This window comes from Notamacropus eugenii, chromosome 4 (genome assembly GCF_028372415.1).
Source record: "Notamacropus eugenii isolate mMacEug1 chromosome 4, mMacEug1.pri_v2, whole genome shotgun sequence".
Taxonomy (NCBI): domain Eukaryota; kingdom Metazoa; phylum Chordata; class Mammalia; order Diprotodontia; family Macropodidae; genus Notamacropus; species Notamacropus eugenii.
The window spans coordinates 15,908,342-16,174,306 of NC_092875.1; the positions used below are offsets into that span (position 1 = coordinate 15,908,342).

General features: G+C 44.7%; 3 protein-coding genes and 1 long non-coding RNA gene across 9 annotated transcripts; 3 read left to right on the forward strand and 1 right to left on the reverse strand.

The window, feature by feature from the left end:
- Positions 1-20,875: 20,875 nt before the first annotated feature.
- NF2 (NF2, moesin-ezrin-radixin like (MERLIN) tumor suppressor) lies at positions 20,876-146,330 on the reverse strand. 5 transcript variants are annotated; one of them, XM_072600026.1, is made up of 17 exons: positions 146,116-146,329; positions 98,400-98,525; positions 96,656-96,778; positions 90,133-90,216; positions 79,817-79,885; positions 78,634-78,716; positions 77,701-77,776; positions 66,762-66,896; positions 61,770-61,844; positions 61,171-61,284; positions 54,649-54,771; positions 42,028-42,245; positions 39,814-39,919; positions 38,961-39,091; positions 38,004-38,163; positions 36,701-36,745; positions 20,876-24,242 (listed from the first exon to the last, which is right to left on the reverse strand). In XM_072600026.1, the coding sequence occupies exons 1-16, from the start codon at positions 146,227-146,229 to the stop codon at positions 36,710-36,712; spliced, it is 1,773 nt and encodes a 590-aa protein (XP_072456127.1). In that variant the 5' UTR covers positions 146,230-146,329; the 3' UTR covers positions 20,876-24,242; positions 36,701-36,709. The 5 variants fall into 5 exon arrangements, with proteins under 5 accessions (XP_072456127.1, XP_072456125.1, XP_072456129.1 ...); XM_072600027.1 differs by having other exon boundaries at positions 24,113-24,242; positions 36,686-36,745; positions 146,116-146,330; XM_072600024.1 differs by lacking the exon at positions 36,701-36,745.
- Positions 146,331-152,749: 6,419 nt separating this feature from the next.
- LOC140499061 (uncharacterized) lies at positions 152,750-157,130 on the forward strand. Its single transcript, XR_011965255.1, has 2 exons — positions 152,750-153,129; positions 156,960-157,130. It is a non-coding gene; the product is annotated as an uncharacterized lncRNA (long non-coding RNA).
- Positions 157,131-194,950: 37,820 nt separating this feature from the next.
- NIPSNAP1 (nipsnap homolog 1) lies at positions 194,951-236,432 on the forward strand. The gene is made up of 10 exons (XM_072600032.1): positions 194,951-195,127; positions 211,818-211,945; positions 216,229-216,274; positions 217,356-217,450; positions 221,560-221,630; positions 226,776-226,916; positions 228,039-228,070; positions 229,801-229,895; positions 232,476-232,559; positions 235,090-236,432. The coding sequence occupies exons 1-10, from the start codon at positions 195,018-195,020 to the stop codon at positions 235,152-235,154; spliced, it is 867 nt and encodes a 288-aa protein (XP_072456133.1). The 5' UTR covers positions 194,951-195,017; the 3' UTR covers positions 235,155-236,432.
- Positions 236,433-239,671: 3,239 nt separating this feature from the next.
- Positions 239,672-264,375, forward strand: THOC5 (THO complex subunit 5). Of its 2 annotated transcripts, XM_072600030.1 has the most exons (21): positions 239,672-239,875; positions 243,497-243,601; positions 245,145-245,288; positions 247,911-248,024; positions 248,111-248,208; positions 249,785-249,931; positions 251,051-251,165; positions 254,084-254,216; positions 254,918-254,953; positions 255,636-255,713; positions 255,972-256,012; positions 256,157-256,256; positions 256,651-256,759; positions 258,315-258,416; positions 259,418-259,514; positions 260,005-260,119; positions 260,850-260,953; positions 261,122-261,209; positions 261,819-261,934; positions 262,408-262,598; positions 264,148-264,375. In XM_072600030.1, the coding sequence occupies exons 2-21, from the start codon at positions 243,506-243,508 to the stop codon at positions 264,209-264,211; spliced, it is 2,088 nt and encodes a 695-aa protein (XP_072456131.1). In that variant the 5' UTR covers positions 239,672-239,875; positions 243,497-243,505; the 3' UTR covers positions 264,212-264,375. The 2 variants fall into 2 exon arrangements, with proteins under 2 accessions (XP_072456131.1, XP_072456132.1); XM_072600031.1 differs by lacking the exon at positions 254,918-254,953.
- The last annotated feature ends 1,590 nt before the right edge of the window (positions 264,376-265,965 follow it).

A 265,965-nucleotide genomic window follows, 5' to 3' on the forward strand; every position in this document is an offset into this window, starting at 1 on the left:
AGAGAGGGGAAGAGCAGATCCATCAAGCAGCTGACATCTGGGATGCGTCACAGCTGGTCCCCCCACGTCACCCAGAGCCTCATCCATCACACTGGTGAAGGGGAAGGGGGGCCGAGGGGAAGAAGGTTAGAGCGAGGGATGGAGAAGCAGGGGAGGGGGCATTGGAGGTGAACTGGGGTAACAAGGAAGGGCCTTCACAGCTCCCCAACCAGAAAAGGTCCCTCTAGCTTCACTTTTATAATCCCCAGAGAGCACAGTGCACTGGCTTTGGAATGAGGGGACCCAGCTCTGAATTCAGACTGTTTCTCACTGCATGGCCTTGGACTGGTCACTCACACAGGTCTATAAGACCATTGCACGGAATGATCTCCATGGTCTCTGACAACTCTACGTCCTATGAATTTTCCTATGAATTCTTCCTCCAAAGGAAACTGAGACCAAGGGAAAGGTTGGGGCAGAGATTAAAGCTAGAAGATCCTTAGAGACAATGGAGTCCAACCCTCTCATTTTTACAGAGGAGGAGAATGAGTCTTAGAGAAGGAAAATGAACCTCATTTCCCCATACAGCTGGGGCTAGGACTCAGGGTCTTTGGGACCTTCCTTCTGCCTCCTTCCCAGGGTTACTGTGAGCAAACACTTTATAACATTTAAAGCTCTCAAGATATGAAAGTTACTATAACTATTAGAACACACTGCCAGGTTGATCTGGTAAATGACTTGCCGGGATGTTCCAGCTTAGGGAGAGTTCCCATCAGCCCTTAGACTGGAGCAGCTTTGGGCCTGGGAGGAGGAAGTCAGAGACCCAGGATCCAGATCCTGGAGTTCTAGGATAACAAAACTGGAGGGGGAAGGACCTTCTAGACCAACTCTCATATTACAACGAATCCCAGAGAGGTTAAAGAACTTCCCCCAAGGTCACACAGAGTCAATGGCAAAGGCAGCATTTGAACTCAGGTCTTCTGATTCCAAAGCCACATCCTTCTGCTCCTTCACAAATGACATTCTATCTCACCTTTGCACTCCATAAAAAGTGGTCCCTGACTTCAGGAGTTCACAGTCTGGGAGCAAATGACAAAAATAGGTAATTCAATGATAACGCAAAGCAATAACTAGATGCTCAAGACAGATGCAAGCCGAGAGCCATGAGGTAAGAGGCAGGATTTTAATGGGGGAGGGGAGAGGGAAGCGGTTCTAGGTAGTCGGTATCCCATAAACCCAGGGATGGGCTTCGCACGATGGGACCAGGTGCTGGAGAGCACCAGGGACTAGCTTTCCTTTGGACTTGGACTTTCCAAACCAGAAGTGGGCTACCCCAGGAACCAGGGAAGGACGTGCCCAGCTCCATCTCCCTCCCTTAAGGATGAGGACTTTTTCTTTTCTTTCTTTCTCTTCCTTTTTCTTTCTTTTTTTTCCTTCCTTCCTTCCTTCCCTCCTTCCTCCCTCCCTCCCTTCTTCCTTCCTTCCTTCTTCCCTCCCTCCTTCCTTCCATTCCTTTCTTTCTTTCTTTCTTTCTTTCTTTCTTTCTTCCTTCCTTCCTTTCTTTCTTCCTTCCTTCCTTCCTTTCTTTCTTTCTTTCTTTCTTTTTCTTTCTTTCTTTCTTTCTTTCTTTCTTTCTTTCTTTCTTTCTTTCTTTCTTTCTTTCTTTCTTTCTTTCTTTCTTTCTTTCTTTCTTTCTTTCTTTCTTTCTCTCTCTCTCTCTCTCTCTCTTTCTTTCTTTCTTTCTTTCTTTCTTTCTTTCTTTCTTTCTTTCTTTCTTTCTTTCTTTCTTTCTTTCTTTCTTTCTTTCTTTCTTTCTTTCTTTCTTTCTTCCTTTCTTTCCCTTCTTTTATATATCTCCAGTGTCCAGGACAGTCCCTGACACATATTAGGTGTTCCATAAATGCTTCCTAATTGATGCCTCCAGGGGGCCCTCTCAACCTCAAAGTTCTGAATGTGGAGGTGGGAAGCTTTAGGACAGTAGTAGGAGACAAGAGGCCAAAGGTAAACTGGCACCAGATGGTGGAGGGCTGGCAGTGCCAAGCTGGAGAGCTGGCATCTAATTTGGTGAGTCTCAAGGTACAATGGACAGGATTCTAGACTTGGAGAAGGAGACCTAGATTCCTGGCCCAGATAGGCAACTGTAAGCTGTGACCTTGAGGAAGTGACTCCTCTTTCCTGGTCTCATTTTCTTTATCTGTAAAATGGGGACAATAATGTTCCCCTCATGATTTTTGTAATTGGGGGGGGCAAGAATCGAGTGATGTAATCAAGTGTCTGTCAACTGCTTTGTAGGCCTTAAAGCACCTTAAAGGTCCCCAGACTTAGAGAAGGGAACCCTAATCCCTTATTTCACAGAGGGAAACTGAGGCCCAGGGAGGGGAATGGACTGGCCCAAAGTCACACAGCCAGAATGGGGGAATGGGCCCTCTTGAAATCTCTTCTGCTACCTGCAGAGCTGGATTCAGGGTCTCCTTCCACCATGTCCCCTGCCCCCATTCTGGTCCTTAACCCCAGGCTCTTTCCTCCAGCCTCCAGCAGAGGTGCTCACTCTGGCCTAGCTTCTTGGGGACACACAGTGCTGGGGGCCTCTTGGTCGCCCTGCAGGGAGGTTCTCCACTGGGGCTGTATGTCGGTCATCCCTCTCTCACTGCCTCGATGGTCCCTCCTTTCCCGGACACAGGCTTCCTTTTTTTTGACGTCAGACATCCCTGGTGGCCTGCAGTAGCCTCGTGGACTGCCCTTGGAACAGTGTGAGAGGTTGTTACTATCCATCTTATTGTACAAATGCTCTACATTAGACACCCGGGAGCCACAGGAGGGCTTGGAGCAGAGGAGTGACAGACATCTATGCATCAGGAAGATCGATCACTGCGGTCTTCTCCACTCTGGGCACAGGAACCCCAGCTCCCTTACCTGATCCTCCTCTGACACCCAGGCCTCATTAAAGGCAGCCAGTGGCTAATTGGAGGCCCTGGCCACTGTGGGGGGAAAAAGACATTGATGGATGGCTTGCTGGGACCTGAGCGGCCAAGCTGGAAGAAGGCCCCGCCCTCCCTGCCCCGAGGGCCTGTGACTGAGTGATCGCCACCGGCCTGACCGGTAATTACTGCTAGTCTGGCCCCGAAGGCCCCGACTTCTCTACCTCCCTTAGAAGGACCTCTGTGGATTTGCAGGAGAAGCAAGAGGTCTCCCAGGTGCCTGCACGTGACCCTGTAGGGCTGGGTCACCTGGCCAAAGCCACTCCACAGGCAAGGGGCAGCCACCTTTGAATACTACCCTAATGCCATTATCTCCATTAGGCAGTTGGTGGCTCAGTGGATGAAATATCCAGGCCTGGAGTCAGGCAGACCTGAGTTCAAATCCGCCCTCAGACATTTACTAGATGTGTGGTCCTGGGCAAGTCACTGTAACCTCTGTCTGCCTCAGTTTTCTCAACTGTGGAAAAAAAAGTGAGGTTAATAAAGAGAGTACCCATATCTTCCAGAGTTGTTGTGTGAATCGAATGAGATAATATTTGCATGATGTGGCACATAGTAGGTGTTTTAGAAATGTTTATTCCCTTTCTTGAATAGCAGCAGACCTGGGATTAAAACTTGGGGCTCCAGACTTTCAGGTAGTGACATGTTCTACTCTGCTCCCCTGCTGTGGAATTAATGAAAGTGAGAAGGCATCAGGGCCAACTGTCTCATTTTACTGACAGAGACACTGAGCCCCAGAGAGGGCAAAGGGACTTGCCTGGTGCCAAAGAACAGCCAGCTCTTCTGATTCAATCAGGGTCCCTTCTATGCTATCATGCTGACTGTCTTCTCTGCTCTTATATATATCTGACTTGTTTTTGGCAGTGTAGTCTAGTGGATAGAGTGCTGGGCTTGGAGTTAGAAAGGCCTGGGCTCAAATCCTGTCTCACATCCTGACTAACCAGGTGATTCTGGGCAAATTAATTCACCTATCGGGGCCTTGGGGCAGCAAGGTGGTGCCTGGAGTCAGGAAGACCTGAGTTCAAATCTGACCTCAGACACTTCTTAGCCGGGTGACCCTGGCCAAGTCATTTAACCTTGTTTCCTTCCTGTAAAACAAGTTGGAGAAGGAAATGGCCAACCATTCTAGCATCTTTGCCAAGAAAACCCCAAATAGGGTCACAGAGAGTCGGACACAAAACAATTAAATAACCACAGTCACAAATCTAGTCCTCGGTGTCTACACCTGTAAAATGGGATAAAGCCCCAGGAGCTACTTCCCAGGGCCTTTGTGAAACTGGGCTAAGACAAAACCTGGAAAGTACCCGTGGCAAACCTGAAATTGCTCTTCAGATGTCAGCTTGTAGAATACTAGGAACTGTGATTAAATAGGCCAGGGCCCGTCGGTCAGCTGGGGAGCTGGAAGGACAAGACCCAGGGCAGGATGTGAGGTCTGTGTTACGATGGAGACCTAGAGAAAAAGAGGAAGGATCTAAAACTGGGTTCTTACACAATCGGGGGTGCATGAACTTTCCCTCATATTTTAATGATTATATTTCAATATAATTTCTTTTGTAATTCCTGTGTTTTGCTTTATACATGGTTAAACGTAATTCTGAGAAGAGGGCTGGGTCAAAGGTGTCATGGCCTCCCCAAGGTAAAGAATCCTGGTCAAGAGGAAAGAGTTCTGATTGGACCAGACCTGACCGCTGGTCCCGATTCCCAGCACTGACTAGCTCTGTGACCTTGGGCAAGTTATGACCCCTGCCTGTGACTCAGTTTCCCCATCTCTAAAATGAGAGGTACTAGATGACCTCTAAAGTCTTTATAATTCTAAAATTCCATGAATCTTTGAAGAGTAGCCTAGTGGAGGGGGAAATAAGACCTGGAATGGTGAGTTGGAGCCCTGAGTGTTAGTCCTGACTGCAGCTAATCCACTTCCCAGGGTGTGGCAAGAGAAGCCTGGACAGAGCCCCTCAAGCTCTGTCTGTCACCCCCAGTGTCCTCGCCTGGGGAGACAGTCAGTTCTGCACTTTGAGTACTGACCTCAGCTGGCTGGGCCAGGCAGCTACTAATGAAGTAGGGTAGCCTGGGGCCAGTAGTGATTTCATGTCTCAGTGGTCACTTCCAGGAACGATAAATGTCACTCCTGCAGGGGACCATGTGGAAAAGGCAAAGGGCTATGATTGGAATGCTGATGGCCTTGGCACCCCACCCCCTCCTTGCTCCATCCTAGTCCCAGGGACCCACAACCAGCCAGCCCTCCCCCATCTGAACACCCCCTAGACAGCCAGCTCTTTCTTAACAGCAGGTAGGGAGCTGCCTGCCTGTCAGTGTGAGCAAAAACACTGAGGGGGAGAAATCTACTGGGAAGTGATCCTTGTATGACCCACTCTGAGCCTTCTGAGGAAGGCTGGTTTGGGGCTGACCCAGAGGATCTACAGATGCATGGGAACCCCATTCTGTCACGTTCCCCCAGGGTCTCTGGAGCCTGTGACAGGTAGCTCACTACCTCCAGAGGCGGTAGACTCTTGTGTTGGTTAGCAGAAATCTGCTGCTTTTCAGTATTGGCTCTAGGTTCTGCCCTCTGGGTCCAAACAGAGAACACCTTTCAAAGACCTGAGAACAGCTCCAGGGTATCCCTGGAGCCTCCTCTCCTCCTGGCTAAACATCGCCAGTTAACTTCCTGGTGCCTAATAAGCCAGAAGTGAAGGGTCATTGCTGGGGAAAGGTGAGTGGTGGCGGGGGTTGAGTGAGCACATCCCTATCCCTGGAAAGGGAGCAGGAGACCTGAGACCTGAGTGTTGGGAGCAGGCAGCTGGGAGCTGAGTCCTGAAGGAAGCCAGGGAAATTGTGCAGGAAGGGCAAAAACGTTTTGTGAGGGAACTGGAAGCTGGAATGTCCAGCGTGGAGAAGAGCTGGCTGGAGCATGTGAAGGAGAGGAATATGAAAAGTTTGGAAAGGATGGGGGAGAGCAACAGGGAAGCCCTTAAGACTTTTGAGAAAGGGCATGACCACAGTCAACTGGGTGGTGCCATAGGGCACAGAGCACTGGGCCTGGAGTCAGGAAGACATCTTATTGAGTTCAGATCTGGCCTCAGACACTTCCCAGCTGTGTGATCTTGGATAAGTCACTCAACCCCATTTGCCTTAGTTTCCTCATCTGTAATATGAGCTGGAGAAGGAAATGGCAAACTGCTTCAGTATCTTTGCCAAGAAAACCCCAAATGGGCTCATAGAGAGTCAGACATGACTGAACAACAACAACGACCATGGCCAAAGTTGTGATTTAGGAACACCCATCTGGCAATTAATGTGTGAGATGCCTTAGAGAGGAAAGACACTGAAAGGAGGAAGACCAGTTGGGGGCTATTTTGGGGAAGGAAGGTGATAACAGGGAGCTAGGGCAGAGCAGAGAAGGTCATCCAATTAAGGGATGCTCTGGAGGCAGAACCCACAAGAATGACAGCTGATTGGATATAGGGAGTGGGGATGGGTGGGGATGAGTCAACAATGATACACCAAGACTTGAAATCTGGAAGATTTCCAGCTGGGAGGTTCCTGATACCCTCAGCACAAATAAGAACAGTTAGAGGAGGGATCATTTTAAGAAGAAAGCGTGATTTTGTGGTCTGAGTGCTTGATTTGCAGTCAGAGGACCTTTATGTCACTTATAATGGATATGACCTTGGACAAGTCACTTTCTGGCTCTAGGATTCAGTTTCTTCATCTGTTAAATGATGGGGTTGGATAATGAAGCCCCTTCCTAAACCTATGCTCCTGTGATTATGAGATGTATGGAACTTGCTGGGTTTGAGATGGCCGAGAATGGGGGGAAGTAGGCAGGGGGACATTGAGATGGAAGTTATCCATCAGGCACCTGGTGATGCAGGTAAGGTCAGGAGGGTATATAGACATGGGGGTCCTCTGTAGCAATGATGCTGAAGAGATCACCCAGAGAGAAAGTACTAAGGGGGAGGGATGAGGGTCCAGGACTCACACAGGGTCATAGGGGCTAAACTAGAAAGGACTTTGAAGGTCTAGAGAGATGAAACGACCATCTACAGCCACTCTGGTAGGAAATGTTGGCTGCAGGTTCTGAACCCAGGGTCTGTGATTCTGGAGCCTTGGTCTTCCCACTATACCTCACTGAATGGAATGTCTATGGTGTACACAGAGATACTTTGGCACAATGGATAGTGTTGGGTTTGGTATCAGGAAGTCTTAGGTTCACATCCCCCCTCTGACTCTCAGGGTATGGCAGCCAAACACTATGTGGTCCAAGCAGCTCCTTTGGCCTCAACTACTAATAGTTGCTGGGTAATCACTATCGGACAAGTAGAGACAGCCACTGAGCTGCAATATTCTGGATAGGAAAAACTTTCAGGGTGCTTCACCAACCAAGAGATTTATGATATGATACAATGAACACTTATTGAGAACCTACTGTATGCCAGCCACTGTGATGAGCACTGACCATTCAAAGACAAAAGAGGAAATGGTTCCTGCCCTCAAGAAGTTTATATTCCACTGGGAGGGGGAAGGGAGGATCCAACAGACAGACAGACAGACAGACAGACAGACACACACACACACACACACACACACACACACACCAGTAAGTAAATACAAAGTAGATGGCAGGCATCTAGGACAGGTAGGTCAAAGCCCTGGGCCTGTAGTCAGGAAGACCTGAGTTCAAATATGACCTCAGATAGATACTCCCTAGCTGTGTGACCCTGGGCAAGTCACTTAATCCTGTGTGCCTCAGTTCCTCCTCTGTCAAATGAGCTGGAGAAGGAAATGGCAAACCATTCCAGTATCTCTGCCAAGAAAACCCCAAATGGAGTCATGGAGAGTCGAATGGGACTGAACAAAAGACAGGCTCAGTAATACAAAGTGATTTCAAGGAGGGAGAACCAATTTCATGGAAGCCAAGGGAAAGTCCTTCAGGAGAAGAGGGGTCAGAGAGGATGAGCGCTGGGAAAAGGCCATTGAATTCAGCAGTTAAGATATCACTTGTAACCTTTGAGAAAACAGCTCCAGTGGAGCGCTGGGGTCAGAAGCCGAACTTGACAAATGAAAACCCTTTCAGAAAATGGAATAAGTGAACAGGTGACCTTTTTTTCTAGGAGTTTGGTGGTGAAAGGGAGAAGAGAGGAGGAGGAGGATCCCTGTTCCTGGCTGCAGGCTTAAGCGAAGGGTGTCACGGTTTACAGAGCCCCTCCCTCACGAGGATGCTGGAAGGGAGCCTGGGTGTAAGGACAGGGGACGGGCTTGGGTTATGGGCCCATTTTGTGGAAGGGTGAACCGAGGCCCGGGAAAGGGAAAGGTGTAATCTTCCATGCCTAGGAAGCAGCAGAGACATAACTGGGAGCCAAATCTCCTGGTTCTACCTCTGAAGAATGGAGCGGATATTGGGGTCGTGGTGATGGTGACCTACAGCTTTCTGTCCATTGGGGAATCCTCAGGGGACGAAAAAACTCTGGAGCCTGTGCAGGGCTAAGCTCAGGGTTGTGCAGAAGGAGCCTTTGGCCAGAGGCAGCAGAGGATTCTGGGGACCCCAACCTCAATCCCGGAGGTCTGAGCTCAAGGGTGCGGCAGGCACTTTCTCTGTGACCCCCAGGGGCTCTGTGATCCATTGATCGCCCCGGACATTCATCTAGTCTTTTAAACAATTAATTTCTTTATTCCACTGGGAAAGCCCAGAAGAATGGGGGTTATGGCTCTCTTCTTAAGACTGTCTTCCTGAGATTTTCCCCAGGAGGCCCAGATCTCTCCCCTTGGTGGTGGTCAGGGTGGGCGGAGCGGGGGCTGAGACCCCAGAGGTCTCAGAGGTCCAGAGCCAGCTGGACCCTCCCAGAGGTTTACAGATGAAACGGGGAGGGGCATGGGAAGGGGCTCAGGCAAGGTCGCAGGCGGGAAGCAGACAAACCCAGCTCCTTTGATTCCTTCCCCCCCATCCCCGCCCCCCGACTTGGCGTTCCTATCACCCGGCGGGCTGACGACAGGTAGCCGGCATCTATTAAACACTTAGTAAGCACGAGGCACAGTTACCAAAGCAATGAAGAGGAACCCGCGTGCTTTCCACACAGGACTGGCTCCTCTGAAATTGGGAAGGAGGGAAATGTCTCCTCGGGTCTCCTCCTTTCCCATTACAGCGACCAGAGCTCTTCCGCCGCCGCTTCTCTCTTTCAGAATGTGAACCCACATCTTGTGCTTGGGAATCTAACACTCTATGCACTAGTCATGCTGCCTTCCAAAGGGGCCTCACCCTATTTTATTTGATCTTCACTTGATGCCTTTTGGTTTTATATCACATTTATTTTCACATATATCCCTCCCTGCCCCAGCAAGTCCCACAGATTGACAAAGATGATAGGTAGATAGAAAACAGACAGGTAGGTGGATGGACGGATGGATGGATGGATGGGAGGGAGTTGAATAGATGGATTGACAGAGGAAGAGAGAGAGAGAGAGAGAGACAGACAGACAGACAGACAGACACAGAGAGACACACAGAGAGAAGCATTTGCTATATGTCAGGGCCAGGGCATACAAACATACACAAACTAGAGAGTCCCTGTCCTCAATGAGCCTGAAAACAAGCCAAGCAGAGATGCTGGGAAGCAAAGGAGGCAAGAGGAATCCCAGCTTCCCAGGAGATGGTTGAAGAGGAGGGACATGGTGAGATCAGAAGTGGTGGAGAGGCCTGCCCAGGCCAAGGAAAGTCCCAAGCTCCTCTGTCCGCAGCCAGAGCCCCAGAGTGGCCACGCTGCCCACCAGGCTGCTCAGCCTCTCCCCGTCTTTCTGCCCAGGCTCTGCCTCCTTCCCCTGCCTCCCCTCAAAGTCTGTTGGAGGCAGAATTGGTTTTTTCTGTTGTCCTGGCATATAGTAAGTGAGTAATAAACACTGTCTGCTGGTGCTTGCAATATTGCCCATCCCCAGGCCTCTTCTCTGCATCGCAGGGAGGGAGGGGCAGCCTCTGGTGGCTTCTCTGGGGCCAGGCCTGGCCTTTCTCATTTTCCAACATGCCCTGCTTGGGGTGGGGTGGGGGGGTTCTTTCCATTTACATGCACTGAGAATGCCAAGAAACGAAATATCTTCACCCAAAGTGTTGACTTCTCCCGGTATTTGGGGAAAGGAATTCTTTAAGGCAGAGGGACCTTGCCAGCTGGGCCCCACTGACAACCTGTAGACAGATCTCCTTTTGCCTTTATCTAAGGCCACCTGGGACAATTCCGGGGGACAGCAGCCTTCCAGATTCTTAAGGAGGGGGTGGGGATGAGGAGGCTGGCGATGGGAAGGGCCAGGGAAATGGAAGCATCACAGGTCTGAACAGATTCCATGTGAAGTCATTCTTGGGGGCCACATCACAGAGGAGCCCAAGCTACCGTTTTCACCATCAGGACATCTCAGCAGGGAACAAATGGGACACACAGGGGAGGGAGCAGAAAGGAGAGTGGGAGGTGGGATCCAGTGGATCCAAATAAAAGGATCAAGTCTTTTCTGCTTGGCCCTAGTGGGTAGAGAGGAGAAAAATGTGTAGAGGCTGCAGAGAGGAAGACTGAGGCTGGATGTCATTGCTCATGAGCATTGTCCAAAAGTAGCATGGGTTATCTGTCAATAGCAGATGCTGGGGCACCACTTGTCAGATCTGGTATGGAGATTTGGAAATTCTGGGATTCTGAGTGCCCCAGTCACTTTTTTCAGTTGTTGTTCACTTATTTCAGTCATGACTGACTCTGTGACTCCATTTGGGATTTTCTTGGCAAAGAAACTAGAGAGGTTTGCCATTTTCTTCTTCAGTTCATTTTACAGAGGAAACTGAGGCAAACAAAGTGAAGTGACTTGCCTAGGGTCACACAGCTAGGAAGTGTCTGAGGCCTGATTTGAACTTAGGAAGATGAGTCTTTCTCATTTGAAGCCCACTGCACCACCTGGCTGCCCCTGCCCCAGTCATCATCACATGGTACCAAGAGTCACTATGGAAGCCAGTGGAGCGGAGATGGAAAGGGGAAAACAGACCTCATTGCAGCCTGGTCTAAGGGGTGCCAAATGGGAACAAAAGGGTTCAGTCCCTACTAGGACAAGTTGTCCAGTGACAAGGTGGAACAATTTATAGGCTCCTTTGGGGGAGATTTGCATGCCATCCATTCAATGCAATATTTTAAAGGACCTTCAGCTTGGCTTCCAGCCACCCTGACAAAGTAGATCACTGATCTACATAGAACAAAATGGCACACCATTCCAGTATGTGCTATTAATTTAATAAAGCCCTTTTAATCACCCTAAAAATACTGGGCATAGTCAGACCACCTAGATTCAAATTCTAGTTATACTCTTACCACTGATTTATAGAGCAGTTAAATCCAAGAGTCCTCAGACCATGCATGGGTCTGCTCCCAGCTTGGCCCCCACAGCCAGAATTCAGGGGACTACCAACCCAAAGAGCAGCACCTCATGCCCCACTCCAACCACAATCTTCCAGGGAAGCAAGCTTTGTGGAATCTCTGCAGGTGCTGCAGCCCCCACTGTCTTGTCAACTGAAGATGCCCCAAAAGAAAGTTCTCAGCATTGGAGTCCTTGGCACCATACAACAGATTGAAACAAATGGGATTTTATTAATGAAAATGCCACTAAAAAGACTTCATTACCACATGCAGTCCCCTAAGGACCACTGGCTCTTTCCATCTGGCTTACAGCTGAGACCTCCCATGGGTGGTATTCCCTCTCCCCTGCCTTGAGAGCTAGGACTGTCTGTATTTTTTTCATGTGCCCCTGGCACTTAACCCTGGGCTTGGCAGATGCTTAATAAATGCTCATTCATTCATCCCTAGCTGGGGGACGGAGTATATCATCTTTTCTCTTGGAGCATCAAAACCAAGGTCACAGAAGGTTAGAGTTGGAAGTGACCTTGAAGACCCCGATCTGTTGGTTTGGTGGAAAGTGTTGACTGTGGGATCCAAAATCTGAGTTCAAGTATTAACTTTGCTAGTTACCTTGGTTAAGTCAAGTAACCCCTCCCCTCTCCCCCTCCCCCCCTTTATCCCCACCTCCATGTCTTCTGGCAAATGAGGGGTTAGACTACAGGGCTTCTAATATTCCTCCCAGCTCAAAAGTCAGAATCCTTTGAACCTCATTTTAGAGAGGAGGAAACAGACCATAAGAGATCACTTGCCTCAGTTTCCTCATCTAGGAAATGGTCCTCCAGGGTTCTTTTGTCACCTCCCTGTTGTGAGGAACAGAATTGATGAAGTATGTGGACAAAGACCAGCTCTTCTCAGGCAGGGGGAGTGAAATCATGGCGGACTGGATGGGGCTGGAAAGGTGGGGGAGGAAGGAGATCCAAGGTGTCCTTTTCCACACTGCTGTGGATGACCAACACAAGAACTAAGCCATTCTTAAGGGTCTCCTATGGACCAGGCACTGTGCTGGCATGCTTTCTGTGCCCTGGGTCCACTGCTGCACCCCAGGGTCCCTTTAAGGGGATAGTCCCAAGGCCTTCCCAGGCGAAGGAAGTCCCTTTGTATTTGGAAGTCTGCCAGTTCAGCTACCTGACATACCACCTCCTCACACCTCCAGCATCCCTGGGGATTTTCTGCTGTGTTGCAGGGAGATTAGATGCCTACCTAATGCAATCTGGAATCCCCAGTGCCAAGGAGAAGGAAAGAGGGAGGGGTGGGAGAGAGAGAGAGAGAGAGAGAGAGAGAGAGAGAGAGAGAGAGAGAGAGAGAGAGAGAATAAGAGAACAAAGAGAGAATGAAAGTACAAGAGAAGAGGAAAAGAAAGGGAGGAGAAAGAGGAGAGAGGGAGGGAGAAAGCATAAAAGGAGAGAGAGATGGGAGAGACAGTGCAAGAAAATGGAGACATAAGAGAGGGAGAGAGGAGAGAGAGAAGGGGAAAGAGAAAAGGAGAAGGAGGGAGAAGGGATAAAAAGAGAGAAAGATGGGAGAGACAGAGTGTAAAAGAATAGGGAGATGAGGGAGAGGGAAGAAAGAAGAGGAGGAGGAAAAGAGAAAATGAGAAAGAAAATAAAGGCAGAGAGAACAAGAAGGAGTACAAGAGGAAAAGAGAGGGAGGAGAGAGAGGATAGAGGGAGGGAGAAAGCATAAAAGGAGAGAGATGGGAGAGAGTGCAAGAAAACGGAGACATAAGAGGGGGAGGGAGGAGAGAGAGAAGGAGAAAGAAAGAGAGGGAGGGAGAGAGAGGTGTGGAGGTGGGGAGGGGGAGAAGATGCAGGCTATAATATTAATACAGGGAAAGGATGAGACTTAAGTAACTCAGCTGTGTGCATGCTCTGTAGAATAGCAATGTACCTTCTCCAGGCCCAGAGAACTCCCCAGGTGTTAATGCAAATACACCAGTTAAGATGAAAGAGGGCTGTTGTGTTTCCCTTTTTTTCTTTGCCAGTTAATATGAAGGGCTTAATGGATTCACTGAACATCAACTCTCCAACCTGGGAAAGGAAGGCTTGAGTGCAGGGGAGGAGGGGGAGGGAGCTAAGTGTGGTGGGGGGCCGAGGGGGAGGAGGAAGTCCCCTGTGGATTTCAGGACAGAGAAACTGTCATAAAAGGCCAGGCCAGGCCAGTGATACGCCTCCCCTCCAAATCCCCTTGTCTCAGTTCTGACAGGAGCTGGCTGCTGCTGGTTCCTTTGGAGACTGGAGGGAGGCTGTGTTCTGTTGCGCACAGCAGTATTAACATCTCTTTGTGTTTCTCCGGCATGCTCCTGCCCACCCCCCTCAGCATTAACTCTTTCATCCTTGTCCCAGGAGACCCAAGGTCATCCTAGCATCCTAGGGTTCCCTACCCCCACCTAGAACTGGAAGACAGCTTAGCTCAATCTCCTTTGACGGTGGAGGGGTGGGGGGATGGAGGCGCTTCAAGGGAAAGGGACTTGTTCAAGGTCACCCAGGTGACCAGTCTTCTGGGTTCGAATCCTCCCCTGTTTTCTGCCTTCTGAGACTGTTTTATTTGTTGCTTCCTCGGCTTCCTGACCGGCAGAACACACTCTGCTATCTAGCTATGTGACCTTGGGCAAACCTCTTGCTCTGGACCTCACTTTTCCCGCATGTGAAATGGGAATAATAACGCACACCCTACATGTCTTAAAGGGTGTACATGAAAATAGTTTGTAGACAGATGGAAAAGATAATGCCTGTGTCCTTTAGAGGGGTGATCTCCCCCAGGGAGAACACAAGACATTTACCGAGCCCATGACAAGTCTCCCTTTCTTTCCTCTCTCCTTGGCCAGAAACCAGCCTTCCTTGGACTTCCAGCTGTCCCTGGTGGGTAAGAACACTGCTTCTGGAGTCTGGGTACTTGGGGTTCAAATCCCAGCTGCGATTCTGGGCCTCAGTTTCTTTACCTGAAAAAAGAAATAACACTTGCCTGGCCTCCCTTGCATGGCTGTCCCAAGGCTCAAAGGAAGGAACCAGGATTTTAAATCTTGCCTCATACATACTCTCTAGTTCTGTGAGTCTGGCCAAGGGACTTCCTCCCTTCCTCCTCATTTAAAAAAGGAAGTCGAATGCCCACGATCTTTAGCGCTAAAACCTGTTAGTGTTTTATGAACTGCAAAGTGCTGTAACTGGTAGCTGATTACCAACATCCCCACTGGCTACTTCTCTTCCAGGTACCAAAACGAGCCAGCCGCATTCTGGCATTGCCGAGGGGGGAAGAGGGGAAAGGGAGAGATAAACAGATCTCATTTTGTTTGCACTGATAGCTGCGGGCACGTCTGAGGAGGCCGCCAAATGCCATTGGCGCTCAGCTGCTCGGGCATCGCTGCTCCCGCCAGGCAGCAGCCTCCTGGGGCTCGCTCCAGCCGGGGAGATACCGCGGAGAGGTTATCCCCATCACTCTGGAGGGGAGCCCTTTCCAGGCTGATCTTCCACCGCCTCTGAATTTAACTCTGCTCCAGCAGGGAAGAAGATGGGGCAGGGGAGGGAGGGAGAGAGACAGGGGAGACCAAGATGGGGCGGGGGGGCCCTAGAATGAGGCACCTCCCTTTTGTCTTGGTTTTGGATTTTATGCTTCGAAATCAAAGGCTCTCCCTTTTTCCAAAAACCTTCATGGGGAAGGGGGCACAGAATGACATGATTTATCCTGAAAACAGACAGACTCCCTCCTTCTGTGTGATGAGGGTAATCAGGTCAGCACCTCTCCCTTTCCTGGCACATTCTGCAGTGGGTTTTTATTTTCCCTCCCCCAGCCAAGGTACCCACCCAGCTTGTAGCAAGGAAAACAGGAGGGTTTCAGGAGGCTGAGATTGGCCCACCCAGCTCCTCTCCTTCCATTATCTGCCAGGAAATTATTATTTTTTTAATGAGAACACTGATTTAAAAAACCCAGGACAGCTTGATAGAAATTAATGAGTTTGAACAAATAAAAAAAATTAACCTTTAATATTTTTTTTTGCCAACAACTAGAAAATGAATATAACACACAGGACAAGAACAGCTTTACACATTTCCATTTAGCCAACTGTCATCAAATACCTTCTTTCCAGATTAAAAATGTCGTTTCCTATCACTTGTTTGTATGTTGCTTTGGAAATAAACATAAAAGTAGCTAACACTCATATAGCACTTACTAGGTACCAGGCTGCCAGTAAATTATTGACCTGAACAGCCAGGATAAATGTGACAAAACAGGACCATCCTTCTCAGGCTATCCAAGCTCAGGGTGATACATCATCGTCCTAGCTTTTCTCTTGGCACCAAGCAAACACAGAAGCCAATAAACAACCCAGACCCAGAGCTCATTAAGCTCCCCCGGCAGATGGGAGTCACTCAGTGCAGCATGGGGTGATCCTAGGGTAGGCTGTGGGAGGGCTCCTAGCTCATCACCCTCTGGGGTCACCGATGGTCTCCCTGGTCCCTGGGGGAAGGGGCAACTAAGTTCAAAGGGCAATGATGGCTAATAGCAAGAATTAAGGGGCCCAGAGTGTGGACAGGGGATGTGGCAATGTAGGGTAGGGAAGATGAGACAGGGAGATGTCATGGGATCATGGCACTCTGCAGGGAATCACACAGGGGTATCTTCTTCACTTTACAGGTGAAAGGGACAACCCTCTCATTTTAGAGGAGAAAACTAGGGCCCAGGGAGGAAGGGGGATCCACCACATCGTCAAAGTGCCAGAGCAGAGATTTTGTCAAGAGTATTACATCACAGGGGCTGAATTTGAACACTAGCTGTGTTACTTGCTACTCTGTGGGCAAATCTCTCTCTGGGCCTCAGTTTTCCCATCTGTAAAACATGAAGATCAGCTAGGTGAGCTTGAAGTTCTATTACTGTTCAATACTCTGCCCTGGGGGGGGGGGGGAGGGGCTCATTCCTGGAATACCGTGCTCAGCTCTGGAACCGGTTTCCAGTTTGGAGAGTGACCAATATGTCAGAAACTAAGGCACTGGGAATGTTCAGCCAGGAACAGAGAAGACACAGACTTGGGACTTCACAAATACCCACCTTCACCTCTAATTTGGCAGCTGGATTCAGTTAGAAGGGCCACAGTGTGGGAAAAAGACCCATCCTATTCTGGGCAGACCCAGAGATCAGAACTAGCACGTTAATGGGTTTGGAGGAGGGGAAGAGTTACAGGGAAGAGAGATTTCCACTGCCCTGGCAACCAGCTAAGTAAAACCTTTCTAACAATTACACCTGTCAGAAATGGAGCTAGCCATCTCGGGAGCTGCTGAATTCCCCTAAGGAGCTCTAACCGGCTGGAGGAGGGTAAGAACCCTTTATTTGTGATGCAGGGACTCCCTTTGGCCCTCAGGGGATGCTCATGAGTCCCTTCTCAGAATCATGCTTTTTAAATGCACAAAATTCAGAGACTGCTAAGTGAATCATTTCTATTGAAATAGTTATCAGAATACATATACACATATGTATATATCTTTCTATATATATTACAAAATCTACAGCTCCCAGGTTATCAACCTCTGCTGCAGGAGGTGAGACACTGCATGATGCATGACCTCCGAGGTCACTCTCAGCTCTGAAAATTATATCTTCCGTGACCTTTTACAATTGAAATATTCCCATGTCTCATAGATCTAGCAGCTTGTTCTGAATTTCTTTCAATCTTAAACATCTCCCATACCTATCATCATCCATTTAACCCTCCCAATGCTTGACGTTGGGAGGTGCAGCGATATTAATTCCCGTTTTGCAGCTGAGGAAATCGAGACTCAGAGAAGGTGCCCTATCACCAATTCTGGGGCACTTGCCTCGGAGAAGAGCTTAGGGATTCCTTCACTGGCCGACAGCAGCCTTCACTGTATTAACAAGATAATTCCATTTAGGAGAAGATCCCAGCTCTTCAGGAAGACAGCTGGCCAGATAGAGGGGGCTGGGAGAGGGAAGGGGGACGGGGCTGCTCACCACTAGACAAATCTCTTTAGATCTGCCTTGATTTCCACAATCAGACAAGCCTATTAGGGGCTACTCTGCTGAGACAGCCTGGGCTCCAGGACAGGAGATGAGGAGAGATTTCAGTCTGAGTCAGCAGCAGCCCGCTCCGGTTCTGATATATTGTCACTCTAATTTTTCCAGGCTGCTTCTGTCACCACTAAGAGGGACTTACCTATTTCTTTATAAAAGAGCTCCCAGCTCTCGCTGTTTGCAGCCAGATTTGCTCCTGCTGATTTATGCCCAACCACAGTAATAGCAGCCTGTCAAGATCACTGCCATCATGGGTGAGGAGGGAGGGGCACAAATCAAGCACCTACTGTGTGCAAGACACGAGGGCATATGGGCTGTGCATGGGATTGAAGTGATGAATGCAAGGAGAGATTTGTTTGCCTCTTGAGTTTTGTGAATGGGGGGGGAGGGATCAGAGGCAACAGCTGCAGTCTTGCCCCTCTGAAGAGTTGTACAGGAGAGGCAACAGTGATCTCTCTCTCCCTCTCCCTCTCCCTCCCTCTCTTTCTCTCTCTCTCTCACACACACACACGCACACACACACACTTCATGGATGTTTGTTTTTGAAGAGGAGAAGCAGAAACATTATCTATTTTGTTGCTTGGTTGTTTTTCAGTAGTCTGACTGTTCGTGACCCCATTTGGGGTTTTCTTAGCAAAGATACCTGAGTGGTTTGCCATTTCCTTCTCCAGCTCATTTTACAGATGAGGAAACAGAGGCAAACAGGGTGAAGTGACTTGCCCAGGATCACACAGCTATCAAGTGTCTGAAGCCACATTTGAGCGAAGGAAGTCTTCCTGACTCCAGGACTGGGTCTATCCACTATCCACTTGGCTGCCCTACATTCTCTATTAGGCTCCTTGAAATACTTGGGATAATTTAAAAGCTATGTTTTGTCAGTAAGGTCTTCCTGAGTTACTGTAGCTGTAATATCATCACCCTGAAGCCAAACTGGTGAAGAACCCCTCCAAACCCCAAATAGGATGATATCAGGTGTTCTGTGTTTTTTGAAAAAGGCCAGCTCACAAGGTAGGTTCTCTATGGAGAATTTCTTTCTTTTTAAAGCCTGCTCTAAACTGACTAGTTTCTGTTAAATACAAACAAAATTGTTGAGGTCGTTACAGGAAAACCCATAGTTGACTTGGATAATGGTTTCTTGTCTTCATTTTGGGGATTTTGCTTTCCTATAAAAACCACACAGCCTACTTCTCCTGAAGGGGCTGGGTGGGGAAGAGAAGGGAAAAGAAGAGCTAGGGTTGAAATGGACTTTCTATGATGGATGTCGAGTGAACTCCAGCAGGAATGGTGCTACCCATCACAGAGGTCTTGTTGGCATTGCCTGGCTCACCAATAAGTCCTGGGCGATCATCCCAGGGGCCACCTGGAAAGCTCCTGAGTGCTCTGGGGATTCTAGTATGGCTGACACTAATGGATGACTAGATGTGCCCAAGAGGAAACTTGTCTGCCGCTGGCTTGAGTCTGGTTTTGTGAGACCAGGATGGTGCAGGATCACTTCCCCAGAGTCCTTGACCCACCCACAAGAGCTGTAGCTGGAAGTGGTGCCCAGACACTGTTGGTGGCAGTGATGGGTTGCTGGATGGGATTGCTTCTTGTGATGCTTCTGGGCAGAGACTGTCACACAGCAGCCTGCGCAGGATGATAAGAGGTGAGCTGCTCGTGGCAAGGGAGGAAACGGAAAATGGAAGCATTCTCTGGGTTTCCTCTATGGAGAATTTCCAGAGGGACATGGATGAGAATCAGGCCAGCACTAATGATCAACACACCTTCTATGATCCAGGAATCCCACACAACGGGAAGGCATGCTGGATGAAATACTCAAAGACCAACCAGTCCAAGGGTTCTCAACCCGAAGCCTGTGAACTTTTAAAAATCTTTTCCTAATGATTTAAAAATCTCTGGTTTCCATTGCAATCTCATGTATTTTATTTGTGCATCTGAAAACATGAGTCACTGAACGGCTGAAGGGGTCCCTGTCGCAAAAATGTTAAGAACATTTGGTCTAGTCAGGTCTCTTCATTTTACAAAGGAGGAAACAGGTTCAGAAAAATGAACTGATCCAAGGCCCATGGTAACGATAAATATCCTAGTAATACTGACATATAGCACTTACTGTTAGAAGGGGGCCAAGAGCTTTACAATGGTCATCTCATTTAATCCTCACCAAGACCCTGGGAGGTAGGGATTATTTTCATTTCACAATTGAGGAAACTGAGACAAAGAGAAGTGACGTGCCCAGGGTCACATAGGTCAGAAGTCTTTGAGTTTGGATTTGAACTCAGGTCTTCTTGACTCCAGGCCCTGCATTCTCTCTGCTGGACCACATAGCTGTCTTAAAACTAGGATTAGAACTCAGGTCTGCCTGGCACAATGTTCTGCCCTTTATTTCGACCTCCTGGCTTCCCACCTTTTATGAGAAACCTTCCCTCTATTGACCATCTCCAATTTATCCTGTATTTATCTGTTGCTTTCATGTTTTTCCCCCCATTAGACTGAGCCCCTTGAGGGCACTGGCTGCCATTTGTCTTTGTATTGCAGAGCTCAGTGTGGAACCTGGCATACAGGCACACAGTAAGTGTTTAATAAATGCTTACTGACTATCTCACCACTCCCCCCCCCCCTCCCCGTTGGAAAACAGAATTGAGTCACCCAAGGGCAGCTGTGTTTGTTTTTAAAATGATGGCCCTAAACCTACCACCTCATTCTGGGGTTTAGAGGTGGGAGGACCTCAGGAGAGGCTACAGACAAAGCCCCTCACTCTGGAGAAGATGGGACTCGGGTTCCAGAAAGGTTGCCCCTTGGTATTCTTGCCGCCTTTGCCCACAAGCCCAGAATCAGCGCTTCTGGAATGGCAGAGCATTGGTCTGGTGACTCTCAGGGTACACAATGCTGCCCATGGGCCCAATGCCTTTCTTTTGCCCTCTCCTTCATTGATAAACTTGTACCCTGTTCATCGGGGCACACCGTCCATTCTGAGGTGATGCCAGCTCCAGGCAGGATGTGGCTCTTGGGCTCATGTTACTGAGTCTGGCTCTGGTAAAACACCTCAAGAGAAAGAACATAGCCTCTGTTCATCTCTGGCCCCCTACCACTGGGCCGGTCACACACAGACATACCCAGACACACCCCATATGTAGATGTTTGTTGAAGTGACATCAGTCTTGAAATGGGTGTTTGTATCACCAACACCAAATGAAAGCACCCCAAGAGCTGAAGAGTCACCTTAGTCTGTGTGCAGTGAGGTGGGATGTCATTTTGGCCCAGAATTCCTACATTATGGAACCCAAGATCTGGGGCTGCTTTCAGAGGCCAACCACTTCATTTAACAGGAGGAAAACGGCGGCTCAGAAAGAAGTGACTCACCCAGGGTCGCCCAGCCTGGGAAGTGGCAGAGCCAGGACTCTGATTCCAAAACCAGGGCTGTTGGTCCTCCCTCCGAAGGGGTGATGGAGCTGAACCTTAATTCAGTTGCAAGCTCTCAAGACAAACACATACTTTTACAGCTTTGAATTTTTATTAAAACAATCAGTTAAAATATAACAATCCCCCAGAATAGAAAAGAGATATGTGAGTATTTCACCCGATGGGGGAGGCGGCTATACAAATCCAATTCTCAAACTTTCGCTTTGAAGAGGGGGCTGGACAACATGTCCATCTTGGGGGTGTGACCTGCCAAGAGTCAGGCTGGAGAAAGCGGTTGCCTCCCCTGGGACTGGCACAAACTCCCCAAGCCAAGAGCTCAGAGCTCTCTATTCAAAGCTGGAGAATGATTTCGATTTGCTGGACTGCAGAGGTTTGGACGTCTTTCTACCTTGGAGAGAGTGGAGATGGGGAGACAGACACACAGAGACACAAGAGAAGAAGGGCAGAGATGGAGCGGCAGAAAAAGAGACAAATAGAGAGCAAGAAAGAGATGTAGGGGCCTCTCCCTGCCAGGCTACACTTGGAAGTGTGGGGAGCGTGGGGGTGCCCAGCGTGGGGGTGCCCAGCTTGGGGTGCTGCCCACATTTTTTCATGTATTTCTAAGTGCTGTGATGGAACTCAAGTGAGGCTTTCAGCGTGGATGCAGGAGCAGAGAGTAGAGAGTACAGAAGTCTGGGGTCACCAGCACGGCCTTCTGGGGGTGCCTCCAGGAAGCCACTCCCCCACAACACTCCCCACCCCCGCTCTTGCCCAGATGCCTGCCCTGTGCTCAAGGAAATCACTGCTGATTCAGCACTGTCTCCTCCCTTCTCTCCAATGGCATGTCAGAAGTCTGGGGACACATTACACATTATGCGCTTTATAGACATAAAAACACCTAACAAAGCCAGCTCGAAGCTGCAATGCCCCGCGGCTCATTCTTCCTCCATTCAAGACCTTCCTCAGGGCCAGCTACTCCTTGCTCAACTCCGCATACCAAGAAGCTTCACCCCGGAGGGAGCCTGGTGGCTCTCAGCCTCTGCTCTGCTGAGGATTGGGGTGTTTGGTCTGCCGGGCAGTGGGGCCCCAGGGGAGCAGACAAGAGGTTAGTTCTTGAGCTGAGTTAATTGGCCCTCCATGGTTTTCCCTTCCCACAAGCAGAGAATGGCCATTAAATCCTTTGTAATCAAGGGGCCACATACCTATCTTTACAGATTAGACATTTGCTTTTGTGGCCCTGGGGAAGGGGCAGGGCAGGGGCACAGAAAACATGAGACAGGGTCTGGCTTGCAGGGTGCCCTTGGGTCAGGGGCTGGGCATCATTGCCCAGGCTGCAGCCCTCCCCCCAACAGAGAGAAACTGTTCTGACCTTAGGCAGCCTCACTCACAAGTCTCTGGAAGTGCTTTGTACGATAGGGAAGCCAAGTTCCTGCCCAGCTGCCAGAGGAGGCCTGGACTTTCACTGCTAATTAAATAAGTACTGCTCAGGAGCGGAATACAGAGCAGGAGACTCCCCCCACCCACCAAGGTCCAACCCCTCCCAGCTGTCCCCCCAGTGGTCACAGAGGTGGCTGTGCCAGAGACATCGTGGTAGTGTGAGGCTACAGCCACGTCCTACAAGGGGAGGGGGGAGGGGGAGGATCCCAGGCCTTCCTACAAGCTGGATGACTAAGTGTTTTTATTATTCAAAAACAGGTGACCCACAGAGAGAGAAGCCCCCAAGGCCCCTGGATTCCCATTTGTTGCCTGACAGCCACAAGTAATCATGAGGCCATTTCGGCCATCCTCCTGCCAGCAGGAAGGACAGAAACAGGCCAGGCGGCAGGGAGTTAACCCCCAAGCCATACCAGGAGGGGCTCAGGGACTCCCTCCAGAGTCACTAACCTGCTCCTCTCCCTGGACCCAGAGGACAGATCAGCACAAGAGCCACACAAGGAAATCCACAACTTCTGACCACTTCTCAGTTTGACAAGTTGTTAAGGCTGCCCAGGTCACGCTGGGCACAACAGCTGGTGGCCCAAGGGAGGGACCTCACCTGGGGGGAGCAGCACCCAACCAAGTACAAGGGAGAATATTTTCTTTAGCCACCAACTTAACACAGAATAGTCACTCAAAGAGAATTTACAGAGAATCCACTACAGCAAGGCACAACACTGTAGTAGGCACAGTGATGGGAGGAAAGGGAGTACAAAAGGGTCTAAATGTCCAATAGGGAGATTTTTATAAAGGACATTGGGCAGGGGAACAAGATTAAACATGTACACAATGCAAGAGTTAAGCAGTATGTTTCAAGATACAGAGTGCAGAGATTAGCCAGAGCAGTCCAGTTTCTTGCCAAGAGAGAACACAAGACAAATCAGTGCCAAAGAAAGGCTTGCCATCGACAGTAGATAAGAACTACAGGAGTGCCTGCAAAGACCCATAGCCCTCTGAGTCTCAGCTGGTTGCAAGAAGGTCCCAAGAAACACTAGGTCTCTCACATCTTATGTGAACCATGGCATGAGGAGTGGAGCCCAGAGGCAAAATTCTGTGCAGGTAGGGCAGGTTTTGGGGGCAATCGCTCCCCCTGGCTATGGACATGGTACGAGGTGGGTTTGGAAGTTGCAGCTGCTCCTTCCCAGACTTGGCCCCCAGCCGCGGTTTGGCCTGCACTCCTCACAGACGTGGCTGCTGTTCTAGCACCCGGCTGTCTGGCAGCCAAAGCCCATCCTCAGCGTGCCCAAACTCGAGGCCTGATGGCTGGGATGAACCCACGGCTCAGCTCTGGGAAGATTACCAGTCTCCCTCCTCCAGATTCATTCCTCTGGGAGGCTGGCCCTCCATGGGATCAGCATGAAGGCATTTCCTTCACAGGCCTGGCTACTGAGAAGCCAACCGGGCAAGGCCAGACCATTCACTCTTCTGATGATACCTTGGCTTGGGGCAGTGGCACAAATCCACCAATCTTCTTGACCCCTGGTGTTTCAGAAGGTGTCACCAGAACACTCAGATGAGAGTCCACATAGAGGCTTTACCTCTCACATCTACTTCGATATCCTCATTCAAATCAACTTCCCCTCTTCCTTTGGCAGAACAGGCTGAGACTGCATCTAGCAAAAATTACATACCAAGGTGTCTGAAGACCACATGGGATATCACAATTATACATTAGACAAAAGAGACTGCATATTTTAAAAAAATCCATAGGGCTGAACTTGAATCCCACACAAGAAATCCTAGTAAGGGCTGGAATTCAAAGCCATTGCACATTGTTGGCGTTGGGTCACTGCTTGGCCAGAGAAAGTTCAAGGAGATGCTCATCCTCCAGCCAGTACATCCAGGGATCACTTCCACGGTGTGAGGTCAATCCTGCTGATGCAGGGGGCCCGGGCAGAAGTGGCCACTCCTGGGATGGCTGGATCATTTCCTACAGTTCTTCAAAGAAGGCCACTCGGGACTTTGTACTCTGCAAGGTGAGCTGTAAGAAAAAAGAGAAGGAGAAGGTGAAAGGTAGGTCTGACTGTCCTCCTCCTGCCTGGCCACGACCAGGTCTTGGTTCAGTTTATGAAGTGGTTCAGACAGAAAAGGAGGGTGGGGCACCAGCAGGCGGGGCTTTCCCAGAGCACTAAGTGAGGTTCCAGACTTCCCTCCCAACTTAGAGGCCGCGGTCACTCCACTGTAGATGACTAGTGGGCAAAAGCATGTTAGCAAAGAAATGGTATCGGTGCCCTTTTCCCACAGAGTGTGATGTCCCTGTTGCATCAAAGAGCGGAGGGCACTTTTCTCAGTCAGCATCTCTCTTACTGGTGAAACCCATGGGGGATGAGGATCATCCTGGTGAGTGCCGTCTGGCCCTGACCCAGTCAGATAAGCAGAAGACTACTCCTTCCCATGGCTCCCAGTGCTAAGACCAAGGAGGAATATTATGCCTACGCTGTCCCTAAGTATTGCCTCCTGGGATGGCCCAAATGGAAGGTGCTTCCCCCATCCCTGAGCAGGGTCTGAGGCCAAGAGCAAGCCTGCCCCTGAAGTGTGGAGGAAAGAAAGGACAAGCTGGGCCAGCCCATCTGTCTGCACTGTCTCGGCAACTGCCTCTGGCTCACGAGCACGGATCCTGGCCTGGGGCACAATCCACGGCGAAAGCTCTGTAAGCCAGAGTGAAAGGCAGCATCCTGCTTCTGAAACCATCTCTCTGCTCCTCAGAGTGCCGGCCATGCAGATGATCAGTGGGGCTCTTCATGGGACAGAGCACAAGCCATGAAAACTCAGGCTACGTTCTTTAACTTCTCCCCAGAATCTGCTAACCACCAGCAGCTGGCCCACGAATGCCAGATGTCAAAGCAAAGCTTCTGGGGCAGGGGATGTGGGAGGTGGCAACGTCCTCCCCCAGCGCTGGCACAGAGAAGCAGCTACAATGCTGTGAGGGGAAAGGGCGTTCATTGAAAGCCAAGTGACCACTACAGACGTGCCGCTGTGGAGGCTGCACTAAGGGCTGGCCTGGAGCACAGAGTGGTCTTTTGTCCCAAGCACAGCTCCTCCTGCTGGCATCGCATTCTCTGCCTCCTCTGCCCTTGAAGGGAGAAGAGTAAAAGGGTTAGCGAGCCCAGAGGCAGCCCCTCGGGCAGATGTGTACACTCCTAGGTTGCACTGCAGTGCTGGGACAGGCTCCTTCCTCCTCTACCAGGCCAGGCCATGAGCGCAGGGATGCAGACCTCCCAAAGCAGCCGACCCCATCTGCTCACAAAGCCGAGCTCCTGAGTTCAACGCTGGAATCCCAGAATTTTCAGATCCCACACATGACGAGCCAGCCCAAGCAGCCCCATAGTCCAGAGACTCAACCATGTGCTTGTTAGTATGCAAAGTGCCTGGTGATGGTAGGACACTTATGCTCCAAACACTGACTGCCTCTGCAGACGCTGGAAGCAGCATTGCCTCCATGGAGGAAAAGAGGCCAAAGGCAAAGGAGAGGAGCAGAGTCAAAGGCTCCTGAGGACTGAAGCCTGCATTCCCCTCCCTGGCTGTGCAGGCCAGTAGGAGCTGAGCCAAGCCTCAGGCTGAGACATATAATCCTCTACAGAGGCCGGGAGGGGTCCCGAGGGTGGAATGAGCCTCCCACCTCTGTGATGCTGGGGAGCCAGATGTGCCTTGCTGCCAGGTCTGGCTTCCAGCATGTGCACACCTTGCCACCATGCTACACAAGTCCTCGTGGTTCCAACTCCAGCAGGGACTTGAAAGCACCAAGGAAGTTACTGCCAGTGCTGAGGGCCAGCCTTTGGCTACCCTGGCGGCCTATTCCTGCCCCTGGCCTCCACCCCTCTGGCCTTCCATTTGACTGGACAGCTATTCCTCCCTCTGGCCAGGTGAGTTGGCGATTCTTCAGGGAGCAGGAGACAAGAAAAGGAGTAGGCTACAGAGCAAAGGGGAAATCCCAAGCTTCCTTCCTTGAGACAGAAATCCATGTGGTTCACAAAGGCAGGAACCACAAGAGCTTTGCTCAAGGAAGGTCTTACCAGAGCCTGGTTAACCTTCGGGTTAATTATCAGTTTCCCCAAAAAGCCAACAGGACAGTTTCCCTGCTCTTCCATCTCCTAACCTGGAACAGTCCTGGAAAGGACCTCAGAGCTCAGCTAGTCATGCACCAACATGTATTAAGCACCCACTGTGTGCACCTTACTGGGCCATGGTCTTTGGGATGATACTCTTAGAGCCTATCCTCCAATTCCTTTACAATAAGGAAACTAAGGGCTAGGTTAGAAAGCACGCTCACAGTTCCCCAGGGTGTCAGGTGCAGAGCAGCAGTCCAGGCCGAGCAGCACTCCAGGCCGAGCAGCACTCCAGGCCAAGCATCACAGTGTCCCGTCATCACAGAAATGACACAGCTTTCCAGGAGGAGGGATGGGAGACCCCAAAGGTATCATGTATATACATGACAGCCCAGAGTTGGAGTCAGGAACCTCCTCTGGGGGCAGCAGCAGGGGACCCAGAACATGGACGCCAAGGGGCAGGGCCAGATCCAGACAGATGGGGAAGAGTCAGGGGGTAGGTCTACACTTGGCACCTGCAGAATGCCAGTTCCACTTCACGCCAGTCTCAGCAGGTTGGTGGGCCACAGGGGCCATGAGGTGGCATGGCAGATAGGAAGATCCAAGTTCAAATCTGGCCTCAGATACTTCCCAGTACTGTGACCTTGGGTAAGATACTTCACCTATTTGCCTTGGTTTCCCCAACTCTAAGATGGGATTAATAATAGCACATACCTCCCAGGTTTGCTGAAGATCAAATGAGAGCCTTTCTGTAAAGCGTGTAGCACAGTGCCTGGCACTCGATACAAGCAGCTATTATGATCCTCATCACTCTATGCTGTTCCGGTTCAGCAGGTCAGGAGCCCTCTGAAACTTATTTCCAGATCCAGAACAGAGGGGAGCTCCTGAACCCCCCTCTCCAGAGGCACAGGACTGGCTTTGGGGAGCTGAGTGCAGACACTGCTGTGGGACTTGGCCTTGAGCCCTGGTCATGCTCGCCAGCTCTTGGATGATGCCAAGGGAACATGAAGTCTGCTCACCAGGCAATGGGATGGGCCCACTTCTCTCCTCCAGGTGCCTTAAATCATCCATGGGAACAACCCAGGAGCAGGTGCCATCTCTCTTGCCTGAACCCACTGCTCAGTGGTCACCAGCCCAGTCCCATCCCCTACGCCACTCTGTCTTTGTACTTCAGAAGTCTGCATAGCCTGCCAGGCTCATCTTCCTTCCCTTGGGCCTCATCAGAATCATTCACATGGGTGTCTGTACCCTGCTGCCAAAATAGAAGCCAAAGACGCTAGGTGCAGGCACTCCTATGGGCACTGACTTGGTAAATGACCAAAGCTACCAAGGCTGCCTGGATGAGATAGGGTGGCTTTCCTCCACAAAGAAGCAACGTCCATCAGACCAAGTCCAGCCCTGCTCAAACTCAAGTCAGGTGTCTGTGGGGTCTCCTGGAAGGTCCATCTGCTCTGTGCAGCAGCAGAAGGCCCCCTCGCCCTGGCCATGTGGCTGGCGCTTACCTGGCTGACTTCCCAAGACCCAGCTCATTGAGAGAGAGCTATAGGCACCTGCTAGCACTGCTGGATTCTTCCAAAACCTTCCCAAAAGGCCACTGGGGCAAGAGACAGTAGACCTGTGAGGGGGATTGTTAGGGTACACCCAGCCCGACTTGTGGGTTACAGAGGAAATAACACTAGACTGAGTCAGAATACCGACAATTACTGACCATGGGGTCTTGGGGAAGTCACTTAACTGCTCACTGACTCAGTTTCTCAATTTGTAAGAAAAAGGATATTTGCATTATTTACCTCATGAGGTCATTCCAAGTCAAGTATTCTGTGAGCCCTGAAAAGCTATGAAGAAAAGGGAGCTCACAGAGTTTGTAAAGAAAGTGTTCTGGACAACCAGACAGTGCCATGGAAATGTAAGCTATTAGTTGTGAAATGAAGGCCTCCCTGGTCCCTTCTCATTCTGACTCTCTGGGGCCTCCACACACCACAGGATCACAGGGCCTTTGACAACGCTATAGGCCAGTGGGTCTCCAACTTTGGGGTCTTAGGACCCTCTCCTCTTCCAAAGAACTTCTGTTTGAGTGGCTGATGTTTACGGAAAGAGCTCGGACCTTGCAGCCTCCTGGAAAGGGTCTCAGGGGACCTTAGTGAACTGCTGACCTAGACCCATCTTGTACAAATAAGGAGACAGTTCTGAGAGATGAAGTGTCTTGGACCAGGTCAAGGCAGCAGCAAAGAGATTTGTGGCCAGTGTGCTTTTCTATACAACACGCTGCCTCTCCTAACTTCAGGGGATCTCCTTCTGGAAAAAGAGGGCTGCACACGCTCCCTCCAGAACTTCCCAAAAGGGACAGAGGAGGATGAAGACGTGTAATATGCAAGGTGCACCTCCAGCAGCAAGGCAGCTTGATTAATAAATTACATTTTCATCAGCACAGAGAGAAAATTGATTTACAAAGCCGCATTGTGATAATCCTGTTCCCATAGCAAAGGCGAATGGAGAGGCAGGACAGAACCACCACCGCTTTGGCTCTCAACGAGCAGAGGAAGCGTTACAATTAAACCAGGAGAACAAACCACTCTCAGAGCCAAGATTCCTCCCATCATCCTCTGGTGGCCTCACCTCAATTCCTGAATCCTTGGGGAATGGAAAGGTGCTGGAATTGGAGGACCATTTAATTCATTTAAAACAACAACTATAACCCTGGCACTTTGCTTATCCTATCAAAATGCACTGGAATTGAAATGTAAACCCGAATCCCTTTCTGCTTCCTCTCCTCCTCCACACACTGCACACTGAGGAACAGGGCAGGGAGAATCTATAAAATGGCATGCAAAGGGATGCCAGGAAGGTGGCCTTTCCAAGCATCCAGGCGTGAGCCAAATTCCACAGCCCTGAGCACAAATAGAATATGGGGCTTAGGGAGTGATAAATACCCCCCTTCCAAACTAGGAAGGAAGGATGGACAGGAGGGGATTCCATTTTAAAAGGAATTGATTAAGCTTTCCCTGGCCTCTCCTGGGGCTAAGTCTCATCTAAAGAAATGGTTTCACATAATGCACAAATGGGAACAAGTCACACAGAGGCAATGGCGCACCTGCTTGTCCCTAGTCAAAGGAAGAACTTAAGGCCAGTTCTGTCCTAATTAACAAACTGAATTTGGGTTTATCTTCTTTATCAGTTTTAGGAAAGTAGGCTACCCTGAGAAATTCCAGAGGATCTCTCTTAAATGCTTCTTCTTTGGTGTCTGATTAAAAAAAAGATTGTCAAGAAAGCGAAATTCTATCAATGCCTGACACTGTACACAAGAATAAAGTTCAAATGGGTACATGATCTAGGTATAAAGACTGATACTATAAACAAATTAGTGGAGCACGGGATAGTATATTTATCAGATTTATGGAGAATGGAGAAATTTTTGACCAAATAAGAGATAGAGAACATTACAAAGTGCAAAATGGATAATTTTGATTACATTAAATTGAAAAATTTTTGCACAACCAAACCCAATGCAACCAAGATTAGGAGGGAAGCAGAAAACTGGGAAAGAATTTTTGCAGTCAGTATCTGTGATAAAGGCCTTATTTCTAAAATATAGAGAGAACCAAGTCAAAAGTACAAGAATACAAGTCATTCCCCAACTGATAAATGGTCAAAGGATATGAACAGGCAATTTTCAGAGGAAGAAATTAAAGCTATCTATAATCATATGAAAAAATGCTCTAAATCACTATTGATTAGAGATGCAAATCAAAACAACTCTGAGGTACGACATCACACCTGTCAGATTGGCAAACACGACAAAACAGGAAGATGATAAATGTTGGAGAGGATGTGGGAGAGTTGGAACACTAATTCATCGTTGGTGGATCCAACTGATCCAACCACTCTGGACAGTGGTTTGGAATGATGCCCAAAAGGCTACAAAAATGTGCACGCCCTTTGACTCAGCAATATCGCTCCTGGGACTCTATCCCAAAGAGATCATAGAAATGGGAAAGGACCCACATGTACAAAAATATTTATAGCAGCTCTCTTTGTGGTGGCCAAGAACTGGAAATAAAGGGGATGCTCATCAATTGGGGAATGGCTGAGCAAATTATGGTATATGAATGTAATGCAATACTATTGTGCTGCAGGAAATAATGAACAGGAAGACTTCAGAGAGGTCTGGAAGGACTTATACGAACTGACGCTGAGTGAAAGGAGCAGAACCAGGAGAACTTTGTGCACAGCAACAACCACAGTGTGTGAGAGTTTTTTCTGGTAGACTTAGAACTTCACTGCGATGCACTTAAATTGCATTGGACTTAAATAATTCCCAATGGTCTCTTAAAGCAAAATGCCTTCCACATCCAGGGAAAGAACTATGGAATTCGATAGCAGAATGAAGCAGACCATCTTCTTGTATTACCTTTTGGTTTGTTTTATGATTTCTCCAGTTCATTTTAATTCTTCTATGCAACATGACTAAGGTGAAAATGTATTTAATAGGACTGTATGTGTAGAAGAACCTATATAAGACTGCATGCCTTCTCAGGCAGGGAGTGGGGAAGGAGGGGGAGGGAGGTGAAAAATCTAAGATGTATGGGAGTGACTGTAGAACACTGTAAACAAAAAAAAAGAAAGTTAAATTCTGATAGCAAAGGCAGCAAACTGAGATAAAACGGCCTAAGACAAAATGGCGCTCTCCGCAAAGTGGGCCCAAAGCCCATTTCTGACTGCCCCAATTCACCACATGATGACACATCTCAATTTCTCCAGCTGAAAACTGGGATGATGACAGTGACTCCCTCCACAAGGCTGGTGAGGAACTAAATGACGTCTCTGAGGCCCCACAGATCAACAGGCCCAGCCAGTGACGTTGCCAGGACATGACCAAGATGTGTCTGGGCGATCAAGCTCCCAGGGAGCTTCATGTGCCACCTGTCTCCTTCCTTCCAGTGCTGCTAGGAGCAGCGCCAAACTGAATACTTTCCTTTCCACCACCATGAAACAAAGAGGACTCACGTAGCAGACCAAATCACTTTCCAGATGGCAGCAAAGGGACTTGGGTTCTTTACCACCACCCAAGAATGTGGAGATCTGCTCACACAAGTGCCTTCCTGCAATGCCTGGACACCATCTTTGATGCTCCCTCCTCTCTCACCCTTGGCATCACCTCTCCTTCCTCCCCTTCCACTCTCCCCTCATTTATGCTGCTGCCACCTCAGGTCAGGACTTCATGCTCTTTGGCTTCAACTATTTTAATCATGTATTAAACTGGTCATTCTGCCTTCAGTCTCCCTTCTCCCAACCATCCCACTTGGTTGTGGGCCAGAAACCATGTGGAAGTGGGGACTGACCTCCCCCCCTCACATGCTCACACCACCAGCTCAGACTGCTGAGAGCACTGAAACATTAGCGTAGACCTGAGGCAGATGGGATTAACCTTGATGTCTGGGGGACTGGCACTCCACTGCAGGCTCTCTGGGCAATAAGAATATAAAGGCAATGTTTAATACTTTGGTAGAGAGGCCCAGAAAGACCAGGGAACCTCCACCTCCTTTGTGGCAGCCTTCATCTGTTATACTGTCCACTACCTTGGGGCCCTGGAACATGTGTTTGGTGAAAAGGACTGTTTGAGTCCAGGGCTCTGACTTACTGCCCTTGTATCAGATGCAGAAAGTTAACCCAGACAAGTGCACAGCTTGACTCATCTTTTCAACGCACTGCACCACTAGGACATCAACCCCTTCTTTGAGAACCTTAGTGGTCTACCTGAACAAGACCCCACTCTTTCACCTGCTCCAGGAGACTTGGTCCTTCTGTGATCTACCACCCCTCTACTTCAGAGCCCCGATATTCCAAACCCAATTACTTGCTAGGACCCCAAACAACTCTTAATTTCCTATCCTTGACTTCACTGCTGACAGAGAGAAAAAAAGACCTACGAGGAACACGAGCACTGTCTTCTAGCGTCCGAAGAGCTGGGACGACAAAGGAAAAGCAGACAGGTTCTGCTTGGCCAGACAGCGGCAGAAGCCGCTAAGGCTGACAACAGGGAATGCTCCATCGAGATGGGGGAGTTTTCTTCGGGCTCAGAAAGGGGTGAGCAAAGGCCCAGAGATGGGAGAGGGCAGGATGGGAACGGAACAACATGGGAACGGAACAACATGGTTCAGTTTGCCCAGAACATGACAACTATTCCTGACTGGTCCCCCTGAATCAAAGCTCTCTCCTCTCCAATCATCCTACACAGAGATGCCAAGATTATATTCCCTAAGCACACGTCTAACCATAGCACTACCCTACTCTAAAAGCTTTAGTGGTGGCAAAAGCCAAGAAGGCGGAGGGGCAGGGTGTTGTAGATGAGCTTCCTCCACCAAAAAAACCTCTTCAGAATAAATCTAGAAAAGGCACCAAACCAAATCCTGATGAGGACACACAACAAAAAAGATCAGTCATTTCTTGTTCCAGTCTAATGTAGCAAAATATGAAAAAGGAAACTAGTGGCACTTAAAAAAAGAAAAACCAGTTTGAGTGGGTAGAGACCCCCAAACTTTGGGAAAGGCTCCTTATGGATGTCATCCAGACAGTTACCAGAAACAAACAGAATAAGGCCAAAGTCTGACAGTCAGGAGAAATCTAGAAGGGTAGGAAAAAGTCTTGAGGATTTAACTTAAGTCTTTGCCCGGCCTAATCTCTAGCAAGCCAAAGTTCCCTGGCTATGAGAGGGGAAATGATTCCTAAGTCCTCCACTGTTCCTGAAGAGATGGAAAGCCTGGAGGGAACTGTGGGGCAGCCAGGCTTGAGGCTGGTTCTGTACTGGTATCCCCAACCTGGACCACTTCATCTAAGAGGACACAAACATTCGATTCACTTGGGTCAGAAAGGATTCGTACATTAACCACATAATTACACATAAAATACTGAGCAGCTAGCTTTAAAGCAGGCTGTGCAGTGTGGAGGTCACCAAGATGACTGTGGTCATTTGTTTTAATTGCAGCAGATGCCTTTCATGAATATGCAATTTCCGTTCTGTGATTTATTGTTTCCTGAGGTGTTTTAGTGTCTCATTTGATACCAACGGTGCTACAGCAAGAAGTGAATTCTAACCAAATTAAAAATGATGTTGTGCTTTTGTATCTTTCTGGCCCAGAAGAGGCTGGTCACAGATTTTGAGGCATCCTTGTTCTACCCTGGAATCAGAGACCCTAATTCAAGACAGAACTAGGAGATTTAAATCATTTTGGCTAAATTTTTTTACAAAGGGGCTCTTCTACCATCACCCTCTGATCCTAAAACCCCTATTACTTCTCCTCTGGACATTCACTCTATTACTATGGCCTCCATTCCTATTCCCTGAAAGTAACCCTCTGGTTACTCCAGACAAGTAAGGCTGGTGACCTGCACAGCCCTCCCTCACTTAAAACAAAGACAAGCGCAAGTCATGTCATCATTTCTCTGACGGTATGGTCTTCTTCGGCAGCGAAGGATGAACACAACAATGGCCTCTGTTAACAATCACATGTGCAAAAACACGAGATCATTTTGTGGACATGCAAACTCAGATAAGCCATCCAAGTGCAAACCCTAGGAAAGAACCCATCCTAGGGGGAGCCTTCTCTCCAAGAACTTTGGGTGAGCTTCAGGGCAGCTTCTGAAGAGCTTGGGCTAATGAGATATTTCAGCCCAAACTGTGGCATCCTCTCCCCCATCACTCACTACCCAGCCCTGAAACCCCTGTGTGGTAGCCGGACACCTTCCAGACAATGGGATCTGCTTCCTTTAGCTTTGCCCCCTACGCCGCACTGTGCACACTCAGTCTACCCTCCATGGTGACTCCACGGCAGCTTCCCCAAAGGCAGCTGTCACAAATAAGGCTCTTGTCACTAGTATTACTGTGACTCAGATGAAAATGCCAACATGGTCATACTCACCAACTGGTATAGAAGGGCAGACAGAACAGAAAATATACCCACCAAACACCAGTAACATTACCTTCCAGTCCACTAGTACCAGTCAGACTGACTCCCTCCTCTCCTGACCTCCCTCCTCCCCTCACCTCCACTTTAAAGTTTCTAATCTAAAATCTAAGTGGTCAGGTAGCCTGATGGATGGAGGACTAGCCTTGGAGTCAGGAGGGCCTGGGGGCAAGTCTTGCCTCTGACATATGGGAGCTGTATAGTCCTGGGCCAGGCACTGACTCTCTTGACCCAGGCTGAACTACCTCGGAAGACTGAACTACCTTACTCAGACCCAACAAGGAAATTGTACATCTGGATCCCCACTTCCTACCTAGGTGTGAACTGGGAGAGACACTTATGTAAAATGCCTTCTCCTTCCCCAGCTGAAGTGCCAGGCCACCAGGAAATCAGTTCTCAGATCAGGAAGAAAGGTCAGCGCCTTGAACCGATGGTTTCCCCAAAGACTACGGATGAGAGAAGTTCCCACATTCTGACCACACAGTGAAGGGCTCCCAAGCATTGGCAGCCAGAAGCCATAACAGACAGTGAGAGGTGGTGAGGTAGAAAACACTTCAATTCTATGAATCGAAGGTTGAAAAATGAAAAAATCACTATGGGGTGATTTTAATGGTGATCACCAGAAGGTTTACTGGCTCTCACATGGTCCCTCCTTCACCTGCGCTGGCCATCGCTAGGCCCTGACAGTGGCCAAGTCCAGCCACCTGGCTACAAGGGAGCTCAAGCCAGATCCCATAAAATGGAGAGAACATCAAGCTTTAGATATATGGTCAGAACAACTACTATTTAATTAGAGATGATGAGGCCCAAGCTTCTAAGCAACAGAAAAACCTCTATTAACCAGAATCCTCAATTAGATGGGTTTATCCTTTTTTTCCTGTGGTTACTCTGATCTTGACAGAAGAAAAGAAAAGTTTAGTTACTTTTTTAAAGCTTCTATCTAGAGTATGACATAAAGTCAAGGACAGATTCCCTTATTCCTTTTGTGGCTACAACACTGCCCAGGGAAAAAAATGATATTCAAAACCACAGCCTTGAGGTGTCTGAAGATCCTCCATTAGTTTAAAAAAAAGAAAAGCAAAATTCAATTTTCTTCTGTTAGCTGTACTTAACTAAAACCGCATATGAATTTATCTTAGGAAGTTTTTCAACGAGGGTCAAAACACAAAGGATTTTCTACTTAATCTTGAGTTAATCAGAAAATTTCTTAAGACTGTCCCTTCCCAGAGCAACATAGGTAATTGGGCTTTTTCCTGTATCAGCAGAACATGCCCACTGCCCATCCTGACCCTGGGGTCTACAGCTCTTGGCACTGGGGCACTTAATGAACCGTAGCCATAAGGAAACCCAGAATTAGAGGCTGAACTGTCCAGCTCTTACAGGCTTGTCCTGGGGAGTCATGCCACAGGTCTCTGATACTTGAGTAACTGGCTTCCCTTCCACGGCATTCCAGACAAACTCAACAAATTCTGTCTCGTAATAAAGAGTGTGATAATAACGTATTCATTTCCCTGTCCACCTCATCACCAGCACGAGCTCATGAATGGAAGCCAACGGGCATCTGGAGGGGAGCAAGGGGAGAAGGCTGGGCAGAGCCGAATGAAGGTGACCCTGGGGTTCCTCTGGTCCAGCCCTGCCTCTTCTCTAGGATACCAGGCATATGGCTTACTAGGAATGTTCCACCCTACATTGTAGGTCCATAAGCAAAGCCTCACTGAATTTTAGAGCTAGAAAGGAATTCTGGGATCACTCAGCCCAAACAAGCTGATCATTTCACTGAACAAACATACTATCAAGCATCTACTATGTGCACAGGCCTGTACAGAAGTAACAGTGACCACACTGTTCTCCATCTATACTCACTCAGGCCACAAGCTAACACCCCTCCCCGCTTTGGGAAAGATGCCCCTTGGAATTCTGGTGGGGGCATCACAGCTCCCAAATTTAGATGCCACATGATAAGTGTGCTTCCAAGCATCTGGCAGGAATAGATGCTTGTGCCAGGAAGGGGAGACTCTGGAGAGAGATGCAAGGGAAGGGCAGTCTCTTCTCTCACCAGCTGGGGTGGCCATGCTTGCTTGGAAGGCCCCCCTCTCTCCCTCCCTCTCCACAGGAAGGGTCTCGGAGAAGAGTTCAAGCTCCCTCTTGACTGGTTTCCATGCCAGATGTCACCCCCACAAAGGACTCTCCGATACAGCAGAGCAGGCACAGCTGGGGCACCCAGAGGAGAGGTCAGGCCTGCTGACTCCATGGCATGCGCCTCTGGGAGACCTGACCAAGCATGCAGTTGCTGCAGTCACCCAGGGGCCCAGGGCCCTGGGGGGTGGGAAGGGAGGACATCTCGGAGCAGGAGGACAGGCAAGCTCATGCACAGGTTAGTGTTACAGAGGGCAGTCCCATCACCACACACAAAGTACCTTGGAATAACCTACTTGGAAGGCTCAAATGCAGATAGGTCTTCTGCCTTGGGCTTGAGGCTAAACCAGCAAAATAAAATGAAAACAGAGAACAAGGAATGACAAAGGCCAGGAGGTATGAAGGGGAGTCAGCCTCTTCGCCCCAGGGGAAGGAGGGCTTTTCCCCAGCTGAGGGACACCTCACAGGACTTTCAGCGGGCAGTTTTAAATACTCAAAAAAGACACATCCCTTCAACTCAAGAGCAACTCTCAACTCTAAGAGTACTGTGTTTAGTTATTTTACTTTCTGTGACTCCACTTAAGAGTTTTCTTGGCAGAGAACCTGGAGTTTGCCATTTCCTTCTCCAGCTCATTTTACAGATGAGAAAACTGAAGCAAACAGGGTCACCCAGCTACTAAGTGTCTGAGGCCGCATTTGAACTCAGAAAAAGGAATCTTTCTGTGTCTGGGCCCAGTGCTCTGTGTACCATGGTACCCCCTGGCTGCCTAACTACAAAAAGGAGCCAGATATTAGTGAGCTGTGGCTCCAGATGATTAGCCATCACCAACATTGAAACTACAGACTGCCATCACCTCAACGACACCAGCTGGATAGACAGGCAATGGTGTACTGGAAAGAACACAGACTCTGGGGTCAGAAGATCTGCCTCTGAGGCTGACTGCTTATATGACCCTGAAAAAGTCCTACCCGTTTCTCACCCTCAGTTTCCTCATCTGTAAAAGTGAGAGAGTTGGACTTGCCTGCCAAGGAGGCCCCTCCTACTCCAGGTCTCAGATGTTCCGACAGACACAGTGAAAAAGAGGCCTCTGTCAGAACAGTCAGCAAAGCAGACAGAGGCCACCTCTGCCCAGAGCTGCGATTTAACCATCACAACTTCACCAGTGTGGAACAATTACAATAGAAAATAATGTACTGTCTGAAGGGGAGGGGCGCGTGATACTAGATCTGGTGCAAATTCAAGCCAAGCAGAGTAAGAAGGGCCCACCGGTGTCTATCCGACCATCTCACTGCTGGGCAAACTGTGACCTAGGGGAGGGAGGCACCAGGCCCAGGGCTTTTCTTCACATTCAGTGAAAGTGGACAAAAAAGAGGTGAACTGAGCTGCCCAACCAAAGGGAAAAACCAAGTCCTAAATCATGGCTCTGACTTATTTTCATGGGGAAGAGGAGCACAGGACACCCTGACATGTCCAGCCCAGCGCAGCTCTGGTCTTGCCATAGGTTGGTTTCTGCAGAATCTTGCTTCCCAAAGAGCCTTGTCAACTATAACCATCTCCAGGAAGACCTTACTCTATGGCCCCCCCCTTCCCTGGCCCACCTTGCGGATGGTGTTGTGCTTGCTGCCGCCCCGGTCAGAGCTCTCGCTGTGCACAATGTCCAGGGCCGTCTCCCTCTCCTTCAGCTTCAGGGCCTCGATCTCTGTCTTGAGCTCGTTTAGCTGCTCCTGCAGGTGCTTGCTCTTCTCCATATACTCCACTCTGCCAGGAGGGAGACAGACTGTGGGTGCTGCAGCTTAGCCAGGGCACCCCTGACCCACACAGATGCTCAGATCAGCTTCTCATCCTGGTAACACCACCCCACCCCTACCCAAGTAAGGAGAACAGACTCAGATGTCTTCTGGGAGCCTCAGAAATCCCCTGAGACAGAGTGTGCCAGACGCCTTCTCAGCTGGAAGCACAAGGGGCTGTGGAAGACAACTCCGTGGGCCTACACAGACCCTCTCCAAGGCAGGACTGCTTTGGGAACTCACGCTCTCTACCATTCCAAATCACTCAGGGTTTGCTTGCTGCAGCCTGCCTAGCCCTAAAGGGAGGGGATGGAGAAAAGCAGGCCAAGGGCAGCCCTGGCTCTGGGCACAACTTTGCTGGTCTGGGTTCCACTAACTCTCTGTCTGGGTTCAGTCTATGGCCAGGGGAAGCTCCCCTTTAGGTAACCCTGAGTTCTTCAAAGAGTCTAGAGGGGTCCTACTGGGCCCCAAGGAATGCAATCAGGAGAAAAACACTGATCTCACCCCATGAGGGTGATCATTCAGTGGGCTGATGAAGGCAGGATCTGACCACCCAGTTCTCTCCCTGGTTACTCCTTAGGGTACCTTGTCTCCAGCAAGCATGCCTGGGAAGGCATCTGGCACCTTTAACTTACAATCAGGAAGTTCTCGCTCCCAGGAGGTGAGAGAAGAACAGAGGCCTCAGGAAAGCCAGGGCTGCCCCACCCCCTCACACTTACACCCCTCGATCCCTGCCCTGCACACGACACAGACCAGGGGGTGACTTACTTTTCTCTCTCAATTTCCATGGAGAGCCGCTTCATGTCAGTGTCCTTAAAGTCAAAGGAGGGGCTCTCGCCCATGAGCCCGAAACTGGGTGCATCGGGTGGCAGGGCTGTGGTGCTTGAGCTCACAGGGGGCTGAGGAGAGAGCTTGGTTTAGATGGAACCTCCAGACAATAATGGGGGGGCAGTTGTGGGTTTGGGGAAGGGCTAGGACCTGGGAATCATTCTTCCAGTGTCTTTAACATCTTCTCTTCCAGTGACTCCCTAGCCTGAGAGAATGGCATTTACAGAGATGAATTCAACAGTGTAAAAAGGTGACCAGACAAATGGTTGGGCCTCTTGGACTGGAACAAGAGTTCCATCCTGTTCAATCATCTCCTAATACAGCCTAAGGAAAGGGTCCCACTGAGGGCAACATCACAAACCCCAGAGGAGGGACCAGAGAAACCCAGGCTCACAGCCTCTGCCTCCTTCTCGAAAGCCAAGAGCTCAAAGCTGGCCCCTGTACGTGTACAGCCCATGAAGCCTGCACTGGGGCCACTGGTCTGCTGCCCAACAGCTCGGCATGCCAAGGGTGGGCAGGAGGTTCTTACAAATGCCTCCCTCTGGGATTCAGGACCAGAGGCTTTGAGAGCTGGAAGGGATGGAATTACTTGGCCCTTTCTCCTCAGGGAGAAGAAATACAGTGAGTGGCCAAGGTTATGTGTCTGAGGAAGGTCGAGGACCCCAGGGCTCTGCTGTTGGGGTCACAGGGCAGCCTTCCCTGCTGAAAGTGGATGAGCTGATGCCTCGGGGACAGGCATACCCCCCAACTCAGCCCTCCTAGGCCCAGTGGCCCTCCTGTATGTGGCTCTCACCGGGTAAGAGGCTTTGCTGGTGATTTCTAAGAGCTTCTGCTTTGCTCTTCTCTCAGACTCTCTGGCCTCCTGGAGATCCTGCTTCAACTGATCGGCCTCTTTTGCTCTAGGCAGGAAGGGAGAAGCAGAAAGGAAACAAGACCCAAGTTCCAGGGGAGCAGGAGGTGAAGAGAGAGACAAGCCCCGGGGTGGAATGACAGCTCAGCCCCTATGACTGAAGAGTCCTGGGCCAGTTCCTTTGTCTCTCTGAGCACCCACTCCCACTATGTGAAATGAGGGGGTGGACTCAATGACCTCCGAGCCCCCTTCTCTCCCCCTCTGAATCTTTGTAAGACTACAGCTGGGGTCAGAGTCACAGCAGACCCACTGTCTCCGGGGTCCTTAGGACAGTCCTGCAGCACAAGAGGCCTTGGTATCCCCACTCTATGCTCAGAGGCTGGGTCACACAACTAGGAAGCCTCTCCCTTTCACCACCATTCCCCCTCCCTCTATGACTTTGCTGACAAGCATGCAGTCAGTCTCCACGTGGAAAGCCTGGGCCCAGGACCTCATGCCCTTCTAAAGCAGCTCAATCCACTCTCTCATTGTCCAGATGAACAAATAGGGCTTCCCTGTGACTTTCACCTTCCAAGCCCAGTTCTGCCTGGGAGCTGAGGGCTGGTTCTTCCAACCAATTCTGGCATGGCCACCAGCCCCCTCCTCAGCCTACACCCTGGCTGTCAATAGCTGGCCTCACATGTGGAGCCCAGGCATGGAAACACTACACCAGAGGGGGTCTCATCAGGCCAGGGTACAAAGAAACTACCATTAGCTTCTGTTAATGAGACCTCCTGTCTGCACAAACTTTTTTGACTGCTACATCACAAAACTAGCGCTTTTTGATCTTGAAAATTCCCTAAGATCTTTTTTCACATGGACTGTTCCCTAACCTTGTTTTGCTCATTCTGTAATGGTTCAGCTGATTTTTTTTAAAATTCATGTTCAGAACTTTATATTTGGAAATCAGAGTGGGTGATATGAAGAAATTTACTTAAGGGTGGAGAGATAAAAAAAGATTTGGCAACACAAATTATTGGTCATTTGAGCAAAGACTACTAGGTACTAGACATGATAAAAGAGAACCTGAGTACTAACCACTTCCCTCGCTTCCTTTTGAGTCCATCCTAGCTCTTCTACCCCACTCAGCTACAAGTGCTTCCTTCCCCCAAATTACTCAGTGTTTCTTAATATACTTATATTAGTACAGGTGCCCTGGTCACATAGCTAGGAAGCACCTGAGGCAGAATCCAAACCCAGGTCTTCCTGACTCCAGGCCTAGTGCTCCATGCACTAGAGCCATGTCAAAGCCTCCTTTGGCACAGGCTGTAAGAGGACATGGACCTATTCATCCCATGCCAAAGTTCTGTGTCTGGAATCCTTGCTTGGCAAAACACAAAAGGCCAAAGCCACCAAGGGGAACTCCAGGCTGCTGAGTGGTCAGTGGAGACTGACAAGGAAAGACACTATTTATAGGGGAGCAAGGGTGCCAGGTTAGGGCCTGCATGCTCAAATATGAATGAGAAGAACTTCCAAAGATCCTGTTTCCTGCCCTCAGATTTAGCAGGTCATTTTGCAAATAGCATGGGGCAGGGAATTTCCTCCCATTACATAAAAAAGACATACTTTCCTTTAGCTGCAAATCTGAAAATAATTTGGAATAAAAATAAATTTGTTTTAAAGTGAACAAAGAGGAACTTCAGAGGGAGAGAGGTTTGCAAAAATTGCCCTCATACCTGAGGTGTGGTGGAAAGAACACTGGGTCTGGTGCCAAAGAAAAGGCTTTGCATTTTGCTTCTGTCTTAGACCAGCTATGGGACCATAGGCAAGTCACTGAACCTCTCATTGAGCCTTATTTTTTCTCCTCTGCGTAGGAATGAAATGATTGGTAACTCTTAATGTGCTACAGGAAAGGCGGCAGTTGTTCTGAGCCAATGTCACCTCCTCCCCAAAAGATGACAGCCTGCACCCTGGGCCCTATGACCTTCAGAGCTGACAAGTTGCTCCCCTCCACCCACAATATCCTAATAGCGCAAGTAAGGAGCTTGAGACCAAGCCCAGCCAAGCCTTGAGCTGGACTAAGGCAGGAGCTACATGAACCAAAAACACTGCCCTTGGAGCCTGGTGGCCTCTGGGCTTTGGAAGCAGGGGGACAAGTGGCTACGTCACCCAGCTCACCTCCTCTCTGACTCCTCAGCCATCTTCAGTGCCAGCATCTCGGCCTCCAACACCTTCTGTTCCATCAGACGCTTCTCCTCCTCTGTTCTAATAGCTGTGGCCTTGACCCGCTGCATCTCTTGCTCGGCTTCAGCGGCCTTCTGAGCTAAGAGCTTCGCCTCCTCCTCTGTGATCTGGGCCTTTTCTGCCAGCAGGTCAGCTGTCTCCTCAGACCGCATCTGAAAGGTTAAAAGCTTTCTGGTAGGAATGGACTCTGTCCTTATAGACCATGTGACCTCAACAACAAACATCAGGTCTCTGGACCATTAATGTCACAGCCTCCAAGAATCTATTCCATCCATTCTATTGAGCTAGGGCAGCACTGTCCCAAGGTCAAATGTTGAGCTCGAACACTTTTTAGCTGTACGACTCTGGACAACTCACTTCATTGTTTGTCTCAGTTTCTTCACTGTAAAGTGGGAATAACAGCATTGCCTCCAGAGTTGTGAGGATCAAAGGAGAAAATATCTCATTTTTTTCATGTTTTCCAAACCTTAGAGCTCTATAGAAATGCTAACGACTGGCGACAGAAATCACTGACCAACGTTCTGGAAATGAGAGGGCAGCTTTCTACCTCTGCCCCACTGGAAGGAACAACTCATAAGCTCTGCTGGAAAAGGAGAACCTTCAGGGCCCTGAAAGCTCGCAGGCCCTTAGCCTGAGAGGTAAGAGCTCAAGCCAAGCCTCTCCCCACCACAAGTGCACAAAGCCCAGCACTAACATCAAGTCCAAAGTCAAGAAACTGGCCCAAAGAATATGCAAACAAAAAAAAGAATACCACAATAAAGAGCTATTTTAACAACAGAGATGCTCAGGAACAAACGAAGAAAAGAAGATGCTCTCCCAGAAAATCTACAAACAAAGCCTCAAGGAAAAATGCGACTTGGACACAAGCCCAACAAGGTTGCCTAGAAAAACTAAGCAAAGGTTTAAAAAACAGCTAAAAAACTATTTTAAAACCAAAAGAAAGAAGTAGAGGAAAAAATGGGAAGGTAGGAAAGAAAGATGTGGAAAGAAAATCAACAGTGCAGAAAAAAGTACAAAATCTTACTGAAGAAAATCACTTCTTAAAAGTCTGAATTGGCCAAGTGGAAGTTAATGACTCCATGAGATATCAAAGAATGATAAAGCAAAATTAAGATGCTGAAAAAATAGAAGAAAATGTAAAGCTCTCATAGGAAAAACAACGGACCTGAAAAATAGACTGAGGAGAGAGAATTGAAGAATCAGTGGACTCCCTGAAAGTCAAAAACAGAAAAAGAGCTTAAATGTCCTAATTTAAGAAATCATAAAACTATCTGGCACTGCAAAATTGGAAGACAATGTAGAAACTGAAGAAACACCTAAATGAAAACTCCTGGGAATATTAAAGCCAAAATCCAGAGTTCCCAGGTTAAGGGGGGGAAAAGTACTGCAAGTAGCCAAACAGAAAGAATTCAAGGAGCAAGGAGTCACAGTCAGGATCACACATGATTAAGCAGCCACAATTATACAGGAACAGAGAGCTTATTATATGACATTTCAGAAGACAAAGGATTTAAGCTTATGAAAAGAATAACCTACTCAAAAACATAAAATTCCCACAGGGAACAAAATGAATTTTTAACCAAACAGAGAACTTCCAAGTATTCCTGATGAAAAGATTAGAGCCAAGTAGATAATCTGATAAACAAAGGAGTTAAGAGTAGGATAAAAAGATGAATGTAAGTGAGAAATCACATCAGCCTCATGGCTATAGGCTCCCTACTCCTGGACTAAAAGTTAAAACGTATACATTCTTATGTGGCAAGATGATAGATGTAGTCCCTTAGCATTTTATTCTCACCAGGAGTCCTAGAAGGAATCTAATCAGAGCGCTTGGTGTGATTCTGTTATGGCAGATGATCTCTAAAGAACAGAATGGGGAAGAAGAGGAATGCATGAGGACAGAGGAGAAGGAAAGGAAGTATGGGAAAACCATCTCACCGAAATGGAGTGAGCAAAGAGGAGTTTATATTCATTACAAGAAGGTGGCAGTGGGGGATGAGACAGGGACTGCCCTCTTATCCCGACTAGCTGAAGGAGGGAAAGAAATGCATTCCATCAACTGGGGGTTAAGGGATAAATAAAGGGGAGGGTGGGTTAAAGAGCACATTAGAAACAAAACAGATTCATAAAGAGGGGACAGGGAGAAACAAAGAGAATAAGATGGAAGGAAATACAGTCAGTAATCCTAATCATAAACGTGAATGGGACAAACTCACCCATAGAAAGGAAGAGGATGGGAGTACGGATTAGAAACCAGAACTTGACAACATGTTGGCTATTAGAGACATACTTGAAACAGAAAGATACAGACAGAGTTAAATAAGGGTTTGGAGCAGAATCTATTACACTTCAGATGAAGAAAAACGATAGGGGTAGCAATCACGATTTCAAATTTTGGAATTCAGTAGTAGTACTCAGGGAAAATTTATATTTTGAAACTCTTTCATCAATAAAAAAAGAAACAAACTGGGCATAAAACTAAAATAAACTAGAAACCAACAAATTTAAAACTTTTTATTAAAAATCAAATAGAAATCCTGAAAATCGAAGGGGAGGAGAACAAAAAAAAAAAAGTAAGAAAAATCCCAATGAATTAATAAACAAAGTAGGAGCTGGATTTGGGGGAAAAAATAGATAAGCCATTAGTTAATTTTAATTTAATTTAAAAAACAACAAATTACCAATATCAAAAATGAAAAAGATAAATTCACAACCAATGAAGAAGAAATAAAAGTAATTATTAGGAGTTATTTTGCCCAACTACACGGCAATACAAATGAAATGGATCGATAGTTGCCAAAATATAAATTGCCCAGGTGAACAGGAAATAGAGTACACATATTACCTTACGCAAAAGAAACTGAATAAGACATAAGTGAGCACTCAAAGGAAAAAAAAACAACCAGGATGAGATGGATTTACAAATGAATTCTACCAAAAATTTAAAGAACAATTAATTCTAATACTATATAGAGTGCTTAAAAAGGAACGGATAAGGAAGAAGTTCTCCCAAACTCTTTCTATAACACAAATATATCTTAATACCCAAACCAGGGAGAATCAAAACAGAGAACTATAGACAATTTCCCTAATTTTAAACTAAATTATATTTTAAATTTTAAAATAAAATATTAGCAAGGAAACCACAGAAACATATCACAAAGATCATCATTCTGACAATGTTGGATATTGAATATTGATGATGATGAACATTTCTGCTTCACTCTTGAACTTGCTAGAAAGGTTTCTAACTTGTCCTCATTACAGATAATGCTGGTTCTTGGTCAGGAATGCAGGGATGGTTCAATGTTAGGAAAACTATAAATATAACTGATCATATTAATAAAAACAAAAAAATCACGATTATTTAAGTAAATGTAGAAAAAGCTTTTTACAAAACACAACAATCATTCCTGCTAAAAAAAAAAACACTAGCATAGTAAAGACAGAGCTTTCCTTTATTTTCTTATTTTATTACCTATTTTTAATATTTTTTCTTATTAAATTTTGAGTTTCAGACCTCTCTCTCTCTTTCTTCTAACCCCCTCCCATCAACTGAGAAGGCAAACAATTATACATGTGAAATAATGCAAAAACATTTTCGTAACAGCTATATTGCAAAACAAAACAAAAAGATGCAGAAAGTGAGAAAATTATACCTCAATTTGCACTTAGAGTTGATCAGTTCTCTCTCTAGAGAAACATCTAGAGGTGGATAACATTTTTTTCATCACAAGTCCTTTGGAACTGTCATGGATCATTGTACTGATCAGATCATTTTCTCTTCCACTGTAAAAACTACCTCTTGCATTTCTTTTTAATGAGAAAATTTTCCCTTTTTTCCCCTCTCCCTTCCTCCCAATGCATCCTTCTTTGTCACCCCTTTATATTTTTGGGGGGACACTGTCCCAACATAATTGACTTACATCCATACTCTCTGTCTATGCAGACTCCTTCTAACCGTCCTAATAATGATAGAGTTCTTAGGAGTCCCATAAATCATCTTCACATATAGGAATGTAAATAGTTTGACCTTATTGTGTCCTTTAAGATTTCTTTCATAGTTTATCTTTTTATGCTTCTCTTGAGTCTTGTATTTGAATATTAAAACTTCTATTCAGCTCTGATCATTTCATCAGGAATGCTTGAAAGTCCTCTATTTTGTTAAATGTCATTTCCCCCCAGAAAAATTATACTCAGTTTTGCTGAGAACATTGTTCTTGGTTGTAATCCTACCTCCTTTGCCTTCTGCAATATCATATACCAAGCCCTCTGCTCCTTTAACATGAAAGCTGATAAAACTTGTGTGATCTTGATTGTGGCTTCACAACATTTAAACTTTTTCTTTCTGTCTCTTGCAATATTTCTCCTTGACCTGGGAGCTCTGGAATTTGACTATAATATTCCAGAGAGTTTTCATTTTAGGACCTATTTCAAAAGGTGATAGGTGGATCCCTTCAATTTCTACTTTACTCTTTGGATATAAAATATCAGGGCAGTTTTCCTTAAAAATTTCTTGAAATATGGTGTGTAGACATTTTTTTTTTTGATCATTGCTTTCATGTCATCAAATATTAAATTATCTCTCATTGATCTATTTTCCAGGTCAGTTGTTTTTCCAATGAGAAATTTCACATTTTCTTCTGTTTTTTCATTCTCTTGACTTTATTTTTTCTTGATTTTTCATGGAGTCATTTACTTCCACTAACCCAATTCTACTTTTTAAGGAATTATTTTCTTCAGTAAGCTTTTGTACTTTTTCCATTTGGCCAACTCTGATTTTTTAAGAAGTTCTTTTCTTCAGTGATTTTTTTGTACCCCTTTTTCTGCTTGAAAGGAGTTTTTTCCTTCAATAAATTTTTGTGCCTTTTATCATTAGGCCAATTCTATTTTTTAAGGTGGTATTTTCTTCAAGGTTTTTTTTTAGTGTGTGCCTCTTTTACTAAGTTGTTCATTCTCTTCTCATAATTTTCTTGCATCACTCTCATTCCCCCCACCCCCTGCCAATTCCCATCTACCACTTATCTCTTTCTTTAACTCTTCCAGGAATTCTTGCTGGCCTTTGGTCCAATTAGTGTTTTTCTTTGAGGTTTTGCTTGTAGCTGTTTTCACACAGTCATCTTCTAAGTTTATGTCTTGAATTTCCCTGCCACCATAGTAGCTTTCTATAGTCAAGTTCTTTTTTTGTTATGTGCTCATTTTCTCAGCCTATCTTTTGACTTTGAACTTCATGCTAAAGTTGGGTTCTGCTCACCTTATGGAGGGAAGGCACTGTTGCACAATGAGTACTTTTTCGTGTTCATGTTCAGGGCTAGTTCTGAGGGTCTACAAGTTTTCACTGCTTCCAAGATGGTGTGATCCTGGGAGACATGGTCACTGCTCTTCTTTTCTGAACTCTAGTCTTTACCTAGGAAAGGCCCCCGCTTCCTTGCAGTTATAAGCACTAGTATTCGTCTTGGCCCTGAAACTGTGACTAAGACCCCTGCTCCTTTGTGATCAATCACAAGCACTCCTCTCTCTCTTGGAACTGAAACCCAGAACTGATAATGGGCAAGTTTCCAATCAGCACCAGCTACACCCAGTGCCAGCAAAGGATCCCCTGTAATCTCTTTCTGATCAGTTGTCTGACCTCCTCACTGTCTCTGATTTGAGAGCTCCTCAAACCTGCTGCTACCGCCACTGTTGTGTCCACCTCCAAGGCCTACCACTAGCAGTCTTGCGACACTGCAGGCCTCTTTTGTAGACTTTCTAAGTTGTCTTAGGTTGGATAAATGTCTCCCTCTGACTTTTTGTTGACTGTTGCTCCAAAATTTGACGTAAGGCATTATTTTGAAGTTGTGTGGAGGGAAACGTTGGGAGGGAATGTTGGGAGCTGGGTTCCAACCTGCACTCCATCATCTTGGCTCTGCCTACGTCCAGAGTTTCCCTTAAAATGGTAAGCAGTATCTAAGACCAAAAGCAAGTATTATCTGTAATGGGGACAAGCTAGAAATCTTTCCAATAAGATCAGGAGTGAAGCAAGGATGTTCACTATTACCATTACTATTTGTACTATACTAGAAATGCTAAATATAGGAACAAAATAAGAAAAAAAGAATTGAACACAATAAGCACTGGCAAACTTTTTAGATAATATAATTTACTTAGAGAAACCTAAAGAGTCCATTAAAAAACTAATCAAAACAATGAACAACTTCAATAGAATGGCAGAATATAAAATAAACCCATAAAAATCATCAGCATTTCTGTAAATTACCAACAAAATCCAGAAAGAAGAAACAGGAGAGAAATTCCATTAAAAACAACTATGGACAATATAAAATATTTCAGAGTCAACCTGCCAAGGCACACACAGGAACTATGTAAACAATTACAAAATGATCCTCACTCAAATAAAGAGAGATCTAAATAACTGGAGAAATAGTAATTATTTGTGCGTAGAACAAGTCAACATCATAAAAAAGACAATACTAATCAGTCATTAAGCATGTCTTAAATATCTGCTATATGCCAGGTACTGCACTTGGTGCTAGACAATCTACATCATCAGTGCCATGCCAATCAAACTATCAGAGGATTAGAGAGCTAAGAAAAACAGTAACAAAATTCATCTGGGGAAACAAAAGGTCAAAAATATCAAGGGAATCAATTAAAAAAACAAAAAGGAAAGAAGGAAGCAGGTCCAGCAGAACCAGATCTTAACCTACTACAAAACTGTAACCATCAGAACAACTGGGTACTAGGTGCTAGGTAAGAAACAGAGAGGCTAATCAATGGAACAGATTAGGCACACAATATACAGTAGCAAAGAAACACAGTATTTTAATGTTTGATAAACCTAAAGATTCCAGCTATTGAGGCAAGAACTCACTGTTCAACAAAAACCATGGGGAAAGCTGGAAAGCTGTCTACCAGAAATTACATACAGACCAACATCTCACTCTATCTACCAAGACAAGCTCAAAATGGACACATGATTTGGACATAAAAGGTGACATCATAAGCAGATTAGTAGAGCATGGGCAAAATGACCTGTCACATTTAGGCATAGAGGTAGATATATTCAAAGGAGGTAAAATGGATAATTTTGATTACATGAAATCAAAGGGTTTTGAGGGGCAGAGCCAAGATGGTGGAGTAGAAAGACACACATACTCTAGCTCTTCCCCCACAGCCCATAAATACCTATAAAAAATGACTCTCAACAAATTCTAGAGCAGGATGTCACAGAATGACAGAGTGAAAGAGATTTCCAGCCAAAGGTAACCTGGAAGGCTGACAGGAAAGGTCTATCCCACAGGACGCTGAGCAGAACAGAGCCCAGCCCTGGTCGTGTGGCACCAGAAGGAACAGGACCAGAACAGGCCTCTGGGGCAGAATCACCAGCAGGGAGGGTCTCAGAACCCTCAACCCACAAGTGCCAAAGAAAGCTTCAAATGTCAGTGAGAGGGCTTTCCCAACTGGGCGAGAGAGGAGCAGGGTCTCTCCTAGCACTGGCCCCAAGAGGTGGCAGCAGTGGTGGTGGCAGCTGTGAAGCACTCCACCTAAAGCTCCTGGGAGAACTGAACAGCTGATCTGAACCTCAGCCCTGAGTGGTGGCCCTGCCCCAGCCTAAAGTCCCTGGAGGAAGTGAGCAGCTGATCTGAATCTCAGCCCTGAGCATGGTCCTGGGGTGAAGAGGAACACTACGACCATCCTCTTGACAAAGGAGTCAGAAGTCAAGTAACTGGCTAGGAAAATGCCCAAAAAAGGGAAAAAACATAAGACCACAGAAGGTTACTTTCTTGGTGAACAGGTATTTCCTTCCATCCTGTCAGAGGAGGAAGAACAATGCATACTGTCTGAGGAAGTCAAGGCTTCTGCATCCAGTACCTCCAAAATGAATATGCAATGGGCTGAGGCCATGGAAGAGCTTGAAAAGCAAGTCAACAGCTTGCTAAAGGAGACCCCAAAAAATGCTGAAGAAAATAGCACCTTAAAAAATAGGCTAACTCAATTAGAAAAAGAGGTCCAAAAAGCCAATGAGGAGAAGAAGGCTTTAAAAAGCAGAATCAGCCAAATGGAAAAGGAGGTTCAAAAGCTCACTGAAGAAAACAGTTCTTTAAAAATGAGAGTGCAGCTGAGGGAAGCTAACGATTATATGATAAACTAAGAAATTACAAAACAAAACCAAAAGAGAGAAAAAATAGAAGATAATGTGAAATATCTCACTGGAAAAACAACAGACCTGGTAAATAGATCCAGGAGAGACAATTTAAAAATTATGGGAGTACCTGAAAGTCATGATCAAAAAAAGAGCCTAGACATTATTTTTCATGAAATTATCAAGGAAAACTGCCCCAATATTCTAGAACCAGAAGGCAAAATAAATACTGAAAGAATCCACTGCATCACCTTCTGAAAGGGACCCAAAAAGAGAAACTCCTAGGAATACTGTGGTCAAATTTCAGAGTTCCCAGGTCAAGGAGAAAAATATTACAAGCAGCTAGAAAGAAACAATTCAAGTATTGTGGAAATACAATCAGGATAACACAGGATCTGGCAGCTTCTACATTAAGGGACTGACAGGCTTGGAATAGGATATTCTAGAAGTCAAAGGAACTGGAATTAAAACCAAAAACCACCTACCCAGCAAAACTGAATATAATACTTCAAGGAAAAAAACGGTCACTCAATGAAACAGAGAACTTTCAAGCATTCTTGATGAAAAGACCAGAGCTGAAGAGAAAATTTGACTTTCAAACACAAGAATCAAGAGAAGCATGAAAAGGTAAATAGGGAAGAGAAATCATAAAGGACTTTCTAAAGCTGAACTGTTTATATTCCTACATGGAAAGATAATATTCGTAACTCTTGAGACTTTTCTCAGTATTTGGGTAGGTGGAGGGATTATACACACACACACACACACACACACACACACACACACACAGAGAGCACAGGTTAAGTTGAATCAGAAGGGATGATATCTATAAAAAATAAAATTAAGGGGTGAGAGAGGAATATATCGGGAGGAGAAAGGGAGAAATGGAATGGGGCAAATGATCACTCATAAAAGAGATAAGAAAAATCTTTTTCAATGGAGGAGAAAAGAGAGGAGGGGAGAGGAGAAAAGTGAAGCTTACTCTTTTCTCATATGGCTTAAGGAGGGAATAACATGCTCACTAAATCTAGTATGAAAATCTATCTTACACTACAGGAAAGTAGGGGAGAAGGGGACAAGTGGGGTGAGGGGGATGATAGAAGAGAGGGCAAATGGGAGAAGGGAGTAACTAGAAGTAAACACTTTTGGGAAGGGATAAATGAGAGAATAAAATAAAGGGGGGACAGGGAAGGATGGAGGGAAATATAGTTAGTCTTACACAATATGACTATTATGGAAGACTTTTGCAAAACAACACATACATAGCTGTATTGAATTCCTTGCCTTCTCAGTGGGGATGGGTAGGTAGGGAGGAAGGGAGGGAGAGAAGTCGGAATTCAAAATATTAGAAACAAATGTTGAGAACTGTTATTGCCTATAACTGGGAAATAAGAAATACAGGTAATGGGGTATAGAAATCTATCTTGCCCTACAAGAAAAGAGAGAGGATGGGGATAAGGGAAGGGTGGGGTGTGATAGAAGGGAGGGTTGCACATTGAGGGAAGGGGTAATCAGAATGCAAGGTGTTATGGGGTGAGGGAGGGGAGAGATGGGGAGAAAAATTGGACTCAAAATTTTGTGGAAATGAATGTCATAATCTAAAAATAAAAAAAAATCAAAAGGTTTTTGTACAAACAAAGCCAATGCAGCCAAAATTGGAAGGAAAACAGGAAAGTGGGAAAATAATCTTTGTAGCAAATTTCTTTCATAAAGGTCTAATTTTTAAGATACATAGGGAATGGATTCAAATTCCTAAGAATAAAAGTCATTCCTTAATTGGCAAAGGGTCAAAGGACATGAATAGGCAGTTTTCAGAGGAAGAAATTCAAGTCATCAACAATCATAGAACGATATTCTAAATCACTAGCAGAGAAAGACAAATTAAAACAACTCTCATACCCATCAGATTGGCTAAGATAAAAAACGGGAAATGACAAGTGCTAAAGGAGATGTGGGAAAACAGGTATACTAATGGTGGAGCTATGAACAGGTCCAATCATTCCAGAGAACATTTTGGAACTATGCTCAAATAGCTATTAAACTGTGAATCCCTTTTGAACCTTTAATAGTGCTACTAGGTCTAACCCCAAAGAGATCAAAGAAAGAGGTAAAGGACATATATGTACAAAAATATTTATAGTACCTTTTTTTGTGGTGGCAAAGAATTGGCAACTGAGGAGGTACTCATTAACTAGGGAATGACTGAGCAAATTATAGTATATTTAATGTAATATAATACTACTGTGCTGTAAGAAATGATGAAAGAGGTGATTTATGAAATGATACAGGGTGAAGCAAGCAGAGCCAAGAGAATAATTTATACAGTAACAATATTGTAAAGATAAAGTACTCTGAAAGACTCAGGAACTCTGATCAACATAATGACCCACCATAATTCCAAGAAAGTTATGATGAAACATGCTGCTCACCTCCAGACAGGGAGCTGATGTACTCAGAGTACTGACTGAATTCTTTCTCTCTCTCTCAGAAGGGCTGATGAGAAAATTTGTTTTGCATGGCTATACATATTTGTAATGGGCTTTGTTTTTCTTGCCTCTTCAGTTAGTGGGGTAAGGGAAGGCAGAAGTAAGAGAATTCAGAACTGAAAATAAAACAACTCTGCATCATGAAGTTTCCTCTACCTATTTTACATGAACTGTATCCTCAATGGCTTGTAATGCGAAGCTTAACATACATAGAATTTACAGCGCTTAGCACCATACCTGGCACATAGTAGGTGCTTAACAAATGTTTGTTGCCTTGACTTGCAATGTCTCATCATGTCATTATTTAAACTCACTTTACACCCAAGGATGTCGAAAATTTAAAAAAAGTCTAATATATCCCAATGTCTTCATACCAGCATTTTTGTCATACTGAATGGGAAACAAAGTAGGTAAACTACACACTGGGGAATGCCTAAACATATTGTGGAGCATGAATGTAATCAAATATTACTGCACTGTAAGAAATTACTGAAAATCATAAGAATAATAAGAAATTTTCAAAAATTCAAGGAAATATGGAAAATCTTATATGAACTTATAAAGAGTAAAATAAGGGTAAAAATGGAAAACCAGTACACATAATGAAAACAAATTTGGCAGAAAATGAAGAAGGATTAAGACTCTAGATGAGGAGGAAACAGGAGAGTACAAAAGCTGGCTTAACATTAAAAAAAACTAAGATCTTGGCAACTGGTGCCTGGTAAACAAAGGGAGAAGAAATGCAAGTCGTGTCAGATTTTCTATTCTTGGGCTCAAGGATCACTTCGGATAGCGACTGCAGTCATGAAATTAAAAGACCCTCCTTGGAAGGAAAGCAATGGCAACTCTGGACAGCAGACTAAAAATCAGGGACATCACCCTGCTGACAAAGATCCGTACAGTCAAAGCTATTTTTCATTAGCAACATATGGTCATAAGAGTTGGACTATGAGGAAAACTGAACATCACAGAATCAACACTCTTGAATTGTGGTGTTGGAGAAGACTTTGGAGAGTCTCTTGGAGATCAAGGAGATGAAATCAATCAATACTTCAAGAAATTAATTCAGATTATTCATTGGAAGGAAGTTGAAGTTTAAATACTTTGACCACATATTAAGATGGGACTCATCGGAAAAGACCCTGACATTGGGAAAGATTGAAGGCAAAAGGGAATGACAGAGGATGAGATGGATAGATAGGATCATGGAAACAAGGAACATGAACTTGGACACGGCTAAACAACTAAACAACAATAAGAAAAGAACACCGTGACATTCTATACACCAAGCTTTAACTTGGAGCACAGCTGAGAAAATTCTACTCTCCCTTTACTGCAGAAGTGGGAAGCTACAGGGGCAGAATCTCGTACACACTCAGATTACTTCTGAACTGCCCGATGCCCTCTTTTTCATTCTTGGATACAAGAGATTAGCTCTCTAAGTAGGGAAGCAGGAAAAAGATACAGCTGGTAATGAATTTGATGAAAACAAAAGATATCAATAAGAAGAGATAAAACATTGAGAACTCAGTCCAAGTCTGGTTCAGATGGTAACAATGGAGACATGCAGACATACAGCAAAACTAGAGCAAAGAGTCTGAGGGCTCCCCCTCAAAGAATGTCCTCAAAAGGAGGGTTATTAGGCTCAAAGAGAAATCAGGTCTTCTCAGACGCCAATGGCCACTTCTATTCTCACTGGTTTTCAATTCTCACCCTGATTAAAAATGCCCAGTGGAAACAGTGACAGAAGCCTAGGATTTACAGATGTAAAAAGGACCATCTAGTCCGCCTCTACCAACCTAATGACCACCGTTCCGTCTTAGATGGGTGAAGCAGGCCTAGAATCCAGGCCCTCGAGGTTCCAATCCCTCTTCTTTCCACTGTGGGCAGTGTCACAAAGTGAAGTCAGTCTCTCCAAGAACTCACCAGAGCCTCATTGGCCATAGTAGCTTCCTCCTTCAACTGTAAGAGTCTCCTCTCTAATTCATCCCTCGTTCGCTCAGCCTCTTCCCTCATCTGCTTCTCTCGAGCCAAACGCTGCCGCTCCATCTGGGGAGGTGAGAGACAGAAAGACTTAGAATGATAATGGGTGATGAGGAATCCAGAGTAATTTAGCCCACAAGCAAAACCCTGTAACCCCTGTAGACTGACAGAGAAAACCACAAAGTAGCGCCATCTATGGTGGACTGCATCACTCATTTAGCACAGAAGGACTACTGACATTTTCTGTTTTTACGTCACCACAGCATCCCAAGTATCCATCCCCCCACCCCCAATGTAACAAATAGTGTTTGGAGGGGGAAACAGAGCACAACTGATTGATACACTGGGAAAGTCCGACAACCTGTGCCCTATGGGACAGCCGTGGCCACCTCCACCACGGGGCAGAACAGCGGAGGATATTCATCTCTCTTCATTCTAGCCCCACTCAAGCTTTAGAATGTTGTGACTTTGACGTCTGGCTTTTTGGTGCATCATCACTCTCTCCATTTACGTTGCTGCGGTCACTATGTGTAGTGTTCCCTTGGCTCTGCTGGCTTCACTCTGCATCATGGAGAGTTTATGGAGATCATTCCAAGCTTCTTTGTATTCATCACACTTATTTCTTCTAGCTCAGTTATATTCCCTTCATTCATGTACAATCTGTTTCACCATCCCCCAATGGACAGGCATCTACCTTGTTTCCAATCCTTGGCCATCACAAAAAATGCTGCTATCAATATTTTGGATTATATGGGGACTTCCTTGGGGCATAAGCCCAGTAATGGAGTCTCTGGGTTTAAGAGGTAAGGACTTTTTAGTTACTTTATTTGTGTAATTCCAAATTTCTTTCCAAAATGGCTGCAACGATTTCACAGCTCCACCAACAATGTATTAGCGTGCCAATCTTCCCATACCCTTCCCATCACTGACTATTGCCATTTCTGCCAATTTGCTGGGTGTGAAATGAAGCCTCCAAGTTGTTTTAATTGGCATTTCTCTTATATGACTAGTGACTGAGAGCTTTTCATGTGACTGTGAACATTTTGTAGTTCTTTTGAGAACTACTTATTTATATGCTTTCACCATTTATGTATTGGAGAATGACTATTACTCACAGACAATTATTGTTTATGTATCTTAGGATACCAAGACCTTCTCAGAGAATAGGATACAACACTTTTCCCCTGTTCAGCCACCTCCCTTCTCATGCTTAGCGCATCAATGTCACCAATGCAGGTTCCCATTCCCTCTTGTGCTGTGGACACGGCCTACTGCTCCTTCAGTCACCACTTCAGTTTTCTTCTCCTCATCCTGATTCCCTCTTCTTGTCTGCTATTCCCTTCTCTTCTCTCTGTCAGCTCAGTTTTTAATTTTCACTCTTTCTGTGTCTCTTTTCCAAAAAGGGCTTCTCTGCCTCTCCTCATGCACCTGCCTACCCTAGACCCTCATTCTCTGATTCATGAGCTCTGTAATTATCTGGTCTCTCTTTTCTTCATGCTCTCAAAGCTTTCAAAGTATACCTTCTAAACTTTCCCCTCTAACATTCTCTGCCGCTGCCTTGTAGGGCCCATCCCATGGATTCCCCTTTTCCACTGTGCCTCATTTCTGGAGCAAAGCCAAGCATCACTGATATTATCCATATGTATTCTATATTAATGCAGTGCTACTAACAATACCGTCAGCTAACACTTACCAAGCACTTATTATGTGTCAAGAATTGTGCTGAGCGCTTTACAAGTATTATTTCATTTTATCCTTACAATAGCCCTGGGAGGTAGGTGCTGTTATTCATTATCCCCCTTTAACAGATGAGGAGATAGAGTGGTTTGCCCAGGGCCATATAGCTCGGAAGTATCTAAGGCCAGATCTGAACTCCGGTCTTCCTGACTCCAGGTCTTGCACTCCATCCATGGTGCCACCTTGCACTGCTCCATGCTGGGGCCCCTCCCCATCACATCCCTGATGCACCACTGTGCATCAGTCCACCACTGATCTATACCCTTTCTTGTTGACCTTTTCTTCTACGTTTGCCTGTGTCCATGCTCTTCCAGTCCTCCGTGTGCCAGCTGGAAGCTCCGGAGTTCCCAACCTTCCCCCATCCCCCAGCCCTCAACAAGTAGACTTGTCCAGCACCAAATCCCCCAGACCTTCCCCAGTACAAGGTCTTCATCTCCCTTCACTGCCCACTTCTCGTCATTCGTAAGAACATCTGTCAGTGGAATTCTTCCACCTCCCAAGTCAGGCCTCCTTCCTCTTGCCCTCCCCTGGAGGCTCTTCTCTTTCTGAGATCCCAGAGGTCACCTTCCACTCATTGTTAGTCCTTGATCTGACGCTGGTGCCTCAATTCCCACCATCCCCATCACGTGCCCCTCTGCTACAATGTAGCATCACACAAACAAAAACCCATCACTTCACCTGGAGGCAGGGTGCTGCCAGATTCTGTCCATAATTTCCACTGGCCTCCTCACTGCATTTATTCATCCCTCCTACATTTCTGTTGTTTGGAATGTTTGAAAAGCACCTATGACCTGGTTTTCTTTCTAAAAACGTTCCAATTTTTTTTTATTTTGGCCTGTATGGTTAAGCTCAGATTTGTAGGTCTTCGAGATGCTTTGCTTGGATAATGAGCATATATTCTTTGTTTTTTGCTTTTTTTACTCTGGATTGTCCTTCCCTTCTGTGTATTCACATTCTTATTCTACTGTTCTCTCTTTTGTTTCTCTGGAGCGGTGTGCTGTTGCAGATTCAAGTTTTTCAATTTTGCCCATTTTGTACATGTATGTGTGTGTGCGTGCATGCACTCATGAGATGCAGGCCATAAATTCTGCTTTTACAATCCTCATTTTTCTTTTTAACCAGTCAGAAACAATGTGTTGTGGTTGCACATTCTCAAATTCCACAGGGTCTTCTATCTAACCAATTGTAGGATCATTTTCCTTTCTCTTTTTCTTTTCTGGCACAGTATTTACTCATAGATGCCTGAACCCACTGAGTAGACCTAGACACCATATTTCCTTTAGTTACTGTTTTTCTTGTTGATCTGCCTGTTTGTGTTCAAGGAATTTGAATTTTCTTCTTCCTGAGACATTTGGTGATTTAGGTCTTTTTGTCCCCTTATTTTCCCCATCACTCACTTCCAGACTCCTTCCCTTGACTGTGGTTTCCTTGGGGGCAGGATCTCAAAGTGTCTCAGCCCCCTCCCACAGTGGAGTTCACAGTTCACCAGCCTAGGTCTCTGCTAATGACTTCTGGGTGGTCAGAATTGGCCTCAGCTGGATTCTGGGCTCTTTCTCTCACCCTTGGTGGAGTACTGGACAGCCCCTAACATGCACAGTGTCCTGTCTTAGTTACCTGTCCTTCTCCCTGTTCCTGAGGTCTCTGGTGCAGCACCAGCAGATCTGGCTTTCCCCAGCATTGGTGCTTCCATACTGCAGTCCCTGGCAGGCTTTTGCTCCTGAAGGGCTGTGGCTATGCTGGCTATGAGGCCCAGTGAAATTTCCACAGCTTAGAGCTGGGATCTTTATGGCACTAGAAAGAGGGAGGGGGAGCAGGGCATAAGAGTGGGTTCCAATACAGGCCTGTGTCATGTCTTTGGGTCTGCTAGCACAGCCTTGCTGTTAGTGGGAGCGGGAAAAGGCGTGCTGAATGAGCAGGGTCAGTGGGCATCAGTACATAGGTTTTAGAAGAGTTTTTTTCTTTTTACCCTAGACAACAGAAACAGCTGAAAGGGCTTTGTCTTTGGCCCATAATTTCTGCTTTGGGGAGGTCATGAGGATCAGAGAAAATCTCCAGTCCATCATCTTGCTGCTTAAGTGACTCAGAAGTCACTGCAGTGCACGTTTATTTGTTTTGCTAAATATCTCCAATTTCATTTTAATTTGGTTCCTATGCTCTGGAGACGTCTATGGGCTTTGTCATTTCTGAAATGGGCTATAACTTTTTTGAGTTACAGATTCTGATTATGCAAAACAGCCAAGATTTACAATAGTAAGTAGAACATGATCGCAGTGTGAAGCTGTACCGTAATTTAAAAGACATGGATGCGGTATAATGTGAGAAAGAGCGCTGCATGGCAGCCTGAGGGCTGAGCTTTGCAGTAGAAGCCACTCAGCAAGCAGTCCAGAACTGTGGGAGGAGCAGCCTTCACCACTGCCTATGCCAAGCTTCAGACAACCGTCAAACAGGGCAAGGAAGGGATGTGGAGAAATTGGCACCGTGCAAGTTCTGCCACTTCAGAAATCATAGGTCAGTGTCAGCCTCATGTAGAGCAGAATTTATGGTGAGCAACAGAGAAAGGAGAGACAGACTGACAGAGGCAGAGAGAGGGAAGAGAAGGCGGAAAGGGGGGAGAGGGAAGGAAGGAGATGAAGGGAGAGAGACAGAGAGGGAAAGATACAGAGACAGAGACAAAGAAATGGAAAGACAGAGATAGAGACAGAAAGAGACAGAGAGGGAAAGACACAGAGACAGAGAGAGAGAGAGAGAGAGAGGATGACATGGGGAGAGGGGGGGAGAGGGAGGGAAGGAGATGAAGGGAGAGAGAAAAATATACAGAGACAGAGACATAAAGAGACAGACAAAAAGGGAAAGAGACAGAGAGAGAGAGATAGAGAGAGAGAGAGATACATACAGAGAGAAGGAAAGACAGAGACGGAGAGCAAGGGGGCGCTGTCCTTGAAATTCAGACCTGGTTGTTAAAGCCCTACCTCTGTCTGTGGTACTCGGGGCCAGCTATCCAAGAGTTCAGTGTCTCCCGCAGCATGCCAAGACTAAGCTGCCAAATCCCGCAGTGAACACATTAGCAAGGGAGGACCACATGCTCCTGACACCAACGAAGTGACAGGATTCATGCACCCACCCCATCACTTGCATTTTTTTATTTCGTTCTTACACCAACCTTGTGGGAGAGGAGGCCATATTTTTATGAATAAGGAAACGAAGGAACAGAAAGAGTTGTGTCATTTGTCCAAGGTCACAAGGGGAGTATAGGAGAAGCCAGAACACAAACCCGGTCTCCCAAATCCTTGCAGAAGCAAATAAGTGCCTTCTGACCCCGTTTCCTAGAACACACACCTCATGAAATGCCCCAGCACAGAGGGCCTGCTCTTCTCCTACATAGCTAGTGCTGTAGATGGAACAGACACCCACAAAGTCTTAGTCCACAAGGCCCTGACAGCACCAGCTTAGTCAATGAGAAGAACTCCCCAGTCCTACTCATCAGAAGCCCCTGGAGTTGGCACCTTCGGATGCATCCTGGGTGGACACCCACACGGATGCAGAAGCAGCAGCCTAGCAGGAAGAAGCCTGGCTGGGGGATCCCCTACAAAGACACCATGCCACCTTGGTCCTGGATTACTCTGCTGATTGGCTGGCACAGTGAGATCAATAAAGGAGGTAAGTGCTGTGATCCTGGAGTCCTGGCTGCCTTCAGAAAGTGACCACTGTATTATTCTTTTCCTTCTTCATTAAAGGTACGGTTAGGATTATTACTTCAATCTATTCCCAAGATGTAATAACATGGTTTCTCTGAATGCCATGCAATTATACTCATCCACCTTGGACGAAGGAGAGACACCACAATACAAGGGGCGGCCCTCGGTGTAAGCCTTTCAGAGCCGTCTGCTTGGGAGCTCTTCTGCCCCCCCTTGTCTTATTCTTTGTTCTAAGGAATATTTCTCTGGGAGAGGGCAGACTTGGAAACAGATTTAACATGAAAACAAAAGGTACTGGCTACTCCAGGAACACTGACCCCCACTAATGAAGGCAGATGAGGCATGAGTCTCTCAAAGGCTGCTCTGTCCCAAACTCAAGCCCTGGGCACTACCCCTACCCCACCCCGGGGGACCTAATCTGTGTGAGGCAGGGTGCCAGGTCAGGACAAGCCCCTGGCTGCTAGCAGCCAGTCGTTCTCCAGTGGTCTGGCCAAAGATGCCACTGGTATTCTGAGCAGCAGGGTCCAGATTAGTTGTGTGGGTTTCAGGGAGTGGAAAAGGTCCATGAGCACAAGACAATGATTCAGACAGCCCAATTTGCTGCTGCCGTGTGCTCATTGGCTGCATGCTGCTGCCTGGGATGGGCTGGCCCAGTGCCAGGGCTGACCTGCAGGGAAGAAGCAAGTCCAGTACCTGATCAGCATTCTGTTGGTGAGCTCTGAAATGCCACCATGCATTCCATCACCATCTAATTAGTGAAGGAGAATGCTGGACAAAGGAGTGAGGCTAGCCTTCTGCCAATTGCCCTCAGCTTTGCTCATACCCCCCCAACTTCCCCTACAGTTGGGGCCCAGATGCAGAGTGCAGTGGCAATGACTCTGGATATGCTTATGCAGCAGGACCTGGATCTCTTGGCCTGGGCCTACCTGCTGGGGGCAGCCCGGGTGGCCCCTCTGGGAGATCCAGGTCACCTGCCCTGGACACAGACAACCTACTGCCACCCACTCCTGTGCCAGGTGAAGGGCTCACACACCTGCTTTCTGGCCTTCTCCTCTCTGGCCTGGGCTTTCATCTGCTGCACTTCCAAAGAGTCAGCCTTCCTTCTTCGCATAAAGAGGTCATGGTTCCCAATGCATAGCTGCAGAATCTGTCCAAGTGAGACAAGGAACATTACTGTCTATGGTATTACCTCATGGCCACATCTGGAAGGTCAGCAAACTTGAAAAAGAGAAGCTGGTATGAGTGAACGCTGGGAAGGAAGGAGCTAAGAAAAGGTTCTGAAGGGGATCTTTTCAGACCTCTTAGGGCTATGACACTGAAAATGGGTGAGCCTTCTCAATTTCTGGGACTGCACAGGTCCACACATTGGAACAGGTGTGCCGTGGGTGGGCAGAAAATCAGAACGGAAGGAGGGCAGGATGAGGAGTCTCTCACCTTCCTTCCAGATATAGTTCAATGTTCCACATCAGTATAGTTTAAATCTGACTCTTCAAGGAGAAGTATAGAGAAGTAATAAGCTGTGCGCTACTTGGAACATTCCTCCAGTTCACGAGGATTCTTTCTAAGAGAGTTCATTTTTTTCCCCTGAAGTCCCAGCTATAACAGAGCAGTAATATCTGAGCCTCCACTTACCAGCTTGTTAACACGCAGCTTTGAGGAGTTAAACTTGAAGACATCAATCTTCTTATCCAGAGGCTTAATGGTGAACTACAAGAAGAAGAAAAGGTGTTATGCTGCATGAGGCCCACCCAACACCCACAATGAGCTCAGCAGCAGAGCCGCAGCCACACCTCCAGGTGCAAGCCACAGCTCCACCTCAGTCCCTTTAACATAGTGAGGGTAGGGATGGGGGAACCTACCTCAAGGTGCTGCCACCTGGGAGCCAAGGCACCTGAGGGGTTGGCAAGGTGCAGGCACCCGGCAGATGGGCTGACAGGTTCCCAGGCAAGGCCCACTTGGACCTCAAAGGCATCCAGACTAAGCTGAGAGCAGGACCATCAACAAACCCTGACCTCAGACACAGATACTATAAAGGAGCAAGAGGAGGAGGAGAATGCACTCCCTACACCCAGGCGGCTTACACCCAAGGTGGCAGAGCCAAGCCTAGTACACAAAACAGCAACTAATGGTAAGAGATGTTCTAGAAGAAACCAACATGGGACTGTGTGACAGAGACACAGTCTTGTAGAATTTCAGGAAGGAAAAGCACCAGGGAGGCCTGGGGTGGCCAGGACTGGACAGAGGCAGGGAGAGGAGGGCAAATGTGATAAGGGGAAGCTGCAAGGCAGAACAGAACTGTGCTGTAGGAACCAGTAAGAGAATGGGTGAGACTGGGACACAACATACAGGCTGAGAGGGCAGTCGGAAACAACCAAAGAGAGACAGGTTGCATCCAGCTTATCTTTCAGGGAGGAAGTCAGGCTGCGGGTCTTTAGTTTGACATGACAGGAAGCGGGAACCCGCTCAAGGTTTGTGAGCAAGGGAGTAGAGCAGTCACCTCATCAAGACAATTCTCCTAAGAGCTAATGAAGCCAGATGTGAGCCAGGCCCTGCCTTTAAGAGTGAGAGTGAGTGTGTGTGTGAGTGTGCGGAAAGGCATCTAGCTAGTTCGAATAGTTAGCATTTATAGAGCTCTTTACAAACATAGATTTTACAGATAAGGAAACTGAGGCTAAATGATTTGCCCTGGTCACACATTTGAATTCAGGTTTGCCAAACTCCAGGTTCAGTGCACCACCTCACTTGTCTCTATGGATACAAAATAATCTGAGAGTCAGGCATGAATAATTGAGTTGGGGCAGGGGGTGTGGGGTGGGAAAAGTCTTTATGTAGATATATCGTCTCTTTGAGGGAGGTGCTACTGATATCTTATTTTAGAGTTGACCAGGGTCATACAGCCCTGTTTCTAGGGCGGATCTCCTGACTTGGTGGCCTTCACTCAATCCACTCCTGCAGTAATTTGATTTCAGCTGATGGCAGTACCGTCTACTCTAGCAGCCAAGGCCAGACTCATCTCTGAAGAATTATTCTCCCTTCCTCATCCCCAAATCCAATCGGCTGCCAAGTCCTATCATTCTCCTTTGTTAAATTCTCCTCCATCCACACCCTTCCTATGCCAACCATTCTCATGGCAACCATGCTGTGTCAAGGATCTCTCTCTTCTAGTCATGACAAGTGCCTCCCAAGTGATCCCTCCAGCCATGGTCTGACCTCTTCCAATGTCTCCTCCACACTGCTTGCAGTATGTGCAGCGGTCCTGGGGAATGAGACTGTTCCAGTCTGTTTAAAACTACTGAATGGTTCCTCATATCCAGCTGTTTGCTTTTGGCCTGGCCCCCAGGCTCTCTGCAATATGAAGCTGGTTTTCCATTCTGACTTTACCCTACTCTACAGTCTAAGTTTGTTCACAGCTTGCCTCCTGCACTCTCCTGGATTGGCTCTCTCCCTTTGCCCATGCCTCAATTCCATTCTAAAAGTATTTATTAGACCTCTACTCTGAGAAAAACCCATGTGCTAGAATGGGCTCTCCAAGTCATCTTTGCTTCCCTGTCTTTGAAGCCTCAGTCAGGAAGCCCTTCCAAGTCTACCTCCTCCAGGAAGTCTTCCCTGTCCCCTTTTGAAGTGGATTTCTACCTTCCTCATGTTTGTAATAGGCCTCTCCCTAGCCAGCCTCCTTGGTGGCACTCATCACATTAGGCATGCCTTGTGCCACAGTTATCTGGCCCCAGGATGTCTCAATGGGTCATTCCAAAGCCCGGGATTATGCCCACTAGCCCAGGTTGCCAGCTTTGGTACTTACCAGGCCTGCGCCTTTTCCTCATTAATAAAATCTGGACGATGAAGCCCATACCACCCAACTCAAAGGGCTGTTCATAAGAAAAGTGCCTTACAAACTTAAATGGAACTGTTACAGGCTCATAGAACAAGGACCTAGGAGCTCCTGCAGGCACAGCCCATGGCTGACCCCCTCTCTGTGTCACCCCTGCTAGCCCAGGGCCTCAGTGGCTGGAGCCCTCCAGCAGAGCTTGTCGCTTCACTTGAGCTGATCTAGGTACAACAGGGATGCCTTTTAAACCCACACAACACATCCACCCCATGCGGGGGTCAGTCCTCAGAGTGGCAAAAAGGTTATTTCTTTCACACGTCAACAAGAGATGCAAACAGAGCCGGGCAAGCTAAAATCCTCCTGGAATCCTTCAACAGCCTGGGCCAAGCTCCCTGACAGCCCCAGGCAGCTCCAGAGGAGCATATCTTGAGTTCTTTTTGGTATTTAACTGGAGAGCTGTCAGTGGGAAACCACAAATAGTGGAGAAAACCACAGGCTCAGCACTAAAGAACACTCCCAGGTCAATGGATCACTTACCATAAGCGAATCTTCCTGTTCAGACAGGCTGGCTGTCACGCACCCAGAACTATAAAGACAACTAACTTACCACCAAGTCAAGTCCGTTCAGGCGTGTCTTATTACGTGGGTGACAGACACGATGGAGCACAATGGCTCGTCTCCCTGGAGAAGCTATGTTAGAGTTTATGGTGTCAGGCCTCACTAGGGAAGACTTTAATCCTTGGGTTCTTGGAAGAATGAGAGTTTGGGGAGCTTTTAGTGCTCCAACCCAAGGTTGTACAGTAAACATTTTCATGAAATTGGAGAAGAGGAATTATCATTCCAGGGCAAACCAAATGTTCTGAGTAATGTGGGCTTTCAATTGAACAGTTTTTAGAAGGAAACCCCTAAAAGTCCATCTTAGCATCTCTATCTCTCCACACTTTCAAAATCAATTACAACGTTCAACGTGTCTGACACCAACACAGTCCAGGGTCAAAGGTCTAGGCCTCTTTTCCTCTGGTTTCTATAAACAAAGGAAACTAGAAACTCTCTACCCCCGCCCTCTAGATGCAGTGGCTCACAATGTCAGGGACCTTGCCAGGTCACCATGCTTTGTGCTCAGCACTCATCTACCTCCGATGGTGACCTACATGGGCCTCTTGTCTTTCCTATTACACTGTAAGGTCTTTGAGGGTAGAGACCATCTCCACTGTCTAAAATGATGCCTGGAATATAGTAATGGTTTGTTAAATAGAAGATTTTCTGTAATGCTTTGTCAGTTATTATCAGAGAAAATTTTTAATAAACATTTGTTGAATGAATTACAATGGCTGAGAAATCTGGGTCATCACCCCAAAGGAAGAGATTTAAATTCTGAGACCACACATCTCTGCTATTAAAACTTAATTACGTGCTAACGGTTTAGGGCATGCTAGTTTTTTCTTCATTATTAGTTTATAAGTTGCATGTGAACAAAGTCTGCTTGATTATAATGATAACAACTCCTATTTGCAGAGGGCTTTAATATCCACAAAGGACAGCTAGATGGCTCAGAAAGACCAGAGTTCAAATCTATCTCAGACATTTACTAGCTGTATGACCCTGGGCAAGTCACTTAACCCCTGCCTGAATACAATGGCAAACTACTCCAGTATTTTTGCCAAGAAGAGCTCATGGGCAGTTGGTCCGTGGAGTCACAGAGTCAGACACAACCATATGACCGAACAACAATCAAGTTTATAATCTCCTGAGATCAGGAGTGCAAGTGCTATTATCCCCATTTTACAGATGAGAAAGTCCTGGGGTTACAGAACTAGCCCATGGACACAGAGAGAATTCAAACCCTGCCATGTCTGCCGGCTCCAAGTGTCAGGTGTAAACTCCCCTTCTGATTCTTATAAGCATCATCTACCTCGGTAGTGTCCGATTCAAACAGGAACAGGGACCACTACGCCACCCTGAGGATCCCTGCTATACTGTGATTTGTTTGGTTAAATATTTCCCAGTTACGTTTTATGGTAGTTCAGGCCCCATGCAAGAGTGCTGTGGGCCATGTGTCTGACCTCCACCACGCTGGGCATGAATCTTAACATGCTCATGTCACAGTTTCCTCATCTATAAAAATGGGACCAGTGATCCTTGTACCATCTACCTCACAGGGCAGTTATAGGAAAAGTACTGGATAAGAATCGTTTTGTGTAATGCTTTAAGGCAAACAAAGCATTTTTCTCAGAACAACCCTAGAAGGTCAGTATTGCAAGTATTTTTTTATCCCCACTTTACAAACAATAAAATTGGCCCAGAAAGGGTAAGTTACTTGCACAGAGTCACAAAGCCATAAGTGTCTATGCTTGCTGAAAACACTAGTCATCTTGACTCCACGCCTGACATTCTTTCCAGGACAGCACGCAATGAGTTACTATGGTCACATTAGACCCCATAGAGCGTGTAACAAAAGACTGGGCAGTGGAAAAGTCCTTAGTAAGTTCTAGCTCTTGCCTGACTAGCCAGCCTTGAAACCCAAAAAGCCTTTCTAACCAGGCTCAAAATCTATCCATTAGTTAGAAATGTTCACTTTTCATTGTACTTAATGGTCTAAATAACCCTGCCAGGTTAAGCCTCTTGCTTCTTTGAAAAAAGCAGCAGAGGCTGCAAAAACCAACAGCTGGAAGCCACTGCTCTAGACTTGAGGAATTCTGCACTAGAAGGAAGTGTCTGCGCTGTGGCACTTCCAGCAGGCAGGACAACGAGGAGGTTCTGGGTGCCCCTGGCAGCAGAGGGTGCTGCATCCAACCTACCTCTTTGTCACTGTAAGAGATGTTCCGGATTTCATTCCAAGGGAAGGAGATTTTGGGGGTCAGCCTGTTCTCAGGGTCGTAGATGTGGAGGCCCAGAGCATCTACTCCAAGAAGCAGCTCCGTGCCCTTTTTATTCTGCACAGCAGATAAAGAAAAGCCACTGTCAGGTCCAACTCAATCAAAAGGTTTTAGTCACATTTTTTGAAAATCTACATAAACTGTTACATTTGGCAAATTTCAGCTGGTTCCAGCTGAAGATGCAATAAGTGGTTAGCCCAGAGAGGTTACGGCTTCTTGGAGGAGGTACAGTGAGACACCAAGAAAACAAATGGAACATGTTTTGCAAACATTTAAGCACTACAGAAATGTTAGCCTTTATTATTATCATCACAATGCCACTGAACTATGCTGTTTACATGACACCTTTGTAGCCTAGGGGAGTAAAAGGTCAACTCCTAGGCTATCCATGGGCTAAAGAATGAAGACGTATCTAAGAGCTGCTCATTTATTTACATCAAAAAACAATTAAAAATAAACCCAAAGACCTAAGCCGGGAAGCCAAGAATTCACTACAGGACACAAACTGCTGGGAAAATGGGAAAGCAGTCTGGCAGAAACGAAGTCTAAAGACCATTGTCTCACACCACATACCAAGATAAACTTCAAAGGGATACATGCCTCAGACAAAAGATGACATCATGACCAGATTAGGGCAGCTGTCTGATTTGTGATGGGGAACAGCTCATGATCAGACAAGCAATGTAGAGAGTAACAGAACCACAAAATCAAAAATCTGGTTACACAAAACTGAAAAGGTTTTGAACAAACAAAACCAATGCATCCGAAATTAGAAGGGAAACAAGTGACGGGTGGTAAAAAATCTTTGATTCAAGTTTCTGTCTTTAGGGCTTCATCGCTTCCAAGATAAACAGACAGACCTTTTTAAGAAACTGATCAAAACTTACAAGAAGAAGAGCAATTCCCCAACATGAATAAAGGGTCAAAGGGCAGGACTAGGATATTTCTCAAGGGAAGATATCCAAACTCTCTGTAATCATATGAGAAAAGGCTTCCAATCACTAATAATTACAAAAATGCAAACTCCTGAAGTCTTAACTTAAACTTACCAGACTGGCAAGCCCGACAAAAAGGGAAAATGACAAACGCTGGAGGGGCCATAGGCAAATGGGCACTTTAATGCACTCGTAGTGGAGCTATGAACTGGGACGGCCGTTCTGTACTAACTGCACCCGGAGAGTGACTGCCTCAGTAATACCCCTACTCCATCTATGCCCCAAAGAGATCAAAGAAAGAGGAAGAGGACCTATATATTAAAAAAATATGCACAGCAGTTCTGACAGCAGTAAAGAACTGGAAGGTAAGGGTGTGCTATCAGCTGTAAAATAGCTGAAGCGATTATGGCGTATAAATTGTAATGGAACTCTACTGGACTGTGATGATAACGAAGGGGACAATTTCTGAGAAGCATGGGAAGACTTGCCTGAACTGATTTAGAGTGAAGTGAACAGAACCAGGAGTTTTATAACAACACTATAAAACTTTGAAAGACTTAAGAACGCTGATCACCTCAGTGACCAACCACAAACTCAGATGTCTCATGACGAAGCATTCGATCTATCCTAACAGAGAAGTGATGGATTCAAGACACAGACTGAGATGAACGTAGACAGTGCAGGATTTCCATTTTGCTTGTCCATGCACATTTGTTACGAGGTCTCTTTTCCTTTTTCAATGGAGGGGTAAGTAAAAGAAGGGAAAGAAAACAAAATTTTCGTTAATCTTTTAAAATTAAATTTTAAAAAATTAAAGTGAGAATTTAAAAATCAACACTAAAGTAACACAATGAAGTGCACTGCTAAAAACTCAAATTTTATTTACACAACCATACTATCAGTGATAGAGTCCTCCGTTTCCTCATCTGCTCTTGCTACCTCTAAAGGTATTTTGAGGATCAGGTAACATGCAAAGCCACACATGAGTGTGAGCAGTTATTATGGTCCATCTCTTAGGTGAAGATGAATCTTCTTGTGACACTTTGAGGGTAGGCATGTGCCAGCTACCAGCCTAAGGTTCATAGTTCCTCTCTCTGACCATAAAACCTTTAAACAATAAGTAAACACAGGTGGCATTTTTGCACTATTTTTTATAGCCACAGTTGATTTTGAGTAAAACAAGAAAGACCATATTCTTCTTTTTGAATCGTATAGGGTTTCAAAAAACAGTAGTAGGAAAACCTGGAAAGACTTACAAGAACTGATGCAAAACATTAGGAGAATCAGGAGAACAGTGAACACAGCAAACGCAATATTGTCTGATGAAGAACTGTGAATGACTTATCTTTTCTCAGCAATACAATGATAAAAGACAATGCTGAAGGATTCACAATTAAAAATGCTATCCACTTCTAGATGTCGATAGATGGAGTCTGAACATGGATCAAAAGCCTATTTTTTAAAATTTCTTTTTTTTTTTGGAAGGGGGAGGTGGCAGGAGGGCTGTGTCATCTTTCACAATATGATTAATATGGAAATATGTTTTGCATGACTGCACATGTATAACCTATATCAAAGTGCTTGCCTTCGTAATGAGGGAAGAGTAGAGGGAGAGAGAGAGAGAGAATTTGGAACTCAAATTTTAAAAAAACCAAATGTTGAACACTTTATATAATTAGAAACAAATAAAACATTTAGAGTAAAAAAAATTAATAGTAATGGGGGGATCAGGGTCACGATTGTGTACAGTAGCAACCCAGCTAAATTCTCCCAACATTCCCTGGCAAGAAAAAACAAAAATAAAAACTTGAGAAAAATGCCTCAAATTGAATTCTGGAGCAGCAGAGCCGACAAAAGGTCTGGGTGTGACATTTTCCAGCCTAAGTTAATTTAGGAGGTCAGAGGAGAAGTCTGTGACACTGGGGTGGGGGCCAAACCGGAGCACGCATGGCAACAACAGCAGCCACAGGCCTTGGAGGTGGCTGTGATAGCGGCAGCAGCAGCAGCTTTCAGGAACTCTCAGCCCAGAGATGGTAAGGGGGATGGGCAACTGGTCAGACAAAGATGAAAGGAGATACTCTGGGAGCACTGGGGGCAGGGCCTATTGCTATTGGGCGACTCTACTGCCCATATGCAGTCCTGAGTCTCAGTGCCAGGGAGGAGAGGGGCATCTGTGGTCAGTCACAAGGGAGCAGGGTCCTGGGTCATAGTTCCAAGGCCAAGAAGAGCACTAGCACTTGTAGCTGCAAGAGAAGAGGTACCATTCCTGGGTAAAGATCAAAGTGCAGACCAGGAAAGCAGTGACCATACCTCTTGCAGGATAATACCACTGTGGAAGCACTGAAAACTTGCAGATCCCCCCAAAACTAGCTCTGAAAATGGCAGCATGAAAAAGTCAGAAGCTTAGCACAGAGCCTCACCATTCCTATGTGAGCAGGGCCCAAACTTAACATAAAGTTCAAAGTCAAGAAATGGTCTGGAACAATGAGAAAACAACAAAAAAAGAACTCAATCACAGAAAAAAGCTGCTATGGTGGCAGGGAAGACCAAGACACAAACTCAGAAGAAGAAAATAACCAAAAAGGCAGCTACAACAAAAACCTCAAAGAAAACTGCTAACTAAACCCAGGCCTAACAAGAATTCCTAGACGACTTAAAGAAAGTTAGAGAACTGGAAGAGGAAAAATTGGGAAAAGAAATGAGAGTGATGCAAGAAAATTATCAAGAGAGAACTAACAGCTTAAACACCTTAAAAAACAAGATTGGCCTAAAACGGGACACAAAAATTCACTGACTAAAAGAATTCCTTAAAAATTAGAATTAGGCAAGTGGAGCCTATTGATTCCATGAGACATCAAGAAACAATAAAACAAAGTCAAAAGAATACAAAAATAGAAGAACATGAGAAATATCTCATTGGAAAAACAACTAACTTGGAAAACAGACCAAGGAGAAATAATTTAAGAATTATTGGACTACCTCAAAACCATGATTAAAAAAAGAGCTTAGACATCATATTTCAAGAAATTATCAAGGAAAATTGCCCCAATATCTTAGATCCAGAGAGCAAAACAGAAATTGAAAGAATCCATTAATTGTCTCCTGAAAAAGACTCCAAAATGAAAACTCCCAGGAATATTACAGTCAAATTCCAGGGCTTCTAGCTCAAAGAGAAAATACAGTAGCAGTCAGAAAGAAAAAGTTCAAATGTTATGGAGCCACAGTCAGGATCATACAAGATTTAGCAGCTTCCATGTTAAAGGAGCAGAGGCATGGAATATGATACACCAGAAGGCAAAGGAGCTAGGATTACAACCAAGAATAGCCTACCCAGCAAAACAGTATAATCTGTCAAGGGAAAAAAAATCCTGATATTTAACAAAATAGAGGATTTTCAAGCATTCCTCATGAAAAGACAAGAACTTAATAGAAAATTTAATATTCAAACAAGACTCAACAGAAGCATTAAAAAGATAAAACATGAAATAGAAATCACAAGGGACACAAATAAGGACACAAATGTTTCCATTCCTAAATGGGAAGATGATAATATAATTGCTAAGAAATTTATCATTATGAGGGAAGTTACAAGGAGTCTACATAGACTGAGGGCATGGGTTGTGAGCTGTGTTGGGATGATCTCAAAAATAAAAATAAAAAGAAGGAAGGGAGAGGTAGAATGGGGAAAATTATCTCATAAAAGAGGTACACAAGGAAGAGTTTTTATAGTGGAGGAGGAAATGGAACAATGCCTGAACCTCATTCTCATCAAAATTAGTTCAAAGAGAAGACTACAGATACACACCAACAGAAAAGTAGGATGGCAAGGGGATAAGAGAAAGAAGTGGAGAGGTGACAGAAGGGAAGGAATAGTCAGAAGCAAAACGATCTCTTTACAAAACCAAAAACCTATTATTTATTTATTCTGGACATTCTTTTCTTAAAATTTTAGGTTTCAAATTCTCTCTCCCCCCCACCTACTGAGAAAGCAAGCAAAATGGTATCAATTATGCACATGAAATCATAAAGAACACATGTCCATATTGGTCAAACTGCAAAAAAATAAAGGGAGAAAGCTACCTCCGTTTTGCACTCAGAGTTCACCAGCTCTCTCTCTGGAGCTGGAGAGTCTTTTTCCATCCTGAGTCCTTGGGAAATGTCTTGGATCACTGCCCTGATCAGCGGCCAAGTCCTTTACAGCTGATCATCATTATAACATTACTGTGACTGTGCACAACGACCTCCCAGTACTTCTCACTTCTTGCATCAGTTCATATAGCTCTTCCTATGTTTTCTGAAACGACCCTCCTCGCCATTTCTTACAGCACAATAGTACTCCATCACAAACATAATTTGTTCAGCCATTCCCCAACTGATGAGCATCCCATCAATTTTCAATTCTTTGCCACCGCAAAGAGTTGCTGTAAATATTTTTGTACATACATATATACTTTCCTTTGATCTCCTTGGGATACAGACCTAATAGTGGTATTACTGGGTCAAAGGGCATGCACAGTTTCATAAACTTTGGACGTAATTCCACACTGTCCTTGGTTGATTGGACCAGTTTAGAATTCCATCAACAGTTTATTAGTATAGCTATTCTCCCTCAGCTGGGTGGCACAGTGGATAAAGTGCCAGGCCTGGAGTCAGGAAAACTCATCTTTATGAGTTCAAATCTGGCCTCAGATACTTACTACATGTGTGACCCTGGGCAAGTCACTTAATCCTTTTTGCCTCTGTTACCTCATTTGTAAAATGAGTTAGAGAAGGAAATGGCAAACCACGTCAGTGTTTTTTGCCAAGAAAATTCCAAACGAGGTCATGAAGAATCAGAGATGACTTAAACAACTCAACAACAAAGATCAATGATGATTCCGAGCTTTTGTCACATGACTACTGATAGTTTTGATTTTCTGAACACTACTTATTCATTTGACCATTTATCAGTTGTTTAAAAATTTGACTCAGTTCTATACTCGGTATATATCTGAGAAATGAGGCCTTTATCAGAGAAACTTCCTGTAAAATATTTGATAGTACTTCAGTGACTATTGTACCTTTTAGCAAAATACAGTTTCCCTGATTATCTCTTATAATTAGGCCTATTTTATCTTTTCTTTAATCTGAGATCACAATCGTTATCCCTACCTTTTTTCTTGTTTTTCACTTGGGCTGGAGCATCACAGATTCCGCTCCAGCCCTTTATTTTAATGCTGCATGTTATTTCAAGTGAGTCTCCTATAAACAACATGTTGTTGGATTCTGGTTTCTAATCTTTCCTGCTGTCTACTTCCATTTTATGGGTGAGTTCATCCCATTCACAGCTAAGATTATCATGTATATTCCTCCATCCTATTTTCTTCTTTTTATCCTATCTCTCTTCAAAAGTTTATTCTGCTTCTGACCACTGCTCTCCCTTAATCTGTCCTCCCTTTTGTCACTCCCACGCCCATAATCTCTTATGTTCTTCCTCTCCTATTCTATATTGGATAGGATAGATTTCTATACCAACTCTGTGTTTGTGTGTGTATGTGTGAGTATTCCTTCTCTGTATTAATCTCATTGACAGCAAGGTTCAAGTATTGCCTGATTCCTCCTCATTTTCCCCTCCACCATAAAAGTTCTTCTTTTTTCTAATTTTTAAGGAATTATTTTCTTCAGTGAGTTTCTGGACCTGTTTTTCCATTTGGTCTAATCTACTTTTTAAGGAAATCTTTTCTTCAGTGAATTTCTGCGCCTCTTTATCATTAGGCCAATTGTGCTTTTTAAAAAAAAATTTTTATTTTACTCTTCTTATTTTATCTGTTTTCAGTGTTCTACAATCACTTCCATATAACCCAGATTGTTTTCCCTCTCCTTCTTCCTTCCCTCCCCAAGATGGCCCAATTCTGTTTTTTACATGTTATTTCTTTCAGTATTTTTTTGTGCATCATTTACCAAGATGTTAATTATCTTGCATCATTCCCAATTCTTTTCCCAATTTTTCTTCTGCCACTCTTAATAATTTTCTTTAACTTCTACAGGAATTCTTATGGAACTTAGGTCCAATTAAGATTCTTTTGTTGAAGGCTTTGGTTGTAAATGTTTTCATACTGTTGTCTTCTTCCCTGCCACCGTAGTAGCTTTTTATGGTAAGTTCTTTTTTTGGTTTTTTGGATCTTCTCGCTCATGGTCCCAGCCTATTTTTAGACTTTGAACTTTATGTTAAAAGTTGGGCTCTGCTCACCTAGGGGTGGAGAGGCCCTTTCATACTACTCTCTCCCTTTCCTTCCTGCTTCTATTTGCACTGACCCCACAGCCTGTCTAGAGAGCACGACCAGATGCCTAGACTGCTCGAGCAGTCAGCCAATGACCCTCCAAGAATAAACTCCCCACTTCTAAACTCATCACCAATGACTCAAGCCTTGAGGGCCACCTCCCTCAGCTTCCTTTCCCTTTTCACTCAAGGGCTGCAGGTTGGAGTACTAAACTCCTCCCAAGGTCTTTACAGAGAACAAAGACTGGACTCTCAGCTTCTCCACTCTGCTTCTGCTTCCCAGGCCTGGGAAAAGAACAAGAAGATCCCAGCTGGCTACCCCATGGTGTTCCTCCCCCGCCAATCCTGTGGTGTGCTGTCTCTCTCTTCAGGTTGTGAGCTCTGTGAGAGAAGGGGCCATTTCTTCTTTTTATTAATTGCCTCCCCGATTCTTTTTTTAAAAAATTCCCCCCATATTTATTTATTTGTATGTTTGTTTATTTATTTTACTTTCTTTTTTAATTTATTTTTAGCTTTCAACATTCATTTCCACAAGATTTTGCGTTCCAAAGTTTCTCCCCCTCTCCTCCCTCCCCTTGCCCCAAGACAATGTGCAAGATTACCTCTTCCCCCAATCTGCCTTCCCTTCTATCACGCCCTTCCCTTCTCTTATTCCCATCTTCTCTCTTTTCTTGTAGGGCAAGATAGATTTCTATAACCCATTACCTGTATTTCTTATTTCCCACTTGCATGCAAAAACAATTCTCAGTATTTGTTCCTAAAACTTTAAGTTTCAACTTCTCTCCCTTCCTCCCTCTCTACCCATCCCCACTGAGAAGGCAAGAAATTCAATACAGGTTATACATGTGTAGTTATACAAAACACTTCCATAAAAGTCATGCTGTGAAAGACTAACTGTATTTCCCTCCATCTTATCCTGCCCCCCATTTATTCTATTCTCTCTTTTGACCTCGTCTCTCCCCAAAAGTGTTTACTTCTAATTACTCCCTCCTTCCATTTGCCCTACCTTTTATCATCCCCCTCACCCCACTTGTCCCCTTCTCCCCTACTTTCCTGTAGTCTAAGATGGATTTTCATACCAAATCGAGTGTGCATGTTGTTCCCTCCTTAAGCCAAACGTGATGAGAGTAAGTTTTACTTTTTCCCTCTTACCTCCCTCTTTTCCCCTCCACTGAAAAAGCTTTTTCTTGCCTCTTTCACGAGAAATAATTTGCCCCATTTCATTTCTCTCTTTCTTCTCCCAATATATTCCTCTCTCACCCCTTAATTTTATTTTTTTAGATATCATCCCTTCCTATTCAGCTCACCCTGTGCCCCCTGTCTATATGTATATAATCCCTCCAACTCCCCAAATACTGAGAAAAGTTTCAAGAGTTACAAATATTATCTTTCCATATAGAAATGTAAACAGTTCAGCTTTAGAAAATCTTTTATGATTTCTCTTTCCTGTTTATCTTTTCATGCTTCTCTTGATTCTTGTGTTTGAAAGGCAAATTTTCTATTCTGCTCTGGTCTTTTCATCAAGAATGCTTGAAAGTTCTCTATTTCATTGAATGACCATTTTTTCCCTTGAAATATTATACTCAGTTTTGCTGGGTAGGTGGTTCTTGGTTTTAATCCTAGTTCCTTTGACTTCTGGAATATCATATTCCAAGCCCTTCAATTCCTTAATGTAGAAGCTGCTAGATCTTGTGTTATCCTAATTGTATTTCCACAGTACTTTAACTGTTTCTTTCTGGCTGCTTGCAATATTTTCTCTTTGATCTGGGAACTCTGGAATTTAGCTACAATATTCCTAGAAGTTTTTCTATTCAGATCTCTTTCAGGAGGTAATCGGTGGAATCTTTCAATATTTATTTTGCCCTCTGGTTCTAGAATCTCAGGGCAGTTTTCCTTGATAATTTCATGAAAGATGATGTCTAGGCTCTTCTTTTGATCATGGCTTTCAGGTAGTCCCATAATTTTTAAACTGTCTCTCCTGGATCTATTTTCCAGGTCAGCTGTTTTTCCAATGAGATATTTCACATTGTCTTCTATTTTTTTCATTCTTTTGGTTTTATTTTGTAATTTCTTGGTTTCTCATAAAGTCATTAGCTTTCATATGCTCCATTCTAATTTTTAAAGAACTATACTCTTTTTTTTTTTTCCATTTTTTTTTTTTGTAATGTTTAACTTTAACAATCACTGCCGTACAATTGCGATTTTACCCCTCCCCAAGAACTATACTCTTCAGTGAGCTTTTCAACCTCCTAATTCTGCTTTTTAAAGCATTCTTCTTCTCTTTGGCTTTTTGAGCCACTTTTGCCATTTGAATTAGTTTATTTTTTAAAGGTGTTATTTTCTTCAGCATTTTTTGGGGTCTCCTTTAGGAAGCTACTGACTTGCTTTTCATGATTTTCTTGCATCTCTCTCATTTCTCTTTCCAATTTTTCCTCTACCTCTCTTACTTGATTTTCAAAATCCTTTTTGAGCTCTTCCATGGCCTGAGACCACTGCATATTTATTTTGGAGGTTTTGGATGCAGAAGTCTTGACTTTTATGTCTTCTTTGACGGTATGCATTGTTCTTCTTCATCCAAAAAGATGGAAGAAAATACCTGTTCACCAAGAAAGTAACACTCTAGTCTTATATTTTTCCCCTTTTTTGGGTATTTTCCCAGTCAGTTACTTGACTTTGGAGTCTTTTGTTAACTGAAGGAAATACTCTAGGGACCTGTAAGTTCTCAGTTCCTCCAAGGTGGCACAATAAAGGGAGAGTTTACTTCTCTCCTGGCCTGCGCTCTGATCTGGAAGCAACCACAAACTTTTCTGGCCAGGATCTGTGTAGAATTCCCTCTCTAGAAACTACACCGGCTTTACCATGCCAGCACTCTTCCTCACCCCAGGGCTGCCACTCAGGCCTGAGACCCAGCTCAGCTACTTCAATTCCCCTAGCATCTTTAGGCCAAGGGCTCCAAAAATGGACGCTATCCTACGGTGACTTTTGCTGCCCTGGGTCGGGGGCTAGGGCTGGACCCTGCTCCCTTCTCACGCAGGTGAAAGAGCTTTCTCACTGACCTCTGAAGCTGCTTTTGGCATTTATGAGTTGAGAAATCTGGGAACCACAGCTGCTACCTGGGATTTTGCACCCTGCAGTCTGCTGCAGTCCTGTCTGTGCCATGATGTGTGGTGAAGACTGGGCTGCATTCCATGGGCTATGCTCCACTCTGAGCTCAGTGAGACAGACCTTTCCTGTAGGCCTTCCAGGCTTGCCTTGGGCTGGAAATTTCTTTCACTCTGTCATTTTGTGGCCTCTGCTGCCCTAGAATTTGTTTAGAGTCATTTTTTACAAGTATTTTATGGGCTATGGTGGGAAAGCTTCTACAGGTTCATTCTTCTGCTCTGCCATCTTGGCTCTGCCCCCTAAAAAAATGGTGGGAAGCAGGCATTCCAGTGGATTAAGGATATGTTCCATGTCACATTATTAGCTTACAGGTGCTCAAAGAACTTCCTGTTAGGCCAAGCAGAGAGAGCAATTAAGTAGCCGAGAGCAAGGGCAGTAGGGCAATCAACTGCTTGGTGCTCTCTCTGTCTTCCCAATTCTTAGCACAGTGCCTGTCATATCACGAAAACTTAATAAATGTTGATTGGATTGAATTGAATTACTAGGAGACAAGGTATTAACTTACCCGGATTGCAAAGTAGTTCACACCATACATCTCCAAGTCCTGGGCAATCTTCAAATATTCCATTTCAGCTTCATCTCTATAAGGACAATGAAAAGTGATGTGACAGCAGCTAAGAAGGGGAAAGAATGATTCTTCCAGGAGTCAATGAAAAAGGAAACGTCTCAGATAAACTTTGGGCTGCATGCACAAAGACTTCATACTCCCATTAAAAGCAAAGCAATAGTCATTCTCTTAGAATCAGGGAATGTCTAATCCAACTATCTACTGAAATACAAATCCTCTCTACAAGTGCTCTGATGGATAAGTCACAGGGAACTCATCAATTTACTAAGGTTTTAGGCAGAATTAGCCATAGGAAACTCTTCATGAAGTTACAGGAAGTTGAAATCAGCCTCCTAGACACCTTCCACCTATTTACTTCAAGTTCAGTGGGAGAAGCACAGGATTTTAGAATTCACACTTCATCCCAAGTCAAGAATGAAGCTTGTCTTAAGTAACGCAGGCTCATTTACCCCTGGCTAAGTACAAGAAACCACAAGAAAACATTAGCAGTTGCTTCAGTACCACATAAGCATGTCTGATGACTTTTACTCTAGACTTTCATTCATATTTCATAAGCTGCTTCTTTCTTTCAAGAAGTCAGGTTAAACCCCCCCCAAAGAGCTACAGAGAGAAAGGGAGAGCCAGCTAGGGCTTGCTGCCCATCAGGTATGTGGCTCACTCCCAACTCCTCACAACTAAACATCCTGAGCTCCATCCATGTAGCTCAGCACATAGTATTACCTACATCCAATGTAAGAGCCTTTATAAGAAAAGTTATTTACAGCCCAGGAATTTGGGCTCAGGCCCTATTTACTCACTGCTCAGGGAAACAAGCAGCATCCACAGGACTAGAGGAGAAATCCATCACACTCAGGCCTTTGGGAGGCTCACCTTGCTCTGCCTCGGTGCTCTGCATACCAAGAGGTAATTCTTTCCTCCCACATCTCCTGTGTCATCTGATACAGATTTATTACCTTAAAAAAACCAAACAAGGGTGTGTACTCATCTGCACACCACTCATTTAAGTAGCACAGTTAAAAGCAGAAAGATCCTTTCACCTGAGCTTCCCTACAAAAGGCCTGCTCCAATGGCTCCATGGAGCATGGAGGGAGTGCCAAGACTCTCAAAGACAATCCATGATGGGCAAGCTCTGGCAGGTTCTACCAAGCCAGAAAGTCTTGAAGTATTGACTCTGTATCTATCATTCCAGAAGTAAGCTAGGTTCAAAAAGGTTGTCACCAGGTTTGTCACAAGATGACTTTTTTTGGTCACAACTCATCAAATTGTCCGTTAAGGCAAGAAGGAAGTGCAATCTACATTCATGAAGCAAGTCCTTCATGAGAATGAAATCACAGATGAAGTCATGTTGGAGAAATTCCTGGTGACCAGGTCTCAAAGAGGATCCCCACCAATCAAAAGCCTGACTAGACGTGATTTATTTCAATCACGTACATGCAGTGTTGGCTTCATCTGTTCAACACTGGAGGAAGACCCCAAATAAAACTGGTGAAGGCCACACAAAATGACATTTAGGTCTTTGTTAAGCAATGCAGACTGAGCAGATGCACTACACACGATGCAACAAAAGGTGTCTGTGCCATCAGTGAACTGAAGGGGCAACATAAAATTACTGAGCTTAAAAACCATTCTTGCCTCCCTCCAATTGGTCTAACTTCTCATAGCTCAATCTTGAATCTTCGTGAATAACTCCCAAATTCAGGTTGCCTCATCCTCTGACCTAAGGATAATGTCATGCATGATTTAATCAACCACTATCTGAAGCAATACTCACTGAGTAAGATACCCCTTTTATCCCCAAACCAAGCTGAAGCCTGTTGGAAGCTACTGGCCTTTGTTCAAGGCCCAATGGGGGCACCAAATTTAATATTCCCAATTCTCAAAGTTCTGTTCGCTCAAGACTTATTAAGAATACCTTAAAAACTCTTAGAGGGTTTCTGTTGTACACTTCCCAAGGTCCTTCTAGTTCTCTGGCTTGCTTTCTTTGCTTTCTTTAGAATGTGTATCTGCCTAGGCTGCCCAAGGAGGTCCATCCAAACCCAGAGCGGTTCCTTACCCTTTTTGGAAGCAGCTCCTCCTGGGCTAAAAACCCACGCTTGTGAACAGAGGGGTCATAGTCACCATACTATAGAAAAAGGAAAGCAAGCAAATGAGAGACAATCCAACTGACATGTATTTCCACACAAGCTTCTTCCCTTTCTGTATTCTCAAAGCATTTCCACTGTGAACACAGTCAAGACTTAAATGTTACCAGTTTGTTATCCCTAAATAAAAATGCAAAGCTGGTCCTATCTATGAACTGAGTTGCAAAATCCCCCAGGGTTGGGTGATGTGCTAATTAGAATTGTGATGGCACAGAAATGGTGACTGTGCTTTCTAACTTTCAAATAAAGCCCTTTTTTGCTAAAATATTAGTTTTTCCTTTAAAGAATAAAAAGGTTGTGTAAATTGTTGGAAGCAATGTGATAAGAATATTATCTATTTATGACACAAAAATGCTAAATGGCTGATAACTGGAATGAAGACTATCTATGAGGCCACAAAAATAATATATGTAATGTTTTAAAATAACTTTAGCAAGGAAGGAAGGAAGGAAAAGAAAGAACCCCAATGTCAGTATTATCATTTCCATTTTAGAAACGGAATGTAAAAGGGTTAGCTGATTTTCTCAAGGTTACAAGCAAGTCAATGAATAAAGAAGCCAGAAATAGGGGCTCAGGCATTTTATTGCACTCATTCATTCCATGACAACAACAGAGAAATTTATTTCATAATAAAAAATATCCTCCTTTTTTCCTAGGAGACTTAAGTTTGACTAGTTAGAAAATCAGAACTGACACTATTTATAGTGCAGGAGAATATAAAACAAATCATGCCTTTAAACTACTGGCATTCACAAGGGTGGTTGTTGGTTGAAGTCCACCTACCACCTCATCTGAACCAGCAAAGCTCAGTATTCCATCATGAACTCTGTATAAACATATATTTACCAAGCAAAATAAGTAAGGCAGAGAACAAAGATTATAACCACCACCACCAAAAAAAAAGAGAGACACCTATATTAATAAACCAATCACTGAGTTAAGACTGAAAGAGTACTGGAGCTGGAGGTGGAAGGAAGGTCCGGGTTCCAAGCCTTTCTTTGCCACTGACTGCGTGACCTTAAGCATGGCATTTCTCTTCTCTGAGCCTCAGTTTTCTCTTCCGTAATACGAGAAGATTGGACTAGATGACCGTAAGGTCCCTTCCAGCTCTAAATCTATGACCTTATGAGCCTGCTTATAACCTGCAAAAACTTGGGCAAATGCATCTCCCTCCCTAGTCTAGTTTCCTCATCTGTAAAATAAGCAAGGGGGCAGGGAGGTGGACAAGGTGGACCTAAATCTCTTCAGGATCCAAAGTTAAGGTATATCACATCTTCTGTACGACATATAATGTGGTCAGCAGCAAGGATCTCCCTCTTTATCTTCCTAGGAGGATGGTATACCTCTACAGTAGCTACGAAGATGAGGCCAGTGCTAACACAGTCATATCACAATATAAAAGCGCACACGCAAAGTTAAAATTATAAAGCATTAAGTCCAAGAAACTCATCAGACTATTAATCTCTGTCCTGCTGGGCAAACAGCCTATTTATCAAGTTCATGACATCTGAGCAACATTAAGGAGTTAAAGAAAGCTCTGAAAAAACAGTGACTTCTCCACTCAATATGTTCTATTTACAACATTAAAGCTACCTCGAATAGATAGAGTATTTTTGCTTTTAAAGGTCTCTTTCAACACTTTCTAAACGTATCATTTCAGATATATACAAGACATTTTCATAATGTCATAGTTTTATAGTGTACATTACTTTAATCAATAGATGTACTTCTCCAATGTACAAGAGGGAATTGACCATTTAATGTAACTGTTGGATTTTCCAGCTGGAAGGGCCTGAGAAATCCTCTTGTCCAACATATTCATTTACCAAGGAAGCAGATGTCTTGTATAACTTGTATGTCATACAACTAACGAGTCACAGAATCAGGACTCAAATTCAGGGATCCCGATTCCCAGGATAGTACTCTTTCTGCTACATCATGCTGATTTCAAGAACATCCAGAATGCAGGTGAACAAACATGCATTCAGTACCTACTATGTGCAAGGTGCTGTGCTGGCCTGGCATCACAAAGATAAAATGTCTGGGCACCACGGTTCAAGAACCGTAATAAGCTAGAAAGCATCCAGACAAAGGCAACCAGGATGATCTTGAGTCTGTGACATGGAAGGAACAACTGAAGGAACTGGGCATATCTGCCCTGGAGAAGAGAAGACTCATGTGGGATGCAAGAGATGCTCTCAAACATGCCATGGCAGTCACATGGCAGAGTAAGGAGCAGGAGTGACAGGTAAAAAACTGCAGAGGCAAACAGACTCAGTGTCAGGGAAACTGCACGGCTCTGCCTGAGGAGATGGCTCCCTGCCCCCTGAGGGGAAGGTGAGATCCTTTCTACATCTCACCTCATGTAATCTGGTGACCACATGCTCCAATCAAAGGGAGTAATAAACATTTGTGAACTGTGTTAGCAGACCAAGGCAAGGGCAAACTCTACTGTTTTGAGAATTATTTCAAGTTATATCTGTAATTTTAGTTTTTCTTTTTACCAAAATATGCTTACTTTTTCTTCTCATTTTTTCAATTAAAAAAAAATATATAATTCTGTATGGAAAAACATATCTGTAAACCAATGATATCTAAGCTGTAGATATAATATATGCACCAGAAAAAAAAAATTTGTTGAACTATTGAACTACTCATCAGAATGAAGAAACTACAAAGTCCAGGAAAAGTAAATATCAGACTGGAGGGGGCTAAATGCCAAAAATGAAACCTTAGAGTCTTCCTGAATGGAAGAACATTAGCAGCATGAACCCATTCTTTTTCTTTTTCCCTTTAAAACTTTTAACTAGGGGCGGCTAGGCGGCACAGTGAACAGAGCAGGAGGCCTGGAGTCAGGAGGACCTGAGTTCAAATGTGACTTCAGATACTTGACACATACTAGCTGTCTGACCTAGGGCAAGTCACTTACCCCTACTTGCCTTGCCTTCCCCCCTCCAAAAAACAAAAAAAACTTTTAACTGATCTTTTGGTTTTGACATTATATTCATTTCCTAATGTAAGCTCCTTACTTTCAAAAAAAACCAAAAACCAAAAACCTATCTTTAAAATAAAAAATTCAAAAGAGGAAAAAAGCAATTTCAAATGGAAAATGCAAAGGCAAACTCTCATCTCTTTCCTTTGAAGTCAAGTTGACTCATTCATTTGATAAACATCTCATTAGGGACCTGCTACATGGCAGGCACAGAGCTCAGTCAGCGATCCAGAGAAAAGAAAGCCAGCCCCTGCTCTCGGGGAGTGCCCAGTCCAATGAGGGAGACAACATCCAAACCCACAACTCTGAACTAGCAACCTCAGGGGATACGTTTGAAATAAGCACTGGGCTATCAGCGCACGACCTTCATTTCAATTTTATTATTGTTCTCTCCACTGACATCACTGTAACCACTGTCTATCAACTTGATTTGGCTTCTTTCACTCTCTGGGTCATTTATGTCTCCCCATACTTCTCTGTGTTCACAATTTCTTACAGCATAGTAATAATAACTCACCCTATTCACACACCATATAGTCATTCCCCAGTCAACGAGCAATTACTGTGATTCTAATTCTGTGTTACAAAGAGATGCTGCTCGAAATATTATGTTTATGGGACTTTTTTTTTTTAATCACCAACTTTCTGGGGTATATGCCTAGAGGCAGCTAGGTGGTGCAAAATGCTGGATCTGGAGGCAGGAAGACCTGAGTTGAAATCCAGTCTCAAATATTCCTAGCTGTATAACCCTGGTCAAGTTATTTAACCTTTGTTTGCCTTAGTTTCCTCAGCTGTAAAATGAGGATAAAATATTGCCTACCTCACTGGACTGTTGTGAGGATTAAATGAGATATCTGTAAAGTACTCAGCACAGTAGCTGACACGTAGTGGGTACTATATTAAATGTTTGTTTCTTCCCTTCCTTCCTCCCCCAGGGTCAGAAGATATGAATGGTTCAATTAGTTCTCAGCCTAATTCCAAACTGCTTGCAAGAATGGTTAAACCAAGCAATCTATTGGGCCGCCGATAGTGTAACAATATGCCTGTCCATCTTTTGTCAACTTTGCCAATTTACTGGGTACAGTCAATCTGTAATCTAACACTTTCGGGCTGCTTTGATTTGCATTTCTTATTATTGATTTAGAACACATTTCTTATGGTTAATATTAATAGTTTGCAACTCTTCTTTTGAGAAGTGTTTGCTCACATCCTCGGATTGCAAATCCTTGGAGTCAAATACACCTGAGTCATTTGGTTGTCAGATTCTTGTCAGAGATATTAGATGTAAAGACTCTTCTTCCAAGTGACTACTTCCCTTATAATGCTAGTGAAGTTGGTTTTATTCATGTAAAAGCTTTTCAGTTTTCAGTTCATATATTCTAAATAATCTATTTTATTTTTTAAATCTTGTTCGGTCAAGAATTCTCCCCCTCTCTACACCAGATGCGAGATACCTGGCCTGATTCCTTTTTTTTTTTTTTTGGTGCGACCTTCAATGTTCAGGTCCTACGTGCATTTTGATTGTATAGTGGTGTATGGTCTAAGTTGTTGGCCTAACTTTAATTTCTGCCAAATGTTTTCCAGTCTTCCTGGCAAATCTGGACAAAAGGGTGGTTCTTTTCCAAGTAATCTGCGTTCTTGAATTTGTCAAACACTGGAAACCTTCCTTTTTAAACAGGAGATTATCTTGATATAGCAATCTCTCTCTGATTTGGAGGTCATATATCCAGCAGCTTGAATGACTAGAACAATGCTGAGAACCAAGATGAGGCAAGGTCTTTGGGTATCTCACAGAGAAGACCCCCATGTCCAACAACAGCTCATAGTTATAACTGACATGTTCAAAGCATCTTAAAATTTACAAAGGCTCTTTTGCCACAAGAACCTCCTGAGGTAAGCGCATGTGCTCTATTCACAGCAGAGTTCCTCACACTCTCCTTCACAAAGTTCTAGGAGGCTTAGCAAACTGATTTCTAAGCTCAAGAAGTACTGAAGAGAAGAAAGGGGTAAGGGAGGAGGGCTCAAAGGAATCACCCTAATAGTGGTAAGATATGGTGGCTAAGAGCAAGGAAAAAGACAGAAAAATCACAAAAGGCGAAACCCATAGCATGTAGGGTCATTCTGTACGGCCTACCCTTTCTTTAGAAACTGATACAACAAATGTGACTTCCTTCATGTCAACAGCCAAATACAAACAAAATAACAACAGGAAAAATGTGAGCCAATCAGCAGAGGGCTTCTGGAGACTGGAAGGGCAGCCAGGGGGCAGAGACGAGGAGGAAGAGAGTTCCAGGTAAAGGTGAAGGGAGTGAAGGTGCCTTGAGGTGAGATATGTCACTGAGTCACAAGGGCCTGTTTCAGGGGAAGGAGGAGGGGGCTGGAAAGGGCAGATCTGGAACAGAACAGTGGAGGATGGGGCAGAATAAGGGAGCGGGCCACAGGCCCTGAGGAATGGGATTTGCACAATACTAGGCAGGGGTTCAGAATCATTGGACTAGGGAAGGCACGGGGGCAGGAGTAAGACACTCATTAAGGAATGAGTCCAGACCAAGAACCAATGGATGGCATGAGGAAGGCTGGCAATTAGGCTCAAGTCCCAGAAGGGAGAGGTGTGGCCTGGGGGAGTCTGGACAAGAAGCAGAAGCTGGCAGTCTGAGGTGGGTCAGCAAAGGCCTCCAGGAGCCCCGGGAATGGCCCTGGAAGGCAGGTCGTCTGGAAGCAAGAATGCTTTGCAAGGGGTTACCTGGGCAGTCTGGGAAGCTTTGGGGCCTCTCTTATACCTTACAGGATGCTCAGGCTCCTAAGAATTGTCTGCTGAAGAAAAACACCAAACAGCCCCCACATCTCAATGAGCTCTGGGGACATGATTCAATTGAACACAGCAGAATCATTGGTATTTGTAATAATGATTCCAAGTCATCCAGAAAAGGTTAACTGTGTTCTCTGTCCTGTGTTTCAGAAGACAAGGAAGTGATTCATAATCCATCTTTGAAAGGTGTTCATCAAAAGTGCTTAAACTAAAAACTGCTCCAGTATTTAAAGAGGGAGAATTTTACTTCTGTGGAAAATTTCAATTACATACAACAGTTCTTTTTCCGCTATCATGGGAGCCAACACTGCAGACAGCTAATAAGCTCTTGGTGCTCTATTTACTTCTAACTGGGCTCCTTCTGCTTCGCAGACCCCTAACTTCTGGGCTGTCAGAGATCTCTGCAGGCCTGGACTACAAGACTACTGTCAAACCCCTATGCTGTCTTCCACAGATGCTTTTAATTAGTACAAGTTTAAAAACAACAAGTTTCCAAAATTAAATCAGCTGATGACTGAAACTTTCCAAGGTGAGATGCTGTCATGTAGATGCACTCTCCTCCCCCACCATCAAAAGCCCATCCAAGAAATGTGGTGCTTGCTAACTGCACCATGTGATTAATATTTGGGTTTATACTTAGAGGTTAATTGTCTCTTTATGCTTTGGGATTAATTGAGTCCATATCATTTGAGCAGCTGACATACTATAATGAGAGCATTTGTTCCATACTACTTTCCATATGTTAATGAGCTCAATTCACTTTTCTTCCCATCCTAAAGTCGAGCAGGCCAACAGTCCACACAAGGAAATAAAACACCACTAGTTCACTCAAATAGGAAGGAGACCCTTCAGACTCAGGCCAAGGTCAGAAGCAATCTAAAGGGTCAGAAGAAGTCTTGCATCTGACATCACAGTACAATGACACAGCGTTTGAAAGGCACTCATTTTCACTGGATCTCCGTGATAATCCTGTGACATCACCAGGGCAGAGATGATTACCCTTGACTCCAAAATGAGGATGTTCTATGCACTACGGCTACCTGGCTGGAAAGTGACAAAGCCAAGATTCTCCACTGTAGCTTCAATCTGCTTTCTACCACATCAGATGGTGCCTCATTAAATCACAGAAAAGACAATTCACCTTAGCCCCACATTATATAAGAACACATTAAATACAGAAGTCTCTAGCCTACACAGAATTAAGGAACATACTCATAAACTAAAGAACGAGTAAAGGAGATCCTTAAGGTCCCCATCCCAATTAAACCCTAGGTTTGGGAAAACCACTTATTTTGGACCAGGCTCTCTCTACTTCTAAGACACAGATAAGTCATTGTGAGCTTTTTCCTGAATAAGAATCGTGTATGCTGCTTCTAAATTTGTATAAATTCCTAATTTCTAGAATCCAGATTTATGGGATTTTCTTGCAGTAAAATCTATTTAATGAGACACCTGCTGTTGCCTGGGAAAGGAATTTTTTTTTCCTGGCCAGGTGGCTTCCGAATTGCAGGTTCTGATCATTTGTTGTCTAAAATCTATGCTAAGAAAATCCAGCCTTTCAGACAGGTGCCCTTCAAACAGAAGAGGTCTCCTTGAAGGCTTTAGTCTACTTACAGCTAAAGAAAAAGTCATGCCGAAAAGAAATTGGAGTCAGAGCCAGGCGGTGTACGGATTTAATGAAAGTGACAGCAGCAGCGTCAGCACTGGCAGGAGGACGTTGATTGAAGGGACACACTTTTCCAATTACTGATGTTCTTCTCGATCAAAGCATAAAAGCAAGTGTGTTTGGTGGAATCCAACCCCTCTTTTGTTTTCTCAGGGAATCAGTATACCTGTGCTATATAAACTACCAGAGAAAGCCCCCAGATTCCCACTCTCCATCTGCCACAGATGGTCCGGGTGACTCTGGACAGGTCACCTGGCCCTGCACTCCTACCGATAGGGGCCCTGGAAGTCTTGAGAATCCTTAACGAATACAGACCTCAGCTATCAGATGAATAAACTGACTTAAGCACCTTTGTTGATTGGAGTGAAAACAATCTTGTTCTTTTTTCTTCCAATTCATTTTGTGTATATATGTTTACAATATATATTTTATTTGTACATCATCTTCATTTCCAGATACGTCCCTCCTTAGAGAGCAATCCCTTGTATCAAAGAATAAATGCATCAAAAAGTTCAGTCAAACTAACCAACATATCACTCAGCCTGCCAGTATCCCTAGTCACTCACATGTTCTGGCACCGAGGGAGAGAAACATTTCTCGTCTCCTCTCCCGTACCCGGTTCATCCGCTCTTTAGAATGCTGTTCTGAACTCCTCACACACATCATGCCTAATGGGTCAGCAATATTCTGTTCCATTTACATGCCACGAATGGGCAGCTGCTCTCCAGTGGATGGACCACTGCTTCTTGTCTTTTGCTGCTACATAATGTGCTGCTAAAATGCATGGGACCTCTTTTCCTGTCTTTGGTCCATCAATGGGCTCTCTGGGCCACAGCACGCAATAGACACTTAGTCACTTTCTAGTATAATTCCAAACTGCTTTCCAGAATGGCTGGATCAGTTCAGAGTTCCACCACCAATATGTTGCTTGCAGGCCTCCTGCAGCCCCTCCACTACTACTTCTTCCATCTTTTGTCTCATGCATTCATTTTTCAATAACAGAGGTAAATCTAGGTGGCACAGAGAACAGAGCAGTGACCCTGGAGTCAAGAAATCCTGAGTTCCAGTGTGGCCTCAGAGACTTACTAGCTATGGGACCCTGGGCAAGTGACTGACTTCCACCTCAGTTTCTTCATTTGTAAAATGGGGATGTCAGCACCTACGCCCCATGATGGTTATGAGGTACAAACGAGTTAATCTTTGTAAAGTATCTGGCAAACCTTACAGAATTATAGAAATGCTGACTATTAATGTCATGACAAGCTCATCCCCCAATGAACTGAGAAATCAGGAGTTTTCCTGGCAGAGTGGGAAGAATTTCGCTGCTGACCCAGGAGCTGAGCACCTGTGGCCATCGAGTGGCTGTAACCTTGCAGAAGTCAAACAAAATTTCTCTAACTTCCAAGTCCAAGAATATAAAATAAGAAGGTGCCATTAAATGGCATCCAATGTCCCAGCTCCTGTGATCATTCATTTTCTAATCCATGTCACAGGGCTTGGAGGAGCCTCCTCTGTCCTTCAAAGCAAAGACCAAATGAAAGAACCAGAAAGATCGTCCCCAGACAAGATCGTCACAGAAGCCCAACTCTTGAGATACGCTGTGCTGCCAAGCAGGGAAATGGAGGAAGGGAAGGGAAGCAGAGGAGCTTCTGTTTTAAAAGGGACCTTCCCCTTTCAGGGAGATACAAGATCTTGTCTCCTCTGCTGGGTCTTTCAGATAAAAGAAAAAAGAAGAGGGACATGGCCACCCCAGCAGAGCTCCAGCACCGTTATCATTAATGGATGGGGACAAGCAACTCCACAGTAGACAAACTCTCTACAGAAACAGACTCACAACACTGACATCAACAGGTAAAGGGATGCTGGGGAGGTCGGGGGGGGGGGGGGGTCAAAAGACCTTGGTTCCAATTCTAGCTCTTCCAATAATCAAGCTAAGTGACCTTGTGCAAGTCACTCAAGCCCTCAGGCCTCAGGGTCCTCCTAGTCCAGTCTGGATCTGGGGTCGGCAAACTATGGCCAGCAGGCCAACCGTGGCCTCTCACCCATTTTTGTACAACCCTGGAGTTAAGAAGGGTCTTTACAACTTTTGTATTTATTATATTTAAAAATATAAACTGTTGTAGTAGCTGTCCAAAAATAGGCCAGGCAGCAGGCCTGGAGTTTGCCAACCTCTGATCTCAATGATCTACAAAGCTCCTTCCACCTCTGAGATATCCAGATATGTGTGAGGACAGCAGACACTGGCTATGTGTCCTTAGAGGGCTGGACACTCACTGTCCAATCCCTCAACAGATTCAGAAGGTATGGCAATCACATCTTAGGAAGAATGGTGATATGGGGCTAAAATGGCTTTCCAAAAGGCAGAGCACAGCATGTAATGGATTGGAATAAAAAGTGGGCTGTCTAGTGAAAATAATCCAGGCAAGCACAGTGCCTGGGGCTCTTCCAATAAATATGAGAAGATGGGTATGGATTGATGCATAAATAGAATAACAATACACAACAATATAAATGATCCAGACACATTATAATGACCAATCTCAGGTGAGGGCCTAGAGGGGCAGAGTGTTTCACATACAAGGAGGTCCAGCTACTATGGTTTGGGAAAGGAAGCTTCAATAGGGAAGCCCCAATAACTGTGGCATAAAAAGAAAAGCCATCAGGCACTCTTAAAAACAAGCCAGCCCTCCCAGCCATCACCTCCTTCCTCCCCGGCAGGTATCTCAGCCCCAGATTCAGAACCACCGAGAGAATAGCCTACCTTGGCCTGGACTGCATAGGAAGCCAGGAGTACAGACGCCTCAGGAGGGCAATAGATCTTCTCATCCAGAATCTGTTTCTTCACCTACACAGACCACCAAGAGAGATGTGAGAAGGTCACTTGATGGCCATGGCAGATGCTCGTTCTGACAAGGTCTGCCCAACCAGGCCGGTAATTTTTTTCTGACATGGAATATGAGTCTTTACTGACAGAGATTCCAGGACTCTCTAGAGCGCACACTCTGTCACTAAGAAGCCAGTATTAAGAAGATGGCTTATCTTCACCTGATCATATGCCGAATAAGCAAAAACAAGATCTTTCCTATCAAACAGAAAAGGGCAGGGACTGAAGCTGGAACCCTGTGCTGTTAGACTAGGTTACAGTTAAAACACAAAAAACCTCCAAAGAAACAGCTCTGAAGGTAGTTCCCTACTGGGCCCCTACTCAGCCTGAACACGAGATCAAAGCTGCACAGTCAGTCCAGCTGAACTGGAGCCGATAAAGAGCTATCCCTTTCAATTTGCTCACTCTAAGGAAAATGGAAGCAATGAAGTCTGACCATTAAACTTTTCAAGGCTTACAAGTCCAGGAAACAGAATTCTCAGGCCACGATGGTGAACTGCTAGAGCCTCCTGCCATTTTGTTACGTCAGACACCCAAAATGAAGGGGGGGTTGGAGAGAGGGTTACAGCTTCACTGACTGAGTAAGTAGCATGCAAATACATGAAGAGGGTCGATTATGATTGCACACAACCATGTCCAACAGACGTCCCAATGTATATCCAAACACTCAGGTTGCAACATGGGAAGACTTGAAGAGGAGCCATACTGTGTCTATGTACCATTTCCAAGTGCTTTTAAGAGAACCATTTAACACCTGGACTATCACTCCTGCCCAGCCAATGGTTACATGGTAATCAATCCTACTCAAGATTCCTTCCCAAGTTTTAAACTTTTCTTTGCCTTCTTGGAGTAAAAACTAAATCCTAGATGCTTCCAAATGCAGAAAAGAAGGGTCCCCTCTATATTTTCATCCCATGCCTTAGCAGAAGAGGTGGGGAGGGAAGATATATACATGAAACTTCTTCTTTTCAAGGCTAAATCTCAGCTTCTGTCAGCTCACCCTCCCTGTGTCTCTCACCGTCCCTGTCCGTCCTGAACTCATGCCTAAGAGGCCTTTTAGTGTGGCTCTCTTGCAGGGTGGTCTTCACAGACACATTTTATTCTAGTTATGGATACTGTCACATTCTGGTTCTAATTTAATTCACGTAGATCCCTTCTTTGAAGTGGCACCCAGACAGGAAGAGCCCCTTGGCAGGTCAGACCAGGATGGCACCATTACACCCCCCTTCACTAAAGGCAAAAACTCTTCAAAGCACCCAAAAGTTCAATGACAATGAGTGAGACTGAGAGTGACTATATGGGGAAGGAAGGCAGGTGATGTGAGCCAGGACTGCCCAGAAGGATAAGGTCTGGGCAGCTTTAGGTCAATGCCAAGAGGAAGAGCAGTTATGCATGCCAGAGATCCACTGAAGTGGCCAAGTCAGATGGCAGTGGACCTGGGGGATGCCAAGTCATCGCACTAATTTGTACTGAGCTGCAAAGAGTCACCACTGACCATCCATCCATGTCAGAGATTTGGGGAGCTGACATTAATACAAAGGTGCCACACTCCTATAGCCATTTGCTGCTATCTCTCCTATACCACCGAAAATAAGTTTTGTTTAAGTGAACAAATTACATCCACATGCAATGTCTTATCGTCCTTATTTGACTATAAGGTCCTGAAGGGCTGGTATCCTGTCTTCTTTGAAGAACGATGGACTCTCACAGTGGGGTGGGATGTGAGAGCACATAGTTATGTATCCCCTACTATGCTCAGCTCCCCTCTTCTAGAAGAAGAGGAAGATGAACTGAAAGAGTAATTTTTTTTCTTTGAGAAAAAGTCTATTATTAAATTTAACTTTCACTGAGCACAATATGCTGAGGGCTCTGGCTCAAATTAACGATAATAGCACTACATGACAGACACAACATTTACTTCTGGGAAATTATGTCATTATCCCTCCCCCCAACCTCAGCAATCTTTTCTATTACTGACAGCTGGCACCTTTGGGCCTAAGAGGCAGCTTAGGCACAAATCGCTGGTAACTAACCATGAAATTGTGGCAGGGCTATGACTGGATAGGAAAACGAGAGGACGAGCAAAATCGGTGGCCTTCTCATGTCTCTGCAGACCAGGCCCAGAAGCCTGGGAAGAACCCAATGACCTGGCTTGGACCCTTCGATCCCAGATTTCCTGATTGCTTCCATTCAGTCCAATTCAACAAATATTTTCTTTAAAGCGCTCAGTTCTCAACCTGAGAAGCCTTTTGCAGTTAGTCGTCTTTAATCTCTTCGAATATCCCCAACCCATTCTTTCTCTAGCTGATTTGTACCCAGTAATCAGTGTGTGGTCTCCCTCATTAGACTGGGAGCTCCTTGACAGCAGGGTGTCTCTTCTGCCTTTCTTTGCATCCCTAGTACTTAGCCTGGTGCCTGGCACACAGCTGATGCATAATAAATGATGCTTTATTGACTACTTCCTAGCTGCTAAGTACTAGAGGTTGGGTTATGAGCTATCCAAAAGAAGCTAACAAATTCTGCCGACTTCCATGGATCAAGTGAGGGAGATAAGCCATGACTGACTATAACACAAGGTAGAACAAGATAAAAAGCTGTATTAGTGGTGAAAAAAAGTTCTACTATAGCTCACAAGAGGGAGAAATTCTCTCTTCAATGTGGGCAAGAGCTAGTGCTCAGAGAGACCCTCTTTTCCCTTCCGACTGTTGGGGCCCCACCACTGAGCCCACTTTTCCTTTCCCTGTTACATATCCAATGGTCTGATACCTACTGCATCATTTCATGATGGCATGTTTGCCCGGGTTCTGGATAATAGACAAAGCTTTCGTGCCTTCCCAGTCACCAGTGGAGTGAAACAGGGCTGTGTGTTTGCTCCCATGCTTTTTAGCATGATGTTTTCAGCCATGTTGTCAAATGTTTTCAATGAAAATGAAGAAGGCATCAAGGTCAACTATCATACTGATGCTAAGTTCTTCAATCTGAAAAGGCTACAAGCCAAGACTAAAGTGGAGGGAGTGCTGGTGCATGATTTTCTGTTTGCAGATGACTGTGCACTTAATGCAGCCTCTGAAGCTGAGATGCAACACAGTATGGATCAATTCTCTGCTGCCTGTGCTAATTTTGGCCTAATAATCAACACCAAGAAAATGCAGGTGCTCCATCAGCCACCACCACACCATTTGTATGTGGAAGCATCAGTTACAACAAATGGAGAAGTTTTGAATGCTGTGGATAAGTTCTTACCTTGGTAGTTTGCTTTCCAGGGATGTACACAATGACAATGAGGTTGATGTATACATTGACAGAGCTAGCTCAGTGTTTGGGAGGCTCCAAAGAAAGGTTTGGGAGAGAAGAGGTATTAGACTGACTACCAAACTGAAGGTCTATAGGGCCATTGGGCTGACCTCATTGTTATATGCTTGTGAAACATGGGCAGTCTACCAGAGCCATGCCAGGAAACTGAATCGCTTCCATCTGAACTGTCTTAGGAAGATTCTGAGGATCACCTGGCAGGATAAGGTACCAGACACTGAGGTCCTTGCTTGAGCTGAACTGCCAAGCATTCAAACTATGCTTCAGAGAGTGCAACTCTGATGGGCTGGCCACACTGTTCGAATGCAAAATATACGCTTGTCAAAAAGACTATTTTATGGAGAACTTGCATGGGGCAGGTGATCACAGAAGAAATGATACAAGGACAATCTCAAGAACTTTGGATTTGACTGTGCAACATGGGAGATACTGGCACAGGACCACTCAGCATGGCGGCTCCACATCAGAAAGGGTGCTGTGCTCTATCAGCAAAGCACAACTGAGACAGCACAAAGTAAACACAGGATGCATAAATTTGGGATATCTACCCCAAATTTTCATACAGACTATCTGTGCTCAGCTTGCGGTAGAGCATTCCGAGCTTATATTGGTCAGATCAGCCACAGTTGGACACTGAAATTTCACTTTACAATGGTGATGTCATTTTGGTCCTCTTCGAAGACAAAGGACGACAACCAACCTGTTGCTCATTCCACTTGCATAAACTCTCTCCCATTTTCTATCTCCTATTCCCACAGTCATTGCCCTAGCCCCAGAAGGACCCACTCAGCCTAACAGAAGAGCTTTCTAACAGGAATCAATCCCATCTCCACTGTCCCCTCAACCCCAATATGGTCTCCACAGTACTGCCAAATTCATCATCCTTTATACAGAATCAGGTAGCATCATGGGGCAGTAGCTACGAAGCTGGACCTCAAATGTTGCTGCCAACACACACAGGTTGGGCACCCCTGGTAAGGGACTCAGGTAGCTTTCTAGGCCACTGCATTGCAGAGCAGGGACCAATCTTCTTCAATGGGAGCTCCTGTATCAATTATTCATACATTTGGCCAAAAAAAGCCAATCAATGTGGCCTAGCTGTGCCTTTGCTCCAAGGTCTGCTGCGGCCTGGAGGGTAGAATCCAAACTTGTCTGCCCAGTAGTCCTCGTGCCACCCCCAGAACCACCCCTGGAACCACCTGCCTCTCCAGCACTCCCCAACCTTGGCTTCCCTGTTCCTCTATACTAAGAATACCCACTGTGTTCCTTGCTATCTATGCTCACACTGCGCCCTATGCCAGGAATATTCTTCCTCTGGGGATGAATGCCCAACTCAAAAGTCACCTCCTCCATGAAGCCTTTCTGGATCTGTCACATGCAGATAATATGCTCTCTGCATGTCTCACTACATGTCTGGCTCCACCTCATCTTTCTTCCAAGCTCCAACTGTTCACTGGACATTTCAAAATAGATGTCCCATAGGCATCTCAAACTTGATATATCCAAATAGGCTGTATTTGTTATCTATCCAAAACAAAACTCATTGTCTTTCACCCCAAATACACTGCTCCCGAACAGCACCCCACTTTCAGTCCCCCGGGTTTGCTACCCTGGCATTATTCTCAACTTCTCACTCTCTGACACTCCCATTTCTAATCAGTTACCACATCCTGGGTCCAGTTACCACATTCCAGCATCATCCCCTTCTTGCCAATCAGTCATCACCTATGTCAGTCCCTTATTCCCTCTCATCTCTCCTCATTGCAGTTCATACTCCATACAGTTTCTAAAGGGTGGATCTGGCCCAGTCACTCCCCTATTCAATAAACTCCAGTGATTCCCTACTGCCTTGAATAGGGAACCTGTCTGTCTGAGCTTTAAGGGGCTTTACCCCTAGCCCCAACTTGCCTCTCCTACCTTCCTGTACTTTGCTGTCCAGCCAGACTGGCCTTCCTGAAATATATTTCTCCCAAACAACACTCGATTTCCTGTGTCCATGCCTTTTCGTTGGCTGTCCCCAACACCTGAAATTTACTCCCCGCAACCTCTCCTCACCAAAGCCCTGGTTTCCTTTCAAATCAGCTCAGTGGTGCCTCCTACATGAACCATGTCCTGACCTCCTCAGCTACTAGTACTGCCTCCACACTTGGACAGACTTATGCAGATTCAGAGGGCCCTTGGTACCCCCAGTATCTAGCACATCAAGTGAGCTTATTAAGTCCTTGTTACTGAGTAATCTATATATCATGATGGCTTTGTTTTCTAGTCGTCTGTGAATGGCTCCTATCCCTTACTACACTAAGTACTACAAAAAGAAGGAGGGCATCTCATCTGAGCTTGGGGTCTCTGCTAGGGCTGTGTAAATGCTCACTGAGTTACTGAGTCTACAAAGAACATTTTAAGCCTAGAGGAAGGAGGGTGAAAAGAGTAATGGATTAAAAGCCGGGGCCCTGGGATCCAGCTCTTGCTGTACAACTGACAGCATGGCCACGGGCTAATCACTTTACCTTTCCTGGCCAGTTTCCTTATCTATCACAGGAGGAGTCTGGATTAGAGAGTTTGTAGCATCTCCTCTCATACAAGATTTATATGAAGAATGAATTTCATTTCCATTATTTTCTCTTCAGATTCAGCAGTACAGTAGAGGAGACAGTGGATTTAGAATCCAGGCCTAGGTTCAACTCTGCGATCTATAGGCTATGAGCAAGTGGGCCAGCCTCGTCACCTTCTAGGACTCAATTCTACTTAGATGTTGAAGGAGGAGGATGGGCTAGGACCTCAGCACTCCTTAAACTGGGGGGGCCCGATGCCATGCTGAAGGGATTGGGAGTGGGACAAGTTTCAGAAGGCCTAGACTAGGTGACCTCCAAAGGCCCCTCCAAGCCTCTCAACTCCTAAGCTAAGATTACTCTCAAGCCTTCCTGTACACAGCTGCAGGGTATGTCTTGTTGATCTCCTAGGGCAGATGTTTTTGCAATAAGAAAGGCTGTCCATAAAACACTAGAGGAAGTCTCTAAACCAAACGTTGCCACTCCATTTGGGGCATTCACTTCGGAGTAAAGGGGACAGCAGAGATATGCCAGGATACCTGTAGGAAGAACAAATGCTGTGTGATCTCCTGGACCAACTCTTCCTCTGCATTCTCTGGATAAAATTTGGCCAGGAAGTGAAAGGTGACTGGCTCTTCCTTTGAAACATCATGATCCAGCACCTGAAAAATTACAGGGCAAAAAGTCAACAAGGTGAGAGCCGGCCCATACCCAAACACCACTTCCTTCATGCAGCACACACAAGCCAGCACTAAGTGCTACAGAGATTCACCTCCCACTGCTGTTATGCAACTGAGCTAATCTCCAGGACCTCCATGGATGCTGCTTCTTGTTTTGGAAGAGAAGGAAGTTGAGCAAACCTATCTCTTTCGTTTAGATCAAAAAGTAAAGGCAATGTCTTCAAGGACAAAAACCATGAGCGTCCACCTGCCGGCGTGTGACTGGATCTTGTTTGGCCACTAGTTGTCCCATGTTAGGGTCTATAGAGCACCTTGGGCACTGCTTTCTCCCCTTGTCCAACCGTGGTTCATGTATTGGAGTGGGCCCTGGAGGTGACAGGACAGAAAAAAGCCTGGCCACCGTAATCTCATTGGTTTGGAGCAAACTTCTGAGATGCTTCCAGGAGCCCTGGTGGCCCATGGGCCCTCATCTGAAACCCTTGGCCAATCTGGTAACTCCATCCACTACCTCCCCTAATGTCAAGCATCTGCTACCCAGAATGCATTTGGATTCAGGGAACAAACATGTCATCCTGCAAGCTACAAAGTTCCATTAACATGTCATAATTTATTTCCTCTGAGCAATACACTCCATAGCTCCATATGCCCTCAATCCATCATCAATTTTCCTAGCAGTCAGACATAATTCAAACTCATTTTGTTTAGAATCACAAAAGGAGACTAGGAAAAGTTCCTTAGTTTTGGGGGTGTACAATTCTCCTGCTGAAACTCCACGTGGAATTACCCAGATTAGAAACAAACCCAGAATCAGTGCCCTGCCACTCATGTCAGCCAACTGCCAAAAGTCCTTGCTGTGAACTCTGGTTTGCTGTGTTTATAACTGCAAGGGATTCCAGTACGTCAGGTCACATTAATATGTGTATACAGCCACACACACACAGTCTAGATGTTAAGACTGAATGTAAAATGAGAAAAAGCTTCCACAGTTTGTTAAGCACATAATAAGTGCAGATTTTTGAAGAGTTTGGAACGTAAGCATGAGGCCCATGTCCAAACTGCCAGAGAAACACAATTTCTCCTGCCCCAGGAAGCTTGATACACAAATGATCTGCACTGAATGGTGTCAAGGGAATTCTCTTCCCTTGGAATACAATTTGAATTCAAGTTGGGGCCTCAGAGTTACTTAAAAATAGATAAAATTTAAAATCCCAGGAGAAAGCAGAAGCTCTGATACAGTCTTTTAAACACATACACTGCAAAAATGGATGTGGGAAAGAAATAGACATTTTTGTTTACAAAAGCAGACTGCTGGCTCAACCAACTGAAGGACACAAAGTCAGCCATGAGGAGCTTAGCGATACCAGGTGAATGAACGGGCACAGCAATCATTTCATCTTGATTTATGTGATTTGACCAGCAGAGCTTGGAAGTAGAAACTGCCTTCTGCTTTTCTGTCTGCGGGGGGGGGGGCAGGACTCTACTCCCCTCAAGGAAGGTCTACAAAGGCCCGACCAATCAACACAAAAACTAAGCACAAGCTCAGGAAAAGGGCTGGGATAAAAACGAGGCCTTTGGTTCCCCCAGTCCACGTTCAGGGCCCAACCTTTTTGTCCATTTTGAGCCAGGCCACGGTGTCCTTGATTGTATACTGCAGTCCAAAGAACCAGGTTTCCCGTAGTCCCAGAGTCCGGCACACCAGGTCAAATAGGTCCTTCCCTTTCCATTTCATCTACAATGGAATCAACAGCAGAGAGCATTGAACAAGAAGAACAGACTCTCCCCTCATTCAGCCATGCTAAGATCTTTTCACTTTCCTCTTCTAGGATTCCAAAGCACAAAGCTCCTATGAAGATGGCTGATGAACAAAGAACTTAAAATGGACTTTCCCAAAAATACTGAGCAGAAGTAGTTGCCTAGTCTTGGTGGAAAACATCACTTGAAGTTTAATGATTTGCTAACTACGAGGTAAACACACCAAGCACCTCCCAGGGACATTTCCTTGGAGATCATACTCTTTCCAAAGGTGCTAGAACAACTAGTAAGGACACACAAACCTTCGGATGAGTCTAATATGGTTTGTGAACTTAGTAAGATGCTTAGCTTTCAGAGACATTAGTTCAATATTTTTCTAAGTCATTACTCTGCCCTGTGATTAAGGGGAATTAGAAATGCTAAGTTTCAGAACAAAATCACTGGTTTTAACCACTGGTCCTATTATATGATGTTTCAGCTTTGTTAGCTCACAGTTTAATAAACGCACGTGAGGGTGAGAAGACAGTCTCGGTCGGCAGTAAAAGACAAGTATCTAAACGACTACAACGTCCAGAACAATAAGGAGAAATAAAGTTGAGATAAAAGACAGGAACTGCCCCTCCCACAGGGAGAAGGCAGGCACACGTACTGATAACTACAACATGACGCTCTAAGGTGCCAAACGAAGGCCCTGAGAGGTCGCCTGCTCAGATGGGGCAGGCAGTGTCTTGTCCAAGCTGACACAGTGATTCGAAAAATCTTAAGAAACTGGGATTGTTTGGTTTTCTTCCTGGCCTTCCCGCCACCTGGAAGGCTGGCACTGTGGTGCATGCCAGCATTAAGGTGACTCACTCCCTCCTTCGCTTTAGGCACTGCTACCCCCTTGTGGCTAACCCAGTTCAATCAGCCCGGGTCCCAGTCCCAGACTCCTCCAGGAGAAATGCTGAGGTCCAGCGGTCCAAGCAGCTGCTGGGGGCTTGCTTCTGTCTCCAAGATGACAAAGTGACAAGAGCCACGGTGGCATGCTGTGATTCGAGTAGAAGTGCGGTACCACTGAGGGATGAGAATACTGCAGCTAGCTGTCCCTAAGGTGCTAAGGCCTTAGGATGCCTAATGTTCAATCACTGAAAAGGAGTGCCCCAAACTCCCTAGCACCATCAAAAAAAGGAACAGGGGATAAGGGACTACTTAATATTATAAATAAAAATTTAAAATGTTCTGAAAAAGAAAAAACCCTCAAGTGTTTCAGTTGCTTTCATTAGAGGGGATTTCCTTGAGAACAAGGACTATTCTGCCTTTCTTTGAGCTTAGCACATAGTAGGTGCTTAATAAGTGCTTGCTGATGACACTCTGAAAGGGTTCTGTCCCTCTAAGTGAGTGGGCCCATTGCACAAAAAGGTCAGATCCCAGCTACTGCACTTACCAGCAGGCAACCAGAGGCCGGAGAACTCCCCCTGGGAGAAGTATGGGAGACAGTGGGGCCAGGGGGGGCGTCCCAGGCACCATTATCCCAGGCCCTTCAGCTACTCTCTGGTTTAAAAGAGCTTGGGTTGTAAGAGTGATTTTAAATAAACTCAAGCCGTGTAAAGTTTCATTTCTGCGAGGTCTTAACAAATCAAACTTTCAGTGACAGTTGTGGGCACACCTGTTTCCCCATCAAGCTAAGGGTTTTTTCCAGTTCCCAGCACACTTTAATCCCAGGGTACAGACTTTACTGAAATAACATTTATTTTGGAAAAGAAAAACCACATAAGTTTCAGAATATTTTCTTCCCAACGCTATTTTAAGCCTGACCACAGTACGTTGTCCATAAATGACTGCCTGTTTACAAGACAATACCAACAGTAAACAATCACTATGAATTCTGGAGAAAGTGAGCAGCCAGGGGCCAAGAAACTCCAAGGTGACTCCCGCTAGCTAAGCACTGCATCCCACTGCAGGCCATCACATCCAGAACATGAGGCCCAGCACCTGCTTCTTAAGCAGGTGTGTATGACAAGTTTTATGTACAACATTACTAAACTATACTTACCAAGGGACTTTGCATCCTCCACTGACATATTATATCAATGAAGTTCCACCCACTGCTCTGTATATTTGCACTGAACTTTACAAGCAAATAAAAAAAACACAGATACGGGAACTACTGCCTCTCTAACGCAGACAGGAGGCTTGGTTTGGAACTCAGGACTATCAACCAATCAACAAGAATTCAGACATTAATCTTGGTCCTTTTCAGGGTCTACCTCACAAAAACAATGAAATAAGCAAACCCTATTAGGGATGAAGCACAGACACAGCATGCACCTGCCATCCACTGTCAACGACCTATCACTAAGAGACTAGGCTTTCTTTATTTGCAAGGGGCCTGTGCTCTCCACAGCCACTGGTGGGTCCTGCTGAGTCCCCCAGGAGGACCTTCCCAAGCCACCTCTGGGCTGTCCAGAAAGGGCTCCCTTCTCCCCTTTAATGAACCAGATTCACCTAGATGACAGAATCCAACGTTACTAAACAACTAAGGAGATTGGCACAAAGAGGAACCAAAATAAATGGTGAAGATTCTGTCAGTAACCTGGCCCAGCCAATAGAAAATACTCCTTCCAGCTCTCCCAGATCCAAGTCTCCCTCCCTGTTCCCCCTCTCCTCCTCTTCTTACCCAATTCTGACCCCTGCAGGATCTCTCTGCGCCTCCTTCCAAGTCTTCAATCTCAAGAGCCCTCAACAATGTTCAGCAGGGCCATCTACTTTCAGGAAGTTTTTCCTGCCTCAAAGTCTTAGCCTGTCTTCCCACAATTTCTCTGCAATGCTCCCCCACCCCCACCCCATACCCCAGCAAGCCTAATCCTATTTCTAAGTAACCATCTTGGTTCTCAAACTTGGCCCAAAGAGGGCCTGGATTTCAGGGTGGGGTACATCGACCTGAAGGAGGACTCCCAGGGAGAGCAAAAGGAAGCCCCAGAATTTTGGCAGCAGGAACTTTTTGGCCTAGTCATGGCTCATGTAGGTTTCTGGTTCAGTCAATTCTGGGGAGGTGTTCGGACCACTCTGCAGGGATTTCTTCTACCTTTGTCTTAAGGCAGAGTTACCAGACCTGCACTGTGAGAAGATCCCTTTGGCAGCTGAGGGGAAGACGACCTGAATGGGAAGACAACTTGGGTGGGAAGACACGGAAGGCTGAAGGTCAACAGCAAGCTATTGCAGATGTTCAGAAGGGTGCTGAGGCCCACTGGCTGGGGACAGTGCCACAGGAGACAGGGGGGTGTACAAAAGGGAGACAGAATAGGACTTGATAAGTGGGGCCTGGAGTATATGAGCATGAAGCCTAGATTTTGAATCTCGGGGATTGAGAGGACGGTGCTGCCCCTGATAACAGCAAAGGTCAGAAGAGGGAAGGGCAGGAGGGGAAAGATGAGTTCTGTCTGTCTACTAGACATCCCCTTAGAAATGTCTAATAGGCAGCGGGTGGGGAAAGACTAGAATCCAAGAAAGAGGTGAGGTCTGGATAAACAGATAGGAGGATCGTCCACACAGAGATGCTTGAATCCATGGGAGATGCTTAAATCACTGAGTACAGAGACAAAAGAGTAGGGAACCAAGGGGGACATCCACACCCAGTGAGCATGAGCTGGAGGATGGTCCAATAAAGGAACTACAACGGAAGCCTCGTCATACAGGTGGAAGGAGAACCAGGAGCAGGGGTTGTGAAAACCTAGAGGGGAAAGGACCCAGGAGAAATCGCCATCAAAGCCCCAAAGGCCACAGAGGGTCGAGAAAGATGGCGACTGAGAAAAGGCATTCAATTGGCAATTAAGAGGTTGTCAGTAACCTGGAAAAGAGCAATGCCAGTTAAGCAGTGAGGTTGGAGACCAGAGTGAAGAGGGTTTAGAAAAAGTGAGAGAGGAAATACTATTGTTTATTAAAAGAACCAGCTCAGCTCCAGAGAAGAGTTGAGAAAATGTGCTTCCCTCCTCTTTTCACAGAAGGGGGTAACTATGGATGTGGAATGTTACATCTACTCCATGAATTCAATGTGTGTTATGCTCTAGTTTGGCTAAGGTGGTTTTTTCCTTTTTTAAACTCTGTTGGAAAAGAAAGCATGGTAGACTGAAAAGGATGTATATATTTGGAAATAACTGACATAAAAACAAAGGCATCAATTTTAGAAATTTTTAAAGTTATACTAGCTCAGGGGAGCTGAGTGGCGCAGGGGATTCAGGAGGACTTGAGTTCAAATCTGCCCTCTAGCTATGTGACGCTAGACAAGTAACTTAACTCTGATTGCCTACTCTGCCCCCAAATATACAAGCTCATTGGTACACCTCTTTGCAGAGCACAGACATCAAGGCAGCGCAGTCCTGGAGGACAAGCTCAAAGGCATTTCAGACATTCATTAAGAAGAGCCTTTGAAGCAGAATGTTTTCTCCTGTATTATGTTTAGTTTGGGTTTTTCTCATGGTTTCTCCTGCGCATTTGAATTCTATGCAGCATGCCTAATGTGAAAGTGTGTTTAATAAGAATGTAAGTGTAGAACCCATATAAGATTGTGTGTTGTCTTGGGGAGGGAGGAGGAGAAAATCTAAGACTTATGGAAGTGAGTGTAGAAAACTGAAAACAAGTAAACTGATAATTCCTTTTAAAAGACAAAACTAAAAAAAAAGAGCTTTTACACATATGCTTTGATCAATAAACAGCATTTGTTAAATGCCTGATTATCTGCCAGAGTCTATGTTGGGAGTTAGAAAGAAATACAAAAGTGCAACAATGCTTGCTCTCAGGAAGCTTACATTCGATTACAAGGCATACCACATGTTGAAAGAGAAATACATACAGAATGGCCAAAAAACTGGAAGAAGGGGAGTGAACAGGTCAGGGAGCTTTACAGGGAGGTCAAAGCCCCTGGGGACATTTCAGGCGGGGGTGGCGGGGGTGGGGGGCTGTGTGCACAAAGGTGGACTATCACAGGGAATGTTAATACAGAGGGCCTAACAAAGATGCTTGGATACCTTCCACTGACAAGGTTCATGAGGTCCCACACCTGAACAGCGCATGCACACACACCCACACACCCTCCTTGGGCTCTGGTAACACAACCTTCAAAAATGTAGCAAGGTCCTGGCCTCTCTTCAGCAGCACATGGATGACATGCCAATTCCTGAAGTATCCCATATTTTTTTAAAGTCACTTCCCTGCCACAGGATGCAGAGTGAAGTGACTACAACACAGAGAACCATGGTCACTATGAAGACTTTAGAATTCTCATCCAAGAGACCAAGCACCGTCCAGCAGACTTAGGCTACAACAGCTGTCTGCCCACTGGCAGTGAGGGGATGGGTCCAGAGGGCTCTGAGACACTGTCCTTTGGACATGGCTGATAGCAGAAGCTGTTTGCAGCTGGCCTTTTGTTTTTCTTTGTTTTTCCAACGAGGGAGAGGTGAAAGTGGAAGGGAGGGAAGATGAATTTCCAATGACTGAAAAAACAATTTAACTGAACTTAAAAAAAAAATGAGACCTCCAAAGGAGGCTTCATGAAAGCCCTCAAATACAGCTGTATAAATTGTTTTTTAATTAGTGAAAATTCACCTTCTCTTCCTCTCACCTTCCTGTGACCTGCTCCTCCCCCTATAAAGAAAAACAAACCTCTTGTAACAAATATGCATTATCAAGCAAGACAAATTTCCTTGTCCCAAAAAGTATCCCAATCTGCGCCCTGCCTTTATAAACCCTCTATCAGTTGGTAGAGAAGCTGTATAAAATTAACTCCAGACAACTAAACCTACTGTACAACCCTGCTCCCCTCCGCTGGTGTCTGACAGATCAAAGTCTCATGGGCTAATACAGAGAAGACAGAATCTAACCTGTGTCTGGCAGAGATGTCACTGCATAATGGATGGATAGTGACCTGGATTTAAATCTAAATTATGAAGACCTGGATTCAAATCTTCCCACAGACATTTTGCTGATTATCTGGGTCCTAAGCAAGTAAGTACATCTTTCTGAACCTTGATTTTCTCACTTGTAAAACAGAGATCTAGAAAAAAGCACGTCCTTCACAAGGACATGGTGAGGATGCACTGGGGTAATAGATGTGTAGAGAGGTCAAAGGGCTCCACCTTCCCCACCTCTGAACAGCCTCAGCACCAGCTCTGCAGCTCATTAGCACCTGGTTCACAGTAATGCTGCCGCAGATGCAGCGGGCACAAAGATTTTTCAGACATGAAGCACTAACACTTGGAACTTTTTAAAGTGTTTCCATCAAAATATCTGTCCAATAGCCACTATTTTCCATTCCAGGTTCAGTCCAGTGCTGAGTTTCTGTTAAGGGCACTTCCTGTGCTGTGTGCCACTAAGAGGACTGGGACACAAAGAAGGGGAGAAGCAGTCTGCTCCCATGGGCAGCAGGGCCCAGGCTGGGGCCACAGACCAGGGCCAAGGGCCAGACGTGGCAGGTATTGCCCTGCTGGACCAAAGGAAGAAGTAATCAATAAGCATTTATTATGCACCTACTATGTGTGAACCACTCTGATAAGTACCTGGGATACAAAGTGGGGCAAGGAGCTTACAATCGAGGTGGGTTTTTACATCTTAAAATATAACAAAAGTTTATTTAAAAATGTAAACATTCTTCCTGGCTCCCTGCCTGAGTCCGTGGACTCCTAGAGGAAGAAGAAAGCACCACTCTGGGCTCAGATCTCACCTGGACCACACGTAGCATGAATGCGATGATGCCAAACCGACAGCGAGCACCAAGATGGGAATGCCCCATGGGTCACGGGAACACAGAAAAGGGAGCCACAGGCCTTGCCCTCAAGGAGTCTCGATGACATATTACTGGGGATGGGGATAATAAGGAGGACAGCCAACATTTATATGGCACTTACTAAGTGCCAGATGTGCTGAGAGCTTTACAATTATCATCTCATTTGGTCCTCACGACAACTCTGGGAAGTAGGAGCTTTCATTATCCCCACTGTATAGGAGAGGAAACTGAGACAGGCAGAGGTCAAGTTACTTGCCCAGAGTCACAAAGCTAGTAAGGATTCTCATCTTCCTGATTCCACACCTGCTGTTCTCTCCACTGCGCCACGTCGCTGCCTGGGTCTACCACATGCTCACAGAAGGATAAATATAGGCTATCAACAAAATAAAGGCGTGATGCTTTGGGAGTGAAAAGACTGAAACAACTGGGTGAATAAGGAAAGGTATCCTGAAGGAGCTGGCTTGTGTTTGAGGGGGATGGGAGGGGTAGCATCCCAGGCATGTAGATGTGAGGACACAAGGCAAGGAGGCAGAGATGGAATGCTGGATGCCAGGTACAGCTAGGAGACCAGTACAGGTTATGAGCATAGAAGCTAGAGAATGAAACCTATGATGTGTCCCCCAAATTGGATGGCGGGAGCTAGGGGGCCCGGGGGAATCCCATACAAAGCCAAAATTCAAGCCCACAGCACAGATGACTCTATCTTCCTCCCCACAATCCCAAAAAAAAGACCCTCTAGCAAAATCCGCCCCCTGCAGTTCCTAATGGCACGGTCTTGTCTCTGGAGTGGTGCCCTCCATGACTCTAACACGCTGCAGTCTCATTTTTGAAATATGTACTCGATATGTGTATTGAAGATAGATGGGGGTGGACTATCTACAAGAGCTGCTGCCTGCCCTTCTGTGTAGGGCCTGGATTTATGAGCTCTTTCCTGGGAGTGGATCAGCAAAGGCTGTGTTCATGAGTGGCATGGGGCATCGGAGCCAGGAACCCCTCTCTGCTGCAGGAAAACAGGGCCACAACCAATACCCTGTAGCTGCTGCATCCGAGCTCCATTAGCAGGACTCAGAGATTCACCACCCAACACAACGAACTTGCAACAGGCAGGCTGCCAAGACATGGCCCTTACACTACTTTCTGTGCAGGGGCCCTTTCAGACAGTCCTTCCAAACTCCTCTGAGCTCTACTGTAAGGGGCACTAGACCCAGCTAGGAATAAATTCCACCACCCCCCTCCCAGCCAAAGGCCAGCCACGCCTGCCAAGCCATGCCAGGAAGCCTTAACCCTGCTGTCACCAGACAGCGAACTGAAAAGCAGTCCAAGTCTTGTGAAACAGTCACTTACCAGGACTCTTATAATAAGCTCACAAGCTGTTATGGCATTTGTCATGAAACTGATTAAAGGGCAGCTCAGTCACAGAAGTAATTCATGTATTTCATTCCCCAGTAACTTCCAAGTTCAGCAGAGACCTCCTCCACTTACCAAATCAGAGGAAACCCAGAACACTGGGAATTCAAGCCTTCAAGGCTACCAAAGGGGAGCCGAAGCTGACCAATCACATGGCCAAGGATCAGAAATTTAAAGCTGGAAAGGAACTTAGAAGTGATCTAATAGAACCTCCTCATTTTACAAATAAGTGAACTGAGGCCCATAAAGGTTAAGTGACCTGCTCAAGGTCACAAAGGCAGCATTCGAATCCAGGTCTTCCTATTCTAAATACTTTTCACCATCTAGACTTCCCATTTTCTTTTAAAATTGTAATAAACCAACAATATACATGATTTGCTCATTTAAAAAACCACAGCCAAACTGATGTCAAATACCTTAGGTTACAAGTTAAACACAACAGGAAGAATTATAGAATGACATTGCTGCTGTACAAGTACTCGGGAGCAACTTGCTAATGAATCCCATTAAAATCTATTCCAATGAACTCCAGAGGGTGCATGAAGTGCTAATGCCCGTCTCAGACTGACACTCTCCAGGTTAATGAGGAGCCTCAGTACACGGCAAAGGCAGGTCTCAGTCCCTCGGGATGGGCCATCTCTTGGGGCCAGGAGAGGATCCAGACTCTCCTAGATTCGGATCCCTCAAGTGATGGGGAACAAGAAACTATCCAGATGAGAATGTCTCCCAGCAAAAAGAGTCCTCACAAGAGAGCCTGGCATTGGGGAGGCTTCATTTGTTTCCTGTATGATAAAATCCGGTCCTTTGTCACGCCGGCACAGAATACACCCAAAAGAAAGGGATTCTTCTGTTCCACACGACTGGCACCACGAACGGCCCTAATGCATCACGGGGGCTACTTCACTTCTCTCATTTGTCTTTTTCCTCTTGCTAGTGTCTGGCAGTTATATGTTTTTTACAAATCACTTTTTCCCAATAACTGAGCAACATGATTCTTAAATATCCTTCTTCTTTCTCTCTAACTGCGCACTCAGAACTGAGTGACCCAACATGGTTTCAGCCATAAGACTGTTCTCTACTTTGGGCCTCTTCTTCCTTAGTCCAGGGTTCATTTGATCTCTGTTTACAGTAAGTGCTTAATAAATGGGTTTTTTTCATTCATCTCTTTATGCAGGATTCTTCCAATTGCCTTAACAACTACTACCATCTCAAAACGAGCAGAGTAACCCTCCTTACCAAACCAACGGTCAGTGTGACACCTACACTGTCCCCTCAAATCAGGCACCAATTAAAGAGCTTCTTTGGGGGTTTGTAGGCAGCACAGGGCACTGGGCTCAGAATCAAGAACTCATCTTCCCGAGTTCAAATCCAGCCTCAGACACTTCCTAGAGCTGTGTGACTGTGAGCAAGTCACCTCACCCTATTGGTCTCAGTTTCACCATCTGTAAAATGAGCTGGAGAAGGAAATGGCAAACACAAAAAAGAATCCAATTTCCACCCCCTACCTGCACCCCACCCTGTATCCTTTAATTCAGGGTTCAAAGTTCTTGATCAGATGCTTTCTTCCTTTCCAATTTCTCCACCCCGTCCATTTCATACCTAAAATATCCTTCCATATTGCTTCAACCCACTCTGAGTCTCCTACTCTGATCCAGGAAGCCTGTCCATGAGATTGGAGAATCACAGACTTAAAGCTGAAGGGAACCTACTACATGTAAGGGCACAAAGGATACAAAAACAAAACCAACCACCCTACAGGCCCTGCCCTCAAATAATCCCATAATCTTAGGGTGAGAAGTCCCCACAAAACATCCAGCCCAACCTACACCTCAATGATATATGGGACAGGCAGTGACAACCTTGCATGAAGCCCTCCAGTGAGGGGGGGGGGCCTACCACTACCCTAAGTGGAAGACATTTAATTGTTAGGAAGTTTTTCTTCACAGAAAGCTAAAAGTGCCCCTTGGTAGTCTCCCTTACCAATGCCTGCTTTTTGTAGTCAACTACTAACTAATTAACCTTGCCTCTAAGGAGGACCAAGCCAGTCCCCTTTCAAATCCTGCACATCACTACCATGGGCCTTCTCTTTCCAGGCCAAATATTTTGTGTCATTTGCCCTATTGAAATGGAATCATTATTATATACAGTTGAATCGAAATTTTGTATGTGAGTGTAAATATACATATATAATCTGTATATTTATATATACATATATTCCTTCAGAATACACACACACAATTTTAATTCAGTCAAATATATTTATTTATATTCATTATCTGCAAATTTCTGGATAAGACAGCCTACACACTACTCATGAGGCTTATATAATATAACAGGCAGTTAGAACACAAATAACTCCAACACACAATATATAAGTACATAAAAGATGTATAAAATTATCATTTAGAATAGACACTAAAAGATACATAATGACCTCAGGCAGGAAAGATCATTTCTGAGGAAAAAAGAAAGCGGAGGAGGGAATCACCTGAACTGGAGTTCAAAGAATCGATGGTGGGAGAGCGATGCATGCTTAGAGAATGATGTGAACAAAGGAAAGCAGACACTCCAGGTGTGATGGAGCAGGATACAAAAGGTAGGGAGGAGCCAGCACCAGGCTACAGGCACCAAAGTGCAGCAAGATGGGAAGCACAAGTGCATGAGCACATCTGTGCAGAAGGAAAATTGCAGCTGCCTTTCCCTTCCAGAAGTCCTGTGACCCAGGAATCAAGGCATTTATTCAGGCTCTCTACTATGAAAATGAACACTTGCTCATTCACCGCCATGTACATTGGCTTTGTTTAGGAGCAGCTGGCTGGCAGGCCGGAGGTCTGGATGTTAGTCTTGGCTTTGTCCCGAGAAACACGGCAGCCAAGGCCTCACTCCCCTGGGCCAGAGTTCTTGATTTGCAACATGAGGGGACTGAATCAGATAATGTCGAGGTACCTTCCAGCCATAAAATTCTGTTATCTCTGATTTGTAAGATGCAGCTGAACATTCCCCAATTAATTCCAAATCCTTAGCCCAACCACTCCCCTGCAGCTACCCAAGCTATGATTAGTGTCTCTCTCTCTCTCTTTCTGGGTCTCTCCCACACACATACACACATACACACATATATTGGTGTCAATACATACATGTACATAATGTGTCCACCCTTCCTTCAAACATCCTCAGAACCAAGGGAACGCTTGTACTGCAGACACTCCACTTGTTTGTTGTTGCTGTGAACGTGGATGATAATGATGAGATCTCTACGAGTCTTCAGAGCAGCACCACTTTCAAAGCGATGATTGCAATAAAGCGAGAATTTATTATCTGCCTTATGAAAATTCTAATTGCATAATTAAGCCTTAAGGTGTATACTTCCCTCTTTGGTGACACACACTGATTTCCTCTTTCTAAAAATACCTTGAAGAAAACCTAGATCTTGAAGTTCCAAAGAGGAAAAATATCCTGAGAGCAAAAACGATAAGCATGAAATGTATTACAGAAATCTTAAACTGCTGCAAATTAAAATCCTGGCTTTCCAAACCACTTGTTGTATGGTAACATGTTTTTAAACACACACACATAAATACACACACACACACACACACACACACACACACACACACACACACCCCACTTTCTGTTGATGGCTTCTTGCATCTTCCTTCATGGGAAGCTGAGGGCCTGGCTGAGGAATTCGGAGCCCTGGGTTCTGTCCCTGGCTCTGACTCTTCCCAGCTATGGGATTCTCAGCCCCAGGCATACAAAGACAAAAATTAGGTCCTGTTCTCAAGGAGCTTACATTCCACAAGGGGAATAAAACAGATGAACAAGATTTACAAAATGATGGCTGTTGTCCTTCACTCTTAAAGAGGACCAAAATGACATCACCTTGATAAAATGAAGTTTCAATGTGTCCGACTGTGGCTGATCAGACCAATACGAGCTCAGAATGCCCTACCACAGACTGGGCACAGATAGTCCACGTGAACATTTGGGGCAGTTACTCTAAATTTGCGCATCCTACTTTTCCTTTGTGTTGTTTCAATTCTGCTTTGCTCATAAAGCACAGCACCCTTTCTAATGTGGGCCCTCCATGCTGAGCGGTTCTGTGACAGTGTCTCCCATGTCCCACAATGAAATCCAAAGTTCTTGAGAAAGACCTTGAGAGTATCCTTGTATCGCTTCTTCTGACCACCATGTGATCACCTGCCGCAAGTGAGTTCTCCAGAAAGTAGTCTTTTTGACAAAGCATACATTTTGCATTTGAACAATGTGGCCAGCCCATCAGAGTTGCACTCTCTGAAGCATAGTTTGAATGCTTGGCAGTTTAGTTCCAGCAAGGACCTCAGTGTCTGGTACCTTATCCTGCCAAGTAATCCTCAGAATCTTCCTCAGACAGTTCAAATGGAAACAATTCAGTTTCCTGGCATGGTGCTGGTAGACTGTCCATGTTTTGCAGGCCTACAACAATGAGTTCAGCACAATGGCTCTGTAGACCTTCAGCCTGGTAGTCAGTCTAATACCTCTTCTCTCCCAAACTTTCTTCGGAGCCTCCCAAACACTGCGCTAGCTCTGGCAATGTGTGTCAACCTCATTGTCAATGTGTACATCCCTGGAAAGCAAACTACTAAGGTAAGAGAACTTATCCACAGCATTCAAAACATCTCCATTTGTTGTAACTGATGGTTCCACATATGGATGGTGTGGTGGTGGCTAATGGCTATGTTTTCTTGGTGTTGATTATTAGGCCAAAATTAGCACAGGAAGCAGAGAATTGATTTATATTTTGTTGCATCTCAGTTTCAGAGGCTGCACTGAGTGCGCAGTCATCTGCAAACAGAAAATCATGCACCAAAACTCCCTCCACTTTGGTCTTGGCTTGTAGCCTTTTCAAATTGAAGAACTTGCCATCAGTAGGGTAGCTGACCTTGACGCCATGTTCATCCTCATTGAAAGTATTTGACAAAATGGCTGAAAACATCATGCTAAAAAGCATGGGAGCAAGCACACAGCCTGTTTCACTCCATTGGTGACTGGGAAGGCACGAGAGCTTTGTCCATTATCCAGAACCCACGCAAACATGCCACCATGAAATTAACATACAATATTGATGAACTCCAGGCAGTCAAATTTTGACATAATTTTCCATAAGTCCTACAACTAACGGTGTCAAAGGCCTTGGTCAGATCTACAAATGTTGTGTACAGACCTCTGTTCTGCTCCTGGCATTTCTCTTGGAGTTGTCAGGCAGCAAACACCCTATCGACTGTTCCTCAGCCCTTTCTGAAGCCACACTGGCTGTCAGGTATCTGCCCATCTTCCAGGTGAAGGATCAGCCTATTAAGGAAGACCCTAATAAGAATCTTGCCAGCAGTGACTAAGAGAGAGATCCCCCTGTGATTGTCGCAGGACAATCTATTCCCTTTACCTTTATAGAGATGAACAATGGAGGCATCCTTGAATTCTGGGGATAACCTCCTCTTGTCACATAACCTGGAAAATTTCAGTCAGCCTTTGTATGAGCAATGGTTCCCCTACCTTGTAAATCTCAGCTAGAATAGAATCAGCACCAGGTGCTTTGCCACACGAAAGGAGACTAATGGCCCTCAAAACCTCTTCTTCAGTTGGAAGTTCAGCTATGGGGGATTGCCTTCAACCTGAAGTAAAAGATCAATGGCCTCAGCATTGACTGATGATGGTCTGTGGGGAACACTATGGAAGTGTTCAGCCCATCTGTCTAGGATCATGTCCTTATCACTAATCAGTGTGGCTCCATCAGCACGGAGTAGTTGTGATGCACCATAGGTTTTTGGTCCATAAATAGCTTTCAGGAAATCATAGAAGTGCTTTGGATTGTTACTATCCGCATAAAACTCAATTTCATCTGCTTTCTTACTGAACCTTACTGAATCCTGCATCTCTCTAAGTGTTGCTTGTACTTTGCTTTGGATGGAAATAAATGCTGCCTTCTTAGAGGTGGATGAACTATCCTGCTGGTGTGGAGTTCTCATTTTTCATTCAGCAGCTTCTGAATTTTCCCATCATTTTCATCAAACCAGTCCTGGCGTTTGTGAGTGTTCTGACCCAGAGGAGCAAATGCAGTGCTGTACACCAAATATCTGAGAGCTGCCCACTCCTTTTCTGCTCCACTGTTGCCACCTGTGTGTTGGCTCAACTTTCCCTCCAAGTTAGCAACAAACTGTTCACACTCAGAGAAGAGCTCTAGTTTGTTGACATTAATTCTTCTGCTAGTCATTTTGCCTTGAAGGTGGCGCTTTTGGTGAATGCAAATATTTAGTTTGGAAAGGATAAATCTATGATCAGTTCAACACTCTGCACCACGCATTGCCTTTGTCACTCTCACATCTTGTCTCTCTCTTCTCCTTACAATCACATAGTCTATTAGATGCCAGTGTTTGCTGCAAGGGTGCATCCATGAAGTTTTATTGCATTTAGGTAAATGGAAGACAGTGTTGGTGATGAGAAGATCATGCCATGCCCAAGTATTCAGCAGTAAATGACCATTGCTGTTGCTGTTTCCAACTCCATTCCTCCCTAGGACTCCCTGCTAAGTCTGGTAGCCTGAGCCTACTCTAGCATTAAAGTCACCCAGAATTACAAGCTTGTCTTCTTTGGGCACACTGACGATAAGGGTCTCTAGGTCTTCATAAAACTTGTCTTTGACCTCATCAGGGTACATCATGGTGGGAGCCTCTCCACTGATGATGGTGGCATGGTGTTTTCCTGCAAGCGGTAATCGCATTGTCATGAGCCTGTCATTCACTCCTTTTGGCAGACGTGCCAGCTTGTTGACTAGATTAGTCCTGATTGAAAAACCTCTGCCAGCTTCACAGCGCTCCCCTTCACTGTGGCCACCCTAGAAAAATGTACATCCAGCTCCAACTTCAGTAAGCTGGCCTTCATTTGCCAACCTTGTTTCACTCAGGGCTGCTATTTGGAAGCAATACCTGTTGAGTTCTCTTGCAACAAGAGCAATTTGTCTTTCAGGTGTTCTAGATTGTGTTGTTTGTAAGTGTGTGCACATTCCATGTGCCAATAGTGAGTGGAATCATCTTTGCAGATATTTCTGTACATTTTTTTTGTGTTTCTACTACAGAGTGGGATTTCCTGCCTTTCATGGCCAGGGTTGGGTAAGCAGACAATTTTTAGAGCACCTTTTCTAGTCCCCTTCCTCACACCAGGATGTAAGCAGTGTGATCCTTAAAAGGCTGCTCAGACACCCAAGGGGCTGCCGAGTGCCACTGCTGCTTCCAGTGAGAAACAATTCTACATTCCATAAGGGGAAAAAACATATGAACAAGATTTACAAAATACATACACATGAATCTCAAGAAGGATGGAGTACTAGTAATGGAGGCATCAGGAAAGACCTAATGTAGAAATGGCACGTGGGCTAGGCTGCCTCCTCTCCTACATCCTGACTCAGTGGGGGAGAGGGGGGAGGAGAATCAAAATCCTCCCTTTTTCCCATCATCACTTCCAGAGTCTCCCCCCATCACCATAACTCAGCAATCTCTCTTCCTTTGAGGTTTACTTGGCTCAAATTTATCATTAATCCAGAGATCCTGGTGACTATCCTGGTGCCAGAGATCCTGGTGACCACTGTGGTGCCAAACTGCAGGCCACTCTCCATCCTTTCTCAATGACTTCTGTGCCTAGTTCACTCACTCACTCCTTCTTCTCCCCAACTCCTACCTTCATACTAGGTGACTTCAATGCACATGCTGCCACTCCCTCATATACCCTAACTTCCTAGTTACTCGTGTATTCCATTACTATGATATGCTCCTCTCTTCTCCCTCAGCCACATGAGGGATAGTCATACCCTTGATTTTGTCATTACCCACACTTCCATGGAGAACTCCAAAATTCTCTTCAGTTGTGATTTTTTACCATTCCATGTCTCCAAAGGCTCATCACTCCTGACCCTGTGATCTCCAATCCCAACCACTGGGGATATCCACCACTCCCTGTGCTAATACATTCTCCTCCCCTCCAAATCAACCTCTTGGTGAACCCAGGCAGCTCTATACTGTCTTTTCCTCTTTAGTCCCCTCCTCCCTCATCCTACTGCCAATAAGCTTAATAAACCCCAGCCCAAAATTACGCTCATTCTACTCACTCTTCTCCTTCCTTCCTACTCATGTGCTGTTGAGCAGAGCTGGAGAAAAGTCACAAAACCCATCAGATGGGGCCATTACGAATCATCAACAGAGGAGGCAGCCCTTCTCCCTAATCAATTTCCCACTCACTAGTAGCCTTTCCAGACCTCTTCTACTCTCCGCAAGCCTCCCATGTGTGAAAGCATATTAAGTCTCTTTTTTAGTTAAACTGAAAATATTAAGAAGTAAATATTTATCAGAAGCACTTCATCAAACTTCTGAGGAAATAAAAAATTCTTTCTATCTCACCTAAACCTTTTTTGTCATAAGAAAGCATACACAAGGTTAAAAACAAAAGCTAAGGCCCTGGAAAACAGAACAATGTTGATAACCAAACTTAGACTGAGAAATATCTCACGTAGAGTATAAAAGAGAAGCTAGCCAATGAGACCAGCCCCTACAAGCAAATGTGAAGAGTCACTGGTGCAGTCTCCCACACGCCTCCTGGAGAAGGAGAGTTGTGGGAACAAGAGTCTTTAGGCCTGCACTGACACTCCCTAACTGGCAAACCATGAATGAGAGGTCTCTCGATTAACCATGCTATAAGGGGAGAGGCCTTTAGCCTTCCTCTCTTCAAACTCTAGAACCCTTGTAAACAGACCCTAGTTCTTGGCATTGGTTCTTTCCCTTTGGGTGAAGAAAGGTGAAGGCAACTAATTTGTGAGTTTCCAAAGGTCAGGAAAGCAAGTATTGCAGGAGCCTAGAGATTCAGGAATCGAGTCCATGCCAGTGCCAGGTTTTGCAATAGTCCAATTTCAAAGCCCTGAAGAGCAAGAAATGACCTTTGGGACCCAGTCCAGCATTAGCTGAGCCAAGGAAGTACTCACCCACTATCAATGCTGAATTTGGAAGTGAACTTGGCAGGATAAAGAGTATAGAGAAAGTGCATTAAGCCCAAGCCTACTCTTCCTAGGGTGATCAACAGTGAAGGGCCCAATTGAGAGAGAACATCTCTTCGTAGAGCACCCAGTTAGCAAACTTTATGCCAAACATGCTCAGCAGAATTCTGAATAACTCAGAGAAACACAGAAGACTTGTAGGAAGTGGAGCAGAGTGAAGGAAGCAGAGCCAAAAGAATCATTTATACAATGAAAACAATGTAAATACAATTCCCATGGAGGGAAGACAAAACTCAAATACCACAGACGGACTTCAAAACTGGAAAAGGGGCACCACTGTATTTCCTGTAGCTGTTGATGAAGGTGTTTGCTGGAAAATATCACATCTTAAAACAAGTTGTGATTATAAATAAAAGCTTTTTAAAAAGAATATACATTGACAAAGAAGGAAAAAAGATGTCACAAGTAGCTAATATACAGGCTGGCATTGAAGATGGAGACATTTATCTGACCAGAGCTACCACATAAAATCATTTCATTTTAGTCAATGGAGTGGGTAAACGTCATAAGAACAGTCAGGGCTTCCAAAATAATTAGCAAAAAAAGTGAATCCTTTCAGCAATTCTCTTTTTCATGGTAGTAGGATAAAAGCTGAGACCACAAAATGTCTCTCAATTCCCTTCTTTATAAACTTTGGGAAGGACCAATAAGCTCTGGAAGTTAGGAGACCAATGGGAATGAATTAAATGCAAATGAATAAGCAGGAGTGGATAAGGCTTTTGTTTTGTGTAGCAGTGGCAATAATAACAGCAAACGCTGGCGGAGCACTTTAAAGGTCTGTGGAACGCTGCATACAGTATTTCACTTGATCCTCACAGTGCTTGGAAGGCAGATGCCCATTTTACAAAGGAGCCCACTGAAGGTGAGGGAGATGAAATGCCAGCTCAGGGTCACAGAGCTACTTCTAAGTGTCTGAGGCAGAATTGGAATACAGGTCTTCCCAACTCCAAGTCTAATATTCTGGCTACTTTACCACCTTTTCGTTCAATAAACTAAGTTTCATAAACATTTAGTAAGCATTCTAGGCATTCCCTGTTTTGATAAAACCAGGCAACAGTAATTGTTCTGAAGGGGCAGAGCTCAAATGTGAAGCCTGCTCTCTTTTACCTCTAAAACCCCAGACACTTTCCCTACCCCAGTTCTTCCTCTCTGACTAGGTAAGAAAGGAAAATATAAAAATTCATTCGCAAAGTGGTTGTGTCAAGTTCCAATGACCCAATCAGCAATTCTGGCTGGACATTAAGTTAGCAGCATTTTTTTTCCTGGCTAATAATAGGCTTTTCTTTAAATTCTTTCAAACAGCTCCGAAGGCACTTCTCAGATGACAGAGTAAGAAGTCATGGGGGGGTCTGGACCTTCATGATTCTACTCAAAAACAACAGGAACCAAAGAAAGTAACAAAATCACAAGAAAGTCTCACACAAAATAAAAATTCAGCAAAAACAAAGAGCAAACTAAAGAGATTCAGAATTTTAAAGTCATTATAGATGAAAAGAAATAAGGTAAAATGACAGAAAAGTTTCCTACAATGATCACTGAAGCAGCTCCAAAAATAACACAAGAAATCCTGAGAGATGAAGAATTAAACAGACAGCAGACCTCCTGGAGGAGTCACAGGAAGAATCTCAATGATGCCTCTGCTTCTCCAAAAAGGAATGAGATCACAAGAGAAATGAAAAGAATCTGAACAGTTTGTAAAAATCCTGAAGGAATTAAAGAGTCACAACACTGCCAGAAATCTCAGGAGGAGAAATGCACAGGAGAGCAGAAGGAGGCTCAGGCACCTCAGCGCCATGAGGGGCCAGGGAGAAGTTCTCTGCACACCCTTCCAGCCACCACATCCTAGGATGTTAGGATTCTGTGACTCTGAAAATACTGCCGGAGAGAAGTGGCATCTCAGAAAGGGCAGCGGATTTGGAATCAAGCCCCCAAACCTCTCTGGGCTCCAGCTTCTTCCTCTCTAAAATGGAGTTCTCCACAAGATCTTTTCCTACAGAAGGTTACTTTCTTGGTAAACAGATATCTTCTCCCATCCTTTCTGATGAGGAAGAACAATGCCTACCATCAGGGAAAGACATAAAAGTCAAGGCTTCTGTATCCCAAACATCCAAAATAAATATTCAATGGTCTCAGGCCATGGAGGAGTTCAAAAAGGATTTTGAAAATCAAGTAAGAGAGATGGAGGAAAAACTGGGAAGAGAAATGAGAGAGATGCAAGAAAAGCATGAAAAGCAGGTCAACACCTTGCTAAAGGAGACCCAAAAAAAATGCTGAAGAAAATAACACCTTGAAAAATAGGCTAACTCAATTGGCAAAAGAGGTTCAAAAAGCCAATGAGGAGAAGAAAGCTTTAAAAAGCAGAATTAGTCAAATGGAAAAGGGGTTCAAAAAAAATAGTTCTTTAAAAATTAGAATGGAACAGATGGAGACTAATGACTTTATAAGAAACCAAGAAATCACAAAACAAAACCAAAAGAATGAAAAAATGGAAGATAATGTGAAATATCTCATTGGAAAAGCAACTGACCTGGAAAATAGAACCAGGAGAGACAATTTAAAAATTATGGGACTGCCTGAAAGCCATGATCAAAAAAAGAGCCTAGACATCATCCTTCATGAAATTATCAAGGAAAACTGCTCTGATATTATAGAACCAGGGGGCAAAATAAATACTGAAAGAATCCACTAATCACCTCCTGAAAGAGATCCAAAAAGAGAAACTCCTAGGAATATTGTGCGCAAATTCCAGAGTTCCTTGGTCAAGAAGAAAATATTGTAAGCAGCTAGTAAGAAACAATTCAAGTATTGTGGAAATACAATCAGGATAACACAAGATCTAGCAGCTTCTACATTAAGGGATTGAAGGGTGTGGAATATGATATTCCAGAAGTCAAAGGAACTAGGACTAAAACCAAGAATCACCTACCCAGCAAAACTGAGTATAATACTTTTGGGGGAAAATGGTGTTTTAATGAAATAGAGGACTTTCAAGCATTCTTGATGAAAAGACCAGAGCTGAAAAGAAAATTTGACTTTCAAACACAAGAATGAAGAGAAGCATGAAAAGGTAAACAGCAAAGAGAAGTCATAAGGGACTTACTAAAGTTGAACTGTTTACATTCCTACATGGAAAGACAACATTTGTAACTCTTGAAACATTTTTCAGTATCTGGGTAGTTGGCAGGATTACACACACACACACACACACACACACACACACACACACACAGAGCACAGGGTGAATTGAATAGGATGGGATCATATCTTTAAAAAATGAAATTAAGCGGTGAGTGAGAAATATATTGGGAGGAGAAAGAGAGAAATGGAATGGGGCAAATTATCTCTCATAAAAGAGGCAAGTAAAAGACTTTTCAGTAGAGGGAAAAAGGGAGGAGGTGAGAGAAAAAATATGAAGCTTACTCTCATCACATTCGACTAAAGGAAGGAATAAAATGCACACTCATTTTGGTATGAAAACCTATCTTACAATACAGGAAAGTGGGGGAGAAGGGGATAAGCAGGGTGGGGGGGGGGATGATTGAAGGGAGGGCAGTGGGAGGAGGGAACAATTAGAAGTCAACACTCTTGGGGAGGAACAGGATCAAAAGAGAGAATAGAAGCAATGAGGGGCTGGATAGGATGCAGGGAAATATAGTTAGTCTTACACAACACGATTATTATGGAAGTCATTTGCAAAACTACACAGATATGGCCTATATTGAATTGCTTGCCTTCCCAAAAGGAATGGCTGGGGAGGGTGGGATGAAGAGAAGTTGGAACTCAAAGTTTTAGGAACAACTGTTGAGAATTGTTCTTGCATTCAACTAGGAAATAAGAAATACAAGTAATGGGGTATAGAAAGTTATCCTGCCCTACAGGACAAAAGAGGACATGGGGAGAAGGGAAGGGAGGGATGTTACAAGGGAGGATAGACTGGTGATAGAGGTAATTAGAATGCTCAGTGTTTTGGGGTGGGGGAGGGGAGAAATGGGGAGAAAATTTGGAACCCAAAATTTTGTGGAAATGAATGTTGAAAACTTAAATAAATAAATTTAAATTTAAAAAAGGGAAGTAATTCAGCTAGAAAAATCTTAGGAAGCAATGAAGCTGAAGAGCACAGATTTGGAGAAAACAAATCAAGGAAAGAAAACCTCAGAATTACAGCATGGCTTGGAAAATATTAAAATAAAACTATTTCAAGAAAGCTTACAAAATTTTTTTCTATACCCAAATGGAATGGTCCTTTGAGGTCACCTAGTCCAAAGTGCACCTGAAGCAAGAAGCCCCTCTACATCATTACCTGCCAAAGGCCTCTCACACACCTCCAGTGAATAAGAGCTCACAATTTTTCAAGGCAACTCATTCCATTTGGGGATAGCGCCAATCACTAGGAAGGTCTTCCCATACTGAGCTGAAATCTCTAAAGCAAAATAAAATTAATGCTGAATCAGGGCCCTACTAAATCTTCTGTTCTCCCAGCTCAAAAAACCAAACCCAACCCAAAAAAGCCCTCAACTTCCATGTGATCATTGCAGCATTCATGCTCTTACCCAAAGCTACATAAAACTGACTGCAGAAAAAATAAATCATATATAAAGATAACAGATAAATAACAATAGATCGAACTAAAAATAAAGTGGTCATTTCAATTCAACCCTAATGTGGCAGATTTTTCAAGGCTGACAAAATGTCCCATACCCACCGCTGGTATTAATTTTTTGTGGGATCAATAAAAAAGACTGGTAAATAACCTTAATGTTATCTCCGAATCTTCCTTTATTGTCTTCTCTCATATCCAATTGGTTACCAAGGTCTCCTTCCCATCTCTCCATCTCTTCTCTCTTCCCACTGCCAGTGGCCCAATAACTATCACTATTAGATCAGCCTCTGAAGATGGCTTCCTGTCTGATTCTTCTGCCAGAAAAATCTTCCCCAGATCAGGTTGGGTCACTCCCAGGCACAGAATTATTGGCTCCTTATTACCTACACAGTCTAGGTGAACCTGCTCTACCTGGCATTCAAGGTACATCACAGTCTGGGGCCATCCCATCTGCAGCCTAATCTCACTGTGCTCACCTTTGCATACTGTGCACTGCTTCCCAACGTCACCTGCCCTTGTCCTGTGTTTTCCCTCCCTTGGACCCTACCTAACTCCTCCTATTCCCAATGCGTGGAATGCTCACGTCAGTCAGGCAGTTAGGGTTTATGAAGTGCTTACTATCAGATAGTTGTTCAGTCATTTTTCAGTCCTGTCCAATTCTTCATGACCCCATTTGGGGTTTTCCTGGCAAATATGCTAGAGTGCCTTGCCATTTCCTTCTCCAGCTCACTTTACAGATGAGGAAACTGAGGCCAACCGGGAGAAGTGACTTGCCCAGGGTCACACATCCAGTGAGGCTGGATGTGAACTCAGGTCTTCTGACTCCAGGCCCAGCATTCCACCTACTGCACCACCTAGCTGCCCTCACTATGTGACAGGCTCTGTCTTAAATGCTGCGTACAAAGAAGGGAGCTGGGTCCTGCCTCTTACACTTACTTTCTTTTGTCTGAGTTCTTCCCTAGTCCTTAGTCACTGAATGGGCGCTGCCTCAGACAAACTCAATCCTGGGAAAGACCCTATTCTAAGGAAGGCCAAGGTGATCCACTGCCTCCAGAGCCATCACCAGTCTTTTGTCTTGCTACTGGACTTCAATAACTCTGGAGGAAAGAAAGAGTGAGGCTGATGTCTGTGCAGCTCAGCCTCACTTAAATCCAATTCAAGAACAAGTCAAAACATCACCCTCCTGACATCACCGGTCCTCTTCTTGAACAAAGGCCGGACAAGTGGCGATACACCCAGAATGGCCTGGGGAGACAGAGGGAGGGTGAGTCCTAACCTTGGGGCCAATCAGGAAAGGCTTCCTAAAGGAGGGGGCATGTTGCTGAGCCTGGAGGGAAGTCAGGGAGGCCAAGAGGCCACAGTGACAAAGGAGAGCATTGTAGGCCTGGGGAACAGACAGCCTGCGCAGAGGGGACAGACTGCCATGTCTGAGGATCAGCAAGGAAACTGGGCTAGCTGGAGTGGAAAATACATTAGGATGAATGAGATGTGATCAGCCTGAAAAAGGGAGGCTGAAGCCAGACTGGGAAGGGCTTTCAACATTAACAGAGGCCATGGGGAGCCACTGAAAGTTCTTGAAGAGAGGAATGATAAGTTAGACTTGGAAAGGGCTCCAGGAGGCACATCATCCAACCTCCTCTCTTTACAGAGGCCTACAGAAGTGACTTGCATAAGCTCACACAAGGGGTAGATGACTCCAGACCCAGTATTCTCTCCTATTCCTATCTATCTGTGAAAGCCTAATGCAATATGCAGCTTGCTCAATGAAGTCTCCCTCCTTGGATCTCACACAGCATGTCGTACACCACTCTCTGCAGCACAGGTCTCATTCTGTTACTCCTCCAACCCCATTCTCTCCACTCTGGGAACACCTTATTACTAAGATCAACAGAAAATCCTCTCTCAGTGCCAAACTCCTTGTGGGTGTTAAGAGTCCTTCCCAGTCTGGCTGGGGCCTGTCTTTTTTAGACTGATCACATCCTACTCCAGCCAGGCCAGCTTCATCACTGATCCTCAGACATGACAGTCGATCTCCTCTGCATAGCTGTCTGTCTCTTCCCCCATCCCTGCAATGCTCCCCTCTCCTTCCTCACTTCTGCCTTCTTCTTCACCCAACACTCTCCCCCACTCAACTCACATGCCTCCTCTTTCAGGAAGTCTCCCCTGATTGCCCCAGTGGTTAGGGCCCTGTCCCTACCAAACCACTCTACTCTGTTACAAGAAGTTAAGAACTAGCTCTGTTTTTTGTCCCCAGCATTTAGCAGAGTGCCAAGCACTTCATAAATTCTAACTGACTGACTGATATGAACATTCCAAGCATCAGGAGTAGATGGAGTTATGGTCCAGAAGTGGGAAAACACAGAACCAGGAGAGGTGACACTGGGAAGGAGCATGGAACAAGCAGAGGTAACCAGGGTGAGATCAAGCTGGAAAGATGGGATGGCCCCAAACCGTGACATGCCCTTCATAACTTGGCCCTTCCCGACTTTCCAAGCACCTTCTGTGCTCCCACAACACAGCCTCCTTGCTGTTACTAGTGCATAACGCTCCATCTCCCAGTGCCTGACCTTTTCACTGATGTCCCCTCTGCCTGCTGGGCTCCCATGGCTTCCTCAACCATAGATTGTTGTTAGAAGAATACCCATTCATTGGTGACAGGAAGTAAGTTGGGATCGCTGAAAGTGCTTCACCATTTGCTAAATGTGACCTTGTCCTACCTCCTCTTTTCCTTTGTTTCTAAGCCCAGCTCTGTCCAGCTACACATGTGCATGTGTACATACACACACACACACACACACACACACACACACACACACACACACACTCACTCAGCAGCTACCATGGAGCTCCCCTAGCATAATCTTCAAGAACCCAATATCATTTCTATACTATGACAAAGAATCAGGCTTCGCTGGAAGAAGACACAGAAAAGGTGTAAGATGCAGGCCAAAGCCATACTAGGGGCCTCTAAGTATCGCACAAAGCCTATATTAACAAGAAGGAAAAAAAGGAACTCAATGAATTGATTCTACATTTAAAGAAAAAAGAAAATGAAAAAGTAACATCAAAGGAAAGCAAAAAAGGCAAGATTATGAAAGTAGAAATTAATAAACTGGAAAACAAGAGAAGCTCCCAAGTGTGGGTCCCCCAGGGCTCCGTCCTGGGCTTTCTTCTCTTCTCCCTCTATGTTTCTGCACTTGGTCAGCTCATCAGCTTCCACAGGTTACATGACCATCTCTATATGATGAGGTTTCTCCAGTCTAACCATCTGGCCCTAACTTCTCTGCTGACCTCCAATCTCCCATCTCCAACTGCCTTTCAGACATCTCAAAGATGTTCAGCAGACATCTTCAACTCAACATGTCCAAAACTGAGCTCGTTATCTTTTCCCTGAACTGTCCCCCTGCTTCCAAACTTCCCTGTTACCATCAAGGGTACCACTGGCCCTTGTGCTCCCAACCCAGAAGTCCTCTCTGTATCTCTCCTTCCCCAGATTCAAGCCATAGGCAAGGCTCATCACCTTCATCTTTGTGACATCTCTTGGAATACAGCTCTTGTCTCCTGACACTGCCACCCTTTAGCACCAGCCCTAATCCCCTCACACCTGGACTATCACAATAGTTGGGGGGGGAACCTGCCTACCTCCATTTCTCCCCACTCCAGTCTGTCCTCCACTCAGCAACTGAGGTGATTTTCCAAAAGTTCGAATCCAATCATGTCATAATCGCCAACCCCCTACTATACCAATGTCTCCCAATCATCAAATGCAAAATTCTCTGCATGGTGTTCAAAGCCCTTCATAACCCAGACCTTTACAGTTTTCCAGTGTCCTTACACCTTACCTTCCCCCATATATTCTTTGATCCAATGACACCAGCCTCTGTGCTGTTCCATGAAAAAGAATCCTCCTGACTGTCCCCCTCCTGCTCATCTCTACCTTCTGGCTTCCCTAGCTTCTCTAGAGTCCCAGATAAAATGCCACCTTCTACGAGATACCTTTCCAGTTTTCTCTTAATTCCAGTGTCTTCCCTCTGGTATTCATTTCCTATTTGTCCTATAGACAAATGTATTATATATGTCTGTTTGCCTGTCATCTACCCCATTAAACTGTGTGAGCTCCTGATGGGCTGGGACTAGTCATTCTCTTTGTATCCCTATCCCTCAGCACAGTGCCTGGCACACAGTAGGCACTTAATAAATGCTCACTGATTGACAGACTACCTCCCCAAGACGCCTATTCCATAGTGTTTAGCTCTACGTGTTGGGAAATGTTTCCTCATATCAAGCTTCAGTGTGGATACTCTACCCATTGTTCCTGGCTCCTGCCCTCTCACATCATGCTCCCCCCTCAGCCTTTTCTTCTCCAGATTAAGTAATCCCAATTCCTACAATTGGTCCTCATATGGAACAGAGTCCAAGACTTTGGTCACTCTAGCTGCTTACCTCTGAAAATGTTTGAAATGAAATATTTGAGACAAAGAACACCTCAAAGTCTATTTTTTAAAATACCAATACTAAACAAATGCAGAAACAAAATATGGGTCAAATCCTCAAAGAAAGCTTTAAAATACAAACTGATTATATTTCTATTTTTTAAAAAATCAATCAATTTTTATTTAGTTTTATTAGCATTGTTCTTTGAAACTCTTGAGTTCCAAACTCTCCCTCTCTCCACCCATGAAGAAGGCAAGTGGATATCAATTATACATGTGAAGTCGTACGAAACCTATTTCCATATTAACTACGCTGCAAAAAATGAAATGAAAAAAGTGCTTCAATCTACATTCAAGAATTCCTCAGTTCTCTCTCTGGAGGTGAACAGCATTTTTCATCATAAATTCTTTGGAACTGTCTTGGATCGCTGTTGATGAGAACAGCTAAGTCTACCACAGTAGCTTATCACTACAACGTTGCTGTTACTATGTACAATCTTCTCCTGGCTCTTCTTACTCTGCTTTTCATCAGTTCATGTAAGTCTTCCCACAAAACCAATAAAACTTGACAAAATAACAACAATTTGTACAGTCTTCTGAATCTATGTTGCCACAGCTTTGCAGGACATTTTTTCAAGAGTACATTTAAAAAGCAGCCTTATTCAATTTTTTAAAATAAAATCACAGACACTCAGAGTTGAAAAAGAATCTAAAAGCCTAAAAAGTTAGTCCATACCTAAGTAATCCTAAAGGCCTCTAGCAATACAGTACACACTAACCTCTTAAACCATTTTTTTTTTCCTTCTCCAGCTCATTTTACATTTGAGGAAGCTGAAGCAAACAAGGTTAAGTGACTTGCCCAGGGCGATGCAGCTAGTAAGTGTCTGGAGTCATATTTGAACTCAGGAAGACGAGTCTTCCTGCTAGGTGGTGCAGTGACTAGAGCACCAGTGCAGGAATCAGGAGGACCTGAGTTCAAATCTCACCTCAGATGCTCGACACTCACTAGCTGTGTGACCTTGGGCAAGTCACTTAACCCCAAATGCCTCATCCTGGCCTGTCTCCAGTCATTCTGATGAATATCTGGTCACTGGATTCAGATGGCTCTGGAGGAGAAGCGAGGCTGGTGACCTGCACAGCCCTCCCTCACTCAAAACAAAGTCAAGGGCAAGTCATGTCATCATTTCTCTGATGGCGTGGTCTTCTTTGGCAACGAAGGATGAACATACACACAACCTCTTAAACCTGACTATTCTAGTACTCTACAGCTCTAAAAGAATTACAAGATTAAGAAAAAAGAACAGACAAAACCACATTAGTTTACGTTAATATAGAAACATAATTATTAGGATATGGTATGGTGGTTGTCTTTTGTTCTCAAAGAGCACCAAAATGACATCAGTGTGTTCAACTGTGGCTGATCAGACCAATAAAAGCTCAGAATGTTCTACCACAGGTCAGGCACAAATAATCCATGTGAACATTTAGGGTGGATTCTCTAAATCTGTGCAGCTAACATTTCTTTTGAGCTAGTTCATATAATATTATGTTGTAATGTTGTAATGCAAGTAAGACAGCATAGTGTGAGGGTACAAAAATTTTGGAAAAATTCTTTATGAAAAAATGCAGAGCAATAACACAGAACTAAAAACCCCCGGAGAAGCCTGAGAGAGAGGACTAAACACTATTCTGATACGTCATGGGTTCAAATTAATTTTACGTGTCAAGAATTATTAAGCAAAAGGAATTCGTTCTGCTGGGGGACAATGATAGTTTTTAATAAAATATTTAATTAAAATGAATAACAGACTCTGGCTTCTTTATTACCCATCATGGATCTTTCCAATGCCCTTTGTGACAAATGCAGCTCCGATTCCTCCCAGCTCCCTGGAACTCCAGGGCTGGAGTCATAAAGGGCCACGAGGACAGCCAGTAAGAAAACTATGAAATGGAGCCCAAAGATGCTGTTAAAAAAAAGCTAGAGAAGCCTATCAGTAAAAAAATATTTACTGCTGTTTTATTTGTAATAGTGAAAAACTGGCAACAAGTTATATATCCAACTACCGGGGAAATGACTAGATAATTGTGGTATATTCATATAATGGAAGGTGACTAGAAAATAACCAAGAAGCTGACAAAGAAACAGGGAGAGACGTTCAAAGTGACTTACGATGAAGAAACACACTGAGAACATACTGACTACAACTGTACAAAAACTAACAGTGCAAAACTTTACCAGTATATAGAACAGGGATCAGAAAACAATCATCGCTGCTGTTTGTTACAATCTGCAGTGCTTCCTTTTATTATGATGTCATCAGACTGAATTTTATAACTTCATTCATTTTTTACTCCTCCTTTGACCACTTACAGGTCTATAATAGAAAGGTTAAATCAAAATGAAACACAAAGAGTTCCCCTAAGAGTGAAGCGTCCTCATCCTGACGGGCGTTCTAACCCTGACCGACATGTGTCTTCACAGTCTCCCCCTTTACTGGGCTATATTACCCTGTCACATGCTTCTCCTCGGATCAAAAGCTGGTCATACAATAACGAGTGCTCCAAGCAAGTGAGGATTTCATTCTGCAGTATTTTCTGCATTGTTGATATTTAGTAATTATCGAATAACTATGAATGTCTGAATTCCTGAGAATAATTCTGGATATAGCCACAAATAAGCAATAATCAATTCAGAGTGGCCAGAAGCAAAGCCAAACTTCAAAGCCCTAACACTCCATAGAAACTGGGAAAGCAATGCGAAACCTAATGAAATACTATTCCACTGACTAATTATTTTTGCTCCGGGCACTTTAAAAATAGAATTTTGCATTTAAAAGTGCCTTTCTTCAAAGAGCTCCCAGCACATTAGACATACTTAACTTCCCTCATGCAAATGAGCCCAGGCTCCAAGGCCCACAAAGACATGGTTAAACCTCAGAGTTGGCCTGCTGTTTTCTCCCTCGGCTAAGTTTCATGCAGAGGTACGCTGATGAGAACACCAGACACAAATGAACTCACCAAATCCGTAATAAACGTCTACAGTGTAGTGGGGGGATGGATCGAATTTCCAATTCACAAGGAAAAAACAAAACACACAAGACAAAGATAATAAAATAAAGACCCTGAGGGCATGAGAGACGTCAAGAGTGCCAGAGAGAAGGAAAGGCTTTAGAGAGGCGCAGATCTATGAACTTAGGTAGGATGAGGAAGCAGGGTGTTCTAGGCATTCAGAATGCCGAATAATGTGGAGAGAGATCTGAGCTGAGGAAGGGGATGGTAGAGGCAGAGAAGAAACACGGAACCTATGACTGGAAGGACCTTGAACTTGGGAGTCCAGAGGGTTGGGTCAGAATCCACTTCTGACACCTATTAGATGACCATGGACAAGTAGTTTAACTTTTCTTAAAGACTTCTCACCTAGAAGAAAGAAGACATGAGAAATGGAGCATCTTCTTTACAGAGCTGTTAGAGGAAAACAGATAATGCATTTAAAATGCTTTATGAACCTAAAGCCAAGGAAGCAGGGCAGTAAGCTCCCCACTCCTCCAAACAAAACTAGAAATGCAGCAGATCAAAGTCTGATGAAAAAACCCAAAAGAAAGTCACAATGAATCGTTTTTCAAGTCCAGATATGACTAAAGAGACTAAAGGGAGCAGACCTTCCAGGGAGAGGCTGTACACCATGGCAGGAGGCAGTCCCAGACTCATCCAAGGGCATCACAGGGTGCAGGCACTCATTACCCAGGTACTGTGTCGTAGGTTCAGAATGGATTATGGGAGGGGCCCTTCACCCTGGGCTGGCAATCTAAGGGAGGGGAGGCTGAGGGTAACGAGTTCAGAGGCAAACTGTGACAGCATGACTCCAACCCCAGGGGCAGAGCAGGGGCCCAGGTCCAACTTCCAGTCCAATCTGAAACCTGCAAAGGAACATCCAGGGCAGGAATCCCAGACCAAAGGAGGGCCTGCAGTTCTGTTCTCCAGAACCAGCATAGCTTCCCAGTAGGCTGATAACGGCTGAGTCCAGCAGCAGTGTATGGTCGCTGACCAAACCCAGATGGGAACTTGCCCAGCTTGACCAGGGAAGGAACCATCAGACTTTGGCCTGGATCAGACCACTCTGGGAGCATGTAAGCTTGAAGGTCCCCAGTCTGAACTGATCCTGAGATCTACACTCAATAGGCCAAGATAGCAATGACAGGGACCAGCTCAGACCTTCCTTCCAGGAGCATGGCAGAGGCCACGAAGGAGGGTAGAAGAATGAACAAACAAACAAAAATGTGCACTATAAAAAGCTAGAAGGCTATTGTGGTGATAGGGATGTTGCTCATGGCACAAATCCAGGAGGAAAGAATGATTTCAAACACCTACAAAGTCTCAAAGAAAAACAGCGTAGACACAAATTTAACTAGAATTCCTGGAAGAGATGCAACGAGACTAAAAAAAGAACTAAAAATGTTTTGTCAGTGAAATGAGAGCACCAGATGAAAAATCTGGAAGAGAAATAAGAGCTAGGGAAGAAAGAACTGGAAAGGGAACCAATATTTGTCACAAGAGGTAGGAAATGCCAACCAAGCAACAAACTCTGACAATTAGGATGGACCAAATAGAAGCTGACTCCTTAAGAAGCAGAAAAGCAAAGTAAAAAACAAAAAAATAGAAGAAAGTGTAAGATGTCACATAGCAAAAACTGATCAAGGAGAAAAAAAAAAACTGAAGTATCTTCAGACTACCTGAATGCCATGATCAAAAGATGATTCCAAAGAAAAACCGCCAAGATCTCTTAGAATCGGACAGCAAAGCAGAAAGAAGAATCCATTGGTCACCCTCAGAAAGAAACACCCAAATGGAAACTCCCAGGAACACTGGAGTCAAAATCCAGAGTTGCCAGATCAAAGAAAAAATAAGGCAAACAGCCCAAAAGAAAGAACCCAGGCAGGATGACACACAATCCATTAAACAGCCACTAGTAAGGAGCCTCTAAGCAGAGAACATGGAACATGAAGTTCCAGAAGTCAGAGAATACAGGCTTATAGTCATGGATCACTTACCCAGCAAAGGCTGAGTGTAATTCCACAGGGGAAACCACAGACCTTTCATGAAAGGGAGGACTTCCAAGCATTCCTGGTGAAAAAATGGGAGCTGGGTAGAAACTCTGAAGTTCAAACACAGGAGTAAAGAGAAAACATAAAAATGCAAGCCCAGTGTCAAAGGACTAACCAAAGAAAACTGCTCCTAGTGTGGGGAACTGATGGCTGCTATCTGGATGCCACCATCATCAAGGGTCATAGAGGGAAGCTAATTAGATCAGGTCTGGAAGTGAATTTAACTGTGTCTTGATCGTAAAAGAAAAACTGAAAAAAGAGGGGAAGAGGAATACACAATACAGGGAAGGAAACAGAAGGTTAAGGAAAACTATCTCACAAATGCAAGGTGCAGAAGTAGACATTTACCCAAACAAGAAGAAGGGGGCAGGTCAGTGACTGACACTTGAAGCTCACTCTCACCTGAACTGGTCAAAGTAAGGAGAAAAATACATAGAGAGAGAGAAATTCTGGGTACAGAAATATATTTAATTTAACAGGGAAAACAGAAGGGAAAAGGAGAAATCAGAAGGGGGAATGAGAGATGGAGAGAGGAGAGAATAAGGGAGGGAGGAGTCACAAGCCAAACAAGCTTTAAAGACACACAAAAATATTTACAGTCATTTTAGAGGTGGCAAAAAAAGGGATTTTGAAGAGGACCCCTCCACCAGGGAATGGCTGAACATTGTGGTGCACAAATGTGATGGAATTGTTCTGTTGTGAGAAATGATGAAGGGGATGGCTTCAGAAAAACCTGAGAAGACTTCTATGAACTGATACCGAGTGAAGGAGAACAATTTATACAGTGACATGAAGAGGAACCTCTCTGAAAGAATCAGGATCAGGGCAATGACCACTCCAATTCCAGAGGGCTAATGATGAAACACGCCGTCACCTTCTGACAGAGGGATGAAGGAAGATGGAGGGCTGAAGGAGACGTCATTTTTAGACACAGCCAATGCAGAAACTTGCTTTAACTATGAATGTTTGTAATGGTGATTTTGTTTTTCCTTCATTCTCAATGGGAGTGGGAGGGGGAAACAGGAGGAAGAAGCAAGAGATTTCTCCTGATTATGACACCTGTGCACGCACATGTGTGTGTCTGACTCATGTGTGTGCATGTGTGTGCGTGTGCATGTGCGTGTATGAATCTAAAGATAAACAAATCAGCCTGAAGTGTTCGCTAGTACTATTACTGTGGGGAGCCAAAGAAGTTAGACTTCATTCTGAAGGTTAGAGGAAGCTTTGAGCATGGGAAAGACATTTATTAGTAACAAAACTAAACATTCAAACACATCAAATAAAATTTCATGGAGATAAAACTTTTTTGAACATTTTTCAACATCAACTTACTACTTTTCAAGACCAAAAAATCTTCCAAGATTCACTAAACTGCCTAATATGGCAAGTACATTGTACCTTACTGCATGTGCTAACCCACAAGAATCACAGTCTTAGAGTTGAGGGGACTTCCCCAAGTGCTAGGAATTCATGCCAGGGTCTCACCCCAAATCCAGCCTCTTCCCACAGTATCATACAATTTTGGGGAAAGGAATAATTACCCTGGTTTTGTGGTCTTGTATACTGAGTGGGCAAAACACTGATTCACAATTTGAACCCAGCTATGGGAGGCACATACCCAGGAGGGGTGTGAAACGACGGGAACTGTCTAACCTGCTCCAGCTGACCCTTCTTTCCTACCTCTGCTAATGAGCATGGCACCTAGAATAAACTCAGCTTAGTGGGAGGGCTGAGAAAGAACACCAATTCCAAAAAAACAAAAAAGAGCTGGATTTAGGCCCTGATAGGAATGTCCCTCCAGACATCAAGGACAGCTAGCTGGCACAGTGGGTAAAGGGCTGGGCCCAGAGTCAGGAGGACCTGAGTTCCAATTTGGTTTCCGACATTTACTAGCCATGTGACCCTGGACAAGTCATTTGATCCTGTTTGCCTCACTGGTCAAATGAGCTGGAGAAGGAAATGACAAACCACTCCAGTATCTCTGCCAAGAAAATCCCAAACGGGGTCACAAAGAGTCGGACATGACTGAAAAACAACATCCACTCCTCCTCCCCCTTCTTAGAAAAGCCCTTTAAAAAAAAAAAAAAACCTCTGTCTCTGGTGACTGAAATACAAGACTGGAGTGTTCAAAGAGCCAGAAGAATCAAAGGTTCACAGTGTCTATCAATCCATCCACAAACACTTTTAAGTACTTTCTACAGTACAAGAAACTGTACAAACCGTACTGAGGGCTGGGGACAAGGCTAACAAATACAGTCCATTACACTGTAGGGAATGCTTTTTGCCTTCCTTTGTAACCCAGCATGGAGCACAGTGCCTAGCGCATAGTAGGCACTTAATAAATGCTTGCTTGTTGCCTGGGAATACAAAGACAAAATGGAAACAGACCCTCGCTGGCCTCCAGAACTTGGCACCTGATTGATAGGGGAAGGGAGGAGAGTGAAGAGCTAAGACACCTGAGTGAGAAGGGCGGCGATGGAGGAGGAAGAGGCATCAAGAGGGCACTTTTGTGCCTGGCGCTGTCCTAGCACTTTTCACAAATACTACCTCATTTGATCCTCACAATAATCCATGGAGGTAGGTGCTGTTATTATCCCTTTTACAGGTGAAGAAACTGAGGCAGGCCAAGGTGAAGTGACTTGCCTAGGGTCACACAGCTAGTAAGTGTCTGAGGCTGGATTTGAACACGAGTCCCCCTGACTCCAGAGCTCTATTCACTGCACTCCCTAGACATCTTGTCTAAGCTGACTGGAAAGAGGGTGAGGATACAGAACAGAAATATATATAGAAGTTGGAAAGGGGGCGTCATTTTGAAGCCCTCCAAGGAATGGGAATCCAGTACCTCCTAAGCTTTGGAAAGCTCTCAGCCTTAGGAAGTCTTTCCCAACATCAAATCTGCTTGCTTGGCTCCTGGGTCTGTCCCCTTCCCTCTTCATATGATGGCCCTTCAAATACCTGAAGAACACTAGAACGCTGCCCCTCCCCCCAACAAGCCTTTTCTTTTTCCAAGCTAAATGTCCGGGGTCTCTCCAACAATTCTCAAAATGGCCCCGACTCTAGGCCTCAGATCTTCTTTCTACCTGCCCTTGCAGAGACAGTCGATTCAATTCAAGGAGCAGTTGTCATGTGCACTTCAGGCAAGAGGCACTGGGCAGGGAAGAGGGAGCAAAAGACAAAAGGAGAAAACAGAGGCAGCCCTCAAGGAGCTTGCCTCCTCCTCCTTACCAGATACCCCCGTTAAAGACACTGCTTACCTACCAGTTAGTTACTGGTGTGATCATGAATGTGCATTAACCCCTATGCTGGAAGGACCTTGGGCTAAACTGCAGTTTCAATGCAGAGCCTAACAGCAGGGTCCTCCAGCTGTTGAGAGACTCAGCTGAGAGAAGGTCTGTAAATGGCTTTGCACAAGGTGAGACAGGGATGAGGATGGTGGTAGTGACCTGGTGTTTTCATGAAAGGGGCATTTTCCACATCCTTCCTAAAGTCTGGGCTAGAACTTACCTGACTGCTTGACGGGCCCTCCTCCCTCCAGAATCCTCTGTCTCTCCCGCCTGGGATCACCCAAGATCACAGCAGCTTGCGATGACCACACAGCTAGTTAACTAATGTTGAGTTTAGAGTCCCCTGAAATGCCCACATCTTTTTCAATCCCATCAGGGTCTCTAGTTCAGCTGGCTCATTACCCAGGCTTGGGATATCCATGGATAGACATCGAAGGCCATTAGGATCATTATTCAATCCTTTCTTAGATTTTTATGACCACCATCTTTTTTGGATGTCTCAGCCAACATGTTTCCCACACTGTAGCTCCTCTCCATGGTATCTAGACTAGGAAATATAAAAAGGCAGCCCCCCCTTCTTTTCAATCTGAAGCCCCTTTGATTAGATTCATAAGACTTCAGGCAAATCAATTCTTACCAGCCCATGTTACAAATAAAATAATATTTGTAAAACATTTAGCACAGTGACTAGCACATGGTAGGTACATACAAGTGCTTGTTCCTTTCCCTTGCCCCATCCCTGGCCTGGGTCTGTTACGTCCATATTTTAATATGTGATCCACATCCTTTGGCCATCTATCTTCTGGGGAATTAATTTTGGTCTCATATATTTTTTGTCTGTATATCTTGCATACCAAGCCCTTATCCAATAAATTTGATACATACTTCTTTTTTTCCCCAGTCAATCAACTTTCCTTCTTATACTAAGTGCATTAATCTTGTTAGTGAAAAAGCATTTCAATTTCACATAATCAAAATTATCTATTTTATCTTCCATCTTTATCTCTGCCCTTTCTTTGGTCAAGAATTCATCTCCTACTCACACCTACAAAAAGTATTTGATCTCCTCTTCTAATTTTTTTAACAGTATGATCTTTAATATTCAGGTCGTACATCCATTTTGAATGTATTGTAGAGTTATGATAGGTACAAGTATTGGTCAAAGTCTAATTCTTGACAGACTGCTTTTCAGTTTTCCCAGCAGCTTTTGTCAAACAAGGAGATCTTCCCTAAGAAATTTATATTTTTGGACTTCTCAAACACTGGATTACTGAGTTCCATTATTTGTGATTCTTCGTTGTTTACTTTTCTATGTTTTAACCTTCCCCTCCCAATTTGATTTTTTTTATTAAAGGGACCATCTCTTGAGTAACTACTTAAAGAAGCCTATTCACAGAATGGGTGTATCTCACTTAAAGTGAGAATGTGATAAGACCTTAGCCTGAAAGGGCCAGGGTCTCCCATTGCATCCTGGGCCATCTCCAGCCATCCTGATGAATATCGGGCCAGGGGCCTCAGGAGAAGAAAGTGGGGTTGGTGACCTTGCACAGCCTTCCCTCACTCAAATCAAAGTCAACTGCAAGTCGTGTCATCATCTGCATGTCATGGTCCTTTTCAAGAACGAAGGACAAACACAACAACAGCAGCAACCGATACCAATGATTTTGTTGGCTTATGTTTTATAATCTAGTATGAGGTCTACAAGTGCTATTCCTTCTTCATTCCTGCCTATTTCCATCAATTAATAATAAATGAATAATAAGAGAAAAAACAAACAAAACCATCCTATGGTTTCACCTCACATCCAGCAAACTGGCAAAGATGACAAAAGATGGGGACAGCCATTGTTAGAGAAAGGGTGGAAAGACAGACACTCATGCACTGTTGGGAGAACCATTCTGGAAAGCTATCTGAAATGATGCTAACAACGTGGTTAACATGTCCATAATCTTTGGCCCAGAGTTTACACTGGTAAGCATATGAAACCCAATGACAAAAAGAAAGGCTCCATAAACCCCAAAATACTTGATAGCAGCACTTTTTGTGACAGCAACAAACAGGAAACAAAGCAGACACTTATGGATTAGGGAACTGCTAAGCAAACTGAAACATGAATGAAATGGTAATATTACTATGACGGTAATATTCTATGACACAGAAGCATGGAAAGACTTACATGAACTGATACAAAGTGCCGTAAGCAGAGCAAAGAAAATAAAATACACAAAGTCTTTGATAATGTGAATGGAAAGAGCCACAACCACAAAGCAAACCAAAAGGAATGTGGCCAAATTATCAAAAACAAGCTTGGATCCAAAGACAAGATATGAAAAGACTCCTTCCCCTCCTCCTCTGAAGAGCTGAGGGGTGTCCACAGGAGTGGGACAAGGCATAGAACATCAGATTATTTCAATGTCTTAATTTTCTTCTCCCTCTTTTCTTTTAAAAAAAGTCTTAGTAAAAAGAGTGGTTCTCTATAAGGAGGCAGGGAGAAATCTAGGCAAGGTAAAAACCAAGATACATCCATAAACATTTATTTTTTTAAAAAGATGTGGCCTAGAAATCCAAATCCCATTCTCAAATCCATCTTACTTATCAGTCATTCATTTTTCCTCTGCAACCCTTGCTTTGGATAAGCAGTAATAAAAACACCAGCTATGCTGGCCAGGTCCCGACTAAAACTCACTTTTGGCCATGTTCTCCACGGAACCCCCAGGCACCATCATGTGCAGGTCAGCAGATCACACGCATTTTCCCAAGGCTTGTCCACATGCCTTGTGCAAGCCACAGGTCACTAGACAGCTGCCTACCTCAGGGTCCCTCAGCAAGGACTCAGCATCCTCCAGTCCTCTGACCCTTAATGGAAAATCTCTCATCTCATAGCACCCCCTTTATTACTTCTCAGAGCAAGCACTGGCTCCCTCCTCTTCAGCAAGAGCTCCAAGTATTCAGTGGTCTTTCCTCCTGCCAGTTTCCAGGCACAGGGTCAAGATTCACCTATTCAGGTAAAGAGTCTGCTCCTTTAGAACCTTTTAATTTAGTTTCAAGAAGGCAAAAGTAGAATGAGTGGCCTTGCCTTCCTCTTCACTGGAATTCAAGAGAAAGCTGTTAAAAATGTTAAAGGGTATTCCTGGTCTGCAGTAAGTTGGCCTAGAGGACCTCTTAGGTACCTTCCAACTCTGATATTCTGTGGTTCAGATCCTCACAATAATCCTATGATGTGAGCTAGGAGTTTTACTTCCATTTTACAGATGAGAACACTGAAGCTCATCAAAAAAGGGGATAATAATAAGTGCTGTGATCCCACTACTGTTCACTGACAGAAATGGGGCCTGGATGACCTTTCTTCAGGCTCCTGATCCAGTGTTCTCTTTATTACTACATCAACTATCAAAACAACCAAGGTAAAGCTGGCAGGCCACCTCCCACAAAACCTTTATAGAGCCAATACTGAAGTCTAAAGTGTGTGACTATTAAGGAAAAAAAGTGCTGAAAGTGAAAAAAGAAAGACTCTCTGAGTTCCTGGAAGAATGATGTGCTCCATCTCCGCCTAGTGGTCCTGGAGTGGGCTACGCTGCATCTGCTCCCTTCAGGCTCCAGAGAAGGGATTCAAGATTTTTCCCTGAAAAAGGAATGCATCATCTTCTTATTAATAAATCTTAAGCACTACCACTGTTCTAGAACATGATGATTTGTCATCGAAATTAGCCAAGGCACAGACAGAAGGGAGGAACACATCATCCCCCTCTAACACTCCAGAAGCCAGTGACCAGCTGGTTAAGAAGATAGGCAAGCTAAAGGAACCTTAACTCAACTTTCTAAAACACTTCAAAGACCTTCAAAAGCTTTTAACTTGTGAAGCCAAAAATAAATAAGCCCCAGAAATGTTCCTGGAGCAGAATGCCCAACTAAACTGTGCCATGCTGAAGCATGATGAGTGGAGACCAAGACAATGGGCAGTGGAAAGAGAAGTCTGCAGAACGGACCGGTCAGGATGGGGAGGAAATCCCATGGGACAGTGAGCCACAGGCCAGAGCCAAAAATCAGAAACGGACATCAGCCTCAAGCTAGCGACCACAGCCTCCGAATCCAAAGGCACAAAGTCCTCCCAGACCAAGCACTTTAGCTCTTTTTGTCACAGAAAAGACCTAGAAACAAAGGAGACATCATCGACTGAGGACCAGCTGGACAAAGGCAGGGCATGAATGTGAGGGAACGTTCATTACTGGGCCACAAGGAACAAACAGGAGGAATTCCCAGAAAGGGGTAGGGGGTATATATGGCCAGACTCAATTACCTTGTGAGTCTAGTTATGCTGAATTGCTTTTCCTCTCCCTCTTTAAAAGTTATTACAAGGAACGGCTCATTGCAAAGAATCTGGAAATGAAGGTGACGTAAAAATCAAAGACAGCCAGAGAAACTTTAAATTTTTAAAAAAGATTAGAGCATGAGTTAACCTCTTGGTAGATCCCACACTGGTCAGACCCTCACTAAGAACTGAGATGCACAGATAAGGTGAAAAGACACGGACACTTTGAAGAGAAAAGACAGAGAAGGTAAGGAGGATAAACCAAGGATTGGACAATTCTGCAATCCTGCCTTTCTTCCTTCTTGGCCCCGTACTTGTAATATAAGGCCTCATCATTTCCCTTGGTACCAGGGCTTTAATAGGGCCCCCACATATCTAATCTCTTTACCCCTCTGACCAATCTCCATACCCACTCCTACCAAATTTATTTAATACACAGGTCTGATCCTATTACTTCACTGTTCAAAAAACTGCAGGGGCTCCCCTTTACCTAATAATGTTCAAATTCCTTATCTGCCAGATGTGTGCTGTGCCCTCACTTCTGAATCCTGACTGAGACCTAGCCCCAGGCTCCTCCACATACTCTGCCCTCCAGCAACACTGGCCTCCTGCCTGGGCCTCCATCCCCCAACATACAAGGGCTTCACAGAACCAAAAGGTATTTTCACTGACTGACCCGCCACGCTCCTCTGTCTCTCCCCTCACCTGTGCCTGATGGCTTCCTTCAAGGCTCAGCCAAAACCCAATCCCCATCATGCTGGTGCCCTCCCTCTGCTGATTACTTCAATTCATATATATGTGTATATGCATGTGTGTAGATGGACAGATGGAGAGATAGAGAGACGGATGGATAAAGAGACAGAAAGAGACAGGCAGATGGATAGATGGATGGATGGACAGAGAGACAGACAGACAGACAGCTTGTCTGTCTACAGTCATTCTCATGTGTCTCTCATTAGTTGATGAGCTCCTTGAGAGCAGGGACGGTTCTGTCTCTCTTTGTAGCCTCAGGGCTTAGCACCCGGCCTAGCACTTAATGTTTGACTGACCTCTGCTGCAACTTCTTCATTCTTCTTCCTAAATTAAAACAAACAGAAGGGAAAGAAGGGAAAGGAGAGAAACAAGAGGAGGCATTACAGAATTTCCTCATCTTTCAATTACCTTGTTTGCAAAGGCAAGAGAATACATGTATGGAATACGACAAATGCCATCCAAAAGAAGCCAGAATAGTGCTTGATTTTGTGAAATGCTATGTTTTTCTTTCTTTTTAAATACCTATTATAAGAGAAAACTCACTGAGCAAGGAGAGAAAGATACTCTCACAAATGAATGTATGAAAATAACCAAAAATATCAATAAAAATAATGTTTTAAAAATTTAAACTGCTCTTTAGATCCTAAGTGTACACTGCAGGCCTCAGAGTGATTAATATTTCTGCTACAGCAATTCTCAAGTTGTTCTCTATTAAGACAGAAGGGCTGCAGTCTGTGTTGTTGAAGGGAATAATCCCCTTGAATTCCTGAAACAAATGGCATATAGATCCAATCGAGCAGGGGCGGGCTGCCAATCATTGAGAGCTGAGTGTCACTCTCACCAAAACTGGCAAATAGAATGTCATCAATAGACTTGGAGAATGAAGCTCTAAAATGCCATATAGAGTTCCCACAGCCATGCCCACCTGTCACCTGGATTGCTGCACAGCCTTCCCATTAGTCTCTGCCTCCAGTGTCTCCCCCAACCCCCACCCCACACACACACTGATGCTAAAGTGATTTTCCTCCAGCCCAAGTCTAACTACATCATTTCCCAAACCCACCAGTTCCTTACTTCCTCTAGAATTAAATAACAACTGCTGTGTTTGGCATTTAGAATCCTCCAAACTATCTGATTGTACGTGACTCATCTTCACCCACTTAATAAATGTTCTCTCCATCAGCACCTACCCTTTCCTCCTTGTTTCTGTCTGTGTTTCCTGGGGCCCACTACTAGAACATACAAGGGCTTCACAGAACCAAAAGCAGTAGGTGCTTTAGCTTGGCAAACTTACAGGAAGGCCTCACCAAATGGTTTAACCAGAGGCATTTCTGAGAGCAGAGGGAAAGGCCAGAGCAGCATGAAAAGGGCTGCATCCATTCCCTAAACTGGGCCAGCAACTGACACCTACCAAACAGAGGTAGTTCTTCTAACACACACATACACACATGCATGTACACACACAGGTACACTCTCACACATACATGCACACACACTCACACATGCGCATGCACTCACACACATATACACATACACTTTCACACGCACACACACTTACACATGCACACACACGTACACACACTGAAGCCAAGACCAATACTAACAAAGCAGGAAAGGCAAGAATGGGGTAGAATGTGTAAGGCATATAATCAGAGCAGCGCTTAGAGGATCTCCTGGCCTTTGGGCCATGACAAGAAGAAGAATTGCACAACACATAACAGGAGACCACTCCTAGGACTAGCACAGCTTCACACCAAGCTCTGACTCCATGTATGAAGCAGAAACTACAGCGATGTTGTCCATTTGGGAGGGGACCACCAGGGTTCAAATCCTGGCTGTGTGACCCTGTTCTATCACTGCTCGGGGCACCGTGCTCCTCACCTGTAAAATGAGGGGCTGGGATGGATGACTTCTAGGGTCCCTTCCAGCCTAAATCTCTAACCCAGGATCCAAGCAGCTCTGGGAGGCTGAAGAGGACAAAGCTCGAGGTTTCCCTCCTCTGAGCTCACCTTTCCACTCACTTGGAAGACGCCTCAGGTGCAAGGTTATTGTTGTCCATGTCTCCACCACTTCAAGAGCAGAGGCTGTTTTTGCCTTTCTCTGTACCCTCCAGGGTTAGCACAGTGACAGGCACATGGTAAGGGCTTAATAAACTGGAGGTGAATGACAGCTTTATAAGGGGTAAGGGCAATAGGCAGGAAGGTACCAATGGCTGCTGACGTGCACCATCTTCCTTCCCCAGCTCTATTTCCTTTTTTCCTTCTCAGCCAACGCCTAAAGGGCAGCCAAAGGTATCCAGGCCACCTGGGGTGAGGTATATCCATGGGGCTGGGACTCAGAATAAAGCAATTCCAAAGAAAATCATGAGAGTTCTACAAGAATGTTATTTGAATTTTGCAATTAAACTCCTTGTTGAAAACACCCGATTTTTTGTATTTAATAAGAATGCATGTGTGGAACCTACATAGGATTGCATGCTGTTTCGAGAGGGAGGGGGGAGGGAGGGAGAATAAATCTAAGATATATGGAAGTGACTGTAAAAAACTGAAAACAAATAAATTACTTAATTTTTAAAAAAAGGAAAAAGAAAACGCCAGATTTTTGTACCAGAAAGAACATGAGATTTGGAAGGTTGAAGTTCAAATCTTGGCTTTGCCACTTAATAGCTATGCCCCCTTGAACCAGGCACTTAAACCTCATGACGCTCCTTTAACTTGTTACTTATTAACGCTAGGTGTTCTGGAGTCCTGGATGATTCTGCCCCTTTACAACATGTCTTACGTGTAGGGGTAATCCACAGCCTGAAGTTTGATTGCATCTCCTTTGGAACAGAAAGCCCAGCCAACATGCCAAAGCAGGTCTACAGTCTGGGAAGCTCTTCAAACTCAATTTGGAGAATTCTCAAACGTTGGCCCTTTCTTGATTAATCATTGGAGAAAAATTCTGAAGAAGGGCTATTTCCAATTACTGGCAAAATGATGAGCAGCACCTTATTTCTCCAAATGACTAATACCAAAATAATAACTCTTCCCATGTATTTCTCCAAAGCAGCAAGCTAAATGTGCAAAGTGACTCAAGGACAAACAGGAGGCCAGGGAAGTGGAAGGCTGGGCCCTAATTCTCTTCATGAAAGTATGAACTAGTTCGAGTCCTCTGAATCACACACTACTCATACTGAAATGTGATCCTTCTTAGAAAGCCACCTCCGCCTAACCTCACCTGGCCGAGAATCCTTCTCGTTCAAGGCCATCGGCCAGAGAATTATCCCCTGCTCTGGTCATGTAGAACAAGCAAAAAGTTGACCAAGTTCAGAGCACGCTCTGTTATCAGGCATCACTCAACAGCTTTCAAACTGACATCCAACAGCACTTTGCAGACATATTTCCACTAGCAATCTCAGGATGAAACAACTTGTCAAACCACAGAAGCCTAGTCTCTGTCTAATTCATGAGTTCTTAATCTTTTTTAGAGTTTCGGACCTCTTTGGCAGACCCTTCCCAGAGTCCTATTTTCAAACGCATCAAATACAATACAGAGGATTACAAAGGAAATCCGTTTATTAAAATAAAAGTGTAATTCTCCTGGCCAAGTTCATGGACCCCTAGAAATCCACCTACTGACTCCAGGTTGAGAATTTTGGGCTCAATGAAATCTGCTACTCTAAAACAAATTATTTAAAGAACATTCTGCTCTTAGAATAAAAAAATTGCAAGAGTCCTTGGAGGTCACTCAGTCCAACTTAGACACGGGTCAGGAAGGTCCTCCCTAACAATTCCTACAAGCCGATGATGCCTCACTATCTGTAAACAGCCACTCCTGCCTTTCTAAGGGTTCCTGAACTGGAACTGAGCCACAATGGGCTTCCTTCAAGGGCCTCTCAGGAGCTCTCACTCTGCCTTCTGAAGACTTGCACAAGACGATCATTTAATATCCGAGGGGAACAGTCAAGTCTCTTCACGCATGACCACTCTGTGCCCCTCGCCATCGTCGCTGGGTCCCCAAATCTGGGATCACTCTGAGATGTGCCAGTCAGTGGGAATGGCCCTTCCAGGATATTTTCTTCCCACCTTCAGGTGTCAACTGTACTTGAGGGAGAGCACAAGGACAAAGTTCAAACACTTCAAGGAGTGAGGGTGGTTTCACTGAAGGAATTCTGTCACCCTGCCACCACTCTAAGCCAATGGTCTTCCAGCGTCCACAGGGCCAAAAACCTTAGCGCTCTGTGGCCAAATCTGATGGGCCTTTCTTAGCTTGGTTGGGTCTCAGGAAACAGACAGACAGACAGCCAATCCATCACGGGGGCTGGTGCCTAACAAAGCCTGCACTTCCCTGGAATAGCCTGAGAGCCCATGGTTATCCAATCAATCAATCAACATTTATTAAGTACTTGCTTCATTCCAGGCACTTTCGAAAAGCATGAGGATACAAAAAAAAGACAAAAGACAGTGGAGCAGATGGTCTCATGGGGGAGACAACATGCAAACAAACACATGCCAAGCGAGCTACAGAGGACAAATAAAATATGATTAACAAGGAAGGCCCTGGAATTCGGAGGGCTTGGGGAAGGCTCTCTGTAGAAGAAGAGATTTTAGTTGGGACTTTAAGGGAGGTCAGTGAGCTGGGTGGAGAAGGGAGAACGTTCCGCACTATGAGCAGGGTTTTAGTACAAGGAAAACAAACGTTTCATGGAAATAACTCCTCTTCCCTTTATCTCAGTCCAACTCTAGGCTAAAATCTCTCACCAGATTTTTAATGTTGAGTTTTCATGATTATGATCACTTGACGAACATACAATAAATGACTGCCATATGGAAAGGCAGCGTTGGGCAACAGCTGGAGAGACAGAGACCCAGACGTTGCCTTCAAGGAGCTTAATTTTTTTCCCCAAAGTACCTCAGTTATACAATTTCTGACAAATGAGGTACATGACACCATTCTCTATCTGTACGGCATCCCCTCCAAGATATGAATGTTATACGTAAAACTACAAAGAAGAGTTCCCGCCTGGATACAGCTGCTGGGGGGGGAGGGGGGGGGGCCTGCCTGCTGCCAGTCTATCTCTCCCCAATCTGATCTATCCTCCATTCAGACACCGGAGTGATCTTCCTAAAGCACAGATGCCACCCACAACCTGGTCCCTTACTAGAGCCCTCCAACAAGTACTCAGCTATGCAGGGCCCCCAGCCTCCTTGGCATTCCTCTCCCACAATGCTCCAGCTCCCAAATCCAAACATTTCACTGGCTGCCTCACCTCCCTGGAATGCTCTCCCTCCTCATCTGTGCCTCCTGGCCTCCCGGGCATCCTTCAAGTCTCAGCTCCTCCTCCCCAGAAGCCTTTCCTTCATTGCTGCTGTCTGCCCTCGGGGGTTTATCTCCAATTTAGCCTGTTCTACAGCTTGTTTGCCCCCAGTTGTCTGCCTGTTGTCTCTCCTTTGAGGGCAGGGCCTGTCTTTTGCCTTTCTTTGCATCTCCCCTGCTTGGCCCAGTGCCTGGCATGCAGCACATACTCATGCTGTGGGCTGACTGGACTGCCAGCTTCTCCCAGGTCATATAATGACTAAGCCCATTAACATGAGCTTCCAAATTCAAAGTTCGCCTGTGGAAAAACCACCTTCACATGATATGAGACACTGGAAGATGATACACAAGACTTGTACTCTCCTAAAGTGGCCTTGGCCTTTGCAAAGACTACTTGGTCTGGGCCATTAGACCCACTCCATTCAAGCTGATTCCCTATTTCCAAGCTAGAGCCAAACAATCCTCTTTCACACCCTACAAAAAAAATTACCATATACTGCTCACTATAATAATTGCTAACATTTATACAGCACTGTGTGCCAAGCATTGTGCTAAGAACTGTTTACAAATATCTTATTTAACAACCCTGTGAGGTAGGTACTACTATCATCACCAGGTGGCAGCTAGGGGCCACAATGGATACAGTGCTGGCTCTAGAGGCCGGTTCAAAGCCAGCCTCACACACTTACTAGCTGTTTGACTCAAGGCAAGTCACTTAATTCTGTCTGCCTCAGTTTCCTCATGTGCAAAAAGAAGGGCTTGGACCAGATCACCACTAAGGCCTCTTCTAGCTCCACAGAGCAGTATGGCACGGTAAAAAGAGCCCTGAATTTGGGAATCCAAAGCCAGTTCCAGTCCCGGTTCTGACACTTACTAGCTCTGTGACTTCCTTTATTGTGAAGTGAGGGGGCTGGACTAGGCAGCCTCTAGCTGGAGGTGTCAGGGGGCAACGTGGCCCAAACACGTGGACTCCACCCATGCTTGACCCTGCAGTCACCTAGTCAAACAGCACAAAGTGAGGATGACTTGATTGGCCCAGAAGGGAGTGTGCCAAACACCTCACTGACCTAAAAGCTCCCCAAGGGTGTCACTGTTACATTCTCTCCTACCCAAGTCACCCTGACTGGGTCAGCTCTCCCCCTCCCCCCTTCCCCTCAGCCCCCTGGCCTTTCTGGATGCCTCACTCCATGCACTCTGGGCAACCAGTAGGGCCCTGAACAGGACCTACCAATGCTGCCCCCTCACCTGCCTCTCTCTCTTTACAGAAGAGGAAACTAAGGCCCAGAAACGCCTTGCCCCAGGTCACGCAAGTAACCAGCAGCAGAGTCTGGTCCTCGGACCCCCAGTCCAGGGCTGTCTTTACTACAGCCCAGCTCTCCTTCCCCTAGAGGAGCAACAGGGTCCCCACCCTAGAGGGTCTTCAAGCAGAGGGAGCTGCAGGCTCCAGGGTGGTCGCTTGTCACGTATGGGGCAGTCTGGGTGTCACTGAGGTTCTAGTCAACCCTTCAAACACTTTACACAGTATTTACAAATACTCCAAATGCAAACACACGTCTGTGCATCCCTCATGGAATGAATGTTAGCTCCCAGAGGCCAAGCGACTTTAGCGATCCAGGGCAGGAGACGTCCGAGCCCCAAGTCAAGTGCTTTCTGCATCCCACAGTGCTGCCCCCCACACACACATCCACCAGACACATTCACAGTGTGTATGTACGTACGTATGTCTATACACACGCATGCATCCGTACACATCCGTACACACATATATTTGCATGTATACATCTATGTGCTCATATCCTTCTGTATGGACAGCCAGGTGGCACGGTGGATAGAGCACCAGGATTGAATGTGGAAGACTCATGTATGTGAGCTCAAATCTGGCCTCCAACACCCCCTCACTGGGTGACCCTGGGCAAGTCGCTTCACCCTGCTTGCCTCAGTTTCCTCACCTGTAAAATGGGCTGGAGAAGGAAATGGCCAACCTTTCCAGTATCTCTGCCAGGAAACCCCCAGTGGGGTCGTGGAGGGCGCATTGCTGAAAGGACTGACCAGTGCCAACATGCTTACGTAAACATGCACAGATACTTACACACTTACACATACATGTTCACATTACAAATCCGGGTATGATCATACATACTGATGCTGGGCGTGCATCGGTACTATGTGGGCACCCACACTCAGGGGTACTTGCTAAACTTCACCCCCTGAGCTGGCACACCGGGCACGGAACGCACGAGGGATCGGAGGGGCAGAGGCAGGAGGCCGGCCTGCCCGAGGACGACAAGGCCGGGGTGCGGTGGTGATCGGGTGGTCACCTGGGGCGGAGGACACTGAGGCCCCCCGGCCCGGCGCGCGGCAGGCTGCCCGCCCCGCCTCAGGTCCGCCTGGAGGGTCCGGCCCGCCGGCCCCCTGCCGCGCGGAGGGCTCCGGCTCCGGGGACACGTGGCCGGCGCCCCCGCGTCCCGCCCCCTGGCGGGCGGGGCTCCTTCACTCGGGCGGGGTACACACGAGGCGCTCAAGCAGTGCTGGCGGACGGGCGAGTTACCTCGCAGTTGAACTCCATCTCCGCGTCCATGGTGACGATGCGCACGGTGAACGTCTTGGGCTGCTTCCTCTTGAGGGAGCTGAAGCTCATGCGCGACGCGATGGCCCCGGCCATGGCAAGGCCCCGGCCCCGGCCCGGCCCGGCTCAGCCCACAGGCCGCCCAGGCCTCAGGGCCGCCAGGGCGCCTGCGCGGAGCCGGGGGGCCTCATGGCGCCTGCGCGGAGCCGCGTGGCCTCGGGCCTCGGGGCCCCTGACCCCGGACCCCGGGCCCAGGCCGGCCGCCCACCCCGCGGGGCCCGAGGGCGGGGGCGGGCCCCCTCCGCGGTGGGCGGCGGCCGGAGGCTGGCGCTCAGGACTTCGTGAGGCCCAGAGGCTTCGCCACGTTCCGCTCCCGGCGCTCCCGTCCCGCCTCGGAGGAGCCGCGGCCGAACGGGCACGCGAGTGAGTGAGGGGAGCGCGCGCGCTCCCGGGGGCGCTCGGGTCCGGGCCCAGTCCGCTCGGCGCGCGCCCTCGGCCCGTAGCCTGAGGCACTGGCGGCCCACCCAGCCCCGCTCCGATTGGTCCGACCTCCCCTCTCCCGCCCCCCACCCGGTGGAGGCGGGGCCTAGCCTTCGGCCACGCCCCCTTGAAGAAGGCTGGCCAGTGGCAAGCTGGGTCTCGCCGGCGCGTAAGGCCGGACTCGGCGCTGAGTGGTCGATGCGGCTGTCGCTCGGGCCGCCTTTGTTGCCGGGTTCCTCCTCCTCCTGCTGGAGCGCTGGAGAAAGCCAGCTTCGACTAGGGGCCCGCTAGGAGAGGCGGGGAGAGGGTGGGGGCGTGGCGGTGACGTCACTGAAATGTCGCGGAGGGGCGTGGCATAGCGGAGCCAGCCTGTTCTGCAGGTGCTTCGTGCGCGGGTGGTTCCCTGTGCCAGCCTCACCTCCATTACCGCTGCTACTACCACTAGCCTTCTTCAGGTTTTCCTGGCAGTGGTGACAGTGGGCAAACTTATTGGTGAGGAAGGAGAGGAGGAGATGATGTTCCCCATCTGCTGTCATATCCCTCTTGTCACCCCCACTTTATAGACCAGAAAACCGAGGATGGAAAGGGTTAAGGGGTTTACCTGTCCGAGGCAGGATTGGAATTCAGATCCTTATGACTCCAGGTTGAGCACTAACGGGTCAGCACAGCCAGCACCCCGCTCTGAGAAGCCTTCCCCGCCCCACGGAAGTGCTTCCGTGTCGTGCTTGTGAGTACACGTGTGGGGTCCCCCAGTAAAAGGCAAGCTCCTTGAGGGGAGGGGCTGGACCACTCGTTGTGTCTTTGCGTCTGCACCCGGGTGGCACCACAGGGCACACACTGCGGATCCTGGAATTAGGAAGACTTCCTATTCAAATGTGTGACTAGCTGTGTGACCCAGAGCAAGTCACTTAACCCCGTTTGCCTCAGTTTCCTCATCTGCAAGAGGAGCTGGAGTCTTTGCCAAGAAAACCCCACATGGGGTCATGAAGAGTCAGACACAACTGAAATGACTCAGCAGGAACAAAGCACAGCACCTAGCCCAGGTGGGACAAGCTTAATACATTTCTGGTGAATTAAATTGGAGTTTAGCTCTTGGCTGTGTGACTGCTCAGATCTTTTACCCTCTTTGAACCTCAGTTTCCTCATCTGTGAAATGGGGGGACCAGTCATTGCATCCCGTACTTCACAGAGTTATTGTGAGGAGACAGCCCTTTGTTGACCCCATGCTACAAAATGTGAGTTGTCATTTCCTGGGGAATGCATCCTAAGTACGGAGATCCCCATACAAGAATGAGATTACTTGTCTGAGATTGTAGTTTTTACCTCCAGCTTCCTAACTGGTCTCCTTCTAGTGGCTCCATATTCTACAAGTATTAATAGCCCTAAATATAGACCTGACCGTGTAACTACCCTGCTCAAGAAGTTGCAGTGGCTTTTGCCATTTCTTTCTCCAGCTCATTTTACAGATGAGGCAAACAGTGAAGTGACTTGCCCAGGGCCACACAGCTTGTAAGTGTATGAGGTCAGATTTGAACTCAGGTCTTCCTGACTCCAGGCCTCTTGCTCTACCCAGCGCACCACCTTGCTGCATACATATACCCACACACACACCCCCACACACACACATCTTATATGTAAGTAATAATAACAGCTAACATTTATGTAGTGCCTGAAACAAAGCACTTAAATACAATGCACTTTACATACATTATCTCATTTCCTCATAGCTGCGTTTCTATCCCCTTTATACTGTTGAGAAAACTAAAAGAGAGAGAGGTGAAGTGACTTGCCCAGGATCACGCAACAAGCAGGTGTCTGTGGTAAGATTTCAGCTCAAGGCTTCCTAACTTCAAGGCCAATGTGGTATCTGCAAAGCCACCTCATTGCCCTAGTTATCTGCATGTTGAGTGTCAGGGCAGGGCAGGGACTGCATTGCTTTAAGCATTATAAATAGCGCTTCATAAATGCTTGCTGACTGTCTGGCTTGGGTGGGTCACAGATGGGCCTCTAGGTCCTCAAGTGGGGCTCTTTGACAGGTTCCCCACCCCTGACCTGGCTCGTCTTCTTTGGGGACAAGCTTGGTTACTGCGACTCCATGAGGTTCAATCTCTGCTCTTTTGTTCTTTCCATTTATGTTTTGGAAGTCAGTGTGTCCTGCTCTCCTGGCCTGAGACTGCAGAAAGGTTAAGGACAATGAGAATTGAGAAAAGGCCATTTGACTTGGCAATAAAGGGCTCTAGTAATTTTGGAGAGAGACGTTTTGGAAGCTGGATTGGAAGGCTTTAAGAAGAGAATGAGAGGAAAAAAAGTGGAAGCCCCTGTTAGAAGAAGGCCTTTTTAGCCACAAAACACAGAAGAGACATAGGATGATAGTGAGGATGGAAGGATTAAGTAGGGTTTTTTTTGGAGGATGAGGGCGACATGAACATGCTTATAAGGCAGTAGGGAAAGAACCAACAGACAGAAAGAGATTGAAACAAAGTGAAAGATTGGGAGTGACAGAGGAGGAAATCTTTTTTTTATAATATTTTATTTTTTCCCAATTATGTGTAGACAATTTTTAGCATTCATTTTTACAAGATTTTGAGTTCCAAATTTTTCTCCTTCCCTTCCCTCCCCTCTTCTTAAAATGGTAAGTAATTTGATATGTTATATATGTGCAAAGATGTAAAACATATTTCCATATTAGTCAGAGTTGTGAAAGAGGAAATAGACCAAAAGGGAAAACCATGAAAAAAAATAAAATGAAAAAAGCGTGCTTTGATCTAAATTCAAAGTCTATCAGATCTTTATCTTTCCATCAAGAATTCTTTGTAATTGTCTTGAATCATTGTGTTTCAGAGAAGAGCTGAGTCTTTCATAGTTGATCATCACAAAATGTTGCTGTTACTATGTATAATGTTTTCGTGGTTCTGCTCATTTCACTTCACATCAGTTTGCACAAGTCTTTCCAGGTTTTTCTGAAATATACATTGGTTCTTAGTATTCCATTACATTCATATACCACAACTTGTTTAGCCATTTCCCAATTGATAGGTATCCCCTCAGTTTCCAATAATTTGCCACCATGAAAAGGGGTGCTATAAATATTTTTATACATGTAGGTCCTTTTCCCTTTTTTATGACTTCTTTGGGATGCAGATTTAGTAGGGGTATTGCTGGATCAAAGGATATGCACAGTTTGGTTGCCCTTTGGGCGTAGTTCCAAATTCTTCTCCAGAATGGTTGGATCCATTCACAACTCCACCAACACTACATACATTAGTGTCCCAATTTTCTCACATCCTCTCCAACATTTATCATTTTCTTTTTTTGTTATATTAGGTAATCTAATAGGTGTGAGATGGTACTTCAGAGTTGTTTTAATTTGCATTTCCCTAATCAAAAGTGATTTAGAGAACTTCTGTGACTATAGATAGCTTTGGTTTCTTCCATCCATTTCAGAGGGGAAAATCTTATGGAGAAGATGGGATGGGGTTAAGGTCACTTGGACATGTAGAGGGATTAGCCTTGGTTAGGAGTAAGAAGATGGAAGGTCTGAGATCAAAGGAAAGGTTGATTTACTGAAGGTCATACACAAGATCATGGGAGAGAGCTCACTATATAGTTCAAAACTCTCATTTTATAGATGAGGAAACTGAGGCTCAGAAGGGAGAAGGGACTTCATGGGTCATCAATCTATAGGTAGAAGGGGGTCTCAGAAGCCATCTGGTCCAATGTGCTCATTTTATGGATCATGAAACACAGAAGGGAAGTAACTCACTCAGAGTCACCCAAGGAGTAAATAGAAGAGTCAGGATTTGAACTCAGGTGCTGGAGTCTATTACTGGGATGAAATGAACTTTGAAGAAACCAGTCAATTGGAAAGGAATAGTTTCAGAGAATCTTGGGAAGACTTGTATGAACCGATGCATAGTGAAATCAGCAGAACCAGGAGAACAATTTATATACCATGACAGCAACATTGTAAAGACAAACCACTTTGAAAAACTTAAGGACTTTGATCATTGCAATGATAAGCCACAACTCCACATGACCAAGGATGAAAATACCCTCTTCCTCCCAGAGAGGTGGGATCAAGACTGAGCAAGACAGAGGGATCAAGATGCAGAATAGGACATACATTCTTGGACATGGACAAGGTGGGGATTTCTTTTGCTTGACTTCCTATTTGTTATTTGTCATTTTTTTTTCAGAGGAGGGAGTTAGGGAGAAAAAACAAAATTTTGTCAACTTTTAATTAATAAAAAGAAATAATGAAAAAGTAAATGCTGAAAGCAACAAGCCTTTTATTTGTTATGTTTAAGGGAGGGCCGTTTGGCTTAATTGGATCATCCCAAAGGTACCCAAAAGATAAGGCAAATTCAACCAAGTCATCATACTAGCATACTAACAGTTCCCCATCCATGGGTCAAGATCGACTCCTCAAAATAAGACTGGTCAGGGTAGAGAAGGTTTACAGCCAGGAATGGCCAGATAGTCTTTACACTAACAGAATTTTATTGTACTGGTCTCTAACCTAGGAATGTCCAGAGACAAAACAGAGCAGGTCAGAGGTGAGTGTGCCAGCAATCAAGTAGCAGTTAAATTAATTTCAGAGGGAGGAACTCAGTTTGCAAACCTGAAGTTCTAAGAACAAAAGCTTATCATGCTAGAATAAAGTCAGAGCTTATTTACATAGATCACAAATGGGAAGGGTTGGGGGAAGGTGGATCCCAACATAGTCATTTCTAGGTCTTGAGCGATTTCCTAAGGCAAATCCACAAGTGCAGGCAATGCAGGTGTTCTTGAGTTCTGTGAGAACAGTTCTTAAGCTGATGGCCTCAAATCTTGGGGGTCGTGATTTCTTGGTAGGGCACAGAACCAGTATTCTGTGACGGGAACAGGTTTTACAATCTCTGATTTGCTTCACTGAAGGTACACAGGCGCAGGAATGTAGGAATTGTCAGAGTTGATGGATCATTTTAAGCTGCATTGTGAATCTCTTGACTTCCAAGCCAAAATCTGCTGGGGAAATGGGAGCTCTAAGATATCCAGATAGTATAATCGTTACACATCATATCCAAAATGTCCTCTCAAGAAACTGTGGCCATGATTTGGTCTATGGGCATACCTACCTCTCTGTCCCTGGGACTCCTGGGTCCAGTTTCACTTTGTGCTTTAGAGTAGCTCAGGAATCAGGGCAGGGGTTTTAGAGGGATGAGCAGGGATCCCAATCAGGGATCAGGCAGGTGAGGTTAATCTCTCCCCCCCAACATCCAGGAAACCAAATGTTTATAGGTTGGAAGCCTCTAAGCATAGAAAATCCAAATGTGGAGGAGGGAGGAAGTAGAAAGTGTGTTCCAGAAAAGGGTCAAGGCAGGAGAGTAGACCTCCAGCCAGGAGGAGGGAGAATGGCTAGGCCACGGAGGACTTGTGGGATAGACAAAGATCAGAAATGAAAAACTGGTTTTTCCAGTTTCCTTCATCAGGCTTCCTAATTCCAAATCCATGTTCTTTCCACCATACCACACAGGGCAAATATCAGTACCCTGATTTTTCAGTTGAAAAATCTGGAGCAATGAAAGGCAGAATAACAATTTTCACTCAGTCCATCAAAGCACATATTCAGTACCTACTTTTTGTTAGACATGTTCTAGGCACCATAGGCACAAAGACAATACAAAATAGTCCCTTTCTTCAAAGAGTTAGTGTTTTACTAGAGAAAGCCACATGGGCTCTTCCAAACAAGACAATTGTTGGAACCCCACCTGGTCTTTGTATTCTAAGACCAGTGTCCTTCAAACTTCCTACAGTCAGACTGGAAAGTCCTCTGGGACAGGAATGTCTCTTCCCTTTGTATCCCTAAAGACTCAGCACAAGGACCTGGCACAAAGTAGGTGCTTGATAAATGCCAGTTGACTTGACTACAAACCACACTGTCTCTTAGACAGAACACCTAGGAGCGTTTTTGGCCACCTGGCCTGAGATGGCGTTGACTCATCCCTTGATTGCTGTAAAGACCGTGTGTTCATTTCAGATTTTGCCACCATCAAGCACCATATTCGCTTTGATAAAGCAAATGAGTGAATATGAATACTTCCTGCTCTCAGAAGATTCACATAAAGAAAAAGAAGAGACAGCTTAGAATAATAAAGGACTGGTCTTGGAGTTAGGAAGACCTGGGTTCAAGTCCCACTCTGAAACCTTCTGGCTGTGTGACCCTGGACAAGTCCCTGAACCTCTGAGTGGTCTATCCAGCTAAGATCCTAAAGACCAAAATAGTTCCTCATCTACATTGGAAGAGGGAGCTGCTTCCCCTTCCCCTTCTCAAATGAAGTAACAGACTTCAAACAAAAACCATGGAATTCTCTGTTCTTTTCCTTGGTAACCAGGAGATTCTGGCCTTTTGTGCTTCATCAGATGGAATCTAGCTCTTGCCAATGGCGTGAATGTCTGCTGTGTGCTTGGAGCACCCAGATGAGGCAAAGACTGCTCAAAGGATGTCACCTCTAGGATAGAATATAAGCTCCTCTGGTTGGTATTTAAATTCTTGTAGATCCTGACTCCAGGCAGTCATGAATTGGCCTTCCTAGGGATCACTCCAATTCTGAACTTCAACCAGCTAGACCTGTTCTTCCTCATACATGACATCCCATCTCTATGCCTGAGTCCCCCCCTCCCACTCAGAGCCAGTAATGCCCAAATTCCTACTTTCCTCTTCAAATATACCTCCTCTATGAAGCCTTTCCTGATTCTCCCCAAGCTGCTAGCTCCATTGCCTTGTATTTATTACATTGGGTGTGTGTGTGTGTGTGTGTGTGTGTGTGTGTGTGTGTGTGTGTGTGTGCGCGCACGCGCACGAGCCTGATGGACCTAGTGTCAGAAGACCTGAGTTCATACATCCTCAGACACCTACTAGCTCACATTTCAAGTAACGGTAATTACTAGTTACTTACTAGGTAACTAGTTTAGTTAGTTAATAACTAGGTAGATAATGGTGACCTCCTAGCTCACATTTTTAATTTTTTAAAAACTAACCTCAGTTTCCTCATATGTAAAACAAGGAATAATGATGCCTACTTCCCAGGGCTATTGTGACAGTAAATTGAGCTAATATTTGTAAAGCTCTTTGCAAACCTTAAAGCACTAGCTTATAGTATTATTATGTGTATAATGGTAGTTTTTATTATTCTGCTGACTCCCCTTATGGAATGTAAGTTCCTTGAAGGAAATGGCTGTTTAAATTTGTACTCATATCCCTAGTACCTGGCAAACACTAGGTGCTTAATAAATGCTTAGTGATTGATTGACTGTACTCATATTCGTTATTTGGTGTACGTGAGCGACAGAGAATGACGTGTCATGTAGAGAAACTATGCTAGCATATTTTTTACCTTCTCTTTCACGTGCTTAAACAGGCCCATTGTACTCCTATCACTGCTTTACATTCCTAGAGGGCCCCGTAGCAAATATCTGCCCAGGATGAGAATGGTTTTATGGCCCCTGTGTTCAGAGAATGTTTGATAAAGGTTCTCGCAGACCCAGGCGAATGGCCTGGAACAAAGATAAGCTGTGCCTTCACTCCTGTTTGGCTAATCATTGCCTTAGGGACGTTGAGAAGTATGTTGAAGGGCAGTGGTGTATTGGAGGAGATATGGTGAATGCTCACCAGAGTACATGAAAGATGAGGCTTTTTGTCTGTGTAAGGGTTTGGAAATCTGCATGCTCACCTCCTTCTGTTAGCATCTCACCAGCAGAATCTGTGGCCTCTAGTGCTGGTGTGGTCAAAGATGGGAACAAGTCTTCAGATGGATGAAAGGCAGAAATGTGGTCTAGGAAATATATCTGTGTTCTTAGTGCTCCCTCTTCATCTACCCAATCAAACAAAGCATTTATTAAGTACCTCCTGTTGGCTAGATACTGTTCTAGGCACTTTAAAGACTATGTTCTGCTGGGGAAAGCAACATGTGCACATATAAGCAAGACCTCAAAAAATTGTCAAGAAGTTATAAGTTCTGTGCCTGGATTGACTTCTTTTTCTGGTATGCTTGCAGATTTGTCATGACTAACATCTTAGAGAGCATTTGCTATGAAATGGTGGGGAATAGGCAGGAGAGAAGGTTCATCTCTCCAGCCTCCTTTAAGGCTCTCAAACCAGAGGTTTACTGTGAAAAGTACCAGTGCGAGAAAGATGAGTTGGAGGAGGAAGGAACCAGAGAAAGTTTCAGGGAGAAGATCGCATTTGACCTGGGCCTCAAAGGATGGGAATGATTTCGACAGAGATGGGGTATTCCATCAGCAAATATACCTGAGACAGCAAAGGGCAGAATGAATATCAGAGGAAGGAAAAATCCCATTTGATTGAAGGAGTGGGAGAGAATAAGCATTTATGTAGTGCCTACCATGAGCAGCTGGATGGCTCAGTGGCTAGAGCACTGGACCTGGGGTCACGAAGATCTGATTCAAAGGAAGACACAAGACACTTATTAGTTATGTGACCCTGGGCAAGTCACTTTAACCTCTATTTGCTTCAGCTGACTGGAGAATGAAATGACAAACCACTCTAATGTCTTTGCCAAGAAAACCCCATGGACAATGATCCACAGGGTCGTGAAAAGTTGGACATGACTGAACAACAATATGGGCCAGTTATTGTGCTAAGCACTTTATAAATATTATATCTTTTGATCCTCACAACAACCTTGCAAAGTGTTATTATCTCCGTTTTACAGTTGAGGAAACCGAGGCAGACAAATCAAGTAACTTGCCCAGGATAACTTTGCTAATGTTTAAATATAATCACATGATAGGATTATTGACAGAGGCAGAGCTGAGAGAGATGTTGGAGAACATGCACTAAAGGGTCACACAGTTGGAAGTACCTGAGGTAAGATTTGAATTCAGGTCTATCCTGACTCTGGACCCAGCACTCTATCTACCGTACCACCTAGCTGCCGCTAAAGGATAAATATATAAAGGAAAGTAGTACAAGGTAAGGCTGAAAAGGTAATTAGATGGTGGAGGGCCTTGAATGCCATGCCAAAAAGCTGACAACAGGGAGTCTCTGCAGTTCTTTGGTGATTTTTGTTGAAGACCATGGGGTTAAGTGACTTGCCCAGGATCACACAGCTGGTAAGTGCCTGAGGTCAGACTTAAGTTCAGGTTCCTGGGACTCCAGGGCTTGCACTCTATCCGCTATGTCATTGGTAATTTTTAAAAGACAACATAGATTTGAGTCTGGATCCTGATCTGCCACTTCATTGTCATGTGACCTTGGACAAGGCATTGAAGATCTCAGACTATTCATACTCGGACTGTGAGGATTGGACCAAAGAGTCTCCAGTCATCTGGACAGCTCTCCCTCTATATTTAACCCTATTATGGGATTAGATTTATAGTTAACTCTGGCATCTGTGAACAGGGTGAACTTGTGAGACCCAGACAAGGGAATATGTGTAAACTGCTTTGCAAACATCCAAGTGTGAGAGTGATATTGTCTGTTTTGTAAATTACTAGGTCTATGACATCACCGGTATGGGGAGTATTTCCTTCTCCATCAATAGAGATGAATATCTTCTTTGAGATTTACAAACTTAGTGAGTTGCCTGGTGGTAGTAAAAGGCCCAGTGACTTGGCCAGGGTCATTCAGACAATGTGGGGTCAGGAGGAGGATCTGAATCCAGGTCCTCCTGACTATAAGGCCCACCCCAACCCCCACTGTACCATGTTTCCTCTCTGGATGAGTTATCTCATATTTTGTAGCTATTACTATGAAGAATCTCAGGGTGGGGCATTTGTCCAAGCCAGATCCACGCAGGAATCTTTTCTACAGCCTTCCTCACAAGTTCTCTGCTCGGGAACTCCAGGGAAGGCAAGCCTACCACCTCCTGTGACAGCCCAAAGTTTTGTAATGGGTTTCTGGTTCTACCGTCTAGGACTTAAAATAAGATACCTGAAGCTAGTTATCACTGCACCACCCCTCACCTTCCCTGAGTTACCTCTTCTCCAGGCTAAACCCCTCAGTTCCATGTTCCAAGTCTGGGAGGTAGTTGATCTAGTTCCTTGCCCTAGAGGTACACATCTTGCTGCCACCAGGATGGTCCAGGCCTGCCAGAATCCAGACAGGGACTTGGAATACTCATTTTCTTTGGTAGGAGACAGATTCTCTCCATGTTTCAGCTCAGCAGAGATGCAAACTATCCACCTCTTATCTCTGGTAGCAGCTTCCCAGCATCCCCACACTTAATAGCTAGCCCTCCCATCTCCTAGAACATTTCATAATTCACTGACAGATGCAGGGAAGCTCTCACAATGACCTGCTCACAGACCCAATCCTTCTTCCTGTGCCTTTCTCTCTACCCCAGGCCCCAGCAATTAAATGAGCTGCCAGCCAAACCAGAAAACTAATTCCACTCCCACCCCCATGGCAGCTGTTTGGAGGACTTTATAATCTGCATTCAATAACCAGCCGCCTCCCCAGGAAGCTGCTTGTTTTTTTAATTTCTGAGAATAAAACTTCTAGCTTTATGCTTAAATGACTGCCTCTCTGGAGTCCTTCAATCTATGCCTCTGGTGGAAACAGCAGGTGGAGGAGATAGTTAAAATGTTCACAGAGGGCCTGCCCCCCAACACACACAACAGAAAAACAGCCATTACCCTGACCTGGACCAGGAGCCAAGATGGGCAGAGACCCAGAGAGGCTGCTAAGGGCCCAGCTTTTCCTCCCAGCTTCAGTATAACCCCAACAGACCTCCTTTTTTTGGACCTGTTTCCCCTCTTTCTGAGAACCCTAGAAGCACACTCAGACCCATTCTTCTTTAAAGAGCTATTTGTGGAAGAAAATTACCTCAGTTTTGCTTGGGTGGAACCAGGAGCAATGGTCGGGGGGAGCAGAGGAGGGAGTGGAAGGCAGAACAGGGAGCTGCAGAGGGTCAAATTTAGGAGGAGTATATCCCAAACTGACTCACAGTTGGAACTGTCCCCAAGTGGTATGGGCTGCCTCAGGAAGTAGTCAGTTTCTCATCACTGAAAGTCTTCAAGAAGAGCCTAGGTAGCCACTTATTAGGGATGCTATAGAGGGGTTTCTTGGTCAGATACAGGTTGGGATTAAGGAGTGGTAAATAGCTTTGGGTGGGTCAAAAATGATAGTGAGAGGACTGTCAAGTAAGCTAATTAATGAACTGGGTGGACCAGGGTGGGCTGGGTGCCTTGGGCTGAGGTGCCATTGATCTGGGCTACTAAGATGTATGGGAAAATTGAGGAACTGGGTTGCTTTCAAAGATATAGTCTTTGCCTTTTAGGTTTAGAGGTTTGAGTCCCATCACCTCATCAGTGTTGCTGGGTCAAAGGGTATGCACAGTTTTATAGTCCATTGGGCATAGTTACAAATTATTGTCCAAGAGTGGAACCAGTTCACAACTCCACCAGCAGTGAATTATTGTCCTTATTTTTCTACATCTCCTCCAACATCTGTCATTTCTGATAGGTGTGAGGTGGTACCCCAGAGTTGTTTTAATTTATATTTCTCTAATCAACAGAGAGTGTTTTTTCATATGGTTAGATAGCTTAGATTTCTTCTTCAGGAAACTGCCTGTTCATATCCTTTGATCACTTATCAATTGGGCAATGATTCTTATTTTTATCAAATGTGCCTCAGTTTACATTTCATTTACACACACACATGTGTATATATGTATATGTATATATACATACACATATAAACATATACACACACACACACACACATATTTGAGAAATGAGGCCTTTATCAGAGAAACTTGCAGTAGAGATTTTCCACCAGCTGGAGTCAGTTCTGACCACCCAAAAGTCACTTGGACTAGTAAGCAGTGAATTGACCAATGTGGGAGGAGGCTGAGATACTTTGAAATCCACAACATAGTTCAAAAACAAGTTCTGCAAGTCAGCAAGAGAAAGACCTTCCAATATAAAGGAAAGGACGTTTGCATAACACAAGACTACTCTGCACCTACTATGAAGAGTAGGAGGGAAAGGAACAATATGTTCCCAAGAACAATGAAGCTCAGCATGAAGCCCAGGGTGATCTCTCCTGCAAATATGAGCTTAACCATACTTGAAAAAAGAATGGACTCCAATAACAAAGAATCATTTGAAACATTTTTGGAAAGAAAACCAAAACCAAAGAGATTATTTTCTTCTGAATGCCAGATAATTGAAGGAGTCATTCAATCACAGAATGAGAGAGAGAGAGAAGATGAATGATGAAGAGAGTAAGAGAAATCCCTTCTGGAAAAAGGCACAAAAAAAAATGAAAAGTGAAAAACTAATGAGCAGGACTATTTAAAGGGGAAGAGAGGAAGGGAGAATCTACTTGATTGAGATTTTTTTTTTTTAAGTGGAAAAAATTATATAACCAGAAAAAAGCAGGAGAAAAAAATGAACCAATAACCTAAACGTCAAAGGATAAGAGATAATACACATAAAGAGGTAGTCTGGGATGAGGGGAAGAGAGCCAGTGGGAATAAGGCCACCTTTAAAAAGATTAAGGTAAAGTAACTGAAGGAACATAATACTGTGTTTAGAGCAGAAGAGGGAGGAAAATCAGAACTTGGTCAACAACAATATTAGAGACAGATGGAGGAAAATATAAACCTAACTCTCAGAACTTTAAATGTGAATAAATTAAACAATCCAAAAATAAAAATAAATAAGAATGACTGATTAGATAAGAAAACAAAACTCTATAATCTGATGCTCATATGAGGTATTGTTTAAGAAACAAAACAAAAAATAAAACTGAGGAGATTGAAAAAAAAATGATTATGCATCAAGTGAATCCAAAAAAGCAGGAGTTATAATCATTCTATCAGACAAAGCAAAAACAAACATTCAAAAAATAGAATGAGATAAACAAGGAAATTATGTTATGCTGAAAAGAAACTATAGACAGTAAACTAATATCAGCAATGACCTCATATATTCCAAATGCCTTAGCACTGGAATTCATAAAGGAAATATTATCTGAGCTACAAGAAGACATACATAGCAACACAATAGTGACAGATAACTTTTACAAAAGTTGACAAAGGCACAGAAATCTTGCAAAAAAATGTAAAAAGTCAGAAATAGTTAATACATCCTTTCTAGATCATAATGCAATAAAAATAGTAATTGACTCAAGGACAAAAAAATAAAAGATAGACTTAACCATGAAATACTAAATAATGAGTGGGTCAAAGAACAAATCACAGAAACAATAATTATGTTAAAGAAAATTAAAATAATGAAACAACATACCAAAATTCTGAGATGCTAAAGCAGTTCTCAGAGGAAAAATAATATCCTTAACAAAATAGAAAAAGAGAGTATGAATATGTATTTTGAAAATTAGAAAGCCAACAAATAAACCTAAAATATGCCCCAAAGAGGAGATACTAAAAATTAAAAGAGGAATAAATTAAAAACAAAAAATATATAAATGGTGAAACTAAAAGCTGGTTCTTTGAAAAAAACTAATAAAATGGATAAACTTTTAGCTAATCTAATTAAAAAGAGAGCAGAAAAATCAATAAAATAGCTAATGAATAAGGTAAAATCACAACAAAACCAGAAGTAAAAAAAAATCAGAATATTATGCACAGTTATATGCTAGCAAAACTGGAAGTACAAAAGAAATAGAGGAACACATTCAAAAATACAAAATACCCAAATTATCAGAAGATCAGAAAGAGAAATCTTAAATAACCCAAATTCAGAAAAGGAAATAGATCTAGCTATAAAGGAACTGCTAAATAAAAAAAAAAACCTTCTGATCCTGATGGATTCATAGGAAAATTCCATCAAACTTTTAAAGAATATTTAGTACCCATACTACACAAATTATTTTCAAAAGCTGAGAAAGAAAGCACCTTATTAGAATTTTTCTTATAAGACAAAAACTAATACTAAAGCCAGGGAAAGATAAAACACAGAAAGAAAACTATAGGTCAATATCATTAATGAGCACTGACACAAAAAATTTTAAACAAAATCTTGAGAAACAAACTTCAGCAATTTATCCGAGAAATTATTCATTATGACCAAGGAGGAGCTATACCAGTTAATAAGTGCATACACATAAATGGGGCAGGGGAGGAGGGTGGAGGGAGAGAATAGCCATTCCCCAATAGATTAGTAGTCAAAGGGTATGAACAAACAGTTCTCAGAAGAATTGCAACGTATTCACAACCACATGAAATAAAAATTAAAACAACCTGAGGCTGTGAGCGCATCCAACCATTCTGGAGAGCAATTTGGAACTATGCCCAAAGGGCTACAAAAATGTGCATACCCTTTGACCCAGCAATATCGCTACTAGGACTGTATCCCCAAGAGATCATAAAAATGGGAAAGGGCCCCACATGTACAAAAATATTTATAGCAGCTCTCTATGTAGTTGCCAAAAACTGGAAGTCAAGGGGATGTCCATCAATTGGGGAATGGCTGAATAAATTATGGTATATGAATGTAATGGAGTACTATTGTGCCATAAGAAATGATGAACAAGAAGACTTCAGAGAGGCCTGGAAGGACTTATATGACCTGATGCTGAGTGAAAGGAGCAGAACCAGGAGAACTTTGTGCACAGCAACAACCACAGTGTGCGAGAGTTTTTTCTGGTAGACTTGGAATTTTATAATAACGCAAGAACTTCTTAAAAAAAAAAATCCCAATGGCGGTTCTCTAAGGCAAAAGGCCTTCCACACTCAGAGAAAGAAATATGGAAGTCATTCGCAGAATGTAGCAGATCATGTTTGTGTATGTGTATCATGTTTTGATTTGTTATATGATTTCTTCCATTTATTTTAGTCTGACTACATAGCATGACTATAGTGAAAATATACTCAATAGGAAAGTGTATGTAGAATCTATACAGAACTGTATGCAGTCGTGGGGAGGGAGGGGGGTAGTGGGGGGTAGGTGTGGGGGGGATAAAACCTCAATTCTATGGCAGTGATTGTTAAACATTAAAAAATAATTTAAAAAAACAAAAAGAAAAGTAGAAAAGATCTGTAAATTTCAAAAAATAAATTTTTTTATTATCACAGAAAAAAATATATATATATTTTATGGCATGTGTTCCAGATTTTTAAAAAATCTATATAAAAAAAAAAAACAACCTGAGGCTTCATCTCACACCTTGCAAATTGGCAAAAATAACAAAAATGTCAATAGCGAATGTTGGAGGAATTGTAGACTAATAAGCACACTAAGTGATTGTTGGTGAAGCTGTGAAATAGTATTGACCTTTTTGGAAAACCATTTGGAATTATGCAAATAAAGTGACTAAAATGACCTTTTGAGTCAGAGACTCCATTACTGGGGAGGAAGCCATCAATAAGAAGAAAGTTCCCATACACAGCAAAATATTTATAGCAGCACTTTTTGTAATAGCTAAGAATTGGAAACAGAGTAGCTACCCATAAACTGGGGAATGGCTGAACAAATTGTGGTTCATGGATGTAATGAAATATTACCATGCTGTAAGAAATGATGCACGTGATTAATACAGAGAAGTATGCCAATAACACACTAGGTACAATAAGTAAAACAATGTAAAGGCAAAGAACAGTGACACACCAAAAATCAAGAATACATAGAAAATACAAAGATTAAGCAGGATTCTAGTGAGGAAGTTGAAAGGACACACCAAATGTACCCCTTCATGGAGGTGGGAGGTTCACAGGTGTTATACGTTGCACTGATGGGGTTCAGACTCTGGGAGCCTCCTTGAGCTCCCCTAGAATCTTCTCACTTAATCTGGCCTTTCTTACTCAAATCTAATCTTCCCCTTTGTTCTGGCAGTCTCAGGAAGGCCATGGGCTTTTCATTATCATTCTACTCAGGTCTCTGTTGCACCCCCCCACCCTTGATCCCATCAAAACCCCAATCCCCAGGCTGTTTACCACTCCCATCAAGATCTGTATTCATTCCCATACTGCCCCTATCAAGATCTCTGGATTGCCCCACCTGCTTCCCATCCAAATCCTCCATTGTCTAATATCTCCTGATAGCCTCCAGCTGTTTCCAGCCTTTGACCCTCCTTGGATTCCCTCCTTGGACTTCTCTCCAAGACCCTTCCTAAACCCCTTCTCCCATCACCCTGGACTACCAGACTACCCCCCAGATCCCTCCTACAGTCTTTTCTGTATTTAAGTCCCACCTTGCCTCCACGAAGGCGCTAAGATTCAATCCAACTCAGACTCTGTCTAGCTGAGATTCTATCTGGCCCGCTTGTGAATACAAGCGTTACAAATGCTTAGGCTCCTTAAGAGGCAATCCAGTTTGGTGAATCTTTAATAAACTTTGTTTTCTTTGGCTTTAAGAAGGCTGAGTCGAATTCATTCAAGCACCACCCGGACTGTTGGTATTTTGGGGTTCCCATCACCCCTCAACCTCATCAGCACATGTTTTTTGGCCTTTTTTCAACGTATTGATCAGTTGTGTTGGAGTTTTTTCCTATCTAAGAAATACTATTTTTTATCTAAAATGGCTTTCTTGGAAGGGATGCATGGTGGTGGGATACTTGAGATAATAATAATGATGTAAGAAGGAGAAGACATCAATAAGAGCTTATTTAAAAGATTAAAATGGAGGGGGTGGAGCCAAGATGGCGGACTAGAAAGACACACTTACACAGGGTCTCCCCCTACAGCCCATAAAGTACCTGTAGAGAGGGACTCTCAACAAATTTTGGAGCAGCAGAAGTGGAGAACAACAGAGTGGAGGAGATTTCCAGCCCACGGTGACCTTAGAGGCCCACACAAAATGTCAGTTGTGCCAGATGGGGAATGGAGCACGGAGCCCAGCACGATGAGACTCTGGGAGGAGGACACCTCAGGGCAGAATCTCCCCGCAGGTGCCAAAGGTCAGTGATAGAGTTTTATCAGCTGGCTAGGAAGGGAGAAGGGCCTTCCAGCAGCAGGCAGCAGCCACAGAGGCTACACAGACCCAGAGACCGCTCCATTGTGGGAGCATAAAAAACCTTGGGGGCACTGAAGAGCTGAGTCTTACCTCAGCCCTGGGTGGAGGCCCTGGGCGAGCTGGTCTTTGTCTCACACTGAATAGTGGCCCTGCTCATCCAGCTTATCTGAAAATTAGCCCCAGTGCTGATTTGGTGGAACTGGAGGCCAGGTGACTGTGGTGAGGTAACTGCTAACGTTCTGGGCATAAAAATCCCTTTCTGCATCCAGACCAGCACACGCTTGATCGTGCCACCTTGAAGGAACTGAGATCTCACAGATTCCCAGAGTATACCCTAATCTTGACAAAGGACTCAAAAGTCAAGTAACTGGTTGGGAAAATGTCCAAAAAAGGGAAAAAAAATAAGACTATAGAACGTTACTTTCTTGGTAAACAGATATCTTCTCCCATCCTTTCTGATGAGGAAGAACAATGCTTACCATCAGGGAAAGACATAGAAGTCAAGGTTTCTGTATCCCAAATATCCAAAATAAATATTCAATGGGCAAGGCCATAGAAGAGCTCAAAAAGGATTTTGAAAATCAAGTAAGAGAGATGGAGAAAAAACTGGGAAGAGAAATGAGAAAGATGCAAGAAAAGCATGAAAAGCAGGTCAACACTTTGCTAAAGGAGACCCCAAAAAATGCTGAAGATAATAACACCTTGAAAAATAGGCTAACTCAATTGGCAAAAGAGGTTCAAAAAGCCAGTGAGGAGAAGAATGCTTTAAAAAGCAGAATTAGTCAAATGGAAAAGGGGTTCAAAAGAAAATAGTTCTTTAAAAATTAGAATGGAACAGGTGGAAGCTAATGACTTTATGAGAAACCAAGAAATCACAAAACAAAACCAAAAGAATGAAAAAATGGAAGATAACGGAAAATATCTCATGGGAAAAACAACTGACCTGGAAAATAGATCCAGGAGAGACAATTTAAAAATTATTGGACTACCTGAAAGCCATGATCAAAAAAAGAGCCTAGACATCATCTTTCATGAAATTATCAAGGAAAACTGCCCTGATATTCTAGAACCAGAGGGCAAAATAAACATTGAAAGAATCTACCAATCACCACCTGAAAGAGATCCAAAAAGAGAAACTCCTAGGAACATTGTGGCCAAATTCCAGAGTTCTCTGGTCAAGGAGAAAATATTGCAAGCAGCCAGAAAGAAACAATTCAAGTATCGTGGAAATACAATCAGGATGACACAAGATCTAGCAGCTTCTACATTAAGGGACTGAAGGGCATGGAATATGATATTCCAGAAGTCAAAGGAACTAAGACTAAAACCAAGAATCACCTACCCAGCAAAACTGAGTATAATACTTCAGGGGAAAAAATGGTCTCTCAGTGAAATAGAGGACTTTCAAGCATTCTTGATGAAAAGACCAGAGCTGAAAAGAAAATTTGACTTTCAAACACAAGAATCAAGAGAAGTATGAAAAGGTAAATAGCAAAGAGAAATCATAAGGGACTTACTAAAGTTGAACTGTTTACATTCCTACATGGAAAGACAATATTTGTAACTCTTGAAACTTTTCAGTATCTGGGTAGTTGGTGGGATTACACACACACACAGAGCACAGAGTGAATTGAATAGCATGGGATCATATCTTAAAAATATGAAATTAAGCAATGAGAGAGAAATATATTGGGAGGAGAAAGGGAGTAATGGAATGGGGCAAATGATCTCTCATAAAAGAGGCAAGTAAAAGACTTTTCAGAGGAGGGAAAAAGAGGGGAGGTGAGAGAAAAACATGAAGCTTACTCATCACATTTGATTAAAGGAAGGAATAAAATGCACACTCATTTTGGTATGAAAACCTACCTTACAATACAGGAAGTGGGGGTGAAGGGGATAAACTGGGTGAGGGGGAAGATGGAAGGGAGAGCAGTGGGAGGAGGGAGCAATTTGAAGTCAACACTCTTGGGGAGGGACAGGATCCAAAGAGAGAATAGAAGCAATGGGGGGCAGGATAGGATGGAGGGAAATATAGTTAGTCTTACACAACATGACTATTATGGAAGTCATTTGCAAAACTACACAGATATGACCTATATCGAATTGCTTGCCTTCCCAAAGGCAATGGGTGGGGAGGGTGGGATGAAGAGAAGTTGGAAGTCAAAGTCTTAGGAACAACTGTCAAGTATTGTTCTTGCTACTAGGAAATAAGAAATACAGGTAATGAGGTATAGAAAATTATCTGGCCCTACAGGACAAAAGAGAAGATAGGGAAAAGGGAAGGGAGGGTTGTTAGAAGAGAGGGCAGATTGGTGATAGGGGCAATTAGAATGCTTGGCATTTTGGAATGGGGGGAGGAGAGAAATGGGGAGAAAATTTGGAACCCAAAAATTTGATTAGTAGATTTGCCTGAATAGTATAAGAGCAGAAAAACATGCCCAGCTCAGATATTACACCCGGTGGAGACCAGATCCAGGGAGAACACAACAATGTCACCAAAAGACACTAATGGTCCTTCAATATCAAAGGCTTGACAGAGGTGACCACCTGCCTTGGTCACATATATCTGTGTGTTTGTGTATGAGTAATCTGTACGTATGCCCTCTCTTTTCATAGATGGTGTCTGTATTTGTGGGAAAGATCTATCCAAGATTTACCCAGACGGCTCCAGAGGAGAAAGTGAGGCTGGTGACTTGGCACAGCTATTCCTCACTTAAATCCAGTTCACTGGCTTGTCATGGCATCATCTTCCTGATGTCATGGTCCTCTTGGAGAATGAGAAGAAAGGATAAACAACACTGATGGGAAAATAAACTACTTTTCTCCTGGCTAGCTTACAGTAGAATGTCTTCACACATTGACCTTGAGAAGAGGAGTCTGCTATAGATCTCTCTTGGACTTCTATCTCTCTAATCTTGAGACTTTTACTTTGAGGCATCTTGCCCCATTACCCAATAGCTTTCAGTTCTTTATTTTCTCTGCTACTCTACATAGGAGAAACGAGCACATGCTACGGTTACTTTTCTTGTTGTGATTATTTTATTTATGTAAAGCACTACATTGATATTAGCTATCATTATTATTATTAAAAACATTTGCTTTTTTAACTAAAAGTGTGCTTTAGGTGACTATTAAAAGTTAACACACTAGTGGGGGCTCATGAGCTATAGTTTGGAGTAGATATGAACCTACAGAATTCTTAGACCTTAGGGTAGTTTATTCCGGGGGCCCTACATGTAAGCACCACACCTGATATAACAAGGAACAAAGTTGTTTATGGTTTGGTAATGGCTCCCTTCAATTTACTGCCTCTGTGATGTTGGATAAGTTGCTTCTCTGAGCCTTGGTTTACTTGTCAATAAATAAAGATAATAACATCTGCAGAATCTACCTAATGGAATTGGGCAGCTAGATGGTGCAGTGGATACAGCACCAGTGCAGGAATCATGAGGACTTGAGTTCAAATCTCACCTCAGACACTTGACACTCACTAGCTGTGTGACCTTGAACAAGTCACTTAACCCCAGTTGCCTCATCCTGGGTCATCTCCAGTCATCCTGATGATTATCTGGTCACTGGATTCAGATGACTGTGGAGAAGTGAGGCTGGTGACCTGCACAGCCTTCCCTGACTCAAAAAAAACCCCCCCAAAACAAAGTCAAGTGCAAGTCATATCGTCTGTTCTCTGATGGCATGGTCTTCTTCGGCAACAAAGGACAAACACATCTAATGGAATGGTTAGGGACAGGATTTGGGGTTAGTTTTGTAATTTCCCCCATGTAAGACAATTCCCTCTTCCAATGAAGGTCAACACCAGCACATCTTCTCTGCAATTTTTAAGAGAAAAGCCTAGAACATTAGGACATTAAAGTAAATCAATTACCCAGTCAGATGGCCAGTATGTTTCAAAAGTGGGACTTGAAGCTAGCAAGGCCAACTCTATCCACTAAGGCATTCTGGGCAGGGTTGTTGGAAAAATAAAATGAGATGATTCAGATGAAGCACTTTAGAAAGCTGAAAGCACTTCCCCCTCCGGAGGCTAAGTGCAGGCTCAAGATATATCTAAGACTTTTCCAGGTAATTTTCGTAGTTGGAATAGTTGCCAGAGGTGTGACCCAAACCAAAAGCAATTTGTTCAACCAAATATCACAGAGCTAAATGTCACAGAGAGCTGGGGACTTCCTCTATAAGTGAAGCTGGAAGAAAAAGATGTTGATTAGACGTGTCCTCTTGTGAGCCTGCAGGGACCTTTTGGAGACAGAAAGAGTCTGGATCTGTTGTCTGGTTTAGTGATTAGGTGGTTCATTTAGATACTTAAAGTATCAGAGTTGGGAGGGGGCTTAGAACAGGGAATGCCAGAGCTGGGAGGGGCCTCAGAGTATGTCAGAACTGAGAGGGACCTTAGAATAAAAGAGTAGCAGAGCTGAAAGAAGCCTTAAAGCAGAGAATGACAGGGCTGGGAGGGGACTTGGAATAAGGAATGTCAGAGCTGGGAGGGGCCTTAGAAAAGAGAATGTCAGGGCTGGGAGGGACCTTAGAATGGGGAGATGAAGATCTTTTGCCTTCCTTTCCCCATTCCCCTTCCCCCATCCAGAGGATGAAATCCCATCTTGTCAAGTGACAGGTAATAAAGAAGAGGAAGTGTCAGGGTCTTAAGGGAAGTACCAGGCAGTTAGCATTCCCCCAAGCTTGGTAGAACCAAATCTATGAGCTAGTCAGTGGGAAAATATTACTTTTCTTCTTCTCCCTACCCCCCAGCTAATGGTTTAATCCATGGTCATGAAATATGTAAAAACATATAATCATACAAAAACATAAGTTATGAAAAACAGTCATAATATCTCCCTTGAATCTCCTTAACCTTGGAGAGGTAGCAGGGCTCAGTGAGGGAGGGGGGAATTACAGAGTAGAGAGGGAAGGGGACAGTGGACCCCTGAACCACCAACCCAAGGAAGATGTCTCTTGAGCAACCCATATGCAGACCACGAAGCAACAGTTAGAACCAAACGTGGAACAACTGATTGGTTTAAGATTGGAATGGGAGTATGACAAGGCTGTGTATGGTCACCTTATTTAGGGAACTTCTGTGCAGGGTACATCATGAGAAATGCCAATCAGACAAATGGAAAGAACCAGAGCTATGAGACAGAGAGAAGAGAGGGAATTCATTCAGTGAGAGGTCCAGGGGAGAGGCTCTTTATGGACAAGGCAGCATCTGGGACAGGGTTCCAGAGGTGGGCAGTGTTTGAAGGCAGAAGAGGGGTACCGAGGCATTCCTGGGTGAGGCTGAGAGCCGCAGGAAGGTAAACCAGTAGCAATGGAGGAAATTTGGCAAAATGACAGAGGCATTCCTGTATCAAACATCCCAATGGAGGAGTTCCTGGGGCAAGGTGGAAGCCTGAAGCTTCGGTCCTGAGACAGGGTTTACCAAGGCAATCACCATTCCCAGAATGAGTGGAGTAGAGGACCAGTGTGGAGATCAGACAACATCATAGTTTTTGATGCCAGAGATAGTACCTGGATTCCAGGGGAACCCCAGCCCACCCAGGAGTTGCCCAGAATGGAAATTTGTTGCTCCCCTTTTCATCCAGATGTCACATATGTTCAGGGGTCCCAGAGGAGTTATGAGAATCCTGTTCATTGACAGCTGATTAGGCCTTTGCATAAATATCCCATCTATATAGAGCCTATGACACTACCAGCTGCCCAGGTAATTTGTCTCCTTGATCACTTACAGCCCATTCTGTGTGATCTATTTGTCCTAAGCAATATACTGTGGCAGGTTTGCCCATATTTTATACTTATGAACCTACCTGTTTCTTTCTTCCCCGTTCTGGACACATTTATCTTTGTCCTTTAGAGCTTCCCTCTCCACACTTTACTCCCCTCCCCCAAGACTCCCTCCCTTCCCTCCCCTCCCCACTGCTGCACATGGAACAGTAGCTGGCCTTGAGAAAGACTAATGAATAAAGATTACATTAAAACAAGCATTAGAGAAAGATGGATAGGCAGTAGTAGTGACAGACAGTATGGAATGACTGCTATGAGGAGCATCACTGTGTGAGGTCCTGTAGACTGGAGTGGAACCAGAAGGAAAATGACAAGACAAAGGCGAGGCCATTGAGGTTTCACCTCCTTCCCAGCAATTTAACAGCAACAGGGAGGGAAATAGAGTTGGAGGGGATGGGGAAAGACGGCACACATTGTTGGCGCATCTGTGAATGAGTACAACCATTCAGGAGATCAATGTGGAATTATGTAAAGAAGGAGACTGTCCTACTCCTTGTCCCAGAGATTTCACTGCTAGGCATTCATCTCAAGGATGCCATTGGCAAAAAAGAAGAGTCTGTAGATACCAAAATATTTGTGAGAGCACTTTTGATGGTAGCAAAAAGACTGGAAACAAAGTAGATGCCCATGAATGGATTGAAGGATAGTTCAACAAACCACAGGACAAGGAAACAATGCTGTGGGATTATAATGACTAAGCTTGGCACCTAAGGGGAAATGGGGGACTCTAACCTCTCAGGCTCCTTTGCAGAGGTGGGAGGGGGGAGGTCCACAGGTATGGAACCTTGCATGTGATACTGGAATTGCTTGATTTTGCAGAATTATTTTTCTCATATTTTTCTTGTATTTATTTTTAGTCTTCAACATTCATTTTCATATTTTTCTTTAAAAAAACTTTTTGAGAGGGGATGGCTCTCTGAAAGGCAGATGAGGAATATAAGGAAATCCGTTGATATGAAAATAAAAGATATCAATCATTAAAAAAAATCAGAATCCTAAAACCCAGTTATTCATTTAGAGCTGGATGAGGCCTTCAAGGCCATCTGGTCCAACCCCCTCAGAGGATCACAGAGCTAGCATTGGAGAGGATCTCAGAGGGGAGCTATAAAACTCTCATTTTACAGATGAGGAAACTGAGGTCCAGAGAGGTGAGGTTGCTCCCTCAGATCACACAAGTAGTAAGTAGCAGGGCCAGGATTTGGACCTAAGTCCTCTGACTCCAAACTCATTATGCTTTCCCCACTGTACAGTGCACTAATGTCAAAGAAACATTAGATTTGAAGGGCAAAAGATAGTGAAGGAGAAGAGAGGAAAGAATATGAAGGAGAAAAGGAGATGATCTGGATAAAGATGAGGGAAAGCCAGGTAGGGATGCCTCGGTATACTAAACAGCTCTAAAAGAGGAAATAGTAGTTATAGGGAGGAGTGAAGCCAACTCTTGAAGAATTAAGAGATAATGGGAAATCATATCATCATGGTATAGTGGGAAAAACAGTAGGAAGAGAATGGGAAGACCTATGTTCCAGACCTTATTCTGACACTACAAGGAAGTTAACCCTAAGGTAAGGAAACAAATTTGACCTCAGAAATACTACTGAAATTTAATGGAATGGAACCAGCTCTACAAAATGACCCTGGGGAGGTTTACCATGTTCAAAAGAAAGAGAATAAGTAAAGGGGGTGGTTATTAGTAAGAGTACATTCACGTGAAAAGCCAGAGGGAGGAAGAGGTAAATCTCTTGGGGTGGAGGGGTTTGAACCACTCGTGAGAGCTATTTGAATGAAGCGGCAGAAACAGAGGTGATATTATTATTGTAATATACTGCAGACCACCCGTACAGAAAGAGGAAATAGATGAAAAGTTAGGGGAAATAGTTTACGAGCTTGGCACAGAAGCATTACATAGTAATGATGGGTGATTTCAACTATCTGTAAGACTGCTAAAGTGCTTTCTTTCTCCTCCTTCCCTTTGTCCTTCGCTTTTTCTCTGTCTTCTTCCTCCCTTTTTTCTTTTCCTTCTCTTCTTCTTCTCCCTCTTTTTCTCTCTCCCTCCCTTCTTCCCTCTCTTTTTCTCTTTCCTCTCTGTAAAATGCAGTGCAGTTAATAATTTCCTGGTTTGTCTTAGTGATACGTTTATCCTTTAAAATATCATTCTCATAAGATCAGAGGTAAAAAGAAGATGTCTATTATCACCATTACTGCTTGATATAATGCTGGAAATACTAGATCTAATGATGAGGCAAGAAAAAGAAATTGAAAAATAAGCAGAGGCAAAGAAGAAAGCAAATGATTGAGTTTTGCAGATGATATGACTATGTACTTAGAGAACCCTAGAGAACTAACTAAAAATTTATTGAAACAATTAACAGCTTCAGCAGAGTTGCTGGATATAAAATGAACTCACACATACCATCAGCATTTCTGTATATTACCAACAAAATCCAGCAGGAAGATCTAGAAAGAGAAATTCCATTTAAAATAACTGCAGGCAGTTTAAATTACTTGGGAGTCTACCTGTCAAGACACACACATGAGCTATATGAACGCAATTACAGAATACTCCTTACACAAATAAAGACAAAGCTAAATAATTAGAGAAATATTAATTGCCTGTGGCTAGACTGAGCCAATAACATAGAAATGACAATACTATTAAATTTAATTTACTTATTCAGGGTAACACCAATCAAATTACCAAAGGATTACTTTATGGAGCTTTACTTTATTACTTTATGGAGCTAGAAAAATAATAATAAAATTCATCTGGAGGAACACAAGAAATCTCATGGGAAATAATGGGAAAAAAGTGGGAATGAAGGGGACCTCATAGTACCAGATTCACACTATATTACAAAGCAGTAAACATAAATATCACTTGGAGCTGGCTAAGAAATAGAGAGGCTGATTGGGGAAATGGATTAAATATACAACATATATGATGAGGGAGCACAATAGCCTAGTATTTGATAAACCTAAAGATCCTAGTTATTGGGGTAAGAACGCACTATTCAACAAAAACTGATGAGAAAACTGGAAAGCAATATAGCTGAAACTAAGTATGGAGCAACATCTCACATTGTAAATAAAACTAATGCAGCTAACATTAGAAGAGAAACAGGTAAATAGGGAAAAAAATCTGTGCAGCAAGTTTCTCTAGTAAAGGTCTCATTTCTAAGTTACAGAGATAATAGATTAGCATTTATAAGAATAAGGACTATTCCTCAATTGATAAATGGTCAGAAAATATAAGAAGGTAGTTTTCAGAGAAAGCAACCCAAGCTATCAATGGCCATATAAAAATAAAATAGTCCAAATCATTAATAGAGAAATCCAAATGAACATAACTAAGTTACTAATTCACACCTCTTAGATTAGCAAAGTTGGAAAAAAAGGGCAAATGATAAATTCTACAGGGACTGTGGGGAAAGCCACTGTTGGTGGAGCTCTGAAGTGGTCTAGCCAAGATTTACTGCATTGCCCCTATCCCTTGACTCAGAGATGCCACTAATAGGTATGTACTCCAAAAAGATTGAAGAGTGAGGAAAAGGACCCATGTATACAAAAATATTTATAGCAGCTCTCTTTTGTGATGGCAAAGAACTAGAAACTAAGCGGGTACCCATTAATTGGGGAATAGCTAAACAAGTTATGGCATATGAAATAATAAAATTGTACTATAAAAATGATGAATGGGATGGTTTCAGAGAAACCTGAGGATATGATATCGACTGATGCAGGGTGAAGTGAGCAGAACCAGGGGAACAACTTACACCATAGCAGCAATATTATAACGACTTTGAAAGATTTAAGAACTCTGGTCAATGTAATGACCAACCACAATTCCAGAAAACTCACAATGGAACATGTAAGCCACCTCATACATAGTAGAGGGTGACAGGCTCAGGGGACAGATTGAGACATACTTTTTTTAAAATGTCCAATGTGGAAATTTGTCTTGTTTGTCTATACATATTTTGTTTCTCTCTCTTTTTTAGTGGAGGATGGGGGAAGAGAAAGGAAATTGTCATTAATCCCCAAAAAACTAATTTTTTTTTTAAAGATCATTTTCCTCTTTGACATTGGTAACCATTGAGAGGGACTGCTATTCTGGACCTGATTGCTAAAATAGAAGCAGAGCAGAATTCAGGCCCAGTGGTGTTTTTACCCAAGGTCAGGATTGTTGGCAGTAGTACCCTTCCAAGCAATTGGAAAAACAAATAGAGCTTGAAGACAAAGGTCGTTGTACAACAGGCTGGATTCAGGCTTCTTCTCATCCCTCAAAAATCCTTCTAGTGATGGGTAAAAGAGAGTAGAGGTCACCATGGTCAGGAGATCTCAGCTCTGGCCTGAGCCAAGGCTGGGCAGAGAAATGCCACTTCTAGTCATGTCCTGGAAACTTTTCCCCTAAATGGGGACAAGGGGTACTCTTCAAAGGCCACCTAGGAAGAGGTTGCCACCCAGATGCTGGAAAGCTCTAGTCAAGTAGCAGGCTAGGAAGCAGCCTCTCACCTATGATTACTGTGTGAGTGTCCTGGGAATGCCTCTGCCTTCCTCACCTCAGGGACTTTTTCTCTCCTTTGTTATTTTATCCTTTCCACCTTCTCTTCCCACCTCCCTGCCAAGAGGAAAGAGTGGGGTATCAACTAGGGGCCAGGGTGCTCATCGAAGGACCAAGGGGTTCTACACCTTGCTCAGCTATTTGTCCTGTGTCACAAAGTCAGGAGGTTATCATAGGAGGCCAAAATCAGACAACCTTGCTAGAGGCAGACCTCAGTTCTAGTCACTGACTCTGCAACTTCTAGGATAGTTACAGTTATTACAATTCATCCTCAATTTTGGCAAAATGTAAATGAGCCTTCCTCTGTGATCAGAAGCACCAAATATTTTAGAAACTTTGGAACATAGGTTTAAACTGACAGTGACCATGTCCCTTTCATGAGTACAAACAACTAGTTATGATCAGGATTGTGCTGGTAAAAGTGTAATAACCAGATCTTTTAGGAGAAAATGGATACCTGATAAACCTTTCAGTTTAATCTGCAATACTAACACTTTCTCCATCACCTTCTTAAATTAATCCATGAAACAATGAATCAGGCCCTGATTGTAGCATTTGCTGAGTTCCAAGGGGTAATTGCTCACACTGAAAATTTAACAATCAGTTCTTTCAAGCCAGTATAAACTGGCACTAGTATACTCCTGATTATAACTAATAATGTCTCTTCAGTTTCCTTTGCTGCAAAATTCAGCAGGTAGCCTAGATGACCCCCTAAGGTCCATCTAGCCCTAACCTGATATTTGGAGGACTTTTTTGAGACAGGAAAGGGTCTATGAGGGTTTGGCTTTAAGTCTTCTTTCTGTTCCCTGACCAAAGCCTCTCTCTGTTTTCTGTAAGAGTTACAGCACTCCTCCTCCTTCCACTGCAGTGATCAAGAATTTTATATGATAAGAATACAGAAACAATTGACCTTAATATTTGGCTATCAAGGATAGTTAGTTAATAATAATGATAGCTAGAATTTTTGTAGATTTTTAAAGTTTGCAAAGCACTTTGTAAATATTATTTTATTTGATATTCATAACGACTTTGGAGGTAGGTGCAGTTATTATCCCCATTTTACAGATGAGGAAATAGATAGAGGTGATGTGATCACCCAGGTAGTGAGTGAGGCTAGATTCAAATTTAGATCTTCCTAATTCCAAGCCTAGCCCAATATCCACTGTACCACATAGTTGCTCTGGTTAAAATAGAAAGGTACCATATGGGGTCCTTGGGTGGTAGGAGGAATTAATAAGAAGGCTTTCCAGAAAAGGCCTCTTGGAGTTCCAGGGTGTTTACCTATGGAGTTTGGTATCCTGGGGTCATTATTTCTCTGCTAAGGGGCATTGTCTGCCTGTGACCCCCACCTTGGTTCTAAGGATACATTCCATGCTTGCCTGTCCTAGGTGCTGACACATCATGATGCTTTGCTCAAATGCCCAAATTCCCAGTTATGATTTTAAGTAGAAATGATGGGAATCTTAGGGAGAAGGGACCACTTAGACATTGAGATATAGATGGAAAGAAATTCTAAAGTTAGTCTGATATAACCCTTACATTTTGGAAAAATCTTCAAAGGGATCTTGGAAAGGCAAAAAGGATCCTATGTGATGAAATTCCTTAAAACAAGTCAGCCCCGGAGTAATGGGGAGAATGTAAAAATGCAAAGGGAAACAATTTTGATGAGGATAAAAAGGCAACACTTTTCAGAAGTCTGAGACTGTTGTCTAGCATGATGGGCCAGGAATCAACAGCTGAGTCAAATCCAGCTTCAGATACTTATCAGCTTCCTGATCCTGAGAAAATCACTTATCCTCATTCATCTTCAATTTCCTCATCTGTAAAATGGGCAGAATTACAATAGCCCCAGCCTCTCTGACTTCTTGTGAGGGTCCAATTAGATCTTTGTAAAATACTTTGCAAACCTTAAAGCGCTGTTATAAAATGCTGCATAAATACTAGCTATTACTGTTGTTATTATTAAAAATTCACTGATCAACTTAGATTTTTTTTTTGATTTTTTTTTGACATTTTTTTTTTATTTAGCTTTTAACATTCATTTTCACAAAATTTTGGGTTACAAATTTTCTCCCCTTTTCTCCCCTCCCCCCCCAAACGCCAAGCATTCTAATTGCCCCTATGACCAATCTGCTCTCTCTTCTATCATCCCTCTCTGCCCTTGTCTCTGTCTTCTCTTTTGTCCTGTAGGGCCAGATAGCTTTCTATACCCCTTTACCTGTATTTCTTATTTCCTAGTGGTAAGAACATTACAGTTGATCCTAACACTTTGAGTTCCAACTTCTTTTCCTCCCTCCCTCTCCACCCCTTCCCTTTGGAAGGCAAGCAATTCAATATAGGCCAAATCTGTGTAGTTTTGCAAATGACTTCCATAATAGTTGTGTTGTATAGGACTAACTATATTTCCCTCCATCCTATCCTGTCCCCCATTACTTCTATTCTCTTTTGATCCTATCCCTCCCCATGAGTGTTGACCTCAAATTGCACTCTCCTCCCCATGCCCTCCCTTCTATCATCCCTCCCCACTCTGCTTATCCCCTTATCCTCCACTTTCCTGTATTGTAAGATAGGTTTTCATACCAAAATGAGTAGGCATTTTATTCTTTCCTTTAGTGGAATGTGATGAGAGTAGACTTCATGTTTTTCTCTCACCTCCCCTCTTTATCCCTCCACTAATGAGTCTTTTGCTTGCCTCTTTTATGAGAGATAATTTGCCCCATTCAATTCTCCCTTTCTCCTCCCAATATCTTTCTCTCTCACTGCTTGATTTCATTTTTTTTAAGATATGATCCCATCCTCTTCAATTCACTCTGTGCACTCTGTCTCTATGTGTGTGTGCGTGTGTGCATGTGTGTGTGTGTAATCCCACCCAGTACCCAGATACTGAAATGTTTCAAGAGTTACAAATATTGTCTTTCCATGTAGGAATGTAAACAGTTCAACTTTAGTAAGTCCCTTATGACTTCTCTTTGCTGTTCACCTTTTCATGGTTCTCTTCATTCTTGTGTTTGGAAGTCAAATTTTCTTTTCAGCTCTGGTCTTTTCATCAAGAATGCTTGAAAATCCTCTATTTCATTGAAAGACCAATTTTTCCCCTGAAGTATTATACTCAGTTTTGCTGGGTAGGTGATTCTTGGTTTTAGTCCTAGTTCCTTTGACTTCTGGAATATCTTATTCCATGCCCTTCGATCCCTTAATGTAGAAGCTGCTAGATCTTGTGTTATCCTGATTGTATTTCCACAATACTTGAATTGTTTCTTTCTAGCTGCTTGCAATATTTTCTCTTTCACCTGGGAGTTCTGGAATTTGGCCACAATGTTCCTAGGAGTTTCTCTTTTTGCATCTCTTTCATGCGGTGTTCTGTGGATTCCTTGAATATTTATTTTGCCCTCTGGTTCTAGAATCTCAGGGCAGTTTTCATTGATAATTTCATGAAAGATGATGTCTAGGCTCTTCTTTTGATCATGGCTTTCAGGTAGTCCCATAATTTTTAAATTGTCTCTCCTGGATCTATTTTCAAGGTCAGTTGTTTTTCCAATGAGATATTTCACATTATCTTCCATTTTTCCATTCCTCTGGCTTTGTTCTGTGATTTCTTGCTTTCTCATAAAGTCCTTAGCCTCCATCTGTGCCATTCTAATTTTGAAAGAACTATTTTCTTCAGTGAGCTTTTGAATCTCCTTTTCCATTTGGCTAATTCTGCTTTTGAAAGCATTCTTCTCCTCATTGGCTTTTTGAACCTCTTTTGCCAATTGAGTTAGGCTAGTTTTCAAGGTGTTATTTTCTTCAACATTTTTTTGGGTCTCCTTTAGCAGGGAGCTGATTTGCTATTCATGCTTTGACTTCATGTCTCTCATTTCTCTTCCCAGCTTTTCCTCCACTTCTCTAACTTGATTTTCAAGATTCTTTTTGAGCTCTTCCATGGCCTGAGCCCATTGAGTGGGCTGAGACACAGAAGCCTTGATTTCTGTGTCTTTGCCTGATGGTAAGCATTGTTCTTCCTCATCAGAAAGGAAGGGAGGAAATGCCTGTTCACCAAGAAAGTAACCTTCTATAGTCTTATTTCTTTTCCCTTTTCTGGGCATTTTCCCAGCCAGTGACTTGACCTCTGAATATTTTCCTCACACCCACCTCACCTCCTGATCCTCCCAGCCAGTGTTTGGGGTCTGAGATTCAAATGCTGCTTCCAGCCTCAGGGCTTTGGGCGGGGGCAGGGCTGCTATTCAGTGTGAGATTAAATTCAGATGCTCAGGTGAGGGCAGAGCTGCCTCTCAGGCTCAGTTCCCTCAGGGAGTTTATGCACAGACCTTCAACAATGGATCCAGGCTCCTGCCTGCTTGGGGAGCCCTGGTCTGCCGCTGCCCCTCAGCTTCTGTCTCCCGAGGGGGCCCGAGCCATGGGGGCACCCCATTCCCCCCTCGACCCACCAAAGGGACTCTCTCACCGACCCCCGTCACCTGTGGGTGGAGGTACTTGTGCGGCCGCTGGAGATCCCGTCCCTGAAGCCCACTAGGATCTGTTCCTCTCGGTACCGCGGCCACGGCAGGGCTGTACTCAGCTCCCAGTCCCGGCGCCCAGTCCGCAGCACGAAGGACCTTTTACGAGAGATTTGCAGGTCTCTCCGGAACAGAAATCTCCCTCGCTCCAATGTTCCGTGGCCTCTGGGTGCAGAATTCGCCGTGAGTTACTTCTTTGTAGTTGTTCTATGGGTTGTGGGTTCGGAGCTATGTGTATGTGCGTCTTTCTACTACGCCATCTTGGCTCCGCCCCCTCAACTTAAATTTTTTAAAGAAACGTACAGAAGATGGAACCATGGCTAAATTCTATCACCTTGCAAAAGGCAGTGATGTTATTATAAAAAAACAACAGCATGATCATCAATGATATTAAACGTATGATCATCAATGGTGTTAAACACGTGCTTGACACACAAAAAGGTATCAAGGAAATTTATTAAGTAGAGTTCAGAGGCATTGAATACATTGGCCAAGGTGAACTCCACCCTTCTTCAGAAAGGGAGAGAGACAGTGAGAAACAGAAGTGAGGGCATTTTGTAAAGTTCGTTCAGGACAGATCCTCCCATCAGAAAATGTATTGGTCTGTTTTCTTTCGTGGCACAGTCTTTTGGCATTCCCACTGTATGTCATTAACAAGCTCAGTTGGCTCTCTATAATGACTTCGTGTTCTCCTTTCTGATAGACTTTCCCTCAAACAGCTTGTCAAGCCTGCCACAAGTTTCTGATCTTCTTCACCTGGCTCTGCTAGGTCACAGATTACTTCCCCCACTGGAAATTTTGACCTTGTGGAAATGAAACTTTCCTTTGTTTCCCACAATGGTAATAATTTTTACATCAATCATTACATTGTGTGAACCAGTACGCGTAATTGACAAATAACTTCTTAAAGTATTGAGGTAAGAAGTGAGAGATCAAGGAACATAACAGCAACTGTATTTGGCTGTTCTACACAATAAATCTTGTGTTCCCAGTGCAATCTTTTCTAGTTCTTCCCAGAAATACATTCATTTTAAAAAATATTCATTTTTAACATTCTTTTCTTTTTAAATTTTGAGTTCCAGCTTCTCTCCCTCCCTCACTGACTCAGAAGGTAAACCATATGATATGAATTATATCTGTGAAATAATGCAAAACATGTTTCCATATTAGCCATGTCACAAAAAAGCAAAAAATGTGGAAAATGAGAAAATTATACTTCATTTTGCATTCAGAGTTCATCAATTCTCTGTGGAGGTGATAACATTTTTCATTGAGTCCTTTGGAATTGTTTTGGATCATGGCATTGAGAAGAGTAGCCGAATCTTTCACAACTGATCATCATTACAACATTACTATTACTGTACAATGGTCTCCCAATCCTTCTCACTTCACTTTGCATCAGTAAATATAAGTCTTACCACATTTTTCTGAAGCCACCACCCTATAATTTCTTATAGCACAATAATATTCCATCATAATCATAGGCCACAACTTGTTTAGTCATTCCCCAACTGATAAGCATTCCCTCAATTTCCAATTCTTTTTACCACAAAAAAAAAACTGCTATAAATATTTTTGAATGGATAAGTCCTTTTCCTTTGATCTCTTTGGGGTATAGACCTAGTAGTAGTATTGCTGGGTCAAAGGGTATGCACAGTATTATAGCCCTTTGGGCATAATTCCAGATTATTCTCCAGAATGGTTAGACCAGTAAACTACTCTACCAACAATTCATTAGTGTACTTATTTTCCCTCATCCTTTCCAACATTTGTCATTTCTGGTAGGTGTGAGCTGGTACCTTAAAGCTGCTTTAATTTGCCTCTCTCTAATCAATAGTGATTTAGAGCACTTTTTCGTGTGACTATTAATAACTTTGATTTCTTCTGAAAGTTTCCTGTTCGTATCCTTTGACCATTTATCAGTTGGGGAATGGATCTTTTTTTTAAAATTTGTCTCAGTTCCCTATATATTTGGGAAATGAGGTTTTGTTGGAGAAACTCCCCCCTCCAGCTATCTTCTTTCCCTCTAATTTTATCTGCATTTGTTTTGTTTGTGCAAAAGCTTTTCAACTTTTCAACTTCTTGTGACCAAAATTGTCTGTTTTACTACCCATTTTACTACCTATCTGTCTTTTGTTTGGTCATAAATTCTTCCCTTATCTGTAGATCTGACAGGTACATTTTTTCCATGCTCCCCTATTTACTTATGATATCACTTATGTCTGAATCATTTACCCATTTTGACCTTAACTTGGTATATCAAGTGAGATGTTGTTCTATGCCTAGTTTCTGCTAAACTGCTTTGCAGTTTTCCTGGCAAGTTTTTTCAAATGTTGAGTTCTTACACCAAAAACTTGGATCTTTGGGTTTATCAGACACTAGATTACTATGGTCAATTTACTACTGCGTATTTTGTGCCTAATCTGTTCTACCAATCCATTACTCTATTTCTTAGCCAGTACTAGATTGTTTTGATAATTACCACTTTGTAATATAGGTGGAAATCTGAAACTGTTAGACTGCCTTCATTCACACTTTTTTCATTGATTCCCTTGATATTCTAACCTTTTGTTCTTCCAGATGAATTTTGTTACTATTTTTTCTAGCTCTACAAAGTAATTCTTCAGTAGTTTGATTACTACGGCACTGAATAAGTAAATTAACTTAGGTAGAATTGTCATTTTTATCATATTTGTTTGGTTTGTTGCAATTTTGGGTTCTAGGAACTCCAAAATGCAAGGATACAGGGGGTCTGCCTTGAAAGAATCCTATGACACAAGCCTTCTTTCAGTCAAAGTAGTAAGGTTTTATTAGGCAGGAAAGATTCGTAGTAAATCTATGGTATTGTGATGCCAATAGAAGCTGGTGAGATTCTTAGGGAATCTGAGGAATTTAATGGGGGTAAGATTGGCACTTATATACCAGAAAAGATGGTGAGAAGTTCTGGACAAGATTAAGGAATGATAAACTGCCTGGAATGGTGCAGGTGCAGAGAATGAAAGGAGTAAAGTGGTTGGAGAGTCACAGTGAAAGGACAGTTAAAAGAATGATTGAGTCCTAGGGTAGACTGGGATGGGCCTGATGCTTCAGGAGAAAGGCCAGTGTGGGAAAGTTCAGGGGCTTTTAGGGGTCCAGGTTCCATAACCCTATCAAGTTTACCCATGAACTAACAAGATTTCTCCAGTTGTCTAGATCTGTCTTTATTTGTGTGAAAAGTGTTTTGTAATTGTGTTCATATAATCCTTAGGTTTGTCTTGGGAGGTGAAAGACAAATTTTCAAAGAAATTTTTTGTATTACAGCAACAAAACCAATTATCACTAATGATACCAATTGAAGTACTGGAGGAAAGTGAAAAAGGATATTCTTCATTTTGAAAACAAGCCATCTGGAAGAGCAAGATCTTTAGACAGCCTAACATAAGCTGAAAACAGTAGATAGTCATAATTGTTCTGCTGGAAGAGTGGAGAAATGCTATATTGGCTGGCTGTAAGTCAGTCTAGCTTTCCTAGAGGCAACTAGTTAGCACACTGGAATCTGGAGTCTAGAAGTCATGAGTTTGAATCAACCTCAAATCCTTACTAAGTGTGTGACTCTGGGGAAGCCATTTACACTTGATCTGCCTGAGTTTCCTCATCTGTAAATGAGAATAATAATAGCTCCTACTTTCCCTCTCAATGCTTCAGTTTCCTCTTTTGTAAAATGGGGGTAATAATAGCAGGTACCTTCCAGGGTTGTTGTGATAATCAAATGAGATAATATTTATAGCTTTTTTTTTTTTTTTTTGCAAACCTGAAAGTATTATGTAAATGCTAGCCATTATTATTTTCTAAATTGCCTAACCATTCCCAGGAAGGTCTTAGATTATATTTCAAAAAATATCCCTCTGCACAGGTTTCATGCAGTATACAAAAACCCAAAGATGCTAAAGTTTATTCATGACCTAATCTGTCCACTTTTTTGATCATCTCTCAGGGCTCAGTTCTAGGACCCTCTGCTCTTCTCTCTATATAATGAGAAAGACTGAGGATCTGAGGATCACCTGGAAGGATAAGATACCAGACACTGAGGTTCTTGCTCCAGCAACTCCAACGGGCTGGCCGTGTTGTTTGAATGCAAAATGTACGCTTGCCAAAAAGAATATTTTTTTCATACTAAAATGAGTGCATTTTATTCCTTCCTTGAATCAAATGTGATGAGAGTAAGCTTCATGTTCTCCCTCTCACCTCCCCCCTTTTTTCCTCCATTGAAAAGTCTTTTTCTTGCCTCTTTTATGAGAGATAATTTGCCCCATTCCATTACTCCCTTTCTCCTCCCAATATATTCCTCTCTCACCCCTTAATTTCATTTTTTTGGATATGATCCCTTCCTATTCAACTCATCCTGTGCTCTCTGTCTCTTGCTCTATGTGTGTGTGTGTGTTGGTGTGTGTGTGTATAATCTCACCAACTACTCAGACACTGAAAAAGTTTCAAGAGTTACAAATACTGTCTTTTCATGTAGAAATATAAACAGTTCAACTTTAGTAAGTCCCTTATGATTTCTCTTTGCTGTTTACCTTTTCATGCTTCTCTTGATTCTTATGTTTGAAAGTCAAATTTTCTTTTCACCTCTGGTGTTTTCATCAAGAATGCTTGAAAGTCCTCTATTTCATTGAAAGACCATTTTTCCCCTTGAAGTATTATACTCAGTTTTGCTGGGTAGGTGATTCTTGGTTTTAGTCTTACTTCCTTTGACTTTTGGAATATCATTTTCCACGCCCTTCAATCCCTTAATGTAGAAGCTGCTAGATCTTGTGTTATCCTGATTATATTTCCACAGTACTCAAATTGTTTCTTTCTAGCTGCTTGCAATATTTTCTCCTTGACCTGGTAACTCTGGAATTTGGCCATAATGTACCTAGGAGTTTCTCTTTTTGGGTCTCTTTCAGGAGGTGATTGGTGGATTCTTTCAATATTTATTTTGCCCTCTGGTTCTAGAATATCAGGGCAGTTTTCCTTGATAATTTCATGAAAGATAATGTCTAGGCTCTTTTTTTGGTCGTGGCTTTCAGGCAGTCCCATAATTTTTAAATTGTCTCTCCTGGATCTATTTTCCAGGTCAGTTGTTTTTCCAATGAGATATTTCACATTATCCTCTATTTTTTCATTCTTTTGGTTTGTTTTTGTGATTTCTTGGTTTCTTATAAAGTCATTAGCTTCCATCTGTTCCATTCTAATTTTTAAAGAACTATTTTCATCAGTGAGCTTTTGAACCCCTTTTCCATTTGACTAATTCTGCTTTTTAAAGCATTCTTCTCCTTATTGGCTTTTTGAACCTCTTTTGCCAATTGAGTTAGCCTATTTTTCAAGGTGTTATTTTCTTCAGCATTTTTTTTGGGTCTGCTTTAGCAAGATGTTGACTCGCTTTTCATGATTTTCTTGCATCTCTCTCATTTCTCTTCCCAATTTTTCTTCGGCCTCTCTTACTTGATTTTCAAAATCCTTTTTGAGCTTTTCCATGGCCTGAGACCATTGAATATTTATTTTGGATGTTTGGGATACAGAAGCCTTGACTTTTATTTCTTTTCCTGATGGTAAGTATTGTTCTTCCTCATCTGAAAGGATAGGAGAAGTTATCTGTTCACTAAAAAAGTAATCTTCTATAGTCTTATTTTTTTCCACTTTTTTGGACATTTTCCCAACCAGTTACTTGACTTTTGGGTCCTTTGTCAAGAGTAGAGTATACTCTGGGGATCTGTAAAATCTCAATTCCTCCAAGGTGGCACAATCAAGCATGTACACTGGTCTGGGAGCAACCAGAAATTTTTGTGCCCAGAATCTGTGAGTAGTAGAATTTCCTCTCCACAACCACCTGGCCTCCAGTATTGGAGATCAGTATCTGAGATTCAGATAAGCTGCTCAATTCCCCCAGGAGCATTAGGTGGTGGCAGGGCCTCCACACAGGGCTAAGGTCAGTTCCCCCAGGGGTTTTATGATCCAACAGTGGATGCATGCTGCTGTGGGAGCTGTTGCTGCCCAATGTGGCCTCTGCTACCACCTGAGGCTGGAACTATGGGAACATCCTGCTCCCTTCTCAGCCAGCTGAAAAAATCCCTCTCACTGACCTTTGGCACCTGTGGATTGAGAAATCTGCAAACCACTGCTACTGTTGCTGGGGATTCCACCCCTGAGGCCTGCTCAGGTCCTCCTCCCAGCGTGCTATGGCCAAGGCTGGACTGGGTGGCTCCACTCCACGTCTGGTGGGACAGATTTTTCCCCTTGGCCTTTCAGGTCACCCTGGGCTAGAAATCTCCTCCACTCCATTGTTCTGTGGCTTCTGCTGCTCTAGAATTTGTTGAGAGTCTTTCTGTACAGGTATTTTATAGGCTGTGGAGGAAAAGCTAGTGTATGTGTATCTTTCTACTCCACCATCTTGGCTCTGCCCCCCCCCAAAAGACTATTTTTATGGAGAACTCACATGGGGCAGGAAATCACATGGTGGTCAGAAGAAGCAACACAAGGGCACACTCAAGAACTTTGGATTGGTTCCCCAATTGATAAATGGTCAAAGGATATGAACAGGCAATTTTCAGAGGGATATCTATAGTCATATGAAAAAATGCTCTAAATCACTTTTGATTAGAGAGATGCAAATCAAAACAACTCTGAGGTACCACATCACACCTATCAGATTGGCAAACATGACAGAACAGGAAGATGATAAATGTTGGAGAGGATATGGGAGTCAGAACACTAATACATCGCTGGTGGAGCTATGAGCCGATCTAACCATTCTGGAGAACAATTTGGAACTATGCCCAAAGGGCTACAAAAATATGCATACTCTTTGACCCAGCAATACTGCTCCTAGCACTGTGTCCCCAAGAGATCATAAAAATGGGAAAAAGTCCCACCTGTACAAAAATATTTATAGCAGCTCTCTCTGTGCTGGCCAAGAACTGGAAATCAAGAGGATGCCCATCTGTTGAGGGCCAGGGTGGAGTGCTGTTGACAAGATCAGGAAAGACCTTCGGGAAACTGTTCTTTGAGACTGCTCATTATCATCCGGAATGGCTCCCCATGCCCTCCAGATGTTGCTGTCTCCGTGAGACAAACAAGAGAGTTACAGAAAACAAGGGATATGTAAAATAGATATCCTCTAGGCTAACAGTCTTTAAAGACAATAAGACTGGCCAAATCACTGGCACAGGAGACAAGCAGAATGTCAGGTAGACTTGCAGTTTCTCTCTATATATACCCTAATCCTCAGATCGATAAACGGAATTGGTCTATCTTTTCCCGCCTCCTGTGTCTCTTTTCTTCACAACATCATGGAGCTGTATAGGGATGCAGGTCGTCCGCTACACCCATCAACTGAGGAATGGCTGAACAAGTTGTGGTATGTGAATGTAATGGAATACTATTGTGCTATAAGAAATGATGAACAGGAAGACTTCAGAGAGGCCTGGAAAGACTTATATTATCTAATGCTGAGTGAAAGGAGCAGAACCAGGAGAACTTTGTGCACAGCAACGACCACAGTGTGTGAGAGTTTTTTCTGGTAGATTTGGATCTTCATAGCAATGCAAGGACTTAAAAAAAAAATTCCCAATGGTCTTCTAAGGCAAAATGCCTTCCACATCCAGAGAAAGAACTATGGAATTCAATCACAGAATGTAGCAGATCATTTTTGTGTGTGTGTATTACGTTTTGGTTTGTTATATGATTTCTCCCATTCAATTTAATCCTTCTACACAGCGTGATTGTAGCGAAAATGTATTTAATAAGAATGTTTGAGTAGGACCTATATAAAATTGTATGCTGTCTCGGGGAGGGAGGGGGTAGGGAGGAAAAAATGATAATCTAAGTTATATGGTAGTGATTGTAGAACACTGAAAATAAATAAAATTAATTAATAAAAAAATGGAAATAGAGTACCTATCAATAAAAAAAAGAAGAACTGGATTGTATTGTGGGCCATGAGAAACACTGGCACAGGATGGCTCAGCATGGTGTGCCCACATCAGAAAGGGTGCTGTGCTCTTTGAGCAAAGCACAATTGAGACAACACAAAGTAAAGGTAGGATGTGCAAATTTGGAGTATCCACCCCAAATACTCACACGGACTATCCGTGCCCAATCTGTGGTACAGTATTCCAAGTTCGTATTGGTCTGATTGGCCACAGTCCGACACACTGAAACTTGAGTTTATCATCATGATGTCACTTTGGTTCTCTTCCAGAAGGAAGGACAGCAACCAATCAACCATACTATTTGACTAGGTGATCTCATCATTTCCCATGAATTTAATGACTATTTCTATGTTGATAATTCTGTAAGAGATGACTGAACTTTTGTTTCCACAGAAATCATATAATATATGATTTATGAAGTAAATGTAGTTGGGGGATGTAACTCAAATGGTGAGAGCAGACTCCCTTCACTTGTTCACTGAGAATTGTCTCTCATTTGTCAACAACTTCAAAGAGGCTTCACTGGGGATGGGGGCGCCTTGAGCCACTACACTATCTTTACTAGTGGGACTTTTCTTATGTTAATGGTAGGGGAAACACAGGTATCCTGCCTTCAACTCTCTTATCAATTGAGAAAATTCCTTTCTCTTGCTATGAGGATGATAAAATGTAAGTGATGCAGACATCCAGAGTTGAGATTAAAAATGTTTATGGCTTGTCATTCTTTTACTAAGTTAAGTGTATAAAGAAAATGAGAATGAAAGGGGGAGCTGAAATGTGAGAATGGGAAATGGAATCAGGGGTCCAGACCAGTGGAGGGGGTGGGGTTAGGTGTTTTCGAATAGGCTGTGAACCTTGAAATACCTAGCCAATGGGCAACAGAGGAGGGATATGCAAACCAGAATAGGAACAAAAGGCTTTATAATTATCTACATCTACCTTTCCTGCCCTAACTTCTCCACTGACCTGTAGTCTCATATGAACTGCCTGAACTGCCTTTCAGACACTTTGAACTGTATGTCCAGTAGACATCTTAAACCCAACATGAACTAGAGATTAACTCTCTATTTCCCCCTGCACACAACCCTTGCTAAGCTACCCCATTACTATCCTCCTATTCCCTCAAACTCCCAACCTAGCATCCTCATCATCTCTCATCCCCCATGTCTTAATCTCTTGCCAAGGCCTGTCAATTTCACCTTTGCAATATGTCTAGAATATTTCCTTTCTCTCCTCCTATGCAACCACCAATTTGGTGCAGGTCCTTATCACTCATTCCTGGACTACTGCAATAGCTTTCTGGGGGGGATGGGGTGGGTGGGGACATGTCTGCCAGCCTCAAGTGATTTTCCTAAAGCACAGATCTGATCATATCATCCCCTAGTCAATACTCTCAAGTGGTTCCTTATTACCTGTGTGTGTTTGTCCTTCATTGCCAAAGAAGATCATGCCATCAGAGAAATGATGACATGACTTGCACTTGACTTTGTTTTGAGTGAGGGAGGGCTGTACAGGTCATCAGCCTCTCACTTCTCCTCCAGAGCCATCTGAATCCAGTGACCAGATATTCATCAGGATGCCTGGAGATGACCCAGGATGAGGCAATTGGGGTTAAGTGACTTGCCCAAGGTCACACAGCTAGTGAGTGTCGAGTGTCTGAGGTGAGATTTGAACTCAGGTCCTCCTGACTCCTGCACTGGTGCTCCATCCACTGCACCATCTAGCTGCCCTGTGTGTGTGTAATATATAATATAGATTATTATTTATATATTATATATACTTATATATAAATTATGTAATTTATATGTACACACACACACACACACACACACACACACATATCCTGTCTTCCAGACTCTCATGGCTTTTGTTTGCTGCCTGTCTGTATATATGGGCATCACACAACAAAACTTTCTTCGCCCTTCCCTATCAGTGTAACAGAGCACTCAGTCTGGAGATGGGGGACCAAGATTACAGTTTCAGCTTTGCTACTACCCTGTATCACCTTAGTCAATATCCTTTCCCATTAGGAACCTGTTTTTCCCCTGTATAATAAAAGGGTTGAGAGTTTTGACTAAACAATCTCAAAGGTCTCTTTTAGCATTACATTTCAGGCTCAGTAGAGTTGAATCACCTAACCCCACCGGCGCTCTGACCCTCTGGTTTTGTGTGTTCTGCCTCTCCCAGTTTAGCTTCTGGCCCAGGTCCTTCATCCTGATGCTATATGTTACACAGTGAGACATGGATTACTCCAGCTCATAATGATCTTTTTCCATTTCTGAATGCATAGCACTCATCATGTTTCTACCACTTAATCATGTACTGTCTCGTATTCACAGAATTTTATAAATCAAAGATAAAATCCTCTGTTTCATAGCTCTTCATAACTTACTCCCCTTCCCCACCCCAGTCTTCTTACAAATCACACAAAGCCCCAATGTACTTAGTCTTTGATCCATGGACACTGGTCTCCAGGCTGTTCCATGAACAAGATATTCTTATCTCTTTGTTCTAGGGATTTTCCTTGACTGTTTGGTTTTTGTCCTTCCTCTTCATAGAGGACCAAAATGACATCACCATTGTATAGTGAAATTTCAGTGTGTCTGACTATAGCTGATCAAATCAATGTGAGCTCAGAATGCTGTACCACAGGTTGGGCACAGATAGTCTGTGTGAATGTTTGGGGTGGATATCACAAATTTGTGCATCCTGCGTTTACTTTGTGCTGTCTCATTTCTGCTTTGCTCAAAGAGCACAGCACCTTTTCTTATGTGGGCATCCCTTGCTGAGCCATCCTGTGCCAGTGTCTCCCATGTTGCACAGTCAAATTCAAAGTTCTTGAGAGAGATCTGGAGAGTGTCCTTGTATTGTTTCTTCTGGCCACCATGTGATTGCCTGCCCCATGCAAGTTCTCCATAAAATAGTCTTTTTGACAAGTGTACATTTTGCATTTGAACAGTGTGGCCAGCCCATCAGAGTTGCACTCTGAAGCATAGTTTGAATACTTGGCAGTTCAGTTTGAGCAAGGACTTCAGTGTCTGGTACCTTATCACACCAGGTGATATTCAGAATCTTCCTAAGAGTTCAAATGGAAGCAATTCAGTTTCCTGGCATGGGGCTGGTAGACTGTCCATGTTTCACAAGCATATAACAATGAGGTCAGCACAACGGCTCTGTAGACCTTCAGTTTGGCAGTCAGTCTAATACTTCTCTCCCAAACCTTTCTTCAAAGCCTCCCAAACACTGAACTAGCTCTGTCAATGTGTGCATCAATTTCATTGTCAACGTGTGCATCAATTTCATTGTCAATGTGTACATTCCTGGAAAGTACACTACCAAGGTAAGTGAACTTATCCACAGCATCTCTGACTGTAACTTATGCCTGGAATGCTCTCTGTCCCCTTAATTCCTCTCCCCTCTTTCCCCAGCTTCCTTCAAAACCCCACTAAAATGTCACTTTCTGCAGGAAGCCTTCCCCCAACCCCTCTTAATTCTATTACCTTCCCTCTTTTAATTATTTCCTATTTATCCTGTGTGAAAAATGATTTTTCTTGGTAATCATCTTGGAGACTCAGATCTTCCCCTCACCCCCCTTCTTCCAAAGTTCAGTTTCCTGCCCATGGTGTTGCCCAGACAAGTCTGGGAAAATGTTGATTCCTCCCTATCGCCAAGACAGGTGATAAGGAAATTGAGGTCTTTGTGACCAAGATTAAGTGACCTAACCCAAGACCCTCATTTTAATATAGCCCACCTCCCAGTGTGTTCACCAATCAGAGTTGATTGGCACCCCTTGGGAACATCTACTCTTCTAACGACTTACGACTCTGTATCCTCAGCTCTCAGGTTGAGCCAGTTCTAGCCTGGGTACCTTAGGGAGACTCAGTTCTAGACTGTAACCTCCATGAAATGCATGTGTGTTGCCATTTTGAGAGAAATTAAAAACATAGATACAACCTAATTTTGTCTCTTAAAACAAACTCTGGGAGGTTGACACCTTGTTTGTACATGTTTGTTTGCATGTAGTTTCCCTATTAGATTGTAAGCTCCTTGAGTTCAGACACTATCTTTTGCTTCTTTTTGTCTCCCCAAGGCTTTAGCACAGTAGGCACTAAATATATATTTGTTGGCTAAGACCAAATCCCTGAGGAAGAAACAAACTAGTCACCTGGTGGGTTCCTAGCTTCCCCTGTGTAGCTATGGAACTGTTCTCTTTGGGATCAAAACTTTCCAAATCTGGGGCTTTTTTCCTTTGCTGTTTTTATAAATTGGTCTTTGAGGGAAGAAGATTTTGAGAAGTGATAAAAATGGTCCTTGTTTGAATTCAATTTCTCTGGGATCAGGGAATAAGGGATTGAAACTCCTTATCTGGGTTATAAATGAGTCAATACCACTGTCTGCATAATTCCATTTGTGAATTCCCCCTCCCAATTACCCCCCCGCCATACTTTTAAGGGCAACTTTATACATTTCTGATTGTCTTTGAATTAAACTTAAGGTCTACACCATGTCAATGAAAGCTACTTTTAATTTCTTTTAAAATATTTTTATTTTTACTCTTCAATTGATGGAGAGAAAGCCTTGAAAATCACAGAATTTCTTTTGTCTTTATTTTACATTCCCTTAATTTTACATTCTAATATTGTTAGACCTCATATTTTTGTTTTCCAATCACATTTCGAGTCTTTGTTTAGATTGATTTTTCTTTGACTCAGTTGTCAATGAGTCAACCGAAATGTATCAATTAATTGTGTTCTGTGTGCCAGGACTTGTGCTAAGCAATAGGGATATAAACTGTTGTGGTTCATCCTTTGTTTTCAAAGATCAATGACATCACATCATCATGATGTTGTGAACTGGATTTAAGTGAGGCACAGTTGTACATCAGCCTCACTCCACTCTCTCTTCTGGAATCATCAAAGTCCAGAGGCAGACAAAAGTCAAAGACATCTGGAGAGCAGTGATGACTTTGGTGTTTGAAATGTGACCAAGTTCACAGCACTTGTTTCCTCTCCTTTCAAGGTGATACAAATAGAAGCAAAAAAGAGAACCTCTGCCCTCCAGGAACTTATAACGTGGATAGACAACACATAAGAAGAAACCAGAGCAAGAGGATGATGGAGAAGTCTGGCACACCGCCTGGTGATCAATGAAGAGTGGCTGGCCTGAGCATCCTCTTTAAATACAGGTTTTTTCTGCAGTAAGGACTGGGGCGGCTGAAAAGGAATCTGACTCTGGTAGATAAGGGGCCATTATTAACCCCATTTTACGTTTTACTTTAAAGTTGTTTTTTGTTCTTTGGTCATTTAGTTGAGTCCAATTCTTCAGGACCCTGTTTGGGGTTCTCCTGGCAAAGATACTGGAGTGGTTTGCCATTTCCTTCTGCAGCTCATTTATGGATGACAAAACTGAGACAAACAGGGTTATAAGTGACTTGCCCAGGATCACCCAACTAGTAAGTGTCTGAGGTCAGATTTGAACTCAGGGAGAAGAGTCTTGCTGACTGCAGGTCTGGCACTCTATCCACTGTATTACCTGCCCCATCAGTCTGTGTTTAAAGATATATAAAGTCCTAAGGAAGTGCCTAATCTTAAACCAGTATATTCTCCACTTGACTGTGGGGTGTATGATCTACCCATCTCGTTATCTAGTTAGCAGCCACTCTGAGACTGGTGACTGGCCACTCAGATTTGCTGCCCACTGCTCAGAAGAGGGTGAGGAAAGAGTACCTGTCACCTGGGTTCATCTGAGGGGTTAGGTACAAGCTTTCTTTGCTATCAGACATATTTTAAGAACAGCTGAAACTGGTTTAGTCCCAGAGAAGATAAGGAATTTGAAATTCTTAAAGGAAGGTTTTAATCTGGCATGGTAATCTAAACCTGGTAAGGTCAGGATAATAAAGGATTTTTTCTCAGAGCTTGTTAACCAACAGGAAGCTGAATCCAGCTCCACCCCTACAGTAGAGGTCAAGCATTTCTATAGAGCACTCACTACAAGTCAGGCACTATGCTAAATGTTTTACAAATAACTTTCTTAATTTTCACCAGTCTTGATGTTATTATCTGCGTTTTACAGTTGAGGAAACTGAGACAGACAGGTTAAATGGCTTGCTTAGAATCACATAGAGGCTATTAAGAATCTGAGGCTGGATTTGAATTCTGATCTTTTTGACTTCAGGCACACAGCCACTTAGCTGCCTCAGAGGTGTCTCTAGCCTCATTTCTCATAATCCAAGGACATTGACATCAGTAGCCCCTCTCAGATAGGAGGATCTGTTGACCAATTTTGGACAAGCATTTCAAAATGACCAACAAGATCTCAAATTAATGTTCAGGTCAAGCATTCCTGGCAGAAATTCTTGTGACCTTGTGTTGACACACCCCATAGCAAAGTGGAGAATTATACTGATTTTAAGAACAGGTACTTCCTTGGGACTTTACATATCTTTAAACACAGAACAGACAGATAGACATGGAAACATACCACAAAATAGTGAAAAATACCAACCTTCACTTAGTGAGCTTGGAATGTGTGAACTAAGAGTCATAGGGTTTGTGAAATTCCCAGGGCAGCTGGGAGTGGTTAGGCTCCTACTTATAGTTGTTGTTCAATCATGACACCATTTGTGGGTTTCTTGGCAAAGATACAGGAGAGGTTTGGCATTTCCTTCTGCAGCTCATTTTACAAGTGAGGTAACTGAGGCAAGCAGAATTAAGTGAATTGCTCAAGGTCATACAGATAGTGTCTGAAGCCAGATTTGAACTCAGGAAGATGAGTCTTCCTGACTTCAAGTCTGGGTGCTCTATCCATATTACCATCTAGCTGCCCCCTACACATAGACTGGGTCACTAGTCTAAGACAACCTATCACGAGATCTGCTAATCCAGAAGAGGGTAAGGAAAATTTACCTATAACCTGGGCTCAGCTGTGGGGTTAGGTACCATTTCTCTTGTTAGCAGACATATTTGAGGAATTTGGCAGCTACAAATGGTTAGATCCCAGAACAGATAGTTGTTAAAAGAAGGGTTTAAACTAGCATTATAGAAACAGTACCCATTTTAACCAGAAAGGTGATGTGGCCTCTGACACAGACATAAGCAAATGCTCCCTTTCTGTGTCTGACAGAGCAGTTTTCCTCTCAGTCAGATTCTATGAGAGTAATCAGAAGTCATCAAGGCTGCAGCAACTATCTTCCAAAACTCTTCTTATAAAGGTTGGAAAGGTCCTTTGCCTCTGTGATTTAATCATCCATGGAAGTCTTTGGGCATGATGCTAGTTTCTACGAGGATTAGGCATCTGAGTCTGAAACAATACCATTAAACTGTTGAAGAAAAAATATTAACACTAATCCACTACTCTGTGATTTAGACTCATCTGTCAAAAAGTTCTATTTAATATTGAACTAATATTCAAGCCTTTCTAACTTGGAAAACTTGGCGTAATCCCTCATGCCTTCCAATAGGATTATCTGCGCCAAGAAGGTTCCAGGTAATATCTGTAGGAATCTAATAATCTATATTTCTAGCCCTTTCTTCCTGGACTTTTCTAGAGGAATCAATGGAGTTCCCTCACAGATTTATATATAGAATCATTGTTCATTCTCCCTTCCCTACGAGGACCAATGACATCAGGAAAGTGAGGTCTTGATTTTCAAGTGAATTGGATTTAAGTGAGGCAGAGCTGTGCAAAGTCACCGGCCTCACTCTCTCCCCCAGAGTCATCAGAATCCAATGCCAAGAGAAAAGTCAAGATGACTGGAGATAGCCCAGCTATATATGGAATAGGAAACAGTTTGAGTACCTCTCGTTGAAAGGAAGAAGATACTTTCATTGGGGTAGGCGCTAGTCTGATCCTTGCAGCAGGATAGAGGGAGGAAATCACCCTTACATGGGTCATTATCTCGGGGTGGGGAAAGGATGTCATGGAGAGGTACAGAGAAACACATTGGGGTGGGAAACAAAGAGATGACTGGCCAGGAGCTGGAAAAGGTCGTTGGAGAAAAATAATTCTGAATTTATGCAGAGAAACTAAAAGGGGAGAATGGGGAATTAAAATATACTTCCACAGAGGGACTACATTTCGGCCAGATCTAACTTCCCACACACCAGAGGGCCTGGCTGCCCAGAGAGAGTCGGTGACATAAGTGGAGACATTGAGGCAAATGAGGAAGTAGGACTGAGTGACTTCCGAGTTCTCTTCGTGGTCCATGCATAGAATCTGAATTCAGCTCTGTAAGATCCGGTGGCTGGGTATCTCAGAGCTGTCTCTTCGGTTGTCTTTTGGGAGAGGAATATTAGATTTGCTCTCCTTAGAAAACAGAAGTAGGAGAGATGGTGAGAAGAGGACACTAGGCAGATTTCAGACCCAGATGTGAGGGCCAGGAAAAACTTCTTAATGGTGAGAGCCATCCCAAAGTTCAGAGGAAGTCTTTACACCCCGGAAATCCCCAAAGGCTACAAATCAAGCATGATTCGGGACTCCCCCTCCCCGGGAAATCCTGGGGGCTTGTGTGCCCTGGGCTAGGTGCCCGGATATGGGGGGCTTGGCCCAAGGTGTCAGCCTCTGGTGGCAGTGGGGGCGGAGCGTCACTCAGCCCGCCCGGCCAGGCCTCGCCCCCTGGGCGGGGCCGCCTGGCCCTCCCCTCCCGTTGTTGGGTTTCCCTCGCGCCTCTGCTGCTGGCGCCCGAACATGGCTGCGCGGGTGTGCAGCACCTCGGCGAGCGCGCTCCGCCGTTTGCCCCTGCGGAGGGGCCCCGGCCCCGGCCACCCCGCTAGAGCTGCACCTGGGTCCGGGCCGAGGTGAGCGCAGGGTCGGGGCCTCGCGGGGGGCTCCTGCGGACTCAGGAGGTGCCTGGGCTGGCAGGGGAGAACTGGAGGCGGAGAGGGGGAGGGGCGGAGGCCACCCCAGGATGGAAGAGGGGGGCAGAGGGGCTGAACTTGGCCGGGGGTGGCGGGGGTGTGTGCTGCGGTGGTGGTGGGAAGACCGGGGTCCACAATGGGAAGATGGGGCGGGGGGAGGGGCAAGACCCAGAGAAATGGGGTGAGGAGCTAGGCTTGGGTTGGGAGGATGGGGGGAAGGGCAGGCCCCCAAAGGATGGGTCCTGGGGCTAGGTTTGGTGTGGGAGGTTGGTCTGTGTCCATTATGGAAGGGTGCGGGGAGGGGCTGGTCCTGGAGGAATGGAGCGAGGGGAAAGGTTTGGGATGGTAGGATGGTCTGTACCCACAATGGGAGGGAGGATGGGGGAGGGGGAAAGCTACCCTAGGACAAGGAAGAGAGGGAAAGGGTGAGGAGGGAGAGAAGAAAGCGATTGGACTCAGAGCATTGTAGGGAAGAAAGGGAAGGTTTGTCTAGATTAGGGGGTAGGACCGTGCCCACAATAGGATGGGGGAGGGGCAGGCGCTACCCTGTGGAAGAGGTAAGGGCCTGGGATAGGGCTGAGACTGGAGGGGGAAGGGTCTGAATGGAGAGAAGAGGGAGGTTGGGAGGGGGACGTCGCTGGGTTGGGGACAAGGGAAGAGGAGGGCTAGGACCTCTCTGGGGATGGGGGAAGGGCAGACACTGAGGCTGGGTTGGGGGGAGGGGCCGGACTGGAGCTGTCCCTGGGTGGGAGGTGAGCAGTGTCTGAGGGGAGCTGACGTGGTTTGTGCCCAGAACCCCCCTGAACGGGGGATGGTGGAGTGGGAAGCTGGAGGCCAATCGGCAGGAGGGAGAAGGTGTCCTATTGTGCTGCTCTCCAGAGGGGCGTTGTTGGGTGATTCAAAGCTAAGAAAGGGTCCTTGCCTGTGTGCCTCGGTTGAAGAGGTGGGGGAGGAGCAGGGCGAGACTTCAGGCTGGTGAATGAATGCTGCTGGTTCTTTGTGCACATACAGTGCCTTGCAGCAGGCAAAAGTGGACCATGCAGTGAATCCTCTATCCCAAGAAGCACCTCGCTTTCCCATTTGTTAGTGGAAAAGGGGGCTCGCTGGGTCACCTGAGCCTCAGAGCTGGAAGGGACTTTAGAAATAGGCCATGGGTAAGGAAGCCCCAAATACCTCTTCCTCTTCTCTGGCTAAAGGTTACACTTGGTCTGATCCCTTAGCTAAAGAAGAGAAAATGGAACCCTGGTAGCTTTGACAACTAGAAGGGCCCTTAGAGGTCACCTAGTTCAACTTCCCCCCCTCCCATTTTTCAGATGGAGAAACTGAAGCCTAGGAAGGAGAAATGACTGCTCAGGGTTATACAGGTGGAGGGCAGCTCTCATCTTTGCTCCAAGAAAGGATACTTACCAAGTACATGAAGGCCTTGGGACAGAGAACCAAGTGTAAGGGAAAGAGCAAACTACCCTAGAGGGATGGTGAGGAGACCTGAATCCACTACCTAGTGGGACGCTCCCACAGTCACTTCCTTCCCTTCCTTTGTAAAATAGGTAGTAGGACTTGATTTGATTCAGCTCTAATTACTGATGATCTTAGTTTGTTGTTGTTGGGGTTTTTTAAGAGACTAGTCCAGGTATTTTTAACCTGAAGTTAAGATTTCAGGAGGTTAGTGAATTTGAATGAGAAAAAAAAATCCATCTTTATTTTCACTAACCTCTAACCTCCTTTGTAACTCTGTATTTAAAAACATTATTCTAAGAATGAGTCCCTGATATAAAAGAGGTTAAGAGCCCCAGACCCCTCCCCCCATTTCACAGAGGAGAAAACTGAGACTGGGCCTTGCCTAAAGTCACATAGTTGTAGAACTGGAATTGAAAATCTGGTCTATCCCTTGGGCATATTTACCTTTGAGAAGAGAAAACTTGAGGGCTGGAGGGGGACTATGAACATGAGAGCTGTCCTCCAGGATTCCAAGGGCTGTCATCCTGGAGGGATCCACCTTGTCCTACTTGGCCCCAGAGGATGGAACCAGGAGCGATGTAGAAGTTGGCAGAGAGGTGGGTTTAGGCCTTGACATCCCAGTCATCGGAGCTAGCCTAAAGCAGAGTGCCCTGTCTCAAGAAGTGGTGAACTCCCTGTCTGTGGAGGTCTTTAAGCAGACAAGTGCTTGTTAGAGTGGAGATTCCTTTCTGGTCTGAGTTCCATCCCATCCCTCACATTTTGTAATTCATGCCCATTCCCACCGTACCATATACTGTAACCCAGGTGCCAGCATTTACCACATGTGCTACTTTGTATCTTGGCCTTTTAAAGTTTGTATCCTTTCTCTCCAAATAGATTGCAAGATTGTATCTTAGTCTGCAACATTATAGGCATTCAGGAAGTGTGTCTCTGGTTTGGAGGCAGATCAAAAGCTTTGACCCAGGAACAAATCAAAGTTTAGCATCAGTGATCATTCCACAAGCATTTATTATCAAAGGATTCGACTATGGCAATAGCTTCCTATGTGACCTCCATTCCTCCCTACATTTGCCATATTGCTACTCCTAAAGCAAAGGTATGACCACCTCACTACTCTAGAAACGTCAGTAGCTCCCCATGTATGTAAATATATATATATAAATTCATTTATTTGGCATTAAAAGGGCTTCACCATTTGGCTTCAACCAACCTTTCCAGAGTGATTCCCTATCACTCCCCTCTGTACACAATCTGACCAAACTTGCTTACTTATCTAATATTCCATCTCCTGCTTATATGCCTCTGCAAGGCTGATCCCCATCCCCAGGATATATTTCTTCTTTACCTTTTAAAACCCCTTGCCACTTTCAAGAGGCCTTTCCTGATTCTTCCATGGATATTTATTTTGTCTATATATCATATGTATCCCCAGCTGAAGACTCTCTTTAATTTTATATTTGTATCCCCAGTATATAGATACAGGTAGGTATCTGGTCCAGCCCTGTTATTGTTCAGCTGAAGAAACTGAGACCCAGAAGAGAAAGAATTTGTTCCAGAGTTCTATAGGTACCAAGTCAACCACAAGTCAACAAACATTACATGTTCACAATGTGTCAGGCACTGTGCTAAGCTCTAGGGATACAAATACAATCAAAGAGATAGTCCCTGGCCTCAAGGAACTTCCATTCCACTGAGGAAAACAAGATAGAAAAGGAAGGTGCAGAGCATAGGGGAAGGGAGGGAGGAATGAGAGGGGGAATGATGAGGAAGTCCAGGAGAGTGAAGGATGGTGGGAAATGAAGAGATGGCTAGCCTGGGCAGCTTCCTTAAATGGGGCTTCTAGAAGGAGGGGCATGAGTACTTCTGAAGTATGAGTTCCAAGGCCAAATGTGATCTTCCTCCCCAATGAAAACTTTTCTGGAGCATGATGGAAAATTACAAAGAGTCGAGCCTGGCAGTCTCTGCATGATTTAAGCATTTTTTTTTTTTTTAAATAAGCATTTATTAACCACTTAGCTGATTTTACCAACAACCCTGTGAAGCAGACGTTATTATCTCACTTTTGCAATTGAGGAGACAGGGAGGCAGCAGTTAAGTGACTTGTAAATGGTCACACAGCTAGTGAGAGTCAGAGTTTGGATTTTACCTCGATAGGTGTGGGCTCTGCCAGTCTTGGTCTGTTCTTTGCAGAATTCACAATCTTTGCCTGACAGCCCTCAAAGCTTCCAGAATAGGAATCAGAATTAGAATGGTGAAAATTACTGGAAGTAATGTTATCTTCCAAATAAGTTAAAATAAAAGGGTCCTGAGGACAGTAGGAACTGGTTTTCCTTTTGTCTTCCTCATCTCAATGTATAATACATTTTTCTTTCTTTTTAGTCCCATTGGTGTACGGAACTCTGAAGTCTACCTACACAGGTTAACATCTTGCCAATTTATAGACGTAGAAAGTTGTATGAGACCCTGAGGCCAAGTGAGTTACCCAAGGTCCAATAGCCACAACCAGTATGTGGCATGGGTGAGGCCTGAAACCAGGTCAGTGAGACCAGCTCAGTATTTATTATGACAATGATGTAAAATCTCATACAATATTGTATATTATATTATTATACAATAATGTATAATCTCTGTGCTTAGCACACAGCAGGAGTCTGACAAGTACCTTCTGTGGCGGAGTAAAATCAGAGCAAAGTTATATATAAATACTGATACTTCAAGAAACAAGGTGTTTTGGTGAGAAGAGCACAGGATTTGGAGTCAGAAGACCTGGGTTTGAATCCTGGCCCTACTACTTTTCTCACAAATGAGAACATTATAGCTTTAGAGGCAGCTCTTCGTTTCTATATGACCCTGGGCAAGCCACTTAACCCTGTTTGCCTCAGTTTCCTTATCTGTAAAATGAACTGGAGAAGAAAATGACAAACAACTCTAGTATCTTTACCTAGAAAACCTCTAATGGGTCATGAAGGGTTGGACCCAACTGAAAAATGATGAAACAAGGAGGTATAGTGCATAGTGTTTGGGACCTGGTGTTAAGAAGGCCTGTTTTCAAATCCAGCCTCCAGATTCTGAATAGTATATGTATTGATGACTAAGACCTGCATAGCTCATACCGTCTGAGTTCAAATCTAACCTCAGGCACTGACTAGCTTTGTGACCCTGAGCAAGTCACTTAGCCTATCAGGGCACCTCCTCACAAGGTTGCTGTGAGGATCAAATGAGATACATAAGGCAGTGTGATATTAGCTATGACTGGAGCTTAAAGGAACCTTAAGGGTTATATCAACACCCTTTTATTTTGTAGGTGGGGAAACTGAGGCTCAGAAGGGAAACTCATTTGCCCAAGGTCACTAGGCAGTACAAAATAGGGAGGATTTGAATCAGTCAGGTCCTTTGCCTCCAAATCCATATCACTTTATTTCTCTGGGCTTCAGTTTTATCCTCTGAAAAGTGGTCAGGTTTGGCTGGATGATCTCTAAATTTCTTTTAGTGCTGAACCTTGTAAAACAATTCAAAAGCCTCAACAACCCAGATCTGATCTGACTGACACAAAACCAGCCTGTGCTGAGGGTCATGTACTCTGCTGGACAGTTTGATAGCTGAGTCCAAATCAGCCTGGTCTGATTTTTGAAGTGGCAAGTCCACTAAGGGATACTTTTGTAAATATTAACCTGTTTAAGCAAAAGAGGTGAGACACTACAAGGGATACTGAGTATTTGGTGTAGCAGGTCTCTTCCAAAGAGCTTACAGTCTAGTTGGGAAGGTCAGTCATTCAATCGCTGAGCATTTATTACATGCTTACTATATACCAGACACTGGGCTAAGTTCTGAGAATACAAAGGCAAAAAAGAAAGAGTCTCTTCTAAGGAAGTGCATCAGTTCATATAAATCTTCTCAAGTTTCTCTGAAGCCATCCCTTTCATCAATTTTAAATGATACATCAGTATTTCATTACGTTCCTATACCATGATTTGCTTGGCCATTCCCCAGTTGGTGGGGGCCCCCTTAGTTTCCGGGTCTTTGCTACCACAAAAAGAGCTGCTAAAAATTATTTTTCTCTATATGGGCCCTTTTCCTTTTTCTTTGATCTCTTTGTAGTGTGGACCTACTAGTGATATTTGCTGGACCACAATTTAGGTGCACTTTTAAGGGTCCAGTTCCCATATATTACCAATGAAGAAACTGAAACCAAGAGACATATCTTCAAGATAAATTAGGGAGGCATGTGGGAGAGCATAAGCAGATGGAGAATGTTGGGAAAGGCAATTGTGGTGTTAGAAAGGGGTTCCAAGAGGTTGAGGTGAAAAGGGAGTGCATTCCAGGCGTGGGGGATAGCCAGTGCAAAGGTGTGGAGATGGGAGATGAAATGTATTATGGGAGAGGAGCAGGAAGGAGGCCATTTTGGGGTGATAGAGTGCATAGAGGGGAATAAAGTATAATAGGATTGAAAAAGCAGATTGTGAAAGATTTTGAAAGGTAGAAAGAAGAATGTATTTGATTCTAGAGGTAATAAGGAGCTAGTCAGGTTGATTGAGTAAGGAATGACCTGGTTAGATCAGTACTTCAGGAAAATCACTTTGGTGACCCAGGTGGAGCATGGATTGGAGTGGGAAGAGACTTGAGTCAAGAAGATCAATTAGGAAGCTATTGTCATAGTCCCAGCAAGAAGTGACAAGGGTCCTGGACCACTCTCCATGAGTGGAGAGAAGACGGTAAGACACATTTCACAGTAGCGGTGCACAAGAGCAGATGCTAGGAGCCACATACTATTAGAAGGAGAGGTTAAGATTGTAGAATTTAGGCCTGGAAGGCTCTTAGAGATCTTTCTGGCCAACTTCTTCATTAGAAAGAAAAGAAAAGAAAACTTGGCTCCCAAGAGAACATAGGATTTGCCTGGGAGTAAGTAGCAGAGCAAAGATTTGAACTCGGGACTGATTCTGAATTCTTGGCTCTGTCCTCTACCCCAAGTTCTTTCCCAAATTATCAACTTAGCAAAGGGGTCTAAAAGGTTCTTGGATCTGAAAGATCCTATTTTTAATTTTATTTTAAATTAACAATTTATTTTCTTTCCTTTCCCCCTCCCTTGCCTTGAAATAGAAAAAACAAAACAAAAGAAAAACTCTTATAGTGAATGTGCATGACCAAGTAAAACATTTCCATATTGACCATGTCCAAGAAATGTATATCATTATGTGCCCTAGTCCATTACCTCTCTGTCAGGAGGTTTATAGCAGGCTTCAGGATGGGTCTGCTACAATCAGGGTTGGTCCCTGCACAGATCAGAGTTCTTTGTCTTTACGGTGTTGTTACTATGTAATTTCTGGTTCTGCTAACTTCACTTTGCATCAGTTCATGTAAATCTTCTCAAGTTTCTCTGAAGCCATCCCTTTCATCATTTTTTAATGATATATCAGTATTTCATTACGTTCCTATACCATGATTTGCTTGGCCATTCCCCAGTTGATGGGGTCCTCTTACTTTCTAGGTCTTTGCCAACACAAAAAGAACTGCTAAAAAATTATTTTTGTCTATATGGGCCCTTTTTCTTTTTCTCTGATCTCTTTGCAGTATGGACCTAGTAGTGTTATTTGCTAGACCACAATTTAGGTGGACTTTTAAGGGTCCAATTCCTACATATTACCAATGAAGAAACTGAAACTAAGAGAAAGTGACGTCCAAGGTCACAAAGGCTGTAAAAAGTAGTGTCCAGACCCAGATTTGAACCTGAAATCCAATGCTCTTAACTGCTGTGTCCTGTTGCCTCTGACCTTAGGCTGAGGGTAGTAAATGTGAGACCTCAGCTGGGTCTTGAAAAATTGACTCCAGCTCCTCCAGGAGAGGACATTCCAGGCAGTGGGAATGAGTGAAAGAGAAAAGAAGAGGGTACATTTAGTGATCATGTAGGTATGCTTGAGGGGAAAGGGAAATGGAGTCAGAGAGAAGATAAGGAAGGGCCAGATGATAGAGAACTTTAAATGCCAAGCTAAAGAGTTTAAATTTTATTTTGGAAGCACTGGGGAGCCATTGAAGATTTATGAGAGACAGGATGAAAGTAATTTTTCAGAAAGAAAAATATTCCTCTGTAGAATGAATTGGAGAGCAAAGGATTGGAGGAGAGGAGGCCAGTGAGGAATCTACCACAACAGGTCGTGAGATCACCAAGGGTCTGGGTCAATGCTGGGACTTTGGGGAATGGAGAGAAGTCTAATAATCAGTTTGACAATAACGCTCAGTTCCAATATGCTCACTTGAGCATGGTGCCCTGGAAAATGTACACCATCTCTAATAAGGCATTGGGATAGACTGGCAGTGAAGAAACCAAGCTTTGAAAGTTGTCTCTGCCTCTAAATTTGCTCTTGTATGTAACCTTGGGGAATGAGTTTATAGAGGCATGAAACATGAATAGTGGGAAGGATTATGCATTCAATCAGCAAACCTATATATTAGGCACCTACTGCACGTAGGGAGTGGTACCTTAACAATGCATAAAATTGTTGGATAGCAATAGAATGCTCGACTTGGGTTAGTTAGAGGAGCCTTGGGTTCAGATTCTACCTTTGACTAGGCAGTTGATAGGTCCTAGCTTCAGTTTTCTCCTTTGTAAAATGGGGATAATAATGAATGAAGTTGTTGTGAGGAATACGGAGGATGTTTTGTGAACTGTAGAGCACTGCATAGAGTTATTATTAGTGTATGGAATATAAGATTTTCATTTTACAGATGGAGAAACTAAGGTCCAGAAAAAGAATAAGTGGTCTTGGACCGTTTCACCCAACATGTGTCTTGCTATTAGGATAATTGTGACATTTGGCCTTGTATAGATAGGACAGATTTGAATGCAAAATATGCATAAAATTTCATGAGGGTGACCTATTTAGCAATATCAGCATAAAAAACTAAAATGTATTTGGATATGTAGTTGGAAATATAATATCACTTTATGCAACCTCAATGAGTTGACTTTGCCAGCTTTGGGAGAGGGTGATGGGGGTGAAATATGAGATTATTTTTCCTGTGTTCTCTAAGGTCGCCCTAAAACCAAGTTCCTTTTAGACTTGATTTACCATTGAATTGGACCTTAGAGGTAACATACATAGAAATGAAATGGTTCCTGTTCTCCAAGAGTATCTGTTTTATTGTTTGCAAATCCTCCATTTTATAAGAGAAAATTGGGACTCAGAGTGAAGTGACTTATCAAGGGTCTCACAGCCTTGGTAGCAGGATTTGCCTCAGAGTCTTCTGTAAGGAGCTTCAGGCCAGATTCCAGGGCAGTGGTACCAGGTTACCAGGGCCTTCCCCTGGCAGAGGCTTGGAGTCTTGCAGACTGGAAGGCAGCTAGGTGGCTCACTGAACATTTTGCTGGGCATGGAGTCAGAAAAATAAGAGCTCAAATTCAGCCTCAAAGGTTATCTAGCTGTGTGACCCTGGTCAAGTCATTTAACCCTTGTCTGACTCATTTTCCTTAACTGTAAAATGGGGATCATAATAGCACCTCCCTCCCAGAGTTCTCCTGAGGATCAAATGGGATAATATTTGTAAAGTACTTAGCACATAGTAGGCACTTAATGCATGCTTTTTCCCTTCTCTGGAAGGAGAATCTGACTTTGGCTTTGAACTGCTTGGCTGTTTATCTTGGGCATTTCCAGGGTTAATAAATGACTAGAGTCTGAAGTCCAAGAACAAAGGGCTTGCCCCAGGTAAACAGGACAGGATTCAGAATTCATCCCCTCAGGACAAGCAGGTTCTTTAAGTTTTGAATGGAAAGGTAAGGCAAACTATTTCACTACCACCACCATCCCCCCCCAATCAAAGGTCATGGTAACTGGCTATGCACTGTAGCCCCTCCCAAGGCCAGCCCTAGGGGCACTGCTCTGACCCCTCGGGCAGTGTGGTTCAGGCCCTGAAGGCAGTAAAGCATTGTGAGGAGAAAGCTGGAAGGACAGCAGGCCTGAGGGGAAACAGTCCTTGTTCTAAGGCCCCTCCCAGCCCTGACATCCCCTGTTCTCAGGTCTCTCCCCTCTCTGACATCCCCTGTTCTCAGGTCCCTCCCCTCTCTGACATCCCCTGTTCTCAGGTCCCTCCTCTCTCTGACATCCCCTGTTCTCAGGCCCCTCCCCTGTCTAACATGCCCTATTCTGACTTCCACTTTTCATAGCGTTCTGACACTATAATCGGTGGTTAAAGGCTCTGAAGCTGGTAATCTTACCCTGAGGTCCCTAAGCATTTTAAAAATATTTTGTTGACTGTTTTGCATATACAATTGGTTTCCTTTATAATCCTATGTCTGCCTTTAAAAATGCAAACATTTAGGGGACACCTAGATTATTCAATGAATAGATTGTTAGATTTGGGGTCAGGAATACCTGAGTCTACATCATGACTTAGTTACTAGCTGTTTGACTATAGCCAAGTCACTTAACCTCTCAGCCTCAGTCTCCTTATCTGTAAATTGGGAGTAGCAATAGCTCCTACCTTCAGGGGTGTTGAGAAGCCCAAATGAGATTATGTGTTCAAAGAGCTTTATAAACCTTAGAAAGCTACAGAAATGGCAACTATTAAAAGTCTGATCCTGGGAAGGGATCCTTAAGCTTCTCCAGCCTTCCAAAGAGGGCTACAATGCAAAAAAATGTGGAGAACCCTCAGGGCTGGAGGGGACCTCTTGACTTGCTCAGTTGGCCTGCTGAGTATTTTTAAGACTGAACATTTCAATTCCCCTACATGCCAGGCATTGTGCTGGGGGATACAATGAAAGGCAGAAGACAATCTGCTGTCAAAGATCTAATGGGGGAGAGAACATGCAAAAAAGCTATACTATATATACCACAAAACATTATATACAAACTAAATTGGAGATAATCACAGAGGGAAAGTATTGGGATTAAGGGCAATTTCCTCTAGATGGTACGATTTTTGCTGAAAGTTGAGAAAGAAGCCGGAGCTAGAGATAAGGATATAACATGCTCTGAGTCAGGAGACAGCGTGTCTGTGCAAGGAGTAAGATGGGCAGTGTCCCTGAGTCACAGAGAACGTGGGAAGGGACAGTTAAGGTGTAAGAAGACTGGAAATGTAGGAGGGAGGCAGGATGTGGATGACTTTGAATGCTCTTTAAATGTGATTTCTATGTTTGATCCTGGAGATGATAGGGAGTCACCAGAATTTATTGAGTAGCAAAGTGACATGGTCAGACCTGGGCTTAGGAAGATTAATTTGATAGCTGAGTGGATGATGACAATGGGGAGAGATTTATGGCAGGCAGACCAACCAGGAACGAGGCCTTGTACCATGGTAGTGAAGGTGTCAGGGGAGAGGTAGTGTATGTGAGGGGTGTCAGAAAGGTAATGGGTGATCTTGGCAAGAGATTGGATGTCGGTGGAAGGGCGTGATGAGAGATACTGAACAATCAGGCATGACAGCCAGGGTATGAATCTGGGGCACTGGGAAGATCCAAGTGCCCTCAATAGCAATGGGGAAGTTTTGGGGGGGGGGTGCTACTGAGCTCAGTTTTGGACATCTTGGGATGTCTATAGGACATTCAGTTCAAGATATGATAGGCAGTTGGAATCTGGAGGTCAACAGAGAGGTTAGGATAAGGAGATCTGAGAATCATCTGCACAGAGATCCTCATTAAATCCACTAGATCACCAATACTGTAGTGGGAGAAGAGGCCCTAGGACAGAGACCTGTGGAACAGCCACAATTAGCATCTGTGACCTGGACAAAGTTCCAGAAAAGGAGACTGAGGATAGTCAGCTAGGAAACCAAGGAGAGTCCCAAAGACAGAGAGAAGAGAGTACCAAGGGCAGCTAGATGATGCAGTGGTTAGAGTGTCCAGCCTGGAATTCAGAAAAACCGAGTTCAAATCCGACTTTTAAGAGCCTAGCTGTGTGACCCTGGGCAAGTCATTTAACTTTGTTTGCCTTATTTATAAAATGGTAGTAATAACAGCACCTGCTTCCTAGGTTGTAAGGAGAGACAATGCCTAGCTAGTATTATTCAGCAGAAGAGTAATTGGTAGTGGCAAGCTCTGGAGAGGTCCAGAAGGGTGAGAATGAAAAGCAAGCTGTTAATTTGACACTAGAGAGATCACTGGTAACTGAGGATTGGGCTAGTTCAGGAAGATAAGCACATTGACTGACCAGGGTGACCAGGACGTTCTCCCCAGGTAGCCATTTTAGAGGATGCCAATGATATTAGAGTATTTCAGTGGTGTGGAAAGGGCAGAGCTCAGTGCCAAGGTAGTGGTGGCAAATAATAGCTCTCATTCACATGGCACTACAAGGTTTATAAAGTATTTCTCATGTTATCTCCTTTGAGATTCAACAGCAACTATTGTCCGCATGTTATAGATGAAGAAACAAAGGCCGAAAGAGTGACTTGCCCAGGGTCCCACGTTTAGAAGGTGTTTGAGGCAGGATTAAACCTCACGTCCTCTTGCCTCCAGATCCTGGATTCTGTCCATTATACCACCTGGCTAACTGGCAAGAATAATTAGTTAAAATAAATTGCAAAGGGTCTTGAATGCCAAGCTGAGAAGTTTGCATTTTATTTCCTCTAACATGATGTTTTGGAAAGAAAGCAGATTTGGAGCCAAAACACCTAGGTTTGAACCTCAGCTTGACTTCTTACTTTAATAAAGATTCAGCAAATGTTTAAGTGCCTGCTATGTGCCAGGCCCTGGAGATACAAAGTAAAAAAAAAAGAGCTACTTAATAACTTTGTAACTTTGTGTTTCCTTTCTCTGGGCTTCAGGTTAAGTGCACTAAGTAAAAGTTTGTTCCATTTTACATAATCCTCCAAGGTTCTTTGTCCGTTGCCTCCTTGGAGCCCCTCAACAGCCAGGTCAGAAGCTGAGGCTTAGAGGGATTTCAGTCATTGACCCATCAGAAGCCAGCTAGTGAGTGTCACAGAGGAGGGCCTTGGAGTCTTCCAGACACAACTGGTACTTTACCTCTGACTCTGTTCGGGTGGATCTTCATTGATCTCTAGCCCAAGGGGAGCTGGCAGTCAACAATCAAGTGCTAGAGATACAAAAACAAGTCCCAATCCTCAAGGAACTCACAGTCTAATAGGGGAGGTAATTGGTCAACCAGGTTTTTGATAAGATAAGAGTGTATTTGATAAGAATAAGGATCTGGGGCGGAAAGCTGCCACTATAACAATGGTTTGGAGTGCGAGAGAATGAAAGAGGTGGATGGGGCTCAGGATTGGCTAATAGTGTGTATGGGCACAGTTTGGGAATGCCCAGTGGTGCCAGGGGATAGAGCTTGGGGTTGGCTACCCTACTGCTACAAAGAATAATGATATAAAAAAGGACTATTTATATCTGGGGGGAGGGGAGGGAGAGAGGAGTGGGCGGGTCAGAGTTTTAAGTTGTTAGATAATATAACTTAAGTATAGATGTGAGAAAGTTGGAATATTTGTCTCCCCACCCAACGAGAGATTTTAAGTTCTCCCCTCCTTGGTAGTGCTGAAGGGTTAGAGCTAGACCAGGAGAATTCATTCATTTGTTTGCAAAGATTTATTACTAATAATAGTAGTCAACATACATTACTATATATGTATATATACTATAATATTACTAATATACATTATTATTACTTTGCTATATATGTATTAGTAATACATATGCTGACTATAATTCTAATGGCATATATGTGTGTGTATGTGTATACACACACCCATACTCGGGCCATCTAGGTGGAACAGTGGACAGAATGCTGGGCCACGAATCAGCAAGGCCTGAACCCAGATCTGGTCTCAGACACTGACTAGCTGTGTGACTCTGGGCAAGTTGCTTAACCCTGTCTGCCTCAGTTTCCTCATCTGTAAAATGAACTAGAGAAGGAAATGGCAAATCCCTCCACTATCTGCCAAGAAAACCCCAAATGGGGGTCATAAAGAGTTGGACATGACTAAAACAACTGAACAACTATATCTGTGTGTGCATATTCATATACATACACATGCATATGTGTATATATGATATAAAATACATGTGTACAACTATCTTTCTATCTATCTATCTATATCTGGCAAAGGACTGGGTAGCCATTATCTCATTGGCGCTCACAACCACTCTATGAGGCAGTTGTAATAGATATATGCTCCTGCATCGAGGTAAAGACATTCGGCTCAGAAGTGTAAAGTGAGTTGCCCATGATTACACAGCTGACAAGTATTAGAGTCACGATTTAAACTCTGGTCTCCTGAGTCTGTTTCTGTAAACAGCCTTACCAGAGATGTCCACTGGAATGTGGACAGACCGCTTGATTTCATCTGTATTGGGCTGAGGTGTCAAATCCCTGAAGGCAGCAGATTAAAGTGTAATTAAGAAGTGTTTAACAAAATACACAGAAATTCAGTGCAACGTAGATAATGTTAAGTTGTGGTTTTCTAAGTCACTATGCAGATATGTTTCTATTTGTGTTTAGCACCACTACTCTAGAGAATTTTGAGATAAGAAAACCCTTCATCGATGCAGATCACCACCCTCTCTTCAGCTTTTATTCTTAGATAATTGCCTGATTTGCTCAGAATTTGTTATTGATAGACTCAGGGTATAATATTATCCCCTAACTTTATATTTCAGGATAATATTAACATGTAACATTATACTAACATATTATTATATATTAATGTAATTACATTATATTAATTATATATGATATATTATAGTTGTAAATTATAACATATGTATTACATTATATATTGTAATATATTATATATTAATACAATAAATATTAATACCTGACATCACCTACCTTACAGGGTCTGTACTGAAGCTAGCATCTAACCCAGGTCTTTTGGACTCTGAGGCTGGCTACCTGTGCACCCTGCCAGTGCCCACTGTTCCAGGCACTGTGCTAAGTAAGCACTGGGTTTGATTAAAAAAAAAAAAGATGAATTAACATATTCCTTGCCTGCCCTGAGAGCCTTGTTATCTGACCCAGAGTGATGCACAGATGGGTGTCATCCAGGTTAGAGTGAGATAGGACAAGAAGAGCTCCAGAGCACGCTAGAAAAATTTGAGGAGGAGTGAATGTATTTAACTGGGGTTTTCAGGAAAGGCTTCCTGTAGGAGGCAGCCACTCTGGCCCAGCCTTGAAGTAAGAGGCAGATTCTACAAGGCAGAGAGGCATGGGGGACAACATGTCATGTTTGGGGAACAAATCGCAGTACAGTTTACTTGGAACATAGAATGTGTAAAGGAGAGAACTGTATATTAAGGCTGGAAAGGCGGGCTCAGCTCTGATTATAGAAGGCCTTAAATAGCAGGCTAAGGAGTTTGTATTGTAAGCCCTTAGGCAGCAGGGAGCCAATGAAGGTATTTGAGTAGAGGAGTGACATGGTCATGTCTGTGCATTTGGTTACCGTGTAAGGCATGGAATGGGAGAGACTGGAGGTAGGGAGATCAATTTAGGAGGCTCTCAATGAGACTCTCAACTTGAGTTATGGTATGAGTGGAGAATCAAGGAGGGGTGTGAGATATACTGTGAGTATGAAATTGAAGGGATGTGGTAACTGATTGGATGTGGAGGTGGGCTAGTGGTGAGAGGAGTGAAGAGTCAGCCTTTACAAGGTCTTAATCCTGAGTGACCAGAAGTATGGTGGTGCCCTCTTCAGGAGGGCATTTGATGGATAGAAAGGCTGATTTGGGGGAGAAGATGATGAATTCTGCTTGGACCACGTTAAATATGAGCATTTGTTAGGATCTGATAGAAGGTTAGCACCTTGAGGACAGGAACTGTTCCTCATCTTTGTTCCCAGAGTCTAGCACATTCTCAGCTGACATATAGTAGGTGCTTAATAAATGCTTGATGGTCGATCGATTGACTTCTAGGTGAAAATGTCTGGCAGGCAGTGGGTGATGTTAGTGCTCAGTGAAAGAGATTCAGGTAAGCTACAGAGATTTGGGAGTCATCTGCCCGGAGATTACTACTATGTAATTGAATTCATAGAGGAGGTTGGTATCTCAGTGGATAGAGCACTGGGCTTGGAATTAGGAAGACCTGAGTTCAAATCTAACCTCAAACCTTACTAGCTGTGTGATTCTAGACAAGTCACTTAATCCTGTTTACCTCAGTTCCTTATCTGTAAAGTGATGCTGAAGAAAGAAGTAGCAAACACTCCAGTATTTTTGGCAAGAAAACCCCAAATGGGGTCAGGAAGGAGCTGGACATGACTGAAATGCCTGAACAACAGTGGTGCTTGGTACCTCACTGGACAATAAACAAATGTTTATTGATTGATTAAACATTTATTAATTGATTGATTTAGTCAGTAAGTAAATATTTACCAAACACCTACTATGTGCCAAGAAACCACGGATGGGGTCACAAAGAGTTGGACATGACTAAAAAACGACATCAAAAATGTGCCGGCCAATGCTAGTCGCAAGCTGAAGCCAGCTTTCAGGGGTTCAGGAATGAACAAGGAAGGAGGAAGTCAAGTGGAGGGAGAAGGGGAGACAGTGCTTTCCTTGGAGTTTAGAAGTGAACAGATAGAGGATGATACCTTGAATGGATGGGTAGGATCAAGGGAATTTTTTAAAAAAGTATTCTAGATCCCCGAGCATGTTTGTAAGAAGCTAGAAAGGGGACAGATTGAAGATGATGGGAGGGGGGTGAGGAGAATATGATAATGATGGGGGCAGGCACTTAAAGGAGGCTGGAGGTGATACAGTTGAGGGCAAAAGGGATATTAAGTCTTTGGTTTCCCAAAAGAAACATAATTTGATCTATAAAGAACGTAGTAGTATCAGCCTACCATAAGAACATTTTTCAGGTTTTTTATAATGAATACAAGTGTGTCTCACACATAACAGCTATGTTCCTGAAATAGAATGACTCTAAACTAATTATAGATCACTAAAGGAACCCTTTTGTAAATCATATTACTGTAATATAAAAGCTACTTTCTAATCTTATCTGTCCTAAGTTCAGACTTTCACTGTTAGTTCTGAGAAAATGAGATGTAATCTGGATCTCTTTAAAGACAAGAAAACATCGCATCAAATATATATAAAATGAGGACATTGAATTCACCAACCCCGAGGTCCCTTTTAGCTCTATTTCCATGGATAGGATTGGGGCAGAGGAAAGGATGAAGCCATAGTTTCTTCTACCCTCTCCCACCTACCAGGCATAACCTTTTGATCTCCTTACCTTTTCAGGGCCTACTCTAAAGACAGTGAAAGCAGCTGGTTCCGTTCCCTCTTTGTCCACAAAGTGGATCCCCGGAAGGATGCCCATTCCACCCTCCTGTCAAAGAAGGAGACCAGTAACCTGTACAAGATACAATGTAAGTGTCTTCCCTTCCTCCTTTCCCTTCCCCTTCCCTCCCCTCCCTCCTCATCTTTTTCCTTCTCTTTATTTTTCCCTTCCCTATTGGAGCATCCTAGGCTCCTTTTCCAAAGAACAGGCAGAACCTTTTGGTTTGACTCAGACATAGGAATAAATAAGATGTTATCTTGTTGGGCATATGACACGTGTCTGGTGGTGGTGGTTGTCTTCCATTCTCAAAGAGCGCCAAGATGACATCACCATGATAAAGTGAAATTTCAGTGTGTCCGACTGCGGCTGATCAGACCAGTACGAACTCGGAAGGCTCTACCACAGGCTGGGCACAGATAGTCCGTGTGAATATTTGGGGTGGATATCCCAAGTTTGCACATCCTGCATTTACCCTCTGCTATCTCGATTCCACTTTGCTCATAGAGCACAGCACCCTTTCTGATGTGGGCACACCATTCTGAGTGGTCCTGTGCCAGTGTCTCCTATGTCACACAATTAAATCCAAAGTTCTTGAGAGAAACCTTGAGAGTGTCCTTGTATCACTTCTTCTGACCACCACGTGATCGCCTGCCCCATGTGAGCTCTCCATAAAATAGTCTTTTTGGCAAGTGTACATTCTGCATTCAAACAACGTGATCAGCCCATTGGAGGTGCGCTCTCTGAAGCATAGTTTGAATGCTTGGCAGTTTAGTTCTCAGTGTCTGGTACCTTATCCTGCCAGGTGATCCTCAGAATCTTCCTAAGACAGTTCAAGTGGAAGCGATTCAGTTTCCTGGCATGGCACTGGCAGACTGTCCGTGTTTCACAGGCATACAACAATGAGGTCAGCACAGTGACTCTGTAGACCTTCAGTCTGGTAGTCAGTCTAATACCTCTTCTCTCTCATACTTTTCTTTGGAGCCTCCCAAACACTGAACTAGTTCTGGCAATGCATGTGTCAACCTCATTGTCAATGTGTACATCCCTGGAAAGTACACTACCAAGGTAAGTGAACTTATCCACAGCATTCAAAACTTCTCCATTTGTTGTAGCCAATGGTTCCATATATGGATTGTGTGGTGGTGGCTAATGGAGCACCTGTGTTTTTTTGATGTTAATTATTAGGCCAAAATTAGCACAGGCAGCAGAGAATTGATCCATACTCTGTTGCATCTCAGCTTCAGAGGCTGCACTGAGTGCGTAGTCATCTGCAAACAGAAAATCATGCACCAACACTCCCTCCACTTTGGTCTTGGCTTGTAGCCTTTTCAAATTGAAGAACTTGCCATCAGTATGATAGCTGACCTTGATGCTGTGTTCATTCTCATTGAAAGCTTTTGTCCTCCCATACCCCCTCATGTCTGAGATGGTTTTTGACCCTAGGTCTTCCTAATTTCCAAGTTTAGGACCTTATCTGATTGCTCTACCAGAGCCTTCCCTGTGCTCATGGAGCTTATATTCCTTCCATTGATATAATCATTCAAGCCCTTTATTGTCCATCCCTGGTTGTAGATCAGACCTTCCTTATTCTCATCACTGTTTGTCTCTCCATTGCCCTTTGGGCCACTCTGCAGTTCTAAGACTCTAGAACTTACTGTCCTCCATGATTGCCATTGCTGAGCATCATTGGAAGAATCCTGGTGTTAGCCTTTTGTATTGGGACTGAGAGTGGGCCCATTGGGAGCTCGAAGGGCAGGGAATGCTGGGTTGGTTTTGTCTTAGTGCCCTAGGGCTAAGGCCTGTGCCCATTCAATTCAATCAACATTTTTAAGTACTTACTATGTGCCAGGCACTGTACTTAAATTCTGAGGATACAAATAAGAAAAAGCACAGTCCCTACCCTCAAGGAGTTTATAAAGTAATGGAGGAATACTGAAGGAATCTGAAAAGAGGTGGAGTTGAAGCCAAACATAGCTGTTGATGGAAAATGTAGAGGTACCTATTAACTACAAGCTGTGCATATAGTAGGTGCTTAATAAATGCTCATTGATTAGCTAATTGTGGAATTACCCAAAAAGAAGTCAGGTGGTCCTGGTCATAAAATGTGAGAGCTGGAAGGGCCCAAAGGGGGCACTTGTCCAGGAATGCTGGGGTCCAGCCCACTCCCTTCTTTCTGTTTGGTTCTGGGCCTAGGTAGTAGTTCAACCTCAGTGCCGCTCTGGGGTAGGCAGACTGATGTCAGTGCGGGTGGCCTCTGTGACCTCAGACCAGAGACTTGAACTCTTTTACCTGTCCAGTGTCTGCTCTGTATGGGAAAGCCCTCCCAGCTTCCAGAGCACACGTTCTTCTGGCCTAGCTGTGAAAGAGCCACATTCACAGACAAGTGCACATGGAAGCCTTTGAGGGAGGGGAATGCTCATTTGTCTGTTTTTACAAACTGAAAATAGTTCAGGGTTAATGAATTCAGGAGTTTTTAAAGTTGTAGTGAAGCTTCTGACTCCTAAGCTTTATGAGTGAATGATTGAAGTAGCACTTATTAAATGTTCACAGCTTGCTCAGTGTTGGACATACAAGAGCAAAAGGGACAGTCCTTGCCCTCAGGAAGTTCACATTTTCATGAGAGGGGGAGGGCAACATTAATCAATCAACAAGTATTTATTAAACTCCTCCTGTATGCAAGGCACTCGGCTAAGCATAGAGGATACAAATAAAGACAAGAATATCTCCCCACCTTGAGGAGTTTCCAGTGTAATGACAGCAACTAAGTCTTTCAATGGATAGAGCACTGGGCCTGGAGTTGGGAAGACCTGAGTTCAAATCCAGCCTCAGATGCTTACTGTGTGACCCTGGGTTAGTCACTTCAGCTCTGCCTCAGTTTCTTCATTGGTAAGGTGGAATGCAATGCACTAGTAGCCCTTACTTCCCAGGGAGTTATAAGGACTCTAAGTCTTGGGGACAGAGAGTGGAGCTTTGGTCACCGTGTCCATTTTTGCAGAAGCGGTTTCTTGTTCTCTCTCCCGGTCTCCCCCTCCTTTTCCTTTTCCTTTCCTAATAATAATAACAGCTGTTTACATAAGGCCTTAAGCTTTGCTAAGCCTTTATATATATTATCTCATTTGATCCTGCATAACAAAAATCATGTTAATAATTCTAGCCAGCATTTATTTTTATGGTGCTCTGTGGCCTGTAAACTTTTACATGCGATCTCAATAGATTTGATGTTTAATATTTATTTGAGTGTTTTGATAGATGGTTATTTAGTTTATATCTTTTTAGAGATGAAGATATCAGTCAGAAATGCCGTTAAGGTTAAGGCTTAGCAAGTGCGGCCTTAGGGGAATCCCTTTGTGGCTGTGGGTCTCTCTATGCCTTTTTCTTTTCTTTTGATTCGTGCATAAATTGGATTTAAGTGAGGCAGAGTTGCATGAAGTCATCAGCCTCACTCTCTCCTCCAGAGTCATCATAGTCCAGTGGCAGGACAGAGGCAAGACGACCGGCTGTCTAACCAAACTTTAAGTGCTCCACATCACCTGTTTCACCTGCCTTCATGGCTGTTGGAACAAATTGTTCTCATCTGCCCATTCCATCAGAGGAAGCCTTCACCTGCTTGGGGTAGGCACCCGCCTAACTCACCCATGGGTTTGAGAACCCCTGGTTACCCTCAGTCTGGTTTGGCCCTTTTGCTGAGACGGTTTACCAGGGTGTGGCTGCTGCACATGCAAGTGAGAGTTGGGTGGAACAGGTGAACACCGGATGTGGAAAGAGCCCAGAAAAGGGCTTGGTAGCCATCATCCCAAAGGTCCTGGTCCTCCCCGAACACACCCTACACCCCATCTCTGTATGCACAGATGGCTTCGATGGATGGCCTCTTGGGGGCCTGGGAGCTCTACCAGTACCCAATAATGATGATGATGATGATAACTAGCAGGAATATAGCACCTACTATGTGCTAAGCTACTTGCTAACTGATCTCATTTGACCTTCACAACAACCCTGGCAAGCAGGTGCTATTATTATACCTTTTTTATAGTTGAGGAAACTGAGAAACAGGACATTGATATAGAGCCGAAGGTTTGCAAAATATTTCCCATACATCATCTCCTTTGATCCTCATAGTAACCCCATGAAGTAAGTGCTACTGATCCTCATTTTATAGATGAGAAAACTGAGGCCCAGAGAGATGCAGTGATGTGCTCAGGTTCGGGGATGGGATTGGAACCTGGCTCTCTTCTTGACTGGCTCCAAGTCCAACACATTCTTGCCTCTAAATTTTGGACTGTTTCTTCTCTCCCTCTTCCCCAGGTTGCCCCTTCTGGAGCTCCATCCCTGTTTCCCCGAGCCCTAGAATAACTGGTTCTTCTCTTATTACAGTTCACAACGTGAAGCCCGAGTGCCTGGATGCGTACAACAGCCTGACGTAAGTCTTCTTCCCTCCTTTTGTTCTTTCAGCCCTGACACAGCCAAGGTGCCTGTCCACCATTGTGGCCGCCATGCCCACCTTGCAGGGCTGAGCCTTGTCCCTGACCTCCTCTTGCGACTCCATTGTTTCAATCCAATCAAACAATGTTTATAAAATCCTTCCTGTGGGCCAGGTGCTGGGCAGGAAGTTGGGGGTACAAAGACAAAAATATCCTAACAGTCTCTGCCTTCAAGGGGCTTATATTCTATTGAGATGAAACATGTATCTACTTAAATAAAGACAAAATGTATACAAAGTGATTTCAATTGTATTGGGTGGGAGAGGATCGTCCTTATGCAACTCGCACTTGAACTGAGCCTTCAGGGTTCTAGAGAGCTTTCCAGCCATGGGGCACAGCCTGTATACAGGTACAGAGGCCGGAGAGGGGATATTATATATAGAGAAAAGACGAAGGCCCATTATCAGCCTAGTTAAAGAGAGATAGAAGAGTGGGGTAAGAGAGGGAAGATGAAAGAGAAGGTGAAGAGAGGAAGGGGTAAGGGAGGGAAGAGAAAGAGGGAGAAAGGGAAGAAGAGAGAGAAAGGGAGAGGCAGAGAGACAGAAAGGAAGAGGGAGAGAGAGAGAGAAGTGGGGGAAGGGAAGGAAGATGAAAGAAAAAGGGAAGAGAGGAGAGGGCAAGCGGAGGAGAGAGAAAGAGGGGGAAAAGGAGAGACAGAGAGGGAGAGGGAGAGGAAAGGAAGGAAAGAGAAAAGAAAAGGGAAAATTCCAAATACAAAAAAAATTACAAGTCTAGCACCGCTCCCTCCCCGCCCCCAAATCTTCATTTCACTGACTAGAAAACCAAGGCTCAGAGAGATGAGAACCTAAGTTGCCCAAGGTAGTAGGAATGATAGAAGCAAGTCTCCCATCATCTGGGATCAGAGCTGTTTACTTCAGGATTCCCAAGGCTGGATGACTATGGGAGTGGGAGAGAGGCTCCCAACCTCATCCTTCTCTGCCCAGGCTGGGTCTTAAGTTCCTGGGGAGAGAAAGCAAGGCCCTTACTCTACCTCAGTTTCGTTCTTTTTGTTTTCTTCAGGGAAGCGGTGCTCCCCCAGCTTCACTTGGACCCAGACTACCCTTGTGCACTGGTGGGGAACTGGAATACCTGGTATGGGGAGCAGGATCAGGCAGGTGAGAGCTCAGCTTTTGCCTAGAGAACCAGAACTAGTGACTAGCTTCTTCAGACTTTCCCCTTTCCTTACCCCAGAACCCACTCCAACCTTTCTACCAGTGACGCCTGTTTTTCACTCACTGGCTGGGCACTAAACCTCCTTATCTAACCCTGCCAGAGGGAACCCAGACATCACTTGCCACTGACCCTTCTCAGAGGCCATGCATCCTAATGACTCCTCAGCCTTGCCATCTGGACCACTCTTAGGACCTCTAGTCCTTTCTCTCTGCCCTTTGACCAGATTCTTCTACCTCTGTTATCTTCTTCCATGAGGATAGGGGCTTTTCTTTTTCTATTTGTATCCCTAACACTTAGCCCAATGATTGGCACATAGTAAGCCTTTAACAACTATCCGTCATCCTCATTTTAGAAACTGAGGTTCAAAAGGAAGGGAAGCATAGAGTTTTCCAGTTCTCTGTAGCCATTTTTCAGTCATGTCCAACTCCTCATGACCCCCATTTTTGAGGTTTTCTAGGCAAAGACATGAAGCAGTTTACCATTTCCTTCTCCAGGTCATTTTACAGATGAGGAAACTGAGGCAAAAAGGGTGAAATGACTTGCCTAGGGTCACAAGCTAATAAGAGTCTGAGGCCAGATTTGAATTCAAAAAGAGGAGTTTTCCTGATTCCAGGCATGGCACTCTATCCACTCTGCCACTTAGCTGCCCATTTTAATGCTAGAAGGAACCTCAGAGTCATCTGACCCAACCCCCTAATTTTACATAAAAGAAAACTGAGTCCCCCAAGGGTGAAGTCACTTGCCCTCTTACTAGACTCAGAAATCATGGAATTGGGATTTGATCTGGGTTGGTTGTGGGGCCTGTCAGAGGGTTATTTTAGAATCCCAATGCTACCTCCAAGCAGAGGCCCAAGAAGGGGTAAAGATCCCAAATTGGTCACCTTGGAACATGGGAACTGTTTCTTCCTTCTACAATGTGAGAGTCACCTTTTGGGATGGACATGGCAGCCAGGATGGGAAATTGATCCCATGCAGTGGGACAGTCTGTTGAAGGACCTTGAAGCAGAAGAGACCTGGGAGATATGATCACTGGCTTCTGTTATTTTAAGGGTTATTATGGGAAAAGGAATGATCTGTGTTATGCAAGAACCAGTGGCGGGGGAGAAAGACACAAAGGAGCCAATTGTGGTTTGATATTCCTAACAGTGATATGGAAAGTGCCCGATATCCCCTTTTTGAAAGTAAGCAAAGGCTTGAAGAGCCTTTGTGAGGGAAACTTACCTTGTATGTTTTCCGTGTTCAACAGACAGACTTACTAGAGAACTTTTCGGGTGGAAAGATGGGTTCTAGATCCTCTTCTGACGCCTCCTGGCTTATGACTAGGCAGGTAACTTCACCCCTCCGTGCTCTAGACCAGAGGTATCAAACTCAGAAATTGGGACCATTAAACCCTACATAAGGATTCTTCCTGGCTAAATATCAACTTAGAAAACTACATCAACATTTTATCTATGTTCTGTTGTATTTTTAGAGACAGAAAGGTAGCGCAGTGGATAGAACACCAGGTTCGGAGTTAGGAAAAACCTGAGTTCAAATCTAGCTTCAGACGCTAACTGCATGACCCTGTTCAAGTCACTTAACCCTGTTTACCTCCATTTCCTCATTTGTTAAATGAGCTAAAGAAGGAAATGACAAACCACTCCAACATCTCTGCCAAGAAAACCCCAAATGGAGTTGCAAAGAGTTGAACATGATTGAAAGACTGAACAAACTGTATTTTTATTTGTTAAATATTTCCCAGTTTCATTTTGATCTGATTCCTGTGTTTGACATCTCTTGTATAGACATCATTTGATCAGCAAAAGTTGAAGAGAAGGTGCCCATCTCAGTGGTAGAGGGAGTTTCTTCATCTAGGAGTTAGTTCCCTATACCAATGAAATCTTGGATCTGGTCCCTACCTCTGTTTATTTATGCATATGTTATTAAGTCCCTCAACAGAGAGTAAGTTCCCTGAAGGTAGGGATTGTTTCAGTTTTGTCCTTGTTCTAGATCTATGATCCTATGGCCTAAATTTAAAAAAAATCAGTGGACAATGGACTGGCACATTTTTGTTATTCAGTCGTTTCGGTCATGTCCAACATTTTATGACCCGATGTGGGGTTTTCTTGGCAAAGATACTGGAGCAATTTGTCATTTCCTTCTCTAGCCCATTTTATAGATGAAGAAACTGAGGCAAATAGAGTTAAGTGACTTGCCCAGGGTCAAATAGCTAGTAAGTATCTGAAGCCAGATTTGAACTCAGGAAGATGAGTCTTTTTAACTCCAGATCTGGCACTATATCAGCTGCATCACCTAGTTGCCCATACTAGATCTTGCTGGTGTATAACAGTTCATTAATAAATGCTTGCTGATTCATTTATTGCTTTAGATGATATTCTTGTTCATTTCTGAGTTGGACTACATGACCTCAGAGGTCTCTTCCAAAGCTAAGACTGTGATTCCTTTCTCCCCAGGGATTTCATAGAATCAGTTGACAGGGACCTAAGGGGCTTCTCATACCTGAATAATGAGCCCCCACCTATAGCGTCTTTGAAAAATGATCACTCAGTCCTTACTCTGCCCTTCATTTTTTAAAGTTTAATTTTAGGTACTTAAATGAAGGGCTTTGCAGTGATTCCTAGTCTGTTTTATCTTGCCAGAGTGGCTCATGTTCCAGATGGCTGTGATAATTGTGAATCTCAGTTCTGTCATTTATTGAGTTAGCTGTTCTGCCAGCTTTGTGTCATCTGGAGATTTAGTAAGGGTCCTTTTTGTGTCTTTATTCACAGAATTTCAAAATTTGAAGGAACCTCATAAGGCATCTAACTTCTAATCCATGCCCCACAAATAATGCTTTCTATAATATCCCCAACGAGGTCAGTCAGCCTTTCCTTGAAAGCCTCTGAAGAAAGGAAAGGAAGACACAAAGAAAGAAAGAAAGCAATTCTCCAGCCAGGAGGGGGATTCCATTTCTCCAAGCTGCTGGCTCTTTTTTTGGATAGCTCCAGTGATTAGAAAACTAAAATCTTCCTCTCTATAACTTTTACCCAATGAAGGAATGACTAAAAAGGCATTTATTAAGTGCTTATTATGTACCGAGCACTGTGCTAAGGGCTTGGAGATTAATCAATCAATAAGTACTAAGTATTAGTTCCTTATTGTGTGTCAGGCATTGTTCTGAGTACCAGGGACACCTACAAAGAATGAAATAATCCCTGCTTGCAAGAATCTTGCATTCTAATGGTCAGGGCAAGTGTTTGTGTGTGTGTGTGTGTGTGTGTGTGTTGTGTGTGTGTGTGTGTGTGTGTGTGTTGTGTGTGTGTTTTGTGGTGTGTGTGTATATATGTAGCGTAAAAGCAAACGTATAAAGAGTAGCTCTACAAGAGAGTTTGGGAGGGAGGGATACAAGAATAAAGTAAAGATAGTCCCTGTCCTGAAGGAACTTGAATTCTAATGGGGGGACGGCACATATAAGGAAGTGATGGCCAAATAGTAGGGTTGTTTTGATTTGGAAAGTTGCAGGGGTGTGAATGGAGAAGGTTTATTTGGTCTTTTCAAAACAATGACAGAAATGATCTGATTTTCTTCTAGAATTAGAGGGTAGGGGGATTCAGGGAACATACCTGCAGTGTCATGGTGGCTAGGGAGATTGTCTGAGAAAGAAGTGAAGTGTGATTGGGCAACAGAGGTGACTGCTGATCAGCCATCATTCTCCAAGACAGAGATCCAGGCATGAAAGAGTCAAGTTCCTCAGAGCTTGGATTCTGGATTGGTCTGTATGTCAGTGAGTGAGATGGCTGGGGAGTCAATTGTTTTTATAGTTCTGCCCACTGGGGCTGAGCAGTACAAATTTAATCCCCCTTTCCTGTGACTTCAGTGGCATCTGAAGGACAGACTTTGCTGTGGCCCTCATCATGGGGACTGATTCCTCAGCCAGAGAAAGGAGAACTCATGAGGGTCACCATTCAGGGAAGCTGGGAGACCTTGAAGTTGAAGATCTGGGAGGGATGGTCTCATGGGCCAAGAGAGAAGTATTTGTTTGAAATTGTCTTTTACTTCCATCTCCTCACAGTACATTTGTGGCGGTTCTCAGGAGGCTACCCTGCCCTCATGGACTGCATGAACAAACTCAAGGGAAACAAGGTAATCAGTCAGCCAATAAGTATTTTATTAAGCACCATGTGCCAGGCATTGTGCTAAGGGCTGTGTAAAAACAACAACAAAGATAGCGATCATCATCATAGCTGATGAGTTTTACAACAAATAAATAATTACCTTGAAAAGGAAGTATGATATAGAACTAGCATTGGAACCAGCAAAGAAATGGGTTTGAATCTTGCCTAAGATCACAAGTGGCAGAACTGTTGGCAAACTGCATTACTTCTCCTGGGAGAAGAAATCACAGGTTCAGACCAAAAAATAAAATTATACATTTAATAATTATCTGAGGCACATGAAATCACAGTTTCAGACCAAAAAGAAAAATTATACGTTTAATAATTACTTAAGAGGGCACATGTCATAGTAGATAGAGAGCTGGTTTCAGAGACTCTGACACAAACTGGCAAGTCACTTCTCTTTTCCTTCTATGTTAAAGTTTTGTTGCCACTACTGGTTTTACATTTTCAGGTCTGTTGTTCTAATCCTCCTTTTATTTGCTCTTCATTTCATACTGGTAATTTGGTTTTCTTTTTTTAAAAAAATCAAGTTAACCATGGCATATCTGCTTTATTATTATTATTATTATTAAATAACGGTTCCTAGTTTTATTAACTTAATGAGATTTTTGTTTTCAATTTATTAATCTCTTCTTTTCAGGATTTCTATTTTGCTGTTTAATTGGGGTTTTTAAAATTTTTCTGGTTTTCTGGGGGTTTTTTAGTTGCATGCCCAACTTGTTGATCCACTCTTTCTCTTTTTTACTGTTGAAAGTATTTAGAGATATAAACTTTCCCCTAAGGACTTCTTTGGCTGCGTCCCCCAAATTTTGGTATGTTGTCTTACTGTTATCCTTATCTTTAATGAAATTAGTGATTGATTCTGTGGTTTGTTCTTTGACCCATCCATTCTTTAGGATTGAATTATTTAGTTTCTGACTAATATGTTTCATCAGCTGCCCTTTATTGTGAATAATTTTTAATGCATTGTGGTTTGCCCTTTGTGGATAAAATTTTTAATTACATTATGGTAAAAGATGCATTTAATATTTCTACTTTTCTGATTTGTTTATGCAGATTTTATTCCCTAATACAAGACTGACTTTTATGAAGGAGAAATAAGTATACTCCTTTCTATTTCTGTTCAGTAATCTACAGAAGTCTATCTTATTTTCCTTTTCCAAAATTCTATTCAGCTCTACTTCTTTTTTTGTTTAGATTTGGAGTACGTTAGAAAGGGCTGAAAGGAGTAAATTGAGTTCCCCCACAATTATAGTTTTATTGTACATTTTTCCCTGTAATTAATTTAACTTTTAAGCATTTAGGTACTATGACATTTGGTGCATATATGTTCAGTATTGATATTCATTAATTGTCTCTGGTACCTTTCAGGAAAATGTCATTTCCTTGTTTATTTCTTTCAATTAAATCTGTTGCTGTTGTTTTGTCTAAAATCATGCTTGCAGCCCCCTTTTAAATTTTCACAGACACATAATAGATTTTGCTCTAGACCCTTATTTTTAGTGTCTGCATATCTCTCTGTTTTAAGTGTGTTTCTTATAACAGCATAGTTAGATTCTGCTTTCTAATTCAGTTGCTACCTTCTTCGGTTTTATGGGTAAGTTCATCCCATTCACAGTTATGATTGGTAATGGTAGATATCCTTGCATCCTATTCTTTTACCTTTCCTTCTTTTTGTTTCCCATTCATTTTTTAGAGTTCATTTTGCTTAAGATTAAAATCTTGTTTAACCTACCCCTCCCTCAGTCTTAACTCTAACACTAACTTCTTCCCTTTCTTTCCTGGTGACTCGTTGAGTGAGATGCATTTCTGTACCAAATTGTGTGTATGTATTTCACCCTTCCTTGAGTAGTTCATATAGAAATAAGTTTCAAATGTTAACCACTCGTGCCTCTTCCTTTTTCCTTATTTGTATAGACTTTTACTTGTGTACTTAAGTGAGAAAATTTTCCCCTTCCTTCTTCTCCCTTCCCTCCATTCCTTCTTCTCTTAAGATCATTAAAACATAACAATCACTCTCAGAGCTTCTAATTAGAATCCCTCTATGACCCCTGATGATAATAGAATTCTGAGGGGATACATATTAGTATATAAACAGTTTATCTATGTTTAGTTTCATATGATTGCCCACTCATGTTTACTTTTTTGTACCTCTCTTGACTGTTGTGTTTATATTTCAAAGTTTTTACTCAGTTTTGTTATTTTCATTAGGTAGGCTTAGAAATTCTCTATTTTATTAAAGGTTCATTCCTTCCCCCCTTCCCCATAGGATTATATTCATTTCTGCTGAATAAATTATTTTGGGCTGAAGCCTATATCCTCTGCCTTTTGAAATATCATATTGCAAACTCTGCTCCTTCACAGTGGTGGCTGCTTAATCTTGTGACACTAACTGTGGTTCCTCAGTACTTGCACTCTTTCTAGATACTGGTAGTATTTTTTCTTTGACTCAAAAGCTCTGAATTTTGGTTTTTATATTTCTAGGAGTTTTCATTTGGGAGTTTCTTTTAGGAGGTGATTGGTGGATCCTTTTTTCTACTTTGCCTTCTGGCTCTAAGAGATCAGGAAAATTGTGTTTTGTGAATTTTTGAAATATGATGTTTAGTCTCTTCTTTTGTTCATGACTTTCAAGTAGTCTTATGATTCTTTAATTATTTCTCCTCGATCTTTTTTCCTTGTCAGTTGTTTTTTTCTATGAGATACCTATATTACATTTTCTTTTATTTTTTCCCAGCATTTTTCTTTGTTCTAATATTTTGTGTCACATTAGTCAGTAAGCATGTATTAAGGATGTATTACGTGCCTACCATCCCAGGCACTGTGCCAAATGCTAGAGTTAGCTTCTGAATGATCAGTTCTAATTTTCAGAGATTTCTTTTTCCTTTGATTGGGTTTTGTACCTCTTGTGCTAAGATGTTAACTCTCTTTCATATATTCCTTCTATAGGTCTCATCTGATTTTGAAAATCATTTTTAATTCTTTTAAAAACTTTAATTTCATCTTTTTTAGGAATGCCCCTTAAATTTGTGCTCAAGCTGTGTTGTTCTTTGAGCTTTTGCTGGTAGATGTTTTGAGCCATTTTCATCTTTGGATTTGTGTCTTGAGCATCTTTGTCATGATAAGAGCTTTTTATGGTAGGATTCTCTTTTTGTTTACTCATTCTTCCAGCCTCCTTCCTGACTCCAGAGTTGATACTGAGGCTGAACCTTATTCACTTGTGGGGAGAATATCTCAGTTGAGTTTATGTCCTCTTGAGTCCTTCGGCTTCATTGTTGGGGTATGGAGTGTTGTACTATTCTAGGCTCTTGAGGAGAGCTCAGGATGAGGACTCAAAGCTGTTCCCAAGGTTCCTGATCCAGGAGAAAGGCTGATTCCTGGTCAGTGCTCTGCAAGTTCCTGACGTGGGTTTTGGTGTGCACAACACTTATTGTCTTGCTCCTGGCTGGAAGTTCCATCAGACCATTGCTAGACTCAGCCACTATCAGCAATCCATGGAAGTTCTTCATGGTCAAAGTGACTGAAATGCAGGCTCTTCTTTGGTCCAAAATTCCTTTCTTCATTTTTCCACTGTAGGCTTCAGACTGGGCAAGAGGATGGAGCTAAGGCCATGTTCCACTCCTGAAGTCAGAGGCACAAAGTTACTGTCTGTTTCTAAACACCTTCCTAGCTCAATACGTAGTCTAGGGCTTGCAACTGCTTGTCTCTCTGGACTGGGTAGTGATCAACAGAGCTTCCAGATGGCACTTATTCCTGCCTCTTGCACAAGTCATGATCTGTTGCGCCAGTCTCCTTGCCCTGGTGTACAGTCTCAGTCCTTTTTTAGTCACTGAATGCCAGAATACTCCACTGTGTGGGCTCCTGGCCAGATCCTATCCTCAATGCCCTTAGACCTTACTGTCTGTCTTCCTATGTTGATCTAGGCTGGGAAAATGACTCACTGTGATTTTTAAAAAATTGCTTGATCTAGGGAGGTATGAAGGGTGGGGAGTTGGGCCATACTTCTTGATACTCCACCATCTTGGCTCCACCTTTGCCTCAGTTCCAAAGATGAGCCTTGCAATATTTCTTAGTATTCGTTATCTTTGTTGCACAATAATGATCCATTACATTGAGAAACAACATTTTCAGCCATTACCCAACCAACGGGAGGTTGTTTCCAGCTTTTTTCTTTTACCTTAAAGATAAGGTAGCTCCCATATAGAGAAGGCTTTTTTTTCTTCCTTTAGTTATTACTGATAACTGACATTTATATAGCCCTTTAATATCTGTGGAGCACTTTATTACCATTATCTCATAAGCCTCCTAACAATCCTGCGAGCCAAGTGCTACTTTGCCAGATGAGGGACCTGCAGTTGAAGGGTGTTAACTTGCCTAGGGTCACACAGATACTCAATCAGGATTCCTACTTACGTCTTCCTGATCCTAAAGTCAAGACTACTGAGCCCCTCAAACTTATGTTTTAGTCCCCTTATGACTTCAAGACCAATCTTAGTAGCTCCCTACCTATAAGGTAGATGCTTTACATCTGAGAAAACTGAGGCTGAGGGAGATTTAAGTTATAATCATAGCTCTCATTTTTATAGCACTTCAAGGTTTGCAAAGTTATTTACATATATATGTGTATGTATGTAGGTGTGCACAAACATATATGTATGTATATGTAATTTGATCCTCATAACAATTCTGGAAGGTAAATGCTATTATTATCCCCATAAGGAAACTAAGGTAGACAGAGGTCATACAATTAAGGTAGTAGCCGGGGCAGGATTTGAACTCCAGTTTTCTTGCCTCCCTCAGCTGCATCCACTCTTCCTTCCATCTACTTCCTCAATCTTGAGTTATCTGCCTTTTCCCTTTTTAATGATTCTATTAGCAACCCAGGCAGATGTAGTGTGCCTCATCATTCATTCATTTATTCAAAAATTGTTTATAGAATTCCTACTACGTACAAGGCATTATGGTACTGGGCTCAGTACCTCCACTAGACACCTAGACAGTGTTCTAGGTCAAATCCAGCCCTTTCCCTGGTCTCCCTGTTATGTCATGGCTAGGCTAAGCTCTTTCCCCTTTGCCCCATACCCCAGAGCTACCCTACTGTGTGCCCCAACAGGAGTACCTGGAATTCCGGAAGGAAAGGAGTAAGATGCTGCTGTCCAGGAGAAACCAGCTGCTTTTGGAATTCAGTTTCTGGAATGAGCCTGAGCCTCGTGAGGGCCCCAACATTTACGAACTAAGGACTTACAAGTTGAAGGTGATTCTGGGCTTTCTTCCTGCCCCACTCCCTCTTTTCCCCTCTCAAAGCCAGATTGGAGAGGCCAAAGGGGTTAAACGTCTCTATAGCTCTGCATCTAGCCACCACTGTGCTCTCAGCCTAGCCCAGCCCCATTCCTATCTTACATTCTGCTAATCCAATGCTCTAGTTGCTTGTCAAACACTTACTGTGTGCAGGGCATTAGGGAAAGGATTAAGGTACAGAGGAAAAGCAGCCCTTCCCCCGAAGAGCTCATAATCTTACTGAGGTCATAAGACACAGACAACTGCTAACAGTGATGAAACCATAACTCACATTTCTGGGTCCCCTCCCCCAATTGAATAAGCATTTATGAAATACTTATACAATACAAATCCAAAGCGAAATAGTCTCTGCCATTAGGGATCTTATATCATTTTTAAAAATTAGATGCTTTTAACAATTGATTTTGTTATTTTGTTGTTTTTGGAAAGCTTTAATACTGGTATCTTTTTTTTTTACCCCATGTTCATTTCCAAGTGTATCCTGCCCTCATCTTCTACCCCTTATGCCAATCTCTGTAACAAAGAATAAAAAAGAGACAGAGGAAGAATAAAAAGCAGTTCAGCAAATCTAATCAACTTGGAAAGTAATGCTGTTAGGGTATCCCATGTTCCAAATCTATTTCCCCTACTTGTGAAAAGAGGTAAGGAGTAAACCCCATCTCTCAAGTGCTTGAAGCTTTACAAAGTCTTATAAAGTCAATGGCACCAGTATTGCTACTCCCCATTTTACAGATAGAGGACACTGAGGCTCATGAATGTGACATGATTTGCCTCTGCACATTGCAGTGCAGGATAGCCCATGAACAAAATATTGTGTGAGATCAGAGCATGGAAAATTATCTCTAACAGGTAAAATCAGGGGAAGCTTTCTGGAAGAAGTGAGCATGAAAAGATGGGTAGAATTCATTAGATGAATAAGAAGAGTCATGCTCCCACTTAATGCAGAGATAAAGTCCAAGAGTAAGGTGACCTGAGGTCTGTAGCATGAAGAGATTAGTGTCCTTTATTAGCTTGGGAGCTGAAGTTAATATTAGAAGGTCAGGGTCCGTACTAACTAATCCCCTATGTTTCCTTGCAGCCAGGGACCATGATTGAATGGGGAAACAATTGGTAAGTAAGAATTTTGGGCCTGAGAGGAGCATGGGGCTGGGGGGGGAGGCCATTGTTAGTCTCACCAAGACCTCCTGTTATTTTGTTAAGTGAATAATGTATTGCTCTCTTGGTTTTACATCCCTTCATTTCCCAGTCTTTTCCTTCAATATATTCCCCTTCCCGAAAGCCATATTTTGTGATGAAGAAGAAAAAGATTGAGCAAAATTAAACCAAAACATTTTCCAAATGTGACATAACATGTTGCATTTCACATCCATTATCCACCACCTCTACAATGATGAAAGGGAGTTACCTTCTCATATTTCTTCTTTGGAGCCAAACATAATCATTTTAGTTGCCCAGAATTCAGTTTCACTTTTTCTTTTTTCCCATTTCCTTGTAGTCATTCTTTATGTTATTTTCCTGGTTCCACTTATTTCTCTGTGCATCAGTTCATAGAAATCATCCTGTACTTCTCTGAATTCTTCATATTCATCGTTTCTTACAGCACAATACTATTCCATCACATTCAGGTACTGTAGTTTGTTTAACCATTCCCTAGTGGATGGGCATCAGCTTTATTTCCTATTCTTTGATACCTCAAAAAAAAGAAAAATAAACAGTCCATCACTGATTGTTTTGGCATTTATGGAACCCTTCTTTTGGTCATCAACTTCCATGAGGTATATAATCTGTCTGTCAAAGGATATGCACATTCTGAAAACTTTTCTTAGCATATTCCAATCTGCTTTTCAGAACTAGACAAATTTACAGTTCCACCAACAGTGTATGAGTGTTGCTGTGTTTCCCTCTGGAATGGAGAGATTGTTGGTGTCTCTTATTAGCTTGGGAGTTGAAGTTAATAGTAGAAGGTCTGGAACACTGCATACCCTAATAGAATTACTTTACAAGTTGATCCCTGCAACATGTCTCTTCCCATCTTTGCCAGTTTGCTAGCTGTGATCACTAAGGCTTCTTTTATAATCCTTTCAGAATCTCTTGGCTCCCTGTCTTCTTTTTGTGAAGACAAGGGCTCAGATGAGAGAAGGTTTAACCTGTCAGTCTCCAAGGCAGCAGCAGCATTCTCCCTATCTCCATTTTTCTGTGCTTCCTCTCACAAGCCTTAAAGAACTAACAAGTTTAATACTCACTGACATTCACACAGGGCTATAAGATTTGCAAAGCATGTGATCTCCATCATCACAATGATGATGATAGCGTTTTAAAATTGTTATGTATATATTTATGGAATATTAAGGTTTTCAAGGAGTTTTACAAATATCTCATTTTATCTTCACAACAACCCTGGGAGGTAGGTGCTATTATAATCTCTATTACAGATGAAGAAACTGAGGCAGAGATTAAGTGACTTGTCCAAGGTCAGACAGCTAATAAGTGTCTGGAGTCAGATCTTCCTGAGTGTAGGCCCAGCATTCTATCCACTGCACCAAATAGCTGCCCCTTACTTATCGCATTTGAGCCTCACCATTACTTTGTGAAGTGAGCCAATTAATTGACATCAACTCCATTTTCTCTTGGAGAAACCTGAGGCTCCGGGTAAAAGTAACTTGTCCATAGTGACACAGATGGGAAAAGTAGACCTGCAGATTCAAACCTGTGTCTCTTGATTCTGAGACTGGTGTCCTTGACTCAGTACCATGAGCTCAGACTATATCATTCCCAAGCTCCAGGCCAGGTCAACTCCTAAGCTGTGACCTCTTCCTAAATTCTATTCTACCCTCCTCCAGGGCCCGAGCGATCAAGTACCGTCAGGAAAACCAGGAAGCTGTGGGCGGCTTCTTCTCCCAGATTGGAGAGCTCTACGTGGTCCACCATCTCTGGGGTAGGTTGATCTTTCTCTCGTTTCTCATCCCCATTGCCAACTGTGGATCAAAGGGTACAGGGGATTAACAATCTGCTTTACCCATTCCCTATTTTCTGAAGTATGGCCCCCTTGATTAACTAAGGCAAAAGAGAAAGAAAAATCTCGGGAACTTAGAAAAGAGAAATAGTTTCCTTCTCCTGGCCCTATAAATAATGGACTAGGACCTGGAATGTTCTCTCTTGTATGTGGATATGAGCCATACTGGATGTTATAAGTAAACAAGTAAAAAGATCAGTCCAAATTGAGGCAACACATTTTAGAGCAGGGGTTTTAGGTCTTTTTCATATCATAGATCCCTCTTACCACCTTTGGCCATCCAGTGAAGCCTCTGGAGTTCTCCTCAGAATAATGTTTGTACGTGTTTGAAAGAAATACTAAATTTCAGTTCAAGACAAGTGAAAGCAGAGACAGAATTGTTTTCCCAGTCAATTTCACAGACCCCCCTGAAATTCATCTGTAGACTCCTTTGTGTTCTGGACATGTAAATCCCACCTTATTCCCTGCTCAGATCTTATCTGGAGTATGGTGCCACGTTTTAGAAAGGACATGGGGGAGGAGGGCCTGGAGACCAGACCATATGAGGACTGATGAAAAGAGGTGTGGGTGTGGAACATTGAATATGCTGTCAGACTTTGATTTGTATGTATACCTGCATTTATTTCTTCCTTTTTTTTCTTCCCTTATTCATAGTGACAGCTGGCTGAGTAGGGATAGATTCTGAAATGAAGGTGATGGAAAACCAAAGAAATCTGTATAAATTTAAAATGAAAAAGACAGAGAAAAACTGGGCATGTTTAGCCTAGGAAAGATCAGGCTTAGTGGGGATTTGATTACTGTCTTCTTTCTTTTCCCTGAACTTAACCAACCCCAATAAAATGAGCATTTGTCTTTACATATAAAAAGTAGAAAGGAAAAGCAAGGATTATACATGAAACTGTCTTCAAGTGTTTGCAATGCGCTGTTTTGTGGAAGAGGGATTAGCCTTGTTCTGCTTGGCCCCAGAGGGCTGAATCAGGAGCCATGTAAGAAACAGAGATTTAGCTAGGTGTCAGAAAACCCCAATTTCTGTGACAGCTGCCTCCAGAGGTGGGGGCAGGCTGACTCCTCCACTTTGGAGATCTTTGACCAGAGGCTCAACAATGGTGCATTTGTCTGAGATATTGTTGGGGGAGCTAATTATTCAGTTGGGGTTTGGACAGGATTCATTTTGAGATCCCTTTCAACTCAAAAATTCCATGACCAAACTTACCCTCCTCCATCTAGAATCTTAAGAGCAAATCCTTCATACCCTCCATACCAACTCTCATCTCTATGATTACATCATCATAAATGTTCCCTTTTGATTCTTGTGACAGATGACTTAGGAATTCAGCATATTTTAATTTCAATTTCACACACACTGAAACTGAGAGGTTATGGAACTGTTCGTTAAGCCAGTGGAAAACCCTGGATTTTGACCTGTGTTCCATGGATTCCAGGGTCCATGCCCTTTCCATTATCCTACCATCCTTGTTAGATGACTTACACATAGACTTAGATTTCGTGATCAAATACTGGGGATAACGGTGACCATGAGCCTGTGAAAGGCACTCACGGGCACACTGGGTCAGCCTGTGGTATGTTCAAGCCAGTATTTTGTCCCACCCCAGTGGTGACCACAGGGTTTCTTTTCATTTGACATTATTGATGTCCATGCTTGGCAAAGACAAGAGCTGGCTCCTCTTGGTAGGAATGGAAGGAACCTCAGGGATCCCACCTCTTCTTTCATAAACCAAAGAACCTCCCAACAAATGGGTATTCTAGCCTCTGCTCAATGGCCTCCAAGGAGGGAGAGTGTACCACCTCTCTAGTCAGCTCCTTCCATTTGGGGAGAGCTTTCATTAGGTGTGGGGGGGTGGGGGGAGGAAGAAGGTAGGAGGGGGCAGTGTTTCCTGACATCAAACCTAAACTGAGCTCTTTACACCTTCCCCCTGTTGCTACGGGACCTTTCCTGTAGGTTCAAACAGAACTTGTATGCAGCAGTGCCCTTCATGATAAACAGCTGTCATTCCTTGTCTCTGCCCCACCCCACTCATTTTTCCTTCAGCTAAGGAGTGTTTTCTCTCTTTCATCAAAATCTCCAGGACCAGCCAGACCTGACCTGGAAGCCTGGTCCCTAAGGCCCCTTCCAGCCTGGTCTTCGCCCTGGAGTGAAGTGACAGTAAACTTTTTTTTTTTTTGCACTTAATAGTATTTCATATTTTTTTCAGTTACATGTAAAGATAGTTTTCAACATTCATTTTTGAAAGATTTTGAGTTCCTTCCCTCCCCTCTCCCCAAGACAGCAAGCAATCTGATACAGGTTATGATAGTAAACATTTATTAAACACCTACTATGTGTCAGATGCTGGGCCTGTGGCTCTTAGCTCCTCAGTAAGGTAGACCCAAAGCAGATGTCTTTCTGGGGACCCTACAGATGTTCCTAAACTGGAGAAGAGACAGAAGACCACCTGGTCCTGAAATCCCCATTTAACAAACACATCATGTTTCTACTTCTAGCCTATAAAGACCTGCAGTCCCGGGAGGAAACTCGAAATGCCGCCTGGAGGAAGAGGGGCTGGGACGAGAACGTATATTACACAGGTAAGGTGCTTGGTGGTCTTTCCTGTTCTCAGCATCTGACCTCATCACCACCACCCTCAAAGTTAATCAGGCAGTCAGCATTTATGAAATGTCTGTTAATTCCCAGGTGCTGTGCTAGGCACCCAAGATACAAAGACAAAAAAAAAAATCCTCAAGGGGGTTACATTCTATTGTGGGGGGGTGGGGCAGAGCTAGAGGAGAAGCAATATGGAGAGGACCTGACTTCGAATTCAGGCATTTGTTTAGCTGTGTGACCTTGTATGAGTCAGTCTCAGGGTCTCAGTTTCTTATCTGTAAAATGAGAGAGTTGCTGCAGATGGTTTCTAAGGCTCCTTCCAGCCCTGAATCTTTGACCTGTGATTTATGACATTTCATATTTGTGTGTGCGCGTGTATCTGTGTGTGTGCCTGAGTGTATGTGTGTGTGCCCGAGTGTGCATGTGTATGTATGTGCATGCTCGAGTGTGTGTGCCCGAGTGTGTGTATGTGTGTATGTGCGTGTGTGCCCAAGTGTGCATGTGCGTGTATGTGTGCGCTCGAGTGTGTGTGTGTATGTGCATGTGTGCCCAAGGGTGTGCGTATGTGTGTGCACACCCAAGTGTGTGCGCGCCCAAGTATGTGTGCCCGTGTATGTGCATGTACACCTGAGAATGTGCATGTGTGTATGTGTGTGTGCACCTGAGTGTGTGTATGCATATATGTGCATGTGCGCCCGAGAGTGTGAGTGTGTGCCAGAGTGTGCATGTGCACCGAAGTGTATATGTATGTATGCCCAAGTGTGCATGTGTGTGCACCCAAGTGTGTGTGCGTGTGCACCTGAGGGTGTATGTGTGTGTACATGTGTGTATGCGCATGTGCACCCACATGTGTGTGTGCACCTGAGTGTGTATGTGTGTGCATGTGCCCAAGAGTGTATGTGCATGTGCACCTGAATGTCTGTGTGTGTGTGCATGTGTGCGTGAGTGTGCATGTGTGTGTTGCCCCCACCCATCCCTATAGAATATAAATGCCTCGAGGGCAGGGACTGGTTCATTTTTGGTTTTGCATCCCCTGGTCCTAGCAAACAGTAGGCACTTACTAAAGGCTTGCTGCTTGTTTGCTTGATTCTCAGCAGCAGTAGGATAGGCAGGGTCTTAGCCTGAACACACAGATAAATGAAAGAGTTTGAGAATTACTGTTCTAGTGTCTTTGAGCTCTCCTATAGTAATTATTGACAACCCAAGCAAACAAACTATGCCTGTCATTCATTCATTCAACAGGTATTTACTAAACATCTACCATATGGAAGACCCTGGGCTGAAGTGCCTTTACTAGACATTTACATGGGCGAGTGAAGGGGTCACTTCTCAGCCTTTCTCTTTCCATTTCTGCTCCATCCTGTGGTCTCCCATGGGAGGGAGCTTGGATAACATCTATATGACAAGTTATCATTTATAGTGCTTTTTCACAGGCTTCCCTGAAAGGGAGGCAATACAAATTTTATCCCCATTTTACAAGTGAGGGAACAGAGACTCTGAGAGCGGAGGCGGTTTTTCCCCAGACATACAACTATAAGAAGTCCAGGGCAGGAGCCCAAGTTCTGGACTCTGGGCTCTTTCCATCAGCCCCGGCCATTTCCTGATCTGTCTAAAGCTGGAGTCAGTAAACTATGGCCCAGAGGCCAGCCCTGATCTGCTGCCTTGCCGTTTGTATGGACTGTGAACTAGGGATGATTTTTACATTTTAAAACTGGTTTTACGTTTAACGTACGTATAATACTTCAACATATGTATGTTAAGTGTATGCGTAATAATTCACATTTAGTGTACAAAAAACAGGCAGTGGGCCAGGTTTGGCACGCAGGAGATAGTTACCTGCCCTAGAGTATAGGTGAATGGCATGGCAGCTGGGGTTGTCACTGTGTCATAGTGAGAGAAGCGGTGGAGGGAGGCAGGAAGGAGCTGGTTTGAAATCCTGCCTCTGCCATTTAGTGACTCTATAGTCCCAAGAAAATCACTAAACCTCTCAACACTCTGAGCAGCTCTTATGGACTGATCGCTGATCTGCATTGGTAAAGGGAGTTTCCTCATTGGGAGGTCTCCAAACTAATGAAATCATCGGACTGGTCTGAAAGGGCATTGGAAGGGTGCCTGCTGGGTGAATCACAGCAATCACATAGGACACTGCTGACAAATCTGTTCAAAGACCAGAAGTGGAATAACAACCAAGGATAACCAGGGACAACCTGCATGGCCCCTGTGTGCCCACACCATGGCAGGAGAAAGGGAGGAAGGCCTCTGGCATGTTGGGTGGACCCATGGGGGTAAACTTATAGGAGGCCCTGGACAAGAGTGGTCCAGGATGGGCTGCTAGTGGCATCATCGAAGGGAATGTCCTATCAGAGCTCCATTGGCATCTTGAATTTCACAGGACAGTAGCCTGTGAGATAATGTATAGCTTCTCAAACTTTGAATCACTGTAGAAAAGTCCCTAGTTATAAGGGGAGGGGTCCTCTGCACAGCCCCAGTGACCTTGATCCTTTCTTTCCACAGTCCCTCTGGTACGGAACATGGAGTCTCGTATCATGATTCCCCTGAAGATCTCACCCCTCCAGTGACCCTGCGGACTCCTTCCTCATCACTGGAGGGAGCTGTTAGCCAGAAGAGCCCCTCTCCTCCCCTCCCCTGACACTGCCCCTTCCCTTTGCCCCCCCCACATCACCTCATATCACACTTCCCCTGCTCCCCTACATCCTTTTAGATTTCATGCCTCATTCCTTCCTTGGGGTCTGTTGGGCTCCTCAAGGAGTTAGGTCAGGCTGAGGCTAGCTGAATTAGACCAAGAGCTGGCTACTTTTAATTCCCAACCACCTTTCTGTTCTTCCCTTGGTTTAGGGCAGCTAGGTGACTCAGTGGATAGAATTTGGGGCTTGGAATCAGGAAGACCTGTGTTTAAATCATGCTTAAGACACTTACTAGCCATGGAACTAGCTGGGCATTTCCCATTATGTCTCTGGGCTTCAGTTTCCTCATCTGTAAAATGAGGATAACAACACCACCTACCTCACAGGATTGTTGTGAGGAGCAAACCCTTCAAGCCAGATATCATTTTTCTAATTCTCTTTGTTTGGCCAATTCCTTATCCCCCAGGGAAGTCTGAGCAGATCTCAGCTTCTGATTTCCTTTTCCCAAGGCCCCTTCATTGACTACCCAGGCCTGGTCTCCTTCCATGTGAACATCACAGATACCATCATTTTTACATACAAGGTGGTGTTGTCCTGTGGTTAGAGCTTAGGGGCAAGAGCTGGGGCCTTCAGCTTCTGGCTTCCCTGATGCACCTGAGCCAAGTCCCTTTCTTTGCTTCTTAACCCAGGCTCTTATCATATGATCCTGAACCAGTGAGAGGGCTAACCGAGGTCAAGGCTGTTGGGATGGGGACTTATAGGAAGATTGAGGGCTGTAAAAACAACTCACTGCCTGAGGCTCGGGGCCTGATGAAAGGATAGGCTTACCTTTGTGCTATGCCTATTTCCATGGTTATGTCTCCGCGTTAGGCTTTGAAGTATCACTGCAGCCACCTGCCAGGCAGAAGGGGAGCTCTCCCAGTAGGTTTTTTTTAAGGCTCTGGGCTGTGCTCTCCCTGTCCCCCCCCCCCCCATTTCTAGAATGGGGGACTTTGTCTATCATCTTCCTCTCTCCTTCCTCCTATTTCCTCTTGGGTCCACAGTCCTTCCTTCTGTGACTATCTGTTGCCATGTGGGGATCATTGCAATATGCGGGAGAAGTGGAGGTTGGGCCTCCTCAGATCCCTGTATCTCATGACGCTTGCACCCCTCTCCCTCTGGGGCGCCTGTACTGAAAGTCACTGACTGACCTAATTAAATATTTAATAGAAATGGTGTTTGCTCTTCTTCACCTGCCAGGAATCTCCCCCCGCTGCCCCGAGATTCCAGAGATAGGAGAGATTGGAGCTGGTGAAGGGGAGGAGCTAAGAATCAGCTCGGAAAATGAGGTTGGCACCAAAGGAGACAGACAGGGTTGGAGTTTTTCAGTGAGACTCCTGGGCAGAGGACACATTGGGAAAATCATGGAGGTTAGCCTATTTCTCCTGCTCTAGAGTCTGGGGAAGGGAAGGCTCAGGAAAGGTTTGGGAACTCTTTCTGAAGGAAAGATCCACTTGGGTGGATCACCTCTTTCTTCTTGGGCTTAGAGGGCAGAGCCAGGAGCAGTGGAGAGGAGGGAGAGCTTCAAAGAGGAAGATTTGGCATTGTGTCAGGCAAAACTTCCTCCTTTCAATTAAGTCTTGGGGCCAGGGTGTCTTCAAGTAAAGGCTGAATGATGATTTGTTGGGCAAGGACCTCAGCAGCCATTTGGTCCAGCCAAGACTAAAAAAGGAATCTACATTATAACATACCTGACATGGTTGTCTGACCTCCCAAGGATGAGAAACTGATCAGCCCTCTAGGCAGTTCATTCCACTTTAGGATAACTCTCATTTTCAGGAAATCTATCCTGGTGTCAAACCTAAATTGTCTTCACTGCAAAGACCTCCCCTTTCATTTAGCTTTTCGTAGTTGTAGAGGGGTATTTTAACTTAAATAGAGAATCAATTAGGTGGAAAGTGGATAGAGGGCAGTACTTGGAGTTAGGAAGATCTGAATTCTAATCCTGCCCCTGACATTAACTGTGTGACTTTGGGCAAGTCACTTCACCACTATCCCCAGTAGCCTCAGTTTCCTCATCTGTAAAATGAGGATAATGATAGCACCTTCCTCACAATGTTGTGAGAATCCAATGAGATAGCATGTAAAATGGTATACACACCTGAAAATGCTGTGTAAATGCTAGCTCTGATTAACCATGTAGACATGAGTCACCTTGAAATGACGAGATTGCAGCTATATTTGGGAGGGTTTTTGTTTTGTTTTACTGAGTATGACCAGATTCTGTGGAAGTCATTTCCATTTCTTTATAGCTAAATTCTCTTTAAAAGGGCCAACTCATTTGACTTTTAAATCAGCAATAGGGAACACAAAATTTGATCCAATGAGTACAATTACTGTTGAAAATAAGCTCCAGAGTGAGAGGGAAGGAGAGTTAGGGAGGTAGGGGATCCAAGTTGGAAACCTGGAGAAAGGTAAAGAAACATCTAGCATTCACATACCTACTTACTCCTACAAAAACCTGAAGTTTACTTCAGACTGAATAATGATCAAGACAATCATTATATTTCAAGAAATCACAAATGAAAACTACCCAGATTCATTAGAACCAGAGGACAAGAAAATCCACTGATTATCTCCTGAAAGAAACCCCAAAAGGAAAAGTCTTACTGATATCATAGCCAAAAGTGAGAGCTCCTACATCAGAGAATATACTTCAAACATTCCAAAAGAAGCAGTTTAAATACCAAAGAACCAAAATCAGGATCATACAAAAACTGGCAGCATCTACCAAAAATCAGAGGAGAGCATGGAATTCAGTATACAAAAGGCAAGAAGAGATACTGGTTTGCAACCAAGGATAACTTACTCTGCAAAGTGTAAATTTATTGGAGCAATTAATGGGACCTTATTTAATATGAACAAACAAGTCCCCCTTCAGAATTATAATGTCTTCAAAGATCATTGAAGGAGTTGAATAAGAAAAACAGGAACTTGGCTTTGGATTAGTTCTGCTTTGATTTTTAGAGGGGAAAAATAAGGGAGAATGAAAAGAATATACTTGTCTAGAATGGAGGAAAAAGGGAATAGAACTTGCTTCTCATAACTGGGATGGATGAGAATACAAATATTTTCAAATATGGAGGGAGGGATAGGGAAAATATATCAGACGAATCTCTTATGAGAATCAGGCAAAAGAGGGTTGAACAAAACAACAGAGGGTTGAATAAAACAACAAAGAAATAAGGTAGGATTAAGAGAGGTTAAGAGGGGAAATAATGCCTGTGAGGATATAGTCACCAGCAAAAGAAACTTCTGGATCCCAAAGCGGAGAAGAAAAAAACTGAAATCTAAGAGAATGTTCAACAATTAGGAGAATGTCTGAACAAATGGTGGTCACCAAAAAACAAATGCTGGTAATAGAATATGATCATTTTCTAAGAGATGATGAAAAAAATGTTTTTAGGAAGTAAGAGCCAATGTGTTGTGAATTAAACAAAACAAAGTATACACAGATAACATCACACTGAAAAATGATAGGGAAAGACCTAAGAACTCCAAGGAAACATTGGCCAACCATATCTCCAGTGGTCCCAAGATAGAAGAAATGAGCAGGAGCCAACAAAGATGACCACTGAACATTTTTTTGAAAATATATGAAAAAGAACAGAAGGAAATACAGTTGAGGAGACCAATTTTGAAAGTGTATGTCTTTAAGTGTATGTAATGGAGACTCATGATTTCACATACCAATCCTATTTTGTGTTTTTAATATGTTTATGGAAATGCTTATTATTACTAATAAAAGTAAAATTGAAGAGTGCTGGATTTGACATCAAAGTGCCTGAGTTTAAAACCCAGTTATATCACTTCCTATCTCTGTAGCTCTAATCAGGTCACTTGATCCCTGAGGGTCTTGGGTTCCTTATCTGTCAAATGAGTGGGGTTCACTAACTTCTCAGAATCCCATCCAATCTCTTAAGACTTAGAAATGAGAAGCCTTTAAGACTCTTAAGGTGCAGACAAGGCTTTGATCCTTCACCATTGAAATCATAGGCTATCTAATAAAAATGGCTTGAAGAATGCCTTGCCGGAAATCAGGGATTCTCAGGGATGGAAGTGAGACAAAATACCTTCCACCTCTCAGAATCCCTATTTTCTTTCAAGGCGCAGCTCCAACTACAAGTACCTTCTCTATCTGCGGTTGATGAATAAATGTTATATATCACCATTGCCTGGACCTCTTATTTCCACCCATGCTGACCGGATCTGCTCTGCTTAACTGAAGTTGTGACTCGCTCCTCACACAGCACCACAGGGGGCCGAGGTGGGCTTTGACTCTGTGTCCGCTAGATCGCGCTGCTCCCAACCACTGTCGGGAGCCAGACTAAGCAGAGAGGGGCCACTAGGGGGCAGCAGAGAGCCCCGGCGCGCGCCGCTCCTCCCGCCTGTTTCTCTATGGTATTTGGTGGGCGTGGCTCGGGCTCTCTGGCCGCCGGAAGCGGAAGTCTCGCCGGCTCTCGTTTGGTCCGCGCTGTCGCTGGGCGAGGCGGCGGGCTTTGTTTCCCGCAGTGTTCCGCCCCCGTCCGGTGGGCGTCCGGGTCCTGCTTCCGTCTGCCCCGCGGGAGCCCCAGCGGCCTGTGCGGGCGTCAGCCCGAGTCCCGGGCCGTCCTCAGGTACGTACGCCCCCCTCCCCTCCTCCGCGGGCCCCCACCCGAGCCCCTCCCCAGGACCCCTAACTTTCCTGTAGAACCCTTCCCTCCAACTCGGCCCCCCCCTGCAGGAGCCCCCCCCCCAGCGCCCCCTCTCCCTCCTGAGTCCTTTCCCCAGTGCCCCCTCCCCCACCCGAGCCCCTCCCCAGTACCCCTAACTTTCCTGTAGAACCCTTCCCTCCAACTCGGCCCCCCCCTGCAGGAGCCCCCCCCCCCCCAGCGCCCCCTCTCCCTCCTGAGTCCTTTCCCCAGTGCCCCCTCCCCCACCCGAGCCCCTCCCCAGTACCCCTAACTTTCCTGTAGAACCCTTCCCTCCAACTCGGCCCCCCCCTGCAGGAGCCCCCCCCCAGCGCCCCCTCTCCCTCCTGAGTCCTTTCCCCAGTGCCCCCTCCCCCACCCGAGCCCCTCCCCAGTACCCCTAACTTTCCTGTAGAACCCTTCCCTCCAACTCGGCCCCCCCCTGCAGGAGCCCCCCCCCAGCGCCCCCTCTCCCTCCTGTGCCCCCCTCCCCAGACCCCCTGTCCTGGCTCATCTCTCCCAGACCTCCCCCCGCCCAGGCACAGTCCCCTCTTCAAGTAGTCCTGGTGGCCCCTGGGGCCCCGGATCTAGTACAGACTCCTGGCCTTCGCCAGCCCCAAACTCCTCCAGGTGAACGGCCCAGCCTGGTGCCCCAAGTTGGATTGTGGCCTTTGCCCTTTACCAGACATTTGGTGCACCTGCTGTGAGCCGTGGGCCACCTCCTGCCTCCCTGACTGCCCCTCGTGTTCCCTGTGCTTTAAATAAATGAATGAAAAGCGCATTAAGGCCTTGCTGGCTCTGGCCAGCCCGGGGATGTGTTCCTTCCTCACCTCTGCCTCCTGCATGGAGCCTGGGCTCCCCTCAGACTGCCCCTTATCTCCTTAGGGGGCCTTTCTGAACTAAAGTTCCTGGCGAGTGGGCTGGTTTCCTTGCATTAGTGCTCCCTTCAGAGCCCTGAACAGGGCACCTCCTCATAGCAGGTGCCTAGTAAACACAGTGGGCCGATGGACCCAAGCTGTGAGCCCTCCCCCATTCCCCAGCAGCTGCTTTGCACTTACTTTCACACATGCACGCTGTTTCTCACATTCCAGGTGACTTTAGGTGGGGACATTCCCTCGGCCTCAGTTTCTCCCTATAAAAAGGGGATCTAAGTGATCTATAAAGTCATGTCCAGTTTTAAAACTGGTTCTATGTTCTCTTGCTTTCCTCCACTCTATTGTGTAGACTCCTGAAGGGCAGGAGCCGTCTCAGCTTGTCTTTGTTTTTTCTGAGCCTGGCATAAGGACTCTTAGGGACTGAGTTTTGTGGGGGTTTTTTTGGTCACCTCCAGGGTATCTAATAGCATTTGATTCATGAGATTAGCTGTAGAGCAGGAGTCGACCTTGGGGCTTGTTCAGTGTAACCCTATCATTTTACACATGAGAAAACTTGAGAACTAGAGAGGTTAAATGATTTATCCAGGGCCACACAGGCTCCAAATTCAGTGTTCACTCTCCTGCACCACAACCAGAACTTAATAAATGCTTGAGAGCAAAGCCCCTTCCTTGCCTGAGCCCTGGATGAGAGACAGCCCAAGACTTGCCAGGCCAGGGAGCTTTTGTTCAGTGGGCAGGCTCACTGTTAAGCGAGACAAAGCAGAAGGCTTTACTTTGAAGATGCTCATGTGTTTTTGGAGAGACTCACCATGTAGACCAGCATAGGTATGAACATTGGAAGAGGAGAGAGTGGGCACAATTCACAGGAATATCAGAGACTGCTTCTCTTAGGAGATGGCATGTGAGGTGATCCTTGAGGGAAGGCAGGTATTATAGACAGTGGAGATGAGACAGTGAAAACTTGGGGGGAGTGGGGAGCTACAGCTTAGGCAAAGGCATGGAAGTGAAGAGGCCAGGCCAAATTTGAGGAGTAGCCTTTAGGCCAGTGCTCCCCACGCAGAGCTCCCAAGAATGGCTTTGGAAGGCGGCGGCTGCTAAGTTGTGAAAGTCTTTGAATGCCAAGCTGAGGCATTTGTATTTTGTCCTGGAGGCCATAAGGGCTCTGAGATTCTTGAGCAGAGACTTGTGCTTTAGGAGGCTTATTTTGACAGTCCTATGAGGATGCACTGGATTGGAGGCCAGACAGAGAGCTATTGAAATAGCCCAGGTGAGAAGTACCAGGGTGTGAACTCAATGATGATAAAAGCATTTATGTAGCACTTCGCTTACGTTGACTCACTTGGGAGTGGAGAGGAGTTAAAATCAGGTAGACCTGCAGCTGATTAAATTTGGGGAGAGAGGGAAAAGTAGAGAATGGCTGAGGTATAAGACTGAACACAGAACACTTTAAGTTCTGTACCCATTTTCTGTATATTACCTTATTTGATCCTTGCAGCAATCCTGGAAGGTAGGTGCTATTATTAATCTCCATTTTACAGATGAGGAAACTGAGGCTGAGCAACTTGCCCATTGTCACACAGTAGTAAGTGTCTGGGACAGGGTTCTAGTGCAGGTCTCCCTGATTGCAACTCCAGGACTCCAGTCACTCACTGCATCACACAGAAGTGGCTGAGCCCAGGCTAATGTTAGTCCTCCAGCTCCAAATGTGGCATGCTGCCCCATTGTGTTGCTCTGGCTCAGTAGTGCACGAGGGCTTCAGAGTCCCTTCCCCAGAGAGGGTGTGTTTCTTGTCTCCCAGGCTCACCAGTTTTCCTTTTCCTCCTTTTCCATACCAGAACTACTTGGAAGTCCGAGAGAGAGATGTGCTATGATTGTTTCTCTAAAATGGGTATTCTTGTATTCCTGACCATTTTTGGCAGTCTGGTAAAGCCCTTCTCAAAAGAATGCTTTTAATGTATGAAGAGCCCAACATGGGGATGCAGGCCTGTCATCCCTGCTCCTGGAGGAGGCTCAGACTAGTGAATTGTTTGAGTTTGGGAGTTGTGAGCTGCAATAGGGGTGGAGTCCATCTTGCTAAGTGGCACCGATCTGGGGAGTTGCTTTCACTGCATCTGGTGAGGGGCATCACCTGCCTGAGGGCCCAACCAGCCCAGCTGTAATTAGCAGGGGAAAACTTCTTGGAATTGGACTCCTGAATGACTAGGACATAGGGAGAATCAGTCTCCCAAAATATGCATAAAATAAAATACTTAGGATTACAAAAGAAACCAACTATATTTAAACGCAATCCAGGTTAAGAATTCCTGCTCCTATGTGTAATCAGTCATTTGCCAGCTGTACTTTTGGGATGCTGAGTGGTATAAAGAGGGTCTCGGTTGTTACCTACTGGTAATTTGGGGGGATTTATAGGACCTATCTTTGTTAAAGTTTCTCCTACATCAGATACAAAGAAACCCAGAGCTTGACTACTTAGTAGCTGTCTAATCTGGGCAAGTCACTTTTGTAATCTGAGATCAGAGTAGCTGTCTACAGAATGAAGGCCTTGTCACTAAGACCCTTCTAGCAGTTTCACATTCTAGCATTCTCCAATCTGGGCTTCAGTGTTTTCATCTGTAAATTGAGAGGGTTGGATTGGATGATCTTTAAGGTTCCTTCTTGTTCTAACATTCTCTGATTCTATGGTTCCATGAAGAAGTCAGCCATGTCCTCAGAGTCAAACAAAAAGCGGAAACCCAAAGTCATCCGAAGTGATGGAAACCCACCTGAGGGAAAGAGGAATCGGAGTGAACTAGACCTGGTAAGAACCAGAACCCACATGTGCCCTCACCCCTGGGCCTTGAGGCTCTGGCTCTGAGCCACCCACCTTCAGGATCATCAAAGGGTCAGTGTGTGACGTCTGGCCAAGGGCCTCTCCCCAGATTGTCTGACTAACCATGTCCCAGGCTCATCATCTTTGGACTGGGAAACCTACAGAGATGGAAAAGCCTTGGCTTCATTACTTGAAATAGCGCTGCAGCCTCTTTAAAGTGGCATTACTGGCTGAAGGAAGTGTGCCAAGCAGAGCTTTAGTCTTCCTTCGTGGAAATAAGGGGACGCATTTTCGGATGTGTCATTTGTCCTAATAGAGGTGTTCTTCCTCAGGATGTGCAGCCAGAGCAGCCCCTTGGGTCTGCGTGGTCATTTCAAATCCCTGACCTAAAATTCTTGTCATTGGCATGCTTTCCCTCCCTCATGTCTGTTGTCTTCCTTTTAAAACATGTGTAATTGATGTCATGTCTTGGTGTCTTTACATCCCGTTTGTTTCACCGCATTGACCCTGGATGAAGGCAGCACCTTGTGTCAGAGCAGAATCCCTCTTTACAAGGGGTATATCTGACAGTGCATATAGGACAGTTCTGTGCTGGTGGTGTCATTCCCCTCTGGCCCCACAAGCAGTCTTTTCTCTGGGACTGGCATGGGGGTTTTTTGTTACTCCTGAGTTCAATAGTTTTTAGTGAGCTTTTTGTTCATCTTGTTGTTGCCGCTTTGTGTGCTGTTCTTTTGGTTCTGCTCATTTCATTTGGTGTCTTTTCACACTGGTCTCTGTCTTTGCCATAGTTTTTTAGCCATGCCACCAATCACTGGACACCCACTTTGTTTTCAGTTCATTGGTACCACAAAGAGTGCTGGTACCTTAGACTCTCAGATCTTTAGCTGGAAGGGATTTCAGAGACCCTCTGACCTAATCCTCTTGCTTTGCAGTTGAGGAAACTGAGGTCCAGGGAGGTAAAGGGACTTGTCTAAAGTCACATGTAGGCTCATAGATCTGAGCTGGAAGGGAAGCCACCCATCTCCCTCATATTACAGAGCACAAAGTGGGCCCAGGGAGGTGCAGTGATTTGCTCATAGTCCCATGGATAGTTAAATAATGGGATGGGATTTGAACCCACATCATCTGGCTCCAGAGGTAGTGTTCTTTCCTCTGTACCACACTGCCTGCCTCATATGTTGGAGCTTGTGCATATCTCTTTTCAAATCTGTAGAACAAATTTGAAAAATCAGAATGCCAACCTCCAGTGCAGCCACATCATAGAGTGGAGCACCCCAGCCTACTGGTCTGAGTTAAATTGGAAAGAAATTCCTTACTCGGTACAAGTTAAAAAGCTAAGGGAAAAGACAGGAAATATTTTCCCCTCCAGTGCCATTTATTTTTCTCCCATCCCAGTTGGATACTTGCCCACTCTTCTGATGATCCACCAGATAAAAGCACATTGCTTCTCTCCACTTTCCTTGTGTAGCTAAAGCTGCTGTCGCCAGGTACGTCCACAACATGAAGGGCCCCTCTCTCTGTTCACCTGCAGGACATGAAGTACTATAGCGAGGAGACTGAGGTGGACATTCGAGACCCCAACAAGGACTATGACCTCTACAGGTTCACCTGCCATGAACTCCAGCGACTCATGGCTGAGATCCAGGAGCTCAAGAGCAGAGGCAGCAGGGACAGTGTAAGGAGCAAGGGCCCAAAGGGCCTTCCAGTCTTGTTCAGGCTTGAGGAACCGTATGCAGATTTCTAGACCCCTCACGTGATAATTCTGGTACTTTTATAATCTCCTGATGTAGAAAATGTCTGGTTGCACTGTGACTTCTCACAGCATCCCCTGGCACACAGGCCCGGACTTGCTGAGTTAGGCTGTTCTAGCCTTTGGAGTTCACATTCATGAGGATCTCCTTGCTAAGCAGAGCTTAGAAACTTTGAAGTTCTACATACCTTCGCATTTTCTTAAATTATGGAATCTTTTTCTCCTCTCAGTATCTAACTACATTTTCTCTGATTGAGGAAGGGAAAACAGTTTCAGCACCTGAGCAAATATTTGAAGGCTCACAGTTTCTCTTGTGTGAAACACTGGGCTGGTACTAGCACCCAAAAGACAAAACCCAAATAGTCTCTGCCCTGGTAGCCCCCGTTATATTGGGGGGATATGCCATGTACACAGATGAGTGAATATGAAGTAAGCACCAGATAATTTCCAGTAGAGGGTGGGGGACCCAGAACCAGAGACTTTAGGAGAGGTCTCAGAGGAGGCTGTACTTGAGCTGAACTTTGAAAGAAGCCGGGGATTCCGAGATGCACAGGTGAGGAAGGGAGCATGGTCCAAGCATGGACTTGTGTCTGCGCAAGGCCTGGGAATTAGCTGGGAACTTCATATCTGTGAACCTTCACATAGAGCAATATGAAGGCAACCCAGCAAGGGAAACTGAGACCAGAAGCTAAGAGTTTTGTCCTAGAGACAACAGTTGAACCGGTTGCTAGGCCTTTTTGAGGAGAGGAGTGGTGTAGACACACCTGCCTTCAGGAATGTCACTTTGATAGCTGTGCTGGTGCGGGCTGGACAAGGGAAGCCTGGATGCAGAGAGACCTTAGAAGCTTTTGCAGTAAATAGTCCAGCCAGGTGATAAGAGCTCAGCCAGGTCAGTGGTTGTGGAACGGGGGAAGAAGGAGTCAGATGTGAGATGTAGAAATGACTCGATTTGGAGAGCCGGTGGGTGGATATAGGAGGTGAGGGAGAGTCACTTTCAGGTCAAGAACCTCAGGAGCACAATGCCTTCTAGTACCATTCTCCCTATGAAGCAATCAGCAGTAATGGGGATGTTAAGAAGCGGTGGGTTTGGGGAGAAAATAGTGAGTGTTTTGCACATGTAGTATAGGAGAAGCTAAAGCCAGTTGGAGACGGCAGTGTCAGGATTCAGAATACTGGAGGTGGCACAGTAGATAGGATTGTGAGATGTCTTAGCCATCCCTGTGGATGACTGCAGGTTATAAGAGTGGAGAGGTTGATGAACCAGGAGGCCCAGATTGTTGAGAGTGGACCAGTGGGTTCCTCTATGAATTACTGACATATTGGGGCTAGAGAGAGACACTGAGCCAGGGACTTTGTTGAGGAAGCTACATGTGACCTGGAGGCTGCTAGATTCAGACAGCCAAGGCCAAGAACATTCAGATAGATGGACAAGAGTGGGGAGTGAACAGTACACCCCTCCTGACTGGGGAGAGGAAAGGGCTTTCACTACAACTGACTTGGAATCTCTGGGATTAGGGAGCAGAGAGTGCACGTTTGCTACCCAGAGAGGTACCAGTTGGATGGGGATTCTGCTGACCTGGGCTGGTATTTTCTCTAAACACAGGGATTATCTAGTCCAATCCCTTCCTTTTACAAATGAGGTGTTTAAGTGACTTGCCCAAGGTTACCTAGGTAGTAAGTTATCAGATCTGGCATTGAAACTCTAGTATTCCAAATCTAGCCATCTTTCCATTCTACCACAGTGTCTCTAGGTCTGTAAGGATTGAACTGAGCTGAACATATGGCCCCAATTCTTTAGTTCATTAATGATATCCCCAAATGGCCAGGGATGAAGCAGATTCCCTACTTCAGGCTGTTGGTGGCTTTGTCTGGCCTGCCTAGTTCAGGCAACCCCACGCCTATGCCTGAAGTTCTCTAATCTTTATTCCTTATTTTGACTGTTTTAGTTGCCAGGTCAGCCCCAGAGCCCCTTGGTCACTTAGCAGGGGGGAGCATTTGCCTATATTGAAGAAACTGAGACTGTTGTTATCAAATGAGCAGCTTGGACTCCAGAGTCCTAGAAACTAGAAGTGTGCCTGAGGCCTAGACGGTGGCATGGGACAATGCCACAGGTACCTGTTTCCTGGTATCCATACACTTGTAACCCACCGTGATTTAGGGTCTGAGCCCCTAGATCAGATGCCATCATTTTAATTTAAATGTTTATTGCTGTTGTTAGTGTAATACAAGTGAAGAGAGCACTTTGACAGTTTAGATCCTTGTGTAATCACAGGGATTATTTATTTAGCATCTGTTATTTTTAAAAAACAAAATAACAGATCCCCAAGCCTAGGACCCAAAAGTAAAGGAGGTGTTGTGGGCTTTCAGTCTTTGCTGATGAGTTCATTTCATTTCCTTACTGGCTTGCTTGGTCCAGCTTTTTCTTTAGGCTGTCTGTTCTTCCTTGGAATGGACCACACATCTCTGACTCTGCACGGTGATGAAGAGCCTGAGAAGGGCCAGGCCCGCAGGTGACGCCTGCCTTTTCCCACTTCTCTTTCTCTCTAGGCTTCTGAAATAGAAGAGAGGAGGCTCCAGAGTTGTGTTCACTTCATGACCCTGAAGAAGCTGAACCGACTGGCTCATATCAGACTGAAGAAGGGGCGAGATCAGACTCATGAGGTGGGACTGAACAGAGTGGGCAGTTGGAGGTCCACCTCCATCCCTCTCCTTCTCTCCTGTGATTCAGCCTCGCCTTCTCTTTACAGGCTAAGCAGAAGGTGGATGCCTATCACCTCCAGCTGCAGAACCTGTTGTATGAGGTGATGCACCTGCAGAAAGAGATCACCAAGTGCCTCGAGTTTAAGTGAGTATGTGGCAGGTGCCACACTGGACCGTGGCTTAGGGAGCACGGTGGCCTGGGAAAGGTCCCAGGCTGGGATCAGAAAGGCCTTAGAAGCTGGGGCATTGATTGGGTTATGTCAGGTGTGATGACTGTGAGCTGGGAAAACAGCCAAAAACCAAACCCAAACTGGGATTTTTTTTTCCTAGCAAGTTCCATGATGATGATTTTCAGGATATGTAGCAGTAACTCCCTTTGAAGTCACACTGTCCCTTTCTGCTACTCCCTCTTAATTTTTTTCTCTCAGATTCCCACAGTTCATGTGATTGCACTTTTGAAAATTGACCTGATTTTCTCATACACAGCTGCAGCACTGCCGCCCTCATGTGCGGAGCAGCAGTTGTCCTGTGTCTTCTTTTCTAGGGTGGACATGCTTAGGAATTTCCCACGTTTATAAGGCAAAGTCTCTGAGTTCTTTCCTCTTCTGATACCCTCCTCCAGATGCTGAACACTTCTTTTAATGTGACCTGAAGTGGGTGTGCCTTTTGGGGTTACTGTTCTAGTCATTAGACTTGTGTTCAACCCAGACCCATGTGTTGCTACTAAGCCAGGCTGACTTCACTCTAGATTTCTTCAATTTTTAAAAATTTAAATGAAGGAATATCCTTCTATCCCTGCTAGATTTCATCTAGCTGGAACTCAGTGTTCTAGCCTACTGTGATGATTTTGTGACTTGTTGAATTAGCTATGGTCCTTCCAGCTTTCCATCACCTGAAGATTAAATGTTCTTTCTGGGGCCTTATTTACAGAATCGTAGAATTTCAGAGTAGAAACGGACCCAAACTAACCCTGACCCACGTCCCAAAATAAAATCCATGTCTCCATTGAGGCAGAAAGGAAGGGAGGTGAGACAATTCATTCCTCTTTTAGGAAGCTCATATTTAAAAATAAATTGTTGTTTTTATTCTGAACTTAGCAAACACCAAATAGAATAGACATTTGTGTATACGTAGTAGAACAGAAAAGGAGAATTGTATACGAAAGTGCACATCTCTCTTACCCAATGAGAGGAACTGATAGCTTTCAAAGTTGCCCTGCTTGGCTGACCTTTCTGTTTTTTCTCTCCGCTTAAAAAAAAATGCCTCTTTTCTTTCTTTTTGATTAGCTCTAATGGGGGAAAAGAGCCCTTCTTTCTACCATTCCTGAATCATCCTCTTTGCCCTTTCTACCAAAGTCGTCTTTCTCTTGTGGCCCTTCAGCCACCTGACAGCCCCCCAATGCTTCCAGGGACTTTTTCTGCAGGAGGTGGTGAAATTCGACAAGGCCACCGAAATCTAGCCCTTCCTGAGCCCACCCCTGCTTGCAGACACTTACCACATGCTTACCCTTAATCACTGGCCTGCACAAAGAGCTCGGGCGGGGGGTAGATGCCAGATGGTCCATATTGCTTGTGGGCCTGGTCGAATGGCATAAAGAGGTATTGCTGCTCGGGAAGAGAGCCAGGGAAGCTGCCGCTGGGCCTTAGGACTGAAGCTTGTGACTCTGGTTGGTCTGTGGTTTGGTTTTCCCAGAAGGTTTGAATCTTTCTCTCTATTTAAAGGTCAAAGCATGAAGAAATTGAGCTGGTAAGTGTAGAAGAGTTTTACCAGGAAGCCCCTCCTGAGATCAGCAAGAGTGACATCACCATGGGGGACCCTCACCAGCAGACCCTTGCTCGCCTGGACTGGGAGCTGGAGCAGAGGAAAAGGTAGAAAGCCATTGTTGTGTCCTGGGGAAAGAAATGCCCTGTCGCCAAGGGGTCGGGTGCTTCCCTCACTCCCTCTGGAAGACTCAGATAGTTTAACTTAAGGCTTCCCTATGTAGTTGTCAGAGTTCCAGTAGCCTCAGGCTCTTCCTTCCCTGCTTTCTGGTTAGGGAGATTGCTCTGTGATTCTGGTCATTCGGAGTCATACCATGTCTTCTGAAAGACTTGAAAACCTGTCCCTGTGACTTGTGTTTCGTGCAGCCCATAGAGGTAGTGGTTCAGTTTTCTTCCCTGTTTTCACAGTTGAGGAGACTTAGTGATTGCTCCTTTGGCCTGAATGAGCTACAGTCTAATGGGGATGACTGGGGTGAGTCAGAGTACAGTTGGTGTATGAAAGAGACAGACCCAACCAAGCCTTTGGTCTTCAGTCGGAGCTGGTGAGGCTTGTTTCCCCTTGCCAGTGGACTGTAGCCATCCCATTCACTGGATCCCCTGCCCTCACTCCCATCACATCCTAGCCTCAAGAAACAGCCCCTCCAGAGCCGCAGGAGATACAGAGCACATATGCTCTTCCCTTCCATGCAGTGCAGAGGAATTTAGTGTATTGCCCTTAGTCCTGCAGCTTCGAGGTGTAAGGGCTGCTATTCAGGCCCCCTGAGTGCCTCTGGACTGATGGACCAGGAGGCAGGAGAGTCCCAGGATTGAATCCCACCTCTAGCACTTACTACTTTAATTGTGTGACCATAAGCAATTTCCTTTGCTTGGGAGGAGATGCCTGCGCCCTCAGGGGCCTACATTTCCTTATCTGTAAAATAGGACTGACAGGGTTGTTGAGGATCCAGTGAAATCAAGGATGAAAACCATTCTGCTTGCCTAAAAGCACCATAGGATTGTCAGCTGCTCTGTTGTCCTCTTCTCTGACATAGAAAACTGTGCATAAACTATACATAAAACTCTCTTGGGCCCCTCAAGCCATCCGACTTGTGCCTCTGTGGCAGTGTGGGCACCTAGAACCAAACCAAACACACCGGCTAGACTGGGTGGGAGAGTTGTCCTTGAATGGAGTCTCAGAAGAATGTTCCTCGAGATGAAATCGGAAATGGTTGTAACTTCCTCTGTCAGGTTGGCAGAAAAGTACAAAGAATGTCTAGCCAACAAAGAGAAAATCCTGAAGGAGATTGAAGTCAAGAAGGAGTATCTGAGCAGCCTTCAGCCTCGGCTTAACAGCATCATGCAGGTAAGTTCTCCCAGACCTACCCTCTCATCTGCTGAAACTGAACCCTAGGCCTTCTCCGTCCAGAGGATTTTGCTGGCCAGGTCCTCGGGTGTAGCCCTCAAATCATTTTGGCTCATCTGCCTGATCCTCTTGGGTCTGGGATCTTCTCTCTTACAGCCCCATGACCTCCTGTTGGTGTGGTGAGGTGGCTTGCCAGGGTCAGGAATCATTTGCTGAGCCCCTGGAATGAGGGGATGCACACATATTTGAACATTAGGGGCTTTACTGCTGATGACCCTTCTTCCTTCTCTGCCACTTTTTTCATACTCTCAATTTATGAATTTGTGCAGGTGGACAGTCAGTGCCTACTATGTGTCAGGCACTCTGCTAAATGCTGGGAATACAGAGAGAGAAAAAGGCAGTAGCTGCCTTCATGGAGCTCCATCCTAGTGGAGGAGACAGCTGTTGAAGAAGTGTAGATAGACAAGCCGTAGAGAGGAGAAATGGGACGTGATGAAAAGAGATATTGGGAATGGAGGGGATTTTAGTTGGGCCTTGAAGGAAGCCAGGGACATGATGATCTTAATGTGGGGGAAGGCCAGCAGCTGTGGCCTTTCTTACCAGTGGTTCTAAGACCATCAGGTAATGTTTTGAACCTTTAGGATAATTTGTGTGACTCAGTACTCACTAGGAGGCCAGAGCCAAAAGTGGAAAGAGGAAAGATTGAGCGATGGGTGTTAATCATGGGGGAGGAGCATGTCACCTGCACCCTTGAGGTGAGGAGGGAGTGAAGGGAATTCACTTGCTGTCATTCAGGGAGGAGTAAGGATGAAGGACTTTCCATTGAGTCAAGGGGCAAATGGAAATAGATAGCCACCAGCAACTGGTTCCCCAGTTGGCCAGGGTTGATCCTTGTCAAGGACTGTTGGTGTTGAGTATAAGAACCAGTAACTGCTAATGGGGGCTGCTCGGTCCTCTGGGGATGGGATGTAAGTTGTAGGGTTAAATCTTCAGAAAAGAAGAGGCAGTTATGGTATTCTAGAACTGTTGGAGGCCATGAGGTGTCCCCAGAGGGATCAGTAGCAAGTTGGAGTGCTCAAGCATGAGTTGGTGACTATGGGATTCATGGTCTTCTGCTGCTGCCTGACTGGCTGCAGACCCCTCCAAAGGACTCCTTCTCCTGTCCTTTGGCAGGGCTAGTGTAACACAACATAGTGGGTACCTGGTCCAGTGACAAGGACATAATATATGAAGTCATTCTCAGGGTAGCGTCCCAAGCCACAAATGATGGCTTAGGAGCTGCAGCAGAAGGAAGGGCCTGTGCGGTGGTGACATGAGGCAGAGAGACATTCATGTCCCTAGAGATGCTCTGTGGGCCAGCCTGCTTTCAACCTTACTTGACCTCCCCTGGCTTATGGTACTTGAATGTTTGCAAAGGACAGTTTGGTGACAACAGTGTATGGAAGGAGATGCACCATTGTAAAAGGGACGAGGCAGGGCCTTTATGTTGGGATTGCAGAGGCTGCATCTGAAGTCAGTCTTTGGAGGGCCAGGGATTGCCTTAGCTGCTAGAGGTTTTGACTCTGTGCTCAGGGGGATGGTCTGTGATCATGTCACCCTCCCAGTTAAGGGCAGTGAGGGATACAGTTGATGATCCTAAAGGGATTCTAATGTTTAGACCTCTCCCCAGCCCTCTACAAACACTGCAGACTTCAATTTGGGGCCATGATTCCAAACTAGAGGTTGTGTCCCATACCTCAGACCAAGCATGGCCCTCCTGTAGAGCCATTCCATGCGGGAATGGTCAGCATCCATGGGTGAGGTTGGTCAGTTCAGAGCTAGCATCAAGGGAGCACCTTGGAATGAGTAGGCAAGTATCTTCCTGGAAGTTACCAAGAGGCAGATTTACCCACAGACTTGCTGTGTACTTCTTGCTGGGGATTCCCATTCTGTCCTCAAGAACTTGGGGAGTCAACACATAAATCATTGTGTATGTGTGAGGTGTTTAGAGGTGAAATGCCAGGTAATCCCAGAGAAAGGTGCCAGTGGGGAAGGGGAGTTGGAGACTTGATGTTGGGACCCAGAGCAGAGGAAGCCACCTTGGGGTCCATACTGGAGGGCTTTGAGTAGAGGCTGGGTGAGTTTCAGAAAGGAAGAGATTCCTGATTAGGCACTTGGTGGATTGGATTACCTCGGAGGTCCCTCCCCACTCAGTCTGTGGATCTGGGTATTCTGGACCATCATGCCCAAGATACACACAGGTACCAGGGGCCCTTGGGAGGAGTCACGGGATTTGCCAGGGACTTAGCAGCCAGCTGCTTCGGCGGGAAAGAGCACATCAGGCACATCTCTGACAGGTGGTGGGCCACCTCTTTTTTGAGACTACCCATGAGAAGGAAACCACCACAGCCCAAAGCAGCTCACTGTGCTCTTTGGAGAGCTCTGAATTGGACTTTTGTCTGACATTGAACCAGAACATGTCTCTGCAGTGAGCCTTGGCCTGGTATCAGGAATGGTGCCTGCCCGAGGCCCTTCTTCTGCCCCCTTGACCTTGTCCGATCCTTCCTGTCTGGGCTGTGCTGCAGGGTCTCCGCCAGACGGGACAGCAGCCCTTACTGCTGCAGCAGGAGGACAGCTCAGCTAAGGCTGCCACGCTCCTCCTTTCTGGCAAGGACAAACTCTTCTAGTTTGACATTTTCTCATTTAGAGGTAGTGTGGCATAGATAAGATTAGAGAGAATGCTGGTCTTGGTGGCAGGAGGATGTGAGTTCAGATCCTGTCTCTGATGCTTGACCAGACAAGGCTTGTTTTCCTCAGTCTCCTCTCCCAAAGGGCAGGGTGGTTTTGATGGAGGTGGGAGGTACGTTCTCCCCAGGCCAGGAACGTGCCTGACAGCAGCTGTTGGAGGATAGGTCACTTGTGGTTTCTCTTTTGGTCAGGCCTCGCTCCCCGTGCAGGAGTACCTCTTTATGCCGTTCGACCAGGCCCACAAACAATATGAGACTGCTCGGCATCTTCCCCCGCCCCTCTATGTGCTCTTTGTGCAGGCCAGTGCTTATGGGCAAGCCTGTGGTAAGTGTCTGGAAGCAGGGGTGGGCTCAAGAAGGGCTGGATTGAAGTATTCCAGGTGGTCTTGTCGAATTTCACCACTTCCTGCAGAAAAAGCATACCCCTGGCAGCATTGGGGGGCTGTCAGGTGATGCGTCCCTCAGGGTTGGGCGGCTTTACCCCTTCCCTCCCCTCCGACCATGGAGGCTTCTCCTTGGCTGGCCTTGGTGCTGAGAAGGCTGGAGGAAGCTGATGAAGCAGCAGCATTTGAGATGCTTTTGCCTCTGAGTCTGGCATGGTTATCAAGTCTCACAGGCAGGTGGGGTGGGCTTGGGTTGTGTTTTTTGTCTCCCGAGGAACTCTCGCCCCCTCCCCGCTCATCAGTCACCTGCTGGTGCCTTGGCACTTGCTTTCCCTCAAACCCTAGCCAATGCGGGCTTTCTTGGTACCTGGATGCATGTAAATGGATAGGGGCAAGGCCGTGTGATTCTCAGCCCAAGGAATGCTTGGGACTCTGTGGGCCTGGCCACCTCTCCAGCCCTTGAGGCTCCCCTTGCGCTGCCTGCCAGATGAAGGTTCTGCCCCACCTCCAGCATAGGGCATCTCTCTCCCCTCTGACTCTGTGCACTAATGCACTGCTTCATTATTGCCTTTTTTCTTGAGTCTTTTCTCCCTTCTGTCTCCTTTTTTCCCTCTTCTCTTCTCTGTCCTGTTTTCTGCATCAGCTTACATGAAACCTTCCTCTCAGCCCCCTAGGCAGGGTGAGTATTTTTCTTTTCTTGTATCTTTCAAAGTAAGTCTACCTCCCTCTTAACTGAGAGGTCAGCCAAAGACATTTGTCCACTACCCTGTGAGGTTACTGATTTTTAAGTAGTCGGGCTGGGCTGAGCAGCAGTGACTTGCTGCCCCTTGAAATACTGTGTCAGTGGCTTGGCATCCTGGAAATTTTCTTGACCTACTTAGAGAGCAGAGGGTTCCTTTCACTGTGCTAGAGCCCACCACATGGGGAAAGTCAGAAAATTGTCAGCTGTGGGATTGCTGGCCTTTCATGTGTCAGTCTGACCTCCCGCCTGTGGGGTTTATGTGGGCTTCATGGCCGGATAGGGAACATGGCATGGTGTCAGGAACTGGACTGGAAGCCATGGTTTCGGGCCACTATAGGCGGACTCTAATCCCCTGGGGAATTTCATCCAGACTGTGACCTGCATTGGGAATGCACTAGCATGTAAAAGTGCCTCTCCTTCGGCATGTCCTGGCCTTCTTTTCTTGTATGGTGGCCTGAAGACCCAAACTGGCCAGCTTTCCCTGCTTTTCCAGAGACTCCCTGCTTGTCGGCCCCTAGGAAACGGATTTCTGCAGTAATTAAGTCATAGTCCTTGAGTTGTATTGACCTCAGGTTCCACAGGGTTGACCTGAAGTGTTGTTTTTTCAAATTGCCTTCAGATAAAAAATTGACTGTGGCTATAGAAGGCAGTGTGGAAGATGCCAAGGCGTTGTACAAACCACCTGAGGATTCTCAAGGTAAAGGCTCAGCTGGCTTTGGTTTTTCCCTTCCCTTCCCTCCCTTGTTGCAGTCTGAAATGGCCTCACTACATCTGGTCCTGTGGAGTCCTGATGTTAGACATGTCGACTGTGTGCCTGGGGCCTGGGATATCTCTGTGCTCTTCCAGAAAGTGTGCTAAAGAGGCAGCCCAAGTTCTTTTTGGGTAAAGGGTGCGGAGGGTGCACAGAGGGGGCAGCGGCAGCCCTGGCTTCTCTCCCTTCTCTCTTTGGATGCAGATGATGAGAGTGATTCAGATGCCGAAGAGGAGCAGACCACAGTAAGAGCCCTGTCTCTGGGATCCTGAATGGAGGGATGGTGTTGGGGCTGAGGACCCAAGAGTGGTGGGATGCTCAAGGGGGAGGCTTCTGAGGAAGCTGAGACAGCAGCGCTGAGAAGGGAATTTCTGCTCTTTTGTCCCCAGAAACGTCGACGCCCCACCCTGGGGGTTCAGCTGGATGATGAGCGGAAGGAGATGCTCAAGAGACACCCTCTGTCTGTCATGCTTGACCTCAGGTGCAAAGGTGAGACAGCACAAGGTCCCAGGACAATGGGCCTGAGGTCACAGACACACACTGATAAGAGGCAGTCTGGATTCGAACCCAGGTGTCTTCTGACACCAAGCCAGATGCCTTCTGTGTTGCTTCTGAGGTCTGGGGGTTTGAAATTGTAGAAGAGCTTCTTTCCTACAGCTTGAATGGTATGAAATTCATCCCTGGCTGAGCCTTTCTGTTCTCCCCACTGTGGGGTGCTGGAAGGACTGGCCAGAGGAGGAAGGTGACCATGTGGCTCCTGGCCCAGCATGCTTCTGCCAGCTGTATGGACTGGTGCCCGTTTGCTCCTGTCAGCTGAGCATATTGGCCTAAAGGTCTGTATCTGTGGTCCACCTCTGTGACATGCCCGCCCCCTCCTCTGCAGATGATAGCGTGCTCCATCTAACGTTTTACTACCTCATGAACCTCAACATCATGACTGTGAAGGCCAGAGTGAGCACCGCAACTGAGATCATCACTCCAATCAGTGCAGGGTAAGTGTTCCCAAACCTCAATTTGTTGGGAGGGGTGGGCGTGGCGGGCACTTTTCTCTATCCCAGAAGTGAGTACCCCTACCACTACCGCCCCTTGGCCCCTAGCAGAGTAGCAGGCCCCCCCTGCCTATGCTGGTGCCCAGACTACATCAGACAGAAGGAGTGGCCCACTGACCACAGCCAGGGCCTTCTCTGATGGCAGAATCCCTTGGGTGGCACCTTTGGGTTCTCTGCCATCTCAGTTTTCCTGGGACATCCCAAGGGGTGCTGGTTTTCTCCCTGGGCTCTCCTGTAGTGGCAGAGGCAGGTTGGAGGGCTGGTGGACATTGCCTAACTTATTGATGTGAGCATGATGGAGGACAAGATCTCTGGGATCTTGGGCAGATGGCCATGCTCAAGGAGAAGGGGGAGCCAGGACAGGAAGGAGCTCTCTTTTAGCTGTACTGGAGCACCATCCTCTTCAGGGAATTTTGGCTACAGGTGCCTCCATTCCCTCCTGAGCCCAGCAGAGGGAGCCCGAGGTTTCCAAAGCCACTTGGGTTCTTTATCCTATGAGCCATGAGAAGTCCCTTGGGGGCTTGGTGCCATTAAGCTTCCTCAGCGCTGTACATGAGCCTGCATCTCTTTCTGATCTCCCAGCTGTAAAAACAATTAGTCAGAGGAGCTACCCCATAAATGGAGTAAATGGAGAAAGTGGTCCCGTGAAAAATCTCCCCATCAGTCAGGCAAAGGGACACATTTCCCCTTCCTTTTGGATGAAATGGATGCTCTGTCTGCCTGCGGGGGAGAATGGGGCCAGCTCTCTTCTGCCTGTCACACTTCATTATTTTCTGTCCCAGCCCTTGCGGGTGGTGGTGAGGTCGCTGTTGCCAGTTCTCCGTTCTGGTTTGTTGGGTCACCTTGTCTCCAGTGCAGAAGATAATGTCTCTTCCCTCCAGGACTGGAGTGGGCAGGGGCTTGTTTGCTGTGATTAACTTGAGATTGGGTTTAAATTGCCAATGAGAGGCAGGCACGAGCTTGGCACTTCGCAGAGATGTTAGCCCTTAGTAATGCAGACGTGTGGTGGGGGTGTCTGCCCAAGAGGTACCAAGCAGCCTGTTCAGTCTGCAGTAGTTCTTCATCAGGATTACCTGGCTGCCCTCTGAAAGCGGGATGCCCAGGCCTCTAGGTAAAACATTGATCATCCTGTGATGTGTACGTTTCTTAGCAAAAAGTAGAATGATCATCCCTAAATGGCCCCTTCCTCTCTGGGGGCAAGATGTTGGTCAGAGACCTGGCCTTTCCTCCCATCTCCAAGTAATGGTCCTGGACAGTGTCTTTCCTCTTTTGTAAAATGGTACTATGGGTGCTTGCATGCCCTGTCTTGCAGGTGGTGAGAGATCTGAGAGTGTGCATGTGTAAACCAGCTCTAGGATCCCACTGCTCTTTGGTGCGGGGCCCTGAGTTAGGCTGAGGGAACTGGGAGGAAGGAGCTGCCCTCTAGATCTCCTAGGCTGTGGGCATAGACTGGGAGCTGCTGTTGGCAGTCCTCACACCTCTCCCTCCCTCTTCCTAGTGACCTGCTATCTCCTGACATGATCCTAAGCTGTCTGTATCCTGGGGATCATGGTAAGAAGACGCCCAACCCAGCCAACCAGTACCAGTTTGATAAAGTCGGGTAAGTCAGCTTGGGTGGTGGGTCCCACTCAGCCTCTCTCATGACGTCCATGGGGGTCCAGGTTTCCAGTGGAAACATCTTAGATCTTAGAGTAAGTAGTTTGTTAGGAGGGAAAGGATAATGAGGTTTGCACTGAACAGCTGCCTTCCCAGCTCTGTGGGAAGGAACTGAGAACAAAGGCAGCTGTCTTCCTTTGTAGTCAAGAGGTCTGGGCACCTTTTGGGTGGACTCAGAGCAAGTGGATTGAGACTGATGGAAAGTGAAGAGCCAATCCACGTTGCTTTTGTCCATTATCAGAAGATGCCTCATACAGTCATAAACAGGCAAAGGCTTCCAAGACCCCCTGTGGAACTGGAAGGGAGTTGACGGAGTCAGTTGTGAAGTCCAGCCCTTTCATGTTAATACATGGCAAAGTATCGGCCCAAAGAGGGCAAGGCAGGTCACATAGCTTATGTCCTCTTGAAAGAATTTGAACGTGGGTCTCCTTGCCTCCACGTCCAGTACTCTGCGTTGTCCCCACCATGCTGGCCATCTGCAGGCTCAGGGAGGTTTGATCCCACATTTAGTAAGTGGTCCTACACTGCAGACAGTGTGGGAATTGTAACCCAGTGTGGACAAAAGGAAGACATATACATGCAACCAGATGAGTTGACCTGTGGCTGCGCCAGGACAGTCTTTCAAAGAGTCGTCAGAAGGAGTATGTTGTATCTAAGGCCTCAAGATCAGAAAGGGATCGTGCAAACCCTCTGTTCTCACCTTTTCCAAATGAGGAAACTGAGACCCATCCAAGTGAAGTAGCTTGCTCAAGGTCACACAGCTGGTTAGAGGCCAAGTCAGTGGTGAGATGGGGGCATAGCCAGAGAAGAGCTGGAGCCAAGATGGGGGAGTGTGGTGGGGGTGGGGTGTGAATGAGCAGCCTCTTGGAAAAGGGAGGGAGGGGAAGGATAGCCCTGAGAGGAGGCCCCAATCTTAACAGAAATGACACGTGTTGTTTACTGCAGCATCTTGACCCTGAGCGACTATGTGGTTGAACTGGGACATCCCTATTTGTGGGTACAGAAACTGGGGGGCCTGCACTTCCCCAAAGAGCAGCCGCAGGTATGTATGCTGAGTTGGGCACCAAGACATAGGCTGGCGGTGTTCTGGGCAGCCTCTTTGGAGTCTCCTTTCATCCATTTCCCCCACCAGCTCCAGAGAACAGCAGAGGGCATATTCCTCTTTAGAAATGATGCTTCTTGGGCTTTTTAGCCAGGACAGTTGAAGGCAACTTTGGGCTCTCAACTCCTTCAAATTGAACATGACCTGCTGGGCATAGGCATGTGAGCACAGCATTTGCTGCTTTCATCTGTGCCGTGACTAGCTTCAGGGAAGAACTGTAATTGGAAATGGGGAGGGAGGGAGGCTGCATCTTGTGACTGAATATTCACTGATTGATTCATTCATCATTCTTTTATGAAATGCCCATGTACCAAACCTCCCTTAAAGTCCTTAAGCCTCCTGGCTTGGAGTCCAGTCTCCTCTGCCAACCTGTACCACCTGGGGCATAGAGGGCAGAACTGGGCACTGACATGGGCCTGTCCCTCCTCAGCACACAGTGACTGCAGACAACTCGCTGAGCGCCAGTCATATGGAGACCACCATGAAGCTGCTAAGAATACGGCTGCAGGCCCGCCTGGCCCTCACCAAGCAGTTTGCTTCATTGGGTAGGTCTAGCATCAAGCTGAACTTTGGGCAGCACCTAGACTAGATGCCACCAAAGGGGCTTACTCTCCTTGAGTTCCTCATCCTGAGCTGCTCTGCCCTTCCACTCAAACTGACCTTCTGAGTCCTACTAGGTGGGGAGAAGGGAAGTCAGGGTAGGGTCATTGCCAGGGAAGCTGCACGCAGTTTCTAGCTCCTCCCCTGCACAGGGTCAGAGATGCCTGACACTCTGAGGCTTGGGTGCCCCTGGTAAACAGAAGCATGGGCATGGGCAGGGGGTTTCTACCTAGTTTGAGGGGTTGATTTCTGGGACCCCCAGCTCTGGCCCTGCCGCAGCCACTTCTGTCCATTCCCCGTGAGTCTGAGTGTCAGCACTCTGTGATTCATTGATGCTAAAGCCCTTCACAGGTTCATCTCTGTGTGGAAGCTCAGGCCCTGCCCCTGAGGGACCCTTGGCCTCTTCCACTGAGGCCTAGGGACTTGCAGGGCCAAGGGATTTTCACTTTAATGACCAGTGTTTGCTGTAAGCAGTGAATACCTAATTTTTCTCACAGTGATGCCAAGTCAAGTGCAGACCTGTCTGTCCTGAACGTTGGACGTAGCTTCTGCCAGTGCTCCTGGAGCCCCATTCAAGGCAACTGGAGAGCCCAGTTGGGGAGGTTGCTGGCTTAGCTTCACCACCACATCCTCGTCCTCTTGTCACATCACCCTGTTTCCCCTTTTCTCTTAAAGAACATGGCATAGTGCCAGTCAGCAGTGAGTGCCAGTGCCTTTTCCCTGCAAAAATTGTGTCCCGTCTCGTGAAGTGGGTAGCAATCGCCTACGAGGACTACCTGGTATGTACTGGGAAGGAGGGAGAGAACATGTTCTGCTGTGACCCTCCACATGTGCAGCTTGGAACACACATGCATGCACACATGCATGCACACAATCTCTCATACACCACCATGAACACATGCTCACACCCCTGTGAGTGACTGCCTTCTTCTCTCCGATTGTTTCAGGATCTGCCTTACACCAGGGACATTGTGGAGGCTGGGCTGGCAGAGGACACACACCTGTACTATCTGGCACTCATCGAGAGAGGGACAGGTAGAGTTGTCTTCCCCTCCCTCCCCTGCTGGCTGTTTGCTCTGAGCTTTGGCCAGAGAGCAGAGCCATGGAGATCAGGCCCTCCTTTGGGCAGCCTGAGGCGAGTGAACGAAAGGTCCCTCCCCCCCACCAGAGCCAAGGAGGAGCCTCAAGGTGCTGCCACTATTGTGAGGCCCAGGGGAAGTGATGCCAGAGCATCACTGGCATCACTCTGGCATCACTGCCCCTGGGCAGCAACAGGTTTAAGCACTCAAGAGCACCTTGCTGTTCACAGATATCATTCTGGGTAGTTGCCCTTCCCCACGGCTTTTGGAGGTCTCTGCTTGTACAACTCCCACCTTCTAGATCACCTAACTTGTGCCTGCTCCAGCTGCTGTAGAAGCTTTTGTTGTAGCTGGGGCGTACCCCAGGGATCGGGGTGGCCGGCAATCTGGAGCATAGCTTGTCCACAAGGTAGCCTTCCGTGGGGGTGAGCTGGGTCATACTGCCCAAGCATTCCCCCAGCTTCCCACAGGTTTAGGGTTAGCCCAGACACAGGATGTGAGCACCACGCTGACCTGACGGGTTTTTCTTTGTCACATGGTTTGTTTTTCTCCTCTGTCTTCCCAGCCAAGCTTCAGGCAGCTGTGGTGCTGAACCCGGGTTACTCCTCCATCCCACCCATTTTCCGACTTTGTCTGAACTGGAAAGGAGAGAAGACCAGCAGCAATGATGATAATATCCGGGTAAGGGGTGGCCGGTGCAGTGGCTGGCTCTGGGGGTGGGGTGGGGTATTGACTCACTGGGGGTGCTTGTTACCCAGGCAATCGTCCAGCTTAATCCAGATAGTGTCACCTTCACTGGTAAGAGTGGAACCTCAGAGGCCTCCAAACCCAGCCTCACTGCCAGCCTTAAGGCTTGGCAGCCAGTCTGTGAGACCCCTAGCTGGCTGCAGTCAGGCCTGACTCAGTCTCTTGACTGTGGGATCAGAGGGCATCTGGACCCATAAAGATAGACCAGGGAAGGTCTTCCAGCTGCTGTCACAGCACTGGGCAAGGGAAAAGAGCGAGACTCCTGGCCTTGGCCCACACAGACCCAAATGGTCACATTGTGGGGGGCAGGAATGAGGGGAATTGGCTACTTTGGGTTTCTTGGGCTAACCTTTGGCACCAAGTTGGAGGCTCACTCATCAGTGACAAGGCACGTATGTTTGTCACAGGCCATGGAGAGCGAGGTCAGCATGTGCTACCGGGAACTTTATGGCCCCAAGCCTGGCCACCAGCTCCTAACCAATCAGCTGCAGCGCTTGTGCGTCGTGCTCGATGTCTACCTGGAGACAGAGAGCCATGACACCAGTGTGGAAGGGCCCAAGGAATTTCCCCAGGAGAAAATGTGTCTCCGACTGGTCAGGTGAGCAGGCTGGGCTTTAGGGGGACAAGCCTGGTAGTAATGACCATGCTGTCACTGGAGGCCACTTCGGCCGTTAGAGAGGAGGCCAGCCTTTCAGCTTAGCCTAAAAATATGGCAGGATTTGCTAGAGAGCAAAGCAGGTGCCAAGGGTGCTCAGCATGACCCCGAGGATGTGCCTGTGCCCAGCATCCCAGGGCATCTGGCCCACTCTGCTTTTCCCCACGTTGGGCTCCATTTCATCAGGAGCATCTTCCTCCTCCTCCTGGCCTGTGCCCCGGGGCAGCTGACCCTCCGCTCCATGAGTGGCAGGGGGGCTTGTTCTTCCTCTTTGGTGATGGGGCCTTCCCACAGACCATGCTCCTGTTTCCTCAAGAGCAGATTCAAGTCCTTGGGGATGAATCTTTAGCATTTTCTTTGTCTCTTTGGTAAAGAAGCAGACAGGAGCAGCAGTAAGGAAGGAGAAGCTTGGAAACCTCTTTCCATCCACTCAGTGCTTGTTCCCTGTACAGCTGCCTTCCTCCCTGCCACGTCCTAAAGGCCCCTGCCCTGCCCTCCTTGGTCCACAGACAGAAAAGGCTCAGCAGAAGTCTGCCTTCTGTCTGACATCTTTGGAAAGGCCCCATGGATGTCTGGCTCTACCAGGCCGAGAAAAATCAAGGAAAATCTGGTTCTCTCCTACCTCATTGTTTGATCTCCCCAAGGGAATGGCTGGATGTTCTCTTCCCTTCTTCCCTCTCTCCTCCATTCTCTCTGTCTTCTCCCTACCTCACTCCCTGTTCTCTCTCTCCCTTTCCCTCTTTCCCTCTCTCTCTCTCCCTCTCTCCCTCTCCTTCCTGCCTAACTCATAGCCTGTCTTCACAGTTCTACCTCTTGCCCAGAATGGATTTGTTTTCCATGTTCTCTAGGAGTCCTGAAGGACCCCTTCTTTTAGCAGGATATCTAGCCTCCCAAGTTCAGTGTTTCTGGCAAGGGTGGCTTCCTGGCAGGGTGACTCAGATCTAGGGCTTGAAAGCACATGAAACCACCTGGAGGATCAGGTTTCTGTCTCAATTCTCTTGGAAACGAGATGGTTGCTGACAGCTGGAATTGGAGCTAGGGACCAGTGAGGGGACAGGCGCAAAGCTGAGAGGCAGGAGACTTGCCCTGACTGGCCCCTGACTTTGGGCAAATCGGCCTTAAATGTCCATAATTCTCAAGTGAAAAATTAGACCAGCTGCCTCGAAGGTCTTATCTAGCTCTAAAATTCTATCCTCCTGTGCCTGTCAAAGGATGAAGGGTGTCACCTTCCTCCTCCTTTCCCCTGCCCCGCCCCCCCAATCCCTGTAGCAGGGAAGGGGCCTTATAGGCTCACTGAGGCGGGTTCCCATCTTCACTGGAAGATGAAAGGGGCCTCAGGTTGAAGTTTATGTCCCTCACATCTCAACCTTGCACATTAAAGAGAAAAGTGACCCTGGGAAAAGGCAGAGCCAGGCTGGTCCTCTTGGCCTCTGCCCAGGGCCTTTGGTGCTGCCAGTGCAGTGTTCAGAGCAGGCAGTGCCTCTTTCCCCAGGGGTCCTAGTCGGATGAAGCCGTTCAAGTACAACCATCCACAGGGATTCTTCAGCCATCGTTGAGCTCCATGTTACCTTTGGTCCATCCATTCGTCTATCACCTGACATTCCCAGCAGTGGGTGGGCATGAGGCGACCGCACCATGGGTGTGACCTGTGTGCTTCTTCAGGTCTTCTAGAATCCATTTTGTATTTTTAATATATTAAATATGTTCCTGAGTGAAGTGAGCTCAGTCCTCTGCATGTTTCTTGTCCTCGGCATGGGAAGGCCATGTAGACAGGCTTTTGGTTAGCTGGAGGTTGGGGGGGCTGTCATGGTGGGTGGGGCAGCAGCCCCCTCTGCCTTCCTCCATTGCCTCCTCTCAGAACTGTTAATGTGCTTTATAAAATGCTGTGCTTGGTTTCCCTCAATGAAGCCTCTTAGATTCTGGTTGGTAAGGGACCCTCCCACATCTGCCCAGGAGACAACAACCCCACTCCCACTGTCCCTCCTTCCCTGATCTGGCAGACTTCCCCATCTCCTTCATTCCGCAGTCAGACACTCCTTCCTTTCTGCCTTGGCTGTGATTTGATTAGGATTGTGGATTGTAAGCCTGTTCTTCTAGAGGTGGCTCTGCATGATGGAAGGGCCCCTTTGTCCTCAGCTTCTCCTGGCCTTAGAGGCCCCTGCATTTCAGCCATGGGCAGCATCCCTTGCCTGAGCCACCTGCATCCTCTTGTGGCCACACTGCTGTATTGTGTGCTGAATAAGTTGGAAAGAAGGCCTAAAAATAGCGTCTTAATGGAACCTGCACTGCAGCCTTGACTTCTATTCTGGGCTGGAAGACAGGCCACTGACTCAGCAGCCGGAGCAAGAGCAGGATGGGGAGCAGGCATCCTCCAGCAGCCCGGGATGGACAGGAGCTCAGCCAGGAGGGACTGGCTCCTGGGTAGGGGGGGTGCCTTCTTGCTGCTGCTGCAGGACAATCCTCCACTTCACGAGAGCAGAGAGGAAAAGAAAAAAACTACTCCCTGTGCATAGGGGAGCAAGGGCTGATGTTAGGGTGAGACAGAGAGAGACCTCAGAGGACCGCTGATTAAACCTCTTTTTACAGATGAGGAAACAGGCCCACCGGGCCCCAGTGACTTGCCTGAGATCACTGAGCTAGTAGCTAAGTCGCACCATCCAGACCCAAGTCTTCAACTCCAAACCCACTGCGCTTTCCCCAGCTCTGTGTTGTGTATGTTTCTCCCACTGGATTCATAGGGATTTGTGCAGAGAGGGGCTCCTGGGACAGGAGGGACTAAGTGGTGATAGGGAAGCACCCTGGAGAGCTGGGACTGAGCCCAGACGTGCTTGGGGCTGGTAATGACCGGAAGCCAAGAAGAGCTGCCCCCGCTGCTGAAGAGATCAGCAGACCCTTGGTGCCTCCTCTTCTTCCTTTCCCCACCTCATGACACAGATTCTCCATTTCTCATCTGGTCTTCCAGGTCTCCCTTGCAACTAATTCATGGTCATTTCCCAAAGATTTTGAGAAAAAGAAACCCCTGCAGCTTCCCTCAGCCCAAGGCTACCCCTTACCAGATTTGGCAGTTCAATGGGATTGATTCTAAACCTTTACTTTACCCTTTTTGTGGAGTAGGACCAGAACTGAATTGGAGCCCTTTGTATTTTAGCGTTACCCCTTTTGTCAACAAGACCTTTGTGTCTCTCCAGTGGAATTTTCCTTGTGGCAAAGAACACCAGCTGGTAGAACTAAGTAAAAGCGTAAGCAGTATTCTACATCCGTAAGCCCCCACCTTTCTACTGAGTGGAGCAGGGGCTTTCTTGCACCCTCT

Excerpts from the sequence above, each read along its gene's own strand:
- NIPSNAP1 (XM_072600032.1), top strand. The coding sequence starts at position 195,018 with ATGGCTGCGCGGGTGTGCAGCACCTCGGCGAGCGCGCTCCGCCGTTTG. Across the intron at positions 211,946-216,228 it reads TAACCTGTACAAGATACAAT|TTCACAACGTGAAGCCCGAG; the intron begins GTAAGTGTCTTC and ends CTCTTATTACAG. Across the intron at positions 217,451-221,559 it reads TGGGGAGCAGGATCAGGCAG|TACATTTGTGGCGGTTCTCA; the intron begins GTGAGAGCTCAG and ends ATCTCCTCACAG.
- NF2 (XM_072600029.1), bottom strand. The coding sequence starts at position 146,229 with ATGGCCGGGGCCATCGCGTCGCGCATGAGCTTCAGCTCCCTCAAGAGG. Across the intron at positions 90,217-96,655 it reads AGCATTTGTTCTTCCTACAG|GTGAAGAAACAGATTCTGGA; the intron begins GTATCCTGGCAT and ends TGGTCTGTGTAG. Across the intron at positions 39,092-39,813 it reads CCAGCAAAGCCTCTTACCCG|CCCCCTGTGAGCTCAAGCAC; the intron begins GTGAGAGCCACA and ends CTCTCTCCTCAG.
- THOC5 (XM_072600030.1), top strand. The coding sequence starts at position 243,506 with ATGTCCTCAGAGTCAAACAAAAAGCGGAAACCCAAAGTCATCCGAAGT. Across the intron at positions 248,209-249,784 it reads ACCAAGTGCCTCGAGTTTAA|GTCAAAGCATGAAGAAATTG; the intron begins GTGAGTATGTGG and ends CTCTATTTAAAG. Across the intron at positions 255,714-255,971 it reads ACCACCTGAGGATTCTCAAG|ATGATGAGAGTGATTCAGAT; the intron begins GTAAAGGCTCAG and ends CTTTGGATGCAG.